The 288358-nt window shown below is 41.3% G+C and overlaps 2 protein-coding genes across 8 annotated transcripts; one reads left to right on the forward strand and one right to left on the reverse strand.

Annotated features, from left to right (window-relative positions):
• Positions 1–19599: 19599 nt before the first annotated feature.
• Positions 19600–219462, forward strand: RBPJ (recombination signal binding protein for immunoglobulin kappa J region). Of its 7 annotated transcripts, none has more exons than XM_054582015.1 (12): positions 19675–19732; positions 158911–159093; positions 179740–179778; positions 194902–194997; positions 201097–201262; positions 206317–206491; positions 210062–210199; positions 210354–210466; positions 214606–214746; positions 215781–215936; positions 216313–216416; positions 216574–219462. In XM_054582015.1, the coding sequence occupies exons 2-12, from the start codon at positions 159077–159079 to the stop codon at positions 216887–216889; spliced, it is 1461 nt and encodes a 486-aa protein (XP_054437990.1). In that variant the 5' UTR covers positions 19675–19732; positions 158911–159076; the 3' UTR covers positions 216890–219462. The 7 variants fall into 7 exon arrangements, with proteins under 7 accessions (XP_054437987.1, XP_054437990.1, XP_054437992.1 ...); XM_054582017.1 differs by lacking the exon at positions 19675–19732 and adding an exon at positions 123792–123810; XM_054582014.1 differs by lacking the exon at positions 19675–19732 and adding an exon at positions 123849–124042.
• Positions 219463–247302: 27840 nt separating this feature from the next.
• Positions 247303–255408, reverse strand: CCKAR (cholecystokinin A receptor). Its single transcript, XM_054582247.1, has 5 exons — positions 255254–255408; positions 254329–254580; positions 250681–250942; positions 248775–248899; positions 247303–247847 (listed from the first exon to the last, which is right to left on the reverse strand). The coding sequence occupies exons 1-5, from the start codon at positions 255363–255365 to the stop codon at positions 247303–247305; spliced, it is 1296 nt and encodes a 431-aa protein (XP_054438222.1). The 5' UTR covers positions 255366–255408.
• Positions 255409–288358: the final 32950 nt, after the last annotated feature.

Here is a 288358-nt window from a genome sequence, read left to right on the forward strand (position 1 = left end):
CCACTGGCTGCCTGTGTGACCCAGGGTAACTGACTTTACCACCTGGGGCCCAGTCTTCTTGTCTGTAGAACGGGGCCAAAAATCCTACCTACCTCACAGGGTTGCTGGGAAAGTCAAACGAAAGGATCAGGCCTAGAGGCATGCATCTGGCCCTCAGGAGATAATCAATTTGCACTTAGAATTGCTATGAATGAGGGAATGTTCTTACTCCAACTCTGGTCTCTGTCACTCAGTGCTGGTTCTAGGCTAAAAGCCTTCAGGAGAGAGAAGATGAGACAGACCAGGAGCAAGGAGGGCACTCGATGACTGACTGACCCCGTCCTGGGAGTGGGGAAAGGACCCAGAAGGCCAGGCGGGAGCACAGGCCTGGGGACGGGAACCGGGTAAGGCTCAGTTCCTAAGAAGCACTCTCTACCACTGAGTTCATACGAAAACCACAGCATCTTTTTTTGCTTTCATAGCCCTGTCTCCTGAGGAAGGCAGTGGAAAACACCACCCAAATAAGGCCCAAAGCTGTGCTGGAGTTTGCATACCGAGTGTTTATACAGATTAGAACATCTCTGTTGACTTGCAGTTTGAACCTCCCAGGCTTTGCAGTTCATCAAAGCTGAATGTTCTGTTTCATGTTGTTCCTTGCCATGGCTAAGTGGCCCTGTCAGCTCTTAGAGGGAAACTTCCCCCTTCAGGGTACATTTCCCCTGCCCTGAGCTGGGGAGCCCCGTTGCTAAGGGCATCTGTTCTGTTTGCTTTTGGGAAGTACAGATGTGAATAGTCACCAAGTCGCAGCTTTTGTTCTGCTAGCCGGGGCAGCAGGCTGATGCAACAGCTGCAGAACACTGGGGCTCCCCCACGGGGGAGGAAGGGAAAAGAAAGAAGCCACGCGCAGCCCAGGAGGATATGTGCCCACGCTCAGAGGACTCCAAGAACTGGGTCTATTCTTAGGAATCACACTCCACCTCACTCCAACCAGTGAAGAGGCTGATAGGAAGCAACTCCCTGGGCAACTGTGAGGAGAAGGTGGCTGGAAAGTTTCATGAAGGGGTAGTTTCTGCCCGTTGCAGGTGTCCACTCTGGTCAGGGGTGGGGGGCTCCAGGCTGGGGGAGAGCTGGCGTTACCATGAAAGGGTCTAAGTTGCCAAGCGTTTGTTTGTGTTGCATCCCTATCAGGGACTGGGACCAGGATCTTTATTCGCAGGTGCTCAGATCCTACCTGAGCTAGGCTAACTGTTCAGGTCAATTCTGTTTGAGCACCCTATGGTTTTCCTGCACTGTGAAAGCACGGATGAAAAATAGATGTTCCAAGAATATTTGCCTAGTTGATAACTAGTTAAACCTCATAGCAAAACTCATTTCCTGTGTCCTAATAATGCCATAAAATAAGTAGACGAAAGCACAGATGAATAGTAGTCCAAACACAATCCATCTCATCACCTCCCCTGGCGGCCTCACAGGTCTACACCGGCGCATCTCTCACCTGGGTCACGGCGGTCGCACCCTAACAGGTGCCCTGCTCCCGCCTGGACAGTCCATCCTCCTTTTACTTTATTCTTGGCACAGCAGCAAGACTAATCCTGTGAACACGTAAGTTACACGTGTGCTCAGAGGCCTCCAGTGGCCTCCCGCCTCACAAAGGGCAAAAGCCAAAGTCCTTCCAATGAATGACTTTCAGGGCCCTATGTGACTTGTGCCCCATGTAAATGATGCCACCTTGGAAGTGGCTCCTATGGCCTCAGCTGAGCCACCACATCTGACACCACGTGGAGCAGAGGTGCATTTTTCCTTGCTGAGTCTGAAGAAATTGCCAGATCATGAAAGGACAAGCCACTGTGATTTTTATAAGCTGCTTAGTTTAATGTGGTTTGTTACACAGCAATAGATAACCATTAACATTCAAATTTTTAAAAAGTTTACTCCTAAAAAGATTCAAAAGCCACTACGGTAGAAAAATAGTTAATAAGAGAATAAACTTCAATTCCAAAAGTTTACAAAGCGGTATGTATAAAATTTTTAAAAACATTTTAAAAAAATAAAAAAATATTTAAAAAAAAAGGTAACTACATTACCTTTTAAAGTATCCTTCAGGAAAGGAATAGCAACAGCTAATATGTAAAAAGAAATACAGTAAATTGATTTTTAGGCTGAGCTACCAAAAGCCCAGAAAGCCCAGTTCCTGATGACTTAGGAAATTTGGGCAAGTTTTGGGTGTTTCAAAATATGTACCGTTTGGTTTGGTGGGTGGTGGGGGCGGCTGCGGTGAAGGTGGCGGTGCCTTTGACCTTGCCCCAAGTAAGATGCCTTTCCCCTGTGCAGCCTGCGTGACCAGACTGAGGAAGCCCCGCTCGGGAGCCGTTGAAATTGGTTCCCTGAGTCCTTAACTCTTCTAGATGTGTCCTTATCTAATGCAGGTCACTCTTCCTTGCAAACAGAACAGGTCTAAGTCAGTATAACCACACTGAATTTTCAGGCAACTCAAATTTCATTCTTTTTATTAAGCCTCCTTAACACTGGCATCGATTTTTCTTTTTGAGACAAAATGCAGTAGTTCATATTTTTCATTTGAAGATGAGTTTCATTTCATCTTCTTGGTTTCCATGGTGTTTCACAGCCTCTCAAGACCAAAAAGAACCTTAATGGGATCACCTGCCATAAAGCTGCACCCAAGTATGTCTTGGGTGCTGTCATTGAAAAAACTGTTGAACTTTTAAACTCAGTTGGAGTGGGTAGAGCCTTCCCACAGAATTTCATAGTCATTTGATGGTTAAAAACCCCACAGCCACCACCAGAAGATTAAAATAGTGTCAGACAAGTAGGTAGGAACAATCCGAGCAAGGGCTGGGTGACTTTCAGATTAAGTGTCCACAACCCCACCCAAAGTAAACATGAAACTCCCCTGAGAAGCCCTTCCTTTCAGTTACTGTTCCACAAATGCAGCCCTCCCTGAGGCCCAATGCAAATATCTGTTCTGTGTTTATTATCCTAACATGTTGATGTCCTCTTCCTATTTGCCAACTCAAGCTCTTTTGAGGCAGGGGCAAGTTTTATCGTTTGCTTAAACAGAATTCAGAATTAGGGGCTTCTAAAGTGCTGGGTGGGGAAAAATGGGATGAATCAGAGTATCGTAGAAGAGGTTCCTGTAAAATGTTTTTTAACCATTTAGTAAACATGACGAATCAATAAAGAAGAAATAGGTTATTTGATAAACAACACCAGGATATTTGTTAGACATTTTGAGGGAGAAAAACTGCATTTCAACCCTAAACTCATACTGTGAATCCAAATAAGTTCTAGAAAGATTTAAGAAACAAAAAATGGAAAAGTAAACCATTATCTTGAGCATATCATGCTAAGTGAGGTAAGTCAGACAGAAAAAGTCAAGAACCATTATGATTTCACTTATATGTGAGCTATAAAACTGATAGCAATGAATAAACAAACAAGAAAAACAAAGTCTCACAGAAACAGACCACAATATGGTGGTTACCAGAGGGAAGTGAAGGGTGGGGGGTTCCAAAGGGTAAAGGGGGTCAAATACAGGATGACAAATGAAGATGTGACTTTGGGTGGTGGGCACACAATATACAGATGATGTATCATAGAAATGCACACTTGAAACCTATATAATTATTTTAACCAATGTCACTCTATTAATAAAGTAAATTAAAAAAAGTAAATCATTAAATAGACATATAGATCAATGGAACAGAACTGAAGGTTCAGAAATAAATCCTTATATTCATTTTTACAGTTATGGTCAATCGATTTTCAACAAAGGTGCCAATGCAATGCACTGGGGAAAGGACAGCCTTTGGAACAAATGGCGTCGGGACAATTGGATAGGCACGGGCAAAAAAATCAGCTTAGACCCTTACCTCAGAGTGTACATAAAATTTAACTCAAATTGATCATAGGCTTAATTGTAAGAGCTAAAATAATGTAACATTTAGGAGATAACATAGGAGAAAATCTTCAAGAGCTTGGGCTAAGCAAAGATTTCATAGATATGATGCCACAAATATGATCTATAAAAAACAAATTGATAGATTGGACTTCCTCATACTTAAAAACCTTTGTGTTGCACAAGACTCCATTAAATACATGAAAGATACGCAGCAGACTGGGGAAATATGTTTGCAAACACAACTGTTCTCACAGAGTTTATCTTCTTTAGAGGGTACAGGGGGCGTGCAATAAATAAATTAACAAATAAGAAAAATATCAAATGGCGATTGGTGTTCGGCAGAAGAGAAAATCACTGAGATTTTTGTTGGACGTTGGCCATGTCAGACTGCGTAGTCAGGAAGGAGTTCTCTGCGGAGATATCATTTATATCGAGCAAATTGAGCTCTGAATAACAAACAAAAAGTCGGCCATATGAAGATCCAAAGGGAGCATCCGCCAGGCAGAAGCAACAGCATGTGCAAGGGCCTTAAGAGCAGCACAAGTGCGGAGCATTTGAGGAAATACAATGGCTGGTGGGGCCAGGTCAAAGTGCGCAAGGAGGAGAGTGACACCAGATGAGGCGGGCGCCGGAGCGGGGCGCCTGGTCCCAGAGGGCTTTGGGAGGTAAGCTGCGGAGGTGGTCGTCCTCACATGGGGTCAAATCAGATCACTGTGTGATGTCTCCTGAGCAGAGAGAGAACTGCAAAAGGGTGTATCACCCAGAGTTCTCCACTGCAAATAACAAAGCTGACTCTGGCTGGTTTCGCAGAAATTTATTTAAATTTTATTTTCAAAGAATATTGAGCAGCTCATGGAGTTTTTTGGAGGACCTGAAAAACAAGATTCAGGGTCAAAGGTCCAAGAAAGAAAAAGGTTGCACAATCCTTCCTTTTTCAAGCTGCTCACCGCTGAATCAAAAGCCTCTGAAGCATGCCAAGTGGCAGAGCCTGAGTCACCAGCTTACACCCAGTGGCAAAAAAAAGCGAGGCATTTGTGTTTTCTAGGTTCTAACTTTAGGGAGTCAAATTTTCGAGGCTGGAATTTCCCCAATATAAGAAGGAAAAAAACATTTTTAAAATTACGAGGAAGTCAGAAAACACCAAAAATGTCCATGAAATGGAATGAGAGGAAAACTATGGATCCAAATTAGGAGACTGTTACAGTATTTCAGTGAAATATAATGGGGGACTCAATAGGCTGCTAATAATATTACAGGGTGGTGGTTCTCAAAGTACGGCCCAAAACTAGCAGCATTTTCTGAGGACTCAGTTAGAAATGCAAATTTCAGGCCCCTGAACTTCCTGAATCTGAAACTCAGAGGGTGAGGGAAGCCCAGCTATTTGGTTTTAAGAAGCCAGCAGGTGATCCTGAGGCATGCCACAGTTTGAGAACCTCTGGCATTGGACGTGGAGAAAGAGGAATGCTCAGCAGTAGCCTGCCGAACTTTCTGATGGATTTGATATGAAATTTAAAGGAGAGAGTGGAATCAAGGAACACCGTAGATTTTCACTTGAGTGACTGGGAAGATAGGAGTGGCTTTCACCAGGATGGAGGCTGTGAGCCAGCTGGCCGAGGGAGCGATGACTGGGGAATTCAGTGTGGACGTGCAGTTTGTTAGGCATGCAGAAGGCAGTGTCAAATGGGCAGCCGGCTAGGAGTCTGGATTATTTGGGAGAGGTCAGTGACGGAGAACTAGGTATGGAAAATCTACATTTAAATAGAATAAAAGCAAATATTAGTGAGGGCACTAAGAAAGGATATAAATGAAAATGAACCCCAAGACAGACTTTAAAGGTCTAAGTCGAGTGTGAAAGGAGGTATTCAGCCACAGAGACTCAGAAGGGGAGGCCGTGGTGGACATGAGTGAGCACGGTGGGCAACTCGTAGAGAACGGGTGTCAGAGAAAGCAAGGGAAGGGTGTTTTCAGGGAAACGGCACGCTCTGCTCTGCGGGATGTTGCTGAAAGTCAAGAAAGTTAAGAGAGTGACTCCTGGACTTGGCAGCATGAAGTTTTGGAGAACCATAGGAGAATTACCTCATTTTTTCTAAATGTATTGTTGTTATTATTATTATTTTGCTACTCAGAGGGATAAAGAGCTAATGGGGAAGATTAGATAATGCAATTAGTCAGCTTGGGCTGCTATACAAAAATACCATTTATTGGGTTGTTTAAAAATGTATTTTCTCACAGACCTGGGGGCTGGAATTTGGATACAGGACGCCAGCAAGGGGAGCTCTGGTGAGAGTGCTCCTCCGGGGCTGCAGGAGTTTAGCCCCCTTCTCACTGCGTCTTCAGACGGCAGAGAGAGAGTGAGAGCAAGCTCTCTGGTGTCTCTTAGCCTTTTTTAAGAGATGGCAATTATGTTTTATTATATTCCTGGTTTCTCAAAGTGAGAAAAAGCAAGAACTGACAGCCAAGATTACTCTACCCAGCAAAGCTATCATTTTCAATCAAAGGACAGACAAAGAGCTTCCCAGACCAAGAAAAAGTAAAAAGAGTTAGGGCATTGTGCTGAGTGAAATAAGTCAGAGAGAAGAAGAAAAATGCCTTATGATTTCACTTCTATGTGAAATCTAGAAAACAAAATAAACAAAGAAGCAGAACAGAAACAGACCCATAAATACAGAGAACATTTTGATGGTTGTCAGATGTGGGGGTGGGAGGTTGGAGGGATGGGTGGAAAAGGTGAAAGGATTACGAAGTACAAATTGGTAGCTACTGAAGTCACAGGGATATAAAGTATAGCATAGGGAATACAGTCAATAATATTCTAATAACTGTGTATGGTGTCAGATGGGTATGTGATTTATGTGGTATCTCTTCTTAAAAGGAGGGCACTAATCCCATCATAAGATCACCACCCTTCTAAATATGATTATTTTAAAGATCCCATCTCCAAATACCAACATATTGGGGGTTTGGGCTTCAATGCATGAATTTGAAGAGGGCGGGGGAGACATGATGCAGTACGGTCAGCTATGTATTATTAAGAAGATATTTTTCCTCTGCTCATGTGAGTGGACAGGGCACAAACCTGCAGCCTCCTGCAATGCTGTGAGGTTAGTATTCTCCAGCCTCCTCCTCAGCTCCCATCCACTCTGCCCCTCCCTTTATCAGGTTCCTGACACCCACACATAGACAGAGTCCTCACCTGTCCCCATGCCTCTGATTTTACCACCCTCCCCCCAATGCATCTTCCATACACAAGACTGATTTCATGACAAGGCGATTCTGTCCCTGCCACTCCTTGATCCCAAACCCCATAGCCCCGCACTATTTTCCAAAATGTGTCTGATTCTAAGAATCACCAGGGTGCTTGTTAAATAGTCAGATCCTTCATGCAGTTCTGGACTGAGTCTGGGGTATCCATATTTTTATCATCAACCAAGTGATGCTTACCACCAAGGAAGTTTGGGAAGCACTGCTACAAACGATAAAGTTCAAGATCCTTAGCAGGGCACAGAAGGGCTTACTGAACTGGCCCCATTCTTTCTCTCCAGGCCCCTGGCACTCTGCCCCCAGCCACAGGAAATGACTCATGGCCGCTGAGCCCCCCATTTCTCCTCGTACCTTATGCCTCTCTGTTTGGGAGGGTGCTCTCTCTTCACTTGGCCGCCTGACCGATGCCCCCTCATTTTTTACCTCCCAGTTCAAAGTTGTCCCATGAGGACCTCCTGCCTCCTCACTCTTGGTAACCCAGTTTTTATACTTCTGCTGCACTCTGAGTTTCCACTAAACAAGAATGTCAGAGTGTTATATTACCTATTTCCATGTCTGTCTCCCCATCACATTAATAGAGCCTCCAGAGAAGGGAATGGGTATTTTCATCTTTGCATCCCTGGCTCCTTGAACAGAACCAGGTGCAATGCAAGTACCCAATAGTACCCAATGACTAAATAAACTAATAAATTATCACAGGAAAGACAGAGAAATTCAATAAAATTGTATATTCCTTAAGGACCAGTATTAAACATTAATATGAAGATGGTCATCAAGCTCTCATGTGTGCACATGCATGTGCGCGTGCACACACACACAGGTATCCAAAGAGAAGAAGCCTGCCACTCCCTGCGGAAGCTGAGGCACCTGCTGTTTTGGACAGTAATGGTAACAATTAAACACAAGCTGGTCTGGGTTAAGAGTCAAATAAATGAGAGACAGATGATACTGTCCGAAATAGTGAGAAAAGCAGCATTGTTTCTAGTAGGCAGGCTAGATAATGTGGAGGCTTCTATCCAAGACCCTTTTTGGATTCCAGATATCTTCTCCCGACTGAAGACGTTAGGATAAGCCATTTCCCAGGAGATAGGCCAGAGCCCTGACCCACGAGTCTGCTTCCACGGGGGAGCCGAGGATGGCTGCTTCCTGAGGCCAGGCTGCTCGGAAGGACAGTGATGAGAAGGTTGCTGCCACCCCCAGAGAAGACCCTTCCCCAATCTCACCGGCCAGAGAAAGTTACTTCTCTTTCTAAGAGGAGAGAAAGAAGAGTGGAGAGTGGCAGACATGTTTCTCCCATCTGTTCCTTTCTGGGAGTGGAGTGGAGGCCCCCCCAATGGAAACGTGGGGCGTGGGGCACACATTCCCTGCTCCGCCCCACACCATAGAAGTGCTTTAAGAAGGACTCATATTTGTAGAGTCAGTTTTAAGAAGGAAGTGAAAATCAGTTTTTCCAAAGTCAGAAGGGAAATGGAAAAGTTCACATCACGTGAATCTGTGGAAGGCTGAGGAGGATATTGTGTGAGAGATTCAGACTCCAAAGTTCAAATACTGCCCAACTTCAAGGTTGTGACAAGGTGGGTGAGTTACTTAACCTGAGACCCCCTTCGGCCATCCATCAAAGGGTGAGGGCAGTTAATCTGTCATGCCCTGGCCAAAGGAGATGCTGGTAGAAGGGTTGTGTGGACTCACTATTACCTGTTATCATGGGAAATAGTAATAACTGGGGTCACACCTAAGAGATAGCTGACCGGGGTATCTGCCCCTCTGCCCCTCTTCCTCATGGACATCTCTCCCCACGTCCCCACCAAGTGTGCCCATCTCAGCAACCTCCTCCGGCCTCGGCCCTGTCCCAAGACTCCAAGACAGAGTCTGTTTCCTGGCCCCTCAAATGCTACTGCAGTTAACATTCGAGAACTTTTCCACACTCAGCTTTTTGTGCCCTTGAACTATGCCTCTGATGTTATCACCGCCTCTGGTTATGAGGTTCTAGGAAATCACATGTCTCAGAAATGATTTTTTTAAATTGGATAGATTTCTGAATTCACTGGGGAAAAATCTCCCAAGGCACAAATAGGCCCCCATCCCAGGGCTCTTCGTAAAAACTGGATGGTGATGGTAAATTCTGTAGCTACTCTCCCTACAACTGCAGTTTCTGTCATGTGTTTCACAACCGGCAACATTTTGACCTGGGAACAGTTTACTCCATCAACATGCATATCCCACGAGTGAGAGCCACAGGTCCTCCAGAGGAATGAGCAGCCAGGCCAAGATCCCACTGCAGCAGAGATGCAAAACCGAGGCCTCTGGCTCTGAGACGCTGAAACCATGTGCAGCCCCTGAAGTCTGGCTTGGCCTGGGCTCTGCAGATTTACTTAACAAGCACTTATAGAGCAATTACTATTTGCCAGGCCCTGGGTGAGGCACTTTACAGACATTAACTCATCTCATTCTTATAACCTTCAAGAAGCAGCTTGACCTTTCTGTCTCTCCCATTCTGAAAAAAGAATCCCAAAAAGTATGTACTTCATAGGGTTCTTGTGACAGTCTCATGAGTTAACACATTAAACCACTTAGAACAAGACGGGTACAGTGTGAGCACGAACTGATAAAGTATTTGTGATGTAAATAATGGCAACGAAGGCCGATGATGAATGCAGGAACACAGAGGAGGGACCCGTACCTCAGTCTTGGGGGACGAGGCGAAAGTTCCTAGGAAGCCACCGACTCCGTGAAGAGCTGAGCCAGGTCAACACTAGTGATCAAGCTTCTCGCTCCTCTGCTTTGGTCAAATGGTCAACTATGAAATGTAGCCTTGGGGGAGGGTATTCAACCCTCTGTCCCCAAGATACGAAGATACATTTGCTAGTCCTTATTTACAGATGTACTAACAATGAAAAACTCATGTTCCCCCTTCTGACCAACCCTGAGAACAATGCCAAAGATTTCCTGTAATGAAAGGAACTAAAAATACTTTTTGATGATGGAGAGAGTGGAAGTTGAGCAACGCTGACTGAGAGAAATACGGAAATGATACCAAATGGCACCCGAGCAACAAAACAAGCAGCCCACCTGGCCTTTGATCTCTCAATCTTGCCCCAAGACTCCCTACGCAATGTTTTGTTCCAGGAGGCCACACTGTGTCTTTGTGTGTGCATGCTCCATCTAATTTTCTGGAGAAAAAAATTTAGTCAACCATGACTAATGTAGAATTACAGCATAAGATGGTTGCCAGCAAATTGAACACCTAAATTATAAAACTTTCTCTTCTTTGCAACCCCTTGAAGATCCTTAAGAACTGGGAATGTATTCCGTGCTTTGGAGACTCAACAACCACTTCCATATTTATTACCAAATTGTTGTTATCATCAGATATATTTTATACACTGTCATATCTGTGTTAAATTTAATTGTTCCATTAAATTTAACCATTTTGCTAAACCACTGTGGAATGGTTTGCATAGTTTGTAAAACTCATCCCGTATTTTATTTTCATTCACTCTCATCCTCACACAATGAGAGACAGTCAGCATCCCCACGGCCACCCCCTTTACAGATGAGGTCGCTGAGGCACAGGGCAGGAAAGGAGCTTGTCTGAGATCACACTGCCGGCAGGTGACAGCCTTCTGACAAGCTGCTCCTTGCTCCTCCGCGCTCATCCCCTGGAATCCCATTTCGCTCTCTTTGGGGTGTCCTCATTGTTATAAATCTGCTCTGTGTATTATGGCCCATCTCCAAAAGAGGCCTCCGCCTGGCCAAGAGGAGTCGTCTCTATTTCTTTGCAAGTAAGTTTTTCCTCTTCCCTGGTCTGGAAAAGGTGGCTCGGCGGCCAATTCAGTAAGCAATTCAGTGATTTAGGAACAAATATGTGGTACCGCTGAGTCTCTCCAGATGTTGAGCTAAATAAGGCACAACTGGGCTTTCTGGGTCTGACACCTCTTTAGGCCAAACTGGGAGGAGAAGGGGCCCCAAAAGCACTTGAGAAAGTAATGATGATATTCTTTTCAAGAATGCCTACTATGTACCACTTTACAGAGAGCTGGGACTCAGGATAAACTGCTGGTTAATTATACAATTATATGATAAAATCTTACAATTTTCTTCCCTTCAATTTCCCTCCTTGGAAGAGGATTTTCCACCCTTGTGCTGCTGAATTCAGGAGTGGCTGTATGGTTTGTACTAGCCAATGAAAAGTAGGCAGAGGGGACACACGTCTTCCAGCTCCGGGCTTACCATCACTCTTTTCCATCTGCCACACAGACTGGCAATGTTCCAGATGGAAGCTGCCCTGGGCCCCAGAGAAGGGTAGAGAAGCCAAGCTTCAGTGAATCCACAGCACCCGTGAGTGTGAGCAAGCACTATTTCTGTGCTGTGTGGTAAGCCACTGGTATTTTCAGACTGCTGTTATAGCAGCATGGTCTAGCCTCTCCTGACTGTTCATGAGATCACAAAAGCAGAAGGTGGTGGAGCCAAAATAGTTCTCCTCCAGCATTCAATGAATGCCTACTAAGTACATTAACTATGCTAAGTGCTTTCCATACATTACCTTAGTCCTCACAATGACCCCATCACTTGTATATATAGTGCTTACCCCAATGTTTCAATCAAGAACATTTTGGCTCACACAGCTCATAAGGAGCAGACCCAGGACTTGAACTGTGATCGTCCTTAATTCATATCCCTGTCTCACCGTAACCATTAATCCATGCTGTTTTTTTGACCACTTCTTGAGGACACAGAGCTCGAGAAATTGAAGAGCAGAGTGAATCTACCAACTACTGTCAGACTGCCAGATGGTACTCATGCACCATCTGTCAAAAGAATAATGTGAACTGCCCCAGTTCAAGAACAATGACCTCATGAACACCCTGTGTGGACAAAGGAGGTAGAAATATTTGGATCTTCCTTGACACTCCTCCATTCCTGCTTAACCCCTTCCTCAGTTTAGGATTGCTCAGCTAGTGACCCAGAGTTCCTACCCTCTCTCTTACTAGTAGACAAAGATACAAGAGTGACATCCCACTCCAAGGATGGAGTCAACGAGCAGAAACAACAAAGACTTTGAAAGCAAACAAGTCTGAGTTCAAGTCCTGACCTTGCCATTCAGTGAATTTGAGACCTTGGGCAAGTTGCTTCCCTTCCGCATCTGTAAGATGGGATAAATAAGATAATGATGCCTAGCTCACTGGACAACTAGGGGGAGAAAATAGGAACTTTTTGACAAGTGCCTTGGACAGGGTTTGGCACACAATAGGTCACTGATGAATGTTTTTTCCCTTAGGAATTTACCCAAAACACATTATGTAGAGCCTTTGCTTACCTGCCTGTTCTTGCCCTTTCTCCTAACCTCCCCATTCCCTCTGTGTTGAATCCGAAGGAGCCACGGGTCCAGAATGGATGTGCTTCCTGATCTGATTTGCACCTGAACATACATCTTTGCCCTGAGAATGCGGTTTGGAAATGGAGACTGAGTGGCTTAAAAACTGGGCTGGACTTAAAAATAGTAAGAGTTAACCAAAAAAAAGCCATAAACCAGTCTTGAAAACTAATTATTTTTAGAAATATCATTTACAGGGGATAATGCAAACCAAGTCCCAAATATTCAACTCCCAGCAAACATATGGATTACAATCCTTTGGGAGGGAGAGGTAAATACATGTGCATGTATGTATTTATACCAATCATTTCCTTATACGTATTTATTCCAGTCACTGAACAACAAATATACTTTAACCATTTTCAATTAACTCCTGCAGTTCTGAAAACATTTTTAAGTGACCAGCAGAGCACCATTCCCATCTTCTTCTCAGTCCTTCAGCCCTCAAGCTGAAGCAGGGAACTCAAGAGTCAACCTCAGGCCCATGGCCTCCAGGTCATGGAGCCCCTTACTTTTATTTAAGAGCTTCAAAGTAAGGAAGGCTTCCCAAACATGGAACTCCTTTCATAGTGGAAGGCTGAAGAGGAGAGCTGGCAAACCTCTAGTTTCTTCAACAAAGGTGCAGAGGAAAGAAATTCCACTTAGCCATCAGCGTACTGAAGTGCTCTCTCCATTAAAAAAATTGACCAAGTTGAGAAGAATGCATGGTGTGTGTTTCTTTGTCTTGTTTTCTGTGTAATTCATTTATTGCCTGGAGAGAAACAAGTATCACTGAAAGGCTGAATGGGACAGTGGCCAAGCCCAAGGAGTTGGACTGACCTGGGTTCAAATTCTGTCTCTGATATGAACAACTTCTGCAATGGGGGCAGGAAGTATAACCTTCGGCTGCAGGTCCTCAACCCAAAAGTGAGAAGAATAATTTCTACTTCACAGGGTATTGCAATAATTAAAATATTGTACAAAGACACCTAGTGTATACTTAATGGAAACTAAAGTCAAATCGACAACCTGGTAGTATGAATATCAACTGATCAAGGATTGCATTTCAAAAAGCAATCAGAATGAGTCTCAAGCATTGGGCTAAGAATTTATTCAGTTTCTTTTACTATTTCTGCATTTTCAGATTTACTCAGAAAATTATAGATTGCGATTTCTGGTTAAAACTAAATCTTCCTATAGGTTATCTTATTATTGTAACCAGCCTATTTACTTTTCAAGAAAAAAATTAAAAGATTTTTAAAAAATTAATTATACTACTTCAGGGAACATGTAGAGAATAAAGCCCGTATAAGGTAGAGTAGATTTCAAAAACTGGCCATGAATTTCTGCAATACCTGTATGCATTCTTCATTGTAATATTGTTTAGCCCCTCCTTCCATCATGAGACAGAGTTTATTTCTCGATCTCTTGACTCTAAGTTTGGCTGTGTGATTGACTTCGACCAACTTTGGTCAATAGCAAATGTAATACAGATAGAGGCAGACTGGAGCCTGCCCTCTCGTGCTTCCCTGAGACCACCATGTGAAGAAGCTCAGGTTAGCCTTCTAGAGGATGAGAAGTCACATGGATTAGTGTAGCGGCAGGATTTCTCAGATGATAACACGCACCAGCTTCCAGACACGAGAGTGAAATTTCAGATTTACTCAGAAAATTATAGGACCATCCAGCCTCAACTGAGCTATCCGATGGTTGCAGCAATAAGAATGACCCCAAGTGAAACTAACAGACAAAGCACCCCGCTGAGTCCAGCCCAAATTGCTGACCCACAGAACCATGAGCAAGTAAAATGGCTGAAGTTTTAAACCAGTTTGGGGACGGTTTACTATGTACAAAAGATAACTGATGCACTAAGTCTTTACCAGGCAGTTCTGCGGGTGGATGCTGAGTTCAATTAAATTCCCACTCTCTTGGCATTATCCCCCGAGTCACAGGTGTAGACTCCCAGCAGCACTGCTCCCTGGGCTGCAGCTGCTTGGTCAAGGTGAACCCTGTCCAAGGCTGGACGAAGCCTATTTCTCTCACATCATGGCGGTGCTCGAAGTGGCCTCCAGGGTTGCCCAGGTTCTGCTCTTCTCACAGCCTGGTTGTTCTACAGATCTGATGAACTTCCCTGGTATCTAAGATCAATTACATTTCTCAAGATAGCTAGAGTTGGTTTCTGTTGCTTATACCCACAAAAGTCTTAATAAATAAAAGTCCCCTTTGGCCCTGACTGGTGTGGCTCAGTTGGTTGGGCATCATCCCACAAAGTGAAAGGTCGCCAGTTTAATTTCTGGCCACAGCACATGCCTGGGTTGTGGGTTTGGTCCCTAGTCAGAGTGTGTACAAGAGGCAACCAATCGATGTTTCTCTCCCTCCCTTCGTTATTCTCTAAAAATAAACAAATAATACCTTCTTAAAAAAAAAAAAAAAAAAAAAGCCCCTTCAAAGCATTTGACCTTCCAGATGAGGAAAGGGTAGCTGGAATGTTTGAAAGCTTCCTATGCAATGGACACCATGCTGACCTCCACAGAGGAAGCAAGAGTCAGGAAGAAACACCAACCTTACTCTTGGGGAGTCTCCAGTGCAAGAGTCCTCCTGGCTTGATTTTCTGCCTGCTCCTTTCCTTGATTTGCCGATCTGGCAACTAAAGACAGTTCTGTAAGACTTTGAATTATTTCTAATTAACTTGAATTTTAACACCATGTGTCATCCTCACCGCTGCCTGGAAAACCCACAATGTGATTCTTCATCACTTGCTTAAGGCCATTCAGATCCTTGAAAGATGAACTACAAGCCACTTCTCCTCCTCAGTAGCCGGCAGTCCTATACTTTTCCTTGTGATTCATCTAACTGATGTTGGCTTTTACTTTTACTTTTACTTTTACCGGGGAGGAGAGGGATTAGAGGAGACCTGACTGCAAATTTCTTTGATAGAAGGATTGTAAGACCCTGATAGAAATTTCACAGAAAGGCAGAGAGAAACAGGAAGGGCGAAGGAGACACCTATGCCCAGCATAGCACTTTTATATACAAGACCCAAACAACCCTGGGAAGTAGGCATCAGATTCTCATTTTACAAATGAGGAAACAGAGGCCTGAGGAGGTGAAGAGGGATGCCCAAGGTCACAGGCATCTTAATTCAAGTCCAGGCCTGCTGTCACCCAAGCTCCTGCCTTTTCCATTATCTGGCCACTTTTCCGAGAAGAAAGCGGTGGAAGCTGAGTTGCAGTTGAGAGTGGATCATGTCATATTATTAATAGTCATTAGCAGTGATAACCCCCCAGTCCTCTCCAGCCTCCACAATGAGTCTATTGTAATACTTTCCAAAGAGCAAATTTATTTTAAGGCTCTCCCTGTGATATTAATAAGTAGGTATTAATACATGTCCCACCAAAAGAGGGATTCCCTCAGAAAATAGTATTTGAGCTAGTTTCTTTACTGCAGGACACCCCAGAACCTTGTTATATTTAAATGGCCTGCATGAATCTACAAGGGAAAGACAGAGTGTGGTATTAGTTAGGGTATACCATATGCTGCCATAACACAGTGACTCTAAAATTCGGTGGCTAAAAAAGGAATTAATTTCTCTTTCACGTATCAGTGCAGAGATGAGTGGTCCAAACTGGCCAAGCGGCTCTTCCACTGACATCACATGGCTTCCTAGATGGAACCAGCAGTTACCGCAGGCGAGGAGCACCAAAATAGAGTCCAGAGCAAGAGGTTTTCTGTTTAAAGAGAAGACATGGAAGTTACACATATCACTTGTGCTTACATCCCACTGGCCTGAACTCAGCCATAGGGACGCAACCAGTTACAAGGGAGGCCAACAGGTGTAACCAAGTCTCAGGCCAAAACTCGAAGGGTTCTATCACCACAATGCAGAAAAGGAGAAAAAAACACCGAAGGAAAATAAACAGTTTCAGCAGTCTCCAAATTTATTTACCCACCAAGCTTTTTTTATGCAGTATTTTTCAGGACTAGTATTTCATTAAATACTGCATCAATCAGGAGAGGATAGTTAATGATGCAGTTACAAACAACCCCAAGACCCAGAGGCTTAAAACAATGTAAGTTTAGTTCTCACTCATACTACATAATCCACAGTTGAGGAGACATGGGAAGAGAGGGTCTGCTCTTCTCTCTAGGAAGGAGGCTGAAGGAGAAGCGGTCCTCTAGAACAATGCCTATTTCCAGGGTAAACGGGAAAAGAGTGTGGGCGAGCTGTGCAACACCACATGTGGTCACTACGAAAACTAAGTAGAGCTTGACGGCATTTCATAGACCTCCTCGCTGCACCTCCCACAAACCAGGCCTTTACTCCCAGAACCAAGGCAGCTTAGACATCCCCCCAGTTCTCCCACAGTGTTCCTGACTCTGTTGGGGAGAAAGGGGCCTCCTTTCATCTCCTTTGCCCTGATCTTCCACCGCTATGTTGTGCACCTTAGAGTACCAAACCCAAGCTCCAGATGATTGTATAATTGACAAAAATTCGCCAGTTCCTACTCCGCCTGTATCTGTGCCTCATGCTATCAAGAGGCAGCATCTGTTTCCCCAGCCCTTTAATCTGAGCTGGGTTTACAACTTGCTTTGACCTATAGAATGGTCAGGAGTGACATTGCGCCAACTGTAAGTCTCAGGAGGCCTTGTACACCCCCACTCTCTTTCCCACGGAAGGCTGCCATTACCATGTGATCACTATACGATCACTGTATGATCAAGTATGGATTCGTCTGCTGCAGGATGAAGAGTTTCATGGAGTAGAAATGAGCCATCCCAGCTGAGATCACCCCAGATCAGCCAGCCCCCGCCAACCAGGCAGCTGACTACCGATCCACAGATGCACCCAACTCAGTCAAGCCCAGGTTGATGGTCCACAGCTTTAAAAAAAATGGTTATTGTTTTATAACACTAAGTTTTAGGTGCCATGGTACATGCAAACGCTAAATGGCATAGTTATTTTGAGCAGAAAAGAAATGTATTAAAAGGCTGTAATTCTTAAAAAGCCAGGGCACTGTGAGGCTCAGAGGCTCTACCTAGAATCACATCACAGAGCCAGCCTGGCTCAGAATCACTGTAGCTGCTGCTGTGGACACCAACACCATGACCTTGGGCCCCGATGGCTGCCACCGGGACCTCTGTCCTCAGGAAACTGGATAGACCTATTACTGCTGCCACCTGTCCCCAGAATTAGGTCACATACAGGCAAGATATTCTACAAAATAAATAACAGACACAAAGGCAAGGGCCCTGAGCCAACAAAGCAGGCGGCCTGGAGCCAGGGCCCAGGAAGCCCCCAGTGTTGCTCGTTTTTAACCTTTTAGTAGCTGAATGAGGGAGGTTTAGCACAAGAACCCTAAGGCAGGAGGCAGGGCACTTGGGCAACACAACTTTACCCACCTTTACAAAGCACCTCAGTATTTTAACAGCTGGTAGTATAATACCAGTGCATACAACTGTCCCCTATGAGTTTAGTCACGGATAAGGAGACTAGAATTGCATGCTTGGCTTAGATTAATCAAGAGCCACCCCCACCTTACTGAACGAGGGTTATGGTCACTTTTTCTGGGCACAAGGCCACTCAGTGAATGAGCAAAAGAATAAAATTAGGACTCTGTCAGTAAGGAAAATGGTGATGAGGGAAGATGAATTAGCATAAACAATCAATAGTGTCTGCCATCTGTTCCTAGAATTAGGCCACATACCCCTCAATTCACTCCCCAATGATGAGGTGAGGCAGGGGACACAGGACAGGAGACCTCAAGGCCCAAGTGGTTAATCGTTAGTGTACCTCACAGCATAACAAGGGTCACAGGCCCAGGGTCACCACTGTTCCAGTCTACCTGCATCAGGTGTTCCCAGGACAAGCTGGTCACCCTGTGGCAAGGCCAATTAATCTCTGATCTGCATGATGTTACTTAAGAGGAGCTAGAAAGGGCCAGAGATCTAGTGTGGCCCAAGATCACACTGCTAATTCATTCATCGCCTTACTTCAATTAGTCACACATTCATATGTCACTTCAGTTGTATAATCCTGTGACACGGCTATTGTTCTACAGGTGAAGATATAATCATAATATACATTAATCATAATAATAAGAGCCTTTACCACCAAGTATCTGTCATCTATCTAGCACAGTTCTGGGTACTTCATATGAACTAATCTAGTTAATCTTTACTGCAGTCATAGATAAGAGATACCATGTCATTCCCATTTTACAGATGAACAAACTGAGCCACAAAAAAAGTTAAGTAACTTCTGAAGGTCACACAGCTACTAAGCAGCAGGACCAGGACATCTTGGGCAGTCAGGCTCCACTGCATGCGTCCTTTGTCATACACTGTCCTATCTAGTATGCACCGCAGGTCTGACTACATTCCAGTCCCACTCCATCCACGCCAAAGCCAGCAGACCCCACCCAGGCCCCTCACTCCAGATGAAGTATCCCATTTGGCCGACACATGTCTCATTGAAGAGGGACAGATGGGGAGACTAAAAAGGCCACAGCTATGTTGCACCTGGGTTGAACTGCTGTTCAAGAGATTAACTTGGGGGTTATTGTGCCACAGTGAGTGTGCTGTGATGGGTTATAAAGACCTGTGACATGGTGCTTTACGTCACTGTGCCTCAGCTTTCATAGTGACAAAACTGAGAATCTGGACCAAACTATGGTTAAGGTCCGGTCCAGGACTAGGGAATCCAATTCACGCAGTGATTTCAATTCAACAAAAGGAACTGAGGTCAGGAATATCAAGGCAGCCACGAAACATGAAAGAAAGTCAAATGAACCAAAAGCAGCTGCAGCATCATTTCTTTCCTTTTTTTCCTTTGGTAATTTATTTCCGGGCTGCTCGTATGTAAAAACCAGGCCTGAGATTTCAGGCTCAGTGGAGAAAAAAAAAACAGAAATAAGAAAGGTTATTTCTTGTTTGTCTTTACAGATGTTCTCTACAATCAAAGCATTTCTGAACCCTCCACCCCACAAATTTTTTTTTAAAGGGCTTGTGTCTGCATTTTTTTTCCCCTTAGAGAGAATGTTGACTTTCAAGTCCTCTTCATCTTGACACTTTCACTTCCTTTGTTACAAGGTGAAGTAGCCACCAGACTTGGTGCAAGAGGCTCTTACCACAGCATATCGGGACACTTGAGCCTCCAAGGAGAGCCCACATCAAGGGTTTGTCTTCAAGATGATTGGACTGCTCTATCCCACGTTGTTGAGGTGAGTGAGCCCTCTAACACATTCTCTAGGTCACACTGCCCATAAAAATATGTACTCTGCTTTAGTTCACGATTTATGGATAAGTAACTTGCTTTTTGCCTCTGCCACTTCGCATTGTCATGAGCTAACCATCTCCTGCGCCATTTCAACTTCTGCCTGAGAGCATTCTGGTCACACTGCCTCCCCTCTGTGGTGCCCTCTGGTTACTCAGCAGGACCCTGACGCAGACTTCCAAGGAGGGGGCTGTATTCCACTCACAAGATGCTCTCCCTGCCTTAGGGCCAACGACAGTGCTTTTCCTTAGGAAATCCCACATCTACTCGTCTCTCTCTAACTTCATACTTGCTTTTACTTACCCTTCCAGAGAATCAAAAGGAATTTTCTAGAATCAAAGGCATCTCTATTCCCTTTAAATTTTAGATTTTTCCTTTTTAATAAGGTCCTCCCAAAATATATCTGCTCATGGGCGATACTAATCAAGTTAGTCGTTTATTTGGAAGGAGGCGGTATTTCCTCAGTTGGGCTCTGAAGGTGCTGCAGAGGGCCTATGACATATTTGCTATCCTCAAAATTGTGATCGAACTGGGAGACAAAGGAGCATTCATTCGTTCATTCCTATGTTCAGTGTACAACTATTGATATACAAATGCCTACTGTATACTGGGCATTTGGGAAACCATACAAGTGGTTTCCAAGCCCTGAGCTCTGGCTGCCAGAGCAGGGGTTGGGGAATGAAGTTGTGACAAAGGGTCACAAATCCACATATACCACAAGCATTGTCTGCAAATTTTTATTCTCTTCTTATTTGTGCTCTCATCTGACAAATATTTACCGAGTGTTCGTAAACACGTCTGGTGGGATAACATCTCAGTCATGTCTGTGTATTTTCCCAAAGCATTTGGATGTGGTTTTGATTGATCAAATATGAGTCCATTTAAAAGTTTTATTGTTTGTAATGTCCTTTTGTCATGGAGGATTTTCTCAGTCAGTGAATGCCAGAAGTTCATTTTCATCGTGGAGGTGCACAAACAGATTAACCTTAAAAAAAATGTGCTCTTATACTGAAAAATGTGGGGACTTCCATAAGAAAAGGCTAATGCAAGGTCCCTAACAATAGCAGAAAGGGTGAGGTGTTGTAGGAGAGCAGCCGAGAAGCCTATGGGTGAAAAAGCACAGGAGGGGTGGGTATTTAACCCACCTTAGCGGTGGTAGGAAAGTACTCTAAATGAGGCACACAAATTCTTTCTTTTAAAGTCACTTAATGATGAATGAAATTATTTTATAATTACATATTATATATGATAATAAATCCAGATCATACAAATCTTAGCCTAACTGAACAATCCTGATTACTTAACTTCATTTCTATAGTTTAGGTTTTGCAAAAGCAAAATATATTATAATCTTCGGTGTTTATGGTTCTTCCTACTTTTCCAAGTGCTTTCTTTGTACATCATTTGATTGAACATCACCAGAGCTAAGAGGTGTGGACAGGAGAGGAATCACTATCCCCATTTCACAGATAAAGTTAGTGTGCTTAAGAATAGACAATGAGCCCTGGCCAGTGTAGCTCAGTTGGTTGGCGCATCATCCCAGAAACTGAAAGTTGGCAGGTTCAATTCCTGGTCAGGGCACATGCCTGGGTTGCAGGTTTGGTCCCTGGTGGGGACACATGCAAAAGGCAACCAATCAATCTATTTCTCCCTCCATTCCTTTCTCTCTAAAGTCAATAAGCATGTCTTTGGAAGGATTAAAGAAGTATAATAATAAAAAATAAAAACTTAAAAAAAGCAATAGGAAATGAATTATACAGATACAAAATGGACAAGAGTGAACTAGGTAAAATGGTCAGGAAAATGGATTATGAATAACCATAAAATGATCCTGGGACATATAATCTGGAATTTGGGAATAAGGAAGTAAGCTAGAATCCCATTTTACTACTGGCCATCCTTTGAGTTCTAACTAAGACTACCATGCTCACTTTTTAAATGCCAATCTTATAAAACTGAACTACACACGTTAAGAGGACCCAGGAAAAAAGCAACAAAAAAATATTTTTGAAAGACTGGAAAATAATGTTTTAAAAAGTTAAAGTCCATGAAGTAGAATAAAGGACAACAGGAAAATGTAAGGGCAGCTGAGTGAGGTCTGAGTTGACTGAATGGGATTCAACCCATTTCTCTAATTTCCGTTAACTGTTCTTTCATGGAACAATAATTCACGTGGCCTAGAAAATCCTGAAGACTAAACTATATTGGATTGCATTTCGGGTGATGCATATTTAAGTGAACGGCAGCACTGTCAAAAGAACAGGCTTGGGTTTGAGTTTGCCTTCAGCACACATTAGCCACCAGACAGCTACTTAATACTTAATCTCTCTGAACTTTCATTTATTCCATTTCTGAACTGAGTATGATAATGCTTTCCTTGAACCCTTGTTTCAAGCATTCGAGACCTGAATGCAAGTACCCGCTAAGTACCCAGGACACAGCAGAAACTCAAACAGGGGAGCTGATGTGTTGGCTGGTCGGGGTGGGGCAGAGGGTTAAATTAGTATGTGTTCTCGTGGCCTGAGCACTAGACTTTGAGTGAAAAGACCTGAGCTTGGGTCTCCGCCTGACTCTTTCACTTATATAGTATCTGTGGGATAAGATACGTGTTGAAGGGGTTTAAGTTTTTCATCCTCAATCTCTTCACATATAAACTTGAGTATAATTTCCCTCCAATTTTTAGTTTGAGGTTCAAATGAAATGGTGCATATTAAATAGCTCTGAAATATAAAAATAGAATATTGCTACTAAGTCTTTGAAAACTAATTATCTAGGTAAAAACAGACATGTCACTGTATGTGTATAAAAGTGTCACTGTAATAGGAATGTAGGGTAAAATTCTGTTCATATTTTCAGAAGTCCTAATAACAATGACAACAACCAAAAAACTCAAATTATAAGAAATTTTTAGTTATACAGGGGAAATTTCTCGATTTTAAGGATGAGGAAACATTTGAAAAGGCTAACAAGGGTCATGATGGACTGTCCTCCCCAGGGTGACATCAGCAAGGATGGACAGCCATCCTTCCCTAGTCGTTTATCAGAGAATCAGGGCCCTAAAGCTCAGGGGCCACCAGAAACAGATTAGGCCACCCACCTTGTTTGACAGAAGAGGAAACTGAGGCCCAGAGAAGCAAAGTTACTCCCTCACAAGGATTCTACTGCGAGGGGCCTGAGTGGCAAGCCTGACACCTGCCTGTGCCTTGGCCTCTGCTCAGTGTTTTCCACGACTACACTGTTACTTCTGTTGAAACGCATACCCCCCTGGCTTGAAAATCTCTGCATCTGGCAAGTGGGAAGGACTGGAGAGCAAATCCAAAGCTGTCTGCACACAAGAGGATAAATCGCCCTAGAATGTTTCAGCACAAGGCCGGAGGGTAGTGAGGGGCTGGAAATCAACATCTTGAAGTTCCTCTCATCCTTATGCATTTATGATATCATCCAGGAAACATTTAAATAACATAGATGGAACTAAATGTCTTGCCAGGTGGTAGCCTCTGATATATACAGACGGCCCCTGACTCACAAAGAAAGACTACAGAGGTCCCATACATACAAACAGCTGCTGTCATCCGCCTGGCCCCCACCACCTTGCAGCTGCCATGGGCTGTGTGAAAAAATTAAAAAAGAAAGAAAGGGGATAGAAAAAAAACTTGGACCACTTGCAGATTTGGCACATTCTGAGGCAGAGGAAATAAAGAAGCTGTGGAAACAGGAATGGCTTAAGGGAATGGACTCAGAGATGAATTTCAGCCCCAGGTGACCTGGAGCAGCCCCCTGAAACACCTCCTCTGGGGAGGACTGTCCTCTCCCATCCATGCTGCCAGAAATTGTTATCAATGTAGCAATTTGCCTCAAATCCTCTTTTTTTGAAGGCAGGGAATAAATAATGGTCAATTTACCATTAAAAATCTTTTAATAACAATAATAAGGAGTAGCTGACTCATGGGGTTGCTGTGAAGATAAAGTGAATCAATGAATACAAAGTCCTTAGAACTGTGCCTAATATGTGATGTAACACTGATAAGTACAATAAAACCATTAGCTCTCTACATAACTACGATTATTCCCATTTCACAGACGAGAGAACTGAGGCTCACAGCAGTTAATCTACGTGGGCCACATAACTTAGTGTTAGAACCAGGATTCAGATTGAGATCTGTCTCCAAATCCTATAATCTTAACTACTGTGCTATAAATAGTCACATGCTCGGCACTGAGGGGAGAGGGGCTAAAGGTGGAAGGATGTCAGGGCAACCATTCACACAGGAGTGAGGATTAATTCAATCATTCTTTTCCGACTGACAATCAAATGAGTTCAGCTGCACTCAGTAAATGAAAATTTTGATTAGCAAGGAGGGCCAACAGGTTATTCAGAGGAAGCACAGGGAAGACCTGTGCAAGGGACCACCCGGGATATTGAGTAGGAAGCCTGGAGACATGATGTCCACGGATGGAAGATGTAGGAGCAAAGGCACTTTGGAGGGTGTTAAACATGAACTCTGGTCCATGTGAAATTTCATCTATGTCTGACCCTATACCCATGGCTCCAAACAACTTATCAGTAGGCTACAAGGTAGGTTAAATAAACTTCTTCTGGGCTGGTTGGCAACATTACACTTCCACTTCCATTTGTAATGCGTTCTCTGGGGAAATGTGTGCTGAGTTCCAAACAAATGACTTGTAATTTCATACAACGAATGTATACTTTGTGCCTCCACGGACTGGACACTGTGCTAGGTGCTGGGAATACCAAAGTAAATACAGTCCCTGCCCTTGAGCAGCCTGGAGCCCTGTGGGAAAGAGACGCGTAAGCAACTGAGAGACAATGTGCCGAGCGTAATAGGAGAGGTGTGTGCAAAACGCCTTTGAGGAAGAGGATGGGGAAATTGCTTTTCAATCAACTTTTGGAATGCAACCCCTGTACAATTTGGGAACTGCACGCAATGCATTAGAAGTTACAGGAAGAATGCACTTAACGCTTAGTACTGAATGAACTCATTCTTCAACAGCACTGTTGCCTGCTTTTTTCCCGGCAAGTGGTGGTATCAATACCTATACTTTTTTCAAAGAGAGAGGTGATAGCATGGACTCTAAACTAACGACTGTTCTGATCTGAATCTGACTTTCACTTACTAGCAAGATGGCCTTTTCTTGACTTCACTCAGTCTCAGTTTCTTTATCTGTAAAGTGGGACCAATGAAAATACCTTCTTTAGAGAGTTCCTGGGAGGACAGAGGGCTCACACGTGCAAACTCCAGTGCCCAAAATGGAGACAACATCTCACTCAAAACTGGCTGTAGATAGGAATCCCTGGCTTCAAATACCTCCATGAGGTAGAGCTGTGTCTCCGGAAGACAGTTCTAAGTGATACACAGATGAGCATTTAAAACTTTTAATAGCATACACTTATTTTCATATACCAGGGAGGATAACATATATAGCACATCAAACCCTAGATTTTAAAGATATTATTTCTTCGGATGAATAAAAAAATTAGAAAGTAAATTAACTTAGAGAAAACTAGTAAATAATAGTCAGATGTTACATCTTCTCTTCCAAAATAGAAGTCATGAGCTGACTGTGCGAACTTAAGTGGAAACTCGAACAGCGGAGGTGTCACTTTACTTTTCTTTTTTCTTTCTTTTTTTGTACACGGGGCATGGCTTGAAATAATTTTATTTTTCTTAGCTTTAAATACATGTATGAAAAGAGATATTACAGTGTTCTCTAATTTAAAAAGTTGGGCAAGGGGAGACATGGGGAAAAACATAACAGATTGGGAAATGCAGCAAGTGATGGCTTCCCTTCACGTGTTTCTCCACTGTAATGACATTCAAAACTTTCATCTACGACTGTGGGTAAAGGCACCATTTTCTAATGCCCAAACTAAAGGGAAAGCGCAGCTGAATAGCAGGAAAAAAAATGCCTTCTGCATGCCCGCGCTTTCTTGGCCCCAATTTCAGTCCTGCTGGAAAAAATTCCCTGACGCCGATGACAGCTGAGCTCCTCGCCTGGAATTCAGATGATCAGAAAAGGAAAATTATACCCTGGGCTTAGGTTCTGGGGGCGCCCGCGCAGCTTGTGAAACTCACAAAGGCTGGAGCGTGGGCCTGCCACCTGTCCACCTCCACCTCAAGAGCTGGGGGTTGGGGGGGGGGTGCCGGTTAGAGGGGAGGCAGTGGGGAGGAGACACGAGGAGGGTCAGGCCTGTGGCAGCACACACCCTGGGTTTCTCCCAAGTTGCAGTGCGGTCTCTGGGGTGTCAGTTACATTTACCCCTTCTTTGTTAAAAAAAAAAAATTACCCCCAGGAAAGCCCATCTAACACAACAGGTGGCCTTTGAAGCCCATGGAGGGGTGATGCCTGTGGTTGGCACCCCCATCTGGGCTCCTCCTGGGCCTGTGGTGTCACCCCCACCGTCAGGCTGACACAGAGCAATGTGCTAAAGGCACAGGCCCGGGGGGCACTATCTGCTAGGGTCCTCAAAGTGTCCGCCAGGGGAGGTTCAGCTCCCAGCAGCCTGCATGACTTGGGCTCTCTTACTGCTCCTGCGGAAATGGCCTCCCCAAGCAGCACCCCCTCCCTGCACCAGGCTGGTCGCTGAGTCTTCATTCCTCTGCCCTGGAGGAGGGAAACACCTACTCGTGCTGTGGGACGGTACAGTGGGAAGAGCACTCACTGAGCCATGAGCAGGGACTCTCAGGTAAATTCCTTTATTTCCACCTCAAGGGTAGGAATGGCAGGTACAAGGCTGGACGCCCAGTTTAATTGGAATGGCAGATACATGATGACCAAAATTTTAGCATAAGTATATCCACACAATATTTCGGACATATTTATGCTAAAGAGTTATTTTTATTTGTCTGATATTCCCATTTAACTGGGGGGAGGGTATCTCTATTCGTATTTGCTAAATCCAGCAACCCTGCTCAAGAATAACTCTATGAGGCTGGCATTGTTATTCTTATTTTAAAGGTGGGGAGGTGAGGCTTAGAGAGATTAAGCAATTTGCCTGAAGCCACAGTGCTTGTAAGTGCCAGAGTAGAGATAAGATTTCAACCCAGACCCACTGATTTCAAGACCAATACTGGTTCCTAACACCACACGGGGGATCCAGGCCTTAAAGGAAAAGGGTAAATGGGATGCTACTGGAGGAGGCTAAGCATTCTCTAAGGAGTTTGGAGGGATTTTTAAATGCCTTATTCGAACTGTAGCTAATCACTCAACAAATAGTTGTTGGATGTAATTGAATTATCACCATGCTTGGTAGCTAGAAAGGCTCTGCTTCTTTCCTATAAATATTCTTAAGAAAAGACTTGTTCCTCATTCTCAGCTCAAGTCCCCCTTCAACACTATCCTTCAACGCCAGGAGAGAACACGTCACAGCCATGTGTACAGGCGGTGGTAGTGGTAGATGAGGTCACGGGACAGAGCTCCAAGAGAAGCTTAGAGTCATGTTACATCCACTTAACACATAGAGGAAACCCGCAGCACTGAAGGAATGAGCTGGCCCAAGGAATAAACCAGTCTTCTCTGGGCTGGACAACCTTCAAAGCTCAGTGTGAGCAGACTTGTCACCTTGCTTGAACCAGGCTGCCTCACCAGAACTTGAGAATACCCATCTGCACTACGGTCAACATTGTGTTAGGGGAGCAGAGAAGGTGGGGGTAGGAAGAGGGAAGGGGTATCCCGCTACAACTCTTTCTTGCCCGACGATGGGACTAATCAGTAGACGCAAAGTTCCCTTCAGCCTGGTTTCCTTCTTCAGTTTGTGAAGCTCCATGAATCCACACACAGGAACCTGGATGGAACATGTGCGGCTCCTAGATGCCCACACACCTCTGTGTGCCAAGAGAAATTGCTGTGGCTCTGGGCATTGGGGAACATCCTAAGTCCCAGCCTTTTCCTCCAGATCCTCACTGGAGAAGTCATGCGAGGATAGAGAGTAGTGAGGGCTGAGGAAAATGGTAAAGAAAATGTGGGCCTGAATGTGCCACCACCAGGAAAGTTGGCTGCCTTAGAATCATTTTATTTTCTGATGATCAAAGCAATAAAAGCTCACGGTGGAAAAGGCTGAAAAGGCTGAAAAGTATAAGGAAATAATAAAAACTACCCATAACCCCATCACACAGAGATATAACCTCTCCTAAAATTGTGATATTATTTCCTAAGGATTTCTGTCCATAAAGATAATTGCCCTCATACTTCATATGTGACTTTGTATTCCAATGTTTTTTAACCTTACAAATCATCACCACTTATCTCACATCATTAAAGACTCTCCAAAGAATCTCTATGACTTTGATGAATCTTTAACGGATGCACTGAAAATGGTCATCATTTATTTTTTTTCCTCCTCTTGCTAAACATTTAGAGAGTTTCCAGTATTTTCCCTAATAGAAATAACAGCAATGATCATTTCTTTACATACATTTCTGTCAGACTCTTGGCACCTGCTCCCTCCTGTCTAGAATCTGGTATAAAAGGGCATCTGAGTAACCCAAAGATATGTGTCTTATCAAGTTTTCTGCTTCGCCATGCTCTACAAAGAGCAGTATGTCTTTTAGAGGCCCCACCCCATAAACTAGTTAGAGAATCACCAGGGTCAATCATAGAACATGGTCCCTTGTCAAGTGAAGGGTGCTCCTGCTCAGCAGGAAGTTCAGCCCCCCTTAGACTCAGGCCATGGTTTATGAGGGAGAGAGAGACAGAGATAAAACCCCAGAAAAAATTTCCAGAGAAACCACCACACAATGTAATTCCGCTGGGAACATGACGATAAAAGTCCTCGGAACTATGCCGGTTGGTATTTTTACAGAACCATTGCTTGCTGATTTAGTTAATGATAATGTTGGGTTCCAAATTTCCTCTAAAAGGGAGTCTCAAGTGTTCTTGACTTGGACGGGGCTGGCTTAAAAATAAACAAATAAGTTATATAAGTCCAAATTTTGGAGGCTCGGGTTTTGGAAGCCAAGGCTCCGATGCAGGATTAAAGGGGCCGCCCCCCGCCCTGTGGTCGGGCCTCACGTGCTGCCCGCAGGGTGGGGCTGCAGGGAGTGTCCCCGCTGTCCCTAAACCCCGGCCTCCAATTAGAGCGCCAACGCCCACCAAGAACGCACGCACCCCACGGCTCTAAGACACACTCAAGATGCTTAGGAGACAAGGAAGAGAAACAAAAAAGCGAGTGCGGCCACTGCGGATGATATGACAGACTCCTTTTTCTTTACTCTCTTCTAACATTAGAGAAAGGCTTAATGGTATTATCTGAGAGCCGCCATCTTCTGCTTGAAAGCTGGCTGTGTTTTGGTGGGAAGTAAAGTGATTACCAGGTATTGCCTTATGAAAGCTTTCAGGGCTCCTCCAGGAGAAAAGACGTCAGATTCCCCCATTACCACAGTGGTTGGAGCCCCACTTTGAGTACAGCCGTGGGAGCCACTGCAAGGGACAAAAGAAGCCCAGTGCTCCTGGTGGAGTCCAGAATCCTGCATGCACTCCTGGAGTAACGTGACTGCTGAAATGTCACAAACGAGGCCACTCGCTCAAGTATTTATGTAACCTAATTATTAAGAGTTTAATAAGCGGAAGGTGCTGAGAGCCCAAGGGTTAAAAGATAAAGTACAACAGGCCCTGTCCTCAAATTACTTCTTCTAGTTGAGGAAAATGGATGTATTCACAAATAGGCAGAAAATGCTACATGACCATTGCGAATGGCGATGTAAGACCAGGGATCTACACGGGGCAGGAATGCAACGTCAAAGCACTCCTCAGTGCTGGCCAGCGGCTGGCTTCCTGGAACACAAGCCCAGTGTGGCTCGAGCTGCAGATTTTCCAAAGCAGGAGAATGTGATTTTTCAGTAAAATATCCTGATTGTTTTTTAAAGTTAGCTGAATTTTTTTGTAACGCTGTGTAAAATCAACAAAACATGCTCATAGGCTGGGTCAGGACAAGGCACTGGCGTGAACCTCTGATGCAGGCTGTATTTGCTAATGTGGACAGATAACCACCCTCTTAAAAAAAGCACTTTACACAAGCAATGTGCTTCCTGGGATCACTTTTTTAAATTCCAAAACCACGCATTTACACATGGAAAAATATGAAAGGTGATACAGCAAAATGTTAACAGTGGATATCTCAGATGGCAGGATTATAAATGATTTTCCCTTCTTTGTTTCCCTGTGCTTACATGAAATTTTTACAATGAGCATGCATTACTTCAATAATCGGAATTTTCAACAAAATTAAAATTTTTAATAAAAGACCTGAGTGCTTTTAGGTTGGGACAGATAAAATACTATGAAAGCTTTAAGCCATAAGAAAAAGAATTAAATGAAAATAAAAATTATTGAAAAATACTAAGCATAATGATGTGTGAGTAATCAGAAAGTAAACTGTGTACACTGAAGGTTTACAATGCCGGGGAGGAGCAGCACTCAGGATAAGGTCGCAGGCATTGCCTTACTCATTCTTCCCAGTGCTTCTGGAGAGGTACCACTGGCGTTCCTCTGCACAGGGAGGAGCGGGAGGCTTGGAGAGGTTAAGTAACTTGCTCAGGGTCACACAGCTCAAAAGTAGCAGAGCTAAAAAATCTAAACCCAGAGGCTGTGTGTTCTCCCTACCTTAAGTAAGAGATTACTGGAAGCCAAGTGAATGAGGGAGGTCAGGGAGAGGGTGCTTTTTGACCTGGGACTTCATTCGGTAATAGTTCAACCGCTAAAGATAGGAAGGAAATAATATCGCCAAAGGAAGAAAGGTGATATTGAGGATGTAAGAAGTTCTGATGAGGTGAGGGAAGTGGATTGGGGGCAGCCATGAGAATCGTAAGCATGAAATGCCACGCAGAGGAATTAGACCCCCTCTAGGGCCCGGGGGAGCCACTGACACGTCCAGTGCCAGAATGAGACACATGCCCTGGTGTGTTAGGGCCAGGGCTGCCATAACAACATACCACAGACTGGACGGCATAAAGGGCAGAGATTTATTTTCTCACAGGTCTATGGGCTAGAAGTCCAAGATCTCGGTGTTGGCAGGTTTGGTTTTTCCTAAGACCTCTCTCCTTGATTTGGAAATGGCCACCTTCTCACTAAGTCCTCACATGACCTTTTCTCTGGCATCTTGCTTTCCTCCTCTAATAAAGACGCCAGTCAGATTAGATTAGAGATGGCGGAATGGCCTCATTCTGATTTAATTTCCTCTTTAAAGGCCCTGTCTTTAAACTCAGTCACTTTCTGAGGTACTGGAGGTTAGGACTTCAACAAATAAATTTGGAGGTGGCGGGGGACGCAATTCAGACCATAACACATGGTGAGACAGAAAGAGCCTTGGATGTGGAGAGTCAAAAGCCCTGAGTCTGAAGGCTGCCACTATCGCTTATTAGATGTGGGACCTGGAAGAAGACATTTAAGCACTTTGCCCTTCATTTATTTAAAAAAAAAAAAAAAAAAAAAAAAGCAGAGAATGTCCACACTGCAGGGTTGTGGGAAGGCTCAAAAGAAGCAGTGCTTGGGGAAGCACTCTGTAAACTGCATGGCCCTAGTTTGTAGTCGGATTTAGCATTTTGTCGAGTGAGAAGGAACGCTCTTCACAGAGTGGGGCCTCAGGTGCCGGCGTAAGGAATAAATGAGCATTCCTGTGCGCAGGGTGGGGGAGGCAGAGACTGTGTAGCACCACGGGAGCCCAAAGTAATTTCATAAAAATACATTGGTTCTCCCTAACTTTTAAAAATGGCTTCGCCAAACATTCCTCATGGATTTTTGAACCAGCTTTCAAAATGGATTCAAAATAATTAATGCAATTTTAATGTTCTACACCCATTTTAAACATTTTAGGGCCCCTTGACTACTTCAACGAAAATGCACTTACATTTGGATTTTAATCTATAACTCTGAATTAATAAACTTTTTTTGAGTATCTATAATGTGGAACACGCTGGAATGGATGAGTTTCCCAGATCTCATTCAATCCTCAAAACCACTCTGGTCTGGAAACTGGCTTAGCACGAGCACATAAACTGACCATTCTTCAGGGTGCAGGCCAAGGTGCAGACCTGAACTCAAATTTTCTAATATGATTATCTCAGTTCATCTGGGCTGCTATAACAAAATACCATAAACCAGGTAGCTCATAAACAATAGAAATGCATTTCTCATGGTTCTGGAGGCTGGAAGTCCAAGATCAAGTAATCAGCAGGTGTGGTGTCTGGTGAGAACCTGCTTCCTTCTCTTATCACTGTTACCTTCGTATGGCAGAGGGCGAGGGGGCTCTCTGAAAGGCTCTCTGACAAGGGCACTAATGCCATTCATGAGGGCTCCACCCTCATGGCCTAATCAGTCCCCAAAGTCCCCGCCTCCTAATGTCATCCCCTTAGGGGTGAGGGGGACACATTCAGACCGTAACAAGGATGTTGTCTATTTTCCCTACAAAATCTATTTTCATTACAAAAATAGCCCAACATGAACAGTAACCATCTCTGCTTAGGTATCCTAAAAACTTAGTGAAAAATGTGTCAATTATTGCTAAGATTTCTCTCCTGAATTTCCTGCCATCTCTAAATCCACATGGCAGGTCCAGGATCAGCACAAGGTCATATCCAAAGAGGCACAGTCCAAATAGCCACAGGAGATTTTTTTAAAAAAATATTTTATTCCCTGATTTGCATCTTTCAAAACAAAATTAAAGAGGATCCAATTCATCATTCCCCAGCAACACTTAGAACTCCTAAATTCTCCCATACCCACTGCGGCTACTTCCATATTTTGCTCTCTACCCTTAGACCAGAAAGACTATCCTCTCTCTCTCTCTCTCCTCTTCCATATCCCAACTTTTTCTTATTTAGTTCCATTTTAAAGGACAGGAGAAGAATCGGGGTGGAGGGTCATACTAATAACGTCTATCCCATCACACACAGATATGTGTCCCCTCTGCCACTAAGAGCACCTAACGCCGACAAAGCTCTTTTAAAGCCAAAGCTTGTGTTTCACTTTAGTTCTATCTCCTCACCCTTCTAAAAACTCACACAACTAGAAGGCAATTTCATCCTTGGAGGGGTCAAAATGAGGCTTGGGGAAGTTTTTCTAACAGATTTAAGGCTAGTTAGTGGCAGAGCAGGAGCTGGCTGATCCCCGCATTGGTCTTACCAGGTCTCATAGCCTATGATGTGTTGACCTCTTCAATAGGTTGGAGTGGGGACTGGCTCACAGCTGTAAAGTACCCTGGATAATATTAAGGATATTGAAATGTCCCAGAGTTGTCCATATGTAATTTTAGCTTGCTTAGAAAAACAAACAAACAAAAAAAAGTAATAGATACTAATCTATTTGTAAGTGCTGAATTCTTTTTTTAGATAGGTATATTCTTTGGGGGTAGGGTGGAAATTGTTTTTTTTCAGGAGGGGTTTGTATTTTTAAAGCAGTTTCCTTTTGCAAGCTGACAAACTTATTTTTCACCCTCAAAAGTTCTTGCAACCTTTCTGACACACTGTGCCTGTGTCGAATGGCAAACCCAATGGAAGTCTTTTAGAAAGCAGTGGCAAGAGACGGCAGAAAGATGGTCTCTCCCCTCAGCTGCGCTCTCTGGGTAATTTGTTTTCCTCATTGCTAAAAAGGAAACCGTAAGAGCGTTTTGCCCACTCCAAACCTCTGAAACTGGAGTTATGAGGTTGAATGGAGGAAGCCAGGAAAAATATTTCTTGGGGTGGTTTGATGCTTTTGAGGCCTTTACTAGAGACCTGCAATACTAATTACCCAGCCTTCCTATCTGAATAAGACATTTATATAATGATTCATGGCTAGGAAAGCCAGTGTCAATAAACAGGCCACTCAAATTCAATTCTATTTCATCTCAAAACTAGATTCTTTGGATCCCCATAGGTAAAGCCAGTCTCCTTGAATCCAGGCAAGTGTTGGGTATAGAAAAAGGGGCATGAAGTGCACAGCATGTTGTGGGGAAAGGAGTCTAAGGGTGGTCCACCTATGCACAGAGACCAGAATCATTTCTTTCTGCTCCCTTAAAAAAAGGGAATATCAAATATGTAAGAAGTTCTGCTTCCACCATTCCTTGGCTGTGTGACCTTTAGCAAATTACTTAATCTCTCTGTGCCTCAGACTTCTCATCTGTAAAATGGGGATGATAGCAGAACCTATGTCACAAGTGTTTTTTTATGAGGTTTAAATAAGTTAGTTTGTGTAAACCAATTACTAGAACAGTGCCTGGTACAGAGTGACCGCAAATACACTTGGAGAAAATAGTCATGTTTAATCAAATCAAGTAATCAGGAGGGCGACGGAGGCCTGGCGATGATGCCCGGGGGGCTGAGGCTCTCTTTCCTGCCGAGCCAGCCTGCATGGGGCACGCCCAGGTCAGGGCCGACCTGCTCATGTCCACTGAGAAACCAGGTCTGCAGACTTCAAGATCTGTCACCCTCATCCTCCCTAAAAATGAATTTTGAAAACCATACTGCTGCCCACATTCTTAATTTACCTATACTTTGATCTACCATTTCAAATTCAGATTAAATGATTGCAAAAGGTTCCCTGCGTATCATAAAATTGGACATTGGAAAAGAAAAACAGTTGGATCAGTATTTTAAATAAACTACATGGACTTATTACCTCAGCAACACCCTAATGATTTCCTATCCACCTATCACCCATTTTAAAAATACACAAACATGCATTTCTTTCACACTTGAATATTTTTTCATCTGGCCACTAGTTTCTAAATGTAGAAATAAAAATCTTCCACATTTAAGTATCACGAGTTATTAGCAGTACAAAATGAACCAGAACATTATCAATATATTTTTACTTGGACATATAATTATATTTAAAGTAATTTTTAATATATCTCAATGAGATGGGTCAAGATATTTTCCTGCAACTAGTTCATATGTTCAGGAACGACTATTGCTTCCTGTTAGAAAGTGACAAGGTTTAGAATCATTTCTATTCCTGTTCTTTTCTTCATAGATGTGACCAATAATTCTTAAACATCTATCATTTTGATTAGGTCTTCCTCCAATTTTGTTGAAAGTAAATAATTGGAAATCATCTAATTTGAGAAAGTATTGGGTTGGCCAAAAAGTCTGTATGGTTTTTTCCTATAAAATAAAAGTCACATTTTTCATTTTCACCAATAACTTTATTGATTTGGATATTCTGAGTGTATCGGCTGTCTCCCACATGATATAACATTGATTGTTCTCAGTTAATGTCTCAGTTTGATCACTGTCAGCTTCAACTGGTCTACCCGACCGTGGAGCATTGTCCAGTCAGAGAAATCTGCAGCACAAAACTTCACAAACCATTTTTGACAAGTTTAATCAGTCACAGAACCTTCTCCATACACTGCACAAATCTTTTTTTGCATGTCAGTTGCATTTTTACTTTTCTTGAAATAATAAAGCATAATGTGCCAAAAATGTCACTTATTTTCTTCCATCTTCAATATTAAAATGGCTACACAAAAATTCACCAATTTTAATAAACTTTTTTAAATACATGCCAATGTGACAGCTCTCACAATACAACCTAATAAAATCGTTTCGAATATGTTAAAGACAACTAAGAGCCATTAGAGCAATCATACAGAAAAAAACAAACTTTTTGACCAATCCAATATTTATTATTCAATCATTAATGTCTCATTCTGTGACGTAGACTAAAAAGGCCAAGTATTTTAAGTTACTATTATTTTACCTGTTTTCCTTTTACTCAGAGGCACTTCGTTAAATTTGTCTCAGTAGAAGTTGAGCAAATCAAAATATTTATTTTTCATACATCTTTTAGAGTAAAACTCCTTTAATGCTTTTTATCTTGTTGCATGTCTTAAATAAAATTTTGTCAAAATCTTGGAGCATCAGATTTGGCTCATTCACCTGATCAAAAATGTTCCATCATATAATCTAATTGCCAAACCAATCAGTGCAACTTAAATGCACTTCTTGTTATTAAAAGTGTGACTTTATTTTTTAACTAAAGTTAATACCTTAATATTCATTTTGGAGGGTATTGTAAAAACCATTGAAAAATAAATTATGAAATGCATCATATAAAGTAGATTACTGAAAAGCAGCCAAGTTTACATGATGTAGATCTGGTATAGTTAATTTAAAATCAGTGTTAAAACAGGATAATAATGCTGTTTCTTATTACTTGATTTGCAGTAAAATGGTATGGTATTTTGCTAAAATTATGTTATTTATGGAGACAGAAATATGATAGAAGGCATGATATTCTTTCCTTAAGCTTAAGGAACGTGTCTATCTCACTTTGATGTGTGGCTTTGGGAATAATTAAATAAAAATTATGTTTAGAAGTCAGAAATAATTTCATGAATTTCATTAGCCCTCACCCTCAAACATTTCTATTTAATAGGAAAACAATATGTATCTGCATGCTACTAAAACTAATCAGGCTAGCATGTATCAAATAACTAAGTATTTATTCATAAGAGGTAGAAAATACATGATTTTTATAAAACCAGTGCTAAGTCCCTCATGAAATAGCCCACACAATATTTGAAAAACATAACCTACAATTTCTATTTGCAGGTTTTATCGAATATATCATGAAAATCTTGGTAGTCCTAGAAAATATCCCAGTTACATCTATTAAAAGTTAACATCATTAATTGGCCAGGGGAGCTCAGTTGTTGTCAAGCACTTTCCTTTCTAGATGATGACAAATCCTAGGAGTAAGGAATCAAACTTTTCTTAAAACACACAAACTCCCCCAACATACCCACATCCACTGCCCCCCCGACCCACACACACCACAGATGTTGCCTATAATAAATGTGACCACAGGAAAAAAAGGACTACAGGACACCCATCTATCCGATAATAACAGTCAGTATTTAATGAGCAGTCACGACGCGCCAGTCACTCTTCAAAGTTATGGGCACATACTAGCACTTACTTGGTCCTCAGAGCAATTTCGTAGGGTGGGCAGATAAACATGCCAATGACCAGATAAGGGAATGAATACTCAGAGGCCACGGGACTGACAGTGGGGGGAGACAGTGTGCAAAACGGGGTGCCTGGCCCCAGGGAGGGTCAGGTTTAACCATCCCACGCATCCTCTCACTGGCATGTGAGCCCATTTCTCATCACTTGCATAATATACACGGTTTTCCCATACTAACAACCACCGTGGTTGGCAGAGTAACACCCCACCCCCACCCCGCCAAACAGAGATGTCCACGTCCTAATCTCCAGATCCTGGGAACACATGGGCCTTTGCAGATGTGATTAAGTTATAGATTTTGGGATGGAGGAAATACCCTGGATTATCCAGATGGGCGCAATGTCATCACAAGGGGACTTATAAGGGAAGTGGGAGGCAGGAGAGTAAGAGTCAGAGAAGGAGATATGACGGCAGAATCAGAGGTCAGAGTGATGTGATTGCAGGCTTTGAAAATGAAGGACCAGGAGCCAAGAAATGCTGGCAGCCTCTAGATGCTGGAAAAGGCAAGAAAAGAGATTATCCCCCAGGATACTCAGGAAGGAACACAGCCCTGCCAACCTTATGATTTTAGCTACGTGACCCATGTTGGACTCCTGACCTCTCAAATTGTAACATAATAAATGTGTGTTGTTTTAAGCCACTAAGTTTGTGGCAAGTTATTGCAGCAGCAACAGGAAACTAATACAATCATCAAAGCACTAATAAAAGGCATTGATCAGACGAGGGTGTGAGCATTCACAAACCGTGTTATACAAGTTAATCACAGTAACATGCTTGCTGCCCAAATAAAGCCAGGAAATACATTCGAGCAGCTAACAAGCAAGAAAGAAATCCTTGCTTCTGTACTAAAAGTGAAGATGTCTCTTATCTCAGTTTTGGAATAAGTTAAGTTTATCCACAGAGACTCTTATTTTTACTTTTACAAAATTGATCTCGGTGGTTCTTCTAATGAAATCTCCCTCTTCATTTTTTTGGTGTCAATTTTTTACTTGAAGACTTTTTAAAACATTCCCTTCTGGAACATTTTCCACTGGGTTTGAGCCCTGACTCTGCCATTTAACTTTCTCCAGAGAATTGGCATTAGTGTAATTGCTAGTATAATAAATCATGCAACGACTACCCTGTGTTCAAAGTACGCAGCTTCTCTGCTCTTACACAACTGCTTTTTCTGTTGTCAGATGGTCACCCTGCAGGTCAAGCCCCACACAGCAGCCAGAGGGAGCTTTCTACCCCCGGAGTCTGACAATGGCATCCCTTCCCTGATCCCTGGTACATTCAGAATGAACAGCAGACCGCTGAGCCTGAGAGTCAGAGCCCCTTGTGCTCTGCCCCCTCCCCTGCCTCCCAACCTCCCCCACCAAGCTGCTCATGGCTCTGAAACACAGCAGGTTCTCCCAATGCACCTGCACCCTTGCTTCCTTCACCCGGGGCAACATCCACTCCCTTTTCCATTAGACTAATTCTGTCCCCTCCTTCCCTAGCTCAATGATACGTCAATTGTCCCAGCATCACTGCAAAGAAACAGGTTACAACACTTGACAGACACACAGATGTGGGTCCAGAACATCCACTCTGTTTACCTTTGAGTTATGGTTTCCTGTGACATCTATCTCTAATTTCCTGCCTGGATACTGACCTACTAACCTCTGTTTTCTGACTTTTTGACCTTGGCTTTTCCCACTGGACCGCTGACACTAGGAGACTCATTTCCATGAACTTGGTATGAATTGCAGGCTCAGGTAAGAGATGCTCCCAGAGGTTCAGTCTCAGCTCATAACCACTCTCCCACTACACACACACAGCCCAGATGAGATGCTCCCAGAGGTTCAGTCTCAGCTCATAACCACTCTCCCACTACACACACACACACACACACACACACACACACACACACTCTCAGCCCAGATGACAAAACACTAAGGAAGACAAATATCATAACAATAAATGATGCCCATTCAGTATATACAGCAAGGCAGGCATTGTGTTAAATACTTTTTTTCTTTAATTGAAATAAAAATCACCTGTAAAGCAGGTACTATTTAGTCCCCATTGACAGATGAGGAAACTAAATTCATTACCGCGAAATAATTTGTCCAATGCCACACAGCCTTAGTGATGGAGCCGATAGGTCACATGACTTCGAAGAGCTTGGTCAATCGACCATCTCCAGTATATTTTTTTCTGATTCTTGTGGATTACCACCCACCACCACCAAACTCCAAAGTGCTTCTCGAGATACCAAAGTTATCTTTGCATTTATTTCCCTGGATTCTACTTGTGTGGATCTGTGTGTCTCCCCAGGAGACATGAGCTTCTCAGAGCAAGGAACATACCTTTCAAACCTGAGCACACAAAAGCAGCACAAAACAATGTCTTCCTAAATAAGTGGCTATTCCCAGTGGTCCCAAAACCTATCTATTGCCTAGGTTTGTACCTCCTCTAAACTACATTATGCATGCACCTACCAGGGAGCTAGGTACTAAATTTCAGTCTCCTACTGACCCTCTCAGCTCGTGTACCATTATGAGCTCTCTTTCTGACTTTTAACTGTTCTATTAGGTCAGTGTTGTAAGTTACATCCAAATCTCTTGGGAAATAAATATGGGTTTTATTTACAAATGAATGTATGTGTATGTGATAATTTAATAAAATATGAAGAAAGTAAAGTGTTATAGTTAAAAGGATCCATGGGGGTCAGCTTGTTTACTTCTTCCTTTTTGCAGACCAAAGAGCCAAGGTCTATTTCAAACTTGAAAACTGGTTCCTGAATATGTTTTGTGTTTGGCCCACATAATATTTTTTAAGTTGAGTCAATATTTTTAAATTGTGTGCTTATACCAGAGAGAGAGAAAGAGAGGGAGAGCAGGGTTCTGTTGGTTCTGGTTCTGTTGAAATGTTAAAATATTTGGCGGCCTCCAGGTATATACCCAAGAGAAAAGAATACACCTGTCTACAGAAAAACTTATAGATGAATGGTCATAGCAGCATTATTCACAATAGCCCAAAGTAGAAACAGTTCAAATGTCCATCAATTGCTGGATAAATAAAATGTAATTAATCTACGAGGTCTGTCCAAAAAGTATCCAGCCATGTACTATGTAATATGAAAAAGAGAGACATTTATTGGAAGATACAAGAAACATTGTACATAGGACAATGACACCTCAGTCCTCTTTAAAGTAGGCATCTTGGAACCTCACACAGGTCCCAATCGCCAACAGCTGCCCCAACATGCTTTCTTGAATCTCATCGATGATCTGAAATCTCTTCCCTTTCAAAGGTGATTTTAGTTTTGGGAAAAGCCAGAGGCCGTAGGGCACCAAGTCTAGACTAAAGGGGACCGAGTCACCTGGGTGATTTAATGATTCACAGAAAAAAAAACAAAAAACCCAACTCTGCACAAGACGTGATGCATGAGAGGGCACGTTGTCATGATGAAGCTGCCAATCACCAGTTGCCCAGAGCTGTAGGCTTCTGAATTATCCAAATAGTTTCTGTGGAGAAATGTTCAAGCTTAACGTGAAATTTGATGCAGATTTGTTGCTCTGCTTGCTCAGTCATTTTGAATGCGACAGCCACACAGTACACATGCTCACTCAATGGCATCTACCACCCCCCACTGACTAGTATAGTTACATCGCCATTGTTCCACATGCCCATTCCAGTCCACTCTCCCTGGCTGCCAGGTTACATCGATGTTGCACAAACCACTCCCGTTATATTAACAATGGTTAGACTTTGTCCAGACCTCATACACAATGGAATATTACGCAGCAGTAAAAAGAAATGTAGTACACGACGCAACATGGATGAGCCTTGAAAACATTGTACTAAGTGAAAAAGCAAGTCACAAAAGGCTAAATATTGTACGATTCCACTCATATGAAATGTCCAGAATAGGCAAATCCATAGACATGGAAGATAGATGAGTAATTGGGTGGGGCTGAGGGAAAATAGGAATGGGGAGTGGCTGCTATTGGATATTGGGTTTCTTTTTGGAGTGATGAAAATGTTCTAGAACGGATTGTGGCAATGGTTGCACAACCCTGAATATACTAAAAAAAGACTGAATTGTTTAAAATACATATATGTACATATATACGTGTGTGTGTGTGTGTGTGTATGTTGATACAGATATAAATATTTAGCAGCAGTGGGCCCACACACCTGTGGAGTAGTAACTACTCGCTGGCCTCAGTGGCAGCTGCTCTCTCTACATGAGGAAGCTGCCACTTCCTCAGCTTCCTTCAGTTCTCCTCAGCTTTCAACACTTCCTTACTCCCAACTCCAAATTTCTCCTGCTTCACCCAACTGTTTTCTGCCTGGCTCGGGTCTTTGAGTTTTTAGCCTTTGGTCAAGACCATCATGGAATCTCAAAGCTGGGAAAGATGTCACCAGTTCGACCTCCCCACAAAGCAGGGCGACAGGAATCCTCACTCATACCCGAGGTGTCCTCTTCTGGAACATCATCCTTCACGTCCGCTCTTTCAGTGAGGGGTATTCACTACACAGGAAGGCAGGCCACTATTGTTGTTACTGTCATCACCATTAATAACACTGATGTAATCATTCAGAATTTGCAAAATGCTTTAAATCTTTCCCTTGCTTCACCATCCTAACAATAAGTGAGTTACTTATTGTTATCCACATTTTACAGATAAGAGCCCTGAGAAATTGGGTGACCTGTCCACGGGGACACTCCATGAGACTGACCCGATTGTTCTATCATCCTGGAGTAGAGCCGGGTGAGGGAGAGCTGAGGGAGGGTGTGGGGAAACCAGTGCTTTGGAGGTGCTGGAACCGCCTCAGCACCTGGGAAAACAGCAGGATGTGGGCGGAAGGATCAGCTCTGCCACTCATTAGCTGTCACGCACACAAGCAGTCGGCACCTCAGGGCCTCCTTGCCATCATCTGTGAGAAGGACATAAGAACACAGGCTGGACCCCTGCCACCCCTCCCCCAACCGGGTCCTGATGTGCTCTGCACCCAGCACAGCTAAGGAAGAATCGCCCTGTGCCTGGAAATTCGACTCATTTCATGAGCTGAATGCAATTGGGGGGCTGAGCAGCCAGCTCACGATGAGTCATTTGGCTCAAGAGATAATTGTCAGTGGTCCTAGCAACACACTCCACCGCCAATAGCCATTTCATTTGATCTCCACACCAGTGCTCAAACCACAGATTTCCTGGGCCTGCAGCCTCCCAGGAAATGGAAGCCAGACAACAGATGATTCACATTTCCTCTGAAGCAGCAAGAGAAACTACCTGCCTATGAAATTGCCACCGACCTTTCAAGGCCCTGGCCTGAGCTGCTCCTTCCCCATCAACTGAGGGGCTTGGTTTCCCTGGGCCCAGAGGCAGCCTGTTCCCTAACTGCTTTCTCTCCAAAGAGATGAAGAGGAAAGAGGAGAAAAGAGTGGAGAGGAGAGGGGAAGTGAATAAGCTTTTATTAAGTGCCCATTATGAGCCAGGTTTTGACTCCACTGCCCACTTTATATATATTACCTCAGGTAATTTCACTATAATACTGGAAGGCAGATATTAGATGCTATTTGCCATACTATACATTTACTTTTTTCCTCACTAAGTGATAAGTTCCAGAAAGGCAAAGGCTTTATTTGATTCATTGCTATATCTCCAGTTTCTAGAATTAGGACATAATAACATAGAATCATTAGAGGTAACACTTGTCTTCTACTATATGCTGTTCTAAGTACTTTCATATGTTAATTCAATCAAGTAGTAGTAGTAGTAGTAGTAGTAATGATACAGACAATCCCTGACTTAGGATGATGGTTCACCTTACAATTTTCCAACTTTACGATGGCGCAAAAGCAATATGCATTCAGTAGAAACTGTACTTTGACTTTTGATCTTTTCCTGGGCTACCAATATGCAGTACTGTACTCTCTTATGATGCGGGACAGAGACAGTAAGATGATTTTGCCCAGCTGTAGGTTGTGTGTTCTGAGCAGGTTTAAGATAGGCTAGGCTAAGCTATGATGTTTGGTAGATTAAGTATTAAATGCCTTTTTGACTTACAGTGTTTTCAGTTTATGATATGGGTTTATTGTAATGTAACCCCATTGTAACTCGAGGAGCATCTGTAGTAAGAAGAAGTAGCACTTGTGCCACACACTGTTATATTTTCATACATTAATTTAATTAGTTTAATAACTCTATGATGTAAAAACTACTGTCTCCACTTTCCAGATGATGAAAGTGAGTCATACAGAAAAAATTGGCTTGCCTGATTTCCCTGTAGCCAGAGAGCTGTAGAATCAGGATTCAAATCCAAGCCACCAGTTTTATCAATTAAGGTGAAATATATATAACATAAAATTTACTATCGTAATCATTCTTCAGTGTACAGTTCTGTAGCATTGAGTACACACTGTTGTGCAACCATCACCACCACCTAGCTCCAAAACTTTTTCATCTTCCCCAGCTCAAATTCTGTATCCATTAAACACTAATTCCCCATTCCTATAAAATTCTTAACAAGGAGAGATGTGGCCAGGGTTAGACCCTGGAGAGAGAAGTCAGCTGTTTTGGGAATGATTTGGAAATTTTATAATGGCCTGGGTTAGACCCTGGAGTGAGACGTCAGCTGTTTGGAATGATTTGGGAAGAACAATAAAGAATTCCTGATCTTGACATTGTCTCCTCTGTTAGCAATCATGAATTCAAAGATTCTACCATTAGGGAGACATTCTTGTGGTTTTTAAAGATCCTGAGGTTTTCACGAGTCCAAAGAGACGGTTAGGACATCAGGCTGCTGTCAACAAAGTATGAGGAGAGATGCAAGGGGCACTCAATGGGAAGAATGAAGGCTAGTCAGTACCAAGGAACTCCCTTCTTAGAACGCCTGTGACTGGGACCAGCCTCATGTATCAGATAGTGAGGAGCGGCCATCATGTTTCAGGCATTGCTGAAGCCCTGGAGACATGCTGCCGAGCACATGGGGACCTTGGAAGAGTAAAGAGTATGACCCTCCTCCATGCTATGGAATGGAAAGATCTCCAACTCTGAGAATACATAGGAGGAGTTCCAGAAAGGATTTCCAGAAGAAGCAACACCTCAGCCAAGACCTGAAGTCTGAGCAGGGTTAGCTGGGGAGGGTGGCTGGGGAGAAGTGGGGAGATGGCAGAAAGAGTGTTCCAGGGAAAAGGAAGCAGTACAAGTGTATGTATAAGATACCCCAGTGAGAAACTGCGGGAGGGTACTGAGGTGATGTGGGGAGAAAAGAGAGAGAGAAGGCTCAAGTGGTAGGTAGGGACGAGATCAGCCAGGACCTTGTATACCAAATGAAGGAATGTGGGCTTTATCCTGGCAGCAATGTGCAGCCATAGAAGGACTTTACGCTGGAAGGGAGCATAATCAGGTCTGCAAATCAGAAAATGTGTAGGAACAAAAGGAAGGAGGGACAGCACTGGGAACAGGGAGACTGGGTAGGAATTGATTGTGTACATCAGGCCAGAGGTGAGCGTTCTGCGGACCAGGAGCGGCCACTGCAGAGGTGCACGTGGCAGGAAGGTTCAAGGGGGATGATGGGGACGGAACTGGCAGCACTAGGCGATTGCAGAAAGATGGAGAGAGGAAGGGGTCACAAATGGCTTCCAGTTTGGATGGTTACATTCACCCATTCCCTGAGACAAAGGGCTCAGGAGAAAAGCCGGCTTGGGTGGGAAGGTCATCCGTTCCATAGTGGATGAGTTCAACTGGCCTCCTGTGAAACATGCAAGCGAAGACGTCAATGAGTATGCAGAGAAGGAACCAAAAAGTACTACTGGTGTAACCTTCTCCTCTTCTGGAAGTGGGGGTTAGACAAGGTGAAGACAAGGTTGATAAGGGGACAAGTTAACTGGTAGATAACAGGTATCCACAAATGCAAATACATATATATGTGTATGCACACACCCCTATGTCAAATAGGAACATGGGACAGCTTTACTGTGTGACAATCCTTCTAGGTCACTAGAGTTTAAAGATTCTAGAGTGAACTTGCAGGAGAAGGGGAGGTGACACGCAGAAAATCCCTGGAAATGAACTTTACAGTTCTGACCTGATACTGTTTATAAATTTCTTGATCCCAGATACTTTATTTCTACATCAGCAACCCCGGTACAGACTTGAAGCTTTAAAAAACCTGGCAAGTAGTTTCTCTTGGGGGGGGGGGGGGTTGATGAAAATGTTCTGGGACCAGACAGTGGTGATGATTGCACAACCCTGTGGACATACTGAAAACCACCAAATGGTCCACTCTTACAGGGCAGGTTTTATGGTATGTGAATTACATCTCAATAAAAAGAATTCTTAATTAAAACACACACACACACACGCACAAATCCTGACTAGTCCCATTCAGTAGCAGAGACTCTGCTGGCCCTTCTCTTTTGTAAGTGTTTCTGGCTTGGCCGGTACCCTGTGATTTATTTCACTTTCAGTGACTGAAGATGGTACCATCCACCCTCCAGTAACTTTTCCTATCTAGCTCTGATAGTTCTCATCTTCCCTCCTCCACTGCAAGGGCAGAGCCTGTAGACCTGGTAGCAAGTACATTTGCTGTTGAGGAATGTAAATGTTGTAAGGAAAACAGGGTTTTGGATGAAGTTAGTGAAGCCCTTAGAAATATATTTTTATCTTCAAAGATGTAAACCAAAATTTTAAATTAGGAAGATACTGTTGACATTTTATTTAGCTATGTTTAGATGCTGTACTTAAAGCTTATTGATTTTATTTAATCAATTTATTTGTATCAACTCTTTGAAATAGGTAGCACTATTATCCCATGAGGAAATTGGGGCATAGATTAATGTCACCAAGGTCCACAGCTGGTGGCAGAGCCCAGCCCTGAACCCAGGCAATGGAACCCAGTGCCCCCTCTACTATCTTTCCTGCCATATAATAGGTGACCAGGAGTCACTTTACGTTCCTCAACTTCAGACCTTCGCTTGGACATTGTTTCAACTCGGAAGCCTCCTTGGCCCCCTAAGATTGATAGGTGCTCCTCCTCAATGACCCTCTAGTGCCTGTATTTCTCCTCCTACATCATTAATCATGGTAGGTCATAATTGCTTATTTACACACCGGTACCAACTGTAAGCACGTGAGGGCAGGGATCATATCCACCTTATTCTCTATTCTATCCTTAGGGCTTGGTATATGGATTGTTCCCCCAAACAAAATTGGATGGATGGATGGATGGATGGGTGGATAGATGAATGAATGCATTTCCATTAACTATCCCTTACTCTCAAGAGATTTTTCAAGACTTTTCAGATTTTTCAAGACTTTTCTACGCTTTAAATGAAAAGTGTTTCATTTCCAAAAACGGGTTTGGGAATTCATTTTACTTTGTCGTAGATGAATGTACATAATATAAAGCTCTCCTCCTCCAATGGATTCTTTTTTCCAAATATTTGATGCTTTTCTAACTCTGCAACTCAGACTTGTTGACTGGCTTTTGCCTCTGGGATCTGTCCTCTTGGTTTTAATTGTGGTCCTAAACTTGTGAAGTAATTGAAATGTTGGCAATGGAAAAAGGATGGTGTAACTTTTACTTAACGATGACATAGCTGAATGGATATTTCTTAATTCTCTCTGATAATCAAAGCTGAAGAGCTTTAGCTCTCTTACGATAGTTTTGTGCCAAAAACATGTCCTGAAGCCCCCTTTAAAGATGCCTCCAGCCCCCGCCCCTAGAAGGCACCAATGTGACTCCAAGTGCCAGATGGGCTTTGGCCTCATTTTCCATTATTACTCCCACAGGTTCATTGCAAAAGCCTCCACCCTCTCCTTGCCTTTACCTCTGCCTCCCACTTCCACTGCCAACAGGTATCATCCACAATTCACCGTCTGTGGAAACAAAGGTGCATTGAAGTAAATCTCAATCCAACAGATGTAGACTGTTCTATGATACCCTGAAGTATTTAAAAAAAAGAAAAGCCATCTTTATTTAATGTTATAAACCCAATTAAACCTATATCATGCCCTGTGCTCAAAAGGATCAAGAGTTGCCAAACCCCAGAAATCTTCCATGGTTTATTGTTGCTCCCTGCATTACACAAGAGACTCCGGGCTTATATAGGTCAGAAACTTGAGGAAGGTCCCTGGTCCTTTACTCATTGTTTCAATGATACCCATGAGCTATTGGTTGCAAAATCCCACGGTAATTTTCTTGGTCTTAATCTTAAACTACCAGCAGTACTTGACATAGTTGATTTCTTCCTCTTTTCAAAAAACTTTCTTTCTCCTACTCTGGCTTATCTTTCTCCCTCTCAGTGACTTTGCTGGTTCCTTCTCAAATTCTCTAACCCTAAAAAATTGGGGTACCCTCAGACTACATCTTTAGACCTCTTCTTTACCTTTGCTCTTTGTCTAGATGAGCTCATCTGACCTCACGGTTATAAATACCTTCAATCTGCATTGATAATTTCCCAAGTCCTCTCCGGCTCCAAATTCTCCCTTCAACTCTTAGACTCCAATAGCTGACTGTATCCTTGACATCTTCAACTTAGATGGCCAACAGACATCTCAAATTTAACATGTCCAAACCCGACTGTCCCTCCCACCTTCCCAGTTCAGCTCTATCCTCATTCTTTCCTGTCTCCATAAAGACAACTTCATTGCACTGTTTGCTCAAGCTAAACTACCTTGGAGACATTCTCGACTCCTCTGTATCTATCTACCTCTCTCTTTCTCTTTCTCTCAATCCCACATTCAATCCATCAGCAAATGGGATTGTCTCTTGCTTAGAAATATAATTTCTCACTTCTTATATAGCCACGACCTTAGTCTGAGTCACCAGCATATTTTTTTTTTCTGGATTATTGCCATGAAGAGTGTACCTGCTTCATTTCCATCGTTATCCCATAGCTCTATTTTTCACACAGCAGCCAAAGTAATTTTTTAAAATCCAATTATCAGAGTATATTGCTTCCATCCTCAAACTTTCCAATAGTCCCTTATCGGTCAGTAAAACACAAAAACTTTACCATGCTCTGCAAGTACTTATACAATACGGTTCTGTCTGTCTGAAGTACTCTTTCCCAAATAATCACAGGGTTCATTCCCTCACCACATTTACATCTGTATTCAAATGCAACCTTCTCAGTGGATCCTGACCCCCACCCCATCCCTCTCTGTCCCTTTACCAGGTTTGTCCTTCTTCATGGCCCTTAGCATGATTTGACATAAATGTATTTATCTCTTTATTGTCTGACCCCTTCCTCTAAAATGTAAGCTCAGTGAGAGATGGATTCTTGTCTGTTTGGTTCACTGCTCTATCCTCCAATCTGAAACAGGATCTGGCTCAGACTAAAGGATCAGTCGGTTCAGTGAATGAATGACTGGCGACTTTTGCTGCTGCCTGTGGAACCCACATGAAGGCAACGGCTGCCAGCAGCCTCTCCCTCTCTGGTCATTGCCAAGGTTCCCACATGCACTGCACTTCGTTCTCAGCCCTCAAAGCTTCCCATACAGCCATCCTCATGTGCCTTAAGGGTTCAGCATTGACACAAGGCATAGTTCCCTGCCACTCACATATTCTGCCCCTCCATACTGTCTCCCTATTTTGCAGACTATAATAAGTTTACCACCACCTTTCAAATACACACAGAAACCTCTTCCTTCTCCCTTGAAGGGAATAATGCTTAATACACTTGACGTTGGAGGCCGACTTCCTGTGTCCAAATCCTTGTCACTTAACAGTTGTTTGACTTGGGGCAAGTTTCTTGACCTCTCTGTGTCTTAGTTTCCTTATCTGCAAAATATAGATAAGGCTCTCCTTTGGGTAGGTTTGTTGTAAGGATTAAATTAGGCAATTTATGGTAAGTGCTTAGAATCAGGCTTAGCAGAAGCAGAACGCGTTCATTATTATTTCTGTGAATTGTTGGCCTCTTTCATAAGGGAGGTGAGCTATGGAGGAAGAGATGGGTTTTTTCTTCCCTCAGAATTCTACACCAGAAAAAGGAAGGAATAAGGGAGGGAGAGAAGGAAAGAGGAAAAGTGAGAGCTGCTGTTGCACAAGACAGAAAGAAACAGACACACAGTGTTATTTCTCGTTAAACCCCCCTGTTACCGGTAGAGTAAATTAGAGTAAAATTTCACATCAAGGGAACTCATGATTGGAGAGAGATGGGCTGAACAGCTCCCACCTGTGTCTCCTGTCAGCTGAGGATGACTATGGGGTTGCTGTGAGGAACACATTCATTCCTTCATCAAATCCTCACTGGATGCTGATCATGTGTCAGGACAGTGAACGCTAAACACCACAAAGTTAGTACAACGAGCACAGTTTCAAGCCACAAGTCCACTCTTACTTGACGAATATACCTATTCTTGATCTAAAGTCATTTTAGCACGGGAGAGGGTGAAGAGGAAGGGCCCTTAAAAATAAATAATATTAATTAAGTTATTTCTTAAATCTGTGCTCATTCTAACTTGCCACATTTTCTATACACGATCCTACCTGGATGGCCTGCCCTCCCCCAAGGTGGCCAGCCCAGGGCCTCAGGAGCTGGAGAAGGTGGCTGGACCAGGCCAGGGGCGCTTGACACACACACCCCCAGGTGTCTTCGAGAGGTGCAGCTGCCACCAGGGCTCCACTGGGCAGAGCTCGGGGGGCATTCCTGCCCCGTGCCGCCTGCCTGCTCGCCCTAGCACACCGGCAGGGGCCCCCCGGGCGCACATACTATCCAACTGAAGTCAAGATATCCAGGACGCAGGTCCAGACGGGGCAGGGGCCGCCGGGAGCATTCCCCGGGGCGGCGGAACGGTTTCTGCCCCAGGAGCGTTCGGGAAACCTGGGTCTGCCAACCGGCAGGAGCCCAGAAAAGGCTCCTCTGGGCCGCGCACACGAGGGGTTTGGAGAGAAGCCGCAGGGAGACCTGAGCCCGCGTCGGGCCCAAGGCTATGAGCCTGCGCGGCCCTTTGGGGCTCACTCATGGAGAAAGAGGCTTTGACTTAGTTTCTTCTAAGTCACAGACCAGCAGTGTCTCTCCATCCCAAGCGTCACTCACCGAAAGCGCACACTTTGAGGAGCAGCTTGGGGCGCTGGGATGCACGCAGCAGGGATCAGAGGCCGCGGTGCCCGGCTTCTCACTCTACCCGGATGCAGCAGCCCCCCTATCCACTGTGTCGCTTTCCGTGGTTTCAGTGACCAATGGGCAACCCTTGTCAGCGGCAGTCTGAAAATATTAGATGGACAATTCCAGAGATAAACACTTCAAAAGTTTTAAATTGCACATGGTTTACATGGTTTTCTGAGCAGCAGTAACAAAATCTCGCGATACCTTACTTTGTCCCGCCCAAGATGTGAGAGTTCTCCTCTCCTTGTCAATCACTTAGTAGCTTTCTCCTTCCCAGAGTGCCCCGCACTGCAGTGCTTGTGTTCAAATCTCCCTTGTTTTACTTACTCATGACCCCAAAGCACAAGAGTGGTGAGGCTGGCAGTCCGGATATGACAAAGAGAAGCCGTAAAGTACTTCCTTTATGTGAAAAGGTGAAAGTTCTTAACTTAGTAAGGGAAGAAAAGATATCGATTGCTGAGGTTGCTAAGATCTATGATAAGAATGAATCTTCTGTCATGAAATTGTGAAGAAGAAAAAGAAAAGCCATTCTAGTTTGTACCTCAAACTGCAAAAGTTAGGTCATAGTGCGCGATAAGTGCTTAGTTAAGATAGAACAGGCATTACATCTGTGGATGGAAGACATGAGCAGAAAATACGTTCTGATGACAGCAACGTATTGTTACAGAAAACCTTGAGCCTATATGACGACTTCGGCGGGGGATTCCTTTAAACCAGTGACACCAAGCCATTTCCTGCAAGTAAGGACAGTTACAGACTGGGGAATAGGTGTGGACTAAAAAACATAAAAATTACTTGACAGTCTGCATCTGTCCATGAAGAAGCTGCAGCTACCTCTCCTGCCGAGTTGAATTTCATCAGGATTTGGTACTATCTGAGGTTTCAGGCATCCACTGGGGGTCTTGGAATGTATATCCCGAGGATATGGAGTGATTACTGTAGATCAAGTGAATGAGGATTTATTGCTGCTCACAGTCAGGGGAGGGAAAGGCTGGGCCTGAAGCTGTCTCTCTCGTCCTATGGGACCTCAGGCATGCTGTTTAACCTCGCTAGGCCTCCATTCCATCTCTTTAAAATGGCTAAATTGGGCAGGTGATTTTTAAGAACTCTTTGTAGCCCCAAGAGTCAGTGATTTTATTTAATTTTATTTTTTAATACAGAAGCAATAGAGGACACATTTCTTGCACTCAGGGAATACTGGCTCTGGTTAAGGAGTTTGTCCTCATACCCATGAGAAAGGTGATACCCTTTGAAGACAGAACATAAGGAAGGGCCCCCAAGTGCTCTGCTCAGCAAAGGCTGTGCAAGTTCTGGAAATGATTCACAATTGAAGGTGGCCTGCCTGGTCTTTGGGGGCAGGTAGGTACAGTCCCACCCTCTGTGTCGTCACCCAATGTGTTTGTAGGCATGGGCGGCTTGCTGGGAATAGGACTACTGGTGGAGACACTGATAGATACGGCCTTGCAAAGAGGTGGCGCAGTGAGGTGAGATGTCCGTCCAGGTTAGAAGTGGCATGGCTCTGCCCTGAGACCTGCCGGCAAGGAGTCCCAGCGCTGCTGCCAGCTGTGAGATGCCCAGCCTCAATCTTCTCATCTCAAGAATAGTGCTGCTCTCATACAAATGTCTGACAGGACTCAGTAAACCCAAGTGTGCAAAGTGCTTAGTACAATGCATGGTAGACAGTAAGCGCTCAATAACTGTTAGTAGTAGCCTCGTTGTGTTACTGTTGGCATGTACCCTGAATTGGGCTGAGAATAATCTGACCCCCTGCACTCATTTCACCCAAGACACAGGTCAGAAAACTCTGTGAGAATCTGGCAAGTGCAGAGTTGGCCATCTTTCCAAAGGGGCATGCCAAGGTCCCGGCCTTGGCATCAGGGGCCAAGCAGCTGGAAAGAGATGTCTCTAGTAGCAGTTACATAGGGGAGGGACTTGGGGGAGGTGAGGGTGCCCATTGGCCACCAGGAGCACAGGGAGAGGTCAGCCAACAGATCCTCAGAGGGGACATGCAGCAGCAGCTCTTGGCTCCGTCTTTCTCAGGCCGTGGCAGGTGTGCACTCCTCTTTCTCAAGGAGAAGGGATGCAGTGGCAGCCTCAGCCCTGTGCCTTCTCTCGCTGCCAACTATTGATGTGGGAGGACATCACCCCATGCTCTTCAGAGTGTCGAAGAACCCTGTGCAGACCACGTAGGACCAACGAGGCTGGATTAGCAGCTACAGACAGTCCTGGAGTCAGACTCAGGAGCGATGCTCTGGGACTCACTTTTAGCTTTTCTAATTACCCCCCTTTCACAGTAGGCATTGCTCTAGTTATTACACTTAAAGTGAAAGTCCAGAACAGAGTTACAAAGAATAAGGATAAATAACCCAACTCATTCTGCTGAGTTGAGTAAAGTCGATATAATATATGCATATTTTCTTTATAAATATATGCATAAGTAAACATGTGGCATAGTCTTATGCCCAAAATAAATTGATAATATGATACTCTAAAAAGAAACACTGAAAGCTTCCCTAACTCCCCTCCTTAAACATCCCAACCACCACGGCTTCCCCGCCAAAATGGAAGGATTTAAGACGCTTTATTGTAGACAGCTCCATCATGGCTGCAATATGATTATTTTCTTTCAAAGCAATGGTTTTCACTTACCAACATTGATTTATTTTTGTTTAGTTTGGTGTTTTTTTCTCCCTCAGTGTGACGAGTCTCGGTGAAAAACTCAGCAGTGAGAGGGAACATGACCACCCTTGTGGAATGAGAAGTTGCTCCTTATTCGCTTTCTCCAAAAGGTCGAAGTTTCTTCCTCTGTCCCTCCCAGGAGCTCACCGTGGCAGGCTGCTTTTCGAGAGTTTATGTGTAACTTCCTTTGCTGCTGAGGGCAGGCTCTAGGTTAACTTCTGGAAGTATCTTTGGAAACTAATTCTCAGGCAAAACTCCAAGAAAAAGAGGCACATGGTGAGGAACTGACATAATTTTTTAACACCACAACTAGCATATTTCTGCAGGCAACTGCAGCCAGAATGGGTTGCCAAGACCAATATTGATCTAGTCCTTCATCCAATCAACAAATGCCATTGTTTATAAGATATAATTTTTCTTGGTTAAGGTTCAAAGTTAAACTCCAAGGATTTCCAAAACTATAAAAATGAGAGGCTTTCATAACCTCAAAAAAAAAAAAAATTGCCTGGCCAGTTTTTCTCCTTCATGGATTTTCACAGTCACTATAAGAAACATAGCCAAGAAAACATTTTTTGAGTCTTTTTTTTTTTTCTCTGAACGCTGGTAATTTTTTAAAGGAGGATTATCTATGTAGAAGTTCCTTAAATCTTTGTGCCTCTCCTGAAAATCATGGCATGTCAGTTGCACCGGGGCCACGGTTTGCTGTGCTGCCTCAGCCCTACCCACCTGCAGGGTTCCATAAATCACCTCAGCTTTTTCCAGGTTTAGATTCAAGCATCCCTCTCCCTTCTCGCTGCTCTCATTTAACGTGGAAATGACAGAGTCTCTTCTAAGCCCCTTGGAGTGAGGCAAAAGGTTCTTTCTTGGTTCACGTCTGGTTCCCAAATGAAAAACCTCAGCCAATAAATGGCGAGCAGATGGTCCTTGGGAAACCAGCCCCTTGTGGTTCTTCTGGATTGAGATGAGCACCCACTTCTGGGAGTTGGTGTCAGTGACAAGCAGGTCAGGATTAGGATGTGGAACTAGGGTGAGATAATGAGATTTACAAGATGTCAAGTTGGGCGGCTTCTTTTTTAAAATGTTTTTGAAATTAACAGAAACCATACCTTCTTGTCCACGCCTGCCTTTCCGCCAGAGGACCTGGCAGGGTGGCTTGTACACACGTGGTGCTGAGTGTTGGCTGACCAATGGATTGCCTGGTTCATGTTGGGATGCCTGCAGTATACTGCTTCGTCCCTCTGGAGACGTCTCTCAGTTCGCTTTTCCAATTTGGAGGGCATGCAAACTGAGGAGAGTAGCAGCACTTCTTGCCAGAAATGTGCATTGAGCACCTATCACATACGGGGCTCCTGTCTAGACACGTGGGGTCCAGCCATGAATAAGACAGATAAGCAACATCTGCCCTGGGGAGCTTGTGCTCTAATGGGAGAGGAGCGGGTAGATTACAGTGACCTAACCTCTTAGAGGAGATGCTTTGAGGACATTTACAGGATGTTCTCTTGCAAAATGTAGGCAGAGGAAACGATGGACACTGGGAACACAGCAGTGGGGTTCTGGAAACCACGGCAACCCTCCAAACGCAGGGAGCCATGATGAGACCGAGAACCCGGGGGCTAATTCTGAGCACAGACGTTATGCGCCAGCACTGACAACGCACATTTGTACAGAACTTTCCAGTCAGCCGAGAGCGTTCACAGACGCTCTCTCCTGCAGTCCTCACATTAGCCCCACAGGGGAAGGAGAGATGATCATTCCAGTCCTCCAGCTGAGAAAGCCACGGTTTCCAGACCAAGAGTGACTTGCACAAGGTCACAAAACCCACGTAGTGGGCTGGGCACAGGCTCGGCAGAACAATAGCAGTCATAGTGAATATGGTGCTTGCTACATGCTCAGCCCTGTCCAAAGTGCTTTGTATGAATTAACCCATTTTAATCCAATGAGATGGATATGAGTATTTTCCTCATCTTTACAGAGGAGAGAGTTGAGACACAAGAGAAGTTCAATTCCTTGCCTAAGGTCACATCACTAAGAAGTTGCAGAGTTCGGATGCGAACTTAGATCGTTCGAACTTAAGCAGCCCCCTCAAATGGTATAGCCCCCTCAAATGGTAGCTTCAGCTCTGGGCCCAATGGCAGTGAATGCTTTCAAAAAGAGGCTGGTCCTTTGATCAAGTGGGCAGGAACAAATGAATAGCCACACACCAGAGATGTCACCATCTATCACAGAGAACAATGGTATCTCTGTGCTAATAACATAGTTCATGAGTGATAGTAATATTAAAAGGGAAACTCACAGGGTTTTCCAAAATTATCTGACGATCCCTTTGCTGCAAACCAAACACCCCGCTAGGATGAAGCTGGTTTATCTGTGACTCTTTTAAATTAACAGAGAGCTAAGGTTTGCAGTTTTCTTTAACCACCCTGTATTCTCTGAACTCTGCTGCACCCAGTCTTTACAGGACAATCTTACATGTAATTATACTTTGCTTTGCAGTCTCCCATAATGATTGCATGTGTGCCCAGCCTGTCTCCCCAAACGAATTATAAGATCCTCAAGGACTGGGATCTCTATGAGATGCCTTCATGGCCCTTCGGCCCTAACCTCGGTACTCCATCAGTGTTTGTTGACTGCTTGAATGATGGTCTTTAAGATGAGTTCTAAGTTGCTTCTTCAGAAGTATTTGTGCTTGTTCAATAGTGGTTGGTTTTAGGGGTATTTGGTTGTGTTTCAGTTTGTATTATTGCAGTCAGAACTGTAAATTCATAAATAAAAATGGCGCTGACAGATGTTGAACAACCAGCTGCGGTGGTGGCGGTGGTGGGGAGCCTTGTGCTGTAGCATTTCTGGTGGTGTAAATCCTCTCACCATGGACTATTTCATGCTACCAGCAGGATGTCAACTGGCTTGCAAAATTCCTCAAAATTTAACAATCAATTCTTTGAAGCTGGTACAGGTGGCTCTGAAACACCACAGTTTCTGCCCCTAAATTATGATCTTTGCTGGATGTGGTGACTTCTGGCTTGCAAAGACTTTCTTAGCAAGAGATTGTTTTGGGTTAGTACATATGATGATTTGAAATGCAAACCTTAACAATGTAGCAATTGCTCACCCAGTCATTCCATGGTCGAGCTGTGGAAAGGTTTTTATATTTAAATTAATGGATATAAAAATTAAACAACCTAGCTAACGTCTGCTCCTTTCCTTCCTCTTTCCCTCCCTTCCTTCTCCCATCACCTCATCTCCTTTGCTCTTGTGCCATTTTTCGTTTTAGTGGAAGGCTTTGCTCTTTACTTACGGTGATGTTGGCGGCATAAGAAAATACTTTTGATGTCAATGATCTCCCCCTCTTAAGCCCACGCAATAACCCACTGGAGCACTTAAAACAGCTCTTCCCAGAAAGTCCTTCTTCTATTTCACCTTTGTATTCAGTTTTCCTAAAATGTCCTTCATGGGATGCATACAGGGCAGAATCATCTTAAAAGGAAAGAGATCCCCCTCAACGCAGTTCTCCCAGTTTCACAGCTTCTACAGCTGGGAGCTGTCTCCTCTGAACGTATACAGATCCTAGCCGCCCAGTCCCTCCACGCCCCGCCCCCCTTGAGGCCATCACCCCCTCGTCTTTGTTAACCTCTTGTTACCGATTTGGGTGTGAGCTGAGGCACCTGTGGAAAGTGGCGCCTTCACAACTGGCTAATGGGGCCTGCCTGGGTGCGGAGAGCAGCAGAGAGCAATTACATTGCTTCAGAGCCATTCCCATTGCATCAGGGACCATTTTTAGTATTTCTTTTTCAAAGAAGCTCTATGACATTAACAGGTTTTTAAAAGAAAGTAATAAAAGTAGTGAAAGCTTTTATTTCAAATATCAATGAGACTTTTTTATTCAATCTATTGTGGCAAAATCCATTTTTATTGATTATACTAGTTCTCAAACCCATTTTTTCATTGATTATACTAGTTCCCAAATCTTGTGTGCTCTTTCTCCCTCACTATCTCACTTGCTCTTTTTTGCACATTTGCTTTCATTAATATGCCAATGGAAAGCCTAGTCAAGGGAAATTTCAACTCAAGGGTCTACAGGAAACCTTTCCCTGAAATGCTTGGACTTCTCCACCTGGTTTTATGGTATATGATTTTTTTTCTCTCCAAGTAGACTATAAGCTCCTCATAAACAAAGGCAAAGTATTTCACTTTTTCCCTAGATCACCTGTGCCTTGCAGAGCACAGGTGTGTGGAATCCTATAATTTTCAGACCTAGAAGGGGGTTTGGTAAGGTCTTCCAGTGTAGGTCTTGCTACTTTGGTCCATGGAAACAGTCTTGCTCAGGGTGTCCACGGACTCTCTGAAGTGATAGAGTACGGTAGCAGGTGTGCGAGCACCCAGGCACATGCCTATTGGCATTTCACTGGAGGGAAATGTTCATCAGATTCTCAAAAATGTTAATGCTCTTAAACCTCTGGGGAGTTAGGATGCACTACAGAGAGAGGGACTGAGTCTCAGAAAAAAATATTTATCTAATAAATAATCATTAATATATGCATTCGTGAAGGAATTGTTTATTTTGAGATCTATTTCATATACCATAAACTCCATACATAAGTTTAAAAATATACAACTCAGCAGTTTTTAATATATTCACAAGGTTGTGCGACCATCACTACTATCTAATAAGGATGAGTTATTGAGAGCCTTTGTGCCAAGCCCTGTTCTTAGTGCAGTGGGAACAAGATGAATGACATCTCTGTCCTCAAGAAATTTACCTTCCACTGGAGCAGACAATAAATAAGTAAAGATCTCAGTTACAGGTTGAATCATGTCTCCCCAAAATCATGTGTTGAAGTCCTAACCCATGGTACCTCACAATATGACCGTATTTCGAAACAGGATGGTTGCAGATATAATTAGTTATATAGTTATTAATATGAGATCATTTTGGGGGGGAGTGGCACTTATTCCCCTAATTAAAAAGGGAAATTTGGAAACAAATATATAAGCAGGGATAACACCATGTGAAGATGAAGCCGAAGATCAGAGCAATGCAGCAGAAGGCAAAGAACACCAAAGATTGCCAGCAAACCCCCTGAAGCTGGGGAGAAGCCTGGAGCCCTCAGCCCTCACAGCCCTCAGAAGGAACTAATCCTGCTGGCATCCTGATCTTGAACTTCTAGGCATCCAGTTTGTGGTATCTGTTATGTCAGCCCTAGCAAACTCATAATTTCATCGAGCTTGTAATATGTCTACAAAGGAAAGTAGAAGGGAGTCATAGGATAGATGGGGAAGGGGGCTGTTTTTTATCTTGTACAGGGTGTTATCAGGGAAGTCTTCTGAGAAGCCTGCTGTGGGAAAATAAGAATGAGCTACCAATGCAAAAGTCATAAAAGAGTATTTTTGAAAAAAGATACAGCAAATGTCCTGAAGCAGGAATGAGATCAGACTGTTAGAAGAACAGAGGATGAAGGGAAGGATGAGGCTGTGGCTCTGTAGCCACATGTGAGTGGTACCAGATGAGCACAGAAAGGTAGGCAGGGGCTAGATCCACCATGGCTTGGAAGGCATGGTGACGGGTTTGGATTTTTTTTTCCCTAACTACAGTGAAAAGCAATTGGAGGATTTCAAACAGGGGATAGTCAAAACCATATTTCTGTCTGAAAAGGCGATGCTGGCTTAGATAGAGACTAGATTGTAAGACAGCAAGAGAGGCAGCTGTAAATCTGGTGGGGAGGTCACCCTAGAGGTCCAGGAGCAAGAGGATGGTGGCTTGAACTAGAGCAGAAGGAAGCTTGGAGGTGAGAGAGGCAGACCACCTGGAGATGTGTTCTGAAGATAGAATGAACAGGTCTTGCTGACCAGGGCGATGGCAAGGGAGAAGATAAGGGTGTCACTCAAGTCTTGGGCTTGCACAGCTGAGTGAATGGTGGTGTCACTTTCCAAGGTGGAAAGGCTGGAAAAGGTATAGATTTCAGGGGGGAAATCAAGAGTCTATTCAACTCATATACAGTCTGAAGGGACTTGTAGATACTCAAATTTATTTGCAAATGAATTGAAATGTGTTTTTACATATACAAGTACCTATTGAAAGTAGATTAAACTTAATTTCGCTGAAGGAATACTTCTGAGCGTCTGCACCACCCCCTGAGTTAACAGGAGGCTGGTGCACTGTAGTGTCGCGAAAGCAGGGCAGTGAGTCACGCGTTCCAGGGCCCCTGAGATGACAGCCGTACCCGTCTATTGGAGGGGCCTCTGGAAATTGTTAACTTGCATCTACCCACTCCCTCTCTCCCCACTTCCTCTCACCCCTTTGTCTCCTGGAGTTAGTTCATTCAAAAAATCATTTGGGGCCACCTCCTCGGTGCTTAGGCAGCATGTTCCGTGCGAGGGGTAAGGCAGTGTATTGTTTCGGGGGCTGCCCTGACAAGTTCCCGCCAACTGGGTGGCTTAAAACAACACAGGTTCATTCTCTGAGCTCTGGAGATAAGACCTATGAAATTGGCACAGATGCATTCCCCTCTATGGCCCTAGGGGAGAATCCTTCCTTCCTCCTTCCAGCTTCTTGTGGCTCCAAGGCCCCTTGCCTTGCAGCTGCATTACTTAGTCTCTGCCTGAATCTTCCCATGGCCTTTTCTGTGAGATTGGAGATTTCTCCAATCTTCTTCCGCCTCTCTTTAGGAGGAAACTTAACTAGATTTAAGTCCTACCCAGATAACTCAAGATGACCTCATCTCCAGACCTTCAACTTAATTATATCTGCAAAGAACCTTTTACTAAATGAGGTCACAGTCATAGGTATGTCCACAGATGGACATATCTTTGGGGGAATGGGAGGCACTATTCAACTGACTACAAGCCATGAATGAGAGACACGTTCTGCCTTCTCATGGGTTATCAACGAAAACCCGAAGGTGAATGTGAACTAGCAGACTAAAAGAGAGAAAAAAAGCTTCCAGGCAGAGGAGCTGGGAGGTTCGGAGACCTTGAAGAGTGTCTGAGGATGTGAACCAATTAGAAGTGGTACGAGGTGAGGCCAAAGAGACTAGGCAGGGTCAGATCATTGTGGGATTAATAAGCTGTGGGAAAATGTTTGAACTTCAAGGCAATGCGGAGCCACTGAGGCTATCAGGCAGGGGGAGAGCCATGGCCAGGTGTGCATTTAAGAAAAATTAGACTTGTATCTTGTGTAGAATGGGCGTCAGAAAGAAAAACTGGGGGGAGACAATTCAGTTAAGATTTTCATTGGGAGTCTAGGCAAAACATGGCAGTGGTTTGCACTAGAGGGGTGGAGACATTCTAGAGTAGAATGAATAGGTCACAACCAGCAAATTTTACTAGATCTCCTCTCGCCTAACTAGGGATCTGATTAGTCATATTGAGAAAGGCAATATGTGAAAACCATGCCTTACTTTGGCCTGGTAAAACCATTTCAAAGGGGAGTCAACCTTTATAAATTATTTTGAAGGACTTGAAGAGTCATTTTTAGGAGGACAAATGAATGTTTAGAATAATTGGTGCTGAATTCACCCTGAAAATATCCCTTCCTTTTCCATTCAGCTGTGAGCTCTTGTGGCCTTGAAGAGCAACACTGGTGTAATTTGGAGGATTTAATAGCCTTTGCATGGAACATGTGGATGTGTGGTTGTTACAAGTATTTTCATTCTGGTATTTTTATGGCCTGAGCTACTTTAGCCAGCATCCCGGTGCCAAGAGGACCCAAGTAGACCCCAAAAGCCCAATTATCGTCTCGAGGAATCTCAATGCCCAATAACTTGGAAGGCTGTGAGAAACAGCTGTCCTGGGATCCAGGGCTGTGTACCTCCCCTCCACTCAGAACCATGGAGTGGCCTCCTGATTTGAAGGTAGCACATCCTCTCTTTCTTGGCAACGTCACTTGCATTCAGTGTAAAACCAGAAGTGGATGGAAAATTTGCCCAGTTGGAAAAAACCAACAAAAATGTGAACCAGTATTTGGTATTCTCACCTAATTCCTTCCATTATGACACAAAACTTCTGAATTCCCCCTCAAGATGCAGTCTCCTCTGTGGCCAGGGCTGTCCTCAGAGTCAGACCTGCATTTGGACTGTCCTGGTCTTGTGGGTTGGTCTGATCTGTCCCCCCAGTTTTCCATGGAGACCAAGCCTGAGTCTCTGAATCTTTGTAGCTCTTGCAGGGTCTCACAAGCGCTGGGTGCATAGATGTGCTCAGTAAATACTCACAGAAGGGCAGATCCATGCTGACAGGTTTTGGAAAGGGGGAAAAATAAAACAGAGCAAGGCACTTCCATCTTATAAGGCAGTAAGATCATCTTGATGGAAGCAATGTTGATTTGCCATGATCCCCGCCCAGGGAATTTGAAGACTCTAGGCCCACTACGGAGTCTTTCTAGTTGTATGACCTTGATCAAGCCCAGGGCCCTGTCTAGGCCTCAGTTTCATCTCCATCTAAGTGAGGAGTTGGGTCAGGAGACCCCATGCATGGCCACAGCATCCGCCCCAGTGCGGCCTGTGGCCTGTACATACCCAGGCTCTCTGTTGCTGATGAGGAAATAACTGCAGACAGATTTTCAGTGATGTAACCAAGAGAGAACTGAGCAGCAACTCTAATGAGAGAAGTGAAAGTCCATCTCAGAACTGTGCAGACTAAGGAAATTCCCCGTGAGGGACCTTACTGGGTTCTGAGTGTGGCTTTTCTCATGTCTTCTCATTCCCCCCAGGACATTTCATCCAAAAATCAGGACCGGTATAAGCACTCCTACCAGGATGTGCTTGTGGGTTGAAACAGGGCCAGCATCTGGGACCTGGCAGACCCACTGGCTCACAAATGGTCCTCTGACCACGCTGTTCCTGTCACCCTTGCTGTCGTGGTTGCTGTGTGCGCCGGGAGTGCAAACTCCTACGAGCTTCAGCCACAGCCCCTCCCCCTCCCGCTGGGCTCTCCAGCCCCATCTCTGCTCACGGCAGTCACTGAGTAATGGCTTGTGGATTAGACCTTGAAAATAGGCCATGTCAGAGTGCTTAGAGCCTGGAAGAGTATGATGGAATGGGGTGGGGTGGGCACAGAGCCACATGGAGCCTCTGGAAGCCTTCGCTCTTAGGAGAAATAGGTGTCAGCACTGCGAATTCAATTACCCTGACTCTTCTCTCCAGCCCTTCCGCCCAAAAGCCAGCCACCTCCAGAACTGAGGCAGAGAGAGGCCTGGTCTAGGTCTCCACCCGCCCCTGAGGGCTCTCCCATCCCCAACCCCCAGCTCAAAAGGTGATCAAAGTATTCATAGCCCACATTGTCCCAGAAATAGGATTTCAAACTTTTTTCAAAGATGGAAAGGACACTCTTAGATGATGTAAATTTAAATGAAAAACGAGTCAAGGAAAATAAAGAATAGGATTATCTAATGCAGAAATCTAGGTTTGGGGGCCAGGCTGAAAGAGGGCTGATGTTTAATAAGTGGACCCTTCAGATAAACTGCCCTGACAATTTATATGCTGGTACGTTTAGGTTATTTGTTGTGATTCAAACCCTGGGCTCTGGTTCCTGGATTTCTTGCCTCTTATGATTGACTGGGTCTCATACATTAAAGAATTTAGAACGAAAGGATTCAGGCTGAACAACCATTCCTTGAGCTCTGATGGACAGCCGTCTGTCTGTCCCCGGAGCTTCTGAGTGCCTCTGAGAGAGCTATTGCCGGTATAAACATTCCCTGTCTTAGAGGTGCAGAAATACAGGTGCAAAGAGTCAAAGCGCTGGGCCCAGGTGGCCCTCCCAGCACCGAGGGGCAGAGCCAGAGCTGAGCTGCCCTGGCCCAAAGTCCAGTGTTGACTTCACTGCACTTAGATCACTGTGGGGAAATTCATGTGGGGCCCAAGCATGTATTTTGGCCCGTTTTCTAGAGAATTTCTTGATTGCATTATTCATTTGGAATTCAGAATATATGTGCCCTGATCTTCCCTTTTTGCCAGCAGAAGAGAAGAAAAAGACAAGAGCAGAACTGTTCATAGAGATATGGCAAGAATGGCATCGGAGTGCAGATTGGGGCCAGGAGAGACTCGGCACTGAGAAACTGTCTTTAATCTCCTGCCTTGGCCTAGTACTTGGGGGCTATTGTTCAAGTTCGAATCCATACTTTACAATTTACTAACTCTCTGATCTTTGAGCAGTTACTTGATTTCTCTGTGCTTCGGTTTCCCCGTGTGAATAATAGTACCCACCTCATAGAGTTGTCATGAGAATTAAATGAGGCAATATGGAGAGTTTTGAAGACTCTCTGCCATTCTCAATAAATGTTAATGGTTAATATTGGTCAATAAACTCGAGCTGATCGCTATTGTTTTCTGACTCAGAGAGTAGTCTTAGCCACCAATTACCAGCGTCCTGTCCCTTCTGCCCTAGTCTCTCATCCACACCAGTGAAAATAGAACATTCTTGATGACAGAATTCAAGTGACATATGCTGCTCTTGAAGCACAGTGTTAGCGTGTAGCAGCTGCATAATACATGCTTGCTAAATTTATGCCAAGCGGGGCAGGCCAATGTTTCAGAGGGAGTCCCAAGAGTGGTGAAGTTAGCAGTCTGGCTACTTCTCGGTGGAACTCCAAGAGTCAAGGGAGTTCCCATCCCATCTGATCTGCCTCTGCTTGTCCAGCCCCAAAGAGGACCCTAGGAGTTGGAGGTCAAAGAATCTAAACAAGAAACAGTGAGAAGTGAGGTAACAGTGACACATAGCATTAAATCTAAACAATCGATGACAATAGAACAGGGAGGCTTTATATATTAAGAAAAGAGTTATCCAATAGAAAAGGTATAATATAATATTACAAATCTTAATACCTATCCGGAACCAAAATATTAACCAAACCTGGGTTGGAGGTAGCTGATATGAAGGAAAACAGAAATAAGCGAGTGAAATGCTTTGTGATAGGAAAGCACGAAGTGTGATAGCTACTAAGTTTTTATTTTGGCAGAAACATGTCTGTCTGCATGTTTGTGAAAAAGTGAAAGGCAGTGAAAAGACAAGGAGAACACTTAATTGCATATAACTAAGTGCAGGAAGCCAGTCTGAAAAGACTACATACTATACTGTCTGATTACAGCTACATGACATTCTGGACAAGGCAAAAATATAGACAGTAAAAAGCTCAGCAGTTGCCAAACATTGGCGAGGAGGGAGGAATGATTAGGTGGAGCACACAGGATTTTTACGACAGTGAAACTATTCTGTATGATGTTACAATAGTGGCTATCGGAGGAAGACTGGTCCCAAGGCAGGTCTGCAGGACAGGTCTGGAAATAGGTTCTTCCATGCTGTTGCAGGAAAGGAATTCAGGGACAGCCTCAAAGGAGGACTTGAGCAATAGTGGCAAGATTTATTAGAGCTCCCTTCAAAGGCCGCCACACTCGCTGAGGTGCTTCCCTGGTGGGTCCAGCCGCAGAAGCTGGTATAGACGTTGTTGCTGATCTGACGCCTGATGTCTCATCCACAACCAAGTGGTTCAGCTCCATTTCGCTGCAGAAGTCTAGCTTCCAGGGCCGCAGGCCTACTCTTGGGCCCAGCAGGCCCAGGAGGATCAACAGGACAGAGATATGTCAGCAGGTGCCTGAGGCTGACCTTGGTCAAGTTACTGAACTGCTCTGTGCCTCGTTCCCTATCTGCATTTCCAGCTCCGAGGCTTGACAGCCCCTGGGCCAGGACTGGCACTCCAGCCTGTGTGGCTGCTAAGTAGAGACTGGGGCCTTTGTTCGGTTTCCCTGTATTTTCTTGGGTTTGGTAGGGAGCAGGCTTTCTTTCAAACTGTCTAGTTTCTTTCCTGGCATTTCACAGGCTTGTGTCCTCATCCTATCAGATCTTTTCCCCAGGTTTTCCCAGGTTTTTCTCTTCCCCTTGCCGGTGGCCGCTTTGGCTCCTATCGGGCAAGTACTTAGTAAATAACTTCCCCCTGCACCATCTTCTTCCTCCCCTGTTAATAGGGCGGGTGCCAATTGTTCCCTGGGGTGAGTGGAGAGCCAGTCCTTCCCACCCACTTGGACACTAATCCGTTTGGCGGAGCAATGTGGGCTCTTCCCTGGACTGTCTGTGAAACTGTAGTTTCCCAACTTAGTCTCAGCTGGTTTTCTCCTTTCTCTTCTGTTAATATCTAACTAGGTGCCTACACTAACAGGTACATGTCATTATACATTTGTCAAAACTCACAGAACATACAGCACCAAGAGTAAACCCTAACATAAACTATCGACTTTAGTTAATAATAATGCATCAGCGTAGGTTCATGCCGTGTACCACACCATTGCATTATGTTAATAATAGGAGAAACTGAGGGGTTGGGGAGAGAACTCTGTATTTTCTGCTCAAAAAGGCTGTAAAAAATAAAATCTTTTTTTTTAAATCAAGGACAAACACTAGTAAAATAGAAACAGGATATTTTCAACTGCCATGCCACTAAATGGAGGGAGGGGAATAAAAATTCTCGACCCATTTGATGAAAATCAGAGGCAGAGGAGCAATTAGAAGAGCTAACCAACCAATTTCTGCAACTCCGAAAGGGGGAAACCAGGGCTCAGATTGGCTCTGTGATGATTGTCAATCCAAATGCGGTTGCAAAGGAAATAATCTGACCCTTTCTTGGATCTTATAGGCATAGAATTCACAAAACTGCTTGAAAAGAGTGCCAACATGATTCTGTCTGTGGTTAACTCCATTTATCTAGAATGTCAGAGGCACAGAGTAGCCTGGTTAATTTCATATTCTACTTAAGTGAAGGTTGCCATGGATACCATACATAGTCATCCAGTTTTCTCAGAATTAGAATGCACGCAATAAAACTGGTTAAGAGAAAACTAGGCCAAACATAATTTAAATTTATTCAATGATAGGTCCTTAGTGATGAGGAAGGCACTCCCGGATTCAGCAGGGCCTCAGTGTGTCGTTGCAAATGTCACTTTTCCTTGTTCGGAACTGCAGAGGCGCTGGGGGTAAGAAGGGTGGATAAATTCTCACTGACCATAGGAGCGAGCCCTGGAAGTGGCTCTTTTGCATAACTCCCAGATATCCACCTGTGTCTCCATCTCAAAAAAGCAGAGTAGAATATGTTTATGCAGCAACATTAGAAGAATAAAAAACCTTTTCATTTGAGTCATCCGATGGCTAGATCCTGTATGACTGGCAGCCATGTAATTAGATTTGAATCCTTTCCTGTCTCCTTCGCCACTACAAAAGACCTGGGTAATCTCTTAACTAACTGAGTTCAGGACCTCAGTGCTTTGAGCAGGGTGGTTAGCTGACTAGGACCTGCTGTTAGTGAGCAGGGCCTGCTGTTTAGATCCGAACTCTGTCTGGTCCTGGCTGTGGCAACTTGGCTGGTTATCCAACATCTCTGTACAATGGAAATGGATGATAACAATGGCTGCCTTAGAGAGTAGCTAGGCGGTATCACAAGAAAATGCTTCCTGTTTGTTGGCAAACAGGAAGCGATAATAAATATTAGGAGTTGATCATTATTAAGATTCCTCTTGCCATGGCTGGGGTGGCTCAGTTGGTTGGGAGTCATCCTACAAACCAAAAGGTTGCAGGTTCAATTCCCAGTCAGGGTATGTGTCTGGATTGCAGGTTCAGTCTCTGGTCTGGGCACATACGGAAGGCAACTGATTGATGTTTCTCATATCAGTGTTTCTCTCCCTCTCTTTCTCCATCTCTTCCCCTCTCTCTAAAGAAAAATAAATAAAGTTGTATTGGTTGTTTTTCTTTTTTTTAAGATTCATCTTATCCATGAAAAGGGCCCAAGATTGAACTCTATATAGGGATCTACATGGTTGAATTAATACCATCCCCACGCAGAGTAGAGTGGAGTTTGGCACAGTCTTGTATCCATTTATTCTTTTTTTTATTTGGAGTTGCTGCTGTCTTAGAATATCCAAGGCAGCAGGCGCCGGGTACACCGCCATATGTCCACCTGATTCCGAGAACGCTCTCCCAGAATCTGCCGCTGTGATGTGGAAATCCATAAACGCCGAGCAGCCTTCGCTTTAGTCACGGAGCATCTGGGTGCTGCTAATACATGTCAGATGTCAGCACATTTGCTCCCCGTCTCCCTGCTGGCCTAGCCTTCTCCGGCTGGCTTTTACATTCTCATTCCCAAGTATCCCGAGAGAATGCGCCTTCACATCTCTGGTTTCTCGGTTTCCTGCACGGCTACTTGTTTCCAGGCCTCACCGGCAGTCTTTGCCCGTGTCATTCCGCCAGTGATGAGCAGGCCTCTTGGGGACAGCTCCGGGCTTCCCTGCTCCTGCAGTCACTGAACACACCGCCCCCTCCCTCCTCTTAGCCATTCGCCTTTCATCTGGAAGGAGGGGTCTGGACATTGTCTTGCAGGTAGGCTTAGGAAAGCTAATCTGCCACAGGGGTTTATTTGTTCAAGTTTATTTGCTTTTCAGAGGCAATCTGGTTGTAATTTCAGCAGCAGACTCTGGGTTTGGCTACTTTATCCATCACTCCTCGTTTTGCCATTTTCTCCAGTTGCCGCTTCACAGGCTGCCTCTTTCTCTTCGAGTTATTCTTTTTGAAAACATACACCCACTCACACATACACACACACTCACACTCACGCCACGTACGGGCACACGGGGAGTCTCCAGTGTGAGAAATCTGGTGCGTTGCAGATTTAGATTTCATTGCCACAAGTATGTGTCATTAATAGTGATGTTTTGTTCTGATAGCCATGATTTATAACGCTTTCAGTTCCCCTTCCAATTCGTATTTTGTTCCACATTTCGCAAGGTTCTTAATTTGAGCCTTTATTTTCTGATTTGTATCTTGTTTTCAAGTCTCTACAATCCTTTTTTTGAAAAGGTGGAGAAGAAAACCAACACCCAAGAACACAACATGTTATTAATCAACACGATTCTAGGTAAGACTCAGATTTTAAAATGAAATTGGACAAAATGCAAGGAACTCTCATAGGGAATAATTCTGAGCTGGCTGGGCATGCAGGCCATGAGTAATAGGTCTTTTCCCTCGTGCTGGGTCTCCATGAATAGCTCCACCGGGTGGGTGTGGAACCACCAAGCCCCTTTCATTCACACAGAACTTGGCCCCACAGGGCTTGGTACGGAAACTCTCTGTTACCTTGATGTTTTGAATCCTACATCTGAATGGTTCCTTGTTTTGGCCCTGCCTTTTTTTCCCCCATCTCCATTAACTCAGCTCCACAGGAGGAATCAGCACTTAATAAAACAACTATTGGCTGATGGTGCAGGTCACGGGAGCCTCAGAGCTCTTCTTGGCTTTGTTTTTCTAAAAAGTGCCCATGACTGTAGCCAAGCAAATCAGCATATACCCATGGGCTTCTTTGGGAGAAATTAAAACAAGTTAGGCAGCAGGAGAGAGAATCAGGCAGGGAGCCTGAAAGAAATTTAATAAACTCTGTGCCTCTCTTCTCTTTTTTGGGGGGGGTGGGAGTAGATTTTCCTGAATGTGGTGGAAAGTTCTATGGGCATTTGTGGCAGGCCAAATCGCTTCCTCAGTTGAGATGGGGCGCAGTGTAGCTGAGTGAAATGAGAGAAATCTGTCGTGAGTGCGTTGATGTGCTTTACCTATAGGCCTGAACCCTGGCACAATTAAGCAAGGGGTAAAGATTTCTAAAGCTGGCCTCCAAGTGTGTGCCTTGTTCCTCCCATTGGGCACATGCTGGCCAGTGCTGCTCTTACCTCGGCCATTGGGAGAAACTGCACCCGTCTGCAGTGTCCACTTCTATCCAGCAGTGCTGGCTCCCTTAACTTTCCCATCTGGCTTCACTGCATCAGAACTCTCTCCTCACTGTGAGGCAGAACACAGGAATAACAAAGGGCACGGACTTCGGTGTAACTAGACCTGGGTTCAAACCCTACCTCCGCCACTTACTAGCTGTGTGTCCTTGAGCAAGGAACCCAACCTCTCATCTATACAACATGGATTAATAATAGTGTCTATACCATATGGGCTTTATTATAGGAAAATGATAGCAAGGTAAAAAACAGGAGGCTATTAGTAAGAAAAAATGAGGTAATAAATATAAAGCACCAAGCCAGGATGAGAACCCAGCTTGTCTGACTGAGAAAACCACATGCTTGATGTCTATGCTGTATACACCATGGCCTATAAAATGGATCTTAAAAAGCTGTCTTGACACATGTTCATTGCAGCACTATTCACAGTAGCTGACGGTGAAAACAACCTGTTGACTGGCTTTTCACCTTCCCTATTCCTATGTTTTAGGTACCATAATTCAGTCAAACTTGTGTTTTTATTATAACTCATACAAGTCTACCAATAATAATAACAACGGTAACATTTTGCACTTTTGTGGTATCTAGCAAGTAAGTAGCAGAGCCAGAGTTTGAATCTAAAAGATTCATTCAAATAACTCCTTGCCCTAACCACGAGGTACATTGACCACACAGTAATTAGTCTGTTATATAAGTTCTCTTGTTTCATGAAATCTTTATTTCTCATTCAACGGACCGTTTATTTTTATTTCCTTACAAATAAGTTCAGTTTATTTCTCTTCTTTTTTTCCTTCAGATAGTCATTAGCTTTTCATACTTTTGTCCTAGCATCAGCATGGCCCACAAAATAATAACAATGAGAGCATAATGTTTGCATTCTGGCATCTAGTAATGCAATGTGATCCAATATCTTCTCTGATCTATTTTGACACCTTTAGGAAAGTGCTCTACTTGACTGTCATTTTTATCACCTCCCCCTGACATTGTGGCAAGAATAAAGCCCTCCCCTGGAAGGAAACATATAAGTGGATTTTATACATATCAGCAAAAGTGACAGATTCTGAACATAAAATTGCATAGGTGAAAACGTCCACTTCTATGATGTGACCTATGATGTAAGTCCATTTATTGATTGAAAGAACAAGACCAATATTTTGACTTCATCTTATACCCAAAAGAACCACAAAACCATTGGAGGAAGGCTGGAGCCTCACGGAACTGATAGGTTGATTATTTTAAATGGAACTAAACAATTGATTTAGACAAGAAATTAGCCTGAACTGCTACTTTCATTTAACAAAGCACTTTTTTTTTAATTGAGTTGACCAATTAGTTGAGCCCAATTGTAAATCTAGGACATGTAGTCCAAAAGGAAATATTGTAGTTGACACAATTCTTTTTAAAGTCTCTGTTTCATCATTTCTGATTTTCTGCCCATCTGAATGGGTTTGGGAATTCCCGGAAACAATCCTCTGCATCAGCTGAAGTAAGAAATATATCTCCTCTCTATAACAACAGCAACATAATCCGCACGAACTGAGCACTGACATTGTGCTTAACATCCATCATTAGATCATAAGAGGTATAACTTAGAGTGGACGTGGAGTATGTGGTCTTTGCAGCCAGCTCCCCATTACGTGATTATGTGGCTGTGGGTCTCTTTGTGCTGGTATCCCTCATCTGTAAACCGTGACGCCTATGTTATAGGATTGTTACTAGGATTAAGTAAATGTATACATGTAAAGGCTTGTAACGAGTGTCTAGAGTCTACCTAACATAAGTTGGCTATGTTCTTTATGTTCCTCATCACCATCTAAGTTTTGTATTATTTTCCCTGTATGACAGTTAAAGGAAGTGAAGTTCAGAATGGTAAAGAATTTGCCAAAGGTCTCGCCTACAGAGTGAGCAGCTGCTTTTCCTTCTCCAGATGCTCAAGTAGCATCATGTGCACTGTAGAAAGAATTAAGACAATCCTTTTTACTATATCTCACACCCTGAAGTAATTAAGATTCAAGATAGTTTTGGTGTGTGATTGAACTTTTATTTCCCATATGGTAAACAAAGCATTAATAAATACATTTGAGTACTGACTATGAGAGCATGTGTGGAGTTATCAACTGAAATACTAGAAGGAAAAAAACCCCCAGCAACAATCCATGTTATCCTAATACTCATTCTCAAAGACATTTACATGCCCACAGGTATCAAAGCAGCAAGCTCTTCTGTTTCTCTTACAACAAATTCTTCTTCCCTGTTTGGGTTGAATTTAGTATATGCCCTAACTCCCCAATCCCTTCAGCTCCATTAAGATGTTGCCTTATCTCTGTTTCATATGTATAATGTTAACTCGTTACTCAACCTCTGACTGTCTTCTTTGATTTTTCTGTTACATCTTCCCCAACATCATTATTGTTGGGGTCATTATGATATTCACCACTGTTATAATTCTTTTTAATTTTCAGTCTGCCTCTTCAAAACAGAATTCAGAGCAAATAAAATAAGCACAGTTTATGTATCTGCATGAAAAGCACTAACTCAAACAAGGTCAGGGTCTCAATGATACGAAAACTGAGAATCTTGTTCAAAAGAAATTGGAAAGTGTTTTGGTGAAGTGTAACTTTTTGCAAAAATCAAAGAGGAACAAGTTATTGGCTTCAAATGGTTCTGTCCTTGTGAATTCAAGACACCTTACTATTTAGGTGACATAGAATATTAAGAATAACAGGATGTCTTTAGCTTAGGCAGGAAACCATTTTCAAAAAGTGTCAGAATTCATTTTACAAACAGATTATAATTACAAAATAGTAATGGTGGGTTCCCCTTTGAGGTTTGGAGGTGAATAAAGGCAGCTTAAAGACTATAAGGGCTTCCTGTTTTGAATTTAGGAAAAGGCAAGACTTTTGCAAATATTTTTAGATGTAATGTTTATGGAAGGCAAAAACACTAACCCAGAATGTTGGATGGTACAGTTAAATGTTGGTTTGTACATTTTAAGTAATTTAGACTATTGGACAGAGTACTGAACTGCTGTAGATTTTCCCCTTCATTTCTTGCCTAAAAAGGGCAATGGTGAGAAAATGACTTTAACCAAAATATTCAATAAGCATTTATTAAAATCCTGTGGTACAAATAACATTCTTCAGAAGGCACTTCTATGAGACCCAAAGAAAGCAGATGAAATACACACTCCTGAGCATTTACTAGGGGACAGAAAAATAAAATTGCAAGCATGAAAGAAACCGAGAATAATCCCCTAGTAATACATGATTACTGGGCTGCCCTTCCCCTAGGGAACCGCATGGCTTGCTCTCTCGCCTCCTTCAAGTGTCACCTCTTCAGTGAGAGAGAACGTTCCTGAGCATTCTATGTATAGGTTGTGCCGACCACCCCACAAGCCCTGTCTCTAGCCCCTGCCCTTTTTTGAGTTTCTCCTTTCAGCTTATTATATAATTTTATCATTGATCTTACAATGCCCCATCCCCTGACCTAAAAATGTAACCTTAAAAAAAGCAGAGGAGTGTTGCGTTTTGTTTATTGCCGAATCCCTAGCCTGGCCCACAGCAGGTGTTCAAAAAATTTTGCTTAATAATGTGATAGTGTGTGTCAGACTACCTTTGGCAACATTAATGAGGAAAAGCCTCTTGGAAGAAATGGTGTATGCTTTTCAACCCCAAACAAGTTGATTTGATCAAACACAGGGATAAGAGCATATGTTTTGGGCCCTAGACCAACCTCTACCTCTCTTTAGCTCTGTGACCTAAACCAAGACACTTAACTTTGGTTTTTGGGATCTCTGACGATATTTATATCTGGGGCTAAGGACTTTTGCCTCTAAATTAATTTTTGAAAACCAACTTTGTAGGGAATTGCTGCACTCCTTTCCGAGTTCCTCGCTGGGACAGAAGCAGCAGTTATTTGAGGCAATGCCTTACGTAACAGCCATCTCTGTTGATGGAATTGGGGTATTTCGGGCCTTAGGTAAATTTGGGAAGAAAAGTTCCTTCCCACTCGCGGTGGCGGGGCCCCACTCCTGCCTGCCTTCTCCGGGTTCCCATGATGCCCTCTAGCTGTTCCAAAAACCCTCTGGGGCACTCATCCAAGCCTGCCTGCTCCCAAAGTAACCCATACTCAAGAATTATGTCTTCCTGTCTTTTGCTCTCCTCAGTCTCCTGCCAGTTAGGACTGGATCCTGATGAGCTAATTCCCTCTAGGGTGGGAATGACAGATTGCTGGCTGGGCTCACCTTCTGCTTTCCTCCACACCAAAGCGTGGCCTCGTGCTGAAAAAGGAATTGGAGGGGACGGGCCCTTCAAATATCCAGTGCCTCGAACCTACTTGACCTTTTAATATAGTACATTGTTTCATCCACAGCCAGGTAGTTGATATACTCTCTGAGAAACTGAAGTTCATGAGAGGTAAAGAACGGGCTCCAAAATTTCCCATATTATCACATCCCCGCACTAACTAAATGAGCCCAGAAGTAAGTTCCTGGATTCTGGAGCACGCTTCTGGGGCAGTATTTTAGGGTGTAAGGAAGAGAATCCTTCGCAACATCCTACCTCCGCCACATAAACTCTAGCCGTGACCTTGAGTAGGTAACTTAGGCTCTCTAACAGCTTCCATTCCTTCAAAGGAAACATGGGGTGGGGGCAGGGGGGTGCAATAGTATCTGTATTAGTTTTTTCTCAGAATTACAAATCACTCCCAAACGTGGTTCGCTTAAAACAAGTTATCCCTGCGGTTCAGGAATTTGGGAATTGCTCAGGGTCTTTCATGAGGTTACAGTCAGATGTCAGGTGGGGTCCGTGGCATCTGAAGATCTGCGGGGGGCGAGGGTCCCTCAGCCGATCCGGCTGACTCCCACTTCAGGCAAATCGGTCCCTCCCCCGGGGGGACCAACTTGCCACAGGGTTGCTTGAGTGTGTTCATAAAAAGGCAGCCGGCCTCACCCAGAGCAAGCAATCCAACCGACCAAGATGGAAACCGCAGTGGCTTTAGGCCAACTCTTGGCAGTCCCACACCATCACCGCTGCCTTTTCCTCTCGGCCACCCACGGCAGCCCCTAATTCAGTGGGGGAGGGGCCCGCGCAGGGGCCATTTTGGAGGCTTCTTTGGAGACAGAATGTACACCACAGGTTGTGGGATGGACTAAATGACACAACCCATGTTAAACCTGGTACATCGTAAACGCTGAATTAATTATAGCTCTTACTACGAAGAGTCCAACATGCTGAATGCCAACCTATACGAAGGGTGGTGCCGACTCTAAAGTTGGCCCCGAGTCTTACTTTGTTGGACCTGAGCGAGAAGCTACCTTATAAAATGCCTGAGCCCCCATTAGAACCCAGTAGGAGGAACCCAGAAAGCCACAGAGCTCAGACAACACAACAACCAACACCAGTTCAGCGAATGGATGAAGCAAATGACATCTGGGGGCCGGGCTCTGGAGGCCCGAGGTGGCTCACCCGGCCTGGGTGGCACCCGAGGCACTTCGTGATTACCTCCTAACCAGCAACAGCAACAACAAACATAGCTCTATCGCTCTCCTTATCTGGCAGGTGTTACTACTTAAATCGTGTAGTGTTTTCCAAACTTGCATTCTGGGAAATGTTACTGCAAAAAAGTTTTGATAGGTGGATCTCAGAAAAAGCTTTATGGTCCAATACATTGGAACGGCTGCCCATTAAATCCTTTTGGGAGACCCAGGTACACCTTTTGTATGATGTTAGAGACTCTAGGATCCTATGGTTAAACAATAGCAAAATAAGAAGGGAAAACAATCTTGTTTAGATTTGATCCAGCATTTTGCAAACTTGTTAGAGCACAACACATGCTTTTTTTTCTTCCCCATCTGGAAGCATTGCCTACTTCCTAGAGGCATGATCATGGATAAGCCACTAAAACTTTTTGGAACCTTAGCCATCTCATCAGTGTAATGTGGGTGATACACACTTCATAGGGCTGTTGAGAAAATTAAACAATAAAGGCACCTCACTTGGTATTTGGGTCACCGTAAGAGCGTGGACTTAACAGTAAGAGCTTGACCCTTTGGGGTCCAATCCCAGCTTCACCATGAAGGAGTCATTTGACCTTGACCCAGTTCTTTCAGCTCTCCTTAAGTGTTCCTGCCTGTAAAACAAGGAGAATGCTTGCCCCTATCTCGTAGCTTTAACATGGGGATAAAATAAACGGACGCATGGAAAATGTGGACTGCGTGCCTAGCGCACTACAAAAGCTCTGGAGTTGTCGGTATCATTGTAACTATTGTGGCCAGACGTCCCAAAGCTGGTAAGTGACAAAGTCCATGAATGAACCCCAGCCCACCTGCCTCACGGCGCATGTGCTTTCCCCTCTGTGGGACTTACAATCATCGGAAATGATACGTGATCATTTTCAGAGTGACTCTGGGAGAGGATTATGTCAGCAGTTGGAGACAAGTGGGTGGCAACAATTCCGGAGAGCTTCCCAGCATTGGTGGGGTTGCAGGGAGATATTTAAAGACAAGGAGGCAGGTGGCGGGGCAGATGGGGGTGGCAGGGTTTACACACTCAGGACAGCCGGGACAACGGCTTGAAGAGTGAGTGGCAGCGGCTGCAAGACGCCAGCTTTGTCAGAACAAAGCAGCAGGTGAGGGCCACACAGAGTCCACACTCCAGGCACCCAGGGAGGGCGGAGGCAGGGAAAAACCCTTGGCAGGAAGACAGCCATCCCATTTGCCTTTTTCAATCAATTCGCTAGCCAACAATTGAGGGACCCTGCAGCAGAGCCCCCGTTTCCCTCCCTCCCTGTCGCTTCCCTCCAGCAAACTCGGCACAGATAATAATTTATCTTCTAAGCTCTCCTCCTCCCTCCTGAAGCCGCGAGCAGTCGTACAGAAATTTGTTTTTATTATTGAGCTCCTATTTCTGCTTTTGCCATCACCGCAGATCAGTTTGGGTTTTGTCTCTCGGCCAAGTGCTTTTCATATTTTCCAGATCACTCAAAAGTCTGTATGTGCTGCCCAGAGCAGGTTTAAGGAACAATCAAAGATTTCTTTCTGAATAAGCAGTTATTTGTACTTTGTCTTGCTTTTCTTAGTAACTAAAGAAAAAACAGACATAAAGAAAGCACTGGTAACACTTAGATTTGAGAAGCACAAATGTCAATGGTAGTGACTTTGCAAATAAATAGTTGCATTGTCAGGCGCATAAGAGTCTCATTGAGGAAATCTGCAGCTTTGACTGCTAGCAGGGTTAACACTTTAGGCACAATGTAATCAAGGAAAGACTGTAAACTTTGCACAAAGTGACCTCGGATTGGACTAAAAAGCAAATGCCAACCAAGGGTCCCTAGATATATTTCCAGACCGGTCACAGTGCATTGTGCGGTTGGGGTGAGGGTGAGGGAAAGGAGAGAGGGAGAGGAGACGACAGAAACTATGGGGAAATGGGGAATGATTCCTTTATTATGTCAGTAATTATGGCGAATCTAGTTATAGTCTGTTTCATTCTCTAGTTTCATCATGGTTTTACTCAAAGTCCAGATATATTTTTAAATGTTTTTTAAAATTTAGTTTCAGAGAGGGGGAAGGGAGAAAGAGAGGGAGAGAAACATCAATGTGAGAGAGAAACATCAATTGGTTGCCTCTACTACATGTCCTGACTGGGGACCAACCCCCAGCCTAGGCTTGTGCCCTGACGGGGAATCAAACTGGTGACCTTATGCCTTGCTAGGCGATGCCCAACCAACTGAGCCACACCTGTCAGGACCCAAGAGATTTTTCAAATGAGTTGTAAAATGCAGTTTACCACCTTCCAATATTTTTCTTATAGAGGGTGTTATTGTAGGGAAAATAGAATTCTTTTAGCAGAAATGTAAGTGACGAATTACTCAGGACCCCACCTGGTTCCCTGGAACCCTGGCAGATGGCAATGTGGGCAAAGCTTGTCTGCCCTGCCTCCCAGTTTTGGGCTCCCAGTTTTGTTTGCCAGATTTAGCAAACAAAAATACAGGCTGCCCAATTAAATCTGAACGTCAGGTAAACGTCAAATAATTTTTTGTAAGTATGAACATGGTACAGGGTGTACCAAAATACAGTTTGTTGTTTACCTGATTTAACTGGATATCCCATATTTCATTTGACCACACCATCCCAACTGACTACAGGTTTATTTCTACGCCCTCAATTCTATTCTCTTAATGTTTCTGTCTTCATGCATATACAGCACAGTCTTGATTACTGTGGCTTTGGAGTAAGTTTTGAAATGGGAAAGTCTGAATCTTCCAACTTTTTTCCTTCTTAAAGATTGTTTTGGCTATTCTGGATCCTCTCTATTTCCACATGAATTTTAGGACCAGCTATCAATTTCTGCAAGAAAACCAGCAGTGGTTTGATAGAAATTGCTTTGAATCTGTACACCAGTTTGGAGAGAATTGCCATCTTAAATGTAGTAAGTCTTCCAATTCATGAACATGGGATGTCTTTCCATTTATTTAGGTCTCTGTTTATTTATTTTAATGATGCCTTTTTGTTTGCAGTATACAAACTTTGTACTTCTTTTGTTAATTTTATTCCTAAGTATTTTATTCTTTTAATGCTATCTTAAATAAAATTGTTTTCTTATTTTCATTATTAGATTGTTGCTAGTAAATAGTCGTAAAATTGATTTTGGTATACTGGTTGCTATAATATTTACAAGTGTAAGTTTGAAAAAAACACACTGTTGTAGTGAGATATAATCCACATTCTAATTGCCTGTTACAAGACATGAACTTTTCTGGGAATTTCATTAGTTTGGCTCTTTGGGAAAATGCCACTGGCATTGGCTAAGGAACCATAAACATAACCTGTTGAATTGTGAGCTCAAGCAACCCATGGCAGTGGGGAGAAGAAAGCCCCCCACAGACCAACGTGCGTCCTTCAGTATTGTAGCTGCCAGTGTCTCTCACCAGACTTCAAATTCTGGGAGCAGGCACAGGGCTTTGTGCACAGCACGCTCACTGAAGCCCGGTCGGGTGCCTGCTCTAAGGGCATTGCCTGGCTGGCTGACTAAATGAGGGGTAAAGAGGAAACCACCTGGGAAGCTTTGAACACAATGGGATGTTACCTTCCTTAGCGGCCTGGCATAAAAGACCATTCTGTAAGGCTGTGATAGTATTATCTATTATCTATGTGACATGCTATGCTATTTTCATTGCAGTCACTTTATACAACCTTTTAAAAATACGAGTATGTGGTGCAGCAAGTTGTCCTTTATTATTCTTGTTCAAGATTCCCTTGACAATTTTTGCATATTTATTTTTCATATCCTTTTCATTACTGGGTCGTTTAGTAGGATTTTGATGGAATTCAATAACATTTTTCTATTAATTTGGAAAGAATTTTATTTTCATGATTTTTTTCTAAGCCAAGATTTTGGTATGTCTCTCCATTTATTCAAGACATCCTTTGTTTTCTTCAATAAAATTTTACTGTTTTATTCATATAAATTCTAACTTTCCTTGTTAAATTTGTTCATGACACCATCTTTAAAAGATTTATTTTGTAATTTTTATATATACTTTGTTATTAATATGAAGAGAAGTTACTGAACTTTTAAAAGTATCGTATACTCAGTCACTCTACCAATTCTCATATTGGTTTATTATTTTTATTGAGTCATTTGGGGTTTCTAGACATGAAAGTATAGTATACGAGGTCTGTCCAGAAGGCACTCAGTTATGTAATATGAAAAATAGAGACATTTACTGATGAATATACAAGATACAAGAAACATTGTACACTGGACAATGACGCCTCAGTCCCCTTCAAAGTAGGCCCCTTGGGACCTCACACAGTCCTCCCAATCACCATCAGTTGCCCCATTGTATTTTCCTGAATTTCACTGATGGTCTGAAATCTCTTCCATTTCAAAGATGATTTTAGTTTTAGGAAAAGCTAGAAGTCACAGGACACCAAATCTAAACTATAGGGGGGCTGAGTCACCTGGGTAATTTGAAGTTTCATCAAAAAATTCTTCACAAGACATGATACATGAGCAGGCACATTGCTGTGATGAAGCTGCAATCACCAGTTGCCCACAGCGGCAGCCTTCTGAATCATCTGAATAGTTTCTGTGGAAAAATGTCCAAAGTTAACGCAAAATTTGATGCAGGTTCATTGCTCTACTCACTCAGTCATTTTGATGCGATGGCCACACAGTACACATACTCACTCAATGGCATCAACTGCCCCCACTGACTAGTACAGTGAAATTGTCACTGTTCACACACATTCCAGTGCACTCCCCTTGGCTGCCAGGTTACATCCATGTCACAGAAACCATTCTTGTTATATTAACAATGGCTGAGATTTTTCCAGACAGACCTTATATATAAACAAAAATAACGTCATCATTTCTTTTTTAATATTTGAAATTCTCATTTGCTTTTCTTATCTTATTACACACTTAGAACCTCCCAAATACTGCTAGGTAATAGTGGTGATATTTGTCTACCTGTTACTAAAATTGGGAGTATTTGCTTTTGAAAATATTGTAGCCATACAAGCTTTAATACGAAACAGGAAAGCAAACCATATCCCTTTGGGATAGCATCAGTTACACTTCAAATACATAATAGTGAATAATGCTCTGAGGGCATAATAAGTCTGAGTTGTCACAGGATAGAAATAAGGACTTGAAGAAATTTTTTATTCTTTAAATTCTTTAAGAAATGATGGGAGAGAGGAGCCAGGAAGAATCTGATATATTCAAGATAGCAGATTAAAAGTTTAAATATTAGGAACAGCTGGGGAGAGCAAGCGAGCAGAGATCAGAAAGCAGGGTTTTCTTGGGTGAAAGCCAAAAACACCAGCTGGGAGGTGACCATTATGTCAAAACAGTTTTATGCAGAAGCCAAAGAGGGGATATGAAGCTCTGATAGGAAAGAATCTTGAAAATTAAGAGAAAGTCTTGACAAGCATCTTTTAGAACAGAGTTTTTCAAACTTCCAAATGTGTCTGATCTTCCCATTAGTGTAGCCATGTTCTTTACCTAGCACAGTGCCTCGCATACAGTTGATCATTAAAAAAACTTGTGTTGAAGTAATAGACAAGGAGAAAAACAATGGCATCTCAAAAGCCAAGGAAAAAGTGGCAAAATCTAACACCAAAAAGAGATGAATCTTTAAAGCCATTTAAAGTAAGGATTTTACTGAACTATAGCATGCATATAGAAAAGTACATAAATCATAGAGATCAAATAAATTATCACCCCTATCTAACCACTACTGACAACAGGAATCAGACTGTTCTAGTTCCCTAGGAGTTCCCCTTAAGCCTCCTAACCACTACCCCTAAAAGAGCAATCACAAACAACAAAGGTCAGTTTTAGCTACTTTATAACTTTGCATAAATAAAGTCATACAGTTTTTTGTACCTGACTTCTTTTGCTTCAACACTGTGTTTTTGAGATTCCTCCATGTTGTGGCATATAGCAATAATTTGTTTATTCTCACAGTTATATAAAATTCTACAGTATGAATATATTATAATTAATTTACTCATTCTATTGTTGATGGGCATTTATGGTGTTTCGAAGTTGGAACTATTAGGAATAGTGCTTCTATGAACATTTTTGTACATGTCTTTGGATGAACATATCTAAGTTTCTGTAGGGTATACATCAAGGAGTGGTATTACTGGGTCACAGGTATTTGTATTTTCAGCTTTAAGAAATGTTAAAGAGTTTTCCTAGTGTTTATACCAGTAAATGTCTCCACTGACAATATTTAGGAGTTCCAGTTGCTCTACATTCTTGCCGACCCTGTGTTGTCTATTACATCTTAGACATTGTGGTGGATGTATAATGGCATCACATTGTAGTTTTAATTTGCATTTTCTTGATGATTATAAAGTTAAGTGAGTATTTTTTTGGTTGTAAAATTAAATCATGTTCACAGTAAAATATCTAACAATACGACACAAAGTATAAAAAATAAAGCCCATGGTATCAGCTTCTGAGGGCTGCTATAACAAAGTACCACAAATTCAGTAGCTTACAATAGAAATTAATTTTCTCACAGTTATGGAAGTTAGAAATATGAAATCAAGTTTTTGGCAGAGCCATACTTCTACTAAAGCCTGTGTAGGAATTCTTCCTTTCCTCTTCCTTGCTTCTGGTGGTTTGCCAGCAATCTTTGACCTTGCTTGCCTTGCAGATGCATCACTCCAATCCTCTGGGTTCACATGGGTTCTCCTTGTGTTTCTGTCTTCGTAGGGCTGTATTCATATAAGGACACAAGTCATACAGGGTTAGGGGCCCACCCTACTATGCCCTCACCTGAACTACACCTGCAACAGCTCTACTTGCAAATAAGGTCACATTCTGAGCTCTGGGGGTTAAAATTTCAATATGTTTTTTGAGAAGACATAATTCAATCCATAACACACTCCTCCATTCTTCACTCTTAACAATTTAGTATGTATTTTAGAGAAAGTTTTCTATGCATTTACAAATCCATGTGTATGATATATATGTGTTGACATGTTCACAAATGTATATAATATATACCACACCATACATGTTATTTGACATATTACTCTTTAAGATGTTTTTATTGTGATAAATATACCTAACATCAAATTTACCATTTTAACTATTTTTAAATGTACAATTCAGTGGCATTAAATACATTCACAATGTTATGCAACCATTGCTACTATTTTAGGAACTTTTTCATCATTCCAAATAGAAACTCTGTCCATTAAACAATAACTTCTTATTCTCCCTTCCCCCAGCCCCTAATAATGTCTATTCTATTTTCTGTCACTATGTATTTGACTAGTCTAGATGTCTTATATAAGTGAAATCATGTAATACTTGTCCTCTTCGGTCTGCCTTATTTTACTTAGCTTAATGTTTTCAAATTTCATCCATGTTGTAGTATATGTCAAAACTTATTCCTTTTTATGGCTGAATAATATATTGTACATATTTATAGACCACATTTTGTTTATCTATTCATCTGTTGACGGACACTTGGGTTGTTTCCACATTTTGGCTATTATGAATAATGCTGCTACGAACATTGGTATACAAGCATCTGTTTGAGTTCCTGTTTTCAATTCTGACGTATTGTTTTTGCCCCTCGATAATTGTGGACATCTCTTTAAGTCAGTACAGATATCTACCTCAGTCTTTTCTCCAATTACTTTGTATTCCACAGTGTGATGTAAGGATGACATTGAATGAAATGAAACATTCCCTTCCCAGGCCTTCTCCCCTTTGTGTGGTGAAAATTAAGAGAGAACCTGAGACTGCATGATGTAAACACGAGTTTTCTTAAACTGGAGTTTGTGGAACCTGAAGTTTTCACAGGCATACTCTGCTAGGTCCACACAGTTTCTTTATCAAATACAATTTTGTGCTTTCATCTTTGAGATAATCTAAATATAGTTGTAGGCCTTACCTGGATATCTGAACGGTCAGCTTCCAACCAACATCTGCCGACCAGTGCCGGTAGGCCCATCTACTGTTGTGTGTGATTGCCATGTCGCCAAGTCAGGGAGCAACACAGAAACAAGGTGGCAACCCTGTCAACTTCACTCCAGTTGCAGAACGAATGGCATTGTGTGCACTGCAGAAATGCAGGTGTTGAGGTAGTTTGAATAGAGAAAAATGCTGAAACAAAAAGTGGCTTGTTATGGTGCTGAGAAGCCAAATAAAAAAGAACCTGCAATGGAGTAGCCAATACTGTTCTCGCAGTGAGGGGGGAAAGGCTGCAATGATGTGGACCACCAAATTTCTCTAGGTTATCATAGTTTTGTTTACATGTAATTTTAAGATTTGCTTTGGGTTCTATCATTGCATATATAAAAACTGTAAGTATAAAGAGTTGATAAGTAGTTTTCTAGTTATATATGTTAGAGAGGCAGTCTTTGAAAACTAGTTTAAATCAATAATAACTTTTTATTTCTTATCACAGAGTTCCATACATTGCTTAAGTCAGAAACACTAACCTAGTGGTTAACTTGATGCAGAATTTCCAGACCAGGGCCATTGCAATGGAAAATAGTCCCCACAAACAGCCAAAGAGGCCTTTGGCTGGAAAACATCAGTGTTTGAATGTGAATGTGAATTTACATATAAATGTTTTTCTACTCCAAAGTCAGAATAACTAATTCATGAAATTGGGCCTGTCAGAAAGACTTGGCCTACGAACTAGGCTAGTTTTTCTTCTTGACTTGGCTCTACCACATCTAAACCCGACTGTCTCTTCTCTAAACTAGAGATTGATAATAAAACTTGCATGTTTGCTATCAGCATGGGTTATACTTAACATATTTGAAGCATCTGGGGAATATTAAGGGTGTTCAATGACAGCCACTGATATTACAGGAATTTGAGCTGTAGGTTTGGGGCATGTTCCATGAGCTTATGTCATGCATAAGCCTTTTCCACACTTGGGAAAATATTCTAAACTGGGTAATCCAATATGACACATGTAATCGAAGTAGTATTTACCAAAGCTATTATAGGATGCAAAACTACAGACAAAACAAAATAAGACTCTTACATTAGGTTCTAATTAATTGAATTTTTGTCAACTATTCCTGGTTAGTTAAATTTTTTAAAGCAGATGTTTCAGTACTCAATATTGCAAATATTTCTAAAGTCTTGTCAGTCTGCTTATATACATACAATCTATGTTGTGGATTTGCCTCAGCATTCCTGGTCGTGACTGAAATTATTGAAACATGAATGTCTGTAGGTGAAAATGTACAAGGTATATATAAAATTGAGCAAAATCAGTATTGACTTCGGGTTATAAACTGGAAGCTTATTTTTATATTTTATGAAAAATCCTGGCATCTGCTTGCTTTCTTGTGAGTGCTTTTTTTTTTTTTTTTAAATTCTAAAGTTGAAGTGTAGTAAGTGTGGAGATTCTGGTCCCTCTGAGTTTACACATAGTAATCATATTTTAAATGATTATATGGCCGAAAATCACATTGGTGCAAAATGATGATAATCATGTTTAAAGTTTTGGAATTTTACTTTATTTATAAATTCCATCTCTCCCCTTTAGTAATAAAAACACTAAGTAACAAGATTGGGGACAGGCCTAACTGTGCCTTCTCTGGGCACCAGCGTCAGTCCACCTTCCCCCACCTCTGCTGGGACCACTCTGACCCACATAATCCTGCCCCTAGACAGGCACAATAGCGTCCTGGCTGGTTTCCTTGCTTCCATTCTGGCCCCTCCCAACCCCATTCTCCATACAATATGTCCGATTGGCCTTTCTTAACTGTACATCAAATTATGCCATTGTCCGCTGAAGACTGTCCAATGGTTTCTACCGCATGTGGCATAAAATGCAGTCCTTGCCTGTGGCGCAGACCACTCTCCCTAATCTCCTCTCACTCCACTGACACCACTATCCCCTTGCCCTCTGTGCTGCAGCTTCACAGGCTTCCCTTTTTCAATGACCCCGAAGGCATTCTCTCTTTAGGGTCTTAGCTTTGCCACGTCTTCTGCCTACAATGCTCTGTTCCACAACCTTTGCTTCGTTGCTTCTCTCATGTCGAGGCTTCTCTAACTCCTCAGAGAAGCCATCCCTCCACACCTGTGACATCCCTCAGAGGCCAACATCTGTTTTATTTTCTTTTAAGCACTCAATACTCTAATATCCTCTTTACCATTTATTGGGTAACAAGCTTATGCTATAGCATCTCTCCCCCTAGAACATAAGCTGCAGGAGTGTCTTGGCATTCAATGTCTAACATGATACCTACACACAGAAGTCTTTCAATAAAGTTGCTTAAGTAAATGAATGAATGAATATTCAACTTCAGTCATCACCTAAATTTTATTCCTAGGTTCGTTACCATGTAATGAAGTAATCTCTGACAAACACTGACCTCTTTAGGCCTCCAATTCCCCCATGAATAATTAGTAAACTGGACTAGATGTTTGTTAGGCATTCTTCTTTTATATTTCCATGCTTCATATTCAAGTATTATTTCACCCTTTTCTTCTATTTCTTCTCCTCTTCTTCCTCCTTCTTCTTTTCGCTTTCTCTACCCGCTTTCTCCCTCTCTCTCTCCCCCCTCTCTCAGCAGCATTTCCTTAAATTCATAAATAGTTCTAAGCCAGTTAAAGATATTTTATGCATAAACACAGACCTTTCAAGGATGTACAATCTCTAGATACTGAATTGCCATCACAACCACATGTTGTAGTGTTTACTTTCCCTTGCCCAGCCAACCCCGTCAAAACCACACCCGTCACTGCCAAGCCACAGCTCCACCCTGCCTTTGGAAATAAAAATGGAATAGAAGGATCCCTGGGTTCTGGGGAGGTGGCCGGGCGGGGGGCGGGGTGGGGGAATACTGCACAAATTTTAACTAGCCTGATGTTTCTGAAAAAATCAGGGTGAAACTGAGCTGATAACAGCTTTACAAAATTTCTTAATATAATAAAGTCCATAAAGATAATAGGAGACAGTAATATGAAATTTTAGATACTGCCAAAGACAATTTCTAATTTTTTTCTTTTTTCTTTTTAAAAAGCTACCAGGGTATTCTTTTTCTTTTTACTTCTGTTTTTTAAAGATTCTATTTATTTACTTTTAGAGAGAAGGGAAAGGAGAAGGAAAGAGAGGAAACAGCAATTGGTTGTCTCTCCCACATCCCCAACTGGGGGCCTGACCCACAACCCAGGCATGTGCCCTGACTGGGAATTGAACCGGCAACCTTTTGGTCCACGGGTTGGTGTTCAATCTACTGAGCTATACCAGCCAGGGCTCTAAATTATTTTTTCATCTCTATAACTAATTGCAGTGCCTGTCCTTGTACACGCTTAACTTTTAACCATTTAGTTTGTAATGTGCCAGAAATATACATTAAAAAACAATATAGTGATGATTAGAGAGCAACGTTACACAGTAGAACTTACACTGACCCTCATTTTAGATCTTGTGAAAAATGGTCTCAGGAAATGAAAAAGGAAATTTCTTCCAGGTCTAGAAGAAAGTAATATCAGCTGCAAGGACAGGCTTGGATTTGCTTGTAAATGCATATCTACAAACCAAGTTTTAAAACCACATGAAGATTTGAGCTGGAAAAACAGTGCAGCCTTCACTAACAAATGGGGAAACTGAAACTCAGATCAAATGACCAGGACAAGGGCAGAGAGCCCATTAGTGCTGTCGCTGGTACTAAACCTCTGGTCTCCTGGTTGGTGACTTTCTCACCATATCAAGCTGCCTTTCTGATACCCTAGAGTTACTTGCAACTTTCATTCATATGTACCAGCCCAGTAGATTAGAATGTAAAATGACCAGTCCATTAACTGAAAAACTACTCAAGAAATTATAGTATTAGTTGTGATGTTGTTGTTACAGTCCAATATTTGCTAATACTTGTTCAGTTTATATGTTGTGTACTCTACTATGTGTTACTTTATTATCCTATTTAATCCCCCAACAAGCCATAGGGAGTAGGTAATCATGATAATTATTGTTCCTAACACTTAAATTACTATTGTCAAGCTCTGTTCTAAGCCATTTATATCTAATAAAATATTTAATCCTGAAAATGGCCCTATACAGTAGTATTATTGCTCCTAGTTTACAGGTGAAGAAACTGAGTCATAAAGAGGTTGAGTTATGCTCAAGTCCAAACTCAAGCACATACCTTTAAGCCAATATGTGTGCTGCTTCTCTATGCTATACTACCTACTGATTAGTTTCTACTTTGCCATCACCAAATGGTTATGAGAAATAATACGAAGCCACTTGAGCTTCCCCTCCATGCATTTACTTATCTGCTCAATATTAACTGGTGGTAGAGATATTTAAAGATAGAGGGACCAAAAAGAAGAGAAGGGCATCTGCAATCTCAATAACTTGAACAGTCAGGATTTTATCATATCAGTGATGTTTAAACTTCAAAGGCTTATGACTATGGCCCATGAAAGTATGTTTTCTGCACATGGTGGCCTGGTGTAAGAACATAATCTGTAAATTACTATGTGAACTAGATTTTTTTCTGCAAGAAAGAGGAGATACATCTCATGTTATGTCAGTTATTGGGGAAATTTGTTCTAAGAATACATGGAGAAGTGAGGAAGCACAGAAAACAATCTCAGTGGCTGCGTGGCCAGGCCACATGGAGCATCATTCATTTTTCTTGCAAGATTAGCTCTAGTCATTCAACAGCAGTTCTAATTGTCCATCACTTGGCTCCTCTGCTAATCTCGTGTCTCTCAACCTGCTCATTACTAATTGCTGTTTCTCTATTCTCCTCTCCTACCCCTCTCTTCTGTCTCTGCTCGGAGTCTCTCTTCCTCTGCTTCTATTTATCACCTTTTCAAAAAATATTTCTGTAGGGCTCACATCCAACTCCATGAGAAAGAGAAGACCCGATTGGGTGTACGGGTAACTCTACTGCTGCACTGAGCAGACGGTGCTCCCTTTGGGCAGAGCACTCACGTAAGGCATCTCAAAGTCTGTAGATGGCTGCCTTGCCCGACCCCCAAGGGAAATGGCTCTTGGTCCATTAGCTGCTGCCAAGGTAGCAGAATCATGTGGAACAAAGCATGAATCTATATGTTTAGAAAGGAACTTTGAGCATGGCAGGTACTTTGTATGGCTTGTCTGGTACAAATACAAATCTTTCATGTACTAATGGTTCTCATCAGGACAGAAGCTCTTGGCTCAAAAAAAGATTATTAAACTTAAGGATAGAAACCAAAAAAAGAAAAAAAAATAAACGGTCATTGCTAACTGTTCTCTTATTGTCGACTTTGGCTAGAGTTCTACTTTAGCTGTGGCTTACTCAGAATTGGACATCATCAACTTTTTCAGTGTTCTTTATCCTCAACTCTCTTACCTGTTAAATTTATAGTCAACATTTTTAGTTGACTCAGGCTATAAAAAAGCAGCTGTTATCTGTGTATTCCTTTGCAACCCAGGAGCTCTGATACATCTCGCATTTTAAAATGGCCAAACAATGGAGATTTTTGAAGTTGTTTCGTCAATGGTGTTGACTTGCAGGTGGATGGAAATAATAGCGCCCTGCAGTTGCAGACCATTTTGTGTTTTTGAAGGGCTCCCCGTTGAAATGTCACTGCCTGACTCCTTTGTGCTTTCCAGGGGCCCTCACTCTGCCCAACCATAAAATGTAAATCCCTCACAGCCCCACCTCAAGGCTTCGCTCCTCTTCCCTGATGCCGTCCCTCTTTTCTCTGAACTCACCACTTCATTGCCTATGATGTTCACGCATGACACCTCTTGCTATAATTACTTTGATGAAACTATACATTTTTACTTATTTGTGGGAATCTCATGGGCAGAGAAATTGACCCATGTCTTCTTCCCTAAATCACTTAAAATAGTATCTTGCATATAATAGGTATAAAATTATAGCAGAGGGGGATGCATGAGAAAAAGCATGACTGTGCCCAGATTTTAGAGGAAGAAATTAAAACACACCATTTGGGAATTGAGGAAAATGTTGCATTGACTCATGGTGGCCCCACACCAAGGTCGAGGAGCAAAGAGAGAAACTATTTAAAGGTAGGAGAAGAAGACGCTGGCACAGAGTAAAATGAGCAGGAAAAGAATGCGAAGAGGCTGGACAGAAAGAGGACTGAGATCATGGATAAGTAGAAAAAAGGACGGGACTTTTTTTTTTTTTTTAAGAGGGAGAAGTTAAGAAATAAAGGCAGAAGAAAACGCCAAAACAGTATTTTTATAATCTCTTGAAGAAAATGCTTTATGTCAACCAGAAGAGCTAATTTGGGCTTTGGGAAGTAGAGAAGAAATGAGGAAGGCTCTATCCCTTGCTCAAAGGTAAGAGAACTGAGAAGAGTAAATAGAAGATTAAGGGGAAGAAGAGAGGGAAGTGGTTGGTCCTTTTTTTGGTTATTAAAGCTATTCCAAATAAAATCAGTTTTTGACAACTTTGCAAAACCAAGGGGTAGAAAGAAAACCACAATGAAAGGAACCGAAGAGTCCAGATTGCCCTTTTTTTGTTACAATGGAATATATTACTATACCTTTAAAGATACTTCCGCCTTCTGCTTTGTTCTAATGATAATGTAGACCCGAATAGCACCCTGAAACATTGAATGTTCAGTCAGGACCACAAATGTGACCAGGAAGATGATGATTTGAATCAGAAATTCTGCGCAGTTTGGATAATTGTAGGCAAAACTTCTGAAGCATGAGTTTAAATTCTCTGTCATCATGTAAGAACTTTTCAACCATTTTAAACCAGAACTTTCCAATGACTGTCTAATTAACAATGTCTAATGACCATCCTACATTGATTCCCATAAATCAAATTACCAGAGAAAAAATAGTTCTAATTTTATTTAAATTGGAATAAAAGATAGACCTGCAACATTGTTTTCCTTAGCCTTTAGGGTCCCTCTCTCATCCAGTCTCCTGTTATCATTATGACTGCTACTCGAGGGTGTTTTTATTGTTTTGTTTGAAGACTCCTCCTTCGAGATTCTTTCCTGTGTTAGCATCCCTTGGGAGTCCATTTCTAACTCTGTTTTCTGCCATTAAACGATCTCATTGGGTCATCTGTTCTAATTCCCTTATCTCAATTATTATTCAGAGGCAGATGACTTCCCACACTCTATCTGCCTTCTAATGCCTCCAGAGCTTTCAAACCATAATTCCAACAGCCTGGAAATCTCTAGTGTGGTCCTCAGGCACTGCAAACCTCATATGTCCAAAGTTGATCTCATCTTCCCCCCAAAACTTGTTCTTCTTCCTGTATGCTCTTGTGCCAGCATTATCATCCATCAAGTTTCCAGAAGCATAGTCCTAAATATTGTCTTTAATTTCTCCTTCAGCTACACATCCAGTTATCTTGTCCCACGAAGTCCACCTGTTGTATGTATATTCCCTTGAATTGTCCACATCTATCCATCTCAGTTAACTCCTTATACATCCTCAGAGCTCCTCAAGGAAGTCTTCTTGACTGACCTTCCCCAGCTTTGTCAGATCCCCCCAATTTTAATCTTTCAGTGTACTCCGTGCCTCTCTTTTACAAATATATTGGTTTATGATATGCTAAGCTGATCTAACAAACAGGCCCCAACACGTAGTTATTCAGCACTTAGGTGCTATCTTCTGCTGACATTACGCTCTGGACAACCGTCCAGGTTGTCGGTGCAATGTCTCTACCCATCTAGGAGGCTGAGCTCCTTTTGGTTTATTTCCTGACCACGCCCATCACTTCTTCTTAGATATCATTGGCCAGCCTGTCCTGCCACATCTCATTCCCTGTGGTGCTCCCAGCACTTAACACATTGCTTTGCACACAGTCTACATCCTGGAAATAGAGGATGACGCTGGTGTCATCTGTTGAGAAACTTCAGTGGTAGAAACATCACAATCCCTGGGTAACATTGTGCTCAAGTTAGAAGTGTTAATGATCAAAAAAATGTTTTCCAAATTTCTTTCCATGATCTGAACCTCTTAATCATCACTTTATTGCACAGGTTTTTAAGAGGTGTTTTACTTCTCTTCCATGACGTTAGCTTTTAAAACCCAGATAGCTTTAAACGGGCACTTTCTGATAATGAAAACAGTTGATAACTGTTTCTTCTTTCGATTTCAAAGGAGAGCAAGAGAAGGAGTTACACAGAAGCTCGACATTTACTTTACGTGTTTTTACTGGGGCCCGTGGAGCTTGATGGATCTCTAAATCAAAGCTGTAAAATATAAGGGGACCTGATTTTCACCGAGTCGTATTTGCTGGTGTGTGCTCCAGAGTTTTGGAGTCTGAAAGGGGTGGTGCTTGGAGACGAGACAAAGCTTGTCCTGGGTCCAGCCTCCCAGAGTAAATGCAATTCAGCAGCCAGAATAACAGCCTCCCAATTTAAGAATTTGCCATGGACGCTGCCCAAGGATCATTCCTGGGTTCCTCTGAGTGCACTGAACTAACTGAAAAAAAGAAGCAACTTGTATTCGTCTATAAATGTCAGTATTCTATCATCACCTGAGCAAGAACAATAGATTTCTAAGTGCTAGAGGCAAAGGAATGAATTTAATTAGGCATTTTTCATGACAGGAAACTTTACAACTTCAATAGCAGAGTAACAGCTACTTGCAGTAGTCAGAATAAAAAGATCTTCTGACTTAATTTATCTGTCCAATTACACCTGACGTTCCTATAATAACAAATGATTTTTTTTTTATAGTGTAAGCTTCTAAACTGACGCTTCTAATCCAAGAATTTGACTGAATCCGAATTTCCTAAAACTTTGAGTCAAGCCTGTTCGCTGTTTTGATGTTTATGTGGAGGGAAGAAGGAACAGTACACACCATGACTTAGCTTTGGTTTTCTTCTCTTGCTTTATTTTCAACCTCATCAGAAAACCACCCTCTCTGCTTGCCTCACTCCTTTATTTTTCTAAAAAAGTATCCTCTTCGGTATAAGGTTCTGGTCCGAAATAATCTGTATTGGAAGCTGAGCTGTTTTTGCTTCATTTCAGTGGCCTGAGTCATTTTCTCCAATACCAGGATGCCCTTAGGGAAGATACAGAGGAAATGATGTAATTCTCTTTGGTCTCTTTGACCCTGTGGGCTTTTTCTTTGGGCCTGAGCCTTAATGAATCTGTTTTCTAATTAGCTAGCAAGGATTGCTATGAAACAAAATGTGGATCTTCTCCTCGCTAAAGGGACACAGCCATTCAGGTGATTTTGCCAGAATTCCTGCGTAAATCTTCAGGGCGTCGTTGTCAAGGAGCTGGAAGCAAAGGGATTTTCAATTCCTACTTTAAGAGTTAGAAACCAAAAAGTAGAAAGTGTCTTGTCCAAAGTCAAGCAGGACAGAAAGGAGAGGGAGCAGCAGTGGAGGGGGTTGGGGACGCTGGCAGGAGGGGAGGCAAATCTCTGTCTCCCAATTCTCTGCTCCATCTCCACAGCAATGCCCTTTCGATGCAAATGAGGAAAGCACAAGTCTAAATTTAGAAGATCTGTTTAGAACAGATATCATATGTTAACTTGATAAGCAAACTTGTGTTCAATCCCTGGACTTTGGGACACCGTATCATTTTATAATTATGATTTCGAATCAGTCTTGCTCTTTTTCTCTGATATTGGCCATCCTGGGCTGTTCTCCCTATGTACTGGCAACTGACTGGTACCTGTGCCTTAGTCTGGCCGTGGGGCTGCGGGGGACTGGGCTGCTGGGACCAGGGTTTGCCAGTCTTGCCCCAGTTCAGCTCACTGGCAAACCAGAGCAGCCGGCACTTTTCAAAGCACTGTCTCAAATATGCTTTCCTCTGAGCCCATACCTCCTTGAGGATGTTGGGAGGGCCCACACTTACAGTGATTTTAACAAGTGGCTCTCCCTGTTGAAATGATCCGTTTAATCAGTCTGTCTCCTCAATCAGACGTCAGCCTCTTAAAGACGGGAGCTATGTCTTAAATCATTTTAAAAATCCTAGAACCTTCGGCTTTTCAAACTAAACTCAGGGAAAGGAGGACCAGATAAGGAGGCAGAGGGAGAATGCAAGGGAGAAGAATGAAGGGGGAGGGAGAGGAGGGGAATCCCAGAGGGAAGACAACAAGAGCCAAGCACAATAAGCATCCCAACTTACTTTCAGGCAACTAATATTTATTTTTAAGAAGGATCCGGGCCCTGATAAGGAAGCAACCTACTTACTAAAGAGCTCATGGAAAGATTGCATGGAAATAGAAAGATTCTGGCTCAGAGAGTAACGTGGTGTTCCTCAGCATGTGAAATTACTGGTATGGTGGTTAAATGACCCATCCCTGGCTCCACCCTGGACGAGGTAGGACCCAGAGTCTTTGAAAACAGGAGCTCAGAGATTTTTCAACAAGCATCTCAGATCCCAGAGTCTGAAGACCATTGGTTGTAATCTTTCCTGAGTGCACTCCATCCCCCTTCAAACAATGCAAGTCCAGTTAGTGTGGAGTGTTTTATATCGAAGACAAAGCTTTCTAGGCAAAAGCCAGGTTTGTCCATTTGGAAAGACCCGTGAGATTCCAACAAATAAATGATGTCCTTTCATTCATTCTGCACACAGAATTCACGCCACACAGACATGCACACCGGCACACATACATATGTGCACACATGCTTGCTGTGGGTTACAGGTCTCTGCAGGGCCTGTGCCTTGGGTCATTTGCCTTGTCCCTTAATATGCTTCCTGTCTAGGGCAGCCCTAATGAAGACTGAGCACAAAAATTCCTAAAAGGGGAGGGGAGCTGTATAGAGCAAAAACCCTTTGGAGAAAATTCATATTTCAGACGTTTGACTTCTGTTTCTAGATCAAATCAAGAGATATTTGCAGAAAAGGCAAAATGAAAGGTTACTTCTATTTTCTAAGGCTCACTACAGATTTGGTGACAGATGAACTTGCATTTTGCCTTCATTTTTTCCGAAGTGATTCATTCTTGGTTCCTGAACACCTGCTTTACAACAGGGCTTTCTTCTCTCTGTCCTCAGGGCATCTGCCAAGCATGTCTGAAACCATGAGGTAGGCCTAATACCGGGTAAGGGGTGGTGGGGTGGAGGAAAGTCCTATTTGATCTAGATAATGTATTCATTGTTTAAAGCCATAGGTTGCACAGAAAGCTGTGGTTAGGTTTGTGGTGTGAAACAGGGAACTCGTGCAAACTCTGAGAGCAAGTGTTTCCATGCCCAACGTGAGTGTTTGCGTTCCAGAGGCCGAAACCCCTGCTAATGCCTCAGGTTTCCCTTCCCTGAAGACAGCATTCGGTTTGGGATTTTTCTCTGCCTCCAAGTTTTTCAAAGCAGCCCACAACAAAAAGGAAGGTTCAACCAGCAGAACTCACTTGCCATGAAAACTGGCCTGCGTCTCCCAAGTTTAGTCATACGTAGGACTCCGTTTTGCTCTCTTCCACTTCCCTTCTGGGTTGCCTCAATCTCATTTTTTTTTTCAGCTCCTAGTCAGTTAATTCACATTTCCTGATTTGGCAAACAGCCCCCCAGCCCCCACCTCCTTTTTCTTGGGTAAAACTTCCTGAGTTGACATTAAAGGGAACTGTTACCTCACCCGGAGAGCTTTAGAAGGAAAATGGCATTTAGGTTTAATTACATAGAGCCCCCCGGTAGTTACCACTTTATAAAATTCAAGTGACTTTTTCTCCAGGCTCCCTGTTTTGCAGAGCCCGCTGGCGGGTGACCTCCGGCAGGGCGAGCTGCCGCCCAGCGTGGCTCCTGGCCTTGGCAGGCTGCACGGGGGAAGGCCCGTCCAGCTCCAGCTGGCTGGACAAAAGTCGGCAGCAGAGAGAATGTAGATTTCCAAGGCCATTCTGGAATCTCAGAGAAGCAGGGCGGGCATTGCAAGCCCAGTGACTAAAGCTTTCTGTTGACCATTTTTTACCCAGAGACGTACACTGTCCTTCAGAGAAGCCTGGAGGAACTAGACCGGGGAGTTGTCATTTGGCTACCTCTTTCCCTCGTTAGCTTGCAGAGAGAAGCGGGGAAGTGGGCAGTAGTTTTCATCAGCGGCGACCACAGCCTCTCCCGGGGCCCCTTGCAGGCACTCTCAGAGCTTGCTTGGGGCTCCAACCACCTTTTTCTCTTCTCGAAAGCTGCACACAGGCAAGATTCAGCGAGCCCCATGGCCGCCTCCCTGGGAACCTGTTAAGGACCATGTTGGCTTCGCATGGCAGTGTGTGCGTCATCTCTGGTCTGGGGAGAAAGAGTTTATTGATCCACTCCCCTGCCACCTCTGGGTCTTTGTTGAGATGTTACCTTCTCAGAGAGGACTTTTCAGACCACAGATACAGCCTCCACCCCTGATGAATCCAATCCCACCTTCCTCTCTGCTTTATTTTCCTCCATAAATCTTGTCACCTCCTAACATGCTTTGTACCCGCATTGCAGTTTACTTCTTTGTTGTCCTCTTATCTTCTGCCACCTACCCCACCCCACAGACACCTTCGGCTTATGGCATAGAAAATGTAAGACTCGGGAATATGGGCTACTTCGTCCACGGCTGCACACCTAACACCTAGAAGGGCTCCTGGCACACACTAGGTGCACAACAAGCATTTGTTGAATAATGAATGAATTTGAGAAATTTCTGAAACCAGAACATAGATATGGGGAGGGGCAGATGTGGGAGGTTGGACTGCATGGAGGAAGGTGACATTAAAGTGACAGCGAGCTGTCTCATTTGTCATTTCATGTTTACAATAAACTAGCAAATTAGTTGTTGCTGATATTTCGTAAATGAGGAAACAGAGGCTTGGAAAGTTCACATGCTTACACAAGGTCATACCCAAGGTCACACAAAGAGAAAGCGGCAGACAACCTTGGGGATGTCTGGCTCATTAGTGTGTTCTTTCCTCTGTGCTGTCGTGGGTTCCCTGACTTTGGTTTGGGAAAAAGCCTGGAAACTTGGCACCCTAAGCTGATTCTGTTAAAATGCACGAGCCTGGAATCAAGTCCCAGCTCTGCTACTTATGGGCTCTAACTTGGGGCCAGCCCCCGAGTCCCTGCAGGTGCCTGTTTTCCTGTGAAGACAATGAAAAGATATTGAATAGGACCCAGTCATAAGACCCTATGATTCTACTCACTCCTTCCAACGGTTGGGTGGTGTAGGAAGGGAATAATCAATAACTCCGGAAGAAGAAATTAAACTCCAGTAAGGCTACATGACTCACATGTGGTTAAGTAACATGTTAAGTCAGCGGTCCAGAGAAAAACCACCCAGGCAGGAGGTATTTTAACATATCACAATCGTCAACTCTTCTCCAAACCACATAGTTTTTATGGCTCGAAAGAGATACTAAGATAGCATGCTAACTCTGAGCTGTTATAAATATAAAGTGCCTGCTTTTAAAGCTTCTGATTTGAAACCTTTCCTGAATGGTGCCTGAAACAAAGCGTTAGAAAGGATGGCATGCTGGACGAGCCCCGCAGGGCAAAGCGTCCTGCTGGGCCAGGCTGTCTGGGTGAGGATTCACGTTACCTGTTCTGGAGACGTTGCATCCTTGAAATGACACAGTCCACAGAAGTCTATGAAAATACAATCTACAGAAAACCTGAAGTCACCTTGGGCACTAGGCTTGTTCTTGTTTTGTTGTTACACATTGAAATGCTGTCTCTTATGATTACTTTTCTATTTATGGGTTTGCTGGTTACATGCTATATGGGAAACAGAGTCATTTAAATGAGAGAGAGAAAGACAAGTCTTTGCTTCACCGTCATATCAGACCCACAGACGTGGCTTGGAGTGATGTTTAATTGAGCACATACTGTGTTAAGGAAAATCTTCAAGTAAGCAAACTTCAAATTAGGATTAGTGTCCCTGTATCTTCAGAGAGGCGTTATATTAGCAAAAGAAAACAAAACAAAAACAAAAACAAACAAACAAAAAACCCTCTCTGTCGCCCTTGTAGCAATGGCAGAGTTAAATAGTATCTTCCTTCTTCAGCCTATAAAATCAGTTTTGAAATTTTTTTTTCCCTTTGGGCTAGATAGTATTCTATCTTTGCTGGCACAGAATCATCAGACCACATAGTTTTCTGTAAGTAAAAAAGCCAAACTTGTGAAAACTGGGCTCTGATCCTGCTCTGTAAAACTAGCACTCGTGAAAAATCTAGCATTAATGGAATTCCTCAGTTTGTGAGTTAGGACTCTCCACTCCACCTCCTGCCCCACCCGACCAGAGCCTTTCTCCTGCCGTGGGTCTGGGACTAGGCTGCAAGCCTGCCGGCCATGGAGCCTGGGTTCTCCTGTGCATGGCCCTTGAGGGCCAACCTGGCAGAGCTGTAGGTCCCCAAGAAAGTCGGCAGCACCGTGGAAAATCTGATTTGTGTGGAGGGTGGTATGAAGGGCACGCAGGCTTACAGGGGTGAAGGGGGCCTCTTCATCTCCTTGGCAGGGCTTAAAACTATCTAGGATGGCAGGAAAAGCTGCCAAACGTTAGCAGAAGGGAGAGACTTAGTCTGTACTTGTGAGCTCACATTTTTCCCTGAGAGAAATGCCTTCCTGACCTTCTTTAGCCCCAAAAGCCCAGAGGAAGAGTTTTGCTGGCACGATTAGCATTTTTTAATGTATTACTTTTCCCCATAGGTTTTCATCATGCTTTTAAAAATTGGATTCAACATCTTTACTAGTTATTTGTGCATGATATCTTCATGTTCTTTTTTTTCTAGTTACTGGTTATTTCTTCTATCTCTCTATCTATCATCCATCTATCATCTATCTCTTGTTTTCTAAGCTACTAGTTCCTACTTTGAATATTTATTGAGTACCTACTATGTGTTAAGCACTGTGTAAGATACTATGATTGGGAATGCCAAAGATTTGACATTCTCATTAGGGATCTTCAATGATTCTGCCCATTCTCTCTCTCTCTCTGCCGCCGCCTTTGCTTTCTAGTTAGTTTATCACCGATTGTTCATGTTCACCTTCAATTTTTCATCTAAAGATAAGGTGCTAAAATATAATTTTCAAAAAGGTAAAATCATGACTCTTGTACAAAGATAAAATAAACATGCACTCAAGACTTTAACTCATTAATTCTTGAGGGAACCAGAAAGATGTTAAAACCAGCTCAAAGGATAATGCAAAACCTAAATAGATATGTCGACAATGTGGAATGCTGCACAAATTTACTAATAAGTAGATGTGAAATTGCCTGGCACACAGCTGGTACTCAATAAAGGGTAGCTCTTTGTGTAAACGTCTGTTATACCTGGCAGTTCTTCATAAATGTCACCAAAGTGAACGTGACGGGACAGAAGGGTGGGTGGGCTGGGGCTGGGGCTCCGAGCCTGGCCGTGAGCGCGGGGGTGCCGCTTACAGAAGGGGACAGGTTTTGCATAGCAGGCTGTTTTGCAAATGATATCTGAAATGTTTACACCAATTCCTGTAGTTGCTTAGACTTGCTTTTAATTTAGGATGATTCTAAGACCAGACTAGACAAGCGGTGATGAATTTCAGTAAAACCTCCCAGGAAGGTAGCAGGTTTTTGCATGCCGCATTTGAACTTCTCATTTTCTGGTAGAGAGAGGTGAAAGGGTTTTTATGAGTGAAGTTGAAATTGTCTTCAAGGATTAGAATCATAAAGCGATGTTGCTGCTCGGGATAGCAGCGTCAAAAAGAAAAAGCACTGTTTGCGGGCCAGGAGAGTCCCATTTCTTCCCAAGCCTCACCACTGACAATAACACTTGTCAAAGTCAGTTAATTCTCAGTGTCTCAAATAAGCAAGTGGACCATACTTTTTCAAATGTTCTATGACATGCCTTAGGAGCTTTGCAAACATTTTATTCAAATTTTATTTTTTTACTCTTTCAACATTGGTTATTAAAAGCCAATGGTTTGGATGATGCCAGACAAGGCCTTTTTCAGAGGCTGTACTCCACGCTTCATCCTTTCTCCCCTTCGAAGAGGTCACAGTGGGAGTGGTCCCCGCGGTCAGCGTAGCGTCTTCCTGGGGAGTCTTTCTCTGGATGAGCTGTCACGCACAGACTGGGGCGGGCAGGGGTGGGATGAAAAACCCACATCATGCGGTCCTGGTCCTAATATTTCCAAAACTCTGCAAACAGCTATCCCTCATTCTTAATATATATTAAGTGCCTGATAATTCACCCACCTTTCTAAAATGTGAATCTTTCTAAAGGAGGGCAATGAAATAATTTAAAAAGTGGACTGGAAAACCTTTCTTAAAAAAAAGCAAATGGTTTGGGATAATGAACCATTTCTGGAAATGGATACTGGTAATCGTTGTACAAACTTCTGACTGTGCTTAGTGCCATTGAATTGTACACTTAATGATTAAAATGGTAAATTTTATGTTGTGCGTATTTCATCACAATGAAAAAATTTAAGCAGCTGTACACTCTGCTTAAAAAGAATTATATATTAATTTTTATAAATTGGGGACTTCTCATGTGCTATCCAGTTCCTATGTAGATTTTGAATAAAACATTTCCTCCCATCTTTATTTATTTGAAGACTATCTTATGATGGAAAAGTGACTTTTTAAAAAATTGTTACCATATGCAACTACATTTCCATCCAGATCAGAATTTTCTTAATATTTCCTTAGTAACCAAAACAAAATATAAAAACTCATTGGATGATGAGGCTGTCACTATTTTTATTAGGTCCCACATCTAAATGTTTGTGTTAAACAAAAACAGCCACTTGGAATGACATTATAATAAGGAGCTGTTTTAATTTTAACATATAAAAGCATTTTTAGCATAAATGCTAAAAATGCCACTTTGTTATATTTTACGATACTGTTGAGAGTCTCACTGCTTAGAAAAAAAGCTCAGAACCACTCTACTACATCATCTTAAAGTTCTCTCTGACTTGTTTATTATAATTTTAAAATATTTAGTGTTTGAAAAAGATTTGTATTCTGTGGGTTGCTTTCATCAGCCAATGAAAAAATAATATAAGGAAATGTACATTTATCTTCAGAATGGGCAAAACAAAAAGGTGGAATTATTCAATATGCCAATTCCCTATCTTCAACTGGACACATGGAAATAATCAATGACATTGGAGTTCTAATTTCTTGACGTATGAGCAGAAGAAGTATGCTCATTTAACAGTTCTTCGTCTTGGTCTTGTACTAAAGCTATTTCTTAAAACTGTTCTAATGTAATCCTCCCTTTCTATCTGAGTTACACAGATAGTTTCTCTTTCAAAGAAAGTGCTTCATCCTTTCCAAACTTTCTAGATCAGGAAGGACTTCCCACCACAAATGTTCATGCAAACTTTGTGTGTGCACATTTATTTAGGGAGACAATCATAGTTTTAGGCAATTCTCAAGGGATTCTGAGAAATGTAAATAATTGCCTTTATCCTTAATCCTCCTTTTGTTTTTGCCAATGTAAATTTTGCCTATGAATCATTTAAAAGGGAATTTTACTCTGAACATCAGGGTCAGGTCACCAAGAGAAAGAAATGAACATGTCCATGTCTGGTGCGTTTATTTCTTCTGGGATAAACTGCCAATACCATTTAAAATTCTCACACTACGATATAATGGAACTTAAATTTTAATTTCGAGTTTAGTATTAAATATGAGAACATAGAAAAAAATCATCAGAGGGAAAAAATAAACTAGTGCAAGAGAGTTTAATGATACATTTCAAATTCAAGTAAACATTTAAAAAATTTAAATTATGACATATGAAATTATCTTGATATATTTCATAATAGTTTAATATTATAATACAAGGAAATATTTGGTTGAGACCAGGAAAATATTGCCCCTTTATTTTTCAAGTGTAGATTCTTATTACATTTTAAGATTTTATTTATTTTTTTACAGAGAGGGGAAGGGAGAGAGAAATAGAAGGACAGAAACATAGATGTAAGAGAGAAATGCCATTCAGTTGCCTCTTGTACGTGCCCTGACCAGGGACTGAACCTGCCACCCAGGCATGAGCCCTGATTAAGAATAGAACAATGACCTTCCTTGCTTTTTCGCTTTGCTGGACGACACCCAGCCAACTGAGCCACACTGGTCAGGGCAACTCTTGTTTTTTAATTAAAGGTTTTCTAAAGCAAAAAGGGTCTACTGATTTTTCTCTTCTTCCTACTGAATACATTTGAATAAGCTTTCAATACAGTGATTTTTGTGGCTTGGAGTCCAGAAGATTAAGTTAGAGGTAAAGGGTATTGGGCAGGTCATTCAACCCCCAAGTCTCCATTTTTTTCATAATATTTGAATTAATCAATAGATTCAAATTACAAGATTAAATATGATCATGATTATTTGAGAGCACTTCTTTGAACTCAGAAGTTCTTTTTAATCTTACTTATTTTATTGTTACGTATTATGCTACCTGTAAAATCCTAAAGTGAGAAACAAGGGGTGAAGAGAAAAAAGGCTACAAAATACAAGATTATGCACCTCATCCTCATTCACCAGAACAAGCTATAATGTCTTTCTTTAATGGTTGTGTTGTCAGAATTTTAAAGGCGTCTTCTACTGACTAACCCCTTACTATAATTAATATTATTCAACCCTGGACTTCATGCTTAATGGAAATAAATTTTGGTTTTCCAAATAACAATTGTTTGGTTAGAAATTGACATTACCAAGTTGAGAGTAACTCAAAACACTTTATCTGGTCCTTATCAACTCTATTTTTTCCCTCTTTTGTTTGGGATGAGAAAGCCAATTGTGTGGCCTCCATCCCTAGAACAAGTTAAGCTTAAATGTTCCTTCGGACATGTATCTCTGAGTCCAGACTCCAGAAAGGCATTTCTGCCCTTCTGCACAGCAGCCCCATCCCCAGACAAGTGTTCTAAACCCCCACACTCCCACCACTACCACGGTGGTACCCAGGCCCTCGTGATCTGGAGCTGACAGCATCCACCCTGTTCCTTCAGTTTTCTATTGCTTCATACACAGTTACCCCTAACTTAGCCTTTTAAACAATAAACATTTATTACCCTCCCCCACTGCGTGCCACCTATACCAAGTACAGGAACAACTGTATCTGCATCAACTCTGGTTAAATTAAAACAAAACAAAACAAAACAAAAAAACCCTCAGAGTCATTTCACAGAGTCTGCTCCACCATCTCCCTGCCTTGAAATTTTAGCAAATAAATATTACAGCCTGGTTCTTTCCACAGTCTGAAAAGAGAGAATGCAAGGGAAGGACAAAGGGTATGATTCTGTGCCAAAGACAAGCACTATTCCCAATTTTAATACTTATGTGGTAGTGGTTCCCAAGATCATGATTGCCATCAACTCTGAATCCTTCACCAAAACCTCTGTGTAAAATGGTATGTTAGCAAATGCAGATTCCAGATAAGCACTCAGTAACATCTTGCAACCAGATTGGCATCTCCTTGACCCTGTCTTACACAGACATTCTCAAGCCATCTCTGTCTGAATGTAAATTACTATGTATAAGCCTAGTGTCTAGCACAGTGCCTGGTGCTCAAGAGTAGTTTGTTGAATACATGAATAAAATGGCCCACTAAAAGTGCATGGAAGAGTTTCACCAAAAATTCTTTAAAATAGTTTTTCAATCCTAGCTTATTAATTTTGAAGATGGACTTTAGACCTCATTCTGGCAGAGTGATTATGGAACATATATTGTGGGCTCTTGACCAAATATATTTTTCTATCCCACGTATGATCTCGCTACTCTTCTAAATCCCATAAGTCATTGTTCTGACTTCCTTACAACATCCTGTCTCTACAAGATTGTGAGTACTTTAAGGGCTGGAATTTGGACTTACTTAATCTTCTTGGATTCTGTACAGCATCTTACAAACAGCAGGTGTTCACATCAACATTTATTGATTTTGTGCAATTTTCTTATCTGAAGAACACCCTTTCTTCGTAAAATGATATAAACTAAAAGCTATTGGTTGGCATGATTTCAGGTGAAAAAAGAAAAGATAGCATGGCATAGTAGAAAGAAAGTATCACTTACCTCTGTGACTCAGTTGGTTGGGCGTTGTCCTGAAAACTGAAAGGTAGCCGGTTTGAGGTGCATGCCAACTGATTGATGTTTCTCTCACTCTCTTCCCCCGTCTCTAGAATCCATAAAAGAAAAAGAAGTTTTAAATAAAAAAAAAATAAAGTGAATATCAACTTTGAACCATTCTATTGTTAGATCTATGCTCAAGAGTAACAGAGCTTTTTAGATCATTTTTAAAAAGAAGAAAAGAAAGATGACAACAAATAGAATAAGATCAGGGGAGGATCTAACTCAAATTTCGTTGTTCATTTAAGTGTCCTTGAACATCTATCTCATTTAATCTCTCTACATCTCATTTTTCCCATCTTTAAAAGGAGGTAACTACTACCACACAACTGAGGTGATTTTCAATGCAATGATTCTAAGATATTTGGCACCTGAATTTCTTCTCATTAGAACACCTGGAAAGAGTAAGTTTTGCTATTTATCCTTAGCGATGTTCCCCAAGAAGGTGAAGAAGTAACTATGGACATTTTACATGTTACCTATGTAACAATTACCTCCAAATTTAGGCACTTTAAGCAAGAATACCCATTTATTCTCTTATAGAGTTCCTGAGGGTCAGGAATTCAGGAGTGGCTTTGCCAGGTAGTTCTGGCTTGGGGCGTCTCAGAAATTAGTAGTCAAAAAGTTGGCTGAAGGTACAGTCTTCTGACGACTTGCTGGGGACAAAGAGTCTGCTTCCAAGATGATGCACTCGCAGGACTATTGGCAAGAGGTTCCAGGTACTCATTACATGGACCTCCTGCAGGGCTTCTTGAGTGGCCTCAACATGGCAGGTGGCTTCACCTGCAAAAAGTGATCTAAGAGCAAGAAAAAGAAGCCATGATGTTTTTTACAACGCGGTCTCACAAGTCACTTCTGCCACATTCTGTTTGCTAGAAATGAGTTACTTAATGCATCCCACGCTCTAGGGGAAAGAAATTAGTCTCCATCTCGTAAAAGGACGAATGTCAAAGAATTTGAGGATTTATTTGTGAATTTGTCACCTTATTTAAAAAACCCCACAGACATCATGTATTGTTTAAAATAATGCCGATCAGCAGTGCAAGGCAGAGTGTGGAAGCTATAACAACGACACAGTGACTCACTGTTTAGAGAGCATCTCCCCATATTTTTTTATTTGGTTGTCACAACAACCCAGTGGATCAACTGCATTAACGTCCCTATTTAGAAATGAGGAAATGAAGCCTAGGTGGCTTTTACAAGGTTATTCAGCAAGTATACCTGGGAATTAAGCCCAGATTTTCTGACAGAAAACACAAGATCTCTTCCCCTACAAATGGAAACATTGAAGAAAGGCCTTCGCATAGACAAGTATCGTTGGCAAGTCGGACTATTCGTAACTGACCCCTGATTGTTGTCTTTATTTTATTAATTTAAATTTTCATTGTCAGCTCTTACATACTTCTAAAATTATTTGAGGCAGTTTAGAAATAAAATATTTAGGAAGAAAACAGGAGTAAATACTTCTAGGCAGCAGAGTTGATCAGATTACAACACTTGGCAATAAATTTGGCTCCTATTTTTCTGGCAGCGACGGTAAAAGAGAAACTTGATAGGCTAACAGGGGTTTCACTTTCTCACAAGAGGGAGCATACATGTTATCATTACCGGAAACTAAATTTAAGAAAGAATATATCACATGGATCAATGTCAGGATAATACCACTTGACACCACTTGACGTTGCAGTATCTTTATTCGGTGTTTGCGTGAAAGATATTCTGGTACCAACTCTGTATATAAGCAGAGCGCATATCTCACCTTTAACTTGATGAATATATTTGAGCAAGAGGTAAAGGAAAATGTGGCCCAGGCATATTGCTCTCTAATTTCTTTACCAAATTAAGGATGAAACTGGGAGAATATACAGTAATGGATGGTTAATCTGTCTGCTGGACTCTCTTAAATGTCAGAAGTCATATGTGGGAGTCCTTGAATGAGCTGCTCAATCTTATTTGTCTTCACATCCTCTAACAGGCACTTATAGCACAGATGTTTTATATTGTTAATTAAATTAGGGGCCTTGGATATTTGCTATAAGGGAGCAAGAAATGCTAATATAATGTTATAAAAAATGTAAAATTGTAAGTTGGACCACATGAACTCTAAAGTCCCTTTTGGGGTCAAAATGCAATGATTCTGTGACTTTCAGGGTGAAATACCAATGTGCATTCTTGCTCCTGTGGAGAGCCAGCCGACTTTGGTCTGGGTATGAGAAGCAATACTGTCAAAAGCCTTGGCCAGTTATTTTTTTCCTGAAAGGAATTTCAAATATATCCAAGCTCCTGTGTTAGGGACTGATTGAAACCAAAGCTTTACACTGCATGATATAAGATCCTGGAATAGATAACTTTAGCCTGAAAAAAAGTCAAGGCAGGTGCAAGCAGCTGTCCACTTCTACCATAAAAGAACCCAAGTCTAGTTCTAGTAATGATGTGCCTTTTTCCAAGTACTGTGGTCCTGTCAGGATCTCTCTAGAGAGCTGAAAAATGTACCATAAATATACCCCTGAAAGTAGGTGACTTAGTGTACTTTTATTTAGATGTTATAGTATTCATTAATGTTTCTATTTATTAACTGGAATCCTCCTTCCAGAATAGAATTGTAAATAAAATAAATAAAAGCCGATAGCCTTATTTCTGTTTTAAACCAGTTTGTCTTCCTACAAGGAAGTACATAGATAATAAAGTAAATAATCTTTCATTTTAAAAATGTATTCTCCTTGGACACTATTTATGTGCCCTGAGCAAATAGGTATTCCCTTACAAGTTTATTAGCTCTATATATTTCTATAATACCTGGTTGAAAAGTGTTACAGAGAGATGAAACTAATTTGCACATTAAAGGTAGAGAGAAATGAGTGTTAATCTTTGTGCAATAATCCAGAGTTGAAAAAGGAGGCAATCAGAGCTGAGAAACTACTGGTCCAGGGTTTACATCTGCACTAGTGGCATCTAGTTGCCTTTCCAATTCAACAAGACATTGTTCAGTATAATTTTTTTTACATACAAACAAATTATAAATATTAATTTTCATGGTACATAGAAATCTTCAAAAGTTGGAAAACTACTGAAAGACGTTATTACAAAGCTATCATAAAAGAATAGACTTACAATTGTACAAATTTCAGAGCAAGGGAAAGAAATTAAGAAATCAAATTGGACTGAGGGAAATCTACTCTGGGGAACTGTGTGAACTGAATAAATATTTACCAGGAAGAAAAGCTGGCGAAGGCCCTTCTAAGTAGAGAAAATGAATGTCAAGGTGAGTCGATATTCCTGCATCCAAGAATGAAAGACATTTGAGTACATCTGGAGTACAGAGCTGGACAGGGGAGTGAGTGAGCAGAAGCTTCATCCTTTAGGGCCTCGTGGGCCAGTTGGAGGTCCTTCTACTGCTCAGCCCAGGCCCCTGCTCAGGCTCAAGTCAGCCCTCAGTATCCACCTTTCTTCCTTGACTGCAGGTCCCCAGAACTCTGCCAGCTTTCCTCCCTTTGATAGCTCTCACCAATCACCTTCTCTCTTGCATCTGGAAAGTGGCGCCCTAAGCTCCCAGCTTCTTTGTTTCCTATAAGACAGCACGCAGCCTTTTGGGTAAAGAATTTTCAATACTAATTATCACAGCAAAAAATACGTAATAGACACGTATACAGAAAGTTTTCATCTAAGAGTAACACAATCTGATTTACATTTTTAAGACATCACTCCGGGATGTTCTGTAGAGAATAGATTGTAGGGGTTAGAGGTAGAGTAGAAGGAGGAAAAAGAGGGGAAGGTCAGGCAGTTCCCTAGAGAGAGGTGATGGTGCCCTGGACTAGGGTTTAGCTGGGAGATGGTAAAAATTGTTAGATGTGGCGCACAGCTGGAGAAAAGAACAAACAGGACTTGTCAATGAATTGGATATGGTTGATGAAGGAAAGAAAGGGATCAAGGATGAATCATTTTGCCCCTGAGTGAGTGTTGCCCTGTTTACCAGGCTTTGCCTTCCGTGCATGTGATCTCTTCTAGACATTTCCCCTGAATTGACTAGCTTTGGGCTTTGGGGTGAATCACTGTAAATAACTGACTATATTTTAGTAGGAAAATGACAAGATAATTTCTCTCCTCTCCCATTAGGCTTACATTTCCTCCATCAGAATGACTTTGTTGTGTGATGACAAGAGTGGCTGCTGTCCAGGAAGAAAGGGCGGGGTGGGTGTGCGTGCGTGCGCGTGTGTGAAAAGGAGTGCTTCTCTCCCATTCACAGAATGAATTGCTTCATCTGGTTAGTAGCTATCTTTTTAGAAAGCAGAAAGTTAAGCTTTGATGTGATGGTGTGCAGGACCGGAACATTGACGAGATGTGAGAGGAAAATGCTGATGTCAACTATAATTGGAAAAAAAAAAAAAGACAAAATTAAAAAAACAAACAAACCAACAAAAATGCTGATAGTGGCAGAAGAGGTAAAAGAATGTGCAGGGATTATGAATGCACACTTTACCCCGCATCACCCAATTTTCTCTCCCAAAGAATTGGTCCTGTAAAAAAAGAAAAAAAGCAAGGCTGCTGGAGGACCCTTCCACACCTGTTGGCCACACTGCTCCAGGGACTCAGTCACAGAGCTGACGTGGGCCTTGGAAGACAGGTGGTGGTTGTGGACCTTCAGCAGCTGGTCCCTGCCTGTCCTATACTCACTCATGTGATTCAAGGAAGTTCTAAGGGAAAGAAGGAGCCTCCTGAGGGACTCCCTGCCTCCACAATCTGAGCCCTTCTGGGGGGTTCGCCTTCAGACAGTGATGTTGTAGAGTTACCCCAGTGGGGAAAGGAAAGGAATTGTATAGCTACAGTAAATCACTTCACTCCTGCAATGTTCATTTGATATCAATCATTGAGAAAACAGACTCTTTTCTTTTAGAACTGCTGAGATAGAATCTGAATTAATCAGCCCAAAGGAGTCCGCGGGTATGCAATGGAGAGAAATACTCCCTCTGCCTCCATGGAAGATCCTTCCTTTGGATTTGTCTTAAGAGGAGTTTAGAGGGACTAATTTGACTCCTTGAATTAGCAGTTTCTGTGACCACCAGTAGTAGTAGCATGGATTCCTGATGTCACTGTTTCTGTGGAACAGAAAAATTACTAATATTTAGCACGGTGATCCCCTACGTTGCTTACGAGGACACAAAGCTGTCAGTCCCATCCCTGCCCACTCCACCTCTGTCCATGCTGTTCCTCCCCCCAGCCCTGAAAGCAGACCTGAGCCTAAGACACTGCTGTGGAATACAGCTGCTAAGCATAGAGTTATGCCTGGTGTCACTCTTCAGGGGCAATATTAATCAGGCTCAACATCCATCACGTGGCCTAATGATGAAAGACAATCCTTAGGGCCTTTATTTACCCATTTCTTCTTTACTCCATTTCATAGACGTTTTAATGAAGTGGCCATGTGTTACCTATGAATATCTTATTCTTTACCTTAGTGAAAAATAAATGATTTTATTTGAACCAGTGACATTATTTCAACTTGCATTTTTTCTAAGTACAATATTTTCCTTTGTACCCAATGCAAGGTTTACATGTGCTGTGAGCTACCCACCACACCCTCTCTGAAGATCAATGTCAACAGTAAAAGAAAGAGCTTAACGCAGAGGCCATAATTCATTGTGCGTTCTGTTAACAAGCAACATCCTTTTAAAATAGCGATTGTGCTTTCAAGGTCCTGTTATTATTCAGGCAGGGACTCAAAGTGATCACTTCTTGGATCACTCTCTTGGCATACGTAGAAGCCCAAATGTAAGATGTGTTCTGTGGGCAACTGTCTGCTTATTTTCTTTCCTAGACAAGTGGTTAACCCGTGTTTCATATCCTGTGTTTATAGAATTCCAGAAAGGTTATGTCATAGAAATCATTGGATGTGTGTGTGTGTGTGTGTGTGTGTGTGTGTGTGTGTGTATGATTTATAGAGAGAATGTAAACTGAAACATTTTGAGGAGAAATCCTCCAGTTTATGGTGACTGAGAATGTCGACAAAGGAAGCTGGCCTTAGCTTACATGTGTTGTCTATTGTGTTCACGGTTTTCTGTTTCATACGCAGTAGAGGGTGGAAGAATACATCCAAGTGGCACCAGGCAAAAGAGCCAGAGCATGAAACAACTAAAGTCAAACACACTGGTTTATTAAGTCTGCCATTAAGTCTTTCATTTTGTTCTAAAATCTAAAAGGGTTCTTTAATTAGCATCGGTTTCTAAAACAATCAAAGAGAATGAGAAAAAAAAAAAAAAAGAGTAGAATTTCGTAGAAGGAAAAAGTTCCAAGGGAGCTTTTTATATTTTTAATGTAGCCTCTCTTTAAAAAGGTGATATTACTCTGTTTATCCCCAGGAATTTAAATACTTTTGGGGTGGAGTGAGGGGGCTATTTTAAATTCAAGGTTTGGCTTCTGATTTTAAAATCACAATTAGCACCTTCACTAAAGAAAATGGTCTTCTTGATATCCACGATACAGCTTAATGTTTTAATTCACCTAAACCACTCCCTGAAAGCTATAGGCCATTTTGAAAACATTCTCTAATTCTTGGAAATGGCATGCTTTCTCTTATATTCTTCCAAACACTAATCCTTAGGGGGGAAAGAAAACATACCTTTTCTATTCAATGTTTGCTATTGTAATCAAAGTAGGGCCTCTTTGAAAAATGCAAAATTACGTTTAACTCACAATTGAGTCGTACATCCTGTGGTCTTGGAATTTTTAAATTTCATTCAAAACACACATTATAAACAAAGTCCCAAATGACCATCTAGAGAGGAATGTGGCAAAAATCCAGAAACTATTGTAATATTTGGAACTAGCATAAGTATAAATAATCAGTGTGTTTTTTCAGGAGGGGATTATGGGTTGCAGTTTTACAAACCCTGTGGGGACTCACATGAGATGGACCTCTAAAAGGAACCAAACCTGTACAGTGAATAAAGAGGAAGAAGGGGGAGTAAAAGCATCCTCTTAATAACTAATATTTGTTCAATATAACTATAATTCGAGGAAACATTCTGGCTTAGAAATCCCTATAAAACTCAAGTTCGAAGCAGTATGCTTGACAAGCCTGTTCTTTAACATGTCTGTTCTTTAACACATTAGTTTGGTACTAACAGTGCAGAGTGATTCAGGGTCGGAGGGGCTGTGGAAGGGGCAAAAATGGACAACACCAAAAATGACATCACCGAGTCAGGAAAGTCCAAATTTTAGAGGCAGAAAGACCAGGGTAGTTATTGAAATACAAAATAATAGTCGGGAAACTCCCCCCCTCCCCCACTATTAAGAAGAACTAAATCTGTAAAATGAATTTAAGTAGAATTAAAACTAAACATTTTAGAGGCATCTGAAACCTGGACTTCCAAGAGAAAATGTAGGACAGAGAAAGCTGTATTAGTATCTCAAAACATGCGTGTTTCCCTCATGCACAAAAAAGTGAAAGAGAAGAACTCCAAAAAAGAAATGAGGCAATGAAATAAATACTCAAAAGAGAAAGGATTTAGGGATAGGACAGGGGAGGGAGAGTCAACTAAGAAGCTGCACACTGGTGACATTTCAAAATGACTTTTCTTGGCAAAGTTTGATATTATTATATCTTTTGTGTTTCTCATTTTATACCTCAGTTAATTTTAAGGGTCTGCTAAGTTCATCAACTCTTCTAAACCTGTTTAGAACATCCTTATCTAGCGGATTTGCCCTAAATTTCACACTTATTTTTTAAAACTGAATCATTAGCAGCACATTGTGTAGATCTGCAGATACCGATGTTATCTAATTTTTTTGCCCATAAATAATTGAATGTGAGTAGATTTTACCACCTCCGTGATGTTTCAGTTTCAGTTTTAATACACCATTCTGAGAAATTTTTTTGAACTAATATAGCACTTTGGCCTGTTTTGCTCTTAATCATCATGAAGATGCATCATTTCACTGATGGGTAGAACAAGGGAAAAAAGACTTTCTTCACATAAATTGTAGTAAATATATAATACACAAACAGGAATTGCATTATCCTGGCAAACAACAAGCAGCTTCTCAGAAAAAAATAGTTAAGACTGCTTTTGAAATAATTTAGTATTCCTGTTACAAATATGAAATAATCTCTGAATATTATTAGTTCTGATCATATGTGACCTTACCAGCAAAATGAAGTGGAAAGTTATAAATTTATTAACATGCTGAAACATTCATGACAAAACTTCTCAATATACCCCCACTCCCTTTACAGTAATTTTTCAAAAAATGAAACCTCTTAATGAAGAAGCAAAGTTTTTGAAGGAGTAGGCATGGCATGAAACTACAGGTTAACTTGTAGTGTAAGTAAAAATGTTCTTGACTTGGAGGCAGAAAGATGGCTGGCTTCAAATCTGGTTTGTTCACTTCCGCCCCCAGTGTCCCTGGGCGAATCACTAGAACTTTAGAAGCTTCGCCTCCATCACCTATAACATAGGGATAGCTCTGCCCCATGAGGCTCAGTTGGTTGAGAGATGTCTTGCAAAGCAAAAGGTCTTTGGTTCAATTCCCAGTCAGGGCACATGCTTGGGTTGTGGGTTTGGTCCCTGGTGGGGGCACCTAGGAGAGGTAACAGATCACATCGATGTTTCTTTCTTCCTCTTTCTTCCTCTCTTCTCTCTAAAAATAAATAAATAAAATCTTTAAGAAATAAAATAAGGATAAACACCCAACTCCCAGTGCTGGGTGTGCACGAGTGTCTGGGGTAGGGGCTGGGGATTATAAATGTGCATAACTGGCAGGTGGCTTTGCCCATTTGTATAATTGGTACTCAGAATTGAATGCCCATAGCTTTCTTTTCCCATGTAGACTTTCCCAAAGAAAAGTAGAAATATCCAAGTCTATACTTTTGAAAGACCTTGGTATCTACGTACTGCCAGTCTAAAGAATGAATTTAAAATTGTAAAGGTTGCTAATTGTCTCCTTGTATGGTGTAAAAACCTTTTAAAAAGAATTACATGATTAAAGTACTTTGAGCATCTTAAATACAATGAAAGGAACTTAAGAGGGCAGTGCATCTAAATAAAGCCAGCTTCCTTCACCCACTAGCATTTTTCACTCCTGTTTAATTTTTGCGTAGTTTTCATCATTATTTAAAATGGCCTTATTTATTTGTTTACCCTTTTGTTATCTATGTTTCCATCGTTGAGCACAAGTCCCCTAAAAGCAGTGATCTTGTCTTATCAGCCCAAACCTGTCTCCTCAGTGCCTAGAACAGTGCCTGGCTCCTCGAGGGCGTGCCCTAAACATTCCACTGTGACTCAGTGGATGAGAGAGGGACAGATTCAATAAGCTAAAAGTAGGAGACAATAAACTGAGGCATCGGGGCCCTGAATGGTAAAAGTATATCGTGGAGTGGAGGCTATAAATTACCTGGTATCAAATTTAAATGGTTACTCTGAGACAGGCTCTGTAGATACGGCCTGTGCTTCCAGACAGGAGTCTTCACTTCCTGATGGGATTTTCCTTGCAGCCCTGAAGGTGATAGTTTGATTATATATCCTGGGGCAAGACTAAGTCAGGAGGGGAGGAAATAGTCTTTTGAATTCCCAGGTACCTTCAGCTCCTTTGAGATAGAGCCTTAAACGGACTAAACTTTAGAGCTGGAAGGTATCTTTGGGGTTTTCTTTTCAATTTCTTCATCTTTTCCTCCACATTTGAAAATTAGGAAGATCTATTTCCGGCTCCACCCCACCCCCATCGCCAGCTCTCTAGAGCGGCCTAGGGGTGGTGTCCTGATTCTTGGGGCCTCAAAGTAACATTTGCATACTTTCTTGTAATTTCCCTTGCAAATCCCTAGGTCTTTGGGTTCTTAATTTCACCAATGGTAATGAAGGGGTAAGGTGACTCAGCAGGCCAGCACCAGCACGTTGTAGGAAGGGTTAGAAGAGCCCTAGCATTCACTTTCTCGCGATACCTGTAACCGCGAGTGTGAGCCAGGGAAAGCTACTTCATTTCTCCGGGCCACAGCTGCCCTAGCCGGTAAAAGACGGGCAGGAGTCCTCTTCAGGAATGTGGGAGGAATAAGAGCATGTATGTGAAGTCCCTCGGATTAAGTTGGGACTCAATAATTTCAGCTATTCTTTTTTATTTTAAAATAAGATCAGTTTACTTACTTGGGGTGGAGAACACACAATACAATATACAGATGATACATTATAGAATCATACACCTGGAACCTATATAATTTTATTAACCAGTGTCACCCCAATAAATTCAATGAAATAGAAAAAAACAAACAAACCAAACATTTTTAAGTGTAGCTAGATGATAGTTTACTTATGAATTAAAGTCTTTTATTCAAGCTCTTAAATTATGACTTTCATGTAATAAGGATAATTTGTATTTTCAGAGAAAAGGTTTCTTTTCAAATCCAGACCTTTTAAAAAAGAATGGTTATCTTTTTATTTGACACTTTTCCTGCTTCTAACCTTTGGAAATCCAGAATAATATTTGACAAAAACTATTTGTCTTTGACATCTGTTCCAGTCCATTTTGCTTTGTGACTTCATTTAACAATAAATTATCTTTAAAAAAAGATCAGCTCACTTCTGAAATGTTAAGAATTCTTTATCCCTGTCAGAAATACAATCCCAAACTTACTATCAAGCTAGAAGGCAAATCAACTATTCCCTGATTTTCTATGGAGTTGATTATTTACTTGCCCACACGTGAACGTTTATATAAGCCTATGTGTAAGATAAAGTTTATGGTCACAGTAAATTTTAAAGCATTTACTATACTTGATCTTAGCCAAAAGGCTGAGAAGCAATGAATTTTAAAGCATTTAATTGAATACAGTTAAATTTAATTTTTTCTGCTTTTTTAAAAAAAGCTCTATTGGGATATACTTTACATACTATATAATTCATCCATTTAACATGTACATTCACTGGTTTTTAGTATAGTCACAGAGTTTTACCATCACCACCACAATTGTTTTAGAACACTTCATTATTCCGAAAAGAAGTCCTATACCCTTTAGCAGTTACTCACACACCCTCTAGTCTCAAGTTCCCCAGGAAACCATTAATCTATTTCCTGAAGATTTGTCTATTCTGGACATTTCTTATAAATAGAATCATACAATTTGGGACCTTTTGTGACTCACTTCTTTCATTTAGCGTATTTTCAAGATTAATCTTGAAACAATGTATTAGTATTTCATTTCTTTTTATGGCCTAACATCCCATTTTATAGGTATATCACAGTGTATTTATCCATTTTTCCGTTGACGGATATTTGAGCTGTTTTACTTTTTGGCTATTATGATTAATGCTGCCGTGAATCTTCACGTACAAGTTTTTCTGTGGACACAGGTTTTTAGTTCTCTTGGGTATATATTTAGGAGTGGGATTCCGTGTCATACGGTAACTCTTATCTTTAACCTTTTCAGGTTACATTCCCACCAGCAAGGTACAAGTGTTTCGATTTTCTAAATCATTGCCAACACTTGTCATTATCTATCTTTCTGATTATTGCCATCCTAGTGGGTATGAAATGATATCTTATTGTGGTTTTGCTTTACATTTCTTACGTGGCTAATGATGTTGAATATTGTTCCATGTGCTTATTGGCCATTTGTATATCTTTGGAGAAACATCTATTTTGATCCTTTACCCACTTTTGATTTATTTGTCTTTCTATTATTCAGTCTTAAGAATTCTTTATATATCTACATATTCTGGACACTAGATCTTTATCAGATATATGATTTGCAAATATCTCCTTCCATTCTGTGGGGTGTCTTTTTCACTTTCTTGAGAGTGTCCGTTGATGCACAGAGTTTAGTTTTGATGAAGTCAAACTTATCTATTTTTTTCTTTTGTTTCTTGCAATTTCAGTGTCATATCTAAGGGACCATTGCTGATTCAAGACTATGAAGATTTACCCTTATGCTTTCTTTTAAGAATTTTATAGTTTTAGTTTTTACATTTAGGTCTATGATCCAGTTTAAGGTCATTTTTATATATGTTGTGAAGTTCAGGCCCACTTCATCCTTTTGCATGTGGATTTCCAGTTGTCTTAGCACCATTTTTTTGAAGACTATTTTTTTCCCCATTAAATTGTCTTGGGATTCTTGTTTAGAATCAATGGACCATAAATGTGAGGGTTTATGTCTGGACTCTTAGTTCTATTCCACTGATTTATATGTCTACCTTATGCCAGCATCACACAGCCTTGATTACTGTAGATTTGTTGTAAATTTAAGTCTTCCAACTTTGTTCTTTTTCATGATTGTTTTGGCTATCCTGGATTCCTTGAATTTCTATATGAATTTTAGAAAGTTTGTTAATTTCTGCAAAGTAGACAGTTGGCACTTTGATAGTGATTATGTTGACTCTAGATCAATTTAAAGAATGTTCCCATTTCAGTAATAGTATCTTTTAATCCGTGAAAATGGAAAATCTTTCCATTTATTTAGATCTTTCAAAATTTCTTTCAAGACTGTTTTATAGTTTTCAGAGTATAAGAATTACACTTTTTGGTTAAATTTATTTCTAAGTATTTTATTGTTCTTTTAGTGTAATGGGATTATTTTCTTAATTTTATTTCTGAATCGCCCATTGCAAACATACTGATATACTACTGATTTTTGTATATGGACTTTGTATCCTGCAACCTTGCTGAATTTGAATCTTAGCTCTAATAATTTTTAGTACAGTCCTTAACATTTTCTATTTGTAAGATCATGTTATCTGCAAATAGAGATAGTTTTATCCTTCTTTTCCAATCTGGATGTCTTTTGTTTCATTTTGTTGTTAAATTATCATGTTAAAATCTCCAATATATTGTGGAATAGAAGTGCTACAAATGGAAATCCTTATTTTTTCCCATGATGTTAGTTGGAAAACATCAGACTTTTACCTTTAAATATTATGCTGATACTGAATTTCTCATAGATATCCTTTAATAGGTTGAGGAAGTTGCCTTCTACATCTAGTTTGTTTGACATTTGCTAGTATTTCGTTGAAGATCTTTGTGTCTATATTAATTGGTCTGCAGTTTTCTTCAGATGTCTTTGGTGAATTATTTTTTTTAAATAATAAACATGGCAAAAAATCCACAATATTAGATCTTTTCCTGTTTTGGCCACCCATCCTTAGCCACTCACTGTTACTAGTTCATAAGATATATATAATTACCAGCTACTTAAAAATACGGTTTTGCATTTAGCACTTATATTTTTGTAAACAATGTATTAAGGTTATAATTTGGTACTCTGCATATTTGTCACGATATTCTCTCTCAGGTTATGATAATAAAATAATTTAAAGTTCTATAGCAAAAAATAAAGAACTCCTTGGCAGTCATAAATTCCACTTCTAGAATATAACTTGTGCAAGTCATGCTCTCTGAGCCTCATCTGTAAAAACAGGAATAAAGTTACTTACCTGCAGCTCTGTCCTGAGGACTGACTGAATGGTTTTAGGAAGGCTTAGATTGATGTAGAGTCAATCATGTTTATTGTTACTTTACAAATTATATATCACAGTATCCCTTTAAAAAGAAAGCTGATCTGCTGTGTTAAACTGGCATACGACTTTTTGAAAACTGTCTATTGCATAAAACTAAATACTTTCGCTGTAATCTGTCTTTCAGAAGTTATCTTTCAGTTCTTAAATCCTTTGTTTTTGCCTAGATTTTGTGATTTGGTGGCTATTTCAGTAACTTGGAAAGTACCATGCAAATACAGATATAGCTGTGCTATTTAAAAATAAAATACTTAGTGTTTGCTGGTGAAGGAAAATATGATGCTATGTAGGTAAAACTATGTGATGAAAATCAGACTCACATTTCATAAGAACATTTCTGGAGAACTTTAGACTTGAAAAGTAGAAGCCAAATGCTTCTCCCAGATGACAGTTTATAACTCTCACTGAAGTCAAAAGTAATTCTGAAGGTAGCATTTAAGCCAAGTGTCTGGGAAGCTGGGAGAAAAGAAAAAAAAAAAGAGGCATGCATAAACTTCCAAATTTTTCCAAAGTACTTAATGGGAGGTGATTTGTAGTTGAGACCCTGAGAAATACTTTTCCACTACTGGGATATTTTAACACCTTAATATAATTTATTTCACCTTCGACAGGATGCTAATCATGACAGAATCTAGTTAAATAATCATTTAAGGAAAGTACAAATAGGTAATGTACCAGTTATAATACCTAACACAGTCTTGCAAGTTTCTCTAATGCATTTTACAAATTAAATATATTATGAGATTGAGATGAAACTTTTCAGGCATATCTACTGCACAAAACCAAGTCTGTCCTCAATATTTAATAATAGCTTCATTAGAAATTATCTTTTTTCCTGCAGTAATCTCACAATGTTTAAAATTCCTGCATGTTGACACAAATAAAACTTTATAAATTAATTAAAATGAGAAATATTGACACAGCGACATAACAGTAATATTAAAAGTTACAATGTACAAGTTGATTATGATATTCAAGGGGATTCTCCTTAGCTGTCTCTGACAGAGTTAAGTATTTCACAAGATGGGAATTGTTTATTCTCTGTCACTATTTGTCAGTGCTTGAATAGAATGGTTCCAAAGCTGACCTTTTTAGACCTTAGTCTATTTTGGACAAGGGTGCTAGCCACAGAGATCATCTACAAGTGGATGCTTATCATTACACTATCTGTGGCACAAAACCATACAGATGCAGAGTGAAACTTTTCTGGTAAGCTTTCTTTGAAAAACAGACAAAGGCCATCAATGTCCAAGGTTGGTAGTAACAGGGGCTGGAAGAGAACATGTGGGGATTTTTTTGTTCCATTGATTTGCTATATAACCATAGTCAAATTTTTACAAATAAGTGTGCCAAACAAAAATAAATAGAATCAGTTTATTTGAAAACAATTCTATTTAATTATTTCCGTAATTATCTCATTTGATCTGTGCAACAAATCTCTAAGGCAGGTAGTATTAGTCCATCAAATAGAAAAGAACACTGAGCATCAATTGGTATGGGTGGGAGAATTCCCTAAAGAAGTAACATTTACTGAGTACCCGCTATGTACCCAGTTACTTCCTTTGATATCTCAAGTAATTCTCAAAATGACACTAAGCAATAACTCTTACACTTCCCATTTGCAGATGAGGAAGCCCAAAATTAGCCAGCTGGCTAGTGGTAAAGGTTGAACTCAATGGTAGAACTAGTCCAATGCTCTTCCCTCATACCCCAGCTGTTTTACTAACTATGGATATGCAACATTGACTCAATACAGAAACCCTAAACCACAGCAAACAATGATACATGGCAAAGGGGAAAGTTTACAAAATCGAAGTTTATATATAGTCTTTTATAAACAGATGCTGGAATTTTATGATTCATATGATAGTGCCATTTTTGTATGGTTAGTGTTAAATGGCTTTACTTCATGCATACCATACAAAGAACAAGATATATAAATCACACATGGTAACATTTTCTTCCAATTACATTAGCTATGAAAGCTTCTGACAAATTATTAGATTTGCACACATTATTCTCACAAAATGTACATTTGATTCTATTTTCCTTCCATATCACTAGAGTAAATGGTCCATGCTTTTTCTTGCTTCACCTTCTTGAACTGCTGCATATGGATATCAAAGCTTAACTTGGGCCTGCAAAAAAAGAGGAAAAAAAAGAAAGAAAGAAAAGAAAAAGAAAAAGAAAAAGAAAGGAAAAAGAAAGAGAAGAAAAAGATAAAGAAAAAAAATCTTGGGGCCAAAGAATCCTGTGAAAATCAAACACAATTAGGAAAAAAAAGATGAATACTTATTTTTATTTTTTAAGTTCTCCTGAGGCCCACTCTATGACTCATTTTCAGTGTTCTCTTCGTTTCTTGCAATCCTAGAGTTAGAGTTTATTTCCTTTACAGAATTGCACAGTCTGATGACATCCTTCTTGCCACTCTTTCAATCTTCTGTACATTTTAACTTTGATTAGCACAGTAGAAAACAATAGGGGTACTCTTATTTTTAAAAGGGAGACGTCAAAAGGAATGAAAACCACGAGTCAAAAAACTTCTGGGAAGTGAATGGCTCCTGACTAATAACATTAGTTACCAATTGGCTGCTTTAGGCAGGTAGCCACCTCACAATCTGATCACATCTTGATATCCTCAGAGGCTCTCACTGGCCATCCTCAACATGTTTCCCAGCCTTTCTGGGCATGTGAACGTCTTAGAAATTAAATAACAATAATAATGATATTGACATTTTTTGTAGGTTATGATAAATGAATGAACACCAGTCTGGATAAAATCATCATTCTATTTGGTCAATTTAAACTGACTTTTGAAGTTTTAAAGATATCTTGACATGCTTTGCAAGAATTTTCATCAGATGAATGCAACTTACGGATTTATTAAATAATGACAAAAACTATTATTACCATAACAATTATTTTACAGATATCATTCTATGTGCTTTAGACACAATCAGCACTTTGAATCCTCATGACAACCCTATGAATTAGATGCTATTATCTCCATTTTTCAGGTGAGAAAACCGAGGCACTGACAGGTTAAATAACTCGTCTCCGCCTTACAGCCGGTACTATGTGATGTGGCTCTGGAGCCCGTCCGTGTTCTTCATCACGAGGTTTCTTAGTGCAATTTTCAGTGCTTTAGTGTGTCTCATGAACATGAGAAGTATAACTTAATCTTTGAATGAGAGCAACGTTGAAATGTGTCACTGTATTTAAACCGCCACAGCAAAACGTGACCACTTCAGGAATGTGTATCTCACTGCCAGTAATTGCTTCACATGCCCATTTGATACACACTCAGGGACTCACAAATCCATTCCTTTTAATATTTACATACTTCATTTATTGCTTTTTAAAAAATAAACTATATGCCATTATTCCCTTTAATGTAGAATTCCTGAAGAAAGATTACACCTAGCTCCTAAAACAAAGACTCCCTGACCAGCCTGTTAGAAACGCATGCCTGTTCCTGGTTGCAGCTCAGATTTGCTCATTTAGTTTTAGAGAGTGGGACCCAGGTGATTCTGATGCCTACCCCACTACCTTTTCACCAGGTCCTTCTTGAGACCCGGATTAGGATGCCTACTCACCTCACTCTCCACTGTCCCAGCTTCTTCTACTTGTACCGCCCCCCACTCCCTGGAGTTCCCCTGAATACATGATGCTTTTTCACACCTCAGAGCCTGAACAAGCTGTTTCCTGTGCTTCTCCTGCTTCCTCCTACTCTCATTGTCTTCTGAACTCCCACTCCACTAAGAGATCAAAAGTCACCTCTGCAAGGTTTCCCTGGGCCCATCAGGCAAGAGTTATGTGCTTCTTCCATTGCACTCCGATGCCCTTAAACTCATTTCTGTGTCCCGGAGTTACACTGCCACTGGTCCGTTTACTCTGTTAGTAAGGAAGTCCCCGGAGGTCTCTGCATTATCCATATTCATAAATCACCAAAGATTATGCCTGATGTAAACCACCAAAAAATCAAGACTCTAAGATTGCTTTTTGACCAGATGGTGATTCAATGTTATCAAATGACTGGGGTGAAGTAGTGCCTTCAATTCTTAATTCTACTGAGATGGCATACCATGTTCATAACTTCTATTAGAAAATAGTTTTATAGCAAGTGGGAGAAAGGAAACAATTTCAGTTGGTCAATTTTTTCTTCTTACATTTATTCCTTTTCTTTCTCTCCTCCCACTTTTTAATTTTTTATATTTTGAATAAGCGATATATGCACTTGGTACAAAATTCCAGGATCCAAGATAGCTGGCTATGAGGTAAGCTACCTCCTCACCTACATCCTCCAACCTTTGAGTCCCTTAGAGCTAAGTAGTCATTGTTACAGTTTTTAGTGTGTCGTTCCAGAGCCATTTTAGTTTGTCCTTCTAGGCAAATAAGTACATATTTATCTATCACTATTTTGCACATTGGTTTTTAAAGTTTGTAATCCTTCCACATAAGTATATAAAAAGCAGCCTCAACTTGTTAACAGATGCATGCCTATTCAAATCTATATCATGATTTTTTAAAAATATGTCATCTGTTGATTGACATTTAGGTTGTTACCAGTATTTTCTCCCATCAATCATGTAGTAATTTAAGTAATTTCACACATGTGTGAGTATATTTGTAAGACATTTCTAGAAGTGGAACTGTAGGATTAACAGGTAGTGGTATATATTATCAAAATGGTTTTCATAAAGATTACACCCATTTTCACTCCCATTAGCAACACATGAGAATACTTGCTTTTTTAAAAATATCCTGCCAATAATGTTTTCCCTACTGAAGTTCTTAAATGGAGAGTCCTGGAAAGCCTTTGAGAAAGTGTAGGCTCACCTACTGGTCTAACCCAGGAGTGAGAGCTTTGTGGCAAAAAGTCAACAGTAGTGGTTTGCCTTTTAGGCTCCTTTCTCCTCTGCAGTTAGGCTGGCACTGGGGTAATCATTGCTGGTTTAACTCCAACATTGTTTTGAATCCTAGAAGGTGTACTGAGCCCACAGAATCATTTCCATTCCATTCTAAACTGGAAGATGTCCCATTCATTCTACAAATGCTTACTGAATGTCTATCACACACCAGGCATTGTTCTTGTGGCTAAGGCTTGAACAATGAAAAAAAAAATAGACCAAAATCCCTGCCCTTATTAAGGTTACATTATAATGGGAGGAGGCAGAAACACAATACACGGGTATGATATATAGTATGTTAGTTTAGGATAAGTGCTCTAGGAAAAATAAAGGAGCGAATAGGGAGTATAAGAAGTAACTTTTGAGAAGGGTGGTCACGGAAGGCCTCACTGAGGTGACATTTAAGCAAAGACCTGAGTACAGTGAAGGAATGAGCCATAAGGCATCTGAGGGAAAGAGCAAAGGCAGAAGTTGCTACGTTCTAGGAACAGCAAGGAAGGTTGCTGTTAGATAGAGCTCAGTGAGCAAGGGGAAGAGGAAGAGGTGAGTGAGGTCAAGGAGGGAGGGGTTGGGCGCATGCAGGCAGGGGGTTGTCAGGGTTGCCAGGCCGGATTTTGTAGGTCCTCAAAGTGAAATGGAAAAGCCAGTGAAGAGTTCTAGAGGGTTACTCCGAATGCCCTATTGAGAACAGAGTGAGGGAAGGCAGGGATGAAAGAAGAAGGAACCAGTTAGGAGAACTGTAAACACATGAGAAATGAGATGGGTTAGACTGGGCTGGTAGCCATGGAGGTGTGGAACTGTGTGGATTGTGGGTATATTTTGAAAGTGGAGCCAGTGTGATTTTGTTAGGTTGGATGTTGGATGTTAGGGGAAAAGAAAGCAAGAACGACTCCAAGTTTCTTGGCTTATGTAAGTAGAAGGACGGAGTTGTCACTTGCTGGAATGCAGGAGGAGCATGTTTTAGGGTGAAGATGAGTTGTGATTTAATTTGTGGTTCCCATGGCTTTCCATGGCTGGGGTTCTCAGATGGCCATGGTTCCAAATTCGACTAATAGCCTGGATTAGACCTTGCTTGAAAGGCGTTCTTGGGATGGAGTCTCCAAGGAACGTGTGCCCATGGGCGCCGTCCTCCTCCTGACCTATCCAGTTCCAAACCAGAACTACACTGATCTATTGCATTAAGTGTCCTTGTATCTTCTCTTCTTGTGCGGAATACTTAATAGAAAGGATAAATGCACACACACAACTAACAACCTTGAAAAACAATTCAGAAAGTAGATTTCTTGTCCACTATGTAATGAGCAGAACAGGATTCACTGTCCTCCAAAAATCAAAAGTGAACTCAATTCTATATTTGTGGGTCTATGATGTCACTACGACACCAGTTCCTGGGCAAGGCTAGGCTAGGCTTGTACACTTGGGCAATCTGAAATGTGTCCGATTGGAGAATGTAACCAGGAATTCATTGGACAAATAAATAATCCAAAAAGAAGGGATGCGTTTTTAAAACAATCGTCACTAAAGCATATGATGAAACAATACTTAAAATGGAGTGAATGTTTCCTCAAACACAAAAGCGAAGGAAAGCAAACCCAGTATTTTATGTCACATTAGTGAGAGAAAAAGGAAAAAGGACAAACTGTTATATAAGGATCATTTTCAAGGGCTAGGAAGAGATTAGCTGAGGTGAGGGGTGGGAATTTAAAAAACTGTGTCCATGAATGGAAGACGGAATCTATACAAGGCAACAAAGCAAGAGCGCAATGAGCAGCTTGCTTACCCGTCCCCTCCCCCCCGCCCCCCCCCCCCCCGCTCTCTACCTCCTCCACGCGACCCAAATTCTGAGGACAGAGGGTAGATCAGAAAGAAAAAAACCCAATTGCTAGAAAAGAGTAGCAAGGAGAATCCGAACTTGTCTCAAAGCAAGAAAAGGGGTGGCCAGACTAGGCGACTCTGGGGCATGACTCAAATCCGACTCCGGGGCCGTTAGCTTCCGGAGGCGACGCGGGGGGTAGGGGGGAGGCCAGTCGTCTAACACATTTTAGGAAAGTACCAGGCTAGTGGAGCGCGACAGGAAGCCTCCCCAGGGGAATCAGCCTGGGGCTCCTCTTGCCCTAGAGTTTGACCTCTTACCATCAGCACCGGGAGGTGTTTCTAATTTCCAGACTTCTCCTCCTTCTTTTAGAGCCGTCCCCGCCCCCCGCCCCGGCACCGACCCACTTCCACAAAGTGTCAGGCGACAAGTGTGCGAGACGTCGAGCCCCCTCCGGACCTCCCTTCTCCCTGCGCTCCCCGCCACGCGCCCACCCGCTCCGCCTCCGCGGCGAGCTGCTCTCTTCCCACTTCGCTCGCGCCGACCGCCCGCTGGCTGACACGCGCGGCACAAACAGTGCCCGGAGCTGTACTAGACAAACACCTGTCCAGCTTGGGCTCCGCGAGATTTGGGTCGAAACCATAGGCAACAGGGGGCGCGTTCTCGCGAGGTTTACAATTTCCCACGGCCCGTGTTGTGTCTGAGTCGAGTAGTGGAAGGCGGTGGGAAGGAGGTGTAGCGTGAGACTGGGCTGCCCGCATTGGACACATGCGCAGTGCCGCGTCAATCCTGCTGCTCGTTCAGCAGGTTTCAGGCAACGGATTCCAGTTCTCCGGGTTTTGGGGTTCCCTGCAGGAGGCAGTGCAGATTCTGGGAATCTCTAGGAATTGAAAGGGCACGGGCTGGGGCGGGGGTAGAAAGGCGAGTTGCAGGTAGGAGGGTGGAGAAAGGGGTGTTGCAGGTGTGGGGGCGGGGCTCAGGCCCTGCTCCTTTCTGTTAAATGCCTAGTAGGTCCAAGTTTGTTCGGGGTTGGTGCGGGCTTTCAGGCTTAGGTCGCCTGAAGTACTTTTCGGCGTCGTCGACTGTGTCGGGCCCGAGAGCCTGGCCAGTCTGTCCCAAATACACATGGGTTCACACACGGCTGGGGGCTGCGAGAGGTCCTAGGGAGGCTCCAGCAGCAGACAGTTCTCTGCCCAAGCGGGACCTTTGGTTGGAGAGCGGGGCGGGGGCGTGGTGGCTCTCACATCCGATGCATTTTTCACCGCCGGAGTGAAATACGCGGCGCTCTGGCGCTTGTATGCGAGGTGGACATTAGGGTTACCTTTGCCAGAGGACCTGGCTTGACCTCATTTCACACCCAAGGAGCAGAAAGCTAAGGTGACAGAGCTCATCTGCAAAAGTTTTCCATTTACAGAGTTCTGGAGGGTCGAACCACATTGGACTCTTGTCCTTTTCCCCGCTACCACTGGGGGTTGCATGAACGAAGATAGTTCCTGGTTTGTCACTCGCCCGAACTCCGGCATCTGTAAGCTCCAGCACCCAACGCTGACATTAGCATAAAGGAGGCGTCCAATGAACATTTGAATGAATGAAAAGGGCTGGGAACTAGAGTGAGCGGGAAGCCACTTGGAAAACACCCATTTGAGGAGGTGTTTCATCTAGGCCTGTGAGACGCGGCAGATTTTCCCAGGACCTTCCCCTCGGCCCCGCCTCCTGACCCCTCCATTCCCCGTCCCCATTGTAATCCCCTCCGGTTTTCCTCAGTCTCCACGTACGTCCCTTAGGGCGCGTCTCAAAACCCGGATAACCGGAGCGCTCCCGATGGACCACACGGAGGGCTTGACCGCGGAGGAGCCGCCTGCGCATGCTCCATCGCTTGGGTAGGTTTCCAGGGAAGGCAGCGGGCAGGATCCCCTACTTCGCAGGCGGCGCGAGGCGTCTGGCTCTTCGCATCGGCTGCGACGGGGAAAGGAGCACGGGGGCTGGTTGGAATCGAGGAGTGAGGAAAAAGGGAAGGGGCGGGGGAGAGGGACCAGGGAAGGCGTCGGGGGAATCTCGCGAGGGTTGGAGTTTTGGCGAGAGTTTGTGGAAGATGGCGCCTGTTGTGACAGGGTAAGTCTTGGGGAATCCGAGTGCTGAGAACCGGGAAAGTTGCGGGCGTCTCGTAGCCCGCGGCTGTCGGCAGGTTCGGGGACCGCGGCGCGCTTGGCGTCTGGGGGCTGCGGGGGCGGTGACGCGTGCGCCGAGTGCGGCTTAGTGTGGCCGTGCGCTGCCCGCTCAGCGCCGCCGTGGCTGGGGCTCCGGCGCGTGAGGGCGGGCGGCGGCGGCGGCGGCGGCGGCGACGAAGCGGGCGGGTGCAGGCGTGAGTGTGGCAGGGCGCACGGGGTCCGCGGTGCGGTGCCCGGCGCGCGCCTCCCGCGCCGCCGCCCCTGGGCCCTGCGTCCCAGCCCCGCGCAGCTTTGTTCCTAGGGTCGTCGTCGCCTCCTCGCCCGGCCCGTGCCCCCGGCCCCGGGCGCTTTGTCCTCCCCCGTTGCCCCCCGCTACTCTCTACCCCCGGCCCTTTGTTTCACTGCCTTGGGCGCTTTGTCCGACCCGTCGCGCCCTGCATCCCTTTTCTATCACCTCCGCTCAGCTGTTCTTCCTCCCTTGCCCCTTTGTTGTTCCTCTCTCTGTTCAGTACCTCAGTGACCTGCCACAGCCCAGACACCAGATTTGTTTTTCTTTTAATTTTTCTTTCATTATTTTTCTCCTGTGTTACCTTCTCACCTTTCTGTTTGGTCCTTGATCACCCCCAGAGGCTTTGTTTTCCCCATTCAGTGGCTTATTCGCTTGGCAACACCGACCCCCGCCCCCGCGCGACTCCCCTCCTATCATCGGTTGATTTATCCACTACCCACTGTGTTTGTCGACTGAACTGTCTTAGCCCAGGGGACTCCATCTGGTGCTTGTACGTGCAGGCGGACCCTAGGGTCAGTTGTTTTTGTGGGTCTGAAAGATGCGTGGGGATACTTACTTTCCCCCTCTGCGCTCCTTCTCTCCGCACCCCTTTCTCTCGGGATTACGTGCAACCCCCCGCCCCCCCCGCCCCCACGGTTCGTCTCAGGATTACAGTGTCTCCAGTTTTCTTCGCCGTCTCTCTTTGGGCCTGCGGTTGTTTTGCCTGGAAACAGGGGCCCTCGAAAAAAGATCGGGTCTTTGGTTCCTGTCCCCCCAGGTCCTTGGTTCCTGACGTCCTAGGCCAAGGGCAGCTGTCCTGGCTTTGCTTTTGGCTTACCTGAGGGTATTACAGGACGGTTAGAAGAGACGCAAAGTACTTCTTTTTCTGTTGGTGTGTGGAGATAATTTCAGATACCATTTCGGTTATTCATTCGGTGTGTGCGTAGCAGTTAAGTGAATTTTGATGTTAAAAACTTGTGAATATTGGGGCGAAGAATTTAAGCATTTTCTAGACTCTAGGTATGGAGTGCAGTTATTTTACCAGGAACATCTGTTTTGTAAGGAAAGAGGAAAGCATCCTTTTTTATAAATTGTTTTACTTTTTCTTAATCATGAGATAGTTTACCATTACGTGCTTTTGCCCTGTAGATTTATGGCAAGCCCTCCGCTCCATCTTTGGAGTTGAAATGAGGAAAGCGCTTAAGACGGCAGTTTCTGGTGGGTGAATACTGCTTCTAGAATCTTTGTGGAATGCATTAATGAAATGCAGTGAAAGACGTTTAAGTAATAGTTTTAAGGTACTGGTACTTCTAGTGTTAAAGGAGCTTTAAATGTTCAGAGTGCTTACTGTGATGGTAGTGTTAAAAGCTTGGAGTTGTGTGTGGGGTGTGGGGCAGGGTGGTGTGTATTTAAAGGACCTTGAATATTCTGGTGCTGGGAATAAGAGGTATTAATTAGGTTTACCAGGATTTCTGCCCTACTAATTGGTCACTACTCTTAGAAGATGTGTTACTCATAAAGTCATCTAGAGTGTCATTTCATTTATAAACTAAAGTTCCACATGAAGTTCTACTGGTAGAGAATATACAAGATTTAGTGTGAGGAATGTTGGTGCAGTGGAAAGCATTTATTTGAAGGCTGTGATTAGAATTAGTAGTGTGACTTTTCATGAACAGGAAATCATGGTTTATAAATGATATGTGAGAGTTTTGTGAAAATTTGCAGTCAGGGCTCCATGAGCAGTTTTTTACCAAAAATCATTTGTCTCCCTTACATGTTTTTAGTGTATAATTATTCTTTTGAAGGTAAAATCTTGGCACACTGTTGTTTCGCACTATAAGCAAATGTTAAGTATTGTAATAATGGAAGGACTTGTGCATAAAAGAATGATGGCACCAATATCATAAAAGCACCTTTTACAAGTCGTGTTTTTTGTTTCCGAAATGTTTAAGACCTGTATGTCATGACCAAATAACACAGTGCTTTTACTAAATTACATCAAACAACAGCATATTTAGGAATATATGGCCTGAGCTGTGGTGGGGAGGCTTTCTTTCTGATTATTGATGATTAAAGCTTTAAATTTATTGGTCATGCATACTGTAGATGTATCTATAGAGTATATTTCCAGGAAAAAAATATAAGAGGTTCACTTGAGGTATTTTCAAATCTCTTCTAATATATGCTTCTGTGTGTTACATTTTAAGCAGTTAGGTTTGTTAAAAAGTTACTTCTTGTCCTATACTAACAGATTTCTATCAGCGTCTTTTAAGTGGCTGAGGAAAAAAATGGTTTGGGAGAAAAGCCACTTTAGCCAGCTGTAATTCATTAAGTCAGTTTTGGCACTCTAGATAGATAAGGTATTGGGGGGAAAATTGTGTTTGAAAGTTCTTGAAAATTGTCTTAATCCTAGTATTTGGTCATTTTTAAAAAGAAAATATGAAATTCTGGGACCTGGCTTTAATACATTATTTTGCATTTTGCTTTCTCCTAATAGTGAATTTCATTTTATCTCAACTAGGGGCAGTATTTTCTCATGGATTGACTAAAAGCTGTTATTTTTGGCGTCAGGCTTTGTGATTATTTCCAAGTTACTCTACTTCCCCTGGGCCAGTTTCCTAACTGTGTAGTAAAATGGGAATTGAAACAACTTGCCACATCTGCACAGGATTGCTGTACTTTAAGATTTGGAGAGAGCATCCTTTGGTGAAAGGTGTGGTTAAAGTCTAGGAATTGTTGCTGAATTAAGCTGATGTGAAGTAGGTCATATTTTATAGGAGGTCAAATAGGAGGTTTGAACTAAGTTCTTGGCAAGTCACAGTGGTGATAGTGGGATGAAAAAAACCCCAAATATGTATCATAGTTTGGGTAATAAAATAGATAGCTTTCCCCCCTGTAAGCTTAGAGGGGGAGAGAAAAGTAAAATAAATTATAGGGTAGGGTTTGTGTGTGTTTTTTGTGTAAGAGACTGAAGGTCTGTCAAACTTAAATGTAATAACATTGTAAAATTATGGGATGCTTTTCTTCTAGTGACTTGTTTTCTGTATGCGGTAATATTTTAAAAAATAGCACAAAATGCTTTCACTGGGCTCTAGGCTAAGTCTGTTAATAGTAATGATTAATTTTCAATATTCCTTATATTTTAAATGCTTTGTCATTTGTTCCCAAGAATATTTTCTCCCATCCAAGAATTAACCTGACCCTGCTTAGCTTCCAAGATCAGATGAGATCGGGCGTGTTCAGGGTGGTATGGTTATAGACTCAAGAATATTTTCTAACAACCAGACTTGGCCTTTGGTCTAGGAAAGTATTTTGCATTTAGGAGAAAACAATCCCCCCCATCCCCCCAAAAAACCTGTTGCATTTCTATTCCTGGTAGATGATATCATGTCCTATCTAGTTCTCCAAGTCAGGTTTCTGGGTTCCTCTCAGACACTAACCCTTTAAATCACTGAGAACAGATAATTTTTTCTTCTGAAAAATTGCTTGAATCTGTCTCCTTCATCCTCACTGCCACCGTTCATGCTCTCATAATTCCTCACCTGGATCACTGTAGACATTGGCAGTTTCTGCTTCTAGACTCACCCCCTTTATCCACCTTCTACACAGTCTTTCTAAAGAGCAAATCTGATCACTTCACTCCTAAGTTACAAGTCCTCTCAATGGCTCCCCCTAGCAGCCTTCATTAAGAGAGGCAGCTGAGTGGATAGTTTATGAGCTCACATTTAGAATTTAATCAGAACGGGGTTCCAGCTCTGTCTGTGCCACTTAAAACGTCTGTAACATTGGCTGGTGATCTAACTTCTCCTTGCCTCTTCCATCAATTGCAAAATAATTCTTAGCCCAATGGGTTGTTGTGAGGATTAAATTTTTAAGCACATAGCAAGTTCTCAAAAAAAAAAAAAAAAAAAGTTAGCTAGCATGGCATATAGGTTCTCTACAGGGTTCTCTATTTCATTTACTTTTCTCCAGATGGACTGTTTGCCTTCCTCTCCCTTCATATTTGGTAAACCAGCCATACTTAAGAACTTGGAGTTCCCTGCATGGAGTTAGCACTTCAGTGCCTCCCTGTGTGTGAAAAGTGCTGGTGTTAGTGGGTTATTACGCATGACTTGTGTCTGAGGATATTCTAACCCAATCCACCAGGCTGGGTTCAGTGCCTGATTTGTGTGTTCTTAAAGGACCCAGCATAATTCTCTTAGAAGTGTCATACTAAATTATAATTTTTATGTGCAAAGGCTGTTAGTTACTTGGTGGCGGTTATCATTTTCTTCTTAATTATTTGTATATTCTTAGACTCAGAAGAATGTCTAGTATATGGTAAAGATTCACTAAAGGTTTTTTAAATAGGACACTCAGGATACTTTGAAACCTTGATGCAATGTGATTCATGTAGGCAGAATTTGATATGTGCAGGGAATATACTAATTCTATAGGGGATTTAATTGCTAAAGTACCCAAAAGAATAGATATTTTCAGCTACAGGTAGTCTCATAGTCCCTGAGAACATTATAGTAAAACTCTTAGGCAAAAGTTCCTTTTGAATTAGTGGAAAACACTATTTTGCTTGTACAAAATGGACAAGCTTAAATTCCACATTTTTTTTTTTTTAGGGTTGACTGTTAAGTGTTTCCCAAAATGTTTTATTATTTTGTAGTGTTTTACGTACTTTTTAGATGCGTAAATTTAAGATATTATAGATAGCTTTTTGGGGGATCCATGCCATTGAACCAAATAATAAGTTGCTAACCTTGAGAGAGACTCAGGTCTTGTGGACAGGTTATTTACAGATAATTTCTCCAAGCTTCAGGTCCTTCCTTTATAAGATAGGGAATGGCCCTGGCTGGTGTGGTCCAGTGGGTTGCGTGCCGGCCCGCGAACCAAAGGTTCACTGGTTCAATTCCCAGTCGGGGCACATGCCTGGTTTGCAGGCCAGCTCCCCAGCTGGGGTCATGTGAGAGGCAACCACACACTGATGTTTCTCTCCCTCTCATTCTCCCTCCCTTCCCCTTTCTCTACAAATAAATAAATAAAGTCTTAAAAAAAAAAGAAGATAGGGAATGACAATTTTGTTGTTTATCTGCCAGGCACATTGTGTCTATCAAGTAAAGTAAACTATTGATTAATGTGTGAAATTATAATTGTCAAATAAAACTACATGTAAGTTATTTGTAAATAGTAAAACTCTCTAGATAATGTTTTAATTATAACAGCTGGCTTCTCCTAGTAACCTTTCACAGGCAGGGTTTAAGATGGACTTTTTATGTGCAACCTGTGGTTTGTGGGTCATGTTTTAGGAAGGCAGCAGTGTATTTAGTGCAGAGGACCGCAGCCCTTTAAATATGTGCCTTGGCATTTTGAGCAGACATACTTGGTAAATTACTGCTTGACCACAGATGTTGTCATTGAGTCACCCCCAGCTTTTTGGGGTCTGCTCGTTACTGCTTCCTTCTCTGCTTGGACAGCAGTAATGATGTAGGAATGTTGAATGCCCATCTCTTTGACGCCCTGCCCACAGTTCTGGATGCCCCATAGGCCTGGCACACCATCATGGTGTTGTGTATGCCTCATTAGTCCTGCCTTTGCTCCAGGGAATGAAATGATATCCTAATGAGGTGAAAAGGGTGATGTATTTCCTGAATCTACTACTGGGGAAAAGCAAGCATTGAAGGGACTATCGTTTGGTTTATATAATTGATACTACAGTAATTACCTGTCTATATAAATGTTTATGTAGGTTTGTTATGTTGAGACAATGCAATGGTGATAAGCATGACAGCTTTTCAGTCAGATAGGTTATGTTCGTGGCAGTTTTGGGAATATTTACATTGTTTTAATTTTACAAAAAAAGAGAGAAACCACTGCTTCGTAGGTACCCTAGGTGGCAAAAGCCTTGCAATGAAAATGTTGCACACGTGGGACATGAGAAATGAAATACAGGGTCTGGCAGAAGTAACACTGTTGAGTGTGGTCCGTAGGGTACGTGAATATCTCACATGAGATGGACAGCAGTTTGAACATTTCACCTAAAATGTCCTATGATGTGCTTGAGTGTGAATACTGTTATGTTACTGAATAACATGCTTATGATTTGGTAATAAAAGATTTGGTATAGATTACCAGTTTATAAAAAAGGGATTTTTTTTGTACCAGACTGTTTACTAGAAAATCAAATTGACCCTTTTAATTCCCCTTCCTTTTATATATTCAATAGTTTTAATTTGGTCTTAGAGCTGATTTTTTTGTGTGTTATGCATTAATTAGATTATGGAATTGTGAATAAGAAATCTCATAAAAATTTTATATAACCAGGAAAAAGGGTTATCACTTTATAAAACCCTATTTTTTATTAGTGTGTAAAGATTGTGTTAAGTAACAACAATGTTAGGTGCCTTATAAAGTATAGAACCAATGTTGTGGATTTTTAAAAATTCTTAACAACTTACTTTGGAACTAGTCTTGCTCCAGATAGAACATACTAGTTTTAAATGGGTTTGCATATTTTAAATGAATATTTGTTCGCTTTTTGGAAAACTGCAGACAGTAGGTGTTGCTTAATTTTGCCAGCATACTTTTTTTAATGGCCTTTATATTTTGGAGCAGTTTTCAGTTTAGAGCAAAATTGAGGGGAAGGTGCAGAGATTTCCCATGTACTCCCTGCCCCCACACATAAATAGCCTCAATATCCCCAAGCAGAGTGGTGTATTTGTTATAATTGATAAAGCTTACATTGACACATTATTATCTCCCCAAGTCCATAGTTTACATTAAAGTTCACTCTTGGTGTACATTCTTTAGGTTTGGATAGATGTGTAATGTAGTTACAACTATGTCTGCAATATACAGTGGTTTCTTGCCCTAAAAATCCTCTGTGCTCTGCCTATTCCTCTCCCCCACTCCCTAATCCCTGGCAACCATTGAACTTTTTATTGTCTCCATAGTTGCCACCATACTTTTTCAAATCAAAATTCTATAGTTCTATACTAAGCTCCTGATCCTTACAGCAAAGGGAGGAAGCAGAAACATTTAGGTACCCAGACATGAAGGAAGGGTTACAGGAAATGAAAAGTATAACCATGCTCTATCAGTTCTCCTTTACAATTGTTTTAATAACATATTAAAGAAATAGTAGTTGAGCACTTACTGGGTATAAGATGCTTGTATGTACTCGTGTTATAAAGATGGCTAAGAAATGGTCTGGTGAATCTCATGACTTAGTGGAAAGTACACAGATAATTATAATAGTAGAGAGTATAAGTACTCTACCAGAAGTATAATCTTGGTGAGAACACCGAGGTGTGGATAATCTTGGTGACAACACAGAGGTGTGAATGATTATCTCTTAATTGGAGGAAAGTTCTTAGAAAACAGGAGAGTTGAAAGGGAGTGGTAGGAAATAAAACTGGAAAAGTGGTTGGGGCCTCTTAGAGGACCTTCAGTCTTGAGTGCTAAGCTAAAGATTAGAATATCAATCGATTTGTTGAGCAAGGAGGGAACTTACTGTGAATGTTTTAAAAGAGGTGAGGCTGAATGTAAACAGTGTAGTAAAATAAAATTGGAATTGATGGACACCTTAAGAAAAATATATCAAGGTCTGATTTTGGTAGTCCCAGGAATGGAAAAACAAAGCAGCTAATTTTGAGGCATAGTGGTGTGGGGAGCTTTGGAATCCATTCACTGTCTCTAAAATAGAAACATGGCTATGAGCATGTCTAAGTCTTGCCCTTGTCTCAACAATGATAGAAAATACTTCATGGTAGAGATGAGAGGATTAAATGACATAGGGGAAATAAAATGGCTAGCTCAGCTCTGGAAGTAGTCCTTCACCTGCCCCTTTCGGGAGTGGAATATAAAGGATAATTTGGGTTGAGGAAAATCAAGTGAACAATTGAAATCTTAGTGATGAAATAATTAGAAATGGGCAAGTCTGAGTGAGGCGAACAGATATAAGAGAACCTACCTAACAGTGTTCTGTTCCTTTTAGCCTTTAAATAAATGCTGAATACTTAGCATACTTCTGTAACATTTAACATATTTCTGCAACTTACAAATCTATCTGTATTATTTATCCATCTGTCTAATCTCTCAGTGAGCTCCATAAGAACAGGATCAATATTTTACTTACCTTGCATAATTATGGAGCAACTGCTGTAGGCCAGAATGTTACCTGATGGATGAATATGACTTGTATGGATTTAAGAATGTGTAACACTTGCCACTAGGTGGCATTTAGTTTAAGTGATAGATTTAGCAAAGGTTGGTTTTTCTGGATAGAACTTCCAGAGAAACTGACCCCTGGATTATACTGTTTTCTGCCTTTCCTAGACTCTACTTTTTGAAGTTAAACATGAAACATAAGCAAAAAGAACTCACTTAAAGCATTAAAACATAGAAAAGCATAATGGTATTAGAATATGTCCCATAGAAAGAAGCTGAAGGGAGGCTCACTGAAATTCACAAGTGACTTTCCCATCTCTAAATATATTTACATTGAAGCTTGATGGGTAAATTTTAGGCCATGGTTTTTCTTAAGACTGTGGATTGCTTTAATGGAGGAGACAGGGAATTTGTGTCTTACTGGATTTAATGAAAGATGATGAAGCAACCTCTATAGGGCTGCTGGGCTATGACTCTGTGTTCTTTTATTTATATTCTGGTATATTACACTCTCCTTCTTGTGGAGTAACATAACACAAAATGTAACTACCTCCTTTGTGACAAATGTAGATTATTTCAACCCATTGAATTCAGTAAACTTCAGAGCTGGAAAAGTCTTTTCTAATCATACGTTCTAAAGTAACCACTCATTTAAACATAGGCATAGGCATGTTAAATAATTTACAGTTAGCTAATGGCTGAGGCACTTTAAATGGTTGAGCTGGTACTAGTTCCTGGTTTGATTTTTGGAGAGAGACTTAGGCTGGTCTATCGGTCTTTTCTACTTATACTACTCAGCTGCCTTTTAATGTTACATGTACTTTGCTTTGTTTTTAAATTGTTTTTAAAAAGTCTTTCCCCCTCCTGTTTGTGGGGACTTAAATGGAGCCTCCAGATCTCTTAGCCTAAGCTTGGTTGGTGGAGTGTTGCTGCCGGTGTTGCTTACTAACTGGTCAGCTCTGAGCCTGCCTCTGTGTTCTTCTGTTTTCCTGTGGTTGATGCTGCCTGTGTTCTTTATCTCGTATTTCTGACTGACCCGGGTGTCCTGTTTGAGGACACACTTGTTCTCACTGCATCACTTCTCACACACGCTGCTGTAGTTAACGGTGTTCAACAGCCACACCGCCTGGATTCAGGTACCCCGGCTCCCTCCGATCTTCCACTGCCTCCCTAGTTTCTTAGTTACCATCCGCACTAAATTCCAGCTGTTTGAGATTCTAAAGCATCTGAAATGGAACTACAGAAGAGATTGAGAAAAAAGAAGACTCTTTTACAGGGAAGGAGCCCGCAACCTGAAATTTTATACGGAAAGGGCTCGTTTATGAACCTGATGATTTTCATACTGTAATTTTTTTTCTAGTTTATATGTCAAGACAGTATAACTCTCTTGACTATGGGATTCATTAAGTCTGTTGTATATGTCATATGTACTTATCCAAATGTCAAGGAAGTGAATTAAATCCATTTCAGCATTCAAAGATAGTAGTGATAGTTCTGGTAATTTACTTACAGCTTATAATAAGAGTCATTATTTGATTAAATAGATAGTACTACTGAATTAGTGGGAGTTGCTGCTTCATTAATGTTTTTTAAAAAGTTATAGCTTTCAAAGTTTATTCCATAATTATTGGTGAACAAGCCATTCTTCATCCTGGCCTTCCTTCATTATATACAGTGTGATGTGTACATTTTACATAGAGGATTTAGTAGCATGTCATTCACTTAGTTTCTTAGCTGGAAGTTGTCAGTTGGTAATTAAATATCTTTTAAATTACATTAGAATTTAAATTCACACAGTAGCTTAGGTGGGCAGTTGATTTGTTTTCTCATTTCATTTTTAGCCTATTTCTATAATTTTTTCAGGGAAGTGACTGTCTTGTGGAAGTTTTTCTTAAGGGTTAATTAATGTCATCTGGTTATTTTTCTGATTAGAAAAATATGTTACAGAAACTCACAAGTTATTTAAATATATCTTGTAAAGTGAACCACTGTAGTCCTCACCAGAAAATTCACTACTGTTAACAATTGGGAATATATTCTCCAACTTTTTTTTTTCCTAATGGAAATGCTAACGTTCTCTTTTATATTAGAAAAACGAGCCTCGGTTGGTGTGGCTCACCGGATTGAGTGCTAGCCTGCAAACCAAAGAGCTGCTGGTTCGATTCCAGGTCAGGGCACATGGCTGGGTTGCAGGCCAGGTCCCCAGTAAGGGGCATGTGAGAGGCAACCACATGTTGATATTTCTCTTCCTTTTTCTCCCTCCCTTCCCCTCTCTCTAAAAATAAATAAAAGTCTTTAAAAAAGAAATATGAATAGTTTAGCAAACATAATATTAAGGAGCTTGGGGAACTGACATTTGGTTGACTGTCTACTGAATCCTCAATTACACAATGAGGAAGATGATATCTCCATTTTATAGATAAGAAGTCTGGAATTTAATGCAAACTCACAGAGCTTTGTTTCTGCCTTTGCCTTTTGCACTATCCTCTATCTGCTGATACAGCAAGCTTCCAAGCTCTCTACTGGGTAGCAAGACAGTCCCAAATATAAGTCTAATACAAGGCTTTAAGGAAAAGGAGACTATATTCTTCTCTATTGGATTACTTTAAAAATAAATCTGTGTTCTAGAAATGCTTTCAAAATTAGACTTAACTAATCTTTGAATTTAAAAGATTCTCTGAAATGGCATCATTTATCTTAAATAAATTTTACTATTTAATTTTTAAAACAGTTTTGTCAGACATTCCTGCGATGTTGTTCTATCAGTTAATCCTCCCTCAGTTTGTATTTTCAGTTTTTTCTGTTATCTTCTTTTCTGCCTAATGACTAGTTGTCTGGTCTGTAAGAATTGCATAATGTCAGTTTCCATTCTTAAGCTTTCATTCAAGCCACTGCCATTATCTTTTCCTTACCACTTGTCTCTTATTTATATTCCCATTTGTGTTTCAGGTTAAAATCTGGTTTTTACCCAAGGCCACCATTAAATAACCTTCAACTGGATTTTCAAACCTCAATTCAATCATCAGCCTGTTCAGTTTTTCTGCATCCTTGTTTTCGTTGACTATGATGTCTTTATTCTTGTTGACCATGTCTTTATTCTTGATTAGTGAGATGCTCATGGTCTTTGTTGCATGAACACTGCTTTTTTTTGCTACCTACTCCTCTTTCAGTCTTAAATATTGTGGTTTGTGATCTTTGTCTTTCTCATGTATTTTTGACTTATGTTTCTATCCTCAGCTCAGATGTTTATTAGATCCATGTTTATAAAGTTCTTACTGGTTGTACTGTAGGCCCATAAAACTTGGTTTTTCCAAAACAACTTGTTTTTTCCACCACCTAGGTCTGTTATATCATCTTTTAAAACAGGCTTGATATCTGTTATTAGTGGTATTGTCCATCTAGCTGCCACAGGAAAAAAATTAACTGTTTTTCATTTCTTCCTACTCTTGTATTTTCTTATTTTGTTGATGACCAAGTCTTTCCCTTTATGCTTCCAGATTTCTCATTTCATATATTCTGGGCTCCCCTCACTCGGTGCCATTGCTTTTTTCTCAATGCTTACTTCATCTCATGGTTGGACTGTTGTCACAGCCTTGTCAGCTTCTCTCCCCCGCCCTGGCCTGCGGCCCCCCCACCCCCCTCCTGCTTCCTTCTTTAATTTATGGCTGTTGGTGGTTTGTGGGGACTACTTGGTAACCTGGTTTTGATGTAAACAGTGTATAGATTTTGATTTTGCTGTCTAGTTGCTCTGTCTTTCATGTGGGAGAGATTGAAAAACTATGCTGCTGACACAGCCATCCTCAGATCTCATATTAGTTTTTAAAAAGTCATTAGCTAAATACATGTGAATTGTAAACAATATCAGTATAAAGCGAATAAGGTTGTTTTCTCTACACACTAAATCCCAGCCCCGAGAGATGAGCACTGTTTATTTACGGTGAGGTCAGTAGTTCTTCTTTTGCCATACTCTTTGTTTCTTATGCATTAAGAAAGTAAAAGCCATGGTTACTATTTTCATGAAAGATTCTTTAAAAATCTAAACTTTTTTGGCTCACTTTAAGGAAAAGAATCAACATCTTTAGTGTTGACTGGATAGTTCAAATTCTGCATGTATTGTTTTTTTCTGCTAATAACAAAAGTAACAAAACAGAGGAAAGCATAAAAATCTTAACCCTCTCAAATTGTACACAACATTTTAATGTATATTCTTTCAAGTTTTTCTTTTTAAAAGTATTTATTATTCCCCAAAAGAAATATATGGGTATATTGTTTAAAAAGCTCACAGAGTAAGTGTAGAGCATAACAGCATAAGGAGTGGTTCATCCTTGCCTCTGCCTGGGGGTGGTCTTCCGTACTGCTGTAGGATGTGTTTCCATGCATATGGGATTAAAAAAAATTCTTTATTCTTAGTCTGTCCTCCACTTAAATTGGATCATACCAATTAAACAGCATATTGTTCTTCAGCTACTTGGGGAAATAATTCTTGTGTAGGTTTGGGCAAGTGTAGGTTTGGGTAGGTGTGACTGCATTTTTTTTTTTTTTTTAAATTCTTACTGGAGGATATGTTTATTGATTTTATACAGAGGGAAGGGTGGAGGGTGGAGGGGAGAGACAGACAGACAGACACCAGCCACCTTTTGGTGTAAGGGGACGATGCTCCAACCAACTGACTCACTCTGCCAGGGCCCCATTGTTCTTAATGGCAGCTTTGAGGAAGTAAACTTTCTCAGTTGTTACGTTACTGCCCGGAATACTTCTGTACGTGGTAACTAGAAGGTAACTAAAACCTGGATACTTTTTTAAGTGGAACCACTGTTTTCTCATCTGTTTATTAGCCATTTGTATTTTTCTTGTGAACTTGTATAATTATCCATTTTTCTGATGAAATGCCTTTTTCTCATTTTGTGTAAGAACTTTTTATTTTCTAGATAAACACTATCAATTTTATATTTTCTCCTAGTTCTTTATTAATCATTCAGTTTTATTGTTTTAGGAATTTAAAATTTTTACACAGTCAAATTTGTAGTTTTTCCTTTGGAGTTGTATTTTGCTTATCTTGCTCACCCTAAAATTATAAAAGTATTCTTGTATGTATTTTTCTTGAATATGTTCTTTTACAATTAAAAAAAAGTATCCCTTTACTCCTTATTGGAGGTATTTTTCTTCCTGTGTATTATGTACTGTCACCTTATTTTTTCCAAATGTATAACCAAGTGTACAGCATTTGTTTTCATACACAATTATTTCTGGCTTCCTTCTGTTGATACTAGCGCTATGATTCTTAGTGAGGTTCTTGGACCAGCAGCAATCGAATAATCTGGGCACCTGTTAGAAATGCAAATCATTTCACTCCACCCCAACTTCCTGTATCAGAAGCTCTGGGGGTGGACTCCAGTCATGTGTATCATCTGATGCCTGCCGAAGTGTGCAAATCATGTGAAACTTTTCTTTAAGGGCGGGAACTCCCCTTTAAGGGGGAGCCCCTTACTTGTGCACTAGACCCCATCGCTTCTCAGCTACTCTAGGATATTGTACTAGCCAGCTACCTTTCCCTCTCTCTGATTTCAGTTTTTACCTTTGTACTGAAGCATTCTTGACAATATACAAACATGCTGTTATTTCTCCCTCTGCACTCCACACTCCCTCTATGCCCTATTTCTCTTTTCCCATTCGCAATAACTTCCTGTGAAGAGTTTTAGCTCCAGTTACTCACTCCATTCTCCCTAAACCTACTTCAGCCAGGTTTTTGTGTCTCTACCATTCCAACAAAACTCTGCTCTCAATGTTACCAATTTCCCTCCACACAGGTGAATGTAGTGATCAGTTTTTTTCAGATGTCATCTGACTTGATTTGATCAGCAGCATTTGAAATTTTGGATCACCCCCTGCTTATTCAAACATTTTGTTCATTTGTAAAATACCATCTCCTGGTTTTCCATCTCACTGACACCTTTTCTTGGTCTCCTTTCTAGTCTTTCTCATTTTATCACATTTATCCTGCTTTTTAAAAATCAATTATTTATTTTAGGGGGGGAGAGAGAGTGGGATAGAGAGACAGAGACAGAGACAGAAAGACAGAGAAACACTGATCAGCTGTTTCATACATCTGCACATTCACTGGTTGATTTCTGCATGTGCCCTGACAGGGGATCGAACTGCAACCCTGGTGTATGGGGCCAAGGCTCTAACCAACGTAGCTACCTGGCCTGGCCAGGGCTATCCTGCTTTTTAATACCGTGTTCTCTGCTCCTTCCCTGTTTTATTTTTCTGACTTGCATGTGTCAGCTTTTAACAATATGTTTTATTTGCCTTTTTATTTTGTCTTTCACTTCTTAACTGTAACATAGTGCATGGCATGTAGTGGGTACTCAGTATTTGTTGATTGAATGAATGAAGTGTTCTTAAACATCACTTTTTGAAAGCTCTGTGTTTTTCTCACTGGCCTGAAATCCTACTTTTACTACGATGTGTTATACTTAAAAAGTTTTATGAGCTCCCTGGTATTAATACAGATTCAACTAATGTGTTTTAGATATAATCTGTTAACTGAATGTGGTATTCAGTAGCCTTGAGGTCTCTTGTTGCTTCTAGTGTTTGCCATGTCTGGTGAGGAAAGTAATGTTTTTCTTTTACAGAAACTTAAACCAAGTTCACCTTCTAGATGGTGGAAAAGTTGGAATTCAAACTCATTCTCTGGATTCCCATTCAGTTGTGGTGAACGTCTTCTAGCGATTGCGTAATTTAGTAGATAAAAAGCTACTTGGCATTCCTGCTCTTCCCCTCTCCACCCTCCAGTTTTATGGTTATAGTCATCCATCAACACACAATTGGCTGTACTACTACCCAGAGTAGTACCTTTCTCAGTCCAGGTAGAATCTGAGGCAGGAGGGTAAAGTTGTAAAGGAAATTGGTTTATGTGGAATTTAAAAAAATTGACTTTAGTTTTTTAGAACAGTTTAATTGGGAGTTTTGTCTCAGCATTTCATTATTCAACTTTGGAAGATAAAGATTGTGTAAAGAACATGGTTGGTGGTCATGATACAGATTCTGTTCACTAACTAATTTGGTGATATCTGTGCTTCACCTTTCTTCAGCATAAATGCTATCTCTTCAGTCTAAGCATTAAGTTAAACATGATATTATACGTGTCAGAGAGCTTAGAAAATAATTCTCACACCATATAAATGAAACGCATTACTATTCAAAATGACTCCAGTCTCATGTTTCTGGTATTCTAGATACATTCATTTTTTTCTATGATACTGGAGTCCTTTTAATAGTATTTTATGTAGAAGTGTTATATAAACGTCAGTTTAAAGTTTTGGCTGTCAAATTTTGTTTTCTAATTAAGCAGCTGTGGATGTGGCTTAAAAACTGATGAGCATCTATAATGATGAGCCTTTTGGAGCAGTGAAAGGCTGCTTACAAATGGTAACCACAGTTGCAATGAATTCTGTGTTTTTTATTTGTGAATCCCTAAGGGTGAATGTGTTTTGATGGGGGTGAGTTAGGATAGTACAAACTGAGAGAGTTTATTCTGGTAATCTTTGGAGCAGTCATTCTGCTACTGCTCTTTTTTATGGCTTTGAAGGAATTTGAAATGCTTTACTCTTTTGATGATTCTTTTGGTAAACAATATTATTCAGGTTTATGTAAAAGTAATTTGCAATTTTAAGATGTTATGGACATGGTTTCTGTCATCAGATATTTTTTGCTCTCAGCAACTACTGTGTGTAATAGTTCTTGTGGATGATGCCTTACTTACGTCTGCTGTTTAAAGCTATAAATGTTGGGTTGTTTGGAACTAAATATTTTCTACTGGTATGATTAGCTCATACATATAAATAGTGTTAGGCATAGTGCCTGTACTCATTTTTATTTCAGAAGTAATATGGTTTTAATATGTTGAGTAGATCCAAATAGTTAATTAAAAATTATTAAAAGTAGTTTTACTCGAGATAATAAAGACCACGCCTGGAGATGAACTACAAGAAATGAGGGAACTGTGGTATGTCTGATTGGAAAAGATCGAGAAGCTACATTTTTAATTCTAGAAAATGTTTATTTCCAAAAAAAAGAAACAAACCTCAAAAACAAAACAGAATGGGGGGTGGTAAGAAGAGGAGGAATAGTTGAAACAAATGAGGCTCTTTGAACAAAAAATACCCCATATTGTATATGTGGTATGATAGTATTTTTGAATGTTTAGAATGTATATATTTGCAGATCCCTGAACTATTTATGTATTCAAATTATCCCAATATATTCATTTTTTTTTTTGGTAAAGGCAGTGCGTAACATGCTTCCTGATCATAAGTTGTTGAGCATTAAAGATATTCAAAAAGTACAGATTAAATATGTTGTCCAAATTAAGTTTTTTGTTGTTAAATTGATCTCATTCTTCCTAGTGGTTGAAAGAGTTTAAACTTTTACAGTCACATCTGTTCTTTTATTTTGTGGGACTTGTTTTCAGGAGGATTTTATGCACATTAAAAATAACAATTTTTGTGAATTTAGTTATTACCTATAGTCACTTTTAGATATAAAAGCATTCCCAGTGAGTTACTTCTGATTCATAACCAAATTTTAGCAGAGCAGATGTAGACTACCAGTGGAATAATTAGCCAAAAAATATTAAGGGGTTAGGGAGCCCTTTGTGTAACATATAACTTTAATTTCTTGGCCAGTTTATATGAATAATTAAAGTTTTGAGGCAGTTAAAATTTCTTCTCTTGGGATTTCACAGTTGTTCCTGATAGCTATAATCACTAGGGAAGTGGAAATATTATTTTCATAAAACAGATGGCTTTTCTAGTCCTGGTTCCTAACAGTGCCTACAGAGGTTCATATTTATATTGGATGATTTCCTGATCAGACCAACTTGATACACTTTTGAAAGATCACACCTGCTAATAGACTATGATGTAGATAGATAGTAAAATGACTTAGTGAACTTCAGACTTCCAAAAGTCAGTAGTGAAATACATAGTTCCTATGCTCCTGGGGAAGATAGTCTGTTCTTGGGAGAGGAATCACCTAGTAGTGGATACTAATGCCTCAGCTGTCATCTCATGGATTCCTTAGCTACTGGTTCCACTTTTTGACTTGCATTAGCTCTGACATCAGTGTGCTGTTTTCATTTCTGCTTTAGTCAAATGGCCAGTCCATCCAGTGCTTTGAGGCATTGGAGGGTGTTTGTTAGGATTAAGGATAGGTTTCTATTGTGTATGAGGAAGATTTGCAGAGAGTACAGTGTGGAGGGGCTTCAACAAAATCACATATTTTTTCAGCTCTAGTGTGAAGATTTTACTTGTTTTTAGGATTATATTCCTATTTTTTAGTGCCTGTTTTTCTGTCCCTGTTGAAGATATAAAAACATGCACACACTTATTGGGAGTACACACGTATACTTATGCTCCTGAAATTTCAAAAATACAGTTAACTATTAAGATTCTAAAAACTTTGCATTTGTAGACTATATTTATTTGTATAGCAAGAAATGTTTTTTGAAGTCATTTTTTAATAACATCAGAAAGAGACTCAGTGACATTCTGGAGATAAGTGAAAACAGGTTGTGTTTTAGAATGGTAACTTGGGACTCTGTTTCTCTAATACTGTAATTGGTTGGGGCCAGCTTAAGGGTGGATAGAGCCCATGGTGGGTATATTGACTTAGAGCTATTAAAAATTATCAGGAAGGGAAAAATTTTGGTGTTTCACACAAGGGGGGGTGGCGATGATGCCATTTTTGGAGATGAGATGACATTGAGATAAATGGAGTAGAGAGGAGTGCTGAGTTAGTGTTGCAGAGAAGTTTTTGGTTTTGAGCATGTTGAACTTGAGGCCCTTGTGAGAGAGCTAGAGGAAAAGACCCAGCGGCCAATTATGTATGTTTCCTGTGCCTGTCATTCCTGGAGTTCAGAAGAGTGAGAGGTCAGGGTTGGAGATGCATATTTGAAGACTGTTTTATGGTAATTAAAACTTCTGGAGCGGGCAGAATATCCTGTGGATAGTTGGAGTTAAGCAGAGACAAGCTACTGGTGAGCATCAACATTTAAAGAATGGGTAGAGGTGTAGAAACCAGTAAAAGAAAACTAATAACAAAAGAGGTGGGACAAAAACCTAGACAGTGTAGTGTCACAGAAATGAAGACAGAAGAAAGGAAGCTGCTTAGTTGTGTCATATGTCACGAAGAAGACAAATGAGATAAATCCAAAAGCTTCCAAGAGTTAGGACTTCAGATACCTTGGCAAGAACAATTTCATTGAACTGGTGGGAGCTGTAATGGGGTTTGTCATGGGCTGAGGAAGTAAAGACAACTCTGTAGAGTAATTGTTCTGAACTTGGTGGGAGTGGAGCTGCTGCTTTTTAAGGTGGAATAGGTTTGCCTTATTTAGATGCTGATGGGAAAGGGAAGAACAAATAAGAGGTAAGGGAATGAAACTGAGATTGAAACTGCTATTGCTGCCTTATCATTGTGTAGCTTCTCGTGTATGAAAACGTGCTTTGTTGGGGGGGGGTGGTACATATTCAGTAACGCAGTGACTATGAGGATGTTCATGGATTTGATTTAACTTTTCAGTCTTTTCACAATGTCAATCTTATTTTAATGAGGAAAAATATTCTGTATTGTCTTTCTCCTGGAGAGGTAATGTTTATGCTTTAATTCATTCAAAAGTTTTGCTTGGTATCCCTAGTGATTAATTGAGGTTGTGAATTTAGTTAATTCTTGTGAAGTCAAAGAAAGTTGCCCGTGTTTGGGGTCTGTACCTATATACTATGAGAGCTGTGTGGCATTCGTGGCGGTTTGTTTTGTTTTTGTACTATATCGTAGTCTCTTGACTTAAGAGTAGTGATCCATAGCAGTAGAAAGTTAACATGTACCCCCAAGTATATGTGATTATGTATTAATATATTTTAATGAAGTGTTGTACTTACTTATGCACACATTGAAATATGTATAGAAATTTGAAATGTAAAAAATACTGTGATAAAAATGAGTTAAAGCTTTAAAGATACTTTTAATAGAATGGTAGAAACCCTTCTACCATTTTATCTTCAAGTTTTTTTCTTTTTTAGTGAGATTTTAAATATTTTGTCATTTTAAAAATTGTGATGAAGTATACATAATACAGTTCGTTATTTTTTAAAATCTTGGTTAATTAAGACTTTGTGACAGAGTCATTCAAAGGACTAGTTCTAAGTTCATTTTATTTCTGTACAAATCAAGTGATTTTCATAGCTGAAAAGCCAGTTTAAATGCCAGACTTATCTTAAGTGTTCTTAATTTACAAAAATAACTGCTAGGTAGCATATTCCTGGAAGTTGCTTGTCTTCACAGGAAAAGTAATCAATTTTGGGCATTTCTGTATAAGAAAAACAAGTAACTCATTTCACAGCCTTTCTGAGTGCTTTGTTATGAGATAAAGAGCAAAGGTTTGTGCAGTACAAAAGAGTTTTGTGGTCGCACCCTGTCTTATGAGGATATATTATTTTGTAAAACTAACTGTCTATAACATCTGGTAGTGCCTTGTGTCATTCTGTGGTCATTTTCTCTGTGTGTTAATAGGTAAAATGAATAAATTTCTTGTGTGATATATCCTCAGTAAACTTTCTTCAGAAATCTTGTTTTATTTTGGGTAAAACAGATAATGCTCTCACCGATTTTACTTTTATTAAAGAGGTCAGCCCTGGCTGGTTGTGGCTTAGTTGGTTGGACGTTGTCCTGCAAACTGAAAGGTCATTGCTTCGCTTCCCAACCAGGGCACATCCTGGCTTGGGGGCCTTGTGCTACCCCCATCCCCGCCCGAGGGGCATCGCAGAAGGCAACCAGTCAATGTTTGTTTTTCACATCGATATCTCGTTCTCTTTCTCCCTCCCTCCCTCCCCCCTCTAAAATAAATAATGTAAAAATTAAAAATTAAAAAAAAGTCTGAGAAGCTTTCTTCTAAAATAATCTTGTCTTTTGTTCAGTGTTGTATCCCTTGCACCTAGCAGAGTGCCTGTCATGTAGAAGGCACTCAGTGAATATTAAAGTGTTAATTTACAGTTGACAATGTTTTCCTGTAGATGTTATCTTAGAAGTTTTTGCATTTCATTAACAAGCCAGCATATGCTATCAACTGAGGCATATTAGAAAAACCATCTATACTGCTTACAAACTTTATGGCAAATATCCCAAACTATGTAATTTTTCCTAATAGTTGTTCTTCTTTCCCACCCCATGATCTTCAACAGTGTTTTCTATACATATTTATACAGAAGTTTATTTACTGACAAAAATACATTTTGGTTTATGTCCGTGTTATTCCCAAGCCATAATTCAGCCCCTTCTACCATGACAGGAAGAACAAGTCTTTCTTCACAGTATGTGGCTTATTTATCTTACACTATTTTATAAGAAACTGCCAAAGAGGCATCTATAGACACGTAAACTCAGTGAAATTTTTCAAAGTACCGAATTGAAAACCATGACTTTAAACCTTGTCAGAGAAAAGAAACTTACTACATACAGAAATGTATGTGTTTCAGGCACTTAATTTTTATAAGTATCTTACTAATTGTGATTGCTTTCCACTGTGATTTGCTAATATTTCAAGGCAAAATTTACATGTAAGGTGAGGTTATTGTTGATAGTTGATGTAAATCTCTTTTAAAAAGTTACGTTGGTTATTTCTGTCCTCTCTTTGTCTTGTTATAGCCATTTTTGATTAGTTAATCATTATTTTTATTTGGTAAAGAAGGAATGCTAGGAAGAAGAGGTACCCTTTTGCCATTTATTTACTTAGCAGGCTTGAGTTAGTATTTTCTCCAGTACCTGTTTTGTTGCAGAAATCCTCTTAAGGCAGTCACCAGTTTTCTGAGTGCTCAGGTCATTAAATTAGGTAATTGTGATAATGGGGAAATAAATCAGTCAGTGAGAGCACCATTGTCAACCCTTTCACCTGCTCTTCCCTTGGATGGGAATCATCTGACAGACTGACCTAGTGCTGCATTCTGATTTGTGAGTTCCAGTTATGTGCCAGGCACTAAGATATGTACTGGAAAAGCAGACACACAACACCCCCCCGCATCCCGCCCCCCCAGTGTATAGAGGTTACATTTTAGTGAAAGAGACAAAAACCAAGTAAGTGAAATCTTTGAGTTAAGGATTTAGAAGAAAAAGAAAGTTGGGAATAGGATAGGGAGTATTAGGAAGAGGTTGCAAGAACATAAAGTACTCATGGAATGTCTCACTCACATGGTGACATTTGGGCAAAGGACCTTAAGGATAAGGTGAGAATGTGAGGCATGTAGGTTTGTCGGGGGAGAATATTCCAGCAGGAAGGAACCTGCTGACAGCAGATGTGAAGACCTTGAGGCAGACAGTGCCTCGATTAGATACAGTATAAGAAGTAAACAGAGGACACAGAGAGGACTCCATGGGTTTTGGCCTGAACAATGGTAATTACAGGGTTGCCCTCATGTGATACGGGAAACTGATTGGGGGTGTGAGAATGGGAGATGAGGATGTATACGATGGAAAAATTTGTTTGGATCCATTCTGGATTTTGCATGCTGACAGATTAAAAAATGTCAGGCCAACTCTTGGTAAGAAACATGGTTTTGAATATCTGTTTTGCTGTAAATTGATGATATTTAGGAGAGAAGAACTAATTTGCTTGCCCCAGCCAAATGTAATTATAAAGGAAGGGAACTTTTCTGTAGTAAACAAAATTCTTTTATATTAATTTTGGATTATCTAAATAATTACTTGAAAATTTTTGCTTTCCGTTATTAAAATTACATACCTTTTCTCCCAACCCTGTTGATTTTAACAGTAAATATGACACTACTGTACAGATTAGTATATAATCTCTGACATGAGGAATATAAGAACTGAGACTAGTTAGATAGAAACAGGGAAGTTGGGAGGCATAAAGGTCCAACATTAAGACCAATGGGAAGAAGACAAATTCGTTTTAGCACTCTAATGCTGTGATTTATAAGAAGTATATAGCTGAAGATATATTTCTCATATATATTTGGTCTTCATCCACAGTTCTGGCTCACAGCTTCTAAAACCCTTGGGATTTTGTGAGTCCGGACAGCAATACAGGTGCCTTTTGTTACGTTAATGAGTGACTTTTGGAAAGTACCTAAGGATGGGGGCTGGTTGCCAGTAGGGCCAGCGCCTTGGTTAGAGGGTTGGAACTTTCAGTCCTACCCCTCGCCTCCAGGGAGTGGAAAGGGGGCTGTATGTTGGAAATGGCCAGTGACTGATGATTTAATCAGTTATTACAAAGCCTTCCTAAAAACCCAAATGACAGAATTTGGAAGCTTCTAGATTGGTGAATAGGTGGAAGAGATGGGGGAGTGGAATGCCTGAAGAGGGCATGGGAGCTTTCTTCCATTTGGCTGTTCCTGAGTTATATCCTTTTATAATAAACCAGTAATCTAGTAAGTAAAATGTTTCCCTGAATTCTGTGAGCTGCTTTAGTAAATTAATTGAACCCAAGGAGGGGATCATGGGAACCTCAATTCTGTAGCTGGTTTGTGAAAACACTTGGGCTTGCCACAGGCATCCGAAGGGGGAGGGCAGTCTTGTAGGACGGACCCCTTAACGTGTAGGATCTGACTGTCTCTGGATAGATTGTGGCAGGATGAGTTACAGTGTAGGATACCTTATCAGTATTGGATAATTGCTCATTGGTGTGGGGAACCCCTTTCCCACATAGAAATAGATACCAGAACCCATTTAACCACATACTTAGGTCTCAAAGCATCACTTGAAATTCTTCTTCCAAGAATACTTTATGTTATGAACAGTTAATTCAGGGGAACTATAACTATCAAAATACCTGCTTATATGGCCTGTTTTCTATACAAACCGTAGTTACTTTTGTATATGAACTTTCTGTTTTAATAGTGTATTTATATACTGAATATAAAACATAATAATTGGAAATATATGCATGCTTGATAGGAACCATTGACTTAGTTTCTACAACAGATTCTCATTTAGGGTCACTCTCCATAGTATCAGCTTCTCTAGTGGTTATTTTTAAAAGGGATATATCCAAAGAGCTGCTTTGGGGGGTGTGTGTGTGTGTTTCTCTAATGGCTACTTTGGGATCATGATGAGTTGACATTGCATTGATCTTTGTTTAAAAATCAAAAAGAAATCATTTAAACTCATTTGAAATCAGAGTAGCATTAATTTCCACTTCTGCATTTTTGTCCTAATAGTCTCAGGTTTAACACAAATTCATTACTTTCTCTGTCGGATTGGAGTTTACCTCACACCTTTAAAAAACTAAAAGCCAAACCAAAAATTATCATGGTGTTTTAGTAAGTCCTCATGTACTGATGGTTCATAGAGGTGGTTTTGTCTAATGCATACGGGGTCTTCTGCCATAATACCATATATACATATTTTGACAAACGTTGAGTTCTGCAAAACGGTGCTATAAAAGTGGTAAGGCTTATGGGGGGAAAAAGGGTTGGGACAGGCTGCAGAAAAAAATCCATGGAACTTTGATCTTGAATACTAAGTAACAGAATAACAATTCTAATACTACAACAACAACAACAGCAACAAAGGACTAGCAATTTGCTTTGTATTACCATCAATCTTTGGAGTCTTAAACTTTAACCTGGGCTCCAGCCTTCTTTTAGTATAGGTCCCGGAAGGGCATTGCTTCTAAGAGACTATTTTATTAAAATTGAAACTCTAATCCAGTGTATAGCCTTCTTCATTAACCCATTGTTTTTAATCCAGGGGGATTTTATTTATTTTGCAGCTTCTTCATCTGCACAGGTAGCTTTGTCAAATGTTAACCCATCTGAAAGGATAACAGTTCTTGATGCCACCAAATCAACTACTACTTAAAAGAAGGGAAAGTTTTTTTATAGATTTTCACTGTTTTTCCCCCCTTAAAATATTCATCTATTGCTAAGGTTTTATCTTTAATTGGAAAGATGCTTGTTCCCCACTGCCTTAAAACAATATGCTAGGCCCTGACCAATGTGGCTCAGTTTGTTGGGTGTCATCCCACAAACCTAAAGGTCATTAGGTTCAATTGCAGGTCAGGGCACATGCGTGGGTTGTGGGTTCACTCCCTGGTTGTGTTGTGTACAAGAGGAAACTAACTGATTGATGTTTATCTCCCATACCAGTGTTCTCTCCTTTTTTGCTTCCTCCCTTCCCCTATCTCTAAAAATGAATAAATAAAATCTTTTAAAAAATGAAAAGGGAAAAAAAAGCCAGTATGCTAGGAAAAACCATGCGTGAAGCAACATGACTTACTGTTTCTACTTGCCTAAGAAGTAATTCACAGAAAAGACATACCTTGTAGCAGAACAGATTTTTTTTTTTTTTTTTTAAATTTGATCTGCTAAATGCATAGGGTAAAGTCAGAAAGACTAGTCTTTTAATTCTGGCTCTGTCACTTACATGTCATTTTTTGCAAGTTTGACCTCTTCAAGCTTCAGTTTTTGTGTCTACAAAATAGAATATTAATTACTGCATCTGCTCACAGAGCTGGTAGTAAATAAATGAGCTAACACCAATCTCGTTTATACACTGAATTTACTAATCAATGTTCTTATGTACAGTTGTCACAATTCACAATATTATTCAAAACATGATATAACATATACCGCCATCAAGAAACATTGTCCAGCAAGTTTCACACTTAAACATAATTTTTACATTCTTATGAATTTTATTTAATATAAAGTATTTACAAGAAGGCAGGATTTTGTTCTTGACATCAAATATAGATCACAAGGATCACATACACAAAATGAGGTAAGTGATAGTTGTATTTTCATTATTTGGCAGAGATTTACATAGGAAACTGATCAAATAATCAGAATATGCAGAAGCTATCAATGTATTTAGGCTCATGGTGTAAAAGGGACACAAAAAGTCTTTTTTTCCCCCTAGGCTACAAAAGAGAGGAACTTTTTTCTATTTAAATGCCATTAAAAGTTTTATATTTTTCTACTTATGCCTGTGACATGTCGTGGTTTTTGAGGTTTATTCTCTTCCGACTCAAAGCTTTCATTTAACCAAATAAGTTGAAATGGAAGTCCATATAAAACTTATGTTGATCCTGCTTACTGATTTGATACTGCCTGTTGACATTTTTATTGGAAAGTTAAACACATCCCGTCTTTGAACTGTTTGTATCATGCACCAAACTGTTCTCAACAAATTCTATTCAGGAGTCATTTCTTAAAAACCTGTTACAGCCAAGAATCTTGAATACCTTAAGTTTTTATAAAAGATGAGTTAAGACAGGTTGGTCCTAGGTAGTTTGTGCTTTAGTAGGGAATCCAGCTATGCTCATAATTAACTATAATGTCAGGAAGAACACAAAGGCTCCTGTAATAGAAGTATTTCTCAAAGAAACATTGAGGAAGAGAAAAAAGAATAATTAATGCAGACTAGGGGTTTCAGCAAAGAATTCATGAAGGATTTCTTCTTCTTGTTTTTACACTTTTCAATTAGGCTAGAGAAAGATGAGTTCTGGGAATCTGGAGGCAGGAAATTTTGTCAGGAATACCTGGGTACTGACTCTGTCCTCTGCCCTTCCCAGGCAGGATGTGGTTCTCTTTGGAGACAGATGAGGTTGTCAGAGGAAAGGTAAGCCTGAGGGGTGACCGAGTAAGAATGTGACTTTCTCAGCTCTGCTGGAGTTGGACCTGAGGAGGGTGGTACTGCCAGCTGTGAGTGCCCTTAGGGAGCTTGGACCAAGAGATCTGTGCCAGGGTTGGCCTCCACGTGCTTCTGCGCTGTCTCACCACCTTGATTCAGTACAGTCCTCGTTGAACAGAGTAGGAAGTAGTTCAGGCCAAATAGGTCAGGAGTGAGGCTGTCTTGTCTATATGTAGGTTCTTCCTGCCTATTTGTAACACATCTGAAATTTTACACAATTAATACAGGAATATATTTCTGCATCATTATTATGATAGTTTTAGAAACCCCCAGTTCTTCTCCCTTCCCCAGAGGTACCCACTGTTGAAAACTTGGGATATATTCTTCAGACAATTTACAATGTACTTAAATACACATAAAAGTACATAAATGTATTTTGGGTTTTCTTCAGGGCAGATGGAGTCATATTATTGAGTTTATAAAATATATATTTATTTTTAAAATTTAATCATTAAAAAAATTTCTCACCCAAGGACATACTTATTTTAGAGAGAGGGGAAGGGAGGGAGAAAAACACAGGAGAGAAGCATCGATGTGAGAGAGAAACATGAATCGGTTGCCTTTTTGTATGTATCCCAACCTGGAACACAAACCTGTGACCGTCCAGTTTTTGGGACAACTCCCAACCAACTGAGCCACACTGGCCAGGGCTATCATTTAATATCCTTGAATTCATTTTTTTTTTAAAGCATGCATTTAGGATTACTTCTCTCTTTAAATGTGTATAGTATTCCATATCTATAATATAGGTGTAACAGAACTTACTTAGTTTCCATTTGGCATACAACTAAATATAATTTTAGGAACAACACTCTAGTAAATATCTTTGTGTACCTCATGTGTAAGAGTATTTTTGTAGGACATATAAGTAGAACTGCTGGTTGTAAGGATATATGCACTTACGGTTTTGATAGATGCTGCCAAATGTTCTCCAAAAGCTTATATTAACTTATATCCATATATATAGCAGTATGAAATTAATGAACAGATTTCAATAGGAAAAGCATGGAGGCAGGAGAGCCGAATAGATATGGTGAGGAAAGAGGCAGTAAAGCAGCTGGTGAAGAGTATAGAAAGCAAGAGCAGCTTGTGGAAGGTGAGTTCAGAAAGAGGTTGGACCAGATAAGAGTATTTTTTAATGTGTTGTTCAGAACTTTAAACTTGAATACAGTGGAGGCCTTTTGAAAGGTTTTACAGATGAGTTTTATCTTAAGGATAGTAGCTGTGAAGTCTATGTTTTTGAGGGTGGGAGGTTGGCTATGAGGCTGTTACAATGGTCTCCTTTTACTAAGTCCATGGCATTAGAAATGAAAGGAAAAAATCAGATTCAAGCAGTAATACAGATAAAATCTGTGAGACCTGGTGGCTTAAAATGAGAAGAGAAATGATTGAACGTTGTGACTATTTAGTGGGTAGGTGCTGCCTTTTATGAAGATAAAAATAGAATGAGAAATAGATTTGGGGTAAAATAAGGGAAAATTTATTAAAATACAGGGGAAAAGGTAAGTTACTATCCTTCGTTGATGTATTCCATAAAGTATGTTTAGCTTTTCTTTATTGTGGTAACGTAACTGAAGAAAAAAAAAATGGAGGTTCAGCTGCCTGCTGCCATGAGAGCCACACTCCTGAGGCAAAAAGAAAGAGGTTTATTCATATGCTGCACAATCTGGGAGAATGGTGGGCTCCTGTCTCAAACGCTATCTCCTCTTTCTGCCACGGAAAAAGTCCCACCGTGTTCTCAGCAGGGCCAAGACAAAAGCCAGTGTCCAGCGCTTCTGCTCCATTTTGAAGTACAGTTCTTTGGAGCCCACAGGCAGCTGCTAAGCAGTCTTAGTCCCCAGCCAGGTAGCTTAGCTTGCTCCTGGCTGATGTTCTTCTCAGGCTCCCTCCTGGAGCCTACAAGTGGAGCCCACACAGCCATGGGCCATGGGGCTGCGAGGGTCATGTGGTCGCAGGCTCCCTGGCTAGCGCATTACCAGGTGCCGGGGGGGTGAGGGGGGTGGGAAGACACAGACACAGACACAGACACAGACACAGACACAGACACAGACACAGACACAGACACAGACACAGACACAGACACAGAGACGGAGACAGAGACACTCCCTCCTGGGAGCCCTGGGCGAGTGCCCGTGTGAGTGAACTTGATGAAACAACTTACGTAATATGGGTGTCATAAAGTAGGGACAGCTGAGTTGCTATCAAGCAGGTCTTACCCATTAATTGTGAAACTATCTCCAAAATCTTGATAATTCTCTGACAGTAATTTTACAATTTAAGGTAGGTAAAATGAAAATATCTAGGGGAGAATATCTGTATCAGGGTGGTTTCTTTCTCTTTTTATTCATTACCCAAGAAAATGCATATTCACTTTACAAGTTCCCTGCAGTCCATTTCTATGAGCACAGTTGTATTTATAGGCCTATAGCTTGACATTGTAACTTCTATTAATATATTTCTACACAATTCTATCTCAGGAAAATGTGTTATCTTTTAGAATTCATTAACATACAATTTTCCTTCATGTTCCTTTCCTATTAAAACATACACCTACACAAATTGCTACATATCAAACTTTCGTAACAGTGGGTATTGGAAGATTGAAAGCATGAAGAGAATACAAAATAGAGATGAAGAAGGGTAATAGAAAACAACAGAGCAAAGGAATTTCCTGCATTCTCTTAAATGAGTTCTTTCTAGGATGGCTAAAGTTATTGGATAGTTCCTTAGCTTAATTTCTTTCTTTCAACCTTATTGTAAAAGATAAGCTAATGGAAGGTAGTTGATATTTAATTGAGATGCTTATCCTGTGGATAGCACTTCCTAAATGTTGTCTGTTAAATTTATTATTTCTAAGCTGTGTGTTTGAGACTGGGACATTTTGGTGGCTAGAGAGCATCCGATAATAGGTTATTCTTCTTAGCTGTAATTGCCTTTATTGTTTGAATATGGACTATCTCCCTTAAATTAATCTCTGTAATTAGAAATTTTTTTTAATATTCCTATTGCATTATTATTTTATTTAACACTCACAACTGCATATGGCAGAGGATGCATAATTAAAATCTAAGATTATTAAATTACTTGTTTAATACATAATACTTACCCCTCTTTGGTTCTTTAAAAAATCTAGCTGCAAGCAAGAATTAAATAGACTAACACTACTTTGTCACATCTCCCTACCCTTTGCAGAAAGTTCTGATAATCTGTAATAAATACTGTTAGATTATTTAAGCATATTCAATTTATTATGTCCAAATCAAACTACTGAAATCCCCCTCTTTAGATCTCATGAAGTCTTCCCCATCTAAATAAGAACTCCATGCTTCGGGTTGCTTAGGCTGGAAACCTCGGAGTCAACATTGCTCTTTTCCTTTTTTTCCCTTCAACCCCACGGTCCAGTGTGTTAGCAGATGGTGTTAGTTTTGTCTTTAAAATATGCCCGTAGTTCCAGCACCTGTGACACTTCCACTGCTTCCACCTCGGTGTAAGACACTGTCATCTTTGAATCTGCATAGTCAGAGCAGCCTCCTGACTGATCTCTACTGCTTCTTCTCTTATGCTTTATTTCTCCACTTAGCTCTTGATCTTCCTCCAATCAAAATTTGGAGTAAAAAGCTCATGTTTGATTTTGATTTTGGAGTTGCGGCATTAGCAGTAACCAAATTGTGCCTTCCAAGTCAACAAATGCCTATGCCTGCTCTGGCAGGCAGTGTTTTCAGTTAAGCATTAGTTAAGCATTACTACCGAAAATTCTGTACTGGTGTTATCTACAGATAAGCTGTGACTGCTCAGAGGTTACATATCCAGGTAACGTTTCTAACCTGTGGCTCCTGACTCCACCTTCAGAACTTAATTAGCACATTCTTTATCACTCATGATCACAAAATCTTTTAAGCCACTAAAATTTACATTTTATTTTTATTTTGGTTTATTTTTTAAAAGATTTTATTTATCTATTTTTAGAGAGGGGAGAAGGGAAGAAGAGAGGGACAGAAACATCAATATGTGGTTGCCTCTCATGCGCTCCCTACCAGGGACCTGGCCTGCAACCTAGGCCTGTGCCCTGTCTGGGAATCGAATCGGGGACCCTTTGATTTGCAGGCCAGCACTCAATCCGCTGAGCCACATTAGCCAGGGCTACATTTTATTTTAAACAAAAAGAGACCTAAGCGACTAAGTGAAAGGAGAAAGAGAATGATAGGGAGAAACTCGATTCACCCATAAACATTTTTATAAATATATACATACAAATTACAAAGGAAGTGGAGGTAATTTTGATTTATGCTCGTTAGTGTTTTTTCCTCTCAAATTCTAGAAGGACGCTTCTCTTGATTCACTTGTTTGGAATAAATTTGTTGCAGCGTTTATGAGCTGATTCACTTTATTACTTTTCCTTCCCTAATATTCTTAGCTCTTTGGGATTACTGTTCTTTCATCTCCTTTTCTACTGTTCCCACCCCGCTAGTTTAGGTCTCCAAGCAGGTACACTAATCCATTTGAAAAAGGATTGGGGGGGGGGGTGTATTTGTGCACATGTGTGTTTATATTTAAATTATACCTCTCTGTGATGCCATCTAGAATCTAACAAAAAAAAAAATACAGGCATCTCCCAGTTGAACCTTGGGTGTTGGCCACTTTAAGAGCAGGCATTTTGATGGAAGTTTTTTTTTTTCAATGTTACTGAAAACTAGGATATATATTTTAAGAAAAAAAGCTTATCCAGTTGGGAGTTCCTCAAAGTAAAATTAGCTGATTATTTCACCTTCCAGAATTGCTAGATTACGAGTATCTTTTAGTTACTGAGTCTCATTGATACTGAGGTCAGCCTCTTAGCTGTAGGTGCTTGGCATTCCCTTACCCACAGAGTTTATTGGAAAGGAATTACAGTTTCACTATCGAGATGGGAATTAGAGTAGTTTATGATTCTTGGAAAGGTTCTTTGGAAATTACGCAAAACCAGGTTTAGCTTTATATTTGAAATCCTTATTAGCATTGGCACGAATTAGTTTAGAGTTGGAATTCCTAGAATGTCATTTTTATACTTTTGATAATAGCAATGGTTAATTTCCTGTCATTATATAACAAGTTTGTCTTCAAGTACTTGGTTGACAAAACTTGTTTAAAAAATTCAAGTGTCTGTAGTAGAACACATGCCCTAAATTATAATATCTAACTTAAAGTCTGCCTCATCAATTCAAATTCAGTATTTTTTCTTTTCAGAAATTTCTTACATATAGTAAGTCTATGAGATTTATGTAAAAACACCAACTTGGCTTAGCATGTAGTATGTAATACATTGTAGGCACTGAAAACATTAACAGTTTTTGTTTTTTACTCCTACTCCTATTTTTCTCCTCAGTCTTTTTACATTTTTATTGTTTATATTATTCTTTTAAACATTATCATGGGATGTTAAATTCTGTTTCACCCACTGCTCCTGAAATGGCATGTGCAGAGGTCCAGAGATCTGAAACACCATGGTGTATTCTGAGAAATGTTCAAAGTCCAGTATGGCTAGCATGTCTGTCATATCTGTGTGGGTAGGAGGAGACCAGAAGCCGGGTTAGGAAAGACTCTATGAGAATGCAGGTGTCCAGTCAAACCAAACCACAAATTTTTCATGCTGTCTTGTTAATTCTGTGTTCATCCCTTGTGAAAACTTAATTTCTTCAGGAATAAGTTCACCTAAGTATATTGTAAAAGCTCGAAAATTTCTGTATCAGCTGTAAATCTCTTTGGGTATTAATGCTTGTAAAGTGAGTTATACAGAAGAGTTATGCTGTTATTGATGAAGATATTTTTAAACAACCAGTTAATTTTCTTACTGCAATAGCTTTGAACCCCTGAATATAATTGTGCAATATTTTGTTTCAGAAATTTAAACAGTGGTTTCTTTGATTCATATAACATGTTACAATACATTGATATAGTAGTTCCGTTGATCCCTTCTTCAGGTAGTTTTGGAATGTAATATGAGCCCCTGGTTTTTCATTCAGATCTTGAAGTTGCTTAGGAGTTTCCTGTCCTTAATTTGGGGAATTTTTTTTCAGTGCTTTTGGTTACTCTTTTAGTTTAACCATGTTTTAAAGCATTGTAGAGAGCTGTCCATCTGCTTTTTAACATTTTTTAATTTTAAATTTTGATATTAGAGCGAGGGTAAGGGAGGGAGAAAGACAGAGAGAAACATCAATTGGTTGCTTCCCATATGCGCCCCAACCTGGATGAACCTGTAACCTAGGCATGTGCTCTGACCGTGAACCAAACTGGGAATCTTTTTGGTTTGTAGGACGATGCCCAACCAACTGAGCCATGCTGGACGGGGCTATTGTTTTTAGTCTTTTTTATTACTGATAATCTGACTGAATAGCCTAATCTCCCTCATCTAATAAATGACTTCCCTTCTCATGAGGCTAAGAGTAGTAGCAGTCCATGGGATAGGGCCAACCAAGTTGGGAAATTTGGCAGTACTATGAATTTCAAGTTAACTTAAAAAAATCTTCAAGTCCATAGTTTTTGAAAAAACTGGATTTCATCTGTAGGAATCAAATGAAGTTTCTGATTTGAATGATTCAATATAATTCTGATCCTTCTTACTGTCTTTAGTAAATACGTATGTAGTCTGTTGCTGAACTACAGCTAAAAATCCTATTTCTATGCAATGACTGGGTTTTGAGTAAGAAGTGTTTATAAAGTTAGATTACTGCTATATCGTCCAGGTTGGAAATAAACTTAAGTGTTGGACTTTTTATTTTTTCCTGATTGCTTCTGGAGGGTAGGTTGGCATAGCAACAGTGAGTGTGGGTTTTAGAGTGGGACATGTGAGATCGACTGACTGGCCCGTTTTCAGTCTCTGATATGTGATGTTGAGCAGATCACTTAAGTCTGAGTGAGTCTTGATCTACTCGCCTCTAAAAGGAGGCAACTAGGCAGTCTTATGAACTGTAGATCAGGATGAAATAAAATAGCGTCATGTGGTTAGCATGCAACTTGGCATGTTGTCAACAAATGTTAGTTTAGCCCTGGTACCACTCCTTCCCCTAAGCGTGTTCTTCAACAATATTGTAGTAGAAAAGTGCTGCAATTCCAGCTAGAAGATCTAGATTTAAGTCCCAGTTCTCTTCTCTTAACTGCGTATATTCTTGGGTCCAGTCAATTAACCAGAGAACCTCAGTTTTCTCCTCTATAAACTGGGTTTCTGAAAGTTAAATGAGGTAGTAAGTGTGTCAGATCCAGGCTTTCATTCTTTTTTATCTAACATATTTCTATCCTGTCTGTTTTCCCAGTGGTTAACATTAATCTTATTTGAAGCTGCACGTCAGGAACATTAACCTGATGGTTGTGTGTCAGGTGCCTTTATTTGGAGGCATAGAGTATAGGAAATAATGTGAATGTCCTTCCAGGAAGTCGTATACATAATACAGAACCGAACCATTAAGTGGCTTAGAGCTGTAGCGGGTACTCAGGGCTTTGCACTAGTGTGGTGAAAGGGTCAGTTTAAAGAGATGCCTGTGGCAGCAGTGATTTCAGTGGGCTAGGGCCCTTGTTTCTGTTCACTAGCTTCTCACTTGCTCTTGTAGGGTTCTTGCCTATATGCAGTTCTGCTGCCATTATCAGCGTTTTGAAGGGTGACCTACATTTTGTAACCTGCATCCTCCACAACCTACAGTAGACCTGAATCTCAGGAATACCTGACAGTGGACTTTCAAACATGTAATAGTTTCACTTTCTCCTTAGCACATACTTTTTACCTTCTAGCTGGGCCTTTGTCAGCTTCTCTTTCCTGTCTATTTGAGCTGTTCCCAAATGCTGGGTGTAACAGCTTCTCTGTACTTTCTCTTTTCTTGAAAACCCTTTTTATAGTTTGCTTTTACTAAAAATTTCCTGATCAGTCATCGTAAAGTAATTTTAAATGTTTTCTAACACAAATATGTGTGTAGTATTGATAATTTAAGTTACTTTTACTTTTATATAGCTTGAGTATCTTTCTTTTAGCTATGGAGTGCCAAACTTGAAGCAAAAGTAGAGTGAATTCTTAGGTTTAAAATGTGATACAAAAACTTCTTACTGTATCATTTTAATAATAAAACGTTTTTAATGTTTTTATATAAGAAAGGTGGGTGGGGTGAGGAAGAACCTGCCAAGACAATCACAGAGTAGGAGAAAAACTTGATAGTCAGCTGTCTGTTCATTTATATGCATGCTTTTCATAGCGGTACATTCTAGAAATGGAAGCTCTTTTTAATTTAATGACTTCCATGTAATTAAAATGATTCAGTGATGTGAATACCAGGAGGGGCATTGTGTGAAGGAACCCCTGATGTGCCTATTAGTGAATTCCATTGTATGCAGGTGTGTGTGGGTAATTTCTAGCTCTCATTCAACACAGAATAGAATAGTTGGTTAACCAGATGTGGACTTAGCACCTACCTGTCTTTTAAGTTATTTTTCATTTGTTGAAAAGAAAACTGAAGAATCAGTTGGGTCAGAGATTTGTGGGGTTTGCTAGATCTCAACAAAGCAAGGACTGTCACTGACTGCTGAGCATGTCCTCCTCATTCATCCACGGTCCACATGAAAAATGACAGTGTTACCCAATAGTAGTGGCAGCAGTTAACACGGTGTACTAGTGGATTAACATACCAACATTTAAGTCCTTATTTTTTGTTTTTGTTTTTTTTAAGTCATTGAAATTATGAGACTATCATTCAAATGGAAGCATTGTAGTTCTTCGGAACCATTATGATCTCAAAAGGAAAAGAGAATGATACAGATACACTGGCTGAGGTGTTGTGAGGTGCATCGAAGTGTTCCAGGCTGTGACTTACCTTAACATGTTCTTGAAGTACCATGGCGTGGATTAAAAGGTATGCTTTAGAAATCTCCCAGTGACCCCAAGGTCATGGATAGAATGAATGTTCATGATTCTGTATTCAATTATATCATGCCTAAAGATATTTTAATATTTAGATTGCAGATGTGGTTATGGATCTATGGCCATAGTATTTTTGTCAGGAAAAAGCTATCTATCACAAGACTAAGGGGTAAATATTTTTTTCTTTTTTGACATACGGTTAGAGGAGATACTGGTGTAGATATTTTCCCTAGATTTTAATAGTAATGAGCTATAATTTATTAAACAAAATAGTTCAGGGATTATTCCTGTGTTAGTCTGTAATTATCTTTCTGGTTTACGTCATAGACGAGTTTCTCTGTACTGCTGTCCTGTCATGGTAGCATGAATAGGAAGTAGTTGGGTAAGCTCTCCAGTTGGGGCATTAATTTTACCAAACAAAATAATTCTTACTTGAACATTGATAGTTTGTGCTTGCTTTGTCTTTTACAAAGAATTTTTACTGAGAGGAAAATGAGTAATTATTAATAGCGAGATTGTAAGTATGTAGCTAATCACTCATATGTTTGTGGTATGTAATCCTGTTATTTGTGGTTGCTAGTAGTGGTAATTCTAGGCTTTGTATTACCCACTTAACCATCAAAAATCATTTGGTTTTTTATGTTTATAACATTTTATTCGCGTGATATAAGCAAAACCATTTCTTAATTATTTGAAACCTAGGAAACCTAATTTTGTTCTGTGTGCTTACTACTAAATGATTTCTGAAGGATGGTAGAAGTGAACCAATCCAGGGAGAATACTGAATTCATTGTTATATCAGGTTAAGGATTCTTTATCTTTTAGGTAATGAAAGAAAATATTTAGGGAAGAGAGGTTTAAATCATGAATAGATAAATTTAATAGAATACACTGGTGCAGTCCAAAACCTGTATCATTTAGGCTAGTTTATGTTAAGATCCTTTTTGACACGCCAGCAGTTAAATTCTTAATGGAATTTAGTTATTAAACCTAAGATACAACTGCTTTATATTAAATTCTAGTCTATAATGAGAAATCTAATTACCTTTCAGGGTAAAGTCAGCTGTTTGCTAACCAAAGCAGTCACTCATTTGAATGAGGTATTTTAAGTCTGATGGCACACAATAGTATCTACTGTCTAGAAAGACCTTTTCTGATATAATGTATGATATTTGATACATTGTTTACAAAATAGATTTCTCTGTAATATTTGCTAATTAACTTTTAACCATCTCTTTTTGGGGTAGCACTTGATTATTGTTTTGTTTTAACTCCTCAGAGGATTCTTGATGCACAGCTAGAGTTGGAAACTCCTGTTCTTTCGGAAGAGTTTATAACTTAGACTCTGGGGCCAGCTGACCTGTGTTTCATGTCTAACACTTTGTTATTTTGACAGGCTATAAGAATGATTTGCGGAAAAATTTAAATTTATAAATTAAAAATATAACAAGTATATATTACATATATATTGCATTTAATGTTTATATATGTATATAAATTATATACACTTAGTGCTGGGTTGAGTATGTAGGAAGCCAGTGATTAACAGTGGTGATGATTATTAACTGCCAGAACAGAAACCTGTTTTAGGGAGTGGAATGCTATTACATTTTCTCATATCCTGAGTCTTAAACTTTCTCCTGTGATCTTCTTAGAGTTAAATAAACAATCACTATTCAGCTGGTGTTTTCCATTCTTTGGGCTTTTCCTCATCAGTGAAAGAAGATGGTTGATTTGTGCATCTTCTAAAGTTGTGATTTTCAAATTGCAGGTTTCAGTCCCAGAATGAAGAGGGCTGACCCAAGACAAGTACTATTCCTTTTCGCAGTAAACAGTTTGTGGGGTATAATGGCCAGACCACTAGTCTTAATTCTTGAGGAATAGAACCAACGAAGGCATTGATGGATAACCAGGAAAAAACATCAACAGTTAGAATGACAAGTTCAAATTTATAGTTAGCTTTGAGAATTTCTTAAACTTTGAAGCTACTACCATTTTAAAAGCCCAGAAGTTAATTTGTTCACATCATTATTACCAGCTTACACATAATGGGTCTTACTTTAGTATTTGATTATTGTTATTATAGTAGAACGTTCCCTGGGTGAAATTTTGCTGGAGACCCGCACCTGGTATATGCAGGATTTCCTATTTTAAACTTCAAAACCTTGGGTTTTATTGAGCCAAAAACGCTAGCCAAAAGACTGGTCTTGGGGCATGGAACTATCAGGAGGGAGGGAGAAGGAGGAAGAAAGGGGCTCTGGAAGAATTTACTTGAGCTATAGGCAAAAAAGGGTGGCAGAAGGTGGGACAGGGCCAGCAGAGTCCAAATAAAGAAATGGCCGCTGCTCTGGAGAGGCTGGGGGTAGGCCGCCTGGAAAGCCCCTGTGTGAACAAGAGGGGCTTGTGGAGTTAGATGGTGCCTGGCTGAAATAACCTTTCCAAATAGCCACCTGGGAATCAGTCCGAATTTCCAACAGGCAAAACAGGAATGGGAGGAGTTTTTTGTTATAGTTCTGTCGCTTTCTTTCACTCTCGGGCCACTGTAAATTAATTTAGAACATCTAGAATTTTCTTATCATTCTCTTCCCCCTTTCATTCAGATCTTTTGAAGGAAGCATCACTGTGAATGTTTGCATAATTCGAATTATGGTTAAATGGCCCGTTTTTTATGTTCAGGGCGTTGTCCCACATTGCTGTGAAGGCTCATTCCAAAGGGTCATGTTGCATGGAGGGAAATCCAGGGATTACAGTGAGGAGGTGATGAGAGATGTTTTAGTGTTATCGCCACTGATGAGGATTTCAATTTCTCTGAAGAGTAACTTGTTCTGGAAAGGTATAGGTGGCTAATTCAGTCTGTTAGCTGGGTCTTGATTTGTGGATCTGCATAATTGAGAGAAACAACAAGTATTTTTAGAAAAGCAAAGTACTGAACCAACTTGAAATAATAGTTTTCTAAGTAATGAGCTTATCTATGCTGCAACCAGCTGAAAGGTTACTGTAAGCAGATAGGCATCTAAATAAGAGGTATTTTCTATGGAAACAAAAGAGAAAAGTTAATGATTAATGTGAATTGTAAATGCAGTTTCTGGGTCTGTAAGGCTGTCGGTCAGGATTTCTAGATGTGAGGCCCAAAGCTTCTGTCGCTGGCTGGGGGCAGGCAGCGACAGCCTGATTCTCCGGGTCTGCAGCGCGGGTGTCCCTTGTGATGGCATCAGGCGCTCAGACTCAGTCAGGTTCAGGCATCAGTTACGGAGATTGTTTAACCATGAGCGGTCGTGGCGATTTCTCTGAAGTTTACATCACGTCATCTAGCTGCATTGTAATTCCAAGTCAAAGAATGTTAGAAAAATGGAAATTAGTTTGGAGGGTTGTAGCCAGATATTTAAGAAAATTAAAAGAATTCAGTTCAGTTTACAGGTGAAAAAAGAAAACTTTAAAGACAATTAACTGAACTAGAATCTAATATCTATAACTACGCATTCTAGTTTCTAGTGAAACACAGTTTTTCTCTAAAATCATCAGTTTTCTAAAATACTGCCAAATTAAGACTTGTTTATTGAATAAGCCTGGTTTCAATAATTTGGCCTGATTATTTGTAAAAATATAATAAGAATAGTAATAGGTTAATAGGCTCTTCTAAAGTTGCTCTAACATGACATTGTAGTCATAGCATTGGTATTAAAGCCACTTTTCACTTCTGTCCTGTTATGAAGAGAACAGATTCTTTCTGCATTTTTATAAATAACCATATTGACATGAAAATAATAATACTCACTAAGAGTTTCCAAATTCTGGAGGGATCAGGTGGAGAGGAAAATAAAAACGACAAAGGTGTAATTTACCAAATTGCTTTAGGTCATTAAGTAACAAGATTAGCAATGTGTCAAACAAACAAACAAACAAACAAAAAAGCATAACATTAATTATCCTTAGTCATTTGGTCCCATAAGTAATTGTTTATCTTGTTCATTTGCCAGTATTTCATGACCCCAGTTGTTCTTTAGAGTTCTGTCAGTCTTCATCTAGTATGACTTAAACTTTTATTCTCTGAAACCTGTACTTTAGACTAACTCAGTCACCTCCATGGATCTTTCTGAAGATGAAACGTACTTGCAAAAACATCAGAGTAAAACAATGACTGTAAATGACAAAAAGAAAAAAAACTTGAAATGTTATAGATCTAATTATATAACACACTTGACAAAGAAATTTCTTTTCCCTAACATTTTGAGATAATTAGAATTACAAGAAAATACTATGTATTAAATACAACATAATTACTATTTCTTTATTTGACAAAGCTTCCCACAGAACTTAAATATATCAAATAGGCCTAATTAATTTAAAGTTTCTGTTTTATACGGAGAGAACAAATCTTTGAGGCATTCTAGGGGCCCACTGAAATAACCCAAAACCGTTTGCAGGTTAAGAAAGTCTTCTTTTAAAACTTGAACCCTGGGAAGTTTGAAACAATATTAAATAATCCATTTGCCTGAAGTGACAATAAAAGATAAACAGAAATACAGGTTACCTATTGTTAGTAAAACCTTAGTTCTCAGAATTGAGATGATTGTTTTCTTTGAGTAAATAAAGTACCTGATTAAGACTATAAAACACACCTGTCTTAATGAAACATAGAATCTTTGCTTTCTAGGTAGAAAAACTTTTTCATAATATCTGGAGCAAAACAATAAATACAGGAAAAATACTTTTTAAGCGAGTGAACAAAACTCTGGTTTTGCATCATCTTTTGATATTTAAATTTGCTTATTTAAATACTAATCTTACTCAGCTTTATCATATATAAAATTTCCCTTTTTAAAGATTTCTCTTTATAAATCTATAACTTTCTGTGCCCAATTTAGGGTGTCTTTTCCTATTTATTCAGAAGTAATCAGCTTAGGACAAATAACTCAAAATATATCCATACCTTAGGTCAAGAAGCTAGCTTCACAAGTATTTTCTCCTGCCAATCTAAATTTAGAAGGGAGAAAAAGATTCTGAGTAATTCTAGCTTGCCATTCATTTTTAGGAAGGTTAGTCCATTTAGATGAAAAGAAGGGTACACAAATCCACCTTGCCCTAAGCCCTCCAGTGTTTGGACGGTATGGCAGTAGGAATTTTGTAGTTTTGATTCCCATAATTTAAATTGCTTTCACCCAATTAAGGCTAGGGAAGTTGTTTTGGGGTCGTTAGAGTGCTGCTTCTTGCAGTTGACTACTCTTCTAAGCATGGAAAAGCCCATTCTCAGAGTTTCCAAAGCTAAGCTTAATAGCATTGGTTGGGGAAGTGGGGAGAAACCACATAGTAATTACATGCACTGCCCACAAGATGTCACTATGAGCTCAATTATCTCAGACAAAGATAAACTACAAAGACAATTAAGGTCATCCCCTCAAACCCACCAGTCTCCATCACATTCTCATTGTGCGGATGTGGAAGCCACTCCGTAGGGATACTGAGGGAACAGTCCCTCAAAACATTTTGGGCACCTCTTGCAGTTGCTTTCTGGAGGGAATACTCCTCCCAGTAAAACTGTGGGTTGGTACAATCCTGGGTGTTAGAGGGTCAGAAAAAAGGAGGTGCACACGTGACATCAGATGAGCATCAAGGGGGTTCTGTAGATGACACACCGTGACTCGGGAGAGCAAAGTTCCTTTCTGTGTCTTCAAAGCTTGGCCTCTCTTTTAGGTGCCAGCAGGTCAAACTAAAAATTTTTAACTTCCATGGCTGATAGTCTTTTAGTAAGGAATGTTTTACTGAGCCAAAAATGCTACCCAAAAGACCAGTCTTGAGGCTTGGAATTAAACCTCCAGCAGCATGGGTAAGCAGAAAAAGAACAGCATGTTCGCCATACTAGAGTTTTGTAAGGCTTTTTATATATCAAGTAGGGGGGAGGGAGAAGAAGGAGGTGGTGTGAAAGAATTTACATGAACTGTAGGCAAATCAGGGCCTGTGGAAGAAGCTGGCTGCTTTCGCAGTTTGGTGGGGGTTCGGGGAGGGCGGGCAGTTGCAGTCCAGAAAGCCCACTTGTAAACAAGGAGGTTTAGGGTTAGATGGTGCCTGGCTGAGATAATCTTCTGAAATAGCCACCTGTAAATTAATCCGAAATTCCAACAGGCCAAACGGGAATGTGAGAAGTCTTTTGTTGCAATTCTGTGTCTCACTCTTCAGGCACTGTAATTTGTTAGAACATCTCAGAATTTTTTTCCTTATCACCTGTCAGTTTTAGACTCAACCAAACTACAAGAAGGAATATAAACTTCTAAGGGCTCCTTTTCAGGTGTATTGCTTGTAGCCCCATTTAGATCTTAATACCAGTTATTCACAGAATTTGTTAGAAGTTAGGTTATCACTTTTTTGGAGTGTCATTGTGCTTCATTAATGCACAGTGATACTATTGAGCAAGTAACAGTAACCTATGGCATTGTAGCTTTGCAAGGCATTTTTCATAGGAAACTGTCGCTGTAAGAAATGTTTAAACCTGCGTAGAATTTTTATGAATTTGAGCCACACTGATAACAATTGCTGGGAAGCAAATTCTCAATGGATTGAGAAAATGCTCCAGAGAATGGCAATTTTACACCTTGTTTTAAACATTACAGTCAAACAAGGAGACATAAAGGGTTACATAAAATCCATTGGTGATAGATTAGGGAGGCAGGAGAAAGCAAAGCAGGAAATCTCTGGAACTGGCTATAGGAGAGTTAGCAGGTAACATGGTAACAGCCCTGGCCAGGGAGTTGGGTTGGTTAGAGCATCCTCCTGATTCTCCCAGGTTTCTGGGTCTGATACCTGGTGAGAGCACACACAAGACTCAACCGATGAATGCACAAATAAGTGGAACAACAAATAGATGTTTCTCTTTCTCTCTCCCCCTTCCTCCAAAAATCGATTAAAAAAAAAAATAAAACGTTAACAGGATAACAATAACAATGAGGGGTTTTGTGGTTCCTGCTCTGGTGCTACCCTGACATTCCAAAGGTATGTTGTATAGATGCAAATAAGACAACAAACTGACTCAGCTAAGGTAAAGATTAACCTTTGTCAGGAAAGGTGGGGGCCTAGGGTGTGCCAACCCTCCATCACATGCTTTTAGTTAGACCGTTTTAATTTCAGACCACCCTGTGTGCTTACTCCAGGTCTTGGAGTTTGTAAGGCCCACCGTGCAGGCCTCCCCGGAGTTTGTCAGGTTTATTATGTGGCCGCTGTTTTGTCCGCAGTTTTGTCCGCAGTAGATATTTTCATTAATGAAGAAATAAATCATTTTAGCTCTCTGGACTTGGTAAAATAGCTCCCTTGTCTCATTGTAACATTTGTAAAGTTAGTATCAGCTCATTTGGGTACTATTTATATTTTTTCTCCATTGTAGGAAATAACTTGTTAGGCATTTCAGATCCGCTTGCTGGTAGTCATGATTTAATTCAAAATAGTTAACCTAAGTAATATAGTTTCAGAGCTATGATTCCATGTAATTTTTTGTTTTTGTTACTTTTTCAGTTTTTTTGACGGCTTATTATGGCTCATTATTTAGTGACTACGTACTGTGTACAGACTTGTATTTGAAAACTTAATGTTAATATTGTACACACTCATTAATTTTAATATGAATAATACAAGCGTACAGCTTTGGCCATGTTTCTGTAATATATACTTATGCTATTAAAAAAAAAAAAAGTGTTGTCCAGCATACAGGTTGTGGCCTAAAAAATCCACTGTTCAGCCCTGGCCTGGTGCACAGTTGATTGGAGCGTCAGGTTGGGGGTTTGATCCTTGGAGGCAACACATCACTGTTTCATTCACTTGTCTCTCTCCACCCACACCCCACCTCCGCCCCCTTTCTCTCTCCCTCCCTTCTACCCCACCCCCCAAATCAATGAACAAATCCTTGGATAAAGATTAAAAAAGAATCCACTGTGCATCTCCAGTTTATTGTGCTAACAGGCCGGCTTTTCTTCATTACTGGGATACTTACAGTTTTGAAAGGCCCTGGATTTGACTCTTCCCTAGAGCTGTTAACAGAATCAGATTTTCTTGGTTTATTTAACCTTACAGCATTTTTTTTTTTTTTTTTTAATGTTTTCTAGCTAGATTACTACAGCATTTCATTCTTGGGAGTGAACAGTTTTGGTTTGCTGAGAAATAGTTCACAGGTTAGTTTTCAGGTTTTTGAAACAAAATTTTTTTTCACATAATAGGTGCTTAATTGTAAAGACATATTGGCGTTAATTTGTCAATGAATTAGGAAAACATAAAGTCATTATTTTGGAAAGGCAAAGAAAATACATGGCTCAAGGATCAGAGTATGGATTCCTTGTATTTATATGTAGGTTGTGTTATCCTCAACTTCAGCATGGTCGGTGTGTAATCAGAAGTAGGGGGAAGTCCTGCCTTGTGACATTCCGAGCTTCAGGTTTTACTTCTTTGATTGAAGTGATGCCTACCTCTCAGAGATTGTTAACGAGAATTAAATGAGAGCACATATTAGGAGGTATATTCTGTTTGTTGCATTCTGCTTGTCTGCTCTTTTTAAAACGAAAAATTTAACTGCCTGGCTGAAGGTCTTTTTATTAAAAGAAAGGGTTTATTAGACCATTGCTACCAAAAAAAAAAAAAGGGTCTTGAGGCTAAACCCCCAGCAGTATGCCTAGGTAGGAAAGACAATGTGTCCCTCCTCCTGGAGGAGTTTTGCAAGGCTTTTTATACATCAAGCGGGGCTGGGGCGGGGAGGGGGTTGTGAAAGATGTAAGCAGTTCTGAAAGACTTTACGTTAGCTAGACAGAGGGTAAGCAAGTCGGTGAGTCTGGGTTGCGGGATAGGCCAAGCCCAAGTGAAAATAAGAAGTGGAGGCTCCTGGGGTTCTGTGCCTGGCTATTTATTCTTTATTAGATAATCTTGGATAATAGCCATGCGGAAGTTAATTTAGTAATTCCAGCATACACTAAGGAGTATGAGCAGTCTTGTTGGTTGTGCTCTGTAGGTGTTCACTGCTTGACCCCTTTTTCTCTTTCCGCCCTCTGGCCTGCTGTACATCTCCGGATGGACACCTCCGGATGGACATCTCCGGATTTTTTTCTCTGCCTTTTATTACACAGGCATACCCGGGAGATTTTGCTGGTGAAGGGAATTGTCTTAAATTTGTGTGTGGGGCGGGGGGCAAGGGGGAGTTACATCTATTAAGTGCAATAAAATGAAATACGCCTATATACGAGGCCAGTTCAACAAGCTATGAATATAAGTAGTAATGAGAACTTAATCTAACTTTATGGAATCAGGGAATGGAAATAGAGGAGATGATTTGGGAATACAATGGGTGACAGCACTTGTTAATGAATTGTCACAAAAGGCAAGAATGAAGGAAAGGTCAGTGATACTAACGCTGTAGAAATGAGACACGTGAGCTAAAAGAACATGCACCCACCCATATAAATTGGTAAAAGGGAAACATTAATAAGTTGCTACAAGGGAACTTATCTTTAAAGAAAAACTATTTTCTAGTTACAGAATTTGATGTAGGGCAGTTAACTCTGTAACATAACAGCTGTGAGGTTTGCATAATTTAAAATAGCACAGAAAAATACCAACTAAATATATGGTTATGAATGACCCAAACTGAAAGTTGTCTATACCTACTAGTGTAGACTTCACCCTTGTTTTCATCATTGCTACTCTCAAACTGCCAAGGCTTTTGCTCCTATATTACTGTTTCACTACCATAAATTATTGGTGATCTGTACGTTTAATCACTTCATAGTGATTCTCAATTCAGGACCTTTCCTTTGCCTGTGCTGCGCAGAGCCTCCTTGAATGATCGGAAGTATTAGGCTTCCTGTAGTACCATCCAAGGCAAAGTAGTTTGATGTCACACACTGCACCATCCACCCCTGTGTCCCATGTTGTGTATTCCCCTTTCAGAGACCCAGGACCTCCTGTGAGGCTGGCTGCTCGACCTGCTTTTTAGGTCCTAGGAAATCAGCTTAGAAAGGCAGCCTGAAGGCTGTAAGACAGGTTAATGGTTCAGAAACACTTTGGCAAGCTCTGAATTATGGTTAAGACCACTTCACAGTGGTTTTTAGCTTTACTGCAAATGGAAGTTTGATTATTATAATGTCACATGTGATAAAGCTAAACTACAATTCAAAAGAAATGTATTGTTTTAGGTATTAACACTGAAGCAGAAAGGCATTTCCTTATTCACGAAGTGGTGTTACTAGAAGCACTTTGGAAAGCTCTTTTCCATTCCAAATATATGAATTTTGATCATTTAATTATTTTCGCTTATTGAATATTCTTCCTTTCAACACAGTATCCTATTTTACATGTTTTAAAATGATAATTGCTTTTTTTAATTTTCCCTTTACAGACAGGCTTCTTTGAGACAGCGTAACTCCTTATAAGCCTCAATCATAGCCTTCCCTTTATGCATTAGGCCTTATTTGGGCCATCCCATTCATAAATGTTCTGATCTATAATAGTTAGAAGGAAAATAAAAAGAAAATACACTGCTGAGTTCAAATACTTTAGAATACCAAGCTGTGTGTTAGAGGTTTGGCTGTTGAAGAGATTAGCCAAACATGGTTTGATAGAGGTTGGGCTGGTGCTTGTGTCTATATAGTTTTCTACCAACAGAAATGAAGGCTGCAAAACTTCTTTGTTAAACTCAAGATGTCTGTGTAGATTCTCCATCCTTTTTAACTTGGAATAAAATGTACTTTGTGATAGTACAAACACTAAAGTCATGAAACTTTCATAGTTCCCAATGCAATTGTGACATATTCCCATTGTTAGAGAAAACGCAAGAGTAATTGTCAAATTTATGACATACATATATGTGGTTGCAATATACGTATGCAATAGGCAAGGTGTGGCTCTCATAGTAAATAGATGCCTTTAGATTTCCTGAATTTTATGTATTTATAGCTTTAGAAAACATTTTCTCACTTTTTAGTAATCAAAGAAAAAATTTACCCATTACCCTTATAAAATTTAGTCGGTAGCAGAAGTTATTCGGAGAGTAATGAAAAAAGGTTTCCTTTCAGGTTTACTGTTGACCCCTCACTTAAGCAAACCAAATCTGTGCTGCATCATAGGGAGTTTTTAGGACCAGTTAGTGCATTTTATAATTCTATCATAAAAATGTACTCTCTGAGCACCCTTTTCACATGCAATTAAATTCTATCTCAATGTAGAGTATATGGAAAATAATGAACATTATACTGTAATTACATTTTGAACAAAATTCATCATCTTGTGAACTTGGGCAAGGTAGTTTCTAAGCTGATTTCTTCATCTGTATATTGAGGATAATATTATGCACCTGCCTTATAAGATTGATATGTGTCGGAAATGAGATATGCATGTGCAGTGTGTAGCCTAATGGCCCTTCAGTAGCTGCTGTTGCCATGTATTTGATATGGATAGGGACCATGTTCTTATTTGCTGCCGTGTGTTCCAAGTGTCTAGTACAATGCCTAACACACAAGCACCTAAATGTATGTTAAATGGTTAATGAAAGAAAAGGAGAACTAGAATGTAAGAAAACAATTACACCATTTTCTCCTTCCTATTCATCTCAGTTTTAGAGAGCTGAGCAAAGGAAGCCAGTTTTAAAATTAACAATAGGTGTATTTTAATCCTAGTGTATAGTCACTGTGTTTCCATGACACTGGATAATTAATTATTTTTTTAAAATGCTACTCTTGTGATAAATAATTTTCTCAACAGGAGGCCGTAGTCAACCCTAATCTTGGCCTACTAAGTAGCAAAGAAGATTGTTGGAACAACTTACGTGAAATGCGGATGGAAAGGGAAGAGGACCAGTTTTGTTAGAACTTACATCTTCATTGACTTAATATTTAAGTTTTCTTCATATGAAATACATACATCCTGCAATGGTGTAGCTGAGGACAAAATATCACTGCCTTGTAAAATTTTGATGTTAAAATAGAATTTGGAGACAAATAGGAATAAGGTCCAGAAAAGAACTTTTTTTCAAAACCAGCCATTCATTCCAAAAACTTAAAAATACATATATAAGAAATATATTTCTAAGTTAAAGGAGTATACCTACAGAAGGCAGGACACATAACTTATAAATGTATAATAAAGTGAATTTTCACAAAGTGAATATGCGTGTGTGATCAGCACACAAATGAAAACCTGGAATATACCAGCTCCCCAGAAGCCCTTCCTGCGGCCCTCCTAGTCTTCATGCCTCCCCGTCAGAGGGAACCTGTTTTCTGTCAAACACTGTACAATTTGGTACTTTAGATTCTGACTTTCTTTTTTTTTTTTTTTTTTGCTACTAATCATATGTGGTAATAGTTTGTTCACTTTCATTGCCGAATAGCACTCTATTGTATGATTATTCTATAATTTATTTGACCCTTTCGCAGCAGTCATTGGGTTGTTTCTAGTTTTGGGTTATTATGTCTGATGATGCTATGGCCGTTCTCGTACGTGTCTTTTGGTACCTACTTGTACACATTTGGTAGCATAGCATTTTTATTACTTTTGAACTTTATCAGCAATAATATAGTCAAGTTAATTTGGGGGAGAGTGTAAATTCTTATATGCCATTCTTGGTTTTTATTCTCGGTTTCATACACCTGTGTTCTAGACTTGGTGTATGAAAAATCTTCATTGAATGTGACTTTTCAATAGCAAGATACAATCACAGAGAATGTGATTGTATCTTGCTATTAAACTAAACCAGACTTAATTAGTAAAGAATAAAACGTCTGTCAGATTATATAATTCGTTCTAGAGCAGAATGGGATTTTTGTTGCTGACTACCATTATCACTAATAATTGTGTGAAGGGCGTATGTGTGTGTTGTTTTGTTTTATATGTGCACTTGGGTGGAGATGAAAACATCTTATTTCTTCATCCAAAATTAATGTTACTAACTGGGTAGATTTTTGTATGTATATATAGGCATGACTGGGAGATGCTGTGTAACCAGCAATCTATTTCTAATTGCACACATGGATTTTTATTTGTTTTGTTAATACAAATGGTGCTTCATTGAATATCTCTGTATGCATATTTTTGCACGGTCACAAATTGTCTACTTATATGATAAATTTCCAGAATTGAAATGGGTAGGAATTCAAAAACAATGCACATCTTGACTTATAATAGACATTTATAAATATTTCCCAGAAAAGATTGTACAAATTTAAACTCCCAGCAGTGCAATTGTACACCACTACTGGGTATTATCATACTTTAAATCTATAGCAAACAATTTTTAAATAATAGTCATAAGAACATAAAAGCTATGCCAGGAAGTTGGTGACAGAATCTTATGTGTCACCTTCCATTAATGTTTTTTGGATAGTTTTTTCACCACCGGGAAGGAGGGTCATGCCAGCAACGTGACCTGGAGATTAGTGCTTCTCTGAGTGTGACCTTTTTAGTCTTATGTGATTTCAATTTATAGAAAAATTGCAGGAATATTACAGAGAAGTTCACCTAGATACCACATGTTAACCTTTTCACTGTATTTGCTTTATCCTTCTGTATATTTACACACACCTCTCTCCCTCTCCCCATCACTATATTTGGGGCAGTGATATCCTAGAAGTGATACTTCATTCCTCTGGATTGATCATATTCCGAGGCATTTCATGTCAGTGTGCCCCAGTCAACCTTTTGATATATGAAATTGGAGTCATTTGCTCATCGTCTCATTGCCGCCTCTTGCTGAAGCTATCCATAGGTTTTAAGATGCATAATTTTTGTATAAGATCTTTATATGTGATGTTAATGGATGTCATTGTTCTCACAACTTAATTATGCCATCTGGATAATGAGGCTTGTGGCTATTCAAGATTTAATGTGGGAAAATCCCTCCCCAGGTATGGATTTTTGGAAAGATACCCTTAATATGGTAATAATATGGGAGATACCCAAGGAGCCAGATACTGAGACTAGCTGGAGATGATGGTTTCAGTCATTTTGCATTTATATCTTTTCACTCTTCCTGCTTCTTTACGCAGAGTGCTGGTAGTCTGTTATAAAGTTAAGTTTGTTGTTGTTTTTAATTGAAAAAGAAAAGGTAGAATAAATGAACTTTAAAAACAAAGGAAACGGTACTTTTCAAATATTCTACCAACTATGGGAAGGAGAAGGGGAGTGTGTTGCTGTACCTGATGGGACCAGCTGCAAGCATGGCATGCCTTTGAAATCTACCCCATAGGATATTTGTTCTATTTATGAACAGTGTTACATGTGATAGTCCAGAAGAATTCATCATGCCTTGATCGTCTTTGTTGGCAGTAGCCAAGGACCACAGGGTTACTTACACATGGGAAGTGTTAGGCTGTATTGCTATTTAATGTGGTTCTTAGGGTTAGAGCAGGTTCAAAACTAGTAATTGTGAAGTACAACGAAGGCTGACACGTTTTGCTCAAAGTTGTGTGACTTAATAGGCTGTTTTCTGACATGGATAGAGATTGAATAAGCTTTTCAAAGTAAAGATAAATTACATATTTACTCTAAAAATACATTTCAGTTGGTCAACTATTCAATCATATTCAATAAGTATAATACTTCAGTTTTTTCTAAAATTTTTGCTTTTAAAAATCACTTAGACGAACATGTTGAAAATAAGCCATTGTCCCATTGGTCCTACTAGCATGTAAGTTTCATTAGGGCATAGAGTTGTACTCTCTTTTGTTCATTGATGAATACCAAATGCCTATATTCATTCCTGATAGGTGAAATAATGAATCTGGAGACAGGCAGAATGTTAAACAGCCCTTTCTATTTGGCCTCTGGTTTTTGTTTTTGGTTTGTTTTTTTTTTAATTTTGTGAGCAAATTACTAAAGTCTTCCTAGTGCCATTTGTTTTGCTTTTCACATTATGTTTTCATGGAATATAATAATAATGTGTATCACCTCCTTGTTTTCTTCTACCGGTGGAATGATTGGGTATGGATCCTTGAGGGTACAAATCAGATTTCCTAATTTTTTCCCAAATGAAGTGCTGTTTGATTTCACTATCTTAAAGCATGGTTCAAAAATCTAAGTACTTTTGAACTGTATAAAATTTATATACTGCTTACAGAAGATTTTGTGTAAAGTTTGCTTTAATTATGCATTTGGATTGTTCATGCTTTCTTTCCTACTTCTTTTCCCTACAAATACCACATTGGTGTTTTTGCCTTCATTTATTTTAATCTCATTTCTTCATTAAACAAAAAATTTTTGAAATACAGAAAAGCAGAGGAAGTTACTTTTAGTTCCTCAGTCCAGGGGCAGAAGAGTTTCCCATATGACTTGAGGTTGCTTTTCCAGCCAGCTCTATGTTTTTAAAATAGAAGTTCTAATGTTGTTACGAGTTTTTATTTTGTTTTGTAGCAGTACAATTACTAAATTGTTTTACATTTTTAAAAAAGTTTTTTCTTGTCTCCTCCCCCACCTTGATTTTTGACTTGGTTTTCTCGTGTGAAATATCTGTTAGCTAGAAAAGGTGTTAAGATGGTGAAGTTTTGATAACATTTATTATGTTTGTTTTCAATACGTTTGTGGTCATATACTTCCTTAACAGATGGGTAAATATAGAAGCAAATATATCTGTTATGAGAGAAAACAATATTGTATCTCCATGGTGAGCAAAAAGGAAGTGTGTAATGTAATATAATGTTCATACAGGTTTTTAATTTAAAAATTCTAATGGATTGGAGGATATGTGGGAACCTCAATACTCTTTACAGGTAGGAAGTACTATAGTGTTTAATGATTAATGAAACATTTTTTAAAAATCTTGACACTTAAGATGTGAAAATAGATTTAACTTAATAAGATTCCCCCAACTCTTCTTATTCTGAAAAAAAAAAAAAGTATTGTTATTTTCGAAGGAGAAAGCTAGGGAAGTTAAAATGAATTTGCTTGCTTAAAATTATATTTATTACAGTATAATTTGGATAATATAAATTGCCTTGGGCTGTAGTATTATATGAACATTTCTAAGCAATGATGGCATATAGATTTTTGTGTTCTGTTTGCCAGTCCAAGCCTGAGGGAAAAGTATACAGAACAGAACAAAAAAGAATAGGCATAGGTATAATCAACGTTATGTAAGCTAACTGTTGCTTGTCACTTAAAAAAAAAGGCTAGAATCATAACTTCTTTCTTTAAATATATGGCAAGATTATTGCATTTAATTAAAACATTGATTAATGTGCATAAAATTTCAGAAACCTACTCATGCAAATGAGATAGCAGCAACCCATAATATCAAAAAGATAAATTGTATAGCAGTGATTCTTTGTTACAATGAGGAATTAACTCAGTATTTCATGAAATAAAAATTTCTCTAGGGTTCTGAATGATTTAGTGTTTTTTGTTGTTGTTTTGCATTGTTAAGTGCCCCAACACCTATAATGAAAAGAATCTTATGTTGAGTGGTCTAAACTTGGTCGGTCCAACTTATTTTTGGTTCAGTTGTCAACACAGATCATACCAGTGGACACATTTTTTTTTTTTCAGTGTTTTACGTTTATTTATTTTTTCATTTTTTTAATTACAATTTTTTCAATTACAGTTTACATTGAATATTACTTTCTGTTAGTTTCAATATACTTGACAAAGTGTTCCCGTTGATATTTCTAGTACCCAGCTGGCACCATTCTTGCATATTTTGCTGTGTATAATGTGAACTTTTTTGCCCATATTTTTGAGGGAAAAATAAGGATGAATATTATACATAGGTAGTACTAATTTTGTATTTTGTATAAATGCTTTTAATTCTTTTATTTATGCTTATGCATTAAAAGTAATAACAATATCTATATGCAAAATAATACCCTGGAATATGATAATTGGTTTTGTTTCTAAATATAAATAAATTAAAAATTGAACTAAAAAATTGAAACAAAAGACTTCCTGAAAATATGGGACCAAAACATGGGCGCGCATATTATACACAGAAGCACACAATACATGGCAAAATGTGGTAGTTACTGCAACATTATTGACTATACTTCCTGTGCTGTACCTTATGTCCCCATGAAGTGGACACTTGTTTTTAAAATAGATTTCAAATAAAGATAACAATTTTGTACTTGCCTATTTCACCATTCCCTATTGCAAGAGAAACAAAACTTAAATCTTTAAATTATAATCAGTCTGTGAGTAATTGATAGCTGTTTTTATTTATGCTAAAAAGTGAATATTTATTGCACAATATAAATACTAATTTCTGAATTTTCTTAAGGCACTCATGTTTAAAGATGGACATTCTTTTTGTGGTAGATAATTCTTTTCTTTAAAAATTTTATTTTTTTTAGAGAGAAGGGAAGGGAGGAAGGAAGAGAGAGAAACATCAGTGGGCTGCCTCTTGCACACACATTGCCCCAGCCGGTGACCAACCTGCCCCTCAGGCTTGGGCCCTGGCAGAGTCCAGCCCGGCAACCCTTCTCCTTGTGGGAAGATGCCCAAGATGCCCAACCAAATGAGCCATGCCAGTCAGGGCTGCAGGATATAATTCTTGAAGTTCATGTGTTACTTATACATTAGATTAGTAGTGGAAAGTGGATCTTGATAAGTGCAGGATGCATATAGTACTGTGGTTTAACTTGACAGCTTTTAATATATAGATCTATAAATTTTATTAAATATTTAGAATTGAGTTTGATTGTGACCTTCAGAATTACGCATTGTGAACCTACTACTTTCATGAATTTCTCAGAAAACCCATTTTCTTACTCTTCCCCCATTCCAGTAAACACAGTAACCATTAGTTTTAATAAGATAAATAAGCATGTGATGGAATGTGTATATGGGATGCACACAACGGTTATTGGAGATGCTTTATTTTATATTGAAGAAACAATTTAATCTTATTAATGTTTATAAGATTCCTAGCCTGAGGATGGTACCTAGATAGAACAGTGCATCATTCTGAAATGCTGTTCAAGTTCAAACAGCTTTGAGAACATGAGTTTGAGAAACATGAGTTCTTATGCGGGAAGGAGTGATGTTGTACCCTATGTAATTGCTGACTTCTTGTAATGGGTAGTCCAAAGAAGACCATAGTTAACATTAGGTTATTAATCTAATTTTGAAAGCATTTCAGAGCAGCAGGAAAGAAAATCTACATTTGATTTTGAGTGTAATAAACTAGTCATGTAATAAACCTATGTTAGAGCCTGTGTTAGATCCCAAAGGATGCTTGATGGTTGGAGTATTAGTAGCTAGTATGAACGATAGTGGCATCATTGAAAAGTTTTGTCTGATTTGTTCCCTGTCTCTCTAGAATGTTCAGCATTTAAACCCTTAGGTGGATTCTGGACACATCCCACTTTATTTTTCTTTATAAAGTTAATTCTGCTCTTAAAATATATATGCAAAGTGGTGTTGTTGTTTTTTTTTAACCTTGCTTGAGGACATTATTGATTTGAGAGAGAAATATCGATAGGTTGCCTCCTGAACACCCCCTGACTTGGGACAGAACCCGCAACATAGGTATGTGCCCTGACAATGGATCATCCCGCAGTCTTTCGGTGCTTGGGACTATGCTCCAACCAACCGGGCCATGCTAGCCAGGACAAAGAAGTGTTTTAAGGATGTCTTAAACTTCCTGGGTTTTGTAAAATATTCTACATCTAACCTATTGAGGCAGTTTTATTTTAATCATATGCTATAATGCTATAATCAGTTTCAAAGGTTCAAAAACATCTTGGCCTATGGAAAAAAAAGATTCGGGAATAGATTTTCTCCTTTAATTCCATAACCACAAATCACAGTTAGCCAACACTTCAGTGTTTTAAAAACCTGTGGTCTTCAGCAGCTTTGATGTTACTACTAAAACAGTGTGGAGTTTTTGTTTTTGTTTTTTAATTTTAAAAATAGCATATCCTACAGGATAACATCAAAGGGAATCATAGTTAATTCTTACAGAAACATGTATTATTTGCTCATTTTTGGTGCTATGTCAGTGAAAGCCACTTTTCAATACTTCAGGGTTATTGAAAATACCAAAATATTGAAAGTCACGGACACCTATTGTAGGAGTTCATAGACAATAACATATAGCATTAAATTAGGCAACAAACAGAACTGCATGGGATTCTAAGACTTTTGTCATCAAGGTTAGTAATTTTGTGGAACATCACAAATATAGAGGAATCTTAAGTTAAATTAGGCTCCAGAACCTATAACTGTAATTATGAACAAGCTACTTAACCTATTTATTCTGTTAACACAAAATTTTATTGTTTTTTTTTAAGTGCTGTGCCTCAATCACCTCTGTCAGAAAGACCTTATTTCCTAGACTACGGAAATAAGAGATCTTAAACTTATTTATGTTTGTTAACATCATACTTACTTCCTTTATTTAGTTATTAACCAGTTATAACTAAAAAATAGTAATACAGTTCATCCTTGAGTAACATGGGGATTAGGGGTGCTGACCTTGTGCATAGTCAAAAATCCAAGTATAAACTTCTGACTCCCCCAAATCTTCGTAATACCTAATGTTGACCTAATATCTAATGTTGACCAGATACCTGATAACGTGAATAGCAGATCAACGTGTAATATGTATTATATACTGTAGTCTGAGACTAAAGTGAGCTATAGAAAATGTTACTAAGAAAATGATAAGAGAAAATACATTTACAGTATTTACTGAAAAAAATTGATGTATAGGTTCAAACCAATGTTTTCAAGGGTCAGCTGTGATTACTAACATTTATTGAGTACTTACTACATTTCAGGTACTATTGTATTGTGTTTTGTGTGTAATAATCAACACATTTAATTCCTTCAACAACCCCTGAGGTAGTGCAATCCCTGCGCTTTTTACAGAGGTGGAAGCTGGGGTCTAGAAAGTCAGATGACTTCAGGGTTAATACTGCAGGTAAATACCAGATCATGGACTTGAATTCAGCCAATCTTATTCTGTTCCCTTTCTCTTAACCTCCATGCTGCATTCTAATTCCAGCCTAAATTGTGGTTTCTTATCCTTGTTTACACTTTTATCTTTGCCCTCTGCCAACCAGTTGAAATGTTTCTGTATTAGTCCACTTAGCCCATTTCTTTAAGAAGGGGCATATACCATAAGTTTGTTAGGTAATCAACATGTAGATTTGAATTTCAGCTCTATCTGCCATTTATTTACTTTGTGACATTGGACAAATTGCTTTTTACATCTTTAAAATGGGCCAGTATGTACCTTACAGAATTATTTTATAATGATTAAAGAGGACACTGTACAAAAAATGTATAGGTTGTTGGCGGCACATTTTGATAAACACTTGTGAGCTCTATATTTTGGGCCGTGAGGATTGTTCTGGGTGATGCAGATTGTGTGAGATGCAGGTCTTTGGGTAGGGGTTTTTTTCAAAGTATCTCTGAAAGATACCCCAAAATCCTCATTTAATCAGTGTGCTTGCTACATGCTCAGTCTACGGTGAGGCCTACTTGGAGTGCGTTGTTTTTCTTTAGGAACCATTTTTGTATTGTGCTCTTTTTGGGTATACATGTTGGTTTATTAGAGGATTTCTCTTTACACTGGTCATTAGGGTTGAAGTATATGTTATAAAGGAGGTTTCATGGTTTCTAAAAAGCTTCTTATGGAATGTGTGTCATACAGCCTGTTTAATTTTATTTTCTCATTTTTTTCCAGAAAATTTGGTGAGCGGCCTCCACCTAAACGACTTACTAGGTAAGCATTATATTGGTCAGTCTTTCACCCAAACATTACATAAAAGTGTTTGATTTTGTCATTTTCGAAACTATATTAGGTGCTCTTGAAAAGAAGTTATCAATGCATTGGTATCTAGATTATAAATTTACTTACATCCTCCTTACCCTACACTTCCCCCTTCCCACCGCACCCCTCTCATAACAATAACATGATAAGAGGATGTATTTCAGAGGGGAAAGGAAAACTTGGAATAATTACTTTTGTGTAATATAGTTAATATAACAAGGGCTGTAATTTTAAGATAGTTTCCTATATCTGGCTGCATTTAGCCCATCACAGTTTGTTGATTATAAGCAGGACTTGAAAGATACTTAATAAATGCTTTTAGAAAAAAATTTTATAGGAAACACAAATTTTTACTCATTTTAATGAGTCTGTAAATATACTGTGTTCTAGATATATAAAATAATTTTATAATATTTGAATTACAAATGTTATATTTAAAAGTATTAATTTTGAAAATGATTTTAAAAATTTCTCACAGGCTGTGGTTATAAAGTAAAAAGAAAGACACCTAGTTCCACAGTTTCAGTCCTAGAGTTAATGCTAACCCTGCATTGTTAGTATCTTTCAAGAAAATTGTAGGCATATATAAACATATGCCCTTTTTTTTTTTTTAAGTCTGACATGATACTTGACCATTGTTCTGTACCATTTCTACCTCATTCTCTACATTGTCTTCATATTGCTTTTATTTAATTTTCACATTAATGGCCATTTGGGCAATTGCTACATTATTGTTATTATTAAAAAACTGTTGCACTCAAAGAATGATGGGGACATGCCAGAAGAATTGAAAGGGGACCAGCTTGAAGAGGCTTTCTTTTAGCCAAATCACGGGCACTTTGATCATCAAAATAAATAATGATAGTAATGGATTAAAATCCATGTAGTAAAATGACAGTTGAGAAATCTGCACTGAGTTAAAAAATGCTACAGTGAACGGAGAAGAGAAGATAGCTTTTCATTACAGAAGAAAACCACCTAATAAACATAAAAGAAATGATGGAACTAGGAAATCACACTTTGGCAACCATTACGATAATGATTTTTTCAGGCAAAAATTGTCTTAACCTATGGTTTAAAATATGTTGACAAACAAGGTATTTACGTAGTCTCTAAGCGTGTCCTCACAAAACATTTATTAATTAAAAGTGAAAAAGAGTGGCCTGACAATGAAGAAACCTGGCAGACACCACCTTGATTAAGTGATCTAAATTAATACCACCAGTACCAGACAAGTAAACATTAGTGCATCCTGAGGAGGACACAGTATTATCTTCGTGGTGTTCTTGCAAAACATGTGTAAGCTATAACTAAGCATAAGGAAATGTCAGACAGATGTAAATGAGGGGCATCCTGTAAAATAAATGGCATTTACTCTTCAAAATTTTTGAGATCATGAAAAACAAAACCAAGGAATACCCGATTAGAGAAGACCAACAAGGCACAACAACTAAATTCAATTAAATCCTGGACCAGGAAAAAATTTTTCTTTCGATCTAAAGCTAGAGTTGGCAAACATTTTCTGTAACAACTCAGGTAAGAAACACGTTAGGCTTTTTCATCCACGTGGAGTCTGTTGTGACCTCTCAACTTTTTTCTGATATCCCTACATTAGCCATAGAAAACATGTACATGAATGGCATGTCTGTTACAACTCAGCTAATTTAGAAAAACTGGTGGCCCCCCTGATTTGGCCTGGGGGCAGGAGCTTCTCAACACTACTTGTGCCGCCCAATAAAGGGCATTAATGGGACAATGGCAACATGTGAATAAAAATCTATAGATACCAATGTTGTATTAGTGGTATTTGCATTGTGATTATATAAGAAAGTGTCTTTGTTTTAGGAAATAAACACTAAAGTATTTTGCTTAAAGGGATTTTATGTCTACAAGTGTTGTTAAATGGTTTAAAAACATAGTATACAAATATGGTAACATGTTAACATTTGAGGAGTCTGGGAGAAGGGGGACTAAGAATTCTTTGAAGTACTTCTTCAACTTTTCTGTAAGTCTCTAATTCATTTTTTTTAAAGCACCCTTTTAAAAAAGGCATTACATAAATATTCCAGATGAAGTGGGCTGGGAAAATTTAACTTGTCTCACAGATTCATGTAAATATATTTTCAGTTACTTATTTTTATACAATATATCTTGAAGAAATTCTAAGTGGAATTGCTTAATTCATATGTATAGGCAATTTAAAATTTAATAAATATTTTTATTTCATTACCAGCAGCAGGTTGGAATGACTTCTAGTAATAAAATACAATATATTTTGATGAATAAATTAGTTACTTGAATGGATACTTCTGTAAAAATAGCAATCAGTACAATGATAATAAATATGAGGAAAAATTCCTTTCCTTAAGTATATACAATAATATAGTTAGGTCCCGTCTACTTTATCATGATTTTCAATTTACCATTTAAGCAATTATCCCTGTTTGGAAAATTTTAGTAGCTTTTAGGACTTCTGCTTCTGGCCAAGATGGAATAACAGGGACTGGAATTAACTCTCCGGCCTGAAACAACTAAAAACCTGGACAAAATATATGAAACAGCGGTTTTCAAGATATTGGACGGCAGGCACGAAAGGACAGTGATCCTTGAGAGACAGGAGACAAATGAGGTGAGCCCTGCAATTGCTCCAGCTTAGTGCCTGCAGAGTCCCCAGGGCGTGATGTAGGAGGGGGATCCAGGTGGAGCCGAGCACGCACTTGAGGAGATGGAGCTGGGACTCTAGAGAGGCCAAGGTGGCTAGAATTGCCAGGGCAGAGAGCTGGAGAGGAAAGTGCTGTGCAGAGTTCCAGACATCTGCAGAGGATTCCCTCTGTCCAGCTGAATATTGATCAGCATTTGTGTGTGAGAGGAAACTACTCAAGGTTGGGGGAAAACCCAAGCTAAAGAATTCCTAAAGCTCACCTAGTGCTGCAAATTGTGCCTGTTCCCAATAGCCAGTGTGGAAAAATCTCACACCTCATGGTGCATTGACTAGAGTACACAGAAGGGTTTTGCCTCAGCAGAGGTGCAAAATTAGGCCTGGACTAAACGTTGTTCTGCTTTCACCTAACAACTTCAAAGCAAGATTGAAAGGATCAAACTCTTTCCAAGTAACTTAACTGTACCAGAACAATGCTCAAGAATATTTTCAAGAATAGAAAAGTATTCACTAAAAAAGTAAAATTCATTGAGTTCTTTTCTTTGAGAGAGAGAAAAAACAACACGGATTTGTTGCTCCACTTATTTATGCATTCATTAGTTGCTTCTTGTATTTGCGATCATCCAGGATTCAACCCACAACCTTGGCATTTTGGGACAATGCTCTAACAAAATGAGCTACCCTGCCAGGGCTTTTGAGTCTTAATATTTAATCAAAACGTACCAGTTCTACAGAGAAGCAGGAAAATATCCATAATGAGGAGAAAAATTAGTCAAAACCTACCCAGAAATTACACAGATGATAGAATTAGACAAAGACTTTAAAACAGTTACATTTGTCTTCTGTATGTTCAAGAAGTTTAGATCACAAGTTAATATAATTTTTCTTTAAAGGGTCAGATGGTAAATAGTTTTTTGTGGCCCATACAGTGTCTGTTATAACTACTCAACTCTGTTGTAGCATAAAGGGAGCCATGTAGATAATATGTAAACCAGTGGATGTGTCTGTGTACTGGAGTACAACTTTATTTCTAAAATAGGCAGTGGGTTGGATTTGGCCTACAGGTTTTAATTTTATATCCCTGAACTAGAGGAGAGATTGAACAAGTTAAATGGAGGACATGGAAGATAAAAAAAGGGAAGATCTAAAATAAAGTTTTAGAAAAGAAAACCACTAGTACCAAAGATGAAAGATACACTTTATAGGATTAATCGCAGGTATGCACTGCTGATGAAGGGATTAGTCACCTTGAAGACAGCAAATAGAAACTATCCAAAATGAAAAAAAGTCTGAAGAAAAAAGATCCTTAGTGAGCTGTGCTTTATATTCAAGTGGACTATAATATATATGTAATTAGCGTCATTGCAGGGGAGAGGTTATGACTAAAAGAGAATGTGAAGAAATAATGGCTGAAGTTTCTCTAAATTTAATAAACTATAAAACCACAGTTTCAAGAAACTCTGAGCCTCAAGTACAAACTCCTGAAGCACATCATAATCCAGTTGCTTAAAGAAAGTGATACAGAGAAAAAGTTAAAAGCACCAGACATAGAAGATAATTTATATACACAGGAACAAGGATAAAGATGACGGGATTTTTCATCTGAAACTTTGCTAGTTTGAAAGAAGACAGTGGAACAAGAGCCTTAATATACCCAAGGGGAAAAAAATACAGTAACCTAAGATTCTGTACCCAGCAGAGGCAAAATTAAGACCTTTCTAGACCCCCCAAAAAATCAGAAAAAAAATTAATCACAAACAGGCATGAGCTGCAAGAAATATTAAAGAACTCCTTTAAGCAGGAAGGTCATACCAGATAAAAATCTGATTCTGAACAAATTACTATCAAAAATGAGAAAGAGGACATATATGCAGGTTCTGCAGTTAAAAGGATAACAAGCAAATATTATAATTTCCTGCCAGTAAATTCAACTTTTGAGGAAATGTACAAATTCCATGAAACCAGCAAACTACTAAAGCTTATACAAAGAAACTGATAACCTGAATAGCCCTGTAGCTAAAGAAATTGAAACTTGTAATTATATATCTTCCCATGAAGACAACTGCAGGCTCAGGTGATTTCATTGTTCAATTCTACCAGGCATTTTAGAAATAAATCCTGCCAGTTCTATTTCTTCCAGAAAATTGGAGAGCAGGATATACTTCCCAGTTCATTCTGTGAGGACAGCATTGCCATGTTACTAAAAGCAGATGAAGACATTACAAGAAAACAAAACTATAGACCAATATTCCTTATGAACATAGAAGCAAAAAGTCTTAACAAATTTTCAAAGTGAATCCAACATATGTAGAAGGGATACTATATTATGACCTAAGTGAGATTTATCTCAGAAATGGAAATCAGTTAATGTGATCAGTTAATATATTAACAGAACAACAGTAACAACAAAAAAAATCATATGGTCATCTCAAGGGATTTAGAAAAACTGTGACATTGATTCTTGATGAAAATTCTGATCAAACTAGGAATAGGAGGGAATTTCCTTATTTTCATAAAGGGTAACTGAATATACTACATTTAACACCATACTTAATTGTGAAAGACTGTTTCCCCTCAGGTCAGGAACAATGCAAGATGTTTGCTCTCACTACTTTCATTTAGCATTGTGCTCGAGTTCTAAATAGTACAAGAAAGCCAGAAAAAGAAATGAAAGGCATCCAGGCTGGAAAGAAAGAAGTAAAACTCTGTTTACAAATGCCATGATCATCTATCTAGAAGATTCTGTGGAATCTTCAAAAAAGCTACTAGAACTGATAAGTGATTTCAGCAAGGTTGTAAGATATCCATAATCAACCCACAAAATATACAAAGAGTTAAGTGTATTTTTTTATACTAGTCATGAACAGTGGGAATTTGAAATTGAGAAAAAGTACCATTTGCAATAGCATCAGAAAAAGAAAAATCTGACACAGATGTACAAAAACTATACACTGAAAATGACCAAATATTGCTGAGGGAACTTGAAGTCCTAAATAAATGTTCTTCAGGCGGAAGACGCAATATTGTTTAAAGGCCATTTCTTTCCAAAGTCATCTATTAATTCAACAACCAAATCCCAGTGGGTTTTTTTATAGCAGTTGATAAACTGGTTTTAAAGTTTGTATGGAGATGCAGATGACCTGGAATAGCCAAAATCTTGAAAAAGAGCAGCGAAAACTCATACTCCCTGATTTAAAAACTTAATATAAAACTATAGTAATCAGTGGTGGTATTTGTGTAAAGATGGCCAAGTAGATCATTGTCAACAGAATAGTGGCTGGAAATAATCTGCGAGAAACATGTTTTTCAGTCAAGGTTCAAAGGTATTTTAATTCGATAAAGGGTTTTCAACAAAGGGTTATGGAACAATTGGATAGCTATATGATATTGCGACTTATGTACACATACACAGAATAACTATGATTCATACCTAGAACTATATACAAACTTAGCTCAGAATAGACCTAAATGTAAAACCTTACATACCTTTTAGAAAAAAACATAGGAGAAAGTCTTTGTGACCATGGGTTAGGCAGAAATGTCTGATACAACACCAAAAGCCGTATCAATGGGGAAAAATTACTCTCAATCAAAAATAGGAATAAAGCATTCATATTCAGATTATGAAAGGAACTCTCAAAGTTAATAATAAGAAAATAACACATTTTTTAAGTAAGTGTTACAGTGGTTTATTTCTACAATAAATGTTCGAAATAATAGAACATGAATGACGGTGACCCAGTCCCTAACAGCCTGTGATTATTTGGGAGGGGGAATGAAAACCATGAAGAGTTTATCGGAACTTGAAAGGATTTGCTCATGGCTGTGTGACAGGATACGTGAGGCAGGTTGCCTATGCATTTACCCTCCTAGAACCGTGGGAAGCTTTTCACAGAGAGGGAGTGGAATGAGGTTTGCTGGCGCTCCCCTAGGAACATGGTCTGCACTGTTGATTGGCCTTGGTCACTGACATATGTAGAAACCCAGTGTGGCGGCCTTCATGCTTCATTAGCATTGTGAGAGACTTGGTGGCACTATCTCTAGATTATTGTTTCTAGATTATTGTTTCAAAACTGGCACTTGGGGAAGCACACAGCCTCCTTGGGGGGAAAACATGGAGATTTTGGCCTAGTCTGATACTTGGGAAAATACTGCATGCAGATATTCCTGCCTGGAAGATTTAAGACTGCATAGTCCTGCACTAAAAGAATGGGTTTCATTTTATTTGATCTAGTTTCTCTAAAACTTCTTAGAGTGTGGCACTCTCCATTGCAAATCCTAACTGTTCAACTCATTTTGGAAAGTCTTGTTTGAGATAGTGTGAAAGACTTTTAGTGGCCGGAATCTGACAGAAACAGGGCAGGTCCATGAGGTTGGGGGGGCGGGGCGGGGTCAGGGGTGTGTGTCTGGATGTCTTTTGGCAGCTTTCTGAAGTAGAAGCGAGAAGAGTGCAGTTGAACCTTCTGAGCTCTTGGCTGTTCCCAAGTCCAATTTTTAGGAAGAGGTTTTTGTTTTTTAGAAAACAACTAGCAAATGTCAATCATGTGATATACTTAATTGATTTAAAAATTCAGGATATCATTATTCTGTTTCGCAACTTTTAAAATCTTTTCATTTTTTGTTGTGTATTCAGGGGTCAGAAAAAGTTTTCCTTAAGAAGCCAAACAGTACATATTGTAGGCTTTGAGGTCCACATACTGTTCTCCAGTGCAAAGGTTTCTTTTCTTTTCTTCAACTCTTTAAAAAAGGAAAAGGCATTTTTAGCTCCCAGGGAGTACAAAAAAGGGTTGTTGGCATGGTTTGCTGACCCCTGGTCTATAGTAGTGGCTTTCAAACTATACTCTGCAGCTCTCTAAAATTTTTGCAGGTGGTGTATGTTTGTGTGTGTGAGAGAGAGAGAGGGAGAGGGGGAGGGGGATGGGGATGGGGGGGAGAGAGAGAGGGAGAGAAATCACTATGGAAACACTTGATAAAACACAAATAGGTTTTTTTCCTAGAAGACAGTTTTATTTGGATTTCACAAGTGACAGAAATCCAGTTTGAGAAGTTAAGGGACTCAGCCTTGTTGGTAAGGATGACTGTCCGGGCCACTCTGTGGGCCACTTTCTCTTTCAGAGTAATTGGGGCTGGCTCTGGTTGGCTCCCAACAGTGGTGAAATGGAAACACTCATCTATTGATGAAACCCTATTTTGTTTGGATGAAAAACACATGTGCTATCCTTCCATGAGCTTTACTATTTAATTGTGTTTCTTTAGAGTATACTGTTTTTATGGCTCCTTAAGTTGCAGAAATAAATTATGAACCTTTAATGCCAAAGGACATAACTGTTTGATATTCTATTGAGAAAGAAAGTTTGTTTTTTTTTTTCCTGTTGAAAAAAGCTATTTGACAAATTACTATTACAAGACAGCTATTATTAATGATTACCTTAAGGTTCTAGTTGCTTTTTCAGGACTTTGTGTTATAAGTATGAAGGGAAAAGACAGAAAAACTGGAGCCTGTTATCTTGCATTCATCATAAACACCTTGAGACCTGAAATCATTTGTCATGATCATAATTGTGGACATTTATTTCCAGTACAGGCAGCTAGTACAGTAACCAGGGCCTGGGATGTAATAGACTCTAAGTAAACCTTTAATAGGAAGTTGGGTAGATGTTTAGCTTTACCTTATGCCCTTGCCAAATGTGTGCCTTGCAAATCAGGTGAGATGCCTGATCATACCTCCAGGTTCTTTTCAGATTTGCTCTCAAACTGTAGTGGAGGTCCCCTCTTTCTTCTCCCATGCCCTTTCTAAGAAAATAAGAATAACAATAGGTAGAGAATACTGACACTTGGTATTTGTCAGTTTATGGGGGCTAACTTACTTTAAATTACTCTTTCACTATTTGAGGTATTGGCTTGGCCAGAAAGTCTGTTATGTTTTTTTTCCCCCTGTAAAATAAGACACTTAAAAGAAACCCCAAATTTTATTTGTTTATTTTTAGAGAGAAGGGAAGAGAAGGAGAGAGGGAAATAAACATCAATGTGTGGTTGCTTCTTGCGCATCCCCTACTGGGGACCTGGCCCACAACCTAGGCATGTGCCCTAACTAGGAATCGAACTGGTGACCCTTTGGTTCGCAGGCCAGTACTCAATCCACTGAGCCACACCAGCCAGGGCTAAAAGACACATTTTTTATTTTCACCAATAACTTCGTTGATTTGGATATTTTGAGTATGTCGGCTGTCTCCTGCTGTTGGCTTCTAGTGGGCAGAGGCCAGGGGTGCTGCTAAACATCTTCCAATGCATAAGATGGCCCCACAGCAAAGAATTATTTGGCCAAAATGTCAGTAGTACCAAGAAACTTCGCAAACCACTTTAAACATGTTCTATCAGTCACAGCACCTTCTCCATACACTGCACAGACCTTTTTTGCATTTCAGTTGGTTTTTACCTCCTTGAAATACTAAAGCATAATATGCTGAAAATGCTGCATATCTTTTTGCATCTTCAATATTAAAATGGCTACATAAAAATTCACCAATTTTGGTAAGTTTTTTTTTTTAATACATGCTGATGTGACAGCTGTTAGAATACAATATAGCAAAATTGCTTTGAATGAAGTTAAAGACAACTAAGCACTACTGGAGCCATTATACAGAAAAATGTAACAGACTTTTTGGCCTACCCATTATTACTGTTTCTTACAGGTAAGAAAATTCAGGTTTAGTAAGTAAGTAAGAATTAAGATTCAGACCCCTGTCTGCTTCTCACTAAAGCTGTGCTAGTAAGCATGGTTAAATAACTAATAGTATAATTTTGTCCCCAGGAGCCAGATTGCCTAAGTTTGAATCCTGGTCTTCAGTATCTTCTTGAGAAAATTGTTTAATCTATCCACCATTTCCTAAATGTGCCTAACAGTGTATCTTGAAGACTTCATAATCTGTTTGGGAAGACCAAAAAAAAAAAAAAAAAAAAAAAGACATGAAATCCAGCATATATAACAAGTAATTGCTTAATGATACAATAGAGACTATAGATAAAAATATACTTTAATGTGGGGAAATACACTTGCTGCTTAAAATTTTTCTTTTCAATTATATCACAGTTTTTTGAATTATATTTTATTGATCATGCTATTACAGTTGTCCCAATTTTTCCCTCTTTGCCCCCTCCACCCAGCGCCCCCCCACTCCCTCAGGCAATCCCCACACCATTGTTCATGACTGTGGGTCATGTGTATAAGTTCTTCTGCTACTCCATTTCCTGTACTGAACTTTATATCCCCATGGCTATTCTGTAACTACCTATTTGTTCTTCTTAACCCCCTCACCTCTTTATCCATTTCCCCCCGCTCTGCGCAGCCATCTGGCAACCATCAAAATGTTCTTCGTATCCATGACTCTGTCTCTGTTCTTGTTTGCTTAGTTTTTAGATTCAGTTGTTGATACAAATATGTATTTCCATTTTGTTCATAATTTTATTCAAGTTTTGTACTAGGGCCTGGGCACCTGTGCCAGATTTGTCAAGATAACGGCCTTCTCCTGGCTTTTGTTTTGTTTTCTTATTCATCCTGAACTCTATAGTCAGTCACCAGACTGAGCAACACTTCAGTTCTTTTGTCACTATTATTCTCTCCAGGTGCAACTTTTGTCCAGTACCCGGCACGTTTGAGAGTATGCTCCCTCTGTTCCCACCTTTGAGTCTTAGTGGGCATTGGTACCAGTATTTATGAATTTCAGCATTAGCTAGTCATTTGATACTGACATTCAGTTGTTTACTTTCCGTAGTCAGTGTCTTTTTTCATTCCCTAGATGGCATTTCCAAATAGATATCACAGTGGCCTCTGATTTTATAAATAACTTTGTAAGGCTTTCTGTTAGCTGGCATTTTGTTAGAGTTCTTACTAAAAGTGACTTGGACCTCTGTAGCATCTCACCTTCTGATTGTTCCCCATTTTTTTTCGGCGTTGTCTCCTTCCAACACCCCTAATAAATAGTCTCAACTCTGCCCCTTACCAGTTGTTCTTTATTCATTTTATACATTTTTTGTTGACTCTCCTGTCACTGTGTTTTCATTCTGGGAGATTTCACTCACTTCCGTGGCTTCATTCGCCAACTCTATGCCAGTAAATTCCACTTTTGCGACCCAAACCCCTTTCTGGAACTGCAGATGGTTATTTCCAACAACCTGTAGAATACTTCCAGCTGGGCATTTGTCAAACAGAACCTATCGGTATATATACCCACTTCTCCCAAAACAGAAGATACAGAGTTAAGTCTTTTCCATCTTCTCTACTATTACTATTGCCTCTTTCTTAGTGTATTAGCCTTTTTTCAGGTTTGTCTTGTTTTTCTGTTCTCTGATCCTTTCTCTTTTCCACCACTAGAATTAACTTACTAAAAAGGAAAATTAATTAAAGCCTCAAGATCTCTTATTGTTTTTTGTGTATATTAAAAATCCAAGTTTCATGTCTTATGACCCAACAGTCTCACTTCTGGGAATTTATCTGAAGAAACCTGAACCACTAATTCAAAAGAGTATATGTAACCCTATGTTCATTGCAGCATTATTAAAATAGCCAAGATTTGGAAGCAGCCCAAGTGCCTATCAGTAGATGAGTGGATAAAAAAGCTGCGTTACATTTACACAATGGAATACTTCTCAGCCATAAAAAAGAAGGAACTCTTATCTTTTGTGACAGCATAGATGAACCTGGAGAGTATTACGCTAAGTGAAATAAGCCAGCCAGAGAAAGACAAATAAAAAATGATTTCACTGACATGTGGAATCTAATGAACAAAATAAACTAACAAGCAAAACAGAAATAGACTCATTGCTGTTAGAGGGGAGAAGGGTTGTGGGCCACGTGAAAAATGTGAAGGGATTAAGTGGGGGGAGGGAGAGACACCTCATAGACACAGACAACTTTATGGTGATTACCAGAGGGAAATGGGGGTGCGATGAGGCAGGAGAGGGTAAAGGGATAAGTGGTGATGGAAAGAGACTGGACTTGGGGTGGTGAACACACAGTACAATATACAGATGATGTATTATAGACTTGAACACCTTAAACCTATATAATTTCATTAGCCAATGCGACCCTAGTGAATTCAGTAAAATAAAATAAGAAAATCCAAGTTCCACTCATGGTATTTTTCTATATGGAATAAAGGTAAAATTAAATGATCTTAAAGAGATGGATTTTTTTTATGTTTTAAGTTTTGTTTAGGTATTTAAAAATTTTGTTAACTGCCACCGTTTTTATTATCCTCTATCAGAATGATATTTAAATTAGCTTAACTTTCATTCTGAGTATTTAAGTTTACAAATACCAGATTTTCAAGGGATTTGACAGGCCGTTTGCAGTTTGACTCTACCCAGCTTGTCAGCTTTATTCACTGCCATGGCTTACTTTGAAATTTTAAGAGAATTTGGGATTGTAATTCCTAACTGCCACTTATTAATTGCAAGATGTTAGGCAAGACATTAAAGATAGTATTAAAATACTACCTTTTTGCATTTTGAGGCTTAAATGAAATAATGCATTTAAAGTGCTTGGTTCAGGGCCTGGCACATAGTAAATACTCAAGAAATATTAGCTAATATTCTGTTGTTTCGGCTGCCTTACTCCTCAGTGTGACTATCTCACTCTACCCCAATGTGCAGGGCCACCCTGGAACGCCTTATTCGTTGTATCTGCTCCTTTAACTTCAGAACTTAAACCTTCGGTGGAATTTTTCCTAACATGTTCTTTATTATCCCTCCCCTCCTTTACAGAGGCTTCCCTCATTGGTGCTTCTGTTCATACTCTATTTGGGTCATGTATTTTATTACAATTTGTGTTCCAGGCTGTTGTCTTTTTTTTTTTTTTTTTTTTTTTTTACATTGTAGTCTTTATTTTTTAATTTATTTTATTTATGCTATTACAGCTGACCTTTTTTTCCCCTTTCACCTTCCCTCTACCCAGCCTGCTCCCCCACTTCCATAATCAGTCCCCTCACCGTCGTCCACGTCCATGGGTCCTTCACATTCTTTGACTAATCCCTTCACCTTCTTTCATTCAGTCTCCCCTCTCCCCTCCCCACTTACAGCTGTCCATCGGTTCTGTGATTCTTTGCCCCTGGTCCTTTTTTGCCATTAGTTTATTTTGTTCATTAGATCCCTCTTATAAGTGAGAACATACAGTATTTGTCTTGCGCCAACTGGCTTATTTAACATAGGCAGTTCCATCCACGATGTCGCAAAAGGTAGTAATTCTTTCTTTCTGCTGTATAGTATTCCATCGTGTAAATGTACCACAGTTTTTTAATCCACTCGTCTACTGATTGGCACTCAGGCTTTTTCTGAATCTTGGCTGTTGTAAGTAGAGCAGCTATGAATGTGGGGATGCATAAATTCTGTTGAATTGGTGTTTCAAGATTCTTCAGGTATATTCCCAGCAGTGGAATTGCTGGGTCAAAAGGCAGTTCCATTTTTAGTTCTTTTGTTACCGACAGCAAGTGGGGGTCCCACTGCTGGCTGCCACCCTCTAGGCAAAATTCCAGAGGCAAAGGTTTGGTGTTAAAGGAAAGGAGTCTTCATTCAAAAGCTTCACAGTTTTGAAATAACAGCTTCCCACATGCATTAGTCACTTAAGCCTATCAATTAAGACTAGACTCTAAAACCTGAGTGCTCCTATTATTCCCCCTGTTAGTTTTAATTATCTTACTTCTATAGGGTTAGTTTATGAACTGAAGCAACATACGGTACAAAAGATACATGATTTTGGAAGATTGGCAGCCTTCTGCTCACAACTCATCTGCTCTACAACACCCAAAGAAGAGTAGCTCTGCCCCCCTCAGCCAGGCCAGCATGCTCCTAGGCTGTGCTCAGAGTTCCTTCTAACCATCCAAAGTGCCATCCACAGGCAGCTGCAGCAGGACCATCCAGGCATCCTCCAAGAAGAAGCGAGCCCGCAAGAGAGCCCCAGAATGAGCCCCTCCGGAGCCAGAGAGCCCTTCTTTTATTTCAAATCTTCTAGCCCGTAATTCCATGTTGTCTGGAGGCATTCAGCTTCTCAGCCAGTCCCACCCTAGACGGTTTACTATTGCCTCCTTGAGCTTCTCCCCAGTGAGCTGATCATATCTCTCTGTATTGCTTTGAGGAAATTCCATACTGTTTCCCACAGTAGCTGCGCCAGTCTGCTTTCCCACCAACCGTGCATCAGGGTTCCCTTTCTCCACATCCTCACCAGTACTTGTTTGTTGATCTATTAATGATAGCCATTTCGGCAGGTGTCCAAGCTGTCGGCTTAACTTTTTAGCCCCTTTTAAGAGACAGTGATTAATTCTTAATATATTGGATCCCATTGTTACCTACCCTTCCTTGCAGGTTTTCAGGTGGTAAACACAAATGCTATCTCATTTAATCCCCTCAACTACTTTTGCGTTAGGTCAGCATTATCATTTGTTACTGTCAAATACGGAAACTGAGGCTGAATGAGGTTAAATGAATTGTCCCAGGCTACTTAGTTTCTCTAAATGCTACAAGTGTAGAATTACCCACATTTAATAACTGTAGTTGTGTAGCTATCCTCATACATTTGTCTTATTTATGATATAAATAAAACAGCATTGAACTTACTAAAAGTGTTTCTTGATGATTGTCTTTGAAACAGCTTTGCTTTAATTTTGCAATGTGTGATACACCTCCAGAATTGGGATTCTGTTGATTCAGAATTGTAAAATTTGATCTGCATAGACCTTGTGTTCTTAATACTCTATAGTATTGCTTAGCAAACTAATTGGGTGAGTAAATACATATTACACATTGAACTTTTTATATAACTTATACATAATAAATAGATAGTTGGAGTACTTTGTACTTGAAAGAATTAACATTGTACTTTTTTCCAAAAGTTAATTCAGTAACTGTGTGTTTGTATATAAATAATAACCCTTTCTAAGTCCTTATGTAAGGTTGTTATTTTAAGAAAATATAATAAATTTGGATGACCTAATCTGTTACGGCTTTGAATTCAGTGAAAACCACTCATTCTAATAGCTGGGGAAGAGGAGCTGCTAGTGGTGGGGAAGTAGATCATTAAATACAAAGCATTGCATGTCATTAATTTTATAAACAGTTTAAAAGCTAAATTAGCAATGTATATAGTGATTCTGGCAGTTTTGATTGTGGTTGAATTCAGTTACATCATACATTCCTGAAATGAAGGACAGTTTCTTTTAAAGAACAAAATATAGAGTTGAAGACAAGCAGTATTTATTGCCCTGTTGTATAATATTTTTTTAATTTAGTTCATAGGTTTGTTTTTGCCTTATTTTCATCTTTAGATTTGCTTGTTTAAAAATACTCATAAGCATTTTTCTCATTACAGAGCATAGTAATAGTCTAAATGTCACCCTTGTAATAGTAATATTTATGTTCTATTTTAGGGAAGCTATGAGGAATTATTTAAAAGAGCGAGGGGATCAAACAGTACTTATTCTTCATGCAAAAGTTGCACAGAAGTCATATGGAAATGAAAAAAGGTAAGATTATTATTTTTCTGGTGGATAGTTTATTGTAGCAGTCACGTGAATTTGCAAATTATATGTTAATGTGCAGTAAGAGGTTGGTTTCTCTTGGGTTATTTGCGCGTACAAAATGAGAAATAGAGGATCTGTCTCTTGAAGGAGAAACAAAATGAATTGTGGTAGATTTAGTAAAGATTGTCTGGCTGAATCCCTGATATCACAAAAGGTAATAATCTGTATAATTTTTCTTTTGGGCTGCATGATGTTTTGTAGGTACTTCTGTGATATATTAGCTTGTTCAAAGAATAACTTTCCTTTTGGTGGAAAATGTAGTTTTATAAACAAATGTGACCTAATGTAAACAAACCCTGGGTTGAACTATGGAGAGTGATTGCAAAGGAAAGTGTCCCCAGCCCTCTCCACCTTGATGGCCCAGTGTCTCTTCAGATTAAGAACAGAAAAACTAAGTTAGCACCCCATGAATGTGGTACTGCAGAAGTGACTTACAAGTAGGGTTGGCCAAAATTAAATTATAACAAAGGATCTTTATGATTAATATTTGTCACAGTATCTTATAAATTTCAACATTTTTGGTGTATAATCATGGACTTCGGTTGTTTTTCTGCTTGGTTTCTAGAACTTTCTTGCTAATAGTTTCTCTAGTCTCTGTCTTTCTGACAGCATTTTTGTGTTAAGCATTTCATAGACAAAAGGCTTGCTTGTGGAGGAAGATGAAAGATTTTTTTGGATTGGCTAGGAAGGCACCAAACTAAAGTGGGAAGAGGAAAGAAAACTCAGGTTTGGGTGTTGGGTTGAAAGGAATGAGTGGAATCTTAGAGTTTATGAGAAAAAGGAAATCTCAGTATATATAAGAGAAGTGAAATGGAAGTATATAATTAAATTAATTTACATGCTAGAAGAAAATTAAGGAGTCTCTTAAAGTTATCCAAGTCTGAGCTGAAAAGAAGAATGAAGTTATGTAATAATAATTCTGTCTTCAAAGAGAAAGAACAAGTGAAAATAGGATTTAGGACTCATATTGCCAAGTGTTCTTTTTATCTTTATTGAAGCTTACTAAATTTCTGATTATCTTACTTTACTAGTAGAATTTAATCATCTCATTTAGAGTTAAATATTGGAAGAAGTTGGTTTCTGCAGTTTGGGACAGAAACCAAATCAAGATAGTGCCCCTTTTTTCATGGAGTTGATTCTCGAAATTCAGTGTGTGTATATGTACAAAATTTTTTTTAAATAATGAAACTGAATAAAGTATGCGTAGCTGGTCATCTGTTCTTTGCTTTGCTTTGTTTTGTTTTCCTAAGCAAAACAGAACAAGGCAACCCCTTCATTGCTTGAGATATCTCAGATTAGGCAGGCCCTGCACCTCATAGTGAGTCAGAAGGAGAGACAGTTTTCCAGCCAGGAATGAGGCATTGTTTTGAAAATACCTTTGCAAATGTCTTTAATCCTGAGAATAATCTCGTAAATAGGTGTATTATAATCCCCATTCTGTGTGTGAGGAAACTGAAAATCAGAGTCTTTCTGTATGCCCAGGTTCACCTTAATTAGAAATTGATATAGCCAGCATTAGAACTCTTGCTCTATAATTCCAAATTTTATATTGTTTATTGCCCTAATCTTATAGCCTTCCATTTTGTGTTTGAGTATTGGTTATCCACAGCAGGGCTTGAGGATGAGGAAGTTAATATGCTTAAAGAACACAAACTTTGTAAATAAACTTTGCCTAGAATTGTACCTATTACCGAATAAACTTTGCCTAGAGTTGTTCCTATTACCATCACTGGGTGAGACTGGGCTCGATCTAATGGAAGTATCACTAGATGTATGTTTATTGTATTGCTGTCAGTTTGGGCAGTGATGCTTTTCTTTCTCTGGATTTTTGAAGAGGCATTTTAGTACGTTTGGCTTCATTTATTAACGTGGTTATTCTTTATTTCCGATTACCTGTTAGGTGCCAGGTACTATGCCAGTATCTTCACTGGGAGTTTTTTAAGTTACCATGTCATTTAATACTATGATGGGTAACAGAAGAGAACAGCTACTCAAAAAAATCACGCCTAAGTCCAGATACGGTTCCTGTTTGTCAGTCACTGTTAAAAGTATTTGAAAGCGGACATGTACTAGTTTTTACATTAGTAAAACTTTTGTGCCTGATAACAAAATTTGTTTGCTTAGCACATCCTGTATCCCATTTATGTTAGTGCTTAGTTTTACCTTTTCATTAAAGGTCTTCACAGGCTAAAATATAAACTTTTAAAAAGATTATTTTTGACTAGAGGAAATTTTCCATTAAAAATATGAGAAGACCATTTGACATTAACATTCTTTCGACTTTGTCAAGGGAAGTCATTAAGCAGTAGTGAAGGTGATAGTGATGCTGTTGAGACATTAAAGCCATTTAGATAATTAGACTATGATGCTGAACTCATACTGAAAAGATGCGTCAATTCAGATAACTGTGGTGTGGTGTGCATAGTTCCTGTTTTTGTTTTGTTTTTGTTTTTTGCTTTTGAATTGAATAATCATCAAAGGGTAATGATTCTGCCAAGGTAGTCAGTGTAAATGATGTGCTTAGATTTCATCTAACCTAACTTATTTTATATATTGGGCTGGATAAAAAGGCTTCTTTGAATCTGTAAGGTATTTTTCAGATTTTATCTTTGTATTTGAGGGAAAAGTTTTTGAACCATTATCTGAAAATAAAGACCAATTGAACTAGGAAATGAGTGAAATCATAAATGTGTGCATATCGCCACCAAGTGGCAGGAAAAAAAAGCATTGTCACAGTTACTTAAATATAGTTACTGGGAAAGATTAGAAAATAGTTACACTGTTTCATAGGATATCCTTTTATAGCCACTGTTAAACTCTGTAAGCTGGCCTTTTGATGGTCGAAATTTTCAGTTGCTGAGTGTTTGGTACATATTAACAGCCTCTTCAAATTTAAAAAATCTTGTATTTCACACCTTATAAATGTGTATTTTAATTTTTGCTGTTAATTACAGGGTCTTTTTTTTTTCTTTTCCTATCTGTACTCCTTTAATTTCCTTTATTTTGCCTGTATTCTTTCTCTTTTTGTACAAATACTTCTATTTTGTTACATTACTACTAAAGTCTGAGAAAGTGAAAATTTGATTCATTTGCTGTTTTGAGGGGGGATAGCAATATTAGGATGTGTAAAATATTTTTAAATGACTCATTATGTTACAGAAATAAGATTATATTGGATTTGCTATTTTCTTGCATCACAGCTTTTTTGAATAGTTATAGAGTTGATTTAAAAATAAACAGGACTAGTTCAGGGCCAGGTGGGAAGTCTCTTTTGTTTGTTTGTTACATGATTGAAAAAGAACTTCCAGTAAAGAACTTTGGTCAGTGTTCTGAGTGATAAAGAATTACTTACCCACTGTGTAATTTTATCCCTGTTACTTTCATGCCATTTAATCATAGTACTTTGGAAAGAATTAGCACTACCCAGTCTTTAACAGTTTCTGCCCTCTTTATATTTTCCAGATGTGAAAGAACTACTTTCTATGAAAATTTGTTGAGATTTGACTACTATATTTGGTACACAATAGTATAGCACAACTTTTTGAAGTGTATAGCTGGTATACCAACTTACTAAGAAGCCTTAATATCAGCGTTCAGTAAAATACTAATTAAGAGACAAATTGCCAAAATTGATAATCTTCTCAACCTCCTGAGAGTGTGCCAGCTAGTTACTGGAGTCTGCCACAATACGCGTTGAGTAGCGGTCCCAGAAAGAGCCCTGGTGTGGACTTGAGTCCAGCCAACTCCCGAACTAGCCCAGCTAATTCAGGAATCCCTCAAACGTGCAGTGACCTGGAGCTGAGTCCCATGCCTCAGCTGTGCAGGCCACGGAGAGAGTGTGCAGGCTTGAAAGCTGCTCTGATGGTTTAGATACATATATGAGAAGATTCCTGAGGCTTCCCTCTTTACTCAGCTTGACCCCTATGGGCCTGCTTGGCCTACTTTCCTCTTACTTCTGGCCTCGTCTGTTGTTCTCCCCTCTGCCTCTCTACTCCTGCCCCCGTCTGTTGTCTCCCCACCATTCATTGTATGTCCTTCCTACTTTAGAGCCTTTGCACTCGCCCTTCTCCCTGCTGCCGTGCTCTTACCTCAGATGCCTGTGGCTGTAGGTTGCGACTCAAGGTCACCTTCTTGCAGAAGTTCTCCCTGGCCTCTGGGTCTTCCATACTTTCAAGAGTGGAAGACCTCTCTTCCACCCTTCCTTCCTTCCTTCCTTCCTTCCTTCCTTCCTTCCTTCCTTCCTTCCTTCCTTCCTTCCTTCCTTCCTTCCCTCCCTCCTTCCCTCCCTCCCTCCCCCCTTCTTTCTTCTCAGTACTTATCACCAGTTAATAGACTACGTACATTATTTTACTCATTTATCTTTTATTAAAATTGCCTGTCTCTCTCTCTTTTTTTTTAACTATTCTATTTCCAGTGCCCGGTACAGACTAGGGATGTAATAAATAATTGGGTGGATTAATAATATTTAAATAAACCTGGCTCACTTCTTGTAAATTATATATTGATTGCCTCTAAAGTAGTCTTTAAAAATTGGGCAAAAAGATACCACCGAATGTTTTAATTCAATTCCGTCAGTATTGTAGTAGGCGCTGAGAGGAAAGCAAGCAAGAACTTAGCACCCTTAGGAAGGCCAGAACCCTGAGTCCGGCCTGAGGGGTCTGTGCAGTGTGTGCACACAGATGCATGTTTAGTTTGTTTTTAAGTCAGTATACTGGTGGCTTACAAAGCGTTAAAAAACATAAATTAGTGGCCAAGTTTTAAAATTAGAAATTACATAAAAATTTGATTTCAGGCATCTATTGAACAATGGAAGGAGGTGACCAACACCGGGTCCCCATACCTGTAGTTCAGCAGTGTGAGTGAGTGTATACTCACAGGCTTGCCATTCCTATTGTTGTCTTATCATCAAAGCCACACACCAGTGGCTAACTATCCATTGTATTTAAGCTCTTGCTTTTCTTACAGTAGGCTTAAAGGAATTAAGAAAAGTTGTCCTATACTCATAGCTATACAAAAAGTGGAAATTACCTTGAGGTCTGTGGCTTAAGAAAGAAGGGAGGGAACCTTCTTCTTTGGCTAATTAAAGGGTGTTCTTTCTTATTTATTATATACCTGGTTCACTATTTATATACTCACTTGGCTGCTGTTTGAGTAGGTATTTGAGTTTTTAGGCCCCTTGGTGAGACATGACATAAATGTTTTAAAGTAGATACAAGTCACCATGTGTAATTGAGCAAAAGCAAATTATAACCTACATAAGGACTGGATTGATGGTCTGAACTATGTAAAATACAGGGCTTGAGCTTGGCTTCGAAATAAATATTTTTTAATTGCTAAAGAGAAGATCATAAGGAAGTTATTCTAGGTGGGAAGAATTTTATGGGGGCAGTTTTTGGCAAATAGCAAAACAAAGCTATTGGTAGTTGATGAGTTGAAAGGATACAGTGTATTATTTTTTTCAGTCATCTGCATGCATCAGGTGTTGAGGATATAAGATATATAGAGCAATCAATGATCATCCATTTTGCTTTTAATTTTACCTAGTTTTATTACTGTTTTGAAAGTTTCTACTTTGGGCATTGATCAAGTTCTATTTTCTAGGTTAATTATCAAATTAAGTGTGATGTAACAATAATGTCATTAATAAATACTACATCATTTTGAGTAGACTTTATCTAGTAATTTCAGATTCTGCGACAGTGTATCATGTTTTGTAATATGTCAGAGTACATTGGATTCACTGAACTCCAACAGTTCAGAATTTTGAGCTGTTTTGAAAATTGTAAAGAGCAATTCCTTGCTCTAAAAAGTATCTAATCTAATTGAATGCATAACTCCAATACAGATGAACCTTAACTGAACACAGGTAGTCATAGTGGAAGTCTTGGTTTTGGTGCCATAGGCATGATTATTTGTATTATAAAAGGCTTCATTAAGGGCTAACTTAGTGCAGTTCAATATGATTTTGTATTCTTATGCTCAAGACAAAGAAATATGTTTTTGAATCTTACTGCATTGTTTTTGTTTTAATTAACATTTCAGGTTTTTTTGCCCACCTCCTTGTGTGTATCTTATGGGCAGTGGATGGAAGAAAAAAAAAGAACAAATGGAGCGGGATGGTTGTTCTGAACAAGAGTCTCAGCCATGTGCATTTATTGGAATAGGAAATAGTGACCAAGAAATGCAGCAGCTGAACTTGGAAGGAAAGGTAAATTAAGGCTCTGTCAATTCCCCATAAATGGCACCATGGTACCACAATGTAGTTTCTTACTTACTGTTATGGTGATTTTTTCCCCTCCTATGACTATTGGTAGCAATTTTTTGAATACATAAATCAGAACCAGAAATAAACTTCTCAAATAGCTGTGGTCTAGTCATGATTCATGGAGCTGAAGCTGTTAACATCTCATGGTGGCACGCAGTAAGCTTCCCCCAGCTTGCCCAGCTTGCCAGCAGTTTCAGCAGGCTGTGAATCAGATTTCCATGGGAAGTAATGCGCTGAGGAGGCTAATAGCTCATCTCACAGGGGCGTGATGCCCAAATAAGGATAAATACATAGTTCAATAATATTTTGCCCTACTCTCTCAATCTTAGTCTTGTGCTAGAAGCAAAGTGATAGAGATACAGACTTAGAAGCATTTATTTACCTGGGTTATAATGATCATAAATGTTTTACCTAGCCTCTGTGTGGAGCAGAACTATGCTATAGGCAAGCACAGCCGCAACTAGTGTTACTCAAGACTTTTAGAGATTTTGATTAATTTTCTGTGGATGAAATTGATGAATTAGTTTTACTAAGTGTATTTTATAAATTTAGAAAGCAATTATTTCAATCTGTACCTGGTATTCAAAAGTAGTTCTTTATTGATTTAACATTTAATATTTGTTTTCCCTTGATATTGAAATTTGAGAAATGGTTAGTTCTGATCTCAGTGACCACTTAAATGTCTTTTAGAATAGTGTGTACAAAGCCATTTTCATTCAGTACATTTGTTGAATGTCTTCGTGTTTGCTGTGTTATAGTTGACACTGGGGGTGGATGGGATGGGAGGGCAAAATTGAGGGTGGTGAGCTGGGGGACCTGTCCTCTTAATTTTAGTCATTTCATAGCTCATGAGCACTAAGAAGCCTTAATATCAGTCTTTTCCAAATTTGAGTATTTTTTATGTCATTTGTATCTTTATAGTTTTTATCAGTAAGACTCGTCAACTATGTATTTCATGTTAGGATTACTAAAACTACAATAAAGGTTGTTTCATCTTAAAAGAAAGTAGAGTAGTAAAAAGTATTTCTAAATTGACACTTGAGCCAAAGTGAAGGATATATTTAAGTGGCAGTTTGATCTAATAGTTCTTAGCCATATCTTACCTACTGTCCTCTTATATAGAAAGTCTCAGACTGCAATATCTGCAACTTGTATCTTAACACAACACGTGGTACTATGAGTGATTAGTTAGATTAGATAGATAGGTATGGAGAAGCCAGGGATTCTAGTTACCAGTGTATATAACTGTGTTAATTATTGCTCACTTAACCAGTCCCAGCTTTCAGCAATTTTAAGGAAAGTGATACCAAACAAAGAGCATCCCCACTTACCTTTCCCAGCATCACGGCTTAGTATATCTTGCTTCAACTTCTACCATTGTATCATTTCCCTAAGCCCTAGAAATTTGCAGAAGAGGGAAAGACTACCTGAGAGCTCAAGCATTAATAGTATTTTAAAAACATGATAGGGTAGCATAGTGCCTGTAAAGCCAAAGTTACATGCTAATATTTAGTTTGAATGAAAAATGCTACTAGAGAAGTAAGACTTGCTGACAGTCAGCAGAAGGCATTTCAGACAGACAGAACAACATAATCGTGTGCTTGGGGCATGAAGGCATGAGAACATGGTGTGTTTGGGCCCGGGGAGGCAAAGGCGGTCTGAGCAGTGGGACACTGGGTTTCAGAAAGAGACCCTTGGCAGGTCCTATCTGTCTCACTGAACCTCCATTCATTTAAGGTGATATTGTTTTCTTTCAACGGTCTGTCCATTGAGTGGTACGATTTGACATTATTGAAAAAGAGGGAATATTTTACATAATTGGGTATTTATTTATATTCATTACAACAAAGCTCTAATATATATAGCCTTTATTTTTTTATTTTTATATTTTTAAGGTTTTATTTATTTTTAGAGAAGGGAAGGGGAGGGAGAAAGAGGGAGAGAAATATCAGTGTGCAGTTGCCTCTCACATACCCCCCACTGAGGATCTGGTCCACAACCCTGGCATGTACCCTGACTGAGAATCGAACCGGCAACCCTTTGGTTTGCAGACCAGCACTCAATCCACTGAGCCACACCAGCCAGGGATATAACTATTATTTTTATAAAGGTCATGACATTTGACTGTATTTTGGATCTGAGATTTCATTTAATGATGTTATTAATTTGTTAAATATTCATTGCCTCAATTTCACATCTTTGCATGGGTGGAGCTAGGTAAACTATACAACATATATAATAAATTCGTTACCCAATTAGCATACTTGTGTTTTTACTAATTTTAAAAATTACATTCCCCTGTACTTCTCAGTAGCTTTGTTTTGTTTCTATAACTCAAATTTTATAATTTAAATATTTCCACAGATCTAGTTTTTGGGAGTTTTTCCCCATTTCAGAGCAGATGTTTGAGTCATTTTTAATTAAGTTAAACTGTTCATTATTTATAGAAAGGTTTATTATATGCCCTTTTCTAGAATTTTGTTAGCTATAAATTTAGCCTTTTGGTATGATGGAACAAATGTAACTTTAGTCTTATTTACTCCCTTTCTTAAAGCCATAATACTTTTTTGAGTCAGTGACTTCTCCCTTTTTCTCTTAAGAATTTGACTAGTTGGTGGTCAGTGGCCTTATTTCTTTTCATAATAATAGTTCTAATAAAATTATCTCAGGTATGATTTTTTTCTCAGGTGTGTATGGATTCAAACTGCTTACTTTTGTAATTAGAGATATATTTCCTTTCTTTTCCAGGAGATATATGTCTGTTTGCTTTTCCAAACAAAATCAAGCCCTTTGTGTGTAGATCCAGCCTTCTCTACTCTTTTTTTTTCCTTTTCCTGTTTGCCAATCTATCTTACCATTTTTGCTAAGTTTCATTATTTTCTCTTTTCTGATATTGATCATATCTAAGGTTAACACTCAAATTAGTGATCTTAACATTTTAAAATTTTCCCATTAGAATGTAAGTACCTTCATTTAGATACATATTTCATTTTTGTTCCCTGAGACTGCTTTAGTGTGTTGATACTCATTTTCCTAGGCTTTGTCTTATATTGCAAAACAGTTCTATAGCTTAGGCAAAATTTAATGATCAGAGCTTTTTAAAGTATTTACCCATGGCTCCTTAGAGATCCTTGGGTGAAAGGATCTGTGTGAATGCAAAGTGCTCTTGTTTTTTTTTTATTTTGTATTACTATGATTAGCTTTATCTTAATTTTGTCTTCTCTAGAACGCAGTCTCTCAAAGCTTTTTCCATACTTTTGGATTTATAAAAACTCAGTTGAGTGTAAAATATTCAAGGTGGCATCTAAATTTTCTCATATAACTTTGCTATTGAGAAATAAAATAAACTATAGCCTTGTTTTTGTTCTGCTACTAAAATTGCCTATGGTAAAATTTAGAGATTAAAGAACATATTATCTTATTTCTTAAATGAGTGTCATTTGCCCAGCTTTTTAATACCCACCCAGAAGTAGTCAAAGCACCTTATTTAGCCTAGTTTTAAAGTAGAGCACTTTGATCTTTGAAAAAAATGTAATTCAGACATTTTAAAGACTTAAGCTGGGTTTGAGCATCATTCATCCAATCTGGAAAAGGAGATTAATAATTCACTCCCTCCCCTAGTTCATAGAGATCAGAGGGATAGCAAAGATCTTAGAATTTCCATGTATGCTTGAAATAGTAGCATTTTCAAGTGTCTTTGCTGTTTCGCAACTGCTATAACTCTTTAATACCGTATTTTTAATTACCAGAGTTTATTTTTTGACAAACTGACATATCTTGTTATGTTTAGTTTTTTTTTAGTATCTGTAAATTCAGTTCTTTTGGTGATACAATATGAATGGTCCGACTATGCAAAGTTAACAATTTTTAAAGAACAGTCCTTTAAAAAACACTCATATAAGCCGTTTCTGATGTGTAACATAATTTATAATCATCCAGTTAGTACTAACGTTGTTTTCCTCAGTCTTTTAGGTGGGTTACTCTAGTGTTTACATGGTATATGGTGTTTTTGGAAGGACCACTGCTAAAACTTCTTACATAGTTTTACTGAATTTTGATAGCCTTATTTATATGTTTCTTTATAGAAAGACAGATTGTTTTAGCTATAAAATTCTAGTTTTAAAAATTACGTCTAAAATTAATAATTCTGTGATATAGATGTATGAGGGGGAACCACCCCCCAAAGAAACAGAATTATCCTTATGGAGGGAGGGCCCTTGTAGTACAGGCTTCCCCAACTGGGTGAGTGTTCTAGGGACCCATCTGTGCCAGTGTACCAGCTGGCATTGTTGTGAGAGGCTGCATGTAGCTACGGGGAGGGTTTTTGTTTGTTTGTTTGTTTGTTTGTTTTTGGAAGACTATCAGCGTGTTGGCTTATTTTATGATGGGTGATTTACGAGTGCATCTGCCCACACCACACTGAGTGTGCAGCAGTTTTTGACGCCCCTGTTCATCAGATCTCACCCCAAGTGAATTTTTTTTGTTTCTGGGGATGAAAAAGTCCTCAAAGGGAAATGTTTTGCCGATATGAAAGAGGTAAAACAAAAAATGGCAGCAGCACTAAAAGGCATCAAAATCGACAAGTTCAAAAACTGTGAGCAGTGGGAAAAAAACATGTCAATAGGTGTATTTCCTCAAATGGAGAGTACTTTGAAGGTGACTGAGATTTAAACATGTGAAAATAAATACACAATTTTTTATAAATAAATTCTGTTTTTTGGGGTGGGAGGGGTCCCCCCTTGTAGACCTTATAAAACAAGACTTGTTTTTTAGGAAGAGTAAAATGGTTCACAATGTTAGTATTTTATAGACTTAATTAGGGAGACTATACTTTGTCTTAAGAAATTAATTTCAGTAATTTTTATAATTGGTTTTATTCAACTACTCATTGAAATTATTGCATTAAGCCTGATCAAACCTAGTCATGGCCATACAGAGTTGTAGGTACATAACCAACAAGGTTTTGGTGCTATTAAAACTTTCCTTTTCTTTCACAGAACTATTGCACAGCCAAAACATTGTACATATCTGATTCGGACAAGAGAAAGCATTTCATGTTGTCTGTAAAGATGTTCTATGGCAACAGCGATGACATTGGTGTGTTCCTCAGCAAACGGATAAAAGTCATCTCCAAACCTTCCAAAAAGAAGCAGTCATTGAAAAATGCTGACTGTATGTATATTTCAGTTTTCTCTTTTGTCCCCAACTCCCACCATGAATTAAGATAAATCTAACTTTTTTAAGTTAAAAACTGTTTTTTGATAGCTAATTCTGTCTTTACTAATGTTTTGCGGTCCTCACTTTATCTGAAAATATCACATTCATTCATTATTGAAGGTTTATTGTCTTTTTTTAAAATTGAAAATGGACAGGTAATACGTGGTCTGGGAAGTGGCTCTCAACCAGAGTTGGTTCCTCACTGCTCCCCAGAGGCATTTAGAAACAGGAGTTTTTTCCTTTTGCTGTCACAGTAACTGGAGGGAGTGATGTTAGCACTGGGTGTCTTGTGCCAAGATAGTACCATTCCACAAAGAATTGCTTTACCGAGAATGTAAGAAACACCTCTTGGAGAAACACTTATATATCAAATGGGCTTTGGACGGCAATCCTGAGAATACACGCAAGGTTTTTAAAAGGTTGCTGCGGCAGAGACTGCTGTCTCATCAGCAGGTTTTTAGACTCTCAAAGATAAATGTTGTCTGTCTGAATTAAACATTTCAATCCCTACACCTGTTTTTCTTTTTTTTTTATTTTAACTTTTTATTATGGAAACTTCCATATTTAGTAAAGGGGAGAAAGTAGGGTCAGGTGACCATCCACCTGGCCTCAGTAGGTATTTATTAATTCTGTTTCATTATCTCCAGCACTTCTCTTTTCTCCACCTGCTGGAATATTTTAATGTGTATCTCAGACATTCTGTCCTTTCAACTACCATTTCTGCAGTTGTGACTTTCTAACAAATTTCTTTTTAAACATTGATACACATTAAAAAAGTTGACAGTTCTTTGATATCATCTAAAAGCAAAGCCATGTGCTTGCAAACTTATCACATTGTCTAAATAGTTTTATAGTTGTGTTTTTTAACAATTGACTTATTCAAAACTGGATCCAAACAAGGATCATGCATTTTAATCTATAATAGTTTCTGTTCTCCTCTTCCAGCCTTTTATTATCATTTATTTCTTGAAGAAACAGGTCATTTTTCCTGTGGGATTTACGTATTCCAGGTCTGGCTGATTATATGTTTCTCTGTCTCATGTTTTCCATACACTGGTGGATAGACCTCAAGACTTTTATTTTAGATTTAGCTGGTCCAGTGTAACATCTGATCACCCCACTTCTTGTGATGTTAGGATTGAATGTAGTAAATTCAAGTGCTGTTAGCCCAATCCATACATTACAAATATCCAGAGCAATCTTTAATCTAGTGGTTGTCGTAGTCATTGATGACCAAATATTTCATCAAGGGCTGCAAAATGATGATTTTTCTAATTCTTTTATTCATAATTTCTGCATTTGTTAGCTGTTTGTTTCAAATGTAGTCAGTAGAGGAAAGATAAGATAAATGCTTATTTCCTGATTTGCAGAATAACAATAATATTCTTTTAAGGTGACCAGTGAGGTTTTAGGATTTTTGTTTTGTTTGCTTGCTCTTATTTTGTTTTATTATGAACTTACAGGTTTTTATATACTGTTGGATGGTTTTTAGTCCACTTAATCATTGTTATCATCATCTATTTTATTCAGAAATTTTCAGACATACTAAAGTAGACAGAGTTGCATGATGAAATGAAACCTCCTGTGTTCTGACGTCAACAGTAATCTCACCTTCAGCTTCATTCTGTACCCCTGCCACACTCCGACTTTCCTCTCCTCTCATTGTAGTTTGATGCAAATCCAAGACATCATAACATCCATAACTATTTCTCTGTATCTCTGAAACATAGGGTCTCTTGTTTTTAAATCTAATCACAACAACATGATCACATGAAAACAAACATGTTATAAAATAACTATAAAAAGAAATAATTTTATCAAATATCTAGTCTGTGAAAAATTTAAAATTGTCTAAAATGTCATTTAGCTCTTCATTTGAATCAAAATTTAAATAAGGTCCACCAGCTATTACAATATATATTTTGACATATCTTTGAGTGTGTTTAATCTGTATTCTCTCCCCATCTCTCTCTCTCCCCCCATCTCTCTCCTCCCCTCCCCCTCCCCCCTCCCTCTCTCCTGTCCCCCTCCCGCCCCCATAATTTGTTTAGAGACTTAGTCATTTGGCTATGGGAGTTTTCCACAGACTGGATTTTGCTAATTTCATTTCCTTGGTGTAATTTTCTGAAAATTGGTGGGATTAAAGGGAAACAGAGCCTGGCACTAGTTAAAGGTGGTAAAAGCAGATTTTATTCAGTACTGTTGCAGTGGGGAAATGAGACTCAGTGCAAAACTGAGCTCAATTCCAAATACAAGAAGGACAAATGGGGATTTATATAGGCAAGGAGCACAGTGGATGGAAAATTACTAGGAGCAGACACCAAAGGGTAGGGGGATTTTTGACAAACCAGTCTAACAGAATGCTTGCTAAGGGCAGGCCTAGGATATCAGATACAAAGCTTGGGGGACAAGGAGTGAGGAACTAGATGAGATGAAAGAGTGGGAGGACGGCTTAGCAGGATTCTTGCAATAACTGGGTCAATGCAGGGCCCACGGAGGAGACCTAGTGGAAGGAGAGCTCAGAGGAGACTGGCTAAAGTTTGGGCAGGGAAAGAACTTTTGTCAGTAGTCAGTTTAGAAGGTGGATCAGAATTAAGTTTGTTGTTCTTTGGTCCTTTTTTTGTTGCTGGAGGGCAAGGCTGTCTTCGTATTGATAAAGCATTCCTGCATCCGGAAGTATATAATGTCATATATCCAGGCTATTTCTAATTCAAATTATGGGATCTTATTTAACCTCTTTAACTTTGTATTTCTATTGACCATAAGTTTCTTGATGGCAGAGAACATATTTTACGTTCGGAATATTTTCCTGTTTATGTAGATGTGGCTTTTTAAAAAAATTCATGCAATGCTATATACCTTAATGTGTTTAGAAGAAATCAAAATCTCTAAAAATCACAATATCCAGAGGCAGTTGTCATCAACTTTGGAAAACATCCTTCTGGGCACCTCCCTATGAATATTTTCCGCAGTATTAGAAATGAGCACATGGAGACACACGTGCAATTACATGAAAAAATGTATATTATGTACACTTACCTAATGGAACCATACATACCAAGTGTTTTATAGCCTGCTTTTCCATTCATTGATATTCCAGGAAGATAAATATTTTCTTATCAATGCATGTAGATACATATTATTTAAATAGGTACTAGGTATTGTAATTTATTTAGTCGATTTCCACTGTTGGACATTTATTATTTTTAAAATAATGTCCTTTTAATGAATAGCACTGCATTAAACATACTGTGTAGTTTTCAATTAAAGAATATTTTTATGGACAGTTTCTGTCTTTACCTTCGTGTTATTAATGAGAATTACCTTGACTTTGGGGAGGGATATTATCTGTATTCTTTGGAGGGTTAAAAATGTGTTAAAAGAATATTAAATTATAATATTCATTTAAAATAATAAAAAATACTAAATTTTAATGAAGGGTGATCGAAACTTGCTGGGTACCGATCCCTTATTGTACCCCCGCCCCTCCAGTCACATAAACAGGAGCTGTTTTTTTCTCTGCAGTATGTATTGCCTCAGGAACAAAGGTGGCTCTGTTTAATCGACTTCGATCCCAGACAGTCAGTACCAGATACTTGCATGTAGAAGGAGGTAATTTCCATGCCAGTTCTCAGCAGTGGGGAGCATTTTACATTCATCTCTGTGAGTATAAAAATGTGCATTTGGTGTTTCTAGTGTGAAATTGTTAAATTCATCTTGGTAGTAAGACATGTGGATACATTAACTTTTGTTATTTTCCTAAGCAGATTAATGAATTCTAAAAGATAATTTGATCTCTCTTTCCACTCCACCACAGTGGATGATGATGAATCAGAAGGAGAAGAATTCACAGTTCGTGATGGCTACATCCATTATGGACAGACAGTCAAACTTGTGTGTTCAGTCACTGGCATGGCACTCCCGAGATTGGTATGGCTCCACTTTTGCTTTAGTAATGCGTATAGTAAAAATTAAGAGAACAGAAAAGCCGCAACATTCAAATGAAAATATACCTCAAGCTCATGCTTTTCATTTTCAAAAGAGATATCAATAATCATTGCTATTTATAATTGACAGTGATAGCCCACTTTATGTTTAAAATGCTTTCAGGCAATTAGCCAATTTTTATGAATGTATTCCTCTTTTTTTTCTCTTTCAAATTATAACAAAGTATATCTAGAAAGTCAGAGAGTTAGAAAAGGTGAGCCACCTGGGCTGCCTGGGCTCAGGAAACGAGTTACAGAGGTGAAAGAAGGACCTTGGAGCTTAGAACAAAAAGAGGCAGAGAGAACATTCCTGGGGCAAGGAGAGGGGGAAAGGTGCAGGTGAGATCCAGAAAGAGAGGGATCTAGCTATGAATGAGTTCTTACTGACTTCCTGTTGTACTATTTCCAGTAAGTTTTGGTGCCATTTTTCCCTCTTTGTATATCTGAACTTGTTCGATAGAGGGCGCTATAAAATTACATTGTGATTTCTTAATGAAGATACATTGTATTCATTTTTTGTGGTACCTGCTGCACCCCAAGGTAGGACCAAGTTTTCAAAAACATAGAAATTCTTATTTCTTTAGAAATATAAGTATAATTTTTACCAATTACTCTTACAAGAAGAAAGATTTATAAAAAATAAAATTGGTATTTCTTACTCTAGGTGAAAGGCATATTGTTTAGGGCTTTTTGTTACTAGGGAGATCACGAAACTGTAAAAACTGCTTTTCTTACCAAAATGAAAGCAAAGGCCCCATATACTCCCTCCCCCATACCTTCTTTTTCTGAAACAGAATGCAGTTTATTTATAGTAAAGATGGAGGGGCCTTTCGAGTAAATTGGATTCAAGGTCAGGTTGTGGGGTTGTGTGAATGGAAGGAAATATAGTATTACTGTTCCTGAATATGCTTTATACTTATCTCTGGTAAAATATTGCATTGGTTTATATTTTTTGGGGATTATTTCAGCAGGACTGGGTCTATAATTAAGTAAAAACAACATTTCTTTTTTCTTGTTTTTTTAAAAAATTTTTCTATGTCATGGTTTTACAAGGTGGTTTTATTTCCTATTCTAACTTAATAAGCTAGAATAAGTAGTACTATTAATTAATAAAAGCTTAAAACTGAGACAAATTATAATAAAAAGGGTAAAGGTAGGGAGAGAAGGGTGTAAACATAGGAAAGAAAGACACAAACACACCAAGTCATCATTTATGGAAGTTATTTTCATTTACTATGTGTCACTCTATTTCAAGGATAATGTTGATTTGCTTTGGCATTAAATACCAAATGATTCATTTACTTAGACAAATAGCAGTGGACAGCCCAGGTGTCTTTATTGGTGAGAGCTAGCTCATTCAGCAGTGTCTGTTCAAGGAATTATTGAGAGGAATAAAACTGAACCTAACGTGGCCCATGTCCTTAATGTGCTCATTAGTACTAGCTGTAGAGAAGCGGCGGGAGATGCATGAGTGAGTGCTTGTAGACTTACAGGAAGCTTTAGACTTACATCAGTCAAAAGTCAGTTATTTCTCTAAAATCCTTTTTTAATTTAAATATAGCTTTAAGACTTTAACATTGAATTGAAACATTTTGCTTAAATTTAATAATTAATCTTATGGACTTAGAAGCTTTAATCACTAGAAACGTATGGACTCTTTTTAACTCAAAAATTAGTGGTGTAAGTAGAAGGACACATATTCTGACTAATAAATTGCAAAGCTAAAAATGTAAATATGAAGAATGTTTTTAATAATTGTGGCTTAGCTGAAAAGAAATCTTTTAACATAAGTGAGGTGTGAATGAAGTGATGGAAGTCAATAATATAATATTAATAGCATCGTTTAAGCACTCATGCATATATTGATTCATTTAATCCTCACAAAACTCCATGAGAAGTTACTATTAAGGATGTTCATTGTGGAGCAAAGTATTACAGTCCTACATGAAGACATGCATTGTACAAATAATCCTGAACCTTCTATGTGCCAGGTGAGCAAGGCAGACTTCCTGTCCTCATGGAACTTACATTTTGATAGGGAGATAGAAAAAAATCAGCTACAGAAATACCCACATAATGTATTAAAATGTTAATGTAAGTGATATAAAGGCAGATAGTAAAAGGATACAGGGCTAGGAATTGGTAAAGTGTTTTTGAGTAATTCAGAGAAGTCTTTTTGAAATGGGGGTATTTGGACAGAGAACAGAATGGAGTTGGGAACCCACAGACAGGTAATGAACATTTCAGGCAGACATAATCAAGACAGAAAGAACCTATGAAGACAGGAGTGTGTGAGGACCAGCAGGGAGCCAGTGCAGCTAGAGCAGAAGAGGGACGGAGGCGGCAGGTGCCGGGAATGAGGCTCTGAGGTTAGCCATGGGCGGCATCTTGTCAATTTCCTCTCCGCATCTAGCAGAAGGACTTTATATTATCTCCGTATGAGAGGAGGCCACTGGAGAGGTGGAAACAGAATGATGGCTGCTTTGGGTACAGAAGGGTAATTCTGGCCACTCTGCGGAGCGGGGCGGAGGGGTTGGGCCTTTGTCATAATTCAGACAAGAGTTGAGGACGGTGTATCTTAGACTAGGAGTGTAGTGCTAAGGGGGTGAGTGCTGATTGAGGCATTTGAAGTGACCCGACAGAGTTTGTTGACAGATTGGGTGACTGGGTGTGAGAGAAAGCAAGGAGTCAAGATGACTTCAGGGTGTTTGCATTGAACGAATGGTGGTATTATTTATTGAGCTGGGGGTTTGGGGAGATTCATGTTTAGAAGAAAATAAAAAATTCTGTTTTTGATTAAGATTGAGATAGCCTATCAGACATCTTAAGTAGAACTGTTGACTAGGTAGTTGAATATACAAGTTGAGTGCTGGAGGGAAGACAAGGCTGGGGGTGTAAATTTAGGAATTGCCAGCCTTGTAATAGTTAGAAAGTCAGAAGTATGGGAGGGGGAGAAGAGGTCTGAGGACTCGGCTCTAGAGCCCGGCCCAGGCCAGTTAGAGCGGCCGTCTCTGGACGGAGACTGTCTGTGCCCGATGCTTCCGGGAGCGCCAATGAGCCGTGCCCACGGGGTTCCCATCTGGGAGTCCTCACGGCCTCGACAGGAGCCATTGTAGGGGAGACTCTGAGACAAGAGTCTGGAAGGATTTCAGGAAGTTGGGTGGGGAGGAAAAAGTCTTATATAAAGAGGAAAAGTGAAATGGGGTAGTGGGGGGGCACAGTGACATGTAGGTCAAGGAAGCATTTACTTTTGATTTTAAGTGAGAAGTAGTTCTAATTTGTGTACTACTGTTGGGAGTGATCCTCGTAATCATCACTTAGTGATTCCTTCTGTGTGACAAGTGACATCTAAGGTTTGATAGGATTATGTTCCCGATGTCCGTCAGTGTTATGTGGAATGTCTGGGTTATGATCTTGTGGAGCATAATGGAAAGAGTTCAGGCTGGGCAGGCAACCAGCCCTGGAATCACAGTTTGGTTCTTCAGCTATAAGCAGGTGATTTTGAGGAACTTACTCTATCTTTCTGAGCCCATTTGAAATCTGTAAAATGATACTTATTTTAGGTTTAAAAAAAGTACACACACACACACACACACACACACATTAGATGATGGATTACTATACCCATGGAGCCTTTAGAAATAGTTTTTTCTTTGATGTTAGATTATTTTTTATTTTATTTATTTTCAACTTTTTATTTGTCATGGCATTTTATTGGAAAGATCAAAGAACCCTAGATGAATGGTGTGCCCATTTAAGTCTGAAGAGCAGTGATCTAAAAACAAGTGCCTGCTCTGCATTTTAGGTGTACGTGGAAGAAGGTAGCAGGTTCCACATTCTAACAGGCTTGAGATCCAAAAGTGGTTTGTTTTTTTTAATTTATTTTTTCAAATACATTTGTCTCTGCCTACCCCCCACCAAAAGTGTTTTTTTACGCCCACCCTTATTGTTTGTAAATGTTTGTGTAATTAGGCACGTGACAAATAACATGTATTATTATGTAGCTTATTCTTCCTGTGTACTCTGGAAAGTATGAAAACTCCGTATGTGATGGCCTTTCCCTGTTCGATTGTTGAAATACAGATAATTAGAAAAGTTGATAAGCAGACTGCATTACTGGATGCTGACGATCCTGTGTCACAACTCCACAAATGTGCATTTTACCTTAAGGATACAGAAAGAATGTACTTGTGCCTTTCTCAAGAAAGAATAATTCAGTTTCAGGTATGTTTTTTTAAATTACTGGTGAAATCTAAAATATATGTTAGGTTAACAGCATATAGAAACATGGAATTCTTGTTTAATGTTAATCATATGTAAATACATGAGCCTGCGTTCAGATATTTATCTCAAGTCCAGGGTTCTTAGCCCATGTAGTCTTCAGATGTGGTGGTTATCCTACCTCAGGGAATAACTCAAAACTCTTGGGAACGTTCTCAGAGAAACAATTAACATCTAATTCTGGGAGACAAAAAGCCCCTCAGATTATCCAAAAATAGATGCGGGGTGTTCGGTGAATGCCTACGTTGTGTATGGATGCATACTTAGGGGGAGGGTTCATAATTCTCATCAGGTTTATATTGGGGTCTTCCATACTAGTAATGATGACGTGTTTCAAGAGCTAATTTTTTACTGCATTTATTCAGAAGGCTTTCTTGAGGACATTTATGACATGGGCAACTTATTTAATAGGAGAGTTATACTTTCATGTGAGACTTGTCTGTAAACATCTGGAGACCTGTTCCAGAGAGATGGCCACACACAGCCGTCTCCCCAGCCCAGCACTGACGGACTGGCCTAGGTGTTTTAAGGTAGGGGTGAGGGATTGCTCGTGCACATCTTGGTCGCTTGGGCAGAAAGTACCTAAGATTCTAGCTGCTTTCTAAGTAGGAGAGTCTCCTAGTCTCACTCTTTCTTAGGGATCCCTGAAGAATTTTAAACAGGGATTTGCATCACAGGTACTGACCTTTTATTTAAAAAGTTATACAAGTACACTGGTGTACTCCAAAATGGTTATTCTGAAGGGCTATCAGTTAATTTAATGTGTCATTGAAATGTTTCATATTATAATAAAAACTCAGGTTTTCATCTTAATATTCTGTTTGTGTTTGTTTAGGAATTGACAAAGCAGCATGCTCGTGAAATTTATACATTTTTGATAAACTCTTTCCATGTTGCAACTCTAGTCTATAGATGTTACTTGTTAAAATTGTCTTGTACTGCAGTGCCAATACAAATTTCTTAACTTTCCTCCTAAGGCCACTCCATGCCCAAAGGAACCAAATAAAGAGATGATAAATGACGGAGCCTCCTGGACAATCATTAGCACGGATAAGGCAGAGTACACCTTTTATGAGGGGATGGGCCCTGTCCTTGCCCCGGTCACACCTGTGCCTGTTGTAGAAAGTCTTCAGGTGAGACCACTTGCTGACAAGTTGACTTTGACCTCTTTGTAGCTCCTCTCAGCTATGCCTTAGCATATGGTTTTATTTCACAATAATTTTGATTTTTCTCCAAATACTGTGGTTTGGGTATTTTGTCATACATTATTTATTAATAGAGAAACAAAAATAGGACCCTGCTTTTATGCAAGAAAACTTAATTCAAAACCAACTTGTATGTTACTTTGATGTTTTTAGCTTACTTTGTCTTTATAATCAAGTCATTAAAAAGAAGTATTTTAATTACTCATTTTTCACAAATGATAACTGTTAAATGAGAAACTAATCTGTGCACTTTAATGAGAAATGAAGTTTTCTCAATGTTGTTCTGATTTTCTGTGAATTTCAGTTGAATGGCGGTGGGGACGTAGCAATGCTTGAACTTACAGGACAGAATTTCACTCCAAATTTACGAGTGTGGTTTGGGGATGTAGAAGCTGAAACTATGTACAGGTACTTGGTAAAACTTTTTACATCACCCAGAGTTTTTGGTGGGGGTGGGTGTATGGGACTCTTTCCTGAGGCTGAGTGTGGTATGGTAAGCAGCCCAGCTTTAAGTTTCCGTTCTAAAATCGGCCTTGCACTTAAGTGCCTTACGTTTCCTCCGCAGATGTGGAGAGAGTATGCTCTGTGTCGTCCCAGACATCTCTGCATTCCGAGAAGGCTGGAGGTGGGTCCGGCAGCCAGTCCAGGTTCCAGTAACTTTGGTCCGAAACGATGGAATCATTTATTCCACTAGCCTTACCTTTACCTACACGCCAGAACCAGGGCCGCGGCCACACTGCAGTGCAGCGGGAGCAATCCTTCGAGCCAATTCAAGCCAAGTGCCCCCCAATGAATCGAACACAAACAGCGAGGGAAGTTACACAAACGTCAGCACAAATTCAACCAATGTCACATCGTCTACAGCGACAGTGGTGTCCTAACTACCGTCTTGTTGCTAGGACTTAAACTGACTTGAGTGTGACAAAATGTTGACAGAAAAAGAAAGAAAAGTGAACAATCTTTTGTGGTTTCTTGGGAAAACTTTTCATACCAGGTGATATTATTCAAAAACCCCATTACCTGCAAGTGCTGATTTGATGTGCAGAAGCCACAGTAAAACAAACAAACAAAAAAACATCAACATGTATAAACTATTGGATATTGATCCTTTTCAGCTGTTATTTTTGGTCGGTTTTTGTTTGGTTTTGTTTAAATGGGCAAGAAATAGAGATGTGGCTGGAATAAAAGTTAATCAAACTAGAAGACACAAATCTAACATAGTTTTTATGGACCAAGGAACTTGTATAAGCTTTAGTAAAAGGTACATTTTCACCATACCTTTTTTTATATCACCGTATATAGTACACCTTTGTTACCAAATAGGTTGTTCTTCTCCCTGCGCCCTTTGAGCTTTTGCTCTTAAGTACATTCAGGTTCCAAGCCTGGCCGTGCTTGTTTAGTCTCATTGCTATACTCTTCCAGGTTTTTGTGGTCTAAGGCTGGAACTGGTCTTTTTTTTTTTAAAAAAAGAAAAGCTGAAGTCTTATGACTTTTCATGAGTTGAAATTGTTTTGATTTCAGCAAGTCAAACCTTGTAAAGTCTTGCATATTTTTTTTAAGATTATATGAAGTCTGTGCAAAAGCTTTAAAAAAATGCCTCTGCCTTGCCTGCAATACATGCAATGTATGTTAACTTAGTCTCTTTTCTCAGACATTTGGCAATTACTTCCATGTTTTCTTTTTAAAAAATGTATTTATAGTGGTGATCCAGGTGGTTCTAACATTTACACGAAATTAAATGTGGCCATTTAGTTGTTAATGAGGTAACGGCGCAGAACATGTTGGTTTTTGAAGTGTTCTCTCCCCTTTCCCCATGCATAAATGTGTCTCCATATTTCAGGATTTGTTCAGGATTTTTTTCCCCTCCTAATCTTGTACATAACTTGTATTATGTGTAAGTTAAACATTTTATTTTGAACTTGTAATGTTCCCAGTGATTTTATTCAGTAGGGTGTTTTCTGCCTTGTTGGCATATGACAAAAAAAATCATAGAAGTATTTGCTACCAGTTGGTAGATGGTGCCCTTATTGTATAATGAGGAAAATCTCAGCAAAAGCATGCCTTTATTTACTTTTTTTTTTTGGTAGCCTAGACCAAGACGTCATTGTAACCTTAAAACAAGATGCTCTTATTAGATGGTCAACTAAAATAGCTGGAAGACAGTACTTTAGGAGCAGATAGTTGTGAGTTTATAAAAATGCAAATGTAACTTATCTTTCCATTACTTTCTCTGCCTTTTGTTGTTGTTGTTGTTGTTGTTCTTTTTCAGTACTAAGGATCTCCACAGATGTCTCTGACTCAGAAAACATTTCTTTACCCTTCAGTTAAGATATGGTTGCATTCAGGGTTATGTGTTGACCTTGCATGCTAAGTTCACCCCTTTGACATTGCTTATTTTTGCACTTTGGTTATGCCTTTGTTCAGTTTCTTAGAAATTGCAGCAGACTCATTGGGCTACATTTCATACAGGAACCATGTGTGTCATGTTAATGCAATCATCCTTCTTAGAGTAAAAACTACCTCTAGATTGTGGTAAGCTTTTTACTGTCCCATAAAACAGGAGCCACAAGTACCTTATGAACGCAAAACTGTAAGTTCCTCCAGTATTTCCATACGGAACATTGTCTTTTATTGTCCTGGGCTATTTTGAAAATTTCCATAATAGACTTTTTCAACATCATTGTTGTTGGCATTTTATTTTTCTGCTTTGCTGTCTTCATCGCTCACTCTTTTGCTCAGACTATGCCATTGTAAATATAATTCCTAACATCTTTAAATAGCTTTTTCCTCAGTTTTCAAGGAGGAAGTCATTTGTAAAACACATTAGTGGTTAAATCAAAGTTATTGTGGTTTCCTTTAGTGCAAGCCTTTTTAAGTCTTCAGAGGCTGCATTATACTATATATAGAGCCTTCTCTCCAAATCTGCTCCAGTAACTAGCTTCTCTCTTGTAAGCTAACCCTGCCTCACACTTTAAATCTGCTTCAGTGATCAAGGGCAGAATTCATTGTGGCCTTATCTTTCTTTGTTTCAACTGTTTACTGGCTTTTTCTTACAAACTTGCTTATTTTTGAGTAGTATTTATTCTCTGTTGAGTCATGCAAGCAGCCTTGACACAGTGCTTTCTGTTCAGAGTTGGAAATGTTTCCAGTGCTGCTTTATTTGTAGTGGGTCACAAGTCTCCTCCACTTCCCAGGTTTAGTATTCAGTTACAAGATTATATTAAATTAACTGATAACAGATGAGATGCTTTTGAAGAACAAACTATTCCTTACCCAGCTTTGCAGCTCAAAATAATTTTTTTAAGTTTATGGTTTTATTAAAATGAACTGCTTTTTTTATTATTTAAATAACATCTTATTTTGGCTCTTTGTTTCTTTTAATAAGATAATGGAAATATCAGACTGTAAACTCTTCCTGTTTGTTTTTCTGAAAAGTCCAAGAATGTACTTGTATAGGCATTTCCCCTGCTTTTTTTTTTTTTTTTTTTTTTTTTTTGGGTCATTCTAACATACCACAACTAAAGACTGAAATGATTTGTCTATTGTAGGTTACTGTTACTGGTTCTTTTTGTCAGCTGCTTAAAAAAAATCTTTTTCATGGATTTGTACATCATTTTTAGCATATAATTTACAGAAGCCTTGCCCTGTGTTTATAGTAGAAGGTGGCTCCCTGCCCCTGCCCTCAAGGTGACGTTATTAGAGAAACTGGTCATTTTCCCTCACAGAGACTCTTATAATGGTAACCGCTTCAGGTAAAGTATAGTACATTTGAGTTGTTCTTTTTCCTTTTCAACTCTGTTTTAGAAGTGTATCTTATGCTCTCATGAGTCTGTGCAGTTTCTAAAAGTGTGCATAGAAGCTGAGTCTATGATCCAGTATATTGTTTTCAGTTCCATTGAGTTGATCACACAGACCAGGAAGGCGAGCTAAAGGCCTGAAATGTAAAAAAAAAATGCCTTTTTATTTTGAAGGACTTCAGAGTTGAACACTAGTGTAATATTTAACCTGCTGCTGTCTTTTCTTAAACTGTGGCAACTGAAGGCATCCTCATAGATAAATTAGTGAAATATTTGTCACTCTTACTGCACAGACTTACTTGCGATAATCACTGGTTAGTTTTTGTTTATTTTTCTAATAAAACTGGTACCATTTGTGCCCTCACAGAAAATTTCCAATGCCCAATGCGGTTTTTGAGAACTAAGCTAACTGGTCATGTTTAACCAAATAACCCATGGGGGGAGAGGGGTTCCTTTTTGAAACAAAATGCTCTTCAATTATTAACCAGGTTACTTACTTTTGATTTCAAAAGCAGCTGTTTCTGATGAGTACTGAACAAATGTGTGTAATTTTCTGTGCCAGACTTTTGACTTTGTTTTCAAGCACTGTAACGTGGGCTGGATGATTAGAAACAATAATATATTAGGGTTTCTATTTAACCCTTTCAGGACTGAACTGTATCTCCTTTTATTAATTTTCCCTGTGTTGTGATAAATGTTTCCCAGCATTCAGTACTGTGTTGGTCCAAATGTAGGTTTATATGCTCATTTTTAGCTTATTTCTTGTACCTTGCAGCATGCTCTACACATTCAGTCCTTAAGGGGTTTATTTTACAAACTGTGCGCCTGTAAGGTTTGTTAGCAATAAGATAGAAAATTGAGCAAGTTTATACCATAATTTTGTAGAAAAAAAAGAATCTGCTCGGTTCCATATTTCACCCATGAGAAACCTGCAATACGGGCAGTTTCCAGGAATAAATAAAAAGGAAATGTAAACCATTGTACAAGGCCTCTGTTGAATGTGCCTGATGCATGTGTTATCACCTTTGGTTTCAGAATACTTGATAAAGGTAAAACTAAATTCCGTATTACACTTCTTGTGTTTGCAGTCTGACCTTGCTGCCTTACGTCACATCCAGGTGACCGCTGGGCCAGTTTCCTCCCTGGTGTTTTAAACTGGGTGCTGCCTTCCTGCAGGGCCTCGGTCCTCCCTTGTAAGTGGGGAGATGGGCTTTGTCTCTCAAGGCGCCTGCCTCCCAGTTCAGGAACATTTCAAGCTAATCTCAACAAAAGTGGGGGATATTATTTAATAACAACTAGCTTTTCCAATATAAGGTTGTCATTTGGTCTGGTGTACTAAAGAACATGTAATGCTTTGTGCTTTTTGATAGGGGCTCCTGATTAGAGAGAGAAAGCTTCTCCCCCCGCCCCCGAATAGGGAAACAGTAAAAGGGAGAAGTACATTTTTTTTAAAAATCATAGTTTCTTATTTGACCTCCCCCCAAAGAAAAAGTATTACAGTTACCAGCAGCTTGCTCTAAAAATAGTATTCGTCCAAAACGTAAGGAACAGTTCCATTGGAATTTGAATGGTGAGGCCTTTAAAGGCTAAGATTGATTGTGGTTACATGACTTAGAATTTAGAAGAGAATAAGTCTGCACCTCTTGCTGTAAGTAGTGCGTGCCCACTTCCTAGGCAGTCTTATGAAGAGACCCAGAATGGGCGCGTGTGTGTGGTTTGTCACCGAACCCCTCCATGGTTGTCCACTCCAGGCATGGAGAGCCACATAAGGTCCTGGTGGTCAGTGATCACAGGAGGCAGTCTTCTCCTGTTTAAAATAAAATGAAATAGAAATAAAAAATAAATAAAATACCTAGAAAGATACACTAAGTAGAAACCCTAAAAAATGTATAGTGCTAGAAACCACTGAGAGAGACAGATTGAGATGATGTATGTAAAGTACAAATGAGGTGACCCATCTTGACTCAGAAGTTAGATCCTATAACTTAAGGCCAAGAGATAGAACTGTGTGCACCAGGCCCTTTGACTTGGACCACTGGACAGTGACACACCTGTCTCTTTGTGCTAAGAATACGGTTGTGTGCCTGGCATACAGGTGTTCAGTAGTTTAGTTAAAGGTGCTGCGCACACAAGTAGAGACTGTATGACCCATCTTCGTTTCTGGAAGAGGCAGACAAATACTCTCTACTACAGAAAAGGGACATGTTTTCACTGCAAGGAACATTCATATTAAATAGGTAGGTTATTCTATAACTTGGAATTTATAGGATTTTTTTGCTTTGGGGAGGTAGCACTTTGTTGTTGTTTGTTTGTTTTTAAGATTTTATTTATTTATTTTTACAGAGAGGGAAGAGAGGGAGAGAAACATCAGTGTGTGGTTGCTTCTGTTTTCCCCCCACCCCCGGGGACCTGGCCTGTAACTCAGGCATGTGCCCTGACTCGGAATCGAACTGGTGACCCTTTGGTTCGCAGGTCAGCACTCAATCCACTGAGCCACACCAGCCAGGGCGGGGAGGTGGCACTTTAAATATGCTATTCTATGTTTTCTTAAAAAAAAATGTAAATATTGGGTTGGCCAAAAAGTTTTCTTTTTCTCAGTGGTGGCTCTAGTAGTGTTTAGTTGTCTTTAACTTCATTCATAACAGTTTTGTTAGATTGTATTGTGACAACTGTCATATCAGTGTGCATTTTAAAAAAACTTACAAAAATTGGTGAATTTTTGTGTAGCCATTTTAATATTGAAGATGGAAGAAAATGCGCAACATTTTCTGCATACTATGCTTTATTCAAGAAAGGTAAAAGCACAACTGAAATGAAAAAAAAAAAAAAAAAGATTTGTGCAGTGTATGAAGACGGCTCTGTGACTGACCGAACATGTCATAAGTGGTTTGCAAAGTTTTGTGCCGGAGACTTCTCACTGGACGATGCTCCATGGTTGGGTAGACCAGGTGAAGTTGATTGCGATCCAGTCGAGACATTGAAAAAAACATACGACGTGGAAGATGGCCAACATACTCAAAATATCCAAGTCAATAAAGTTATTGGTGAAAATGAAAAATGTGTCTTTTATTTTATGGGGGAAAAATGCACTTTTTGGCCACCCCAATATGAAGTTTAGGTGCATATCAAGTTCTCTTTAGCATAATGTATGTAGCCTCTGCTTTTATTCTCCTTATATTAACTTGAAAGTGCTATCCAGATGCCAGGTGTTTGAGAGAATCACCCTGGCCACTTCAGACGTTTTCTATTTTCCAGGTGAAGATAATGGGTCTTAATTTCTTACTGATAGCCTAGTCTAACAAGGTGTGTTTCTGGACCATGTATGCTGGCTTTAGGGAGACCAGAACTCGGAGAGCGGAGCATGAAATGACCCTACCTGTGATGACGCTCAAGCCTAGACACTGTTGTGCCATTGTTTATGATCTAGGCGGCTGATTCTGCGGCTCGCCACTCTTCACCGGTCTTATTTGTGAGGGGAGGGTGGCTGGCGCATAGTTGCTAAGAGCGAGCACCAATGAAAAGCCCTCAGAGGCGGGGCACCCTCACAGCCCAGAGACTTGCTGTGCTTGTCCTCAGCCGGGTCAGGATTTCGTGTGGCTTGGGTCTTCCAGGATCAATGCGAGCTTAGTTCTCAGGCCTGCTTTCTGCGTGTTCATTCCAGAAAGCAGTGACATGGTTGTTTAGCATTTAATACTTCAAAGATTTAAAAATACACACCATCACTGTAATAGCTGTCGGAGTTTTAACAGTCAAACCAAGACTGGTTAACTTAAGGTAGGTGATTGTGTAAGAACAGCAGAAACTCACAGAATTGAAGGGAAGCCTGAATTATGCTTAGAAATATCCCAGTGCCAGGAGGGCTCTGCTTGCCTAGGTGGGGTCTGTGGGGTTTCTAGAGAGGGCCCCTCAGAAGAAGAGCCAGCCCAGCTGGAGGCAGGGATGGGGGAGCAAGGCCGAGGGCAGGCTGCGGCTCCACGGGGCCTGGTGCAGCCGAGCACGTGTTGGACTCAGGAGCGGCCTCTCCCTACCTCAGCATCCAGCTCCGAGAACAAGGTCCCCTTGGCCACGATAGGGAAGGCTGAAGGTGGAGGTGAAGTGGGGAGAGGAGCAAGTTGCGGGGCTGGGGAGGAAATCAGGAGTTTTCAGTATGTTAATTTTGAGATACCAACTAGGCTTCAAGTTTAACTGTCCAGGAGGCAGTTAGACTGCCAGATCTGGAACTCATGGTGAAGTCTGTGCAGGGAGTCAGTCACATAAAGATGGTGTTAAAACCCATAAGCCAAGTGAGATCACTGGAGAAGGTAGAAAGGTAGAGAAGAGGTCCCAGACTGAGCCCTAGGCAGCCCCTGTTTTAAATAGCACTTCTCCCACGTGGGGGTGGGGTTTTCCCCTGGCGAGAGTGTCTGCAGCCAGGGTCTCGGGGTCCTGCATTGCCAACAAGCTCCCAGGTGACAGGATGCGGGTCTAGAGACCCCACGTTGAGTAACAAGGGCCTAATGTGTCCCCAGACAAATGGCAGTGATTGACAAAACAAGTAAAGGGCCTCTTCAGTCCATAAAAGTGATTATTTGTAACATCGTTGTTTTCCAGGCCACTATGAACTCAAAAGTAATGGTTTTAGAATTAGCCTTACTGGTTTTTAAGCACAGAATTAAAATCTCTTTTTACACCCGAGCGAGCCTATGTACCAAATCGGGGACAGTGAGTCGGAGTCTCGTTACAAGCTGATAATGGGGCCTATCAGAAAACTGAAGCATTCACACACAACTGTAGTCATGATGTATTGAATCCAGAGTCTTTTAGCATCCAGGACAAAATTGCTATACCTGGAAATGAGAGGAACATTGAGTAGCTCCTAAGTGTAAAAACTTTTTGGTTTGGCCGGTGGTCCGGGGGGCGGGGGGGCGGCGCGGGGAAGGGGGAGGGAATGGACCAAAACCCTCATTTTTAATTGAAGTCCCTACTCCTGAGAGCAATTCTAAAAATTCAGACTAAATTATCACAAAAACCTAAAAGAGTGGCATCTGCAGACAAACCTGCTGTTCCTCTGAACTGGCCTGGCTCTGGGAAGGCTGTGTGGTCTTCCCTTCACTGGGATTTTAGACCTAAATGAAACCACACAAGTTCCTTCTAGGGAGTGGGGTTGTCTATGCGAGGTGAGCAGAGAGAAGCAGAATAAATGGAGAGAGCCCCAGAAATGTTACAGACACCCCTCCGGCCCCGCCCTTTCCATCTGCCACCATACTCCTACACTGCACAGCAGTGACAGGCTAAGTTAGTGCTGGCTATATGGCCAGAAGGTCAAGGGCACAGAAAAAGAGCCTCCAAGTCAGGGCACCAGGAGCTGGAGGCCGAATCAGGGCTCCCTGGCCAGCAGTGGGAGACTTCTGACCTGCAGGGTAGGAAGCGGCCTCGCCTGGGGAACAGTGAGGTCAGCAGCCAGCCGCGTTTCTAAACAACGTCACTGGCTCTTTCATCCCTGGAGTTTGAAGGCGTCCTAGCCAGGTGAGATAAGCCGGGGTTGGGGGGGTCACACAGGTGGGCAGGATCTCACAGACGCAAACAGCTAGAACATACTGGCCCCAGCATCCGGTTGTTCTCATACCTGGCAAGGACAAGCAGAAGCAAATAATGAAAAAAAAAAAAAGGATTCAGACGCCAATGTTGACATTAAACTGAAGACTTTTGAACCAGCAGGAGAACATGTATAACCAAACACAAGCCAGGCTCAGCTCAGCTTCCCATCTTGGCAGGGGAGTCCATGGGAGATTAGCAGTATTGATTGTTCATTTATTTTATGAGATAACCGAATTACAGGTCGATTATCAAACTGCATCTCAGCAGGTCTCCCATCGGTCTCCCCAGGCCAGCCTGGCTGTGATCCTAGAGCGGGCTGGCAGGGGCATGCACCCCAGCAGACGCATCTGTCTGTGGTTTCTGGAGGCCACCGTGGACTCAGGAGCTAGGGCCTGGGGCAGAAACTGCCACGTCTGAGCCTGGAGCTTGGCACACAAGGGAACAGGCCCCTGGAAATGACATTCAGTCCCCATTCTCTGCCCAGGCACTTCCTCGACTCTCAGGATGCAGGGGTGTGGAGGAGGGAGCAGGGGCCGCAGGGCAGGATGACCAGACCTGGACTTGCCTAAAGCCAGGGCAGGGCAGATGGGGTGGGAACGGCGGGCCCAGGCCCCGCCGCTCCGAGATGGACAGAGAGGGAGGGGCCACTTCCGCTTTTTGAAGGACCTGGTATGTTACAAAGAAGTGGCCCCTAATTCCACACCCTGGGGACATGAAAGCACAGGTCTGTTTCAAGCAGCTGTATTTATAATGTCCACAAACTAGAAACAACACGAATGTTCATCAACTGATGGAAGAATAAACAAATTGTGGTCTAGCCATGAGCGATGGCTTGAGTCGTGGCCCCCAAAGGTATATCCACGTGCTAGTCCTCAGGATCTGTGACTGTGACCTTTCTTGGAACACGAGTCTTTGTAGATGTAATTAAAGTTAAGGATTTCAAGATAAATCATTTTGGATTATCCAGGTGGGATCAAAATCCAATGACAAGGGTCCACGTAAGAGACATTCGGAGACAGACGATCCGGCCACATGAGGACCGAGGCAGAGACTGTCACTCCAGTCACTTAGGCGACCGGTCATGTTTGGAAACACTCTCTAGGTTACATTTTCTCCTTTGCGTAGAATTTTTGGTATGCCTGGTGATTGCCAAGAAACTGTGACCATTTGCAAATTAAATGTATTAGGTACACATGTAGCTAAATAATTTGAAAGGCAAAATTGTAAAAATCTTTTCAAAAAAGGTTTCTTTTTGTTTTGTTTTACCATAAAGCCATGTTTATTGTGGGACATGGATAGTGTATGTGAATGGGGGGCGTGGCCTCCAAGAAAAACCGGCGCCTTGGGCCTATGAAGCCTTAGAATTGTCCTGAGGGGAATGGGGGTGAGTAGAAAATCCGTATCTGAATCGGCTCTGGTCACACAGCTGTCTTGTTTTTGGAGCCTGAAACCTTTCTTGACTCTGTCCATTGCTACCCTTTCCCAAGGCCTTCGCTCTCATCCAAACCCTCATCATTTCTTGGGCGGACTTCTGCAGTAGCCTCTTCATGATCCTCTCCTTGTCCGCTCTGGTTTTCCCCACCATCTTTCAGACCTTCTAGAATAGAAATGGGATCACCTCTCTTCTTAAACTCATTAGCCATAATGGGATCGTCAGTGTCCTAGTGTAAAAGACAAAATTCCCAGCAAACTTAATAAAATCCTTCAGGGTCGGGACCCTGCTTGATGGTCCAGCCTCATCTCTCCACCCCCTCCCCACCTCTGCACCGTGCCCCCCGCCTCTGTCAATCCCTCTTTGGCATCTTTGCTCTGTCTCTTCCTTCTGCCTGAATGCCTTCTCCCTCAACACACTTCACCTTGACCTCTTACTCTACGGAGCTCGGTCTGGGAGCAGTTCCCTGTCACTCATGCCCTCTGCCAGCCCGCCCTCTATCAGCTTCCTGTCCCTCTGTGCGAGATTATTTGGGTAATGCCTTATTTTCCCCAAGAGAGTCTCAGCTCCATAGGAGAATGAGCAGATGTCTTATAGCACAAGGGTAGAGGGAGGGGTGGAGGGAGAATCTGTCCCTCTGTTCAAACCCCAGGAACCTGAAAGAGTGACTAGCACTTGGTAATTGCTCAAGTGTCAGTGAAATGATAGGTAAAGGAAGGAGTGAATGAGTGAGCAAGCAAATGTGTGTGTATCACTCTCGCTCCTGCGGCCATCAGGCCCATGCACAGAGCTTGCTTAGAGGAGAAGCATCACCCAGCGGAGCCGCTCATTTCAAGCTTGGGAAACACCCAGCTGGTGCCCAGCAGACACCCTGGCCAGGGGAGGGACTAGCTCCGGCCCACACCCCTCAGGATCCGGGCCCTCACCTGCACCCCGCCAGCAGGTGCTTGCTTAGATCTTTGGGTCTGCTAGGACCAGGCAGCCCCGTCCACTGTCGGCAGGTGGCGTAGATGTGGTCTGTGAAGAGAGCTTTCCCAGGAGAGCCAATCCGGGACATGTTACCGAGATCACCCGGAAAGGCAGTTTCTAGAATTACTGCCTCGAGTGAAAATTTAAGGTGGATGAGAGGTGGGGAGGAGAGGATGTTTCTTTCAACCATGACACTCATTCAGTTCTTCCTGAAACTAAAAGTGTTGGCACCCACTCTGAACCTCCAGCCTGGGAGGACACAGACACAGCATAAAGTGTTTTCCTAGAAATCAAGTTACCTGCAGTCTGAAGATACTGAATGCATGCAGGTGAAAAGTGACAAAACACCTCCTCTGTGTCAGGGTTCTTTGGCTTGGCACTGGGTGTCTGCCACAATGCCGTCCCCTAATTTGTCCCATTTCTGGGCTTCTGTGGCAGTTTTTACATATGCTGTACTTAAGTGTATGGACTTAAAAAAAAAAAAAGAGTGGACTTTGTACTTGGATGCTTGGGTCTGATTCCCGGTTCTGCCTTTTTTTTTTTTTTTTTTTTTGGCTGTGTAAACTTGGGCAAGTTACTTGACCCCTCTGTGCTTCTTCCTGTGTGAAGTGAGGACTACAGATACAAGCAATCCATTCATAGGCTTGTTACCAGGAATGCATGAATATTTGTAAAGGGCTTAGAACGGCACCTAGGAGATGTTAGTGCTCCGTAAACGTTTGTCTTCTTTGCTGCTGTCATGGTCTCCCTGGGTCTGCTGGTACAGGCCATTTGTGTTTTCTGCCCGCCACCCTCCTCCCTTTTCCTCAAAAGTAGAACAGATTTTTGTGCAAGGTCTTCCCCTCCTCTGCTCACCCTCGTGGTCAGTGTGGGAAAGCATTTCAGACATGGACGGCAGAGCATGCGACCCAGATATTAGCCAACCAACACACTGAGTTTTCCACCTACGGAGACTGGCTCGGGGATGGTAAGGCGAGGCAAGCTGGTCCAACCGGGGTGATTCCCAGGAGACGGTCAGCTTTCTCTTCTCCGATCCGTGTTGAACTTGGGAGACTAGGTGGAGGCTGAACAGCTGCCACCCTCTTACCCAAGAGTGAAACAATTGCAGTGAAAGCCTGGGCGCAGGTATGGAGAACGCGGGAGTTCTGGGTTCGCCATAGGAGCCCTGGGTCCACGGGGTGAAAATCCTAGTCAGGTTCCCAGTTCTCCCAGGGCAAAGCATGTTCTTCCGGCATAAACTGGAAATGTTCTCCTCGCAGCAGGAGATCCTAACAAACACACCACTTGTGCGACACACCTAGTTATTGAGTGCCTGCTGCCGGCCAGGACCTGTGATGAGTGCTGGGGAGACTACTGCGTGAGACAGGCTACGCACTCATCTCAGAAGCCTTGATTTCTAGGACGCGATGGAGGGTAGGGGAAGACCCAGGCACTGTCTCAGGACATTCGGGAAAGAAGCCTTGGTGCTCTGTCTGGTCACCCTCTGGAGCCCCCAACCACAACACACCTTCATCTGTGCTGCCACGTTCTCACCCACTCGGGGCAGACAAGGGTGTGGGGCACACTCCACCTCCCCATGGCAATGACCCACGGGCCCACACAAGCCCTGGATCCAGCAGGGGTGTCCAACCCGCGGCCCATGGGCCGCCGCGGCCACATGCGGCCCAGGATGGCTGTGGATGAGGCCCAACACAAAGTCGTAAATTTATTTAAAACATCCTGAGATTTTTTGTGTGTGTGATTATATGTCGAAATGTATTTAATATGTGGCCCAAGACAACTCTTTGTCTTCCACTGTGGCCCAGAGACGCCCAAAGGTCAGACACCCCTGCAAGGGGGCAGGTCATTAGGACGCAGGAGTTTCAGTTGAGAGGAAATTAACATGATGGGCTGAGTTTCCCCGCAGGCACACGAGAGAACACACACACATCACGGGGGACGCCCTCCAGGTCCTTGTCTTTCTTTCGTGTCAGCAGATACACCCTCTTATGAAAGGTTCCCTTCTACAAACTTTCTCAATAGGAAGGGAAAGCCACCCTTTACCCATAAATGTTTTAGGCTTCACATGGGCTACATTAACATTTAAATATATGGAGGTAAAGTTAATGTTAAGCATTGGCCAGGAGATGGCAGCAAGTGTGAGCCTGGCCTGGGAAATCATTGAAGTGACTGGGCAGGAAAGCCAGCCCCGCACAGAGGCTCACAGGCAAGCAGCGCCGGGGGGACACCTGAACTGCAGGTGGCCTCTGGTCCTCATTTAATGAGCATCTTTGTGAAGTCCATTTACAACTCTGTGCTTTCGCCTATGCTGTGCCCACTGGGGCGGTCGGTCGTGGCTGACAGAGTCTCCGCCCTTGCGAAGATGCGCTTTCACAGGATTATGTTCGTCCTCATCCCATTTAAAGGCAGGTCCATTGAGGTGCAAAACCAGGGTGTCCCAGGGTGCTACGCTGGGCATTCGTGTCTCAGCTTGCCGGACAACCCCAGATGAGTCCAGGGATGGAAGGCCGGTTCCACACCTCCCTGAAGTGAGTGCTGCACCGAGAAGAATTCGTTTCTGGAAGGTGTGACTATGTCTTGGAAATGAAAAAATAAAACTTTATGACACCTAGGCTTACAGCTGATTAATGAGCCACGAGCACAGACCGACCTGGAACGTGTTTGATAGGCTGGTCAGAATCTGTCCTCTCTTGGGCTTCTATTTTAGGGTCTGTTTATGTGGTTGATGACTCAGAAATGAGGCTGCCTTCCTCAGTCCATCAGAATCCTGCTCCGTTGCATTCCCTCCGTGCGGCAGGTGAGGTGGGAGGGGTGCCGAGGAGAGAAGGCACCTGGCTTGGGGGCCGTGACAGTGCTCGGCCGGCCGGCCAGGTTCAGGCTCAGGCTCAGGCTCAGGCTCCTGTTGTGTGCGATGATGCTGGGCCCACTCACGCTCAGCAGGCTGGTCCGACAGGGACGCCGAGGGGGCAGGTCAATTCACTCGGGGCTCGGCAAGGAGTGGCAGGTGTCCCAGCCTGGAAGCCGGGGAGCGGCTTGGCCATGCTGGGCAGAGACCCAAGCAGTAGGCACCAGGGGTAGCGGGGTGGGGTCCATGCGTCTGGAACAACATAAGATAGATGGTCCCCTGGCCTAGAGCAGGCTCAGCCTATCTTAATTTTCCCTTCGATGATAAGAATCACCCAAGACAAGAGGGTGTGTTTATTAAGTAACCAGGGCCCTCCTACAGAAATTCTGATTCAAAGGAGCGGAGTCCGAGTCCCTTTATTCTTAACCAGCTCCCCTGGGATACTGACGGGCTAGTCCTTAGACTACACCTCAAGGGACAAGGACTCAGAGTCCCTCTAAGCCCTAGGTTCTACGGTGGGTTTGTGTCACTGGAATGACTATCGTTTGTACAATATGCAGCAGGGAAAGAAGTTAGACACCAACATTTCTATAGGACTTATTCTATGGTGACCTTACTTTTTTACAGAAGGGCATCTCATTGCATTTTTTTCCACAGCCGACCCTGTGATTGCCTGGTTCCCCCCGTCATACAGGAGTTGAGTGTGAGGACCAGAGGTTTGGTGACTGGCCTGAGGTTAAATAAGCAACAAGTGAGGGATTTGGGATCCAAGCCAACATCAGACCGGTCCAGTGCATATTAATAAGTTAATTTGTTAACCCAAGCAAGAATTATTAAATATATCTATGAATTAAGCACTGTATGAGGCATTAGGTCGTAGGTGAGCAACGAAGACGAGGTGCTGGCCCCCACGGAGCTTGCAGTTTAACAGAACAGGTGTCACTTCGATGAGAAATCACGCCCAGGAGTGAAAACAGACCCTGGTGCTGCCACATCCCACTGTGTCCATCGCGGCCCCCCTGGCCCACGCCTCCCTCATCTCCTGCCTGGAGGCCTGCAACGATCTTCTGGTCCCCTCGTCTGGGACTGTCTTACCCAGCTCTTTACTTGACTGGCCATTTCATACTCAGGCTTCAGCTCCTGCGTGACGTGCTGCGGGAGGCAACGTTCCACACGTCAGGGAAGAGTGTGGATTATGGAACCAACACCTGGGCCTGCGTTCCGGCGCCTCCCCCCGTCAGCTGCGTGATTCAGGGCACGTTACTTTACTTCTCTGTGGCTCAGTGTCCTCACCTGTGTAAGGCTGCTAGCAGTACCCACACCACGGGGTTGCAGTAAGGATCAGATGAGCTAATACACATGAAGCACTTAGAATAGAGGCTGTCACCGGATAAGCAGCCCGGAAGCTTCCGCTTGTTACTTCCCGACCACCCTACCTAATTGTGATGCACTCCCTTTTATTCACATGTATCACAGCATCCTGTTCTATTTTCTGTATAGTCCCTGTTACCAAAGCACTCACGTGTTTACTTGTATGTTGTCTGTCTCTCTATTTTCAGAACCTAACCAGGGGAGCTGAGCGTTATCTGTGCTCCATGTGTCCCCAGGTCCCGAAGCTGAGCGTGGCACACAGCAGGTTCTCAGTAACTTCTCATTAAGGGAATGAATGAATACCTGAAGCTGGGGTTCCCTGGGAGAACACAGTCATGGCGTCTAGCCCAGGCCAGGCAGTCAGGACTGGTTGCATTCTATGGAGAATAATTTTGACCTAACCAAGGACTAGACCCCAACATGAAAGCCACAGCCTCTGCCATAGAACAGATAATGGAAAGCAAAAGATGACCTTTTCCTTGAGTAGAATGAGCCTTCTCGGAAAATCTTTAGAGCCTTTAAGCCCAGAAGTCACAACTTGAAGAACATCTAGTTACGGAAGGTTAGAGCCAACAGTCTGTCTTGGAGCATGTTGGCCCGTGTCATACCTTTGACATTATATTTAAACATGGGTTTTTATATTTAATAAACAAAAGGGCCCTGGGAGAGTCTCTGGAGCCTCCTGCTAACATTAATCATCTTCCTGAACATACGCTCCTATTAGGACTGGGGATCTGGCCAGACTTTAAGGGAGGGGTGGGGAGGAGGGGAAGTCCTTATACACCCAACTAGAATTGCCAACCCATTCTTCAACCTTTTCAGAGAAAATGATAGAATGAAACAGACGTATGGCTTTTGCTGAGCCCTCCTTCCACAGTCTGTCAGAATGTTGAGTTTTCCTGAAGAATCGGCTGTATGTTGGGGTCTGCCTCACCCTCGGCTGCTAGGAATATGAAATCAGGAGACCCAAGAATGATGTCCCCAGTCTGTAAATGCCTTTCTCACCCACTTGCTGGTTCCTGAAACCCTAATAGCAACATCTGTCTTTCTGCAAAGATACAAGTGACTTGGAAAAAGCACATATATTTGGAAGGGAAAAGTCTGTGCCATTGAAATTCAGTCTAAGAGGTAAGAAATTGACTTCAGACCTTTTAGGGTGAAAGAATTTGATAGGGAGAAGGCAGAGGGTAAAGAATGGGAGACACAGAGAGCAAGTAATAGGAACAAGGAAAAGGGCAGTAACCTGTCGCTACAGCAATGCTGCGTGACAAATCCTGCAAAACTCAGTGACATCCATTAAGCATTTATTTCCGGCTCAGGTGTCTATGGGTCAAGTTGGGCTCAGCTGCTCTGTGCGGAGCTCAGCTGGTCTTGGTTGTGAGTGGCAGGTTAGGTCCCCAGTTTGCTCCCTGCATCTCGCATCCTTTTTGGACCTGCTGTAAAGTGAGGAGTGAATGGAGACCTTCAATGCTTCTTCAGTCCTAGGCTTAAAACGTGCTCCTATCAGGTCCACCTGCAACTCTTTAAGTTACTCTGGCCAAAGAAGTCACAGTCAACCCCAGTATCCCTGGAGCAGGGAAGCACATCCTTTCCACGGGGAGGCGCTGGTGTCAAGAGGAAGGATGCTTGCCGACCGAGAATTTAACCGTCCACAGGCAGCCTGGGTGTCGAAGGCCCTCTTTACCAACCGCAAGAGGGTCCTCCCATGGAGCTCATCCCTTTGTTTTATTCGGTCCGCACAGAATTGCGGCAATGACTCTCAAATGGGAACGGGGGTCTTTAGGTCGTGTTATCCCCGCATGCACCATAATTTTATTCTGTGAAGGATTTTCCACCACTTGTCCCGAATTTTGGGGCTCCAGGCCCCACTCACTCTTTTTCTTTGGGCCAAAATTGATCAGATTCCACTTCCCTCTCTGGACCTTTCTATTCTTGGTTCGGATACTGGAGGGCCAGCACCACCCTCCCCAATAAAAACCCAGCCGTTGCCCTGTGTACACGAATTTCTCAAAATCCCCCTTATAACAGCAAGAGGGCAAGGAGCATGAGTTTCAGACTCGTCTTAACGCGATTATCTTTCCCACAGGAAATTCAATGTCAATGGTTATTTTCATAGCCAATCAGTGTGTTTTGTCATTGCCCAGCTAAAAATAAGAAATTGGCAGATCAGAACTGACAAGGGCAGACCTAAAGTTTCCTGGTGGCTCTGCAGCGCGAATGCACGGAGCCCCTCACCTGTGGGTTTGATCTTGCAGTTCGCTGGCAGCTGGGCACCTGCCTAGGCGAACAGAGGAACGGCCCGTCGAGGGCTGCAGGACAGCGGCGAGTTCTTCCTCTGGTCGTGCTGGTGCCTGACCGCAGTGGGCAAGAGCAAAGTGCCTGCTGCCCACCTCAGAGGCGGGTGAATCAGCGGGACCCCGTTCACACGATGAAAAACTCACCCCGGGAAACCTGCCGAGTCTGCCAGGGGCGGGGCTCGCGCCTGATGTCCGCTCCCCAGGGCAGCTGGGCGGCTGCCGTCTGGCTCCCCTCGTGCGCCTCGCGGGCCCTGGCCGAGAAAGGAGGGAGAGGCCCACGTGTGTTTATCACTGAGTCATTGGGTAGTGAAGGAGCCTCAGAATGAAGAATTAGCCACATGGCCTTTCCAGTTTTATGGGCAATGAAGCCCTGGTGAGTCCCCTTTTAAAGGATGAGGGGAGGGGTTAGGGAAAGAACATAACTGTTCCATGGAATTCACCTCCATCTGGGTTCAAGTGACTTGGGGGCGGGGCGGTGCCCTGGGTACCTACCTTGGGCAAACCCTAGGCGGAGGATCCTGGGGAAGATCAAGAGAGAGCATTCGGCCACCCTCTGGTGCTTTGGATCTCAGGCTGAAGACAGGAGCAGTGGGTGAGCAAGGTTTACAAATGCAGGGCAGCATGGTCAGGTGGTGGATGCACGCGTCATTGAAACCAATGAATATTTATTGAGCACCTTGTGTGTGCGCTTTCCTTTTTATTGAGCTTGCCAGAAGCCAAGGTAACAATTCCAGCTGAGACTCACTGGTGAACAACGATGTTAGCTGACCCCTCTGAGCACCTTTGATATGGTAAGTGCTTTTTAAACGATGACCTCCTTTACTCTTCACTTCCCTCTTAGGTGGACACTGGCCTCCTCCCCCGGCTCACGGACAGAGTGCAGGGCACAGAGAGGCTGTTCACTTGCCCAAGGCCCACAGCAAGCAAGCGAGCCAGTGGAAGGATCTGAAATGAACCCGGTAGCCTTGCTCCTGGCTGCTCCTGGCCACCGTGCCACCTTGCTGCTTGTTCCCAGAGAAGTGTTCTCCAAATTAGCTAGGACATGCTAAATTAGCCAGCATAGCGCTCCTTGGAAATGCCACAATTCCTTCATTTATCCCATAAAGTCTGTGGAAAATTCTTTCCCCTGCCTGGACCCCAGTACTTCTTGTTCAGGCCCAGCCTGTGGCTCAATCGTCCACAGGCAGGGGGCTGGGGTAAGAGCTGCTGCCCCATAGATTATTGTCTTGGGAAACAGGGAGTCAAACCTTCTAAAATACAGAAAGTTCCAGAACAGAGATTCTGAAGGTGCACCACATGAACCACCTGCAGAAACACCACCTGCAGGGTTTGTTAATACTACACAGTTAATGTAACACAGTCTACACAGCTCCACGCCAGACTCTAGGGATGAAGGCCAGGACCTGAATTTGTAGTAAAGTCTTCTCACGCTCTCTTGCAAACATGTGTTTGAGAACAAGGTTGACTTTTTTTACCAGGAGATTCTTGGGGGAGTTGCCCTACTTATCTAGTTATAAGAACCTCCACTTTCAAAGGGCAGGGTGGAGTGGTATCTGGGAGCTTTGAATGGCAAATATCAAGTCCATGTGAGCATGACCTTCTATAGGCACAGATGTAGGTTCCTCTGTTGCTGGAAGCTGGCCTCCTCCTATGCTCACGTTTCTCACGTGCCAGTGCTCAGTGAACTGTTGTTCCCTGGCTGGTAATACTTCTTGCACCAGATTCAGAGAATTTGCCAGAAGAGTCCAGACTCAGGCATCTGCTTGATTCCCTACAGGAGACTCAGTTCCCTATTCGGGACATTCCTTGGTGAGTCCCATTCCTGAGCCGTACTGACTTGCTCCTTTTCTGAAGGGGCCAACGGATACATGCTCTGCCCTCGTGAGAAATGTGGCTCTGGGCAGGCCTCTCGATCTCTTTGAGTCTCAACTATAAAGTGAGGTTAATAAAACCCACCTTACGGAGCCGCAAGGGCAGGGAAGAGACGCGCCCGTCTGACAGTGCATCCTGACGTGGCTGAGGGCCAGAGGGACACAGAGATGGGCGACTACTTCATGGGCACAGTTATTCGTGCCCGTTTCAGAGAGAGCTGTGAAATCAGGAGACCGAAATCTGTGTTGTTATGGGTTAAATCGTCTACCCCCAAAATGCCTATGTGACGTTATAACCCCCTTGTACCTCAGAATGTGACCTTGTCTGGAGATGGGGTCATTGCAGATATAATTAGTTCAAACCAGGTCGTGTGAAGACAAATGCAGAGCGGGTGATGAATTTGCAAGCCAAGGAACGCCAGGCCCCGTCACCAGACCCCCAGGAGCCAGGGAGGCCAGGAGCTGGCCTCCCTCCCGGCCCTCAGGGTGAACCAGCCTGCTGACACACATGGATCTTGTGCTTCCAGTCTCCACGGCTGTAAGACAATGAATTTCTGTTGTTGAAGCCTCCGAGTTTGTGGTGCGTTGTTACAAATGAGCATGGCCACTGTTCTGAAGTGCCAGTCTCGGTCCCCAGGGGCCTGCCAGCGGGGCTGGGGCGGAGGTGGTGCAGGGCCCAAGGTGACCCCAGAGAAAAGGACATTGTGCTCTCCCCGCCCAAACTAAGTGGCACCTGGTTGAAAACATTTCAGGCAATGGTAGAGTAGCAGAAGTGTCCCCACAGGTGGGCGGCATAACGTATTCAGAAGAGATGGGCCTGAGCGGGTGTGTTTACTTCAGCTTCAGATCTCTCGTGCACCCCTTCTGCTGGGACCGCCGCCTTCCCGTCAGCCTGTCACGTCCGCGCCCGAGTCTCAAGAATTCTGTACCTTGATTTGCCCGCACTGTCCTTGTGAATATCCAGGAGCCACGGCGCCTGGCCAAACCGCGTGCTTCCCTGCACAGCTGCCTTGCGGGGGCGGCAGACACCGCTGGGGAGAAATGCTGTAGTGGACAGAAGGACGGCCCGTGAAGACATCCACGTCTTAATCCCCCAGAACCCGTGGGCCCTTTACCATCATCCAGGTGGAACAATGTAATCACAGGGGCCTTTATAAGGGGCAGACAGGGTCCGTCAGAGAAGGAGCTGGGATGGTGGGGGGCGGGGGTGCAGACCAGGACAGGGGTAGACTGACTTGAAGATGCTGTACTGCTCTCCTTGAAGATGAAAAGGACATGAGGCCTCAAGGAACTGGAAAAGGTAAGAAATGTGGGCTCTCCCCTGAAATTTCCAGAAGGAACGCAGTCCCCCAACACCTTGATTTTTACCTCAGGCAGACTCATTTCATACTCCTGACCTCCAGAACTGTCAGAAAATACAGTCATGTTGTTTTAAGCAACAGAAGCAAATACAACTGGGATTCTTTGACTTCGCTCTGAAAGGGGGGTGGTAGGGACGGTGACAGTCTCTCCGGCCACAGGCACAATACATAGCACAGGTCCTTTCCTTCTTCCAAAACTGCCTCGGGGCCTCCTCCGAGCCAGCCTCTGCTGTCCTGTGTGGGCTGCTCTTGGCCATCCTGGCCTCCTCACCTCTCGGTCCGTTCCCTGACCTTCCTTCCCTGCCCCGTGGAGGCCCTGGATGCAGTTGTCCGATGCAGCGAATAACCACACCACATTGCACAGGACCTGTTCTGCGAAAACACTACTCATTGCTCACCTGACATGCAAGTTTCAGGGGCACCTTGCACTTTACCTGGCAGCCCCACACCTGGAAGGCACCCGGGGAAGCACCTGCTGCATTAGGTCTTGGGATCTGCTGCCCCCACTCCCGGGAAGTTTTCAGCTGAAACCCCCTTAACCGTTCGTGCTCTCACCTGCCCGGCTCCGTCATTTGCTCCCTGACTGATTGCTTTCTTCCTGAGGGATGAAATTAGGGGGAAAGACAAAGGCAGCTGAGGGGCACAAGATGGAGGAGCAGGGGGGAGGATGCCATGAGTGTCCTGAGTTCTGCCTGGCGCCGTGGCCAGGCAAGGCCTTCCCGAGGCCCTGTCTCCTCTGACCAGCTTGGGCTGGTTTCGGGGTGTGAGAGTGGCAGTGGCCCTCTGAGCCCCGCACCCTTCAGGGAGGCGGCGTGTCAGCTAGGGCTGCATGCTGATAGACCCCAGACGAGGGTGCTTCAACAGCAAATTGATTTTCCACAGGGCTGCAGGCTGCAGGCTCAGGGTCAAGGGAACAGCAGGGCTGGATTCCTCCGAGGCTTCTCCTTGGCTTGCTAACGGCCACGGTCCTGCTGCCTCTTTCCACGATCATCTCTCTCTGCGTCCAGTTTCCTCATATAAGGACACCTGCGGTGTTGGATTAGGGCCCACCTTAATGGCCCCAGTTTAACTTAATCACCTCCTTAAAGAGCTTATCTCAAACGCAGTCACATTCTGAGGTACCGGGGTTAGAATTTCAACGTATGCATTTTAGAGAGGGAAATGCGTAACGGGAGCCATGTTGGACCTAGGCCCCAGGGGCCCCTCACAGCCAGATGCTGTGGTCCACCGAGAAGGTGCATGTGCTCCTCCCCACAGGATCTCCGCCAGACCACGGGGCTCCTTCCTCTCCGTGCAATAAATGGGAGTTGTATAAACTAGTTGTGTGAACGAAGGCCCTGGCTGCACACGATCTGGGAAGGGCACCCTGGTTGTTGCTGGTAGGCTGTGCTGATGTCATACAATCAGAGCTGAGGAGCCCGAATGGTGGGAGTTGGGGATAGACCTTGTTCCAGTGGTTTATCCTCCTAGGGAGGCTTGGAATCAGTGAAATCACAGACCTTTAATGCAGAGCTAGAGCCTAGCTGGGGACTTGATTTTTTTTCAGCAGCTGGAAATACTGGCAAACTCCAGTCATCGTGGATCATTTTAGGATCCCACCATGACTGCTTGGACAGGCCAGTCTGGAAAAGGCTGCCTCTCCGGAGGGGGCAGGGAGCTATTCTGGCTGTAGGAGAGACCGCCCCCAGCTCCCACTGGCCCTTGCTGGGCCGGTGCCCTGCTGGCAGGAGAATGCACGGGAGTCTGGTAGGATGTGCCCGAGTGATGCATGAGGGCGCTTGTAATTGAGAGCCTAATGGACAGTGATCTGCTCGCTCCTCAAAACCAAGGGCACAGCAAGCCTGAAATGAAGGTCCGGAACTCGGGAGGCCAAGCTTAATTGAAGTTACTCGTTAACTGTGATGGAAAACAGGCTGATAGTGCAGACCCCAGGATCACAGATTATTGGTCTTAATGGAGCTAATAAGTGAGTGATTTCTACACTATGTTCTGTGGAACCCAAGGGATTCCATGAAGACATCAAGGAACTGCCTCATAGCCCCCCTCCATTTAACTTGACAACTACGCTATTATCTCTTTTCTATTTTGGGCTTCCATACAAAATTGCTTGGGGAAGGAGGGGAAGGAGTTTCCTCTGTGTTAAAAGTTGGAAACAATGAACCTAGTCCAAATATTTATTTTATAGATGAGGGATTCATTCATCAAACATGTTTTGAAAACCTTTGCATATGATGCTCTGTGCTATGTTTTGGGCTTATTTGTTATTGAATGTAACAAAACTGGCCAATAAACCCAGAAACTCTGAGCAGGCTTCTTACATTTTGTTGGTGTCTGTCTTAGTCCTTTTGGGCCACTGCCACAGAACTACCACAGGCTAGGCAGGTGAAACAACAAACATTTACTTCTCACAGTTCTGGAGGCTGAGAAGTCCAAGATCAAGGCACCAACAGATTTGACGTCCGGTCGGAACCTGCTTCCTGGTTCATCATAAACGGCCGTCTTCCCACTGTGTCCTCGCATAGGAAATGGTCAAGGGAGCTCTGCGGGGTCTCTTTTATGAGAGTACTAGCCCCGTTCATGAGGGCTCTGCCCTCATAATCCAGTCACCCTCAAAGACCCCATCACATTGGGGGTTAGATGTCAGCACATGAATTGGGGAGGGACACAAATGTTCTGTCTATAGCAATCGACTAGAACCAGCAGTAGGTCAGGGTTGGTTTTTATTGGATTGCAAGGGTCAGTTGTTAAATTTTCAGGCAATTGATAATAAGTACTCAAAATGCATCACTTACTATTTATTTTATGCTCTTGATGTTAATTGCATCGGCACGGTGGAATGACTATAAAATGGTGCTTGCTGTGCATCTTGTCCAAACTCCACATTCAATAATGTCCCACTGGTAACTCGAAATTGGAGTTATTACACCATGGAGTAATTACACCACGGAAAGCAGCACCCTGCTCCAGATTAAACCTTTTTAAAAAAAAAAAAAATTGGAGGGTACATTGTTAAACATCACTGGCTAGAACTAGGATAGAAACTTACCCCATACCACGAGTTAACAAAAGGGAAGGAGATTGTTGCATCTAGCACAGATTCACCATGATTTATTCCTGGGATCTGGACTCCCCCCGACTCCCCCCAACCCTCCGCCGCTTCCTAAACATAATACCTCCAACACCTGCATCTAAGGCCAGCGATGAACAGGAGGGGAATAGCTTTTGTTGGACAATGAGAACCATACAAAGAGAACGTTATGTGAGCTTGGAGAAGGGAGGAATCCTTTTCAGTGGAGGATTTGGGAGGCTTTATGGAGAAGAAAGTACAGGAGCTGAGCCAGGAAGAAAGAGGAGGCTTTATCAGGAAGAGCTAAAGGGACAAAAAGCAAGGTAGGGAGGCATGAGTGCGAGCAAGCGCCTGGGGAACGGCAAGCCCTTCTGGTCCCCGTTCAAGCCCTGTATTGGTAAGACTGGTCTGAGCCCAGAGTGTGGGCTGAGCTGAGGTGAGACAGAATTGGGAGCTGCAATATCAGCTGCGTTGACTTTCTAGGTGTCAAGTAACACCAATAATTCTGATCACGGATCACAGTGTTCTCGATCGAATTTGAAAAGAGCAGCCAGCCGGATTAGTAACTGAAAGAGGTGTCTTACACACTGCTTATGATGGCTGTTACTCTGCCTGGACCTGCCGTCTGCTGGACACTGTTCACACATTCACCCAAAGGCGTAGAACAGTTAGGGATCACTTTGTCTTCCTCCAGTCGCTGTCTGTCAGAGTGTTTCTCTCTCTCTCTCTCTCTCTCTCTCTCTCTCTCTCTTGTTTCCTCTTGAGCATGGCGGGAGGAGTCACTGGTAAAAGGACAGAAGCAATGCTGTCTGTGCTGCTTCTTCAGCGGTCAACGCCCTTTGTTCTCCATCAGCTCCTGCTCTGGCCACGCGGCTCCCGCGCCGGCCCGCGGACACCAGCGGAGTCTGGAGAAGTCCCCTTTCGTAGTCTTTAAATTTAACTTAAAATTTCCTGGTATTAATATTCTTTACTATTGTTTAATATAACTTAATTTTCACAAAAGATGAGGACTCGAAGACTTGGGGGAGTGGAGTTGGGAGACAGCTGCTGAGCACCCGGTCCGGGATATGAATTCAGCTCTTCCTAATTCCAAAATCCACCTTCTCCGCCGCTTCCTGATACCAGCCTTTAAAAGATGAGCCTGATTTTAAGCCTGAGAGTATGAGAGAGTGCGGGGACCCCTAGCAGGCAGAATGAGGAGAGGCAACTTGGGGTACGGCAAGTAGCCCCATTTCAGACAGGATGAATTTGAGGTCTGGGGGACATCATGGCATCGGGCAGTGGCCTGAAGGTAACAATAATCGGCCAACTGCACAGGGGAGGGAGACTTGATACAAAGGTGGCAGGAGGAAGGTCAGACCAGGAGGATTTACACCTCAGGCTGGTGGACTAATGCGCCTGTATTGTCTGCTTGCTGATGATTCTGAGAAATGAGATCTACCTTAATCATGCTGACAATTTGCCAAAGAGGTGAAAGCTTGTTGACTGATAGTATCTCTTGGCTTCCCAGTGAGGTGACAAAGTGTGCTTGTCGGCTTCCTTCTAAAAATAAACCCTGGGATGGCAGCATCCAGGGCACAAGTGCAGGAAGCCAGCTCTGAAATCCTCCCCGGCCAGGGAGCCCGAGGTGGGGGCCGACTGGACTGTCCGTGGGGGCCGGGGAGGAGGAGACAGAGACAGATGGCTCTGCCTTGGGGTCCTTACAGCTCACGGACGAGGCACTGTGGCTTGTAGGAAGGGAGGTCGCCAGCTCTTGATTACTTAGACCACTAAATGTCACCTAATCCTGATGGCAGGCCTCTGGCATTAGAAGGGGTCCCAATCCTGTCTCTGTCATTTACCAGGTACCTGACCTTGGACCTCTTACCAGCTCCTCTAACCCTTAATTTGTTTACCTGTGAGATGTGGAAAATGGTGCCTCATTTGGAGGATTAAATCAGAAACCATATGTAGTAGACATTCATCCTTTCTGCGGGTGTTTGTGGTCACCGGCTGTCACTCATGACTTGCGCAGCACATAAAGCAGGCATTAGTAAGTGTTGATCCCCCTTCACCTAGGCCAGTTTTACTGTGGGCATGAGCTTTATGCCTGCATTTCAGCAGGAATGCAGCTGGTGACCCAGGGACCAGCTTCCCTGAAGTTGCCCTGGGCAGTTACGACCTAGCAGGTCTGAGAGCTGCCTAATTCCTCTGGGGGCCCGGGCAGCCTTCCCCCGGAGGTGCCTGGAAATCATGCTGTCCTCAGAGATGTTTATGTGCTTGGGCGTCATGGGGCTCCTCTGATTGCAAAGTGGATGGGAAGCCCAAAATGAAGAGAGGGTGTGGAATAATCAGAGGGCACGGCAAATTCTGACCCACTGACCACACAGTAGCAGAGATGAAGCAGCAACCACGTGGTTTGCACAAGGAAACAGATACCCAGAGAGGGCGTATGACTTGCCTGGAGCCACGCAGCACGTCAGCAGTGGGACTAAGGCTGGGACACGGAGTTCTGGACTTGCCGTCCAGAGCATATCCACCCTCGTTCCCCTCAAAGGAGACGTTGTGGTCAGTGGACGTAGAAGAAGGATCAGGTGCAGCGTGGAGGATGGGAAATGACGTGGCTTCCCAGTCAGCCCCACCCTTTGTCAAGCGCCACGGGCACTCTGGATGACAGATGACTCTGGTTAGGGTGACGTGCCCTCCCCAAAGGGGCCAGGAAAGGACTGGCCTTGAGGAGTGACTCCACTCAGTTGTGTTCCTTCATTCCCTCACTCACTCGCCTGCTCGCACTCGCCGCGTCCCTGCTACGTGCTATGACCAATGCCGGGTGCCCAACAATTTACACTTGTTTGACCCTTCTTCCTGGACGAGGAGGAGGGCCTGAGAGTCGCCCCAGGCTGGGCTTCTACGAGCTGGGGTGGGGTGTGGACTTGTGGGGCTGGCTCTCGCCTGCAGGGGCTGGTTTAGGACACCTGGAATCTGTCTTCCGCTGGCGAGTGGTCTGGAAAAGAGGGTCAGAGATGTCCCATCGGAGGAACGGAGGGATCTCCGCACCGGTGGAGAGGAGAGGCTGGCAGAAGGGTCTGGCCGGGCAGCAATGGGTGGGGCCGCGGCAGGGGGACCGGGACAGCTAAGGGCCGGGTGCACGGTGATGACATCCATCCGCACTCATGAGAGGGTGGTTACTTCAGCATGGGTTGGGTGGGAGGGAGTCATGGCGTCTCACTACCCTCCGAAAGGGAGAGGACAGAGGAAGGACAAAGCCGAGGGATGCTACGAACCGTGGTTCCCAACCCTCTATCTCCCCTTCTTCATTGTGTTAAAAAACAAACAATGTAAACATTTACCATCTTAACCATTTTTCAGTGTACAGTTCAGTAGTGTTAAGTATCTTCACATTGTTGTGCAGCAGGGCTCTAGAATTTTATCTGGCAACACTTGAAACTCTATACTCGTTGAATACTAATTGCCCCTCCTCCTACCTCCAGACCCTAGTAACCACCTTTCCACTTTGTTATGACGATCTTGATGATTTCAGATAGTTCACTTGGGTAGAATCATAGGGTGTTTGTCCTTTTCCCTAACACTTTTTTTTTTTTATCTGTGTCTTACACTGCTCACAGACACAACACCCTTCCCTTCATAATATCTGCAGTTACGCACGTGCGAAGAGAAAAAGCAGAAGGAGAGGCAACCGCAAATGCTCCTGCAACTAAATCTTAGGTGGGGATACATGCTGAGTTGGGAAAAGTCCTCCAGAAATTCTGATTCTGTCCCCGCCTCCTGAGAACATGTCCTTGTTGAGAATCACCGCTGTGAATGGAAAGAGGGTCCCCTGAAAGCACAGGAGGCAGAGCAGAAGACAAGCACAAGATTTATTGAGCACTCATGGCGTGCAGAGAACTGGGCAAACACTGGGGGGAAATACAGTGGAGGTTTCACAGCTGTTGTCACTGGCCTCACGAAGATTACAGGGTAACGGAATGGAGGGCGCACCTGTTACGCGTACACAGACGTGTGCGACCAGCCGCAGAGCTGCGTGCACTGTGCATTCATCGCTACAAGTTGATCGTGAGGAATGACCTCAGTAACTAGGGCACAAGAAGCCACTGGGACACATGGCTTAAAAATATCAAAGATACACTCAAGTTGTAACTTACCGCTCTGCTGATGAGTGGGAGCTACCAGAAGACACTGGAGAATACCAGAAACTTGGTGAATCTATTTTCTTAACTCTACCGGTCACTTTATTTCAAGTTCAAATTGGTAATCCACTTTGGCATGAAATAAAGGCAGCTGACTCAACAAAATACTGGAATAGACTTATGTTTTAAATTATTTTTTAAAGAGTAAAATTAGCCTGTTGATAGTACCATTCCCAAAAGTCAGGCACACTTTCTAAAAGTTAATCTCATTTTAATTTGTCTTTTTTTTTTTTTTAAAGCTTCCATTATGTAAAAGATCTTCCAAGAAATTTAGTGAAGAGAGGTATTTTATTGGTCTGAATCTGGGGAATCTTGTTTATATTTATATGTGATTCAAAAATTACAGGGACATATTTAGTGCATGGGACATTAGTACTCATCCTAAAAATTAATTTGTTGTTTATCTGAAATTAGAATTTAACTAGATATCTTGTATTTTTATTTGCTAAGTCTGACAACTTCTTAGGTTATTACACCTTTGCATCTTTGGCACTTAGAGAAGCTGCCAAGAGTCGGGGAGGAGGAGCTAATTTATCTTCATTTATATGCTAACACTGTCAGAGGAGAAGGCTCATTCTTTTAACAGAAAAATTGTAGATTTTGTAAGTCTTGATCAAATATTGGAGACATTTTCAATTTCTCTTACCTTTTATCATTACCCTTTAGCAGTGCATCTTTTAGTCAGTTGAATTTTTACTTTGAAATCTTTGAGAAGACTGGTTATAAATATCAACATTATATTGCAGTTCAAAGAATAGAAAAACTAACAACTGACTTGAAGAGTCTCCTGTAATAAATAGTCATGTCCTCAAATTTCTTGTCCATTAGTATGTGACCATCCTCCCCCCAAAAAACAAATGGTAACACTCTTAAGTTATGCAACATCCCTTCCCTTGTTCATTATCGCTTCTTGCCATTCTCTTCCCTATTCTCTCTTCTATGTTGATTTTTTTTAAAAAAAATAATTGAGACCACTGGCCCTTGTGGGTCCTGATGGGTGGCAGGCCTGACTCAATGGGTGGTCATGGCCCCATGAAAATAAGAAAAAGAAAAGCTCACTTGTCAGATGCTTGGGACCATGGAAGCTATAGCTTACATTGTGGTGTGTGTGTGTGTGTTTGTTTACTTCCTGCACTAGCATGTAAACTTGTTTTATGTCTGTTAGTTTGTTTAGGCAGGACAATGCTGCCCCCCCCAACCCCCATCCCCCAAGAAAGGAGTACTGTGATAGACTGGATGGACACATTCTATTCTAGAAATGCATTTCTTGTTCTCTAAATGAATAGCTCATATCTTATTTGAGATTTCTAAATTGCAGGAGAGAGATTTCAACACTAATTTTTCAAAGTAAAGAAGTTCACATGAAACTTCCAACTCTGGTAAAGAAATGTAAAATTATAACACTTGCTGAATTCCAATGTCCACTCACTTTTCTTTTTTTAAACACACCAAAGAATATATACTTACATATAAAGAACATATATGTTCAGTTTACACATGCATATAAAATCAGTACAGTTATTGGCAAGTATATAGATTGTATTTAAAGGCATGGATATCTTTGACATTCAAAAGCAATTTTGTTAATTGAGTCCAAGTATGCCAGTTTTAATTCTGGGCCTGACTACACATGCTTCTACCCTTGGCCAGGTATGCATGGGTTACAACTCTCCTTTGTACCTGGAGGTCTTTCTGGAAAAGAGGAAGTGCTGGGTGAGTATGAAAAACTAATTTGTGGCAAAGAAGCCATGGGGCTTAATATCACCATGCAGAAGTGGAGTTAAGCAACAGATATCATTAAAGTAGGGAAAAAAAATTTCTATTCACCTTCTGGTGTTTACAATTGCTTAATGAGAAGTGGGATATCATTTGATCCAGCTATTTGCCTTGTATTCTGTTATTTTTAGAAATATAAATTCTAAATTCCATCGAGACAGTTCCTTATGCTATTCTGATGACAGCATACACGTACGTCTCTGAATGACCCTGACTGACTTCAGAAACAAAGTGGAGCTGTCCTCTTACTACAGAAAGAGCCAGAAGAGGGTTTGCTTCCTCTTCCCTTTTGTGGTCATGATGAGGGGTGACAACAGGACCTACATGAGTGACAGACTCCCCAGGGGCCAAGCAGCCCACAGTCCTGCAGCAGCTGAGCATGGCCGTGAGTCACTATGGAGTGAGAGCCCACCTTGGCGAGTCTAGAACCTCCTAAAACTCAGTAGGGTGCACGTCCCCTCTGGAACGTGTGCTTGGCAATTACATCTGCAGCACGAACCCTCTTGGACTCCTGTCACTGGCCTGCTGAGCTTTTCCTGATGGTGGATGTCATTGAAGATGTCCTGCCTTGAACTACCTAGATACCAAGTCATGGCCTCAGCCCAGCAGCGCGCCTGGCACCCGGATAAAGGGTGAAAAGCAGGCCGTGAAGAGTTCCCACTGCAGATGGAGCCTTTCTTCTCCCTCACTTCCCACCTCTTTCTTTTCCTCCTCCTTCCTCGGGCCCTGCAGGGCGGCGCCAGCTCACGGGGCCGGGACGGGGGCACCCACGTGGCTGTACGAGTACCTGGACAGCGAGGCCTCCGTGGTCCGGCCCTCCTCCTCCTCCCCCGCCTCTGCTCGGGCGCCTGCTCGCCCCGGGGTGGGGCAGCAGGGGAAGGTGGCCATGAAGCCAAGGCGGAACCGTTTGTTCATGAAACAGTAGATGATGGGGTTGACGCAGGACGAGGTGTAGGAGAGCAGGAGGATGAAGGAAATGGGGGTCCCCGACAGGTGGCGCTCGGCGGAGGCGGTGTCGTAGGCGCGCCAGGTGTTGGCGCTGAAGATGGGCATCCAACACAGGAAGAAGAGGACCACGATGACCATGAGCATGCGGATCACCCGCTTCTTGGCCATCAGGTTGGCCGCGGAGCCGCTGCTCCGGATGCGGCTGACCCTGCCGCTGCTGCCGCTGGAGAGCCGCTGCAGCTCCAGCGTCCGCGCGCGCGCCCGCGCGGGCTTGGCCTTCTGCAGGTAACACCCGTCGCTGTCCTCGTATCGGCCGCTGCTGCCGGTGCTCGCTTTGCGTTCTGCGTGGGCAAGTGGCAGCACTTATTACTGTTCACGATGGGCTGGGCCAAGCAGGAGGCACCACCCCTTCCCTCAAAGGGGCCAATCGAAACATGATCTGAAGAATGGGGCCGGCAACCTTGGGCCGCAATACGGGTATTTAACCTATACTACTTTTCCCTACAAGTGGAAAACTACTTGAAACTAACAAAGTAATGTATATGACATACGCCATATGCTATGTAGCATTTTGTATCTATGTAGATTATACGGATAAAAAATAATTAAGGAATGAATATCCACACTCTTTTCCTTCCTCCCTGGCCCCTCAGCGAAAAGCTATCTGCTTCCTTGGTAAGCCTCCAAACTGCTTTTCCTGTGACGAATCTAGATAATGAACAAAAGTCAACAGAAGACAAAGAAGCGGGAGAGGCTAAGCTATATGCACGGTGAAGAAGGAAGGGAAGCGTTGGAGTGAGAAAGGGAAAAAGTTAAGTCAACAAAGGTGTTGGGGTCAATTTGAGTGGACAGTGGGCTGTCATGAACGGGGCTGGGATAAAGCTTTGCGACAACTGCAGTGTGGCTGTGGAGGGAGGAGGCAGGCGGAGGGGGACTGGGGTTACAGTTAGCTTGGGTGGCGAAGGGGGGCCATTTGAATACAACCTTACAGGAAGTGTGGGGCACATGCCCCCCTTCCAAGTGGAGGTCTGTGTGTGTCATCTCATGTTGTTCCTGTGGGACCCCTTTCCAGAGGGGTGACTCCTCTGCTACACAGATGGAGAAATAGAGACACTCGGTCCCATGACGGCGCCTTATGACACAGTCTGATGAGACTTCTGAAAATCTCCAATATATTATACCCAATATATTGTGGGTATATCTAGTTAAGCTACAGAAAACAGGCTGTTTGATCTTTTGGCATAAACATATGGCTAAAAGATAGTTACCTCTGGCAGACTTCTGGCTAGCATCAAATTTTATTCCTTGGTAAAGTTCCAAAGAGATTAATCCATATGCCACCATCATCACAATTCCAGGAATAAGAAAGAGGATGAGTAACAGGAACGTGTGCCTAATAAAATAAAGAGAAATCCAATAACCAGCGATCCACTATTTCAAACTCAGATGGGATGGGAGAAATAGGGTTTGTCTCCATTGTAACTGGTCTGAGCAACCAGCGATCGCTAGCATTTAATGTCCTTGGAAATTCCATGTCGTTCATTAGAAGTTATTTTTTTTTCCAGATAAAGTCTCTTATGAAGGACTAGTTAAATTGGAAAAGTTTGGTAAGATTCTGTGCTCAAAACAAGTCTATATATAAAACTAATAAGCTTAAAAAAAGAATATGTGAATTTTGTCTTAGTAAAGCTATTATTTTTTTAAAAACCCCACAAAATAAAGAACTTACATTCACCAAAGTCGTATTAAATGTGTTACACACTAGGGTAAGCATTTTATGTGGGTAGTATTACATTTAACTCCCATAATAACCATTGAGGTAGGCAGTATTCTCATGATGCCTACTTGACATGTAAAGAAACTGAGACTTAGAGACTGACTTCAATAACTTGTCCAAAGCCACACAGCTAGTGGCAAAGGTGGGATTCACATCCAAGCACTATGATTCTGAACCTGTGCTCTCAAGCATATCAATATGCCATTTGTTGGCTCTGAACAATCAAAGAGAACAAGAGAACAATCAAAAAGCAGGGGTCGGAATGACGGCAAGCCGCCTTGGTTTTGCAAAACATGGCGTTCTGGCTGCTTCTGACACATCAGCACAGTGGCATGCTCGCTCCAGTGCCTGGTGGGGCAGAGCTATGCTTTCTCTAAACACATTTGATTCCTGAAGCATCACAGCCTCCTCTTTTATGAGCCTGGCCCCTAAATCACTTTTGTAGTCTGGCATGTGTGAGGTTAGGTGATGAGGCCATAAAATTGTCAGAGGCTCACGGTGGCTAGGCCATTTCTCATTTCAATTGGACATGTTTTGATAAGATTCCTTTTCGAGTCCCTCTCATTTGCAACATCATTCTGTGTGTGTGTGTGTGTGTGTGTTTTACTGGGTTGAAATGAAAAAAAAGGCAAAGATTATCTCAGTTTTGAGCCATTTTAAAATATCTAGCTCCCTGTTTCTAAAACATGCTTGGAATTAGTAACATAATACCCTGCATTTGTGTAGCCTTTTAAAAGATATTTAATGACATTTTTATACACACTCATTTGAATCCTACAGCCACACGATGAGGTAGATAAAAAAAATATCTATTTTAACCCTTGTATAGATAACCTCTACCTCAGAGTGCTTGTGTGAATTTGTCCCATGTCACCCAGCAAAGAAACAGGAATTAGATTCTTACTTTTTTGTTTCCAGTAAAGCGCTCTATCCAAGCACTATCGCTGCAGCCCTAAGAAAAACCACCTGGGAGCCAGGACTCACCCTCACTCCATTGTCCGCCCTTAGCCATGGCCCCCAAACCACTAGCCCAGCCCCGTACACATCACCCGGAAGCGCACTGCTTAGTGGGTGGCACACAGGCTCTGTCTCTTCAGGTTTGTGACTTTGAACACTTAACCTCTCACGTCCCACTTTTCTCATCTGTAAAATGGGGACAATAATAGTATCTACATTTTGAGAGGATTAATTGAATGAATAGATGTATGGCATTTAAAACGGAGCTCCCTAAGTGTCTGCGAGCACTGTTACCATAGAAAGAGGTTAGGATGATTCTTTGCCAAGTGTTTTCAGGAAACCGGTCCCTCAGCCACACTGGAGAATACATTCCAGTTTTTAACAAAAACTTCAAAATTGGATCAAGTTGTATCAAATGAATGAACGTTAGGCAGCCTTACCAGGATTGCTGCATAACATCATTTGGCAGTAGGAAGCGGCACATATTCGCAGTCTGGTTGTTATTTTTGGTTAAAGGCACCAAGTCGCTATAAATTGGGTACGGAGTCATGATGGTAAAGGAGAGGCACCAGGTAGCGGCAATCACCTTCAGAGCGTGGGATTTCGTCTGCCAGACCCGGGACTGTAAGGGTTTGCAAATCGCACCGTATCTCTCCAAAGATATGGCCACCAGATTAAACGTGGATACGCTCACAGAGGTGCCTGGGAAGGAACAAAGGAGGTGGTTTTGTCGGCTTTGAAATCCAAAGTTTATTTGCACATTAGCTTAAGCATATCTGATCTGCATAGGTTTGATATCAAAGGAAATTGCTCAGAGGGTAAAGCAATCTCATGTATGTATATTTTTAAAAAATGATTTATTCCCAGCTCTGTTCTGAAAAGGGTTTAAGAAAGCAGTTTAGAAGTGTATTTGCCAATTTTCAGATAAGTATAGTGAACTTTGAAAACAACCTAATGTCTTCTCGCGTTGACTGTGCTCATTAATTAATAACCAAGTGGATGCAATATGTCCCTACCCCACAGAGGAGACTTTGGAGTAACCCCCAGAAAATCTCTGATCTGAGCATGATCTGTACAGTTAAGTTGACCCCATCACCCAGTTTCTTAAGGACTGTGACCCGAGAGGTCGCTAGAGTCTGAGCTAAGGGCATTAAACCTCTTTCCGAGACATTCTAGTACATACTGTTTATAAGAGTGAAACATTCCAAATTCAAAACGTGGTTTGTTGAAAAAAAAACCCACATAATAAAGAAGGTTGAAAAGGAAAACTCCACACTATAAGTAAAGGTTTCTCTGGATGGAGGGCTAGGGTCTTCCTCTTGTTCTCCTTGCTTTTCTGTATTTTGTAGAATGAGTATGCATGGCAATGAATGAGGCAGCAAAGCATCTCATTTAAAATGATGTACTGAGGTATCGTCAAAAAAGCTTAATGTTCCTTAACTTTTGTGCTCCATATGTGTATACTTATTATAATGTCTTCTCCCCTTAAAACTTCCTTTAATTCTTTACCCATGAGTCCTGTCAATTCTTCTGCTTCTATCTTACGATAATATTTTAAACCTAAGACTTCACTGGAGCTCGGTAGCAGAAGTCCTTAGCCTGGGGCCTTTTATGAACGAAAATTAATTCCTTGAGACTTTGTATAAAAATGTTCTTTTTCTACAGAGAATATCCATACCATTTCTTAGAGACTTAAAGCAACCTGTAACCCCCAAACCATTCAATATTGGGGTGGCCAAGAAGTTCATTTCGTTTTCTCTGTACGATGGCTCTAGTGGTGCTTGGCCGTCTTTAACTTCATTGGAAACAATTTTGTTAGACCGTATTGTGGTAGCTGTCATATCAGCTTACATTTTAAAAAACTTATCAAAATTGAATTTCTGTATAGCCATTTTAATATTGAAGATGGACAAATATACACATTTTTGGCATATTATGCTTTATTATTTCAAGATAGGTAAAAATGCAACTGAAATGCAAAAAAAGATTTGTGCAGTGTATGGAGAAGGTGCTGTGACTGACCAAATGTGTCAAAAGTGGTTTGTGGAGTTTTTTGGTGATATTGACATTTTGGCCAAATAATTCTTTGCTGTGGGGCTGTCTTATGTACGGGAAGATGTTCAGCTGTTTAACAGCACCCCTGGCCTCTGCCCATTAGAAGCCAAGAGCAGGAGACAGCCAATGTACTCAAAATATCCAAATCAAAAAAGTTATTGGTGACAGTGAAAAATGTGTCTTTTCTTTTATGAAAAAAGTGTAATGGACTTTTTGGCCACCCCAACGAACACTCATGCTCTGAGAGAGGGTTGGCTCTGTGTCCCTGGACCTAAGAAGCTTGCGACATTGAGATGAGAGAATGTAGCCCCTAACTCCTCCGAGTCTAGGCTGTGCGGCGGGTCCACAGTTATTATAAACCCACTATCAGGTAAGCACCCCTCTTTTGTCTCCACGTTAGGAACTTAACGAATGTTCATTGTTAGCAATAGCATTGAAGAGAACTCAAAATTAAGGGAAGACCTGACATCACTGTTAGCAGCAGCTCAGCAAAACCATTACAATATTGCAAGCACTTTAAGAATCACCTGGCTTTTCATTTTTGCTATTTTTCAAACCATTTTTTATTCAGGTGAAATTCACATAACAAAATGTACTGTTTTAAGATGAACAAGTTTATGGCATTTAGCAAATTTTAAATTGACTTTCACGAATCCTGGCTTAAGATTCTTAAATAATATTATCATAAGGTATCTATGGACTGCTCTTACAGCTTAAAGCGCTATGAAGTTCTAATTATTATTACTACCTCATTGTTGAACAATGGTCCTTTTCCTTTGTAGTCTGTTTTTATTTTCAGAGGACTGGGACATAGAGTGACACTTCCTTAGTTATTTGTTCATGGCACGCAGGTAGGGAATTCATCTTCATTTTGTTAGTGCCATATCTCACTTCCCCAACGGGGAGAAATGAAGGCTTTTAAAGCTTTCTGGCCAGTGAAGCCTGCCTCAGCCCAGGTCTCAGTTCTGCATGTCTTGCAAGGCTCAGTTAGAACAAATCCCAGCTCCCCCTCCCCATTTCCCACCTCTCCTCCTCCTCCCAAGTAGTCCTCAGAACAGGCAGGGAACAAGGCGACTTAGCAGACAGAAGGGACCAAAAGACACGTCTTTGTTTGGCTTCAGGAGCACCAACAGCAGCTGGCAAACCGAGGCAGTGCGCTCATTTGCCACCGTGGTGCCTGCTGACCTGGGTTCAAATCCCAGCTCCGTGGCTTACCACCTGCGTGGCCTTGGGCACATTATGAGCCTCTCTGTGCTTCTGTTCCCCCCTCAGCAACAGTGGAAAGTAACTATACTTAGGGTGTTTGGTCTGTAAAATAAGATCATGGAAGTACAATCACCTATCATAACACCGGTGCATAAAATGTACTAAAAAATGCTCTTAGGATTTTCATCATTGCCATCATCATTTTGATTGGCATAGGCAGAGAGCCACATGTTTCTGCCAATCAGGGTCCACTTAGTGACCCCATAGCCCCCATGAGCAAATTCAACTGCGCTTCTAGGGACAGAGGCGTCTCTCTGAGGAACAGGCTGGGAAGTGAATCCTCAGCAGGGAGCCTAGAGCTGGGGTGACAGTGCTTTGCAAACAGCCCCTGTTCCCTAGGAAAGTAAGAGCGACACGAGAAAGAACCCTCCTCCACCCCCTCACCACCCCAAAGCTGTGGCTTGGGTTGGGTAGAGCTCCGCATACAATCAACAGCTTTCAGAAGGCAGCAGAGCAGCGTGCATCTGTCTGTCTCTCACAGAAACTAGCCAAACGAACCTCTCCTGTGGTTTCTTACCAACTTACTCTACTCCGAGACACTGATCCCTGAAACATACTACTGGGGACTGACCGCTGGGGACAGAGGGGTACTGGGCTACCGGAAAGCCAGCACCTGTGTCCTTGCCCAGGGCCCCACACAGCCCAGCATTTTGTCTTTTATGCTCAGCAGGGCTCCTCCGCCGAGGCTGTCAGGGGTCTGGGAAGGCCTGGGACTGAGTGGGGTCTGAGGTGAGCTCCGGAAATAGTCACCCCCAGCAGCAACTCACCCATGAAGTAGGTGGTGGTTTTGCAAACAGCGCTGCTGAAGATGAAATCCTTGAGCAGGTTGGGGATGAGGTTGAATGGCATGCAGAAGAGGCAGAGCATGAGGTCGCTGACGGCCAGGGACAGCAGGAAGATGTTGGTGACGGTCCTCATCCTCTTGTTCCGAATCAGCACTGTGATGACCAGCGTGTTTCCCAGCACGCTCAGCAGAAATATCAAGGAATACAAGAGAATCTGCACAGCTGGCTGCCACTCTGCAAAGAGGAACAGGGACAGGAAGGAGGGATGGAGGTTATGAGAGCAGAATGTTAAAACCTTCGCACAGGAAGCCAACAGCTATTTCCTCCTGATTTCCCCCCGCAGGGGTGTAATCCTTGAACCAACTATTCCTGCTCTGAAAATATCCTGCAGAAACAAACTGGGGGGAGCAGAGCGATTCTGTTGCTTCTAAAAGGTTGGTTTGTTAAAGGATCACTCGGGGAACCACTTTCTTAAGAACAAAGCTGCTCCAGTGAATAGTGTTTGCTTCCTTTCCTAGCTGCTAAGCATTATTTAATCACTTCTTCACGCCAGATTTGCCCCAAGAAAAGGTGACAGCTAGATTGTGACAGCACCGTTCCCGCAGTGCCCGTAAGTTGGAGCTTCCACACTTGCTCGTCCTGCCTCCTTGCTACACTTCAGCGTCTCCTCCCGCTGCTTTTGTTCCCCCAAGTCCTGGCCGTTAATCTCCGCTCTCCCGAGGGGAACCCTGAGAATGTTTGACTCCATTCTGCTTGTTGATCTCTTATCCAAACTTCTGAACAGATGACTTTATTCAGCCTTGTCTCACGAGGACGTGGTTATATTTTCTCTATCAACCTTGCCTTTGCTGATTTCCCCTTCAATGGACTAGTTTTCTGAATTAAAATAACAGTCTCTTCTGCCTACCTTTGGGCGGATGGGGCCGCTCCAAGCAGAAAAGCGTCTCATTTTCGATGCCTAGTTCGCAGGGAGGAGTGAAGTTGCTTCCGTTCACAAGAAGGCTGTCAACCACATCCATCCTTGCTGCTGCTTTCCGCCCAGTGCCGGCGAGCCGGCGAATCACTCACTGTCACTCATTCCTCTAATGACCAGAGCGTCTCCCAGATGCGACCTGCTGTGGAGGGACAGGGAGGGAGGGGTCTCCAGGTGTTGCCTTTTTCAGCCATCCCTAAAGGAGACTTGAGTTCACCGCCCTCAGTCCAGCTGGGCAAGCATTTGCACTCCCGTCTTGGAAAAGGCAGCCGATGCCAGCCAAGCCCGCTCCACCTTCCAGGCCCACCCCTCCTGTCCCCAGGCCAGCGGACGGCCTGGGCACAGCCCGGCTGTGTTAACCCTTCCCAGTGTGTTGCTGCTTTCACACACACGTGCACACACACGGAGACAAGCACATGCACAGACACAGGCGCGCACGCTCCCCTAGTCCCTCTCTTCTCTGTGTAGGCACCTGTCACCATCCCAGACAGGCAGAGCGAGGCCCAAACAGGCTGTGTGACACAGCAACACTTCACACGGTAACAGATACGACAACGCAGATCATCAGGACTAAAGGGCACAGAGGGACTGCATTTCTACCTCTTTATATGAAAGCAATTAGTGCCTTTTTAGCCTTGGAAACATGCCCAGCAATGTGTGTGCCTATAACTGCTGGCTGGTTGTTAAGTTGTTACCAACCACACTGGTATTTATTTATTTATTTTTGGGGGTGGTCTCTGCCCTTGTTAACCGAAAGGAAGGGCTACTTTTGCATACAGGTTCCTGGATCCTTATTACAAAAAAAGTTTGCAAAAGTTTCCCATTCATTTATTCATGTATTCATTGGTTTGTTCATTCAGCGCATATTCATTGAGAGTCAACCATTTGCCGGGCGTTTTTCTAGGGATGTAAGGAAATAATGAGCAAGATTATTTCAGCCCTGGAGGGGAAGTAAAGCTGGAAGATGTGATGGAGAGGAATGGATGGAAGGTGCCAATTTAGACGGGGTGGTCAGGAAAGGCCTCTCGGAGGAGGGGACCATGATCTGAGACCTGGGTGACAAGGAGGAGGAAGCTTGTGAAGATCTGGAGAAAGTGCCTTCTAGGCAGGAGAAACAGTGTTTTGGGCAGCGGCCATAGCACGTGCAAAAGCCCTGAGGTGGGGATGGGTTTGGTCTGTTTGAGGAGGGAAGAGAAGTAGGAGTGAATGAGGGGCAAACGGTGGGAGGTGAGGTTGGCGAGGGGCATGGGGCGGGGGTCTGGGTTTTCCATGAATCTCTGTGGTGTTTGAAAGCCCCTTCATGCCCATCACACAGAGGGGCTCCTCAGTTCAGACCTTGGGGAAAGCAGACCACAGCAGGACCCTGTTTCTGACATCTGCTCAGCGGCTGAAACTTGGGCTCCTTGCTGGAGGCCTCTGGGCCCCCTTCTGCAGGCACAGCTCTTTCAGCGGACAGGACTGCAGAGGCCATCTGCGCTGAACCCCTGCTGGACGCAGATGAACTAACACATTTTCACCGTCCAGGCTCAGATGTGGGGCTGGGAAGACAGGGTGGTACCCTCCTTTCTTTGAAACCATGAACATCTTATATTTGAGGCACTTAGTCATGGAAAGCAGAAGTGGAAGGAACATTGGAGAAGGGATCAGTAGTTACTAAGAGGACAGGCTTTGTTATTAGGCAGACCTGGGAGCAAATCCTGGTCTCACTGGTTACCTGCTGGGAGCTGAGAGCAAGTTTCTTAATCTCTCTAACACTCATTTCCTTCTGTCAAATGGGGACAAAAATTACTCCATAGATATTTGTTACGGAGATTGATGGATTGCCTCAAGGCAGAGCCTGACACATGAAAAGTGTTCAATAAATCACAGATAATATTAATAGCCATCAGATATGATAGCTATTTTTTGTACAAGGAAACTGAGACTCAGAGTAATCATGTGACTTGCTGGTGAGAACCAGTGGTGGATAACCACCCCCCAACCCCCCAGCCCCCCAAACCCGTGTGGGCCTGACAGGACCACCCACAGGCCACTTCCTGAGCATGGCGTGCTTTTTGTTATCTTAGCATCCTGTGGCCTGCTGGGAGCCAGGATTCCTGCCTCCGTGCCTTCTCCCAGCCACTTGTCCTGCTGGCTGAACCATCGCAGTGTGCACAGGTGGATACGGACCCCGGCCACTCGAGCGGACACAGGGCAGTACTGTCCCAACCTGGGGAGGGATAAACATGGAGGTGCAGCTCAATTGCACCCCGCTGCTATTCCCAGTGGCTGGCTGCTTCAAGCACTTCACGTGGGCAGCCATCATCATCTGTAGAGGGTCACCAAGCCATCAGCAGCCGCTGCTTCAACAGTCACGGGGAGCCTGCTGCTGCAAGCCGCAGAGCAGAGACGCAGGGGGCTCCGTGTTGACCTGGCTGGACCTGAAACAGCTCAATCTGGGACAAGTTTCTTCCTTCCTTTCTGCCCTCCCTCCCTCTCTCTTTCTTCCCTCCCTCCACATTCCTCTTCCATTCTGTTTATCGGGGGCAGGGATCGGGGTGGAATGTAGGCGGCAGGTCCTAGATTTTATAAACTTGCAAGGAGCGCATGTAGCTCACCTGAGGGCTGGGTTTTACAAGCTTCCGTGCATGTCTGACTCACCCAGGTTAGTGGCTAGAGAATGTGGATTTCCAGGCTCCCCTGCCAGAGGCCTGGGAGTCTGCATTTTTATCCTGCATCTCTGGTGATGCGAAGACCCGTCATCGCAGATCACCCCTCAGGAAGTTCGCTCGACGTCATGAAAAGCATGAGCACAGGTGTCAGGCTGCAGGGACCCCAGCTGGTCTGCACCACCAGCTGTGGGACAGGAATGAATTCCTTCCCTTTTCTGAGTCTTAGCTTGCTCATCTGCAAAAAGTGCATAACAAACCCAATGCTACCTAGAAACACAGCAACATATGAAAAGCACTTAGAACAATACCTGGAGCTCAGCACTGGACACTAACTATTATTATTAATGGATTAGGATGAATTCTAGGGAAGCCGTATTTATCCCCTTGATCATCCCCTTGATTAAGTGTTTGTATCTCCTGTACCCTAGCATGGCGTCGGGAATATACTATGTGTTTGGAATACATAAATGAATAAAGAGCAAAAAAATTAGAGCCAATACTGCATTGCTTATCATGCCCTTTTATAACTCTATTGCTTTGGTTCTTTTCCTGGCCACACTTGGATTTTTTACTCCGAGTTTCTGAGCCAGGGTTATCATAGATTTAAACTGAAAAAGAGAGAATTCCAAAGAGAGATGCGAGGGCTTTTAAGGGAAGAGGTGATGCATTTTCTAGGATGATAACCCTCATTTCATTCCTCTTTGTGAATATCTTTTAAGTGCCAGGCACTGTGCCAGGTGCTGAGGATAAGCTATGAGCAAAGTTGATGGAAATTCTCAGTCCGCTGCGGGAGACCGGTGATAAATAGACTGGACAAGATGCAAGTGCCCCTCTTGCCTCAGAGCCCTATTTGCTGATTGGGCACCATTCCAGGCAAGTGGATTAAAAGTTACTTAACTGAAATGAGAAAGCGTAAATGCCACCTCTCTCCCCGAGATACACCGTACAGGGCCAAGGGCAAGCACGGGTGCCTTCTCCGGTCTGCCAAGCCCTTTGGGGGTGAGGCCTCTTCTCTGGCCACTACTGCCCTAGAAGGGCAGAACACGAAGGATCTGAATGGGCTCCTGGCTAAGGAAATTTGTAGCTGCTCCCCAAACAATTCTCCATCTTAAACTATTGTTCAAAGACACCTAAAAGGGTTCATTATAACATGAATCACATGCTCACTGCAAATTGTTTTGAAATGAGCTATATGTAAGTATAAATATAACACAAATTTCAGGGCTCCACCTGACTTATTATTTTTTTTAAATTTTATTTGTCAGTTACAGTTGACATTCAATGTCATTTTGTGGTGGTTTCAGGTGTGCAGCATAGGGGTTAGGCAATCAGATACTTGGCACGGTGTTCCCCCTGGTATTTCCAGGGCCCGCCTGGCACCGCGCAGAGAGACTGCACTATTATTGCCTAGATTCCCTGTGTTGTACCTTACATCCCCATGGCTGTTTTGCAACTACCAATTTGTGCTTTTTAATCCTTCACCTTTTCACCCAGCCCTGCCAACTCCTCCTCCCATCTAGCATCCATCAGTCTATTCTCTATCTGTGAGGCTGTTTCAATATTGTTTTCTCGTGGTTTTTTGTTGTTGTTGTTGTTCTTTAGATTCCACATAGAAGTGAAGCCATGCAGTACCCGTCTTTCTCTGTCTATTTCACTTAGCATAATAGCCTCTTGCTCCATCCACACTGCACGTTGACTTATTCTTAATGTGGCGCTACTTTCAGAGAAACAACGCAGAAGCCAGAGAGAGTTAACAGGTAATTGCATATTGCAGGGCAGCCTGACATTTTAAAAAAATTCTCCTAGGCAATTTCCCCCTCGGCTGCTCAGCATGTCACTCTCTCAGTTCCTTATTCTTCTTTCTTGTCCCAGACTCACCCAGACTGTGTGGCAGGCGCTAGCCACAGTCTGGGTGACTCTTCCTTCCTTCCTCTAACCATCTCAGACTCCTAGAAGTGACCGGTTGGACTTTCTTCCCCCTCACGCTGCGCTGGGTGCACTGGGTTACTCTGGAGCGGGCCATGCCCGGCGGCTGGGGCACCCTGCCCCTACAGAGGACTGTGCGCGGCCACCCTGTGGAGTTCTCCCATTGGCTGCCCTTTCTGGAGAAGTTACAATGGATCATTTCAGATGAATAAAAATCTCCCTGCTACAGAGGAAGGCAAGGTCCCTGTCTGTCCGAGGAGGCGGTTACTTAGCAAGCCACAGCTTCATTCCAGCGAGTAGCTTTGCCTCTCTCTGTCTCCATTTCCGCATCTGGAAAATGGCTTAGCAGAGGTAACACCTACCTCAGAGCGCGGCTGGGACAGGACACGCCGCAATGTGTGTAAAGCACCCAGCAGAAGTTTTGTCATGTCATAAGGGCTCAGTAAATGACGACGATGATGGCGATGATACTCTATCTTGTTTCATGTTGATAGGAACATGAAAATCATCCTCAGTACTACTGCTTCAAAAGAATGTTTATTAGTGGTTTGGTGAATGTTTTTCTAGCCTTTTCCTCTAAAAACATTTTTAAGAAAGCAAATTTGGAATCATACTCTATGTATGATATTCATCTTTCTTACAAGTTTTTGAAAGTATATTTTTAAGATAAATTTTTTCCCTCAAAATGAGATGTATAGCTTTAGTAGCATTCCAAAAAAAGTATATATATTTTTGAAAGTTAGAATAAAGTAAAAAAAAAATTACCCAGAGAATTAAAATGCACTTGACGTGCATAAAGTTTTGCATATTCATTTTTTGTACTTCGTGTTATTTCATCATCACGCTTCCATACTTTTCTATTGTGCTAGTGATGCCTATTATTCCATTAACAGTGTGTGCTTTAATTGACTAAGATACTTCCATACACTTGGATATTTAGTTATTTTTAGACTTCTGCTTTTATAAGTGACACTATAGCAAACACTCTTTTTCCACATTTTTTTAAAAATATTTTTTATTTTTCAATTACAGTTGTCATACACTATTATATTAGTTTCAGGTGTACAGCCCAGTGACTTTTTATACACTTACAAAGTGATCACAGTGATACATCTAGTACACATCTGACACGATACTTAGTTATTATAATATTATTGACTCTATTGCCTGTGCTGTACTTTACCTCCCCAGGACTAATCTACAACAGCCAATTTGTGCTTCTTAATCCCTTCACCTTCTTACTCAGTCCCCCAACACTCCTCCCATCTGGTAACCATCAAAATGTTCTCTGTATAAGTCTGTTTCTGTTCTGCTTGTTTGTTTATTTTGCTATTTTAGATTCCACATATAAGTGAAATCATATGACATTTGTTTTTCTCTGACTGATCTCACTCAACACAATACCCTGAAGGTCCATCCATGCAGCTGCAGATGGCAAGATTTCGTTCTTATGGCTAAATCATATTCCATTGTATGTATGCACCATTTTTCATTATCCATTCATCTATTGATGAACACTTATGTTGCTTCCATGTCTTGGTTATTATATATAATGTTGCAATAAACACAGATAATTTACTCTTTTGGGTTGCTTGGGATAAACATCTAGAAGTGGAATTGCTGAGTCCTTTGTTACCTCTTGTTCTAACCTTTATTTGAAAGTCTATTTTGTCTGGTATAAGTATGGCTACCCCAGCTTTTTTGTGCGTGTTTCTATTTTCATAACATATTTTTTCTATTCCTTTACTTTAAGTCTCTCTATGTGTGTTTTGATCTGAAGTGTGTCTCTTGTAGACAGCATATGGAAGGGTCTTTTTTTGTTATCCATTCAGCCACTGTATGTCTTTTGATGGAAGCACTTAATCCAGTTATATTTAAAGAAATTTTGATAAATATGTACTTATTTATTATTCATATTTTTTATCTTTTTTCTTTTTTTTTTTAAGGAACATTCTTTAACATTTCATAAAATACTGGTATGGTGGTAATGAACTCCTTGAGCTTTTTTTTTTTTTTTTTTGTCTGGGAAAATCTTTACCTGTCCTTCAGTTCTAAATAATAGCTTTGCAGGGTCATCTTAGTTGTAGATCCCGTGTTTCATCACTTTGTTTATTTCTTGCCAATCCCTTCTAGCCTGCAAAGTTTCTGTTAAGGAATCAGTGGACAGCCTTATGGGAGCTTCCTTTTTGGTAACTAACTGCTTTTCTCACTGCTTTTAAGATTCTCTAATTGTCTTTAACCTTTGGCATTTTAATTATGATGTGTCTTGGTATAGTCTTCTTTGGGTTCATCTTCTTTGGTATCCCTGTGCTTCTTGGATTTTTGTATTTATTTCCTTCACCAGGTTAGAAAAGTTTTCATCGTTATTTTTTCACATAGATTTTAAATTTCTTGTTCTATATCTTTTCCTTCCTGCACCCCCATGATGTGAATGTTGCTGCTCTTGAAGTTGTCCTAAAGTCTCCTTATACTAGCCTCATTTTAATTTTTTTTCTTTTTCCTATCCAGATTGGGTGTTTTCTTCTTCTTTATCTCCCGAATTCCTGGCTTGATTCTCTGCTTCATCTACTCCACTTTTGATCCCCTGCAATGTATTCTTTATTTTAGTTACTGTATTCTTCATTTCTGACTAGATTTTTTTTTAAGTTATCTACCTCCATTTTTATGTTTCCTATTTCTTTGTTGAATTTCTCACTTCTTTTGCTCTCCCCTAAGTTCACTGAGTATCCTTATAACCAGTATTTTGAACTCTGTATCAGGTAGATTGCTTGTCTCCATTTTGTTTAGTTCTTTTTCTGGAGTTTTGTTCTGTTCTTTTATTCAAGATATGTTTCTTTGTCTCCTCATTTTGGCAGCCTCCCTGCATTTGTTTCTATGTATTAGGTAGAGCTGCTATGTCTCCCAGGCTTGGCAGAGTGGCCTTATGCAGTAGGTGTCCTATAGGGCCTACTGGTGCAACCTCCCAGGTCACTTGAGCTAGATGCTCCAAGTGTACCCCTTGTGTGGGCTACGTGCACCCTTCTGTTGTGTTTGAGCCTTGATTGCTGTTGACACATCAATGGGAGGGATTTACCTCCAGGCTGATAGGCTGGGAGTACTGGCCATGACCACTGTGGAGAATTTGCTGTGCAGAGGCTGACCCCATGGAGCAGAACTCACTTCACTGGGGCTCAGGTATCCTCCAAGTCCACCCCCTGAGTGTGTCACATATGAAGGTGGTGGGGTGGTGCTATAGCATCAGTCTGAAGCTGTAAACTGGCTGCACTGGCTCTGGGGCCCCCTGGGAGGTTCAGGCCGAGATCAGCCACTGCCTGTGCCCTGTCCATGGCCACGCAGCATGAGATACAAAGGGATCTGGAGACGACTGCTGTTTGTGCTGGGATTAGTGGTGCCAGGAGAGTCCAAGCTGTGAACTAAGGCTGGCTGCCACTAGAGCCAGACCAGGGGCCGCTTAGTGAGAGGGACGGGGCACACTGCTGCCTGGTGCTACTTGTTTGGGAGATTTTAGGAAAGTCTGCAGCATAAGCTAAAGCAGGCTATTTGTAGGAAAAAGCCACTGGAAATGACTTGGGTGGGTCCCAAAATTTGATGAAGTGGGGTGGGGTCTCTGGGAATCACCAGGGCAGGTAGTAGGAAACTACCAGCCAGGTAGATGGAAACTCAGATATGGTGCCCATCTGCTGGCTTTCCTGAGGGGCATCTCAGGAAAGGAACAATGGCCTCTCCCAGCACTTCTGACTGGGAGAAAGCTGTCCCTCTAGCTCTCACCCTGATGCCAGACAATTTAGCTCCTACTCATATGTTCCTGGTGCCTTTCAAGCTGCTGCCTCAGTGCTGGAGCTCAGAGTGAGTGAGTCCCAATAAGTCTGTACAAGACCCCTTTAGGAGGAACTGCCTGGGACTCCAAGCCCTCCATCTCCCTCAGTCTCGATCCCAGCTGGTTTTTACAGCCAGATCTTATGGGGACTTTTATTCTCAGCACCCCTAGGCTGGGGAGCTTTATATGGGTCTGGGATCCCTGCTCCTCAGGGGGGACCTCTGCAGCCAAATTATCCCTCCTGATTTTTAATCCATCACATGTGGGACCAGCGCATTCGGCATCTCTGCCCCTCCTATTTTTCTGTCTATGGCCTCTTCTTTGTATTTCCTTAGTTTAAGGAAATTCCCTTAGTATTTCCTTAGCTTAAGGACTTCTGTTCTGCTAGATCTCAGGGGGTTCTGAGTTGTGGTTGTTCTGTAGTTGAGTTGTCATTTTGATGCAGCTTTGAGAGATTCTGAGTACCGCTTTACCTGTGCTGCCATCTCGGCCTGATCTCCCTTGTGCACACAGTTTTGTGGCATCTGATGTACCTCAGTGATATAGGGGCTGCAATCAGCACAGCTCCAAGGTCAGCGCTCTCTGCCCTTGCCCAGCATCTACTATCTGGCAGAAACTGATGTTTTTTTCCTTGGAATGAAGATAAATATCTGTCCACTTTTCCCACTTCATCTCCACTGCTGTACCCCAAGTCCATGTGACCCTCATCTCTCAACGGAGAAATGTTGTGGCCCCCTAATGGAACACCCTACTTTCCCTTTAACTCCTCCAATCCCTTCTCCATGAAACAGCCTAAGTGGTGTTTTTAAAACATAGGCCAGGATGTCATTACCTCCTGAAACTCACCAGCCCAATCCAGTGAGGCCCGGCATGGATGGCCCATGCCTCCCTCCACGGCCTCATTGTACAGTCTTCTCCACCCCCTCCTCATTCTGTGTGTTCCTAACACGCTTTCTCCTCCCTCTGGTGCCAGGCTCCTGGCCCACCCTCTGCCCCGACTCCCTGAGTCTTTGAATACATCATTCTCTGTGCCTGGGCTATTCTGCTTGCATCCTTACTCTCATTAACCTCTGCCCGCTGATGCCACCTTCTCAGGAAACTTTCCCCTTGGACCCGGGCTAGAACGAGTTTCCCTGTTGGATGTCCACATGCACCCCCCCCCCCAGGTCTCTTCTTTTTTCGACATTGCCCTTGTGTGGTTCTTACTATGGTCTGTAACATTACATTTGTGTGCTTGCTGCATCATCATCTGTCTCCCCACTGGCCTGAAGTTTCATGAAAACAAGAGCCATGTCTGTTTTGTATATCACTGTGGTAACTTCTCCATGTAAGTGGCCAGCTCTATTCCCTTAAAACATCTATGTTTATAATTATTTATTATTATAATTTCCTTCATAAATGCAGCATCAGTATTTAGACCCAAGCTGGACTGGTGCCGACATCTATGCTTATTTCATTACAATAAATAGCGTCATTACTATTCTCAGAGTCTGACGAGGACAGAGGCCAACAACTGACTTACTCCCACTCCTGTCTGGTCCTAAGCACAGTGCAGAGGGGGTCTGGAGTCTTTAAGGCCCAAGGACATGAATCTCAAAGAGGAATTTCATCATGTATGTCAGACACCGGGGGAGACATTTGGAGGCAGAGGCTCTGGTGACCGGAGAGTGAGCAGGAAGACAAAACGCAATTAGCTTAGAATTTTCCCACTCTTTCTTAGGGCCTCCAAGGGCCATGCAGAGCAGGATATCGAGAAGCAACTGCTATGAGCTGAACATGCAAAGACCCTAGTGCGTGTCCTTGGGTGCCACCTCCATGATCTAGTCTGACCCTCACCCCCCTGACTTCCCAGTTCCTCCTCCATGAAGCACCGATCACCACATGAACCTCACAGGGCCATGTGGCGGGGTGCCTGCGTGACAGCTCTGCCTGAGCTCTGGAGAGGTGTGGGAGTGACAAAAGCACCATCCACCGAGGGCGAGCACTCCCTTTGGTGCTTTATTCTGCTATTTCTGTTCTTCACACAACCTCGTGAGGTGGCTTTCATGATCCCCTGTTACCCAGGAGGAAACTGAGAGTCCCAGGAACTAGATCTGCCACCCACCGCAGAGCACCCTTGGCTGTGTGTGGGAGTGCTCAGAGCAGGCCTCGAGCGCGCCCACAAGCCATGCTCAGCTCTGGTTCTCTTGCGACACCTATCACTTTAACTCCTGCCCTGGATCCCACCGTGGATGCGCGCTTCCCTTGCAACCATTGGAATCCCATCATGAGAAGGTCACAGTTCATGGAAACGGCATCATTTCTATGTCAATGGCCAGTTTGTGGGCACCAGCCTGTAGAGGTGGGAACCAAGCCCCAGATGACTGCACTAGGGCCAGAACCTCAGAGAGCCTCCTGTGAAAACAGTGCCATCGGCTCTGGCCCTCAAACTTCTCCCAAAGGCCCACCTGGCTCCCCATCTCCCTGCTGTCCGGCTGTGCACCCCCACCCAATGCCTTTCTCCTCTCCGAGTTAAAAGACAAAGTTTCCCAGCAACCTCAGTGGGTGCAAAGAGCGGGCGTGGCTCTCTGGGGGTGGCGAAGAGGCCTGGGCCTCGCCTCTGCCAGCCAAAACGTCCTGCTACTTCATCATTATTGTCGTTCAGTAGTGCATTCCGATCAGGCTGGGATGAGGCTGCCTCTCACTGTTAGGTCATCATAAACCCGGGGTTCACATGCCTGGAGGTGCAGGGAGCCAGCAACATTGTTCTACAGGAAGCCGTTGGAGAGCTGGGCCCGGCTGGCATCTGATCCACCCACGTGTCCACTTGCTATTTTGGGATAGTAACAGCTACCGAATCCATTAACGGGACTAAAAGTGAAAGCAATTGGAAGTGTAAGTGCTTTGAAACGTTTAAGCACCGTAACACTGATCTAGTCTAATTACTGCTGAAAGGAGGGGGTCAGGACAAAACTCTTCCTCTCTGCCCCCTTCATGGCCTGATCGGTAGAGGAGAAAGGTCAGATGTAAGGGTTAAAAATTATAATTTCTATGCCTGTCAATATGAAAGCCTTCTATTTGAAATACAGTTATCTTAGAAAGGCACTAACAGGCTGCGGAGTACTGATCGCTCCTACACCCCCTCTCAGGGCTCGCTCTGCAGTGCTGGGATTCGCAATCGGCCTGTGGCCACACGGAGCACAGGTTCCTGCAGGGCAGGGTGCTGTCAGCCATGTTTGAGGCGATTCTATCTCCAGCTGTTCCTCCAATGTCTAGTGCATTAGAAGCGTTCACTAAATGTGTGTCGGGTAAAAAGAGGCCGAACAGGTGGGAGGATCGATGTCATTTAATGGCATTTTATCATTCTTAGAGATGAAGAAAATTTAGAAGTCTGAAATGTGGGGTTTTCCAGACTGGATGGAATCATCTCCTTTATTTCACTTGTGGTTTAACTGTTTTGAGAACTTAAGTCTCTTGAATGAAATGCTCTTTCCAAGCCATTCATAATGGGAGCAACAACAAAAGTGATAGTAACTGATAACATGAATTGACTTCTGTTTCAAAAGCTTTGCACACACTGACTCATGGAATCCTCACATCAACCCCATGAAGTGAAACCACTCTGACCCCCGTTTCCCAGAGCGGCTGAACACCTTTGCCAAGGTCACAACAGAACACGCATCCCACTAAAGCTGTTCTTGACCTTCTTTGAGTCTTGAATCTCTCTTAGGAATGTGATATTTTGAATCTGTCCCTAAGAAGAAATGGACATTCCTCAAAACACACAGTTGCTTATTTTCACTTAAGAATCATCTTGGAGGTTTTTTAGCCCATAGAGGTCTGCCACGTCCTTTTAAACTACTATATAGTGTTTCATATTACGGCTATGCCACACTACTACTACTTTCTTACTAAGTGACTTTAGTTTGTTTCTAGATTTTTGATCTTGCAGACAGAGCCACAGTGAACACTTTTACTTACACTTCTTAAGCATAGGAGCAAGTGTGTTTGTGTAGAACACCGAAACTTTGGGACTGCTGGGTCATAGAATATGTGCTTCTTTTAAAATATAAAAGACACCATGAAATTTTCCTGAAGAATGGAAGTGCCATTTTTTCCCTCCCACAATGTACAAGATCCATACTCCACATTCAACCATTACTTTATCAATCTTCAATTTCCCAATCTGATGAATGAAATATGGTATTGCGTTTTAGTTTGCATTTTGATTGCTAGTCATATGAAGCATCTTTTTGTATTTTATCTATCATTTGTATTTTTTCCATGAATTGCCCGCTCTTTTTTTGCTCATTTTTCCATGAACTTTTTTTATCATTGACTTATGAGCTCTCTATTATATTCTGATGCTAAACATTTGTTAACTCTGTTAAATACACTTTTCTCTTAATCTATCTTCGTGCTTGTACTTTACATACCTTGATTGGAATCCTGGCACCAACAGTGAAGACTTAACTACTTACCCCTCTGAACTTTAGAATCCTCATCTGCAAAATGGAAGTCAGCATTTACCTCTGGGGTTGTTGATAAATTAAATGAGGTAATGACTATAAAATACTTGGCCCAGTGCCTGGCATATCATAAGTGCTCAAAAAGCAATTATTATTATTATTATTCATTCTAATCTTTAAAAGATTCCATGTATGAGCCAAAATGATGTCTACCTTCAACTTTTACCCATTGGTTATAGATCTACTTTCTACAGGAAAACAAAAATGAAAAGTCTGAAAGATCTTTTATGATGAAGAGTAGAAAAAAATCCCATCTGATTTTAGTTTATAATTTTTACAATAGGTCTATTTTATTTTCACTTCTAGCCAGTTTTGTAGAAATCAAATTGTTAGCACAGCAGGGGAAGCCTGAATAGAGGTAAAATTCAGTTTTCATTGAAAAAACTTTTAAAGCAAATTCATAAAAACATTTTTCATAATAGCCTGAGAAAGACGCAGAGACTTCTTGTCTTCTTCCCCCTGTGACATTACTTACAAAATCATTGTTCTTAAAATCACCCACATATTCTGAGAGACCAAACAGCTCCTCTGAATCTGAAAGGTCATAAGACTCTCTGTATGACCATGCGCTGCAGATCACAGACCTTTTTATGAACTTGATTCCCCCCTAAGCCTCTAAAAGAGTTGAGGCAGGAAGACCTGTTTCCTCCAAACTTCCAAATGAGGAAACAAAGGCTCTGAGGGCGAAGCCTCCTATGAGCTCCCCAGTGTGACTTGGGGTTTCCTCCTAGTCACTTCCATCCCACCATGCACATACCTGTATCAAACCCTGTTCAAATCATACATAGAAGTTTTCACCTTCTCCACTAGACAAGTACCTCGTGAGTGAAAACACTGCCTTCTGTATGTGCATCCTTAGGACCTGCCCAGCATGAACGTTTGGAGGGATGGACGGAGGGGTGGATGGATGGATGGACGGTTGGATAGGTGGGTGCGGGGATGAATGATAAGTGAATGAATGGGCGGATGGGTGGATGGATGTCATACCAGCTATGAAGCTGTGCTCAGGTCTCTATGAGCCGTATCAAGCACTCACTTTTATATTTATTTAAAAAATTTTAATGTCTTAAATGCTCATAATAAACTTAACCTTTTGGGGGATGTATATAGAGTTTTATGAACTTTGGGGCATATATAGACTTGTGTATTCATTGCCCAATCAAGTCAGAGAACTAGTCTATCACCACACACACAAAAACTCCCTCATGTTGCCCTTTATAGTCAAAACCTCCCCTATCCCACCCCCTGGCAACCGTGGGTCTATTCTCCACCACCATCATTTCAGTTTCTGAGAATGTCATACAAATTGAGTCATTCTTTCACTCAGTATAATGCATTTGTAGCCCACCCATGTTGCTGTGTACGTCAATAGGTTGGGTTTTTTTATTTTTTTATTTTTTATTTTTTTATTGCTGAGCTGTATTCCTTTGTGTGGCTGTACCACAGAATGTTTATCCATTCACCTATAGAAAAAAAATTTAGGTTATTTCCAGTTTAGGGCAATTAAAGTAAAGCTGCTATGCACGGGTTTTTACGTGGACTTAAGTTTTAAATTCTCTACGGAAAATTCTCAGGAATAATATTGCTGAGTCATACAGTAAGTGTAATTTAACTTAAGAAATCACCAAACTAGTTTCCAGAGTGGTTATGTTAAGCATTCTCATCTTGATACTGTACAACCTTCAAAACAAAACAAAACAAAACAAAACAAACCTCTCCTTTGTTCCCTCTCCTGGGATAGGATGCAGGTCTCAGGCTCTCGTTCCCCTCCCTGCACCCTTCAGAAAGCCAGGCGCCTCCCTGCACTCCAGGGCCCAGGAGGACCCTGCCTATTGATCGGGGGTGCGGTGCAGGGCATCGGAAGGTGCGCCTTCTCCCAGCCTCTCCCCCTCGGCTTTTGAATGCCAGCACCTGCCTATCTTTCACCCTCGTTAAAAAGCAAATGGTCAGGATTGGGACCGTGATGGGCACTTATCAGTCATACTCTCCTTAGCACAAACCACGTTCAGGGCTTTTCAGAGTGTGACCTTGGTACTGGAAATGGAGCAGCCAGGAGGGGTTGGGCCTTTAGGGGGACTTAGGGGAAGGCAGAGGGTGGCCGACCCTGTCTGTCTGTCCTGAGGCCGCTTTGCTCCCTTACACACCGACTCTTGGTAATGCGCCGGGGGGACCCATACCCCACCCCTTCCTAGTCCTGTGCATTTCTATTAGTTCTCTCCTTCCCTGCTGCCACCATGAACCCAGCACCCCTGGTTGCTTTCACCCAACCTGCCATACCATTGCGATTAGCACAGAGAACCAATTTAAAAGGGCCGCTTGTAGGTTAATCGATTATGAAACCCCCAATATAATGGCACCTCGCATCCGTCTTCATTCTTTGGCTCTAATTCTGCGTCCCTCCTAACCTGACACCAAGGTTGGGGCGGTTGTTGAGGGGGGGGGGGCGCGGGGGGGGGGGGGGGGTGGGCAGGGAAATCCTTATATAACACAGGCTGTGAGATGAAGATGGACCTGCCCCCTAACACTTTGGAAGAAGCCCTGCCAGCTCTTAAAATAATCTACGTGTAATATATCAAGTCTCATACTATTTATTTTATCTGTGGTTTAAGCACAGCCCTGGCAGTAAAGAACAATGATGTCAGGCCTAATAGCCACTAATCACTATGTTATTTGAGTTGCTTCAATCTTGACAAACTTCGCAAACATGGGGGATGGAAAGAAGAGGCTCTTTTGGTCTTTCTCTCCTTGTGAAAGCTCGACACAAGGCAGATCCACATTCTTCTCACGGGCCTTTGGCCAGCCCTGGGGGGTGCGATCTGTCAGTGAGGCCCACGAGATAGCGTTTGTCTCTCCGAAGCTGGGTGGGCCACGTGGGCCGGGGTCTGCTGGCGCGTTCCCTGTGGAGGTGGTGTTCCAGGTCGACCCACGTGCAGCTCTCCCACCCTCCTCCTCCAGTGGCCTGCGGGGATCTCCTCACTTTAAGAAGCAAATTCTTCACAGGACTCAGAGCTCAGAGTGTCCTCTACGCTGTGACCCTTCCTCCACCGACTGGACAACAAGCACAGCAGAAACTCTTCGTCCTCTTCCCCACCCCCACCCCCGCCCCCCAGCCGGCTGGGCCTCAGCACCTTGCCCCCGGGGCTGTGGGATGAGGCTGTTCCTGGGGATGGTGAGTCTGGTGGGGTCACTGCCCAAAACGTCCATTGTGGGAGGGCAGGAAGAAAGGGCACGTGGCTGCAGAATCCACTCCATGCTCTTAATCCCAAACCTGTCTGATTGACATTGACACTAAGAACCAGGGAGATGGCCCCGCTTCTCTCTGCTGGGTCTTTCCTGCTTCAATGACGCTTACCGCTTACCAGGGTAAAGGTGACGCTAAAACGTGTTCTCCAAACACTGAGCTAAAGCATGGATCAGGGGACTTTTCCATAAAGGGACCCCTAGTACATACGGTTGGTTTTGCAGGCCATGTGTTCCTGCCACAACGATTCAACTCTACCAGGAGCATGAAGGAAGCCAAGACAATGAGTAAACACATGTGTATGGCTGTGTTCCAATAAAACTTTATTAATAAAAACAGTGGACCAAGTTTGCTGACTCCTGCTTTAGGGGGGATGGCAGATAAGCTCCCTATTATATCAGCTCTGAATTACTTATATTATGCAAGAGAGAAATAAATGTTAATCTTGTTTAGGAAGCTGTATTGTGCGGTCTGTGGGGTCATCACAGCCTATCCCATCCTTGCTTGGCTCATGGCCTTATTTTATTTAAAACTTGTACTTAAATGTCATCTTCTCAGAGAGAAAATGCCACCACGTCAGCTGAAGTGGCACCTCCCATCAGCTCTAGCCTTGTGGCCTGCTTAATTTTTAAATTGCACCTATTACTGTATAATATTTAATATTAAAAGTTTTAGATATTTCTTTTACTGTCTATATCTCCCAGTAAGTCCTATAAGGCCAAGAAAATTTTCCACCTTAATGTTTTATTCCCACACCTGGAACAGAGGCAGCACATAGTATGCACTCAAAGAATACGTGGTAAGTGAAAGATTGAAAAATGAATAACCTTAAAGGGTCTGGGTAGTTCAAAACATGAGAGATTAAAACTAGTGTTCAAACTTCTTCACCATCCCCCCCATCAGCCAAACATTTTTTGTGCGTATACCCCCACAATAGGTGCATTAATTTATTTATAAATTATGTAGGAATTTTTAAAGGATACGATGAAAACAAGAAACTTCCAGCCATCAATGAATTGTCTCCCATACCCACTTTGGAGTACAGTGCATTAAACGCAGTGGTAAGAGAAGCCTAGATAAAAGTTGACGCTGGGGGTGTACAGAAAGCCTAGTGCCGTCCAGCAGGGATTTGTGGAATCTCCCGAAAGTTCTCTGAGAGCACCGCCTTGCCTCACATCTTTGCTGATGCTGCCTCTCATGCAGCTGAATTGTTTAAGGAGCCGGCTCTTTTCAACAACCAACGTAGAATCTGGGGTTGGTCTCAGCCATAGAAAACAAAGGCATATGTGCAGGTTTTCAGACCAACTAAAACATTTTCATACTTCTCTGTGGTAGACAAGCTTCGTGTGGGGGTGGTTTCTTCTCTCCTCTAATTTTCAAATGGTCTGGAGTGTACGTGCTATTTTATTTTAAATGGACTAGCTCTCATTCATTTCTTGAACACAGTCTACAGGCCAGGCCCTGTGCTAAGCTAATTCAAGGGGCTGAATTAAAAAAAAAAAAACCAAGGCTTTCAAAACCTAGGAAGGGCTACTTCCCTTTTAAATGAGAAAAAAAAAAAAATAAAACAGGAGGAAAGCACAAATACGGAATGATCCTTGCCGCTTGCAGAGCATAGAGAACATTTTGCCAGGCATTGAATATTCTAGAGACTAACCTCAATGTTGCTAGCCCTGCAGGAGTGGAGAGCAGCTGCTCCCTTAAATGTTTACCTTGCTATCCCCCTGCCCCCACTCCTGTTTTATTGGCAATTTGCCTCTTTGCAGGAACCGGCTGCTCAAACCATCCAGCCTGCTCTTGCTTCTGGCTACACTGGGAGGGGCTTTCTTTGTGATTAACATTTTCCACACTGCGTTCATGCTCTGGATGTCTCTCATCTTTGCTTTATTAAAACTGGCTGTGCTAACACTGGGTGTTATTAATATATTTAAAAAACAGCTTGTTATTATAATTCCTTCTTCCCAGGACTCTGGGGTGAGCCCCTGGGCCCTGGGTCAGAGGGCAGGCTATGGAAGTGGCTATGGCCTCTCCGGCTAGGCTCTTCCCCTTCCGCCACGCTAACCCTCCTGACCTGGAATCACATCTGCTCATTTGACTGCAGCCTGGGATGAATGGTTTCCCAGGAGGATCCTTGGTTCTTCATGCACATAGAGTCTTGATAAGATTCTCCCCATTAGTGTTCCAGGTGCGTCTGATCCTAGAGTAAACACCTGTGGGAATCTCCACAAATAAACGTGGACACACACAGTGTGCGCAGCTTGGATGAAGTATTGTAGCATGGGCTTTGCAGTCAGAAAGATCTTGCACTGAAAGGGATTTCATCATGTGCTTGTGTGTGGCCTTGGCCAAGTTAATCTTTCTGAGCCTTGCATCCCTTATCTGCCTGTGTGACAGAGAGAAAAGCTATTAGATTATGAACATTTGCGCGTGTCTACATTCCCCCCACACACGCTCACAATACGACACACCTGAAATGAACAAGGATTCTTTGCCTTCTTAATTAGCTATTTCGCTTTGGATGGGTCACATCAAGGTAAGAAGTAGAGAGGAGAATTAAAGAAACCAAAAGAGAGCCAGGATATATTATGCAAGAGAAACACGAAGGGACAGTGTGAGCCAGGAAGGAGCCCACGGGGGCCTTTTTTATGGCAAACTACAAGGACGCGGGAGCTCTGGAGCTGGGCCTTAGCTGTTTCATATTTGCTCTTCTGAGAAGCAGACGCCAAGATGGAACTCGACATACAGAGATTTATTGGGAGAAATGCCTGCAGGATAGAAGGGAGAGGAATCAGGAGGAGCAGGAAGAACATCTGACATCTGTGAAGAAGGACAGGAAGGATAGGGTAGGGAAGGGAGGACAAGAGAGGAACATCGGTCAGCTACGCAGCTTGAGGAAGTCTGGTAGGCTGATGGGAGCCCAGATCAAAGGTTTCCCGTTAGAGGAGGCTCCTGTCAGGTAGGAATGGGCAGGCTCTGTTGGTCTCACCATCCTCGCTGGCTGGGGGCAGCCCAGGGAGCAGGCGTCATAGACTCCGTGACGTGATGGATCTCGAAGGTGCACGAGCTCACGGATGTCAGCTCCCACACTCCCCACAGCAGCTTCTCTCCTGAAGGGAGATTAGAGACGCACGCTCTGGTGCCTCACCCAGACGATCTGTGCGCACGGCTCTTCCCTATGTGCCGCCATGGTTGCTTTGGGTGCATTAGCATTCTATCGCTGCTATAACATCATTGCAAACTCATGGGCTAAAAAAAGACACATTTCTTATCTTGCAGTTCTGGAGGTGAGAAGTCTGACACGGCTGAAGGCAAATAGTGCAGGGCTGTGCTGCGTTCTGAACGCTCTAGGAGAGAATCTGTTTGTCTCTCTTGGGCTCCAGAGGCTCTAGGCTCCCTTCCCCCACCTTCAAAGACAGTAGATGGTCCTTTCCTCTCACTGACCTTTCTTCTGTAGTCACATCTCCCTCCCTCTCTGTTTTCTTCTGCCTCCCTCCTCCACTTTTAAGGGCTCTTGTGATTACATTGGGTAATTCAGGATAATTTCTAGCACAAGGACCTTAACCTAGTCAGAGCTGCCAAGTCCTGTTGCTGTGAAAAGCAGCATGTTCACAGTTTCCAGGGGAGAGGACCTGGACACCTTTGGGGAGCCCTTGTTTGCCTATTGTTGTGGCTGTGGTTACTGTCCCGTCAGAAACACATTCCCCAGAAGCAGCTGTCGACAGGGAGGGAAGCCGTGTAATTGCGCGGCAGAGAGATGAACTCCAAAGTTATATCTTTACCAAGACTTACATAGGAAGTTAAGGATGGAAAAATCTCACAAGCCACATCCTAAGATGTTCTGTGCAAGCAAGAATGCGAAGGGGATGATCGATTTGAGGACAGAGGTGGCTCTAATGAAATTCCTCCCAGGAAAAAAACAAATGTAACAAGTTTGAGGGGTGTTTCATCTTACATTAGTTTTTGTTTGTTGTTTGTTTTTGTTCAACAGCCTTTTCCCACAAAGAGAAAACATAAATATCACCCATGTAGTGAATTTGAAAAGGATTTAATTCTTTTTCTTAAGAACGGTAATTTAATTCTTTGAGGAAATTTGTCGAGAGTAAGGATTATGGTGTGGCCTTCATCAATGTTCAAAGCATTATCAACATCACAGACTTCATAATGGAATAAAAATCCGTGACTATAATAAATGTAGAGAGGTCTCCTGCCACGGCTCTCATCTTACTCAACATCAAGAAGTATAAGCGAGAGAAAAGATGCTGTGGATATAATAAATGTCAAAAGGCTTTTTTAGCCAATGCTCAGTGTTTACTCTGTCAGAGAATTCAGATTGTGGATAAAGCCTACCCATGTAATGAGTGCAGGGCTTTTAGCAAATGCGCAGACCTCACTAGGTAACAAAGAATTAATAATAAACACGAACCGTATGAATAGAACAACTGTGAGAAGGCCAGGCCTTCAGCCACGACTCTGGCTTTGCCTAAAGTGAGACCATTCGTAGGAGAGGGAAGCCCTTCAGGCACAGCTCAGGCAACTATCAACAGCACAAAATTCATACTGGAGAAAAAGCCCTTGTAAGTAATGAGTGGAGAGAAGCCTTTAATAGGCATGGGCAATTCACACACAGAATAAGCCCTATGTACATGAAGAACGTGGGAGCGCCTTTAGCCAGTATTACTCCTTACTCATCTCAGAGAATTCATACTGGGGAATGAGAGCGGGACTTATCTTAGTTATAAATGTCACTGATTGAACCTCAGGAAATTTACAGCAGTGGGAAAGCTCTGAATTTGGCAGTGGCTTTTGTGGTAGCTCAAATTTACTGACAAGCAGAAAATCTTTACTGAGGAGAGATCCAAATCATGGAGCAAGTGAGTCATTTGAATGCACAGGGGACAAAGCATGAGAAATGTGAAGGAATCCATTTATCTATGCAAATACATGGATTTTATTACCAGCTCACAGAACATAAGGGTTTACACAGCTTCACAGTGAGGGATCTCGAGGATTTTTGTCTTGGAGTCAAAATCAGCCGATTCTGTGGTTAGAAACAGGCCTCAGCTCCTACTGCAACAAGCAGAGAGCCAACTGCTGCGTTCCAAGGAAAGCTTGTTACATTTATTTTTAAAGGGCTTGTCTTTTAATAATGTTTATGATAGGAATCATAAATGAGTTCGTTTTTAATGGATCAAGTTATGAGTCTATTCTAAATGGCTCAGAGGAGACACGGAAATGTGAACTATTGTAGAACCAAAAATTCCCGGAGGAGCGCGGCCCCGGTGCGGTGCGCCGCGAGGCGCCTCCGTTTCGGAAGATGCGAGTCCCCAGGCGGCCGCGGGCGGGACTGAAGACCCGGGGTTTTAGAGCAGGTGGGAGTAGAGGCACGGTGGTGTTGAGAACTGACTCTGGGGAGGAAACAAACAAACAAACAAACCAACAAACAAACAAGCACAAGGGTCAAGACGAGGATTTGGGGAATCGAAGGAGAATGTCTCCTTTGGTGGCAGAAGCTGCGCCGAGGGGCGAGAACGGCCGGGGCCTTCAGGAGGCAGGGACGAGTCCTCCCGGCAGTGGCCGCAGGGCTTGTGTTTAATGCACAGTGAACATAGGGATTGGGGTCAGGATTGTCGTACTGGGGACCACTGTAATATATTGTATAAATAAAGATAGAGGGAGGGGGAGAAAAAATGTTGGACCACCCGGAGGCAAAAAGTGGGAGTGGAGGGACAGGGCCCCAGCAGGTCTGTGGGCTGAGGGTGCGCAGGGGACAGCAGGTGGGCGCCTCCCCACAGGGGACGTTCTGAGTTCCGGAAGGAGGGTCTGAGGTGCTTGGGCGACGTGGTTTCTTCTTCATCGCCCGCTCGGGTGTCCCCATCCGGCTCCCACCACGAGGCCACCTTCAGGTTGATGTTGCTGCCATTGCGGTCGGGTTAGATTTGAGCTTCCTTGAAGGTGGCCTTGTTTTATTTGAGTTATGAGTACAATGGCGAGTCACACCTACCTTTTAATACAAGGAATAAATAAAGCAGTTCTTGTGGAATTGTTTGCCACACAACACCCTGAGCACCTAACATGGACCTGTCACTATTCTACATGGCAGAAACGAAGTAATAGAAAGGACAGATAAAGTCCTGGCCCTATGGATGTTAAGAAGTGGTTTCCTTACCTTCCTTTTCTCAGTCTCACGGGGCATTTAGGAGAAATGCGACCGAAAAGATTTCATTGCAATCCTGATTTCAGTCCTGTGTAGATAAGCAACCCCCTTTATTGAGATGATGCTGGTTAGTAATAATAATAATCATCTTTGCTACTATTTGTTCCTGGCACTTTTAGGGGTTTTCATGTGTGAATGCATGGAAGCCTTACATCATGTGTATCAAGTATCTGTTATCCCTAAAGATAAGGAAAATATAGCCCAGAAATCTTGGAAGCACTAACCACAGTTTTGGCAGAGGAGAGATTTAAACCAGATGTTAGCCTGCAAAGCTGCTTCTCTACGGAGGCACCGTTCTCCTGCTGGACAGACAAGGCCTATTCCCTCCAGAGAAGTAAGCATTATCTAATGACCCTGCCCACGCAGCCCTCACCAAGTTAAACGTTGGACAAATGTTTGCTTTTCATAAAACAAACCTTAATGCCTTTATCTTTCCAAACGTATGTAGTGCCGACCCAAGGCCGTCCAGGGAGCCAGGGAACAGAGGCCAGCAGGCAAGCCTTTATTTACACTTAGAGAGGAGAGCTCAGCATTCTTCTTGTCTACAGAAGAATGCTAACATCTGTCTTTGGAGCTCCTTTTGGGCTCCTGCTGCTGTTGGTCCCTGCCGTTCCGATCCCTGGCTGCCAGGACTGAGCGCTCCCCTCCACTCGCCTTGCTCGCAGGTCCCGACGCGGCTGCCAATGTCGGGGGCGCTCTACGGCCACTGCCCTGCCACTCTGTGGGTTTTAAACCGCGGCCTAGGCAACTGTCTCTGCTGCCCTATGCGTTTCTCTTGTGAATGACATAGCTTTTTATGAATTCATTTCTGTCTACTCTTTTTCTTTGCTCATTTAGTTTTCTTTCTATTACTTAAGGCAAGAATGATATCCATATCCTATATTTGAATAGTGCTCTCTAAATACAAGTGTTTTTGTTTACATTACGTGAATCCGCTTGATAATTTTGTGAGATGGGTATTTTCCACCTGTGATGCAGATGAGAACCTGAGAGTCAGGTGTTTTTGGCTGTCTGTCCCACATGATTATAGGATATTTGTTGTTCATACAGCATCCATTCCCATTTTTTCTGTTTGCCATCCCAGTTTTTATTGGAGTCAACTTCCTGCTTCTCAGGGTGTAAAGTCCTTGAGAAACTGAGTCACCCAAAGGTTCCACTATCAGAGACACCACCCGAGCAACATGGAGAATTGGTCCGGGACCTCCTCAGAGCCAACCCAAGCTCATCCTGAGAGTGAAGAGCCTCTTTTTACTGGACATGAAGCTTGAGGAGGGGCCCCAGGAGAAAGGAGGCGACTGAAAATGGAGGCGATCCAGAAGAATGAAGAGCTAAAGACAGTCAGCTTCTTTATAACTTGCATTTAGCTGCAAGTTTCAGCTGAGAGAGAAAAACACCCCCCTTCTAACCCACTCTAGGTGAGCTGGGCTTCTGTGGCACAGGGGATGTGACCCAGATCACATGATTCCATGACCAGGGTGTTTGCCCGGCTCAGAGACCCCTGCACAGAGCCGGCAGTCCCACCCCTTGAGTGCGACCAGAAAGCCTAAGGGGCCACTTCATTTCGAGGCTGTCCCTTCCCCTGCCCCTCAGAACTTGATTTATCTCAGCAGCTGCATTTCTACCTAAGGAGTAGCTCTAGCATCTTCTCAGGGATAAAAATAGAGTTAAGAAAGTCCAGCCTATAAACCTAAGGTCATCCTTTTTTCGTTTTGAGTAGAAGGATGACCTTTTCTCATTTTCTGAGAGCTTCCTTTATCTTTCCAAAGAACTAAGAAATAATGGTTAATGGCTTTGCAGTAACAACCCCCTCTCCCCTGAGCACCTTAGAATAAATACCATCAAGCTTCGCTGATTGGTGTATGTTCCGCTTCTAAGTAATCTCAGTCATTCTATTCGTGGGGGGAAAAGAGAGATTAAAGAGAAAAAAGAAGTAAAAGCTGCTGACCACAGTGACAGTTGTTCTTTCATTTTGTTTTGTTTTCCTCTGATTTTTATTATAAAATTAATGCATACATGCTGTAAAAATGTCAAATAAAGAACATAAAATGAAAAACAATACTCCCACCCTCCATTAACCCACCCTTCCCAGTTCAAGTCTCTAGAAAGAATTACTGTTAACAAATTATACTTGAATCTTTCCAGGCAATTTTTATGCATTTCAACATTCTTTGAAAAAAACAGAAGTACATAAAAGTATAAAAAAAAGATTTCCTTTTCCCACTCTCCATTTTAACTACCTTGGAATAGTAATTGGGACTATTTTATACTGTTCTGCAACAGTTGTTTTTTTTTTTTTCACTGAATATATGATGGACACTTTCCAGAACAGCACAGATACTTCTGTTTTATTCTTTATAAAAGTTGCATAATACTTCATAGCCTGTTTATACCATAGTGTATTTAATCATTCTCTAATTGATCAACACTTAAATTGTATCTATTTCTGTGATTATAAACATTAAAGGAAAAAAAACACCCACATACACATATCCTTAACACAGTGGCACAAGTATTTCTGAAAGTTTAATTTCTAAAAGTGGGCTTTATGGGTCATATATTAAACACATGTATGTTTTTTTGATAGATATTGTCAAATAATGCTCCAAGAAGCCTTTATTAGTTTATATTGCCATCAGAGTAAGTGGAAGTTTCTGTTCCTCAATGTGCTTGCCAACACTGGAGGAAAGTAGTATTTAATATTTTTGCCAGGCAACAGGTGGAAAATAAAATCTTGTCATTACTTTAAAACTACTTCTTTTACTATTAGCAGGTGTACACTCCTTTTTAATATTTACTAACCATGAATATATCTTCAGTGAATTTCCTTTATACTGTAAATCATTTGACCATATTTCTATTGAGTTGTTTGACTTATTGATTCTGTAGGAAGTCTTTATATTATGATCTATCTTAACTCATTTCACCCTAATTTGTCAAATAGACAATTTCCCCCTCTTTCTTATGTAGTCATATTTGTCAGTTTTTCCTAATACAGTGGTCTTCTTGGTTTCAGTTCATCATTAGGAAAATCTACCTCAATCAATAACTGGTTTTCCTCCAATATATAGTTATCACTTTTTAATTTATTTTTAATCCATATGGTGTGAAGGAAGAACTTAATTTTAATTTAATATATTGGTCACCAATTATCCCAAATGCTCTAGTGAATAGCAGTTCATCCCTTTTCTTCTGATTTAGAAATGCCACCTTTATCATGATTTCCTAAACCTGTCTTTATTTAATTTCTGGATTCGCTGTTTTCTTCCAGCAACAATATATTTGTGAATTCTGAACCAGCACTGCCGCATATCTCTGCTCGAGCTTATCCACTATATGCAGCATGCAGTTAAAAGCACAGGATGTGAAATCCGACTGCCTGGGTTCAAATTCTGGCTACGCCACTTACTAGCTATGTGACTTAGGGCAAGTTACTAACTAAATCTTTCTTGACTTCGCTTTCTTCGTCACCTGTTCTATCTACGCAACGACCTGGAAAAATTCTGTTCGTCATCCAAATTTTTATTTGCTAGTCCCAGCAGCTAAGGAACAAAATCGTCTAATTGCCATTAGGTTGCTTGCTTGGCACAAGTAGGGGGAGGGTTAACACGTCTCCACAGCTGGCTTTGTTGAAGGAAAAAAAATTAGAGCGGTGACTCAGAATGTAAAAATCACATTACTTTAAATGATATGAATAGCAGTCTAGGCAAGAGCGCAATTATCTGTAGGTGGAATCAGAAAACAGAGACGCACTGTCACAGCCCAGAACAAGGTTTGTGGTTGTCTGCTTTCCTTCCTTTTCCAGACAATTTCACTGACAGTGGATCAATCAAACACAGACAACAACCCCAGTGTATTTGAAAAAATAAGATGGTATCTTAGTCTGTTTGGGCTCCTGTAACAGAATACTATAAACTGAGTGCCTTATAAACAATAGCAATTTATTTCTCGCAGGTCTGGAGGCTGTGAAGTCCAAGATCAAGGGGATGGCAGATTCAATGCGTCGTGGGAGCCCTCTTCCTTGTTCTTAGAGAGCCGTCTTCTCCCGTGTCCTCACGTGGTGGAAGGAGCGAGGGGGCTCCCTGAGGACTCCTTTGTAAGTTCACTAATCCCACTTGTAGGGGCTTCATCCTTTGGACTAACCACTTCTCACAGTGTCCCTCCCTTAAACATTGGGGATTAGGATTTCAACATATCACTCTCGAGGACTCACATGCAGCCTATAGCAGGTGCCATTTCAACCTGGTCAGGGTAAAAATAGACCATTATTATATGCAACAATTTATATAGAAGCAATTGAGTATCTATTTGAAAAAGGTTAAGTTCTATTCTTACCTCAGAGCATAGTTGAACTAGACATTGTTCTTGGTAGCAGACAACAGAAACTTTTCTAGCAGGCTTAAGTGGGAAAAGAAATTATTAAAAGATGTTAAGTGACCCTGAGACTCCACAGGAAGGCCAGGAATGAGGCCAAATTACAGTACAGGCCAGCTCTGCCGGAGACCCTACTGCTGCCCTTCCTAATACCGACCTGCCACACCCCACCGCTGTGGCAGGGAGAAGGCTGGTCCCGCCTTTAGTATCTCTGAGATCCAGAGGCCTGTGCCGCACCCTCCCCAGATGGCTTTCTGGAGGCTCCTACTCTGCTCATCACTGGTTTCTAAATTGAAATTTTCCATGGATTGGTGGGGCCTTGATCCTGCACGCCATTTTCAAAGGCAGCTGGAACATTGAGTTTCTAGCTTCTATCGTGGGGAAAGTCCAGGGTTAAAGGCGGGAACACCCCCTCTTCCCTCCTCCCCACACACATGAGGGATGTGTTCAAGCTGATGGGCAGCCAAAAATGTTGTAAATGTTTACTACAATAATGTAAAGTAAATTCTAGGAATTAAGGAGTTAACCATAAAAATGGGAACCCTCAAAGAACTGGAAGAAGATAAAAGTGAGTATTGAACTGATCTTGGGAGAAGGAAGGATTTTCTGAGCATAAAAGCAATAGAAGAAATCACAAAAAAACAGATCGATAGGTTTAACTGCTTAAAAATCCAATCATGTTTACATCAAGGAAACCATGAACAATTTCGCTGATCAGTCCCTGGTGGTGTTTGCCCCCTTTAAAACATTAGCAGGCATAAGGGCAAAGTCAACTGAATAAACTATATTTGGAGGGTCTTCAGAGATCAAACAATATGAGTGCGAATGAAACTATTTCATTCCTCTCAGAATTGTCTACCCACCAGCTCTGTTCTACTCCAGATGATTATTTATATTTCTAAGGAAGAGGCTTTTGTTTTTCCCAGTCTCTTAAAAATTGCTCTTACATATTTGGAAAGTTTAATTATTTTTATTGCCCAAATTACTTTCTGTCTTTTAGAGGAATTTAAGTTAATCCATGTCTAGACTTATGAGGTCCTTTTAATTAGAAAGAAGAATGACTTGGGTCACAATGTAGGTTTTCCCTCTAGTGCCCTCAGCTCTGTGTACAAAGTTATTGCTGAATGTTTTATTGCTGAAGTGGAGGCCGACGCGGGGCAGTTAAAAAGGATCCTCTTTATTCCTTTTCATTACAGCCACTGGAGAAGGCTTGGGCTCGGCTCTCATGGCTAGCGAGGGCCCGATGATTGCTTTTTACTGGCAACATAAAATATATTGCTTTTTGATTTACTGTCAGATTTAAAATGTGTCATTCAGATGATAATAAACAATCTGCAAAGAAAATGAAAAAAAGAAGAGGAGCAATTTAGGGTCTCAGCACAGAGATGTGCTGATGTTCTGGGGCCCAGAGCAGTGCAGCTGTAGGTTGGGGCACGCCCCCCAGTCCCGCCCACTCTAGGGCGCGGGACCAACAATGCCTCACAGATGGGGGGAAGATAAAGAATGGCTACCTGATCAACAGGAGCATAAGTATTTTGGAGCTTGTCATCTAAGGTTAAGCAAAAGAGGGGACTTGTATGCAGGTATAAAAACTAGGGTCTAGTTTTAGCCAGTACTTCCCATCCTTTGCATTCCTACCCCCCAAAACTTACCAATGTACCCATATCATTGCAAGTAACAGGAAAAGTCAGAAAACATCATTCTGGCATTTATATGCCAAGTATTTTGAATAGGTAACAAAAAATAATTTTGCTATTGCCAACACTTTTTTAAGATTATGGGCAATGGTGGATGAAAGACCATACAAATTCTGTACTCCTCCTCCCCTTCCTCTGAGCCAGCTTTGTCTTGACCAGTAGAAAGTGGTGGAGGTTTTTACTGTAGAACTTTGAAGACTGTTCCTTAAGAGAGCTGAAGCTTCTGCTTCCAAGTGTTTGGAATGTTCCCTCTTGGAACCCAGTTGTCATACCGTGAGAAGCCCAAGCAAGTGGACAGGCCCCATGGAAGAGTAATGAGTTTGTCTGGTTCAGCCCTCAGTAGAAAGCCAGCACCAGCTGCCCTCCACGTGACTACTTGGCCTTGGACATCGTATAGTTTCCTGATGACTGTCATACCAGTTCACACCATGAGGAGCAGAGGAACCACCAGGCTCAGCCCAGCCTACCATGAAAAAGATAAGTGCTTTTGTTATGTTAAGCCAGTAAGTTTTGGGGTAGTTTTTTAATACAGCCATTAAAAAATAACCAAAATAATGAGTCATGATAACAAAAAACAAAACCCTAGACCCTTTGTTGAGCAGTTAGTCAAGTTTTCAGTGTTAGTGTAGTATCCAGAGCTGGCTGATGGCCAAAGTCCTATGGTAGTAAAACTCTGATGGCATTACTTGGGGTAAAAGCTCTTGGAGGGGAGGGAGTCTAAAAGCTGAGTGTATGAAGAGACAAAGGAAGGGAAAGATAGATGATGATAGATAGGTGATTGATTGATAGATAAATAGAACAAGAGTGAGAGAAAGGTGCTCAAACCACCACCCCACCCCTACCCCACCCCTCTTGTGGCAGGTTAACAGAAAAGGGAGTTGGGGAAAGAAACACTAAATCATTTGTTGTGGTGGGTGATAAGTAAAGCTCCTCTTCATTGCCCCTACACTATCTTCAGTAAAGTTCACAGTACTTACAAACGCTCCTGTTCAAGTGAATTCTTTGGGGAAAACTAAAAAGTGCTCTGAGTTCTGCACATAGGTAGGGGAGCAATCAGACACAGTGGCTGCCCATGGTTACCCAGAAGTCAGAGGACAAGAAGGCACAGCACAGGGCACAGGCATTACGCAGCATCTCATCTTGTCTGCAACCCTGTGAGGCGTCATTGAACTTAGTGGCAGATGAGCAAACTGAAGCTTGGAGATGGGAAGTACTGCTTTGAAAGTCGTGCAGCCTAGAAGCGGCAGCAGTGGAATTCCCACCCAGTTCTAATATCATTGCTTGAATTCTTTCCACTTTAACTTGCTTTCTGTGTCTTTTCTCATTTTTCACTGTCCAGATAAGAAACCTTAAAGAATTAAACAAAAGTTTTGTATGTTTTTTATTCCTTGGTTTCACAAACCTTTGCTTGTCTATAAATGCAATGCCCAAATAGTACGTAACTGCTGTTTAAGAGGCTACTAGCTTAATGGATGCATGCATAGATATCGAAGTCAGATGACCTTGGTTCGAAGCTTAGTTCTGTCATTTACTGGTTTTGGAATGTTGGGCAAGTTCCTTAACAGTTCTGTGCCTCTGTTTTCTCATCTGTAAAACAGGGATGTTTTCTACCAATTGAGTTAGTTGGGAACTTTCAATGAGTTAATGTCTAAAGTTCTTTGGCAGTTACTAGCACATAATAAGTACCACACAACTATTAGCTACTGTGATTATGTTGCCTTCACTGTTTCAGTGTCTTTTTGAAGATGGGAAATTCATTTTTTTTTCCAGTTTTTCTGGGTTTTGTTGCCCTCTCCTTGAAGTGAGCCTGCACTGCCTGCTCCCTGAAGTGGTCAGGTTGTTACCTGGAAGTGGAGAGGGAATTCTGTCCCAACATGCCAACTATAGTTCACTTAAAGCTTTTTTTCTTTATTTGGGATGAAAAGAACTAAACTCTTCTGTAATTTAAGGAGACAAATATATACCCGAAGAACAAACAAACAAGCTTATTAAACAAGAACTATTAATTAGGGATTTCTGGATGACACTAAGTTTCCTTCATGAAAAGAAAATATTAGTGACTTTGGTTGGCAAACCTGATCTGTTTCCATGTTGGAAGAAAACCAAGACAAACAGCATTATAATATCATACCAAAGGTTTCAGGTGCTATTTAGGGATTTGTCTCTAGGATTCCCCAAGAAGAGGAAATGTACAGAAAAAACTTTGGGAAGACTATTTATCAAAATATTAATGATGAGAGATTGGAAGCTTTCTGACTAAGATCATGTACAAGGCAAGGATGTTACCTTTCACCACTCTTTTCAGCACTGTACTGGAAATTCTAGCTAATGCAATAAGACAAGAAAAGGAAATAAATAGCATTCAGATTGGGAGTAAAGAAATAAAAGTATCTTTGTTTGTAGATGACATATTCATCTGTATATAAAATTTGAAAAATTTGACAAAAAACTCCTGGAACTAATAAGCAATTATAGCAAGGTTGCAGGATACCAAGTTAATATATAAAAATCCATTATTTTTATATGTAACAACAACAGGCAAGTGAAATTTGAAATTAAAGATACAATACCATTTATATTAGCACCCTCCAAAACTAATTTCAACTTAGCTATAAGCCTATAAAAATATGCACAAAATCTGTGTGAGGAACACTACAAAATTCTAATAAATAAAATAAAAAAGAACTAAATAAATAGAGAGATATTACATCTTTTTAGATAGGAAGACTAAATATCATCAGGATGTGAGTTCTTTCCTACTTGATCTACAGATTCAATGCAACCTAAATCAAAATTCCAGCAAGTTGTTTTGTGGATACCAACAGATTGGTTCTAAAATTTATATAGAGAAGCAAAAGTCCCAGAATAACCAACACAATATTGAAGGAGAATAAACTTGGAGGACTGACACTACCTGACTTCAAGACTTACTATAATGCTCCACTAATTGAGACAGTAGGGTACTGGTGAAAGAACAAAGAGATCATTGGAATGGAACAGGGATTCCAAAAATAGACCCTCTACACAATCAACTGATCTTCGACAAAATGGGTCACAGACATACATTTAAAACACAAAGCTGTAAAATCACTAAAATATAACACAGGAGATAAATCTCAATGAATTTAGGGATTGCGATGCCTGTACAGCTACAACACCAGAGACATGATCCATGAAAGAATTACTTGATAATTTGGACTTCATCAAAATTAAAAACTTGTTCTCTGCAGAAGACAATGTAAAGTCAGTGGGAAGCCAAGCCACAGGCTGTGAGAAAATATTTCCAAAAGACACCTCTGATAAAGGACTGTTACCAAAATATACAAAGAGCTCTTAAAACTAACCAATAAGAAAACAAATAACCCAATTAAAACATGAGTCAAAGACCTTAATAGACACATCACCAAACAAGATATTAAGATAGCAAATAAACAAGTGAAAAGATGCTCTAGATCACATGGCATCAGGAAAATGCAAATTAAAACAACAATGAGATACCACTATACACCTATTACAATGGCCAAAATCTAGAACACTGACAATACCAAATGCTGGCAAGGATGTGGAGCAATGGGCACTCTCATGCATTGCTAGCAGGAGTGCAAAATGGAACAGCTCCTTTGGAAAACAGTTTCGTGGTCTCTTACAAAACTAAACATCCTCAATACAAGATAGAGATGATGTATTATAGAACTGTACACCTTAAACCTATATAATTTTGTTAAGCAGTGTAACCCCAATAAATGAAAAAATTCTCTTACCACAAAATCAAGCAATCATACTCCTTAGTATTTATTTACCCAAAGGAGGTGAATACTTACATCCCCCCCACCAAGAACCTATATGCAGGTGTTCATAGCAACTTTATTCATAATTGCTAACACTTGAAAGCAACCAAGATATCTTTCAGTAAGTGAATGGATAACTTATGGTACGTCCAGACAATGGAATATTATTCAGTACTAAAAAAAACAAACCGTGCTATTGAGTCTTGGAAAGACATGGAGGATACTTAAATGCATATTACTAAATGAATGAAGCCAATCTGAAAGGTTACATACTGTATGATTTCAACGATATGACATCTGGAAAAGGCAAACCTATGGAGACAGTAAAAGGTCAGCAGCTGCCATAAATTGGTTTGGGGCAGGGGATGAATAGGCAGAGCAGGGAGGATTTTTAGGGTAGTGAAAACACTCTGTATGATATTATAAGGATGACTATATGCCCAAACCCATAAAGTGTACAACATCAAGAGTAGAACCTGAGGTAAACTATGGACTTCCTGATGTGACAGTGTAGGTTCCTCCTTGGTGAGTGATGCTGACGGTGGAGGAGGCTGTGCACGTGTGGGGGCAGGAGGCATATGGGAAATCCCTACACCTTCCACTTAGTTTTGCTGAGAACTTAACACTGCTCTAAAAAAGGTTTAAAGAATTAATGGGGGCCATTTCTTGTTGATGAGATTTCAGTAATTCTAACTTTTTTTCATTATACTTTTTTGATATTTAAGAATTAATATTTTTATAAATATATTTAAGTATTTAAAAATTAAAGAATTTAAATATTGTCAGTAGAAAAAAGAAAGCCATTTCAAAGAAAAAAATCTCAAAA

Source organism: Pteronotus mesoamericanus, unplaced genomic scaffold (genome assembly GCF_021234165.1).
Source record: "Pteronotus mesoamericanus isolate MK-2021 breed Mesoamerican mustached bat unplaced genomic scaffold, CSHL_Meso_final contig_68, whole genome shotgun sequence".
Classification (NCBI taxonomy): Eukaryota; Metazoa; Chordata; class Mammalia; order Chiroptera; family Mormoopidae; genus Pteronotus; species Pteronotus mesoamericanus.

Excerpts from the sequence above, each read along its gene's own strand:
- RBPJ (XM_054582012.1), top strand. The coding sequence starts at position 19,701 with ATGATTGGACTGCTCTATCCCACGTTGTTGAG. Across the intron at positions 179,779-194,901 it reads CCACCTAAACGACTTACTAG|GGAAGCTATGAGGAATTATT; the intron begins GTAAGCATTATA and ends GTTCTATTTTAG. Across the intron at positions 194,998-201,096 it reads TCATATGGAAATGAAAAAAG|GTTTTTTTGCCCACCTCCTT; the intron begins GTAAGATTATTA and ends TTAACATTTCAG.
- CCKAR (XM_054582247.1), bottom strand. The coding sequence starts at position 255,365 with ATGGATGTGGTTGACAGCCTTCTTGTGAACGGAAGCAACTTCACTCCT. Across the intron at positions 254,581-255,253 it reads GCGGCCCCATCCGCCCAAAG|AGTGGCAGCCAGCTGTGCAG; the intron begins GTAGGCAGAAGA and ends TCCTCTTTGCAG. Across the intron at positions 248,900-250,680 it reads GATGTTATGCAGCAATCCTG|GCACACGTTCCTGTTACTCA; the intron begins GTAAGGCTGCCT and ends TTATTTTATTAG.